Source organism: Pinus tabuliformis, chromosome J (assembly GCF_031772625.1).
Source record: "Pinus tabuliformis cultivar Carrire ecotype Pingquan chromosome J, CPIR1, whole genome shotgun sequence".
NCBI classification, from domain to species: Eukaryota; Viridiplantae; Streptophyta; class Pinopsida; order Pinales; family Pinaceae; genus Pinus; species Pinus tabuliformis.
In genome coordinates, this window is record NC_142295.1 from 1,050,353,254 (window position 1) to 1,050,641,611 (window position 288,358).

Genomic DNA, 288,358 nt, shown 5'->3' on the forward strand with positions numbered 1-288,358 from the left:
AAGCTATCTTTAAGCTTTTAGTGAAGAATGGAAAAATGTCTGGGTTCAATAACAACCAATCGAGCATTAAGCTTCCAATAATGCTAGATTTTAACCTGGAGCACTTTTGTGATTTGGAGGAGATGCCCCCTCGTATTTGTGACACATCTTCAGTTGTGAATTGGACTATTACTAATTGTCATTTCCTTCGAAAGTTACATGATGACTTGGGGAACCTCAACTCTTTAAGAATGTTAAGGAAGGAAAGAAAGTACATTATGCTAAATTCTCTTATGCTTTTCAAGTTTTTCTTGGATATCTACAACGTTTTAGTTAGGAAAGTACATTCTGTTAATGAAAATTTGTCTTGATAGAAAGGCCCAATTTCAAATTCTAATGCTTTCAAAAAACATTGTATAACTGTAATGTTTCTAAAAGGAAAGCATATTTTTTCAATTTAAGTACCATGATCCCATATTCCAACTTATTTTTCAGTAACCCATTAGGCTTTGTAGCTTTGAATAAATCCATGTCTTTTGATAAGATCCTCTTCCAAATTAGAACGCAGTTTCCTTTTGGCAATAACCACATACAATGTCTTGATTTTGTTATTGAGAAAATAGAGGTTGTGAAACAAGCTTGTGCCATACAAGGACTTGATTCATTGATTATGTATCAATTATGGCTCTTGATGTGACAATGTATTGATTTTGTTTCTTGAAAATAGAGGCTACGCTTTACTATTTCACAGAATTTCTTACAATCTTTCCATAAGTATTGATTTGTAATCTCAGTCACTGAGGGATGACAATAATGACAAAGGTAATATTCCATGATTTGAAGTTACCCTCTTACTAAATATTTAAATATATCACCACAATTTAACTGTTAGTTAAAGGAATTGTATTTGATTTGTAAACAATTCATTGCTTGATTTATAGATTTTGATTTTTCCCCTTTTTTATTTTTTTCTCAGATTTGGTATGAGATATCTTCCAATATTTGGGTTCCCTAGTTTCCCCACCATAGATATGAGGTTCAGATGCTATCATTAAATATTCTCAGAACGTTACAACTTTTCTAGTAAGTGTACTTTGAAACATTGTTGTTGCTTTTCCATGGTGTTAATGCAAATAAGCACTACAACTAGTGCCATTATTTAGATTAAGTGCCGAAATCTAGGTGGTCTTGTAATGATGGAGTGATTGTTTTCTAGCTACTAAGACCATATGCATTTTTATCTCTTATGTTGTCCTGAGATATTCAAATTCAGAATAAGAATTGAGGTCTCGTTTCCACTGTAGATTGCAGTCAGTTTCTTGAACATAATATATAGTAGATTATATTTTACTAATCAACTGTGGATGTGATCCCTCGCAGGAAAGGAAATTCAAAGTGACTTTTATTTCACATTGATTTGTCAAAACATCCACACAGGAAAGGAGATTCAAAGTGACACTGATTTCACACTGATTTGTCAAAATGGCGGCAAGAGAAAAGGAAACTTTGTATTCAACAATGCTCTTAATTTCATATGTACATGCACAAACATATTAGTAGAAAATATTGAAGGGTTGCCTAAGTAATATTTTCCATTCCACTACATTCTTTACAGCTTGTAAATAAATAACTCGGAACAATTCATTACACTACTTGTTATTCTTTATTAATCAGTGGTTAAGATTTTGATATTGAACTGGCTAAGATTTTTCTTCCTTCTGTGAAATTGTGTGTTCTATAATGCTTCTTTTCCATTTACTATGTATAGCATATAAAGTGTGTCTAATGGAGTAGGAGCATTGGAAAGTCTTGTGATCCTTGAACTATGTTACAAGGCAGAAACCCAACGAGGCAGGGTAGGTGCATCCCCACAAAGGGGTCACAAATACCAAAGTTGGTATTGGCTAGTGCCTTGAGCTAGAAAATATCCTTTACCCTTGTATTAACAATGAATCCGGAGAGGATTCTAATATTATCTTTATAAAATTTATATTAGTTAAGATTGATGAATAAAATTCATGAGACATGAGCTAGGATGTCCTTGCAAGGTGGTTGTTGATTATTGGAAGCTATGATGGCCATTATGTCAGGCTAGGTGGTCGCACTCCCTTGATCGTGAGCACGATTGTGATCAAGATGGAAGACTTCATAGTTTGGATTGATTGTTTAGCAGTGATAGTTAGTGGGCTCATTCACAAAAGCTTCTATTTCACTAATCCTTTTTATAGAGTTGTCAGATTCAATTTCCAAAGGTTTTAACTACACTATAGAGTTGAGTTCTGAGATAGTTCTGATTCACAGTGTTAAGTATAGCAGCTATGACACTTGAATGAAGACAAGCATAGTAGATGTATCAGACTCTGTTATAAGCTTACCTGCATATTATAAGGGACTTGGTTGGCTTTTTTATAATTTTATAAACAAGTTCGATTTCGTGGAAATGTGAAAAAAATGGTGATATTGCGACCATGTGGCTCTTGTCATATATGGTTTTATACTTTTTCAAAAAATTCTCTAAGAGTTCACAATTCTAAGATTCACTAGGACCTTACAAAGTTTTATTATTTAGTGAAAGACTCACCAAGATCTTACAAGATTTTATAATTGAGTAAAATATTCGCCATGCCTGGTGAGAGATTCGCCAAAAAAATTATATATACATATTATATTATTGATAAAATCGCCTTCCATTTTTCCTATATACCATGGAGATTCACCCATTTATTATACATATACATTTGGGGGGGTTCTTAAAATTTTCCCTTCTTTTCAGCCCTTTTCATGCACCCCAGGGTGCAGAAAATAGCCCAAAAAATGTGTTTCGGTCGTGAGGAAGAGTTGGGGTTTCCCCCGATCAACTGAGGCCCTAATCTAAAATTTCAATCCACCTAAATTGATAAGTTTAGGCCACCTACTTGAAACTCACATATCTGAATTTCGACGGTCGGTTTGTCTGCAAAGAGCTCACAAATATTTATGGCCTTCTTCTCCTCTCCAAATTCTCCAACTTCTCACTATGCAAATGAATTGGATTTGGGGGAAAGAAGCCCTTTTATATGAAAAACCATAGTTTTTTCATTGTACATTACGACCAAACCATAGCTCGGTTTGATGAACCATCAACACCATTGGAAAGCTCTTACCGAGCTCTATAATGGGTCTCTAATTATTCTAGGCAATTTGAAACTTCACTAGGAAGCCATTTTTTCCAAGAGGTCTCACTTTGTTGAGTTGAGGCTTCTGTGATCCACATCAAGATTGAGAAAGTATTTCGGCGTAAATCACATAATAGAAAAATTGTCGACGCGTTGGTGGAGAGTGTCCTAGGAGGGACCTACTATAGGTGGCAAAGTGAGACCTTTGTCTGAGTAATTGACCATTGACCATCCCCTCTGGGATCAAGTTAGTCACTACCAGGTCAACCATGCATATTATGCTTTGACAAGGGAAGTCATCGGTCCACCACTCCTCTTATCCTTCCATAATCATCCCTAGTGTCAGTCCATTAGTTACATTACTATGATCCTCGTGCCTTTATTGAGGAATCCTCATTTCCTCAAATTTGGTGGGCCCTCTTCTGTCGACTTTAGCACATTTATTCTGAGATATTGGTTTAGAGGGAGGTGTACATTGGTTCCATCGTCCATCATTTTTTGATGCCTCAGATCAAGCAAAGGGAATATCCATTTCCCTTTGACTTGGTTAGTTCTCGTGTGCTCAACTCCAGCTCATTATCACATAGTCGATAATTGTACACTTGATGGTCCAGTGATCCAATAGATTCTACCAGCATTTATGGGTGTGTGTGACATGTTCCAAACCTCATGAGGGGGTGGACCTTTAGGTAACCCCCCACATGCATGAATGTCAACAGCTCATGATCCAACCCTAGATGTAGTTCCGTAGATTTGACTGGTTTGGTCCCTGTTTACCACAACACTTACAACATGGTTTGTCTCATTCAGATGATCCATTCAAATCTTTAGAGCCCTTTCTTGTTCAACGGGGCTTCTTTGGTTGTGATCCCCCTTCACCATGTCAGCTGGAGGGGCATTATGTCTCATGTACTCAGATTAGCAGATGTTATTGTATTTAGTCTTGGCCTTTGTTTTCCAAGAACATTATGTATATGGGAATCATTGTATCACTTTCTGGCCCATTTATGCCATCATATCATGTATCATGTACTTTGTTTCTCATACCCACTTTGTTGGGCGCACCATTATTATTTGTACTCATTTATCTCGACAAGTATAGGTATGATCCCCCTGTCGCATTTGAGATCATGTACTCCAAAATAAAATGAAACTTATATTAGATTAGTAGGTCTCGCTCCCTCGATTATCAATCCTTCCTTGTCTCACTTTAGCTCTCTCCCTCTCTCTTTTACTCCCCTTCAGTGTCTCGTGAAAGTGAAACCCACAACGTATTTTGTTCATATGATTTTCTCCTAGCACTCTTATAGTGGGGGGCAATCTGTTATCACCAAAAAATGATCACCTAGCCACTTCTTCCTTGGTTCATCGAAATACACCGTGTAGAATTAATTTTACCATAGTAAATTCACTTTCACCCTCGAAATAATTTAGTAAACCATTTTTCCTAAATTATTTATCATTAAAATCTAAAAAACCTCATGGGAATAATTGAATAAATCATTATTTATTTATTTTCTCTAAAAATAATTATTAAATAATTATTTGATAATTATTTATGGTCACTTTTTGACTTAATCACCTTGGAATAATTAAATAAATCACTATTTGTTTATTATTCCTTATTTTTATTTTTGGAATAATTGTTAAACCATTATTTAATAATTATTTCAAATTAACAACTTTCTTAATTCTCACAAAGTGATTAATAAATCATTTTTATTTTTTAATTACTTCAACCACTTTCTAAATAAAGATATTTGACCATTTTGAATATATTTTCCCTCCCAAAAATATAATAAAGTATTCTCAATGGCAAGATTTTGATTTAGCCAAAATATTTTATTATTTTCTAATTCCTAGTTTGGCTCAATACTTTGTTAAATAGGGGGTTTTTTCCATTCATTCTTCACCTTGATCATTCTCATTGTCACCATTATCGTCTCATTCCCTTTGAGCTCCCACTTGAGTTCAAGTTATTTTCTGGTTTTTTTGCCCATTACAATATTGAGAGAAAAAAACAAATCGTTGAAGCACAAGGACATAAAAGGACCCATCCCACAAAGGGGGATTTATAGACCCAATTCTATGAGTTCTCCTCGTCAGGTGTATCATTTATATTAATAAAATTGTCTTGTTCATATGATCCATTGGGTTGCTACACTTCTATACTTGTTGTTATATGTTTCTAGTTGCGCATGATATTCTATTGCAAGGTTTTTCTTTCTTTTTCATTGCAAATATGAAGCGTAAACATCCATATTTTTGTCATTAGGATCACTTGTCACTAGTGACTCAAAATCTTTACACTAACACAATGAACACATTTTAGAAATTTATTTACAAGATCTTATGTATCACTTATCTTTTAAGTAGAAAGGTTTGGCAACTAAAATCGGGACTGCAACTCTCCACCCAACCATATATAAGATTCAAGCAAGTCTTTCTTGTGGCTATCACCCCCAAGTTAGATTCCATTGGTTGAGTTCAAGTGATTTTGGGAGAGTGTTGGGTGTGGAGCCTGATTATCTTCTATATTCAAAGGTATCGCCACATTGGACCCCAGTTCGAAATGGGGGCGGCAACACCGCCAGTAAAATATTCGTTGCAGGGGGGGTCCGGTGGGGGGGCGGCTGCGACCTTTGGGAGCCCCCCCGAAGCTAAAAACAGCTATAAAATTGCCTTGTAAAAGTATAGTAATTTCTAGTCAATCTGGGCCGTTCATTAGGCGGATGATCTGATGGTAGAAATTGTGTTTAGTTTAGGGTTTTTTGCCCTAGAAGGCAACCCCTCTCTTTGTATGAGGACATTGTATTTGAGGCTGTGTAATAGATGTGTATTGTGTGAGCGGGAAATAGAGAGGTGAGACTGTGAGAGAAAACAGAGGATATTACAACGGATTTGCTGTAGGTTGTGTCTCTTCATTTTGCTGGATAATAGAAAGGAAGGACTGGCTGTTCGGGGTGGACGTAGCCCAAACTGGGTGAACCACGTATATCGGTGTCTCTCTTGTTTTATGCGTTTTCTGTGTTTATATTTCTGCAATATTTTATGTGTTCCATTGCTCCATAATATATAATTTCTAACAAAGAGAAACCAAACAATTTTTTAAGCTAAAAAAAGATGACACAAGGTCACACAACCTTTATTCACCAACTACAAAATTTCCCACTCAGTGTTCCAGATTTTATATACAAAGCTAACATCCATGCCAGGATACCACATCATAGAGAATTCTTAGCTCACTTTTAGGAGAAGAGAGTCCACAGTAAAGGAAGTTCTATCAGTGGATAAACTATTGATATGTGAAATAAATCACCTCTCCATGTGGTTCATCAGTGAGATAAACACCAGAGCTCTAGCCCCTAAGGTGACTCTTGTTGGATCATCAACCTCACATGCACCTAAGTAATTCTCTCCAACACAGTAGATTCTTCAATACCAATATTTTGACGGATTCTTCATCCCTTAGGAAATCCTCCACTCTCTATAATATTTAACCCAGTAAGCCTCTCTCAGAGAATTCCTCAGTTGGTGCTCTTTTCCATAGTTTGATTCATGATAGAGATCAATCCCCTTCCCTTCATCTCTATGCTCTTGTTTTCTTTATCCCATTACACAAGAGAGTCTCCTCCCTTTTGTCTCTTCTCAAGTCGGTTGTTTTCTGTCTATCTTCCCCCCCATTTCCTACCTCTTCTTTTTCTTTGGGCTCGCGTGAGAAATTCCCCAACCTACTAATTGTCTGTTAGTCAACCCCTAGACAGTGCAGCCCATGCCTCCTTAAATTTTGTCCCTTTGTTGCTTATGGTTGGACTTCAAAGGAAACTTGGGACTGTCCTTCCTCTTTCAGTTAATTTATGGCATAGTCAGCTCATTTAAAACCACTTAGACAACTAGGAATGATATTTAAAACAATATTTCCCTCAAGCAATGGAATTTGTGTCCCTCTCTCAGTCATTTAAATAATTACAACTATTTACATAAAAGAAAGTATTAACCAGGGGATGTCGCAGTATGCAAATGTCATACATTTCTTAATAACTTTAGAGTTCCCTAAACATTTAGGAAAATCTCAATCCAAATCATTAAACTAAAGAGCCTTTAAATGTTGCATATGTAATGGTAAGTTATACTGGAAATATCTAGTTGAGATACTTCTTAATTACATTGTAGAATAATAAATTCATTATCTAATAAGTCAACATTGTAATGAAGCTTGTGGTGGATATTTTTCATGGAGAGTCATTTCTTGCAATATTTGAGCATTAAATTAACGTCATTATAGTCTTGTAGCTAACATAGTGAACACATTTTAGACATTTAATTATAAGAGATTAAGTATCACTTATCTTATAAGTTGAAAGGTTTGGTAACTAAAATCGAGAGTGTAACTCTCCACCCAACCATAGACAAGATGCAACCAAGTCTTTCTTGCAGCTATCACCCCCAAGCTAGATTCTAGTGCTTGAGGTGGAGTGATTTTGGGAGAGAAACCAAATAATTTCTTCAAATGAAACAAGATGACACAAAGTCACACAACCTTCATCCACTAGCTACAAAATTTCCCACTTAGTCTTCCAAACTTTTTATATAGAGCTAACATCCATTCTAGGATACCACATCATAGAGAATTCTCATCTCACTTTTAGCAGAAGAGAGTCCACATTAAAGGAAACTTAATTAGTGGATAAACTATTGATAGGTGGAAGAAATCACTTCTCCATGTGGTTCATCAGTGAGAAAAACACTAGAGCTTCAACCCCTAAGGCAACTCTTTGTGGTTCATCAGCCTCACATGCACCTGAGTAACTCTCTCCAACACAATAGGTTCTTCAATCCCAAGCTTCCGATGGTTTCTTCACCCCTCACGAAAGCCTCCACTCTCTATAACATTTCACAAAGCAAACTTGTCTCAGAGAACTCCTCAGCTGGTGCTCTTTTCCATAGTTTGATTCGTGATAGAGATTGTTATTCTTCCCTTCAGCTCTATGTTCTCGTTTTCTTTCTTCCATTGTGAAAGAGAGTTTCCTTCCCATTAACTCTCCTAGAATCAGTTTTTTTTGTCTATCTCTCCCCTGGTCCCCCACCCCGCCTCCCGCTTCTTTTTCTTTGGTTGTGCGTGAGGAATTTTGCAACCGACTAATTTTCTATCAGTCAACCCTTGGATAGTGTATCCCATGGCTCTCCTTAAATTTTGTCCTTTTGTTTCTTATGGTTGGAGTTCAAAGGAAACTACACTTATCCAACCAGGACTGATATTTAAAACAATAGTTCCCTCGAGTAATGGAATTTGTGTCCCTCTCAATAATTACAATTATTTACAAGAGAGAAAGTATTAACCACAGGATGTCACAGTATGAAAATGTCATATATTTCTTGATAAAATTAGAGTTCCCTAAACATTTAGGAAAATTTCAATCCAAATCATTAAACTAAAGAGCCTTTAAATGTTTCATTTGTAATGGTAAGTTATATTGGAAAGATCTAGTTCGGATACTTCTTAAATATATTGTAGAATAATAAATTGATTATCTAATAAGTCAACACCATAATGGCGCTTGTGGTGGACATTTTTCTTAGAGAGTCATTGCCTGCAACATTTTAAGTAGTGGGTTTTATTGACCATGCCTTTTCACTTAGGTAAATAATAAAGTTAAGGGTTGTGTTCAATGCCAATTATTTTTCGGTAAACAAAAGTTTGCATCCTTTCATTTAAATTCCATCATAGTTCAAGAACAATGGGGACTAGATCCATTGAAGAAATACACCCACCCTATAGTAGCCAACATAGGTGGATCTTAATAGCCACAATTTATTTTACCAAGTGGAAAGAAGAATTTATATTAAAGAAAGCTATAGTTATTAGGTTTCTTGATGAAAACCTTATGTCAGGATTTGGATGCTAAAGGAAAATAATTACTAACAATGCAAAATCATTTTCATCTATTGCCATGAATAATTTGTGTCAAAATTCTAATATCATTCTTTGTCATTCAACTGTTTATTATCCTCAGGGAATGGGTTATCTAATTCCTAAAATAAAAATACAATTAAAATCATAAACATAACAATATTTAACAAAACAAGAAGTTAGGAATCCTAATTAAAATATGCATTATGGGCACGTATAATTAGTACCATAATGCCTATTAAAATGCATCACCCTTTCAATTAGTATGTGATACTGATGTTATTTTTCTCATTCAATTAGGGATACAAATAAGAAAAATTCTCTAAAAATTAAAAGAATAACCAATAACATGCAAAACCAAACTAATTAATTAATCCAAGCGCAAAAGCAAAGAGAGCAAGTAGACGACAATGTAAAGATTACCCAGCAAAAATGAAAAATATTTTTTTATAAAGTATTCAAAGAAAAATGTTTACCATAGGTTACTTAGTTTTCAAGCAGGATAGTAGAAGGTAAAATCCTGGTAAGCATACTAAATTTGACAACCTTTGGATTGTTTTGGTTGTGGAGCCTAATTATCTTCCTAATTTAAGGTCTTGCTTTTAGCCACAACTGGCTCGAGTTTCATACAAGGGGTGTAAGGGGGGGATTTCCCCCCTACTATTGTTGGCAGGGGATCCAGGGGGGTAATAAAAACTCTTTGAAGCTCCCTTGGGAGGGGTTTAAAGGCGGTGCCCCAAAGCAAAATTTATGGAAAAAAATGATTTGTAAAATATTATAATTTCATAGTCAATGTGGACCACTAATCATTGGATCACAAATCTAAATGGTAGTGTTATATGAGGGTTTTTTTTTCCCTTAGAAATAAACCCTCCTTATATGAGGTAATTGTATTATTTATCTAGCATTGTAATTGAGAGAGAAGAGATTGTGAGAGAGAGAAGAGGAGGTTGCAACAAATGTGCTACAGATGGTAATCCCTTAATTTTTTTGGATGGAATAAAAGAACTGATTGGCCATTTCTCCATGGACGTAACCCAAATCAAGTGAACCACAAATATTGGTGTCTTCTTTGTATTGTTTCATTTTATGTTTTATTATGTCATTCATTTATATTTTATTGCTCTATGATTTTATTCTTAACAATTGGTATCAAAGTGAGGTTTATTTGGCAGATAAAACTCATAAGAAAGAAGGGTACCTAGATCGAGTGAGAATAATGGAGGAAGAAGGTTCTAGGGTTCATAATTTTAGTGGCTAAACTATCAGTTGTGGAAGATGCAAATGGACTATTATCTAGATTAGAAAATATTTTTCTACCAATGGGTAGAATAGCAAAGAAGACAATGACTATGAAAGATTAAGAATGGGAGATTCTTAATAGAAAGGCACTAGGAACACTATGTCTATGTTTGGTAACATTGGTGGATTTTAATATTTTGAAAGAAAGACAATGGAGGGTTTGATGATGCCATTGGCTAAATTGTATGAAAAACCGTTGACTTCCAGCAAGGTATTTCTTATGAAGTGTTTATTTAATATGAAGATGTCAAAAGGTGGGTCTATTGTTGACCATTCAAATGAAATTAACATGGTCACCGGTCAACTAAGTTATGTAGGAGTAAACTTTGATGATGAGGTAAGGGAGCTTTTTATTTTGTGCTCATTTCCAAAATGTTGGAATGGCTTGATCACGGTTGTAAGTAATTATGTCTCTGGTTCAAAAACTTTAAAGTTTGATGATGTTTTTGGTGTTATCTTTAGTGAGGAAATGCAATGGAGCAACACACACGAGCAATCAGGTAATGATTTGATTGTAGAGAATAGGGAAATACAAAGGGAGAGAGGAAATAGCCTATGGAATCATCGAAAATTTAAGAAGGGTAAATCCAAATCTAGAGGGAGGTTAGAATGTTGGTATTTTGGGAAGAAAAAACACAAGAAGAAAGATTGTTTGTCTCTAAAATAGAAAAGGGAGATGAACAATAGAAAAATAATAAGGAATTAAATGTAGTATGTGATGTGTTATAATATGTTTAATTATTTTAATTCAGTGATAGACTTAGGGGCTTCATTTCATGCCACACACAAGGAAATATTTTCAAGATTATTTTCAAGGTGATTTTTGATAGGTTTATTTAGGTAGTGATGAACCATGTAAAATTATGGGAAATGGTAAGGTATGAATAAAATTATAGAATGGAAACCGATGATTGTTAAAATAGGTTAGGCACGTTCTTGATTTGAGAAGAAATATAATTACAAAAGGGAAATTGGGAAGTGAAGGTTGTGCAATCACATTTACAGGAAATCCATGGAAGGTTATTATAGGATCTCTGATAATAGAAAAAGAAGAGAAGGTAGGTAAATTATATTTATGTAATTGTAATGTTGAGATTTCTATTTTTTTAGCTTCTACAAGTAGTGGATCCATAACTGTGGCATCATAGGCTTGGGCACGAGTGAGAAGGGGTTGTAGAGAAAGAAACAGAAAAAGGAAAACACATAATACATAGTTCTTAATGAAATCACATAAAAAGAAAGTCCAAAGGTGCCATAAGATCAAACTTTTCAACAACAACAACAATAGCAGGTAGACCAGGTTAATTAGACCCATTGAATGTGTTGGAAATCAAGATTTTCGTTAGACAAAAACCCACAGGTGTTAGTCAATGATTTCATCACCAGAGATAATGATCGATGAGAGGGGATTATTCCATGTTGTAAAACACATGGGGAACATTAGCTTATCCAATGTACAACAATATTCACCCAGTGCGAACTAAGTGTATATCGAACTCGTGACTATGCTCTTATACCACTTATTGGGAATCATGATTGTCGTTAGACCCGTTGAAAATGCAACAATATGATGGAGCTTAGTGAAAAGAAGTCACCTTCACTAAGTGGGCCTGCAGGCTATTTTTGGCACAAAGTCTATTTTTAGACTATGTCTATTTTTAGACATATGGATTATGGTCTATGAGTTGCAGGATTCTATTTGTGGATGATTGGTCATGTTGGTAAAAATAGATGGACTTCTATTTTTAGACATATGGGCGGAGTCTATTTTTAGATTGCCAGGCTAAAAATAGAACAATCGAATATTATTAGCTCTTAATAATATTTGGACTATAAACATTATCTTATCCTCTTGGAGCACTTCAGTTCGAGCTACGGATGTGGCACATGAAACTGCCAGAAGGAAATACGCTTTTCTTATGGGTTAGTTGAGCTATTGCATGATGGACTTCAGTTAGAACTCAAGTGATTGAGTTTGGTGGAGTTGATTGAGGAGTTGATCGAGTTGTGTTCAGTTTGACTTAGTTGAACTAGTTGTATTTAGTCTAACTGCCAAATACACTAGTGATGAGTGATGTGAATTAATTATTAATTAATTCACTAATTATTAACTCATAAAGCAACTAAATAATACATCAGTTAACTCAGTGCATGGACAGTTCAGTGGAGACAAGTGTTAGAGGTGGGTGAAAGGGTGTGTCTACTATCAGTTGTGACTATAGCTGTGCATGAGATTTGCATAATCATTGATTGAGATTGCCAATGATGATTGTGCGGTATAGAAGAAGGAAAAACGAGCTTGGATCATTCATATTCTCACATTGGATTACGCAGTAGAGGAGATTTTAACCTGTGACTTAATTCAGATCTGAGATAGTTTGTGTGTAGCAGGCAGAGATAGTACTGAGTACTTGTGAGGAGTATTGTACTATGTATTGTTACATGTTATCTATCATTATAATATACAGATAGTTGGGGGTTTTCAGCTGTATGCTTTCCCTAGTACATACTGTGTTGATATGTGTGATTGATGTTTCAATGTGCGCATGCAATTGTTTTTTATTCTGCAAATTGATGATCAACGTAGAGGAGGTTATGTATTATGCATGCATTCCGCAAATAGTGTATAATGAGGATAATCTCTGTGAATAAGTGTTATATTATTCAAAATTTCTACATGGTATCAGAGCAGAGTTGATCATTAGATCTATTATTCAGAAAGTGATTACATTTTATTTCTTCAGGCAGAGTCTGTAATCGAGCCAGGTAGCCTCTGGATTCATCCTTCTTTTGGAAGGTGAGATATCCGGTAAAAGCCCATACAGTCAATCTCTATGCGAGAAATACCTTGTTCTCACGAATTTTAGATCAGAAGCGGTTGAGTTTTGAGCTGGTGGAATTCGAATTTGCAGCAGTGTTTTCTTGGTGTCAAAGTTGAAATGTCTTTCAACGGATTGCATGGAAAGACGGGATGGAGGCGATGTTATATGAAAATGGGTTGAAGGAGTTCATAGAGGCTGAGGTCCCAAAGCCTACTGACGCTGCTCACGTTGAGGCTTGGCAAAAGAAGACAACAAAGTGTCGAAGGATTCTGTTGGAGGGCGTGAAGGATCACATTGTATCCAGCCTGCATGGAAAGGCTTCTCCATACTTGATGTGGAAAGCATTGACAAATTTATTCCAAAGCAAGAGCGACCAGAGGAAGTTGGCGCTCAAGGATAAACTCAGAAACATTAAGTGTGAGAAAGGAGACAGTATGCCCAAGTATCTCACGAAGTTCACCTAATGCCAGGATGAGCTGAGAAGTGTGGGGGTGACTGTTGATGATGAGGACTTGGTGAGCTTGGCTCTCCTTGGTCTTCCAAAGAGTTTGCATTCCTATCAAGACTCTGTCAATGGTCGGGATAAATTTCCAGGATGGGAGAGACTTTGGTCTGATCTTGTGCAAGAGGAGATCAGGTGGAATACCAGGACGGATCTTCATCAAAGGCATCTGATGAAGAAAATTGCGCTTTGGCTGCCAAAGCAAAGAAGGGGAAGGAGAAGGTTTCTATTTCCGAAACCAGTTCTTCCAACGATGGGAAGAAGGTTGACAAATCGAAAGTGCGATGCTTTCGTTGTCATGAGGTGGGCCATTATGCTGCAAATTGTCCACGGAGGAAATCCAAGAAGGGATCCGGGGAAGGATCTGAAGGTGAGCCACTTGCTTCACAGTTTGAGTTGGATTTCACACTCTTTGCATACATGGTTTCATCCATGGGGGGGAGTGGTTGGTTTCTTGACAGTGGAGCTTCTTTCCACATGACCGGTGACAAGAGTTTGTTCAGTACTTTGGAGGAGAAAGATCTCCAGATACTCATAGCGATGGGTAATGATGAGAAGTATAGTGTCTCAGATGTAGGCACGGTTATTTTTCAGAGGGAGCATGGAGCTCGCCTTACCTTGACCGATGTCAAGTATATACCAGCACTGAAGAGAAACTTGGTGTCGATCGCGATGCTGGAAGACAGAGGCTATGATGTAGTCTTCAGTAAGGGAAAGGTTTTCCTTAGACATATCATCACTAGACAGGTGAAGCAAATTGGTTCACGGGTCAAGAACCTGTATGCTCTTGAGGTTCAAGATGCATGTAAAGCCTTGAGCAGCGAGGCAACTGATGGAGACTTGGTGGTTGAGAGGGAGCGTATATTACCTCTCAACATGCAGAGCCAGAAGAAGTCTCAGACGATTTTGGAGGAACCACGATTGGTGCAGCAGCTTTAGGAGGTTGTGGAGCAGCCACAACAAGGGAAGCTGAGAGGAGATCGAGTAGAGACATCTACTCTTGCAGAGACCTCCAGTAGGGGGAAACTTAGAGCCAGGTGGGCTGAGGGATCACATGCAACCATACCTCCAGGTAGGAGGTGGGGCGATGTAGAATGATCGTCCCAAGGAGGAGGGGGCAGGATCCTTGAGGTACCCAACCTCTTGGATGAGACCTTGCTACGGGAGCCCCAATGTGGAGTAGCAGGAACTAACTGATTGGGTAGAGACAGATGCGGATGGAGTGGCAGAGAGAGCGACGGTGCAGGGAATCCCAGGACAGCGCATAGCTAGTAGGCTGCAGCAATGTGAGAGGCACAAGTGTTTTGCACAGTGCTAGGTGGCACAGAGAGGTGTGCAATGGTGCGAGATGCATGGAGATGTTACAGTTGCGCAGATTTCAGAGAGGGAGCACTTGTTAGCAACAGGTAGAGCTTCAGCATCAGAGTATGTTCCTAGCCCAACAGAGTGGTCAGTTGGGAGTGTTTTTGTTCCAAGTGTTGTTGGAGCAAGTGGATCGGGCAAATGTGTTGCATGAAGAACATTCCAAAGTTGCAGGATAGGGGTTGCAGATAATCCATATCTTGTTGAGAGGGAGCGTTGAAAATGCAACAAGATGATGGAGCTTAGTGAAAAGAAGTTGCCTTCACTAAGTGGGCCCGCAGGCTATTTTTGGCACAAAGTCTATTTTTAGACTATGTCTATTTTTAGACATATGGATCATGGTCTATGAGTTGCAGGATGCTATTTGTGGATGATTGGTCATGTTGGTAAAAATAGATGGACTTCTATTTTTAGACATATGGGCGGAGTCTATTTTTAGACTGCTAGGCTAAAAATAGAATAGTCGAATATTATTAGCTCTTAATAATATTTGGACTATAAACATTATCTTATCCTCTTGGAGCACTTCAGTTCAAGCTACAGATGTGGCACATGCAACTGCCAGAAGGAAATACATTTTTATTATGGGTTAGTTGAGCTATTGCATGATGGACTTCAGTTAGAACTCAAGTGATTGAGTTTGGTGGAGTTGATTGAGGAGTTGATGGAGTTGTGTTCAGTTTGACTTAGTTGAACTAGTTGTATTTATTCTAACTGCCAAATACACTAGTGATGAGTGATGTGAATTAATTATTAATTAATTCACTAATTATTAACTCATAAAGCAACTAAAGAATACATCAGTTAACTCAGTGCATGGATAGTTCAGTGGAGACAAGTGTTAGAGGTGGGTGAAAGGGTGAGTCTACTATCAGTTGTGACTATAGCTGTGCATGAGATTTTCACAATCATTGATTGAGATTGCCAATGACGATTCGCAGTACAGAAGAAGGAAAAACGAGCTTGGATCATTCCTATTCTCACATTGGATTGCGCAGTAGAGGCATGGAAACAGTGGAGGAGATTTGAACTTGTGACTTGATTCAGATCTGAGCTAGTTTGTGTGTAGCAGGTGGAGATAGTACTGAGTACTTGTGAGGAGTATTGTACTATGTATTGTTACATGTTCTCTATCATTATAATATATAGATAGTTGGGGGTTTTCAGCTATATGCTTTCCCCAATACATACTATGTTGATATGTGTGATTGATGTTTCGATGTGCGCATGTGATTGTTTTTGATTTCGCAAATTGATGATCAACGTAAAGGAGGTTATGTATTATGCATGCATTCCGCAAATAGTGTATAATGAGGATAATCTCTGTGAATAAGTGTTATATTATTCAAAATTTCTACATGGTATCAGAGTAGAGTTGATCATCAGATCTATTATTCAGAAAGTGATTACATTTTATTTCTTCAGGCAGAGTCTGTAATCGAGCCAGGTAGCCTCTGGATTCATCATTCTTTTGGAAGGTGAGATATTTGGTAAAAGCCCATATAGTCAATCTCTTTACAAGAAATACCTTGTTCTCACGAATTTTAGATCAGAAGCGGTTGAGTTTTGAGCTGGTGGAATTCGAATTTGCGGTAGTGTTTTCTTGGTGTCAAAGTTGAAATGTCTTTCAACGGATTTCAATTGGAGTATGCCCTTGAAGGAAGCTCGAATTATATTGCATGGAAAGACGGGATGGAGGCGGTGTTAGATGAAAATGGGTTGAAGGAGTTCATAGAGGCTGAGGTCCCAAAGCCTACTGATGCTGCTCACGTTGAGGCTTGGCAAAAGAAGACATCAAAGTGTCGAAGGATTCTGTTGGAGGGCGTGAAGGATCACATTGTATCCAGCCTGCATGGAAAGGCTTCTCCATACTTGATGTGGAAAGCGTTGACAGATTTATTCCAAAGCAAGAGCGACCAGAGGAAGTTGGTGCTCAAGGATAAACTCAGAAACATTAAGTGTGAGAAAGGAGACAGTATGCCCAAGTATCTCACGAAGTTCACCCAATGTCAGGATGAATTGGGAAGTGTGGGGGTGACTGTTGATGATGAGGACTTGGTGAGCTTGGCTCTCCTTGGTCTTCCGAAGAGTTTGCATTCCTATCAGGACTCTGTCAATGGTCGGGAGAAATTTCCAGGATGGGAGAGACTTTGGTCTGATCTTGTGCAAGATGAGATCAGGCGGAATACTAGGACGGATCTTCATCAAAGGCATATGATGAAGAAAATTGTGCTGTGGCTGCCAAAGCAAAGAAGGGGAAGGAGAAGGTTTCTCTTTCCGAATCCAGTTTTTCCAATGATGGGAAGAAGGTTGACAAATCGAAAGTGCGATGCTTTCGTTGTCATGAGGTGGGCCATTATGCTGCAAATTGTCCACGGAGGAAATCCAAAAAGGGATCCGGGGAAGGATCTGAAGGTGAGGCACTTGCTTCACAGTTTGAGTTGAATTTCACACTATTTGCATACATGGTTTCATCCATGGTGGGAAGTGGTTGGTTTCTTGACAGTGGAGCTTCTTTCCACATAACCGGTGACAAGAGTTTGTTTCGTACTTTGGAGGAGAAAGATCTCCAGATACTCATAGCGATGGGTAATGATGAGAAGTATAGTGTCCCAGGTGTAGGCACGGTTATTTTTCAGAGGAAGCATGGAGCTCGCCTTACCTTGACCAATGTCAATTATATACCAGCACTGAAGAGAAACTTGGTGTCGATCGTGATGCTGGAAGACAGAGGCTATGATGTAGTCTTCAGTAAGGGAAAGGATTTCCTTAGACACATCATCACTAGACAGGTGAAGCAGATTGGTTCACAGGTCAAGAACCTATATGCTCTTGAGGTTCAAGATGCATGAAAAGCCTTGAGCAGCGAGGAAACTGATGGAGACTTGGTGGTTGGGAGGGAGCGTATATTACCTCTCAACATGCAGAGCTAGAAGAAGCCTCAGACGATTGTGGAGGAGCCACGATTGGTGCAGCAACTTCAAGAGGTTGTGGAGCAGCTACAACAAGGGAAGCTGAGAGGAGATCGAGTAGAGACATCTACTATTGCAGAGACCTCCAGTAGGGGGAAACTTCGAGCCAGGTGGGCTGAGGGATCACATGCAGCCATACCTCCAGGTAGGAGGTGGGGCGATGTAGAATGATCGTCCCAAGGAGGAGGGGCAGGATCCTTGAGGTACCCAACCTCTTGGATGAGACCTTGCTACGGGAGCCCCGATGTGGAGTAGCAGGAACTAACTGATTGGGTAGAGACAGATGCGTATGGAGCGACAGAGAGAGCGACAGTGCAGGGAATCCCAGGACAGCGCATAGCTAGCAGGCTGCAGCAATGTGAGAGGCACAAGTGTTTTGCACAGTGCTAGGTGGCACAGAGAGGTGTGCAATGGTGTGAGATGCATGGAGATGTTGCAGTAGAGTAGATGTCAGAGAGGGAGCACTTGTCAGTAGCAGGTAGAGCTTCAGCATCAGAGTATGTTCCTAGCCCAACAGAGTGGTCAGTTGGGAGTGTTTTTGTTCCAAGTGTTGTTGGAGCAAGTGGACTGGGCAAATGTGTTGCATGCAGAACATTCTAGAGTTTCAGGATAGGGGTTGCAGATAATCCATATCTTGTTGAGAGGGAGTTTTGAAAATGCAACAAGATGATGGAGCTTAGTGAAAAGAAGTTGCCTTCACTAAGTGGGCCCGCAGGCTATTTTTGGCACAAAGTCTATTTTTAGACTATGTATATTTTTAGACATATGGATCATGGTCTATGAGTTGCAGGATGCTATTTTTGGATGATTGGTCATGTTGGTAAAAATAGATGGACTTATATTTTTAGACATATGGGCGGAGTCTATTTTTAGACTGCCAGGCTAAAAATAGATCAGTCGAATATTATTAGCTCTTAATAATATTTGGACTATAAACATTATCTTATCCTCTTGGAGCACTTCAGTTCGAGCTACAAATGTGGCACATGCAACTGCCAGAAGGAAATATGCTTTTCTTATGGGTTAGTTGAGCTATTGCATGATGGACTTCAGTTAGAACTCAAGTGATTGAGTTTGGTGGAGTTGAATGAGGAGTTGATGGAGTTGTGTTCAGTTTGACTTAGTTGAACTAGTTGCATTTAGTCTAACTGCCAAATACACTAGTGATGAGTGATGTGAATTAATTATTAATTAATTCACTAATTATTAACTCATAAAGCAACTAAAGAATACATCAGTTAACTCAGTGCATGGACAGTTCAGTGGAGACAAGTGTTAGAGGTGGGTGAAAGGGTGAGTCTACTATCAGATGTGACTATAGCTGTGCATGAGATTTGCACAATCATTGATTGAGATTTCCAATGAGGATTGCGCAGTACAGAAGAAGGAAAAACGAGCTTGGGTCAATCCTATTCTCACATTGGATTGCGCAGTAGAGGCAGGCAAACAGTGGAGGAGATTTGAACCTGTGACTTGATTCAAATCTGAGCTAGTTTGTGTGTAGCAGGTGGAGATAGTACTGAGTACTTGTGAGGAGTATTGTACTATGTATTGTTACATGTTCTCTATCATTATAATATACAGATAGTTGGGGGTTTTCAGTTGTATGCTTTCCCCAGTACATACTGTGTTGATATGTGTGATTGATGTTTCAATGTGCGCATGCGATTGTTTTTGATTCCGCAAATTGATGATCAACGTAGAGGAGGTTATGTATTATGCGTGCATTCCGCAAATAGTGTATAATCAGGATAATCTCTGTGAATAAGTGTTATATTATTCAAAATTTCTACAAGACCAAAACCCACAGGTTTTAATCAACAATCGCATCACTAGAGATAAAGATTAATGACAGGTGGGTATTCCATCTCATGAAATGCAAGGGAAGTGTTAGTTTATCCAATTTCCAATAGAAGAAATTAGTACGTCAATGCTTTATATTCACATAAGAAATTTTAAATGTAGACAAGTTAAACTAAGAAAAGGTCGGAATACCAAGTTTTCACCCTTTCTTGCTTTCCCCATTGTTAACATTCGATTAGAATTAGGATATTTTATTACATTATTAAAACCTTATGAAAGGTCTCAATACCACTTATGGTATTACGTCTTTTCAAACCCATTAGGCTGTAAATTGGGTTGTTGGAAAATTTATCATGCATATGCCACAATAAGGTAAGGATTTGTATGGAATTGACAAATGTATTTTCTAAAGTAAAATTTAATAATGGCCAATTTCTATTATAAAGAAATAAACTCAAAACCATTAATATTCATGTTTTGGGACATGAAACTTAAATTTAAAGAATAATAAAAAAGTGGCATCGGCATTGAATTTTAGCATAGATTTGGGAACTAAGATTCATGTCGCATTATGGCTACCTTTAAAATATAGGTATTTTCAAAAGAAACACATTGCTAAAGGATATTATCATAAAAAAAATATATATTTAAAAGAAAGAAAGGGGGTTTATCTTTCAATAGTGAGTGATTTTAATTTATATAAAAAAACTCCTAGTAAAAAAATCAATAATCCCCTAATCGTTTGTTTTAGAAACCCTAACTATAAACTTCTTTTTAATAAATACCTGAGTTATTTTTGAAACAAGGAGATCAAAAGAACTCTTTGAAGAGCATTACGACAAAGCTTTTTTAAGGTTTAATGAAAATTCATAAGACATTCATGCATAGGAATGTTGTCTTGGACAAGTCGTTCTCACAACTTTGCGCTTTCATAAATTTATCCATATATGCTCTAAAATCTATGACCTTGCTAATAGAAGGATAAAAATGGTTTGCATGCTATTGTAAACCATTGTTTCTGTGTCAAAAATGAAATTTCAAACCATTACTACTTCATGTCAACTAAAAAAGAATAAATGAGGATGACATATAAAACATTTCTAGTTCATGAACATTACAAGAGAGAATTTCCAGATCAAATTGTTATCAATGGGTACAAAAATGTCATAGCTTAATTTTCCTCTAATTTCCTATGCTTATAAAGAAACCGTCAAAGAAGTTGTATCTATGATTATAATTTTGGGTTATGAAGATGATGCTTTTGTGAATGAAGCAATTTTAGGTGTATTTTTAGAAAAACATAGTCAAACAAATTTAAATATGTAGGTTATTAATTTGATAATATTCATGAGAAAATGGTAAATTTTGAATATTGGAAATATTTCAAATATGAACCATATATAGTGTATCTCATGACATATCATCAAATCGGTGTTATTTTCAACATTTGATACTTAGAATAGTTTATCAACAAAAAAGGTTTATACTAGCTTCTAAATGGGCTCTAGATATAAGATATTGTGGACAACTGATCCAGATGGATGTTGGTGGCCACCCACCTATCCCATTTGGACCCACACAACTGTCTTTTCAGTTTCCTAAATTGTAGCACAGTTTACTATTTTTAGTATTTTTTCGGGTCCTGAACTTCCAGAGCCGTTTTGAGGCCCTAAACGATGTTTTTTGGGAAATATTTGGGCAACATGGGTCCATGGACCATGTTTCCCTTCCCAAAGTGGTAGTGCTCGGATAGATCTTTCTAACGAGTTATTGTACGCGTCAAACGAAGATCGTATGCCAAAGTTATGACCCTGGGAAGTTGTTGTACCAATTTACCCAAACGGGGCCCACAGTTTGGTGTTTCATCTTCTAGGGTTAGGTTTTGGAATGTTAACGGTTTTTCATTGTTTCTCAACAATAAATAGGTCTTCGAGCCTCATTGTAACACAGTTCAGAGGCATGTAGCCACCACATCTCTTCTCAGAGATAAGCTACCATCGCCCTAGCTGGTTCATTTCCATTACTGTCTGTAACATATTTCAGTATTTTACATTAATGAAATGAAGTATTATTTCCGCTGCATATTTCAGTTTATGGTTATCTCTGTAATTTGTTGTGTTCCTGTTTAAGTCCGGATCAGTGGTATCAGAGCAGTCTGCTTTTTCTCTGTTTTTCTTTGCATGTCCCCAGCCTCGCAAATCCCGACGGCCTCCCATGGCAGATGAGAAGAAAGATGAGGGGGCAGGAGATCCTATCAAAATCTTGCTCGAAGAAGCCCTCGAGTGACAACAGAACGCGATGATGGACAGCTTTGCCCAGATCCTTCAGCGGCTACCCAGAAGCGACACATCAGCTTCCAGCAGCTACTCTGGAAATGCCATGCCCTTTAAGGTACAACTTAATTTTGAAATCCTCATATTCGAGGGTCATATAGACGCAGATGCCATAGATAAATGGTTAAATCTGCTAGAGGGTTATTTTTCTGTTCATGAATTCTCGAGTCGGGAAAAGATTGTTTTTGCTCTTCTCAAAGCAGCCCCCCATGTCAAGGACTGGTGGGAAACCTACTGCGAGCAGAAGGATGAAAGTACAGGCTCACTATTTTCAGCTGCACCCACTTGGGATTCATTCCGGGATGCCATCAAGGAGCAGTACTACCCTGTCAAAAGTTATGAGGACAAATACATCAAGTGGACCACGCTGCGACAGGGACGGGACCAAGATGTGCCAGAGTTCACCAACATTTTTCATACCCTTCGCACACAGTTGGGTATCAAGGATTTTGAGCTGCATCTGGTACTCAAATACTGTGGCTGCCTACACAAATACATCCAGGAAGAGATGGAGTTCTTGAACATCTCCTCGCTCGGAACAGCGTACCGATATGCTGTCAAAATCGAGCAAAAGTTCAAACAGAAGAAGCGAGACTTTGGATCTGCAAATCTGAAGCCCAAAGGACAAAGCCAAGGCGGGGTGATCCAAGACAACCCGTCAAAGCCACAAGAAAAGAACAACACCATGAAGCCGAAGAAGGATACAGGAAAGTGGTGTGAGTTCCACAAGAGTCCCACTCACAACACAAGTGAGTGTCGGACCAAGCAGTCGTTGGTGGCCGAGTTGAAGGCTTCCGAATCAGATGCATGTTTCAACCCGGAGCCAAAACCCGATAATGGGAATGGAAAAGGGAAGCAGATCATTGATGCGGATCCCAACGCCACTGTTGCCACTGTTAATATCCAGAAAAATGAGCCCAAAGAGCGAGAGGAGGGGGAACGTCTTTTCCACTCACATATGTGGGTGAAGGGTTCACCGCTGCAATTCATTGTCGATAGTGGCAGCCAAAAGAACCTCATTTCAGCAGAGGTCGTGAAGCGGTTGGGCCTAGTGACTACACCACACCTGCAGCCGTACAGTATCGGGTGGCTTCATGAAGGAAGAGATCTCAAAGTTCGCCAGCAGTGCCGCCTTCCCTACAGCATCAAGCCTTTCACAGACGAGGTATTATGTGATGTTACACCTCTGGATGTGTGTGATGTTTTATTAGGCCAGCCATACTTGTGGAAGCGACATGCTGTGTATGATTCAAGGCCTCGCGCTGTCATTATTTCTTTGAATAATTCATTATACAGGATTCCAGAGGTAGCCCCACCTACCGCCACTTCTTTGATCGCTGCTAAGAAAGGCAGCAAGCTCATCTCACATACTAGGAAATTTATTTTCTGTCTGGTTCACTCCCAAAGTAAGGGGAAGATCGTTCCTACTTCCATGACCCCCATGAAGGGTTATTCCACACAGCAGCAACAGCAAAGGGATACGGTCATGACAGAACACAGGAACAACTTCTCCTCACCCACAAGGGTACCACACAAGTTTCAGGTGGTCGACAAAGTTTGGTTACATCTGCAAAGAGAACGCCTTACCAGAACCCATCAGAAACTCAGACCACTCCGACATGGTCCTTACACCAGTACCAAGGCTACAGGCAACAATGCTTTCAAGCACAACATTCCTCCATTCCTTCGCTTGCACTGAGTGTTCAACGTGGACTGTCGTCAACCATGCTTCCCACCATTTCTGGACACATCAAAGATTGCAGAACAGCTCACCAGAGACCCAGCTCAGTAGAAGCTTCCTCATCTCAAGGAGGAACTCAATGCAATGGGGACCATTGCTTCCTAAGGGGGGAGGAATGATCTAGGTGGATGTTGGTGGCCACCCACCTATCCCATTCGGACGCCCACAACTGTCTTTTAAGTTTCCTAAATTGTAGCACAGTTTATTATTTTTAGCAGTTTTTCGGGTCTTAAACTTTCGGAGCCATTTTGAGGCCCTAAACGACGTTTTTTGGGAAATCTGGGGCAACATGGATCCAGTGGTAGTGCTCGGATATATCTTTCTAATGAGCTATTGTACGCGTCAAACAGAGAACGTATGCCAAAGTTACGACCCTGGGAAGTTGATGTACCAATTTACCCAAACGGGGCCCACAGTTTGGTGTTTCATCTTCTAGGGTTAGGTTTTGGAATGTTAAGGGTTTTCCATTGTTTCTCAACAATAAATAGGCCTTCGAGCCTCATTGTAACACAGTTCAGAGGCATGTAGCCACCACATCTCTTCTCAGAGATAAGCTACCATCGCCCTAGCTGGTTCATTTCCATTATTGTTTGTAAGCATATTTCAGTATTTTACATTAATGAAATGAAGCATTATTTCTGCTGCATATTTGGGTTTATGGTTATCTCTGTAATTTGTTGCGTTCCTGTTTAAGTCCGGATCAACAACATAATGGTTTTAATGTTTTTTTAGATGATTAAAATTTCTTTGTCAATATCAGATGAAGTTTTATCATTCATAGTTAAAACCAAAAATGTTTTTGCTATTATGGAAAATATGTTGAAAGATTTTAATTTTGATGAAGATACTCTCTAGAAATACAATTTACATCATGTAATCTCTAATATGAAGCTTGAAGATGATTCTACAACATATATCCATCATGTAGATATAGAGAAAGGACAATCCAACAAAGATTCTTAGGTAGAAGTTCAAAGTAAATTGCAAGAACAACATCAAAAATCATCCTAACAAAAGAACATCAGGGGGGGAATTTTAAAAAAGGATTTTGCATCCACTACAACTATCACAATTGAGGATCAACTAGGAAGTGAGATGGATATTACAATGGAAACCCCAAAAAAGGAAGACCCTCAAAGAAATATGTCATATGATCCCATGGAGGACGATACACCAGAACCTCCAACTATGAAAAAAAATAATTGTTTCTAAAAATGAAGAATCAAGAAAAGAAAAATAGTTGGAAGAATATTTCCTTGAAAATTTAGTGTTATCAATTACACAAATTCCAGTATCCAGTGGACCATACCAAAGAATAAGTCATAACTGGTGGAGATATTTAAAAATTAGTTACAATTGTTGAAAAAGAGGTTGATGTGTTTAATGAAATGGATTTGGACAAGAAAATTGCAAAACAAGCCAAAGAAAACCTCATATTCATAGATTAGCCATGAAAATCCTACTCCATCAAAATCAATGTCATCCATCCACCATGAAAAATACATCTTGTGGATGGCTATTTTACATCAAAAGGTGAATAAACTAGAGAAAGAGTTTCAAACACATGAGTATGAAACTATTAAAATTTCTATCGATCTAGAGAAAGTGCCACCTAAAAATAAAATAGAATGGTATAAACAAACAAAAAATATAGTAGTCGGATCTTATCCAAACAATTTTAAATGCCAAATTGCTAAAGATGCAGTTGAGAAAGTTATAAAATCAATTGAAAGTTGAAAGAGGAATAAACAAAGGTGAAATGATAACAATCATTGGTTTCAATCAAAAGTTCTACGGAACATTTACAAGAGATTCATCCAGTTTAACTTGTGTTTTGAAGGAAAAGAATACAGAGATCCAACTATTCAAAGGAATGTTGAATAACATAATTAGTGAGTATACTCATACCAAATAAATAATAGAGTTGGAAAGAGAAAAGGACCGATTGAAAAAATTCAATTGAAAACTCTTTTAGAATATACTATCAAAGTTGAAAGGATTACTAGCAAAATCAATGAAGAAAAAGAGCCAACATTATCAACTAATCTTGATAAGAAAGAAACTATCCAAGATGTTAAAGTAATTCCAACACGAACATATAAAGAGCAAACCACAATGCTTGAAAAAAAAATTATACATGGTGAAAGAGGAACTACAAAAGGCTAAAACTCACTTCCAACAGAAATCTACAAAAATTGTAGACTTACAACTGAGCTTGATAAGTGGAATTCTCTAATTGAAAATTATCTAGCTAGTATTATTGAAAAATAGAAAACAATCTGGCTAGCATTATTGAAAAAGAGAAAACAATCGTTGAATACCAACAATTCATGACACCATCATAAGAGAAACAAAAGAATTTTGACACTAAAGTATTTACAAATAAATACCCAAGTGGGTAAAAGCACTGTATCTATGATGAAATTAACCTAATCATGAAACACTTCAAGGAACATTTTAATGTGCTTTGAGATACAGAAAATTCTTAAAGGAATACCAAATGTTAGGCTTGAAAAGCTTGGGAGTGTTTGGGAGACAATGTGCAAGTTGCCACTAGTGTTACAAAATTTATGAATAATAGATCAAAGGTTGATCTTGATACTTTGAGAATCACTTTTATTATGAAAATACACACAATTTATTTCAAACATAAATTGATAATAAAAACCCAAGACAAGTGCAAACCAATACTTCAATTTGGGAAAGAATTTAGAAGAAAATTCATAGAAGCCTTCAAACTTTGGCTTCCACCTCCATAAAAAAATGACAAATGGTTTTTCAGTGTTGAAAATTATGAGGATTATTTAAAGGAGGAAAGAACCAATGATAAAAAAATCAATGATATTAGTGGTCTTATCAGAGGGCTACTTATTTATGAAAAGTTACACTAGTATTTTATGTTGTTAAGCATTCCCACTCATATTCAAACAACTCTACCTCCTCCATCCTATGATCTTTATCTTTATACTAAATTAAACATTGTGGACAAGAAAATTTTAGAATCCAAGGTTCCAAAAGGGAATGATTAGCAACAAATTTTAAAACCAAGGAAAAAAACTTGTTTTTTATCTACCATGTTAGCATCAAGAGACAATACAACAACTTTTCCTCAAACATCAACATGAGTTTATGCATCAACAACAAAAGAAATTATGACTCATGTTTCCACATCAACAATTGTGTCAAAGCAAAAGCAAGGAAAGAAAGAGCATGTAGCAAGAAAAGTTCATTCATTAACCATATAAACAATTTCACAATAATAAATGGTTTCCACTCCCATCATCATGTCTAAAAATAGAGACCATTATCTAACATAGTAACCACTGAGAGTTGAATAAAAAGGAAAGAAGTACTTTGTATTGGATATCATTTTTACACTGGAGAATGGTCGTACTTCACACAACGAACTCGATCACTAAAGTTTTAGAAGTTATTTTATGTATTCATGTTTTTATTGTCATAGAGGGTGCACTATTGTTTTACCAATTTTTTTTTTATTTTTTTTTCACATGTGGTTCATGGATACCCATGGTCAATGGGCAGCCGCTACGTCCACGAAATAACTGGGGGCTCGACCCCGAAGGGGAGCACACCCCTCGGCCTATACTGACCTGACCCCAAGAGCTTTCGGGATTTGACCCTGTGACCTCCCGATTGGCGAGGCACTGTTTTGACCGATTGAGCTAACTCTTGGGGCTATTTGTTTTACCAATTTATTATAGTAGTTATATTATTTTCTTTCATGAACATGCTTTGAAGTCAAATTTTTCCAATATTTATTTAAAATAAAAAATAAAAACTATTTTTATAACTAGTCAATTGTTTTGAATACAACAAAGTCATATTGTTTGTTTTCTTAAGGAATCTTAGCATTATGATTGTTGCCTTTATATATTTTTATTTATAATTCCTTCATTTCACATGCATGGTGTAGGGCAATTTAACTGTATGCTAAATCCATGTCATTTAATTTGTCAACTCGGCGGTTTCGTAAACTTAGAAGCAAACCAAAATATATAGGACCTCAGATGAAACTATTGTAGAAATTTTGTTTAGAATGGAAATGCATATTACAACTATAACTAAAGAAAACTGCAAAAGAAATCTCATGCAGGAAAACTGGATTAGATTCTAAGGGTGAAATGAATGAATGCCACGGCCTTTCTAAAAACTTATAAACTAATCTATGAACAACTATAAAAATAAAACTATGATAATCTAGAAAGAAGTAAATAACAACTAGTGAGAAAGCAGTAAATAACAACTAATTAGAAAGCAGTGAATAACAACTAGTGATTTAGTTGTCAAGCAAGAAAACTAGGATAACTAGTAAGCAAGCAGTTTAATGACACTCAAATCAAATCTAGGAAATGAAATCATACTTACAGAAAGTAAATCATACTTGCAGAAAGGAAATAACAAAAATCAAACTATGTTACAATTGTATGCAGATTGTGGTTGATGGGGATCCTTCCATTACTCAACGAGCACACATGAACAACGATCACTCCTTAAGAATCAAACAACACTCATAACTCATAATTTTGGATAAAATGATATTATTCATGTTGAATGAACAATCATAAATCTAATGCTAATCAAAAACTAATAATTGTTGGCTTCCTTTGAAGGGTGCACCTCTTATTTATACATGAGTTAGGGTTATCTTCTCAATAAATGCAGATCCCTTAAATATCTAATAAATCCATACTTGTCTCATCTTATCCCTAAATATTAGATACAAATCCTATGACTCATAAAGATCTCCATGATCTTTCTCCTTGGATTATGGTCCACCTCTTGAGTTGAAATTTGAATTTGTGCTTGGGAGGACAAGTAAGACCCTTCTAGAACTTCCAAATAAGCCTCCACATGTCACAAAACTCATAAGTCATAACACATATATAGGTATATGAAACTATGTTAATTTCTTAGTTTTTAATCATTAATTCACTTATAATGCGTAAAATAAATAACTTTGGAAAATAAGGATTCTAACCCATATGTTTGTGAAGATGATTACTTGATGTAGGGTTTTAGGGCTAGATAGTCATGAGATGAAGGTTAAATGGACTTGAAATGATGGAAATATGGATGAAAATGGAAGATAATTTTGAGACTCAACATACCCCCAACTGAAATTGTTGCATGTCCTCATGCAACTATTGCATTGATTCATTTATCCATAAGTTGATCCTTTTGTAATGCTTTGCTTCTTTATGAACTTTGGCTTGTATGGATTCTCTTCAAACTTTGTGTCATCATATTCTCTTTTGCAAAGTGTAATACATTTGATTGCAACGTATATTTTTTATGGTTGGTTCTTGTGTGACAACCAAAATTTTTGAGTATTGGTTCTTGTGTAACAATACTTTTACTTTTTTGTTGCATCAAAATACATGAAAACATTGAGAATTTTCTTTTCAAGTCCTATAGTAACTATCAATGAATTGATAATTTGCAAAGCATATAACATTTTGGAATCATACTGCAACAATAGTTGATTGGAAAGAATATGCGAGTTGGAATGAAATGAAAACGTGTGATGGTGTATAAAATGTGAATATGAATTGATGTCCCTTCCCCCCAATGAAAGGTGTTTTCTGTTTATGACAATATGAGAAAGGGAGTATAAATGTAGTGAGGATTTTTCCAAAACTACAATTTTAGATTTTAAGGAATTGTATGACTAAAAGTTAGAAAACAACATACATTCACTTACCTTCAATGTGGGTGAGTTGTTTATACTGAAGAGTGTGGCTACTGATGTTCGATCATGGAGTTGTAAACAAAGGAATTTGATCTGATTCTTTGTTCTTTTTGTGCTGATGACAAGATTGGAATCTTTATTTTTATTGTTACAAATTGATTCCTGATGCAAAATGATGAAATGATGTAGTCTTCAATCGTTACAAAACCTGATGGTACAATTCTATTCATTCGAATAAATTTGTTGATGTCAAGCATGAAGAGAAGTCATTAGATTACCGGCCATTTATGAATGTCGTTAACCAATGCAAGGCAAACTCCCCATTAATGTCAATGAGTGCCAAGGTACCTAAGTACATCTTGCGAAGTGTGAATAGATGAGATGATGTCGAGCCACTTGCAAGATCGAACGATCAAGGGACATTGATGTATTCTCATGATTGTCAGTGAGAGAACTTGGCAATAAGGCATACAAGCCTCAAGGTATTAATAAGGACTCTACCACTGAACCTAGATAATTTACTGATGTCGATAGGCCAAGACTTGTTGGAAGGGAGGCCTTAGTGAATCCTCCATCATCTAACGCAAGCATAAAACAATAATTTTGAAGGACTATGAATGAAAATTTGTGCAATGGATCAAGGTTTATTTGAAAAAACAAAAAGGAAATGAAATTAATCATATTTGTAAGGGAGTTGAATGGTTTTATTGTTGGGTTACAGGTTAGTGAAAGCGAGGCAAGAAAATGACTGTGAAGGAAAATGAGATGAAGATTTTATTGACTGAATAAGTAGGAATGCAATGGTAAGACTGGTATCTGAAAGGTTTTGAAATGGTGTGATGGATATGATTTTACATTCTTTATCCAAAATCATGTGATCATGCTTGGATATTTCATCTTTGATGTTTCTCTGATCATGTTCTTAGGAAATGTGATCTTTGAGAGACATTGTTTGATTGTGGTCATCTGTTTATCTTCCTGGAACCTACAAAAACTTAGTACTTTTATGAAATGAAATGTAATATTATCAAAAGAGAGAGGTGATCAATATCTCTATTTATGGCATTTACAAAAAAAAAAAAAAAAATGAAAATTGGTACTAATAAAACAAATTCAAGAAAGAAAATCAAATGATTTTTTACCTTTTTCGAAACTAGTGCCTTAGGTTACCTGTCATGTCTTGTCAGCAATTTCTTCATTCTTTTACTATTTCAAATTCTGATGAAAGCTTTCTCATAGTGTATATATCGTCGATATCTTTCCAACAACATTTGAATCGTCAAAAACCAATGTTGTATGAGAAAGTTATGCTTATTTGAAATTTTTGTGAAACAGTGAAAATAAGCATGTGTGAGTGTGACATGGAAACATGATGCTGATGTGAAAGATGAAGTAGGAAGATGATATGGCATGTTGATTATGAATTTTTTATTAGAATGCAATGTCAACAAATAGATCATTGAATTGAATACAGAGTTGCAATTGTTTTTCGGTTGCAGAATTATTTTTCAGCTACAAAATTGTGCATTTCCTGCATCTAAAAATCATGTGGATAGTTAGGTATCCACAGCAACACAAATAATCAATCTGATCTTTGAATTTATAAGTACCTTTTCAGAGAGAGAGAGAGAAAAACAAAAAACAAACAAAAAAAGAAAAAAACAAAAAACACCGAGCAAATCCCTACTTGTTTTATTGATTAGAAAAATGTAGTGAAGAAATTTTATCTATAAAAAAAAAACAAAAACAAAAAAATTTACCTGCATTAAAACAACGGAGAAATTTTTAGAAATACCTATAGATGTTGACGTCGTAGCCCTGTTTGTTGCTCTGTCTGCAAGAATCAAAGAGATATTATGTATAGAAATAATTGTTTATACAATTATGAGAGGTTTTTTTTTAACAAATTGACAAACAAATTGCAGACTTTTAAAATGTAGATTCTTTGAATAAAACTTAAATGAAAGCACATTTCTCCTCTCCTTAAACATCAAATAACCTCGACAACACATCAAAATCACTGCTGCTAAAGATTGATCCAACGATCCATCCAAATCTTGGCACCAAGACACCACCAACTCCTCTTTCCTCAGTAATAAATAAGCAATAGAATAGATAGTTGGGTCCACAGAGTAACCTGTGGAGCTATTATCTAATTGCTAATATATGTAAACACATCTTGGTGATGAGTTAGGCAAAAAAATGCTTATGACAAAACCTGATCTGGACAGTTTTAAATAAAAAAGCAGTAGAAATAATCATCGTGAATAAAAAATGCAAGCAGCTACGTGTTTGAAACATGTCAAACGGATCTGTGTTTGCATTCGTAGTATCAGTGACATTTTGTTTTTCTTAAGTGGTTTACAAACACAATAGCCATGAGGAAATAGTGGCAATACGCCTACTTTGGTATTTAGCATCTAGACAATTAAGGCAATGCAGTCAGAATGAACAAGAGCATCACTCCAACTCCCATGCCCATTGTTGTTGCTTGCCTACTATAGTAATGAATGGTGGTTTGTCCTACAATCTTCACTCCTTTCGCAGTTCTGTTGCCTTCTCGTTGGTTTCTAATTCCTCCAAAATTAGAAATACAATTAGACAAAACCAATACACAACTTATGCATTATAAAGATAAGGAATCTACATAATATAGAAGTTGCCTTTCTTTTAAGCTCTTCTAGATTCCCTTTACCTTGAACAGCACAAAGAAGGATCCATCGTGGGGTTGGTGGCAGCCACCACATTCCAATGGCCATTATTAGAGAAAGTGGTATACTAGCTCCATACATGTAGCGCCATCCTCCAATCGCATCAACGGCTAGACTACTAACAAGGTAACCCAACAACATTCCTAAAACTATGAAAAACTCTTTTAAAGATATAAGCCTCCCTCGAATCTGAGGTGGAGATGTCTCTGCAATGTACAATGGAGCTGCATGCATGGCCAAGCCAATACCAAAGCCATATATCAGCCGACCAATTATTAACATAGCAAGATCAAGTGCCAATGTTGAAATTAAAGCTTTGATTGCATATAACAGAGCTGCAACAATTAATTCCCTCCATCTACCTAAAATATCTGCGACATTGAAAGCAATAATAGACCCAATTAGAGCCCCAAAAAGGGATCCACTAACCACAACACCATTTTCTATAGATGACAAATTGTACCATTCTGTTCTGCTAAGTTCAGTTGACTCTATCGAAATATCAGCACCAATATCATAGCCATGAAGTAAACCACCTAGGGTAGGAAATAAAAATGGAAAATTTATTGCAAACAAGGTATATGATTCATCTGAATCTCCTTTGGTGATAAGGGGCTTATCCTTTGTATCCAAATATTGCCATGAAGCAGCTGACTTTTGGACCTTTCTTCGATTAATTCATCCAAATAGAAAAGCATTGGCTTTTCTCTGTTCCTTAATCTTTGCCTCAGAGGCCATTGATACGACGAAATTTTTCTTACCTGTCTTCGGAAGTCCAATCCACCAGAAGTGTTCTCATTCAAATTCTTCCTCTCTCAATATATAAATGTAGTTGAGGGGATAAGCAATTGACCGGTAAGTCAACTACTGCTCCGAGAATTCAATGCCTCCTACCCTCGGCTTAGGTGATCCAAAATAGAGTACAGGACAAAAATGTCTATCAGCCTTAGTGGAAACTAAATAATATGAAGCTACTCCCCAGCTCTGGCGGTCTGTAAATGCTCTTTAGAAAGCCGTGGAAAAGGTTTGTTCTATAGGAAGCAAGTGCAAGGCTCATTGTTTAAGCAATCTCAAGAGAAAGGAGCGAAGACAAAGGTAGGATCTCCATTTATTTTTAGCAGATTCACCTCCTGTAGATCAGGTAAACCAGATCTGATCCTTCCAGCGTGGCCGCAACTAAAGCAGTTGTGCATTAAATTGAAAAACCGTTTTTCCACGCAATCTGCAAAATAAGGCTCCAAAGAACCCTGAAAATATCTCAAATGGTAGCGAATTTGGGAAAATTTCTCGTGCGAAACACATATTGACCCCGTTTTGAAGAAAACCCATGTTTTATTTTTTCGAAATTCACTTCCAATTGGTCATAACACATGTTTTAAAATGACTGGTCAAAACTGCTACGTATTTGGCCTTTGCTTAGGTAACAAAATCAATTGTTACTGGATCGACTACTAGATCTGGAAATTTGGAAAGTTTGTTGTCAACCAACGCAGAAACGGGAGCTGGACAGGAGTCACCATACCTAGTTTTTAACAAAATATCCTCAATGAACACATTGTTCTGTGCCAAGTAAAAGAAAACCTCAGCCCAGACTTTCTCTACCACTTCAAGGGTTTCGTTAATGGGATGGTCTCCATCCAGAAGAACTTATGGCTCCACGATGGGCACAAGATAGTAGCATAATGCGCAATTCCCAAGCAGCTTACTTGACAAAAAAATTTAGGGTCGGACAGCTGTGATGCCTTCTCGCTACTAGTGATAAATCACACAACAACAGGAGTCAAGCTCTCATGCTATCCCACCAATTTCAGTGTTTCCTCAGCACTGGAAGTTTTGAAATTTGCATTTTTAACTTCAAGGTGATCGTAAACCAGTGCAAACCCCCGAGATCAGCGCTTTATTTGACAAATCTAGTTCAAGGCCAAGGACATAGGTGCAGGTTGATTTTATGTGGTTTTTTAATTGTTTTTATTTATTATTATTATTTTCAAAAAGAAAAATTTTATTTTATTTTAATTAGTAACATAAAAAATTTTCTTTCTCTGATTCTCTAGGTCACACAAAGCTCAGAAAGAGAGCATACTCAAGATTTCATTAATCGATTCTTAAAATTTGGATTCTGAAAGTAAAATGAAAAGAATTGATCTCATACTTGAAATTGTTGCTTTTTAATCTTCTCTTGTATTCTTTTTCCACAATCGTTTGTTTTATTGTAATTTTCCTGCGAAGGGTTAGTAAATGGGTGGTTCTTAACGCACCACAAAATTGCAAATTTATTCTAAAAATCACAAAAACTTGTTTTTATTTGTTAGTCATATTCTACCTAAAAACAAATGAAACATTCTCTTAAGTATAAGAGAATTTCCAATGCATCCATTTGCCCAACAAGATCATGAGTGAACTCATATCCAAGCTTGAACCTTATTTAATTCTTGGACATGATCATGAAAATTTGATGTTAAAAATTGTAGCATAATGATTAGTTGAGACCAAATTTGAATGAGATATTTAGGATTTTTCTCTTCTTCAATTGTCATAGCACAAAGCTCTTCATATTGTTATTTTTTATTTATTTTTTTTAATTTTTTTTTTCAATGAATGGGGGTTTTTGATTTGTGGATGTTTTATTTTATTTCTATGTTTTCTATATGAAAATGAAAATAAACTTAAATGAAAATACCTAAATGCAACTAACCCTAAATGAAAATGCTTCCTAAACAATCCTCCTAACTTAGTTACTTCTAAGTTTGCTTCCCTGGCAACGACGCCAAAATGTAGGGCGATTTCTATGTTTTTTTTTTTCGTTTTATTTTTTTGGATGTTTTATTTTATTTCTATGTTTTCTATATGAAAATGCAATTAAACTTAAATGAAAATGCCTAAATGCAGCTAACCCTAAATGAAAATTCTTCCTAAACAATCCTCCTAAATTAGTTACATCTAAGTTTGCTTCCCCAGCAACGGCGCCAAAATGTAGAGCGATTTAATTGTCTGCTAAATCCCTGTCATTTGATTTGTCAACCCGGGGGTTTCGTAAACTTCGAAGAAAACCAAAATATATGGGATCTCAAATGAAACTGTTGTAGAAATTTTGTTTAGAATGGAAATGCATATTTCAACTATAGCTAAAAAAATCTCATGCAAGAAAACTGAATTAGATTCTAAGGGTGAAATGAATGAATGTCATGGCCTTTCTAAAAACTTATAAACTAATCTATGAACAACTATAAAAAACAAACTATGATAATCTAGAAAGCAGAAAATAACAACTAATGAGAAAGAAGTAAATAACAACTAATGAGAAAGTAGTAAATAACAAATAGTGATTTAGTTGTCAAGCAAGAAAACTAGGATAACTAGTAAGCAAGCAGTTTGATGACAATCAAATCAAATCTACGAAATGAAATCATACTTGTGGAAAACAAATCATACTTGCAAAAATGAAATAACAAAAATCAAACTATGTTATAATTGTATGCAGATTGCGGCTGATGGGGATCCTTCCATTCCTCAACGAGCACACATGAACAACTATCACTCCTTAAGAATCAAACAACACTCATAACTCATAATTTTGGAGAAAATGATAGTATTCATGTTGAATGAACAATCATAAATCTGATGCTAATGAATAACTGATAATTGTTGGCTTCCTTTGAAGGATTCACCTCTTATTTATACATGAGTTAGGGTTATCTGCGCAATAAATGTAGATTCCTTAAATATCTAATAGATCCAAACTTGTCTCATCTTATCCCTAAATATTAGATACAAATCCTATGACTCATAAAGATCTCCATGATCTTTCTCCTTGGAATATGGTCCACCTCCTGAGTTGAAATTCGAATTTGTGCTTGGGAGGACAACTAAGACCCTTGTATAACCTCCAAATAAGCCTACATATGTCACAAAGCTCATAACACATATATAGGTATATGAAACTATGTTAATTTCCTAGTTTTTAATCATTAATTCACTTATAATGCATAAAATAACTAATTTTGGAAAAATAAGGATTCTAACCCATATGTTTGTGAAAATGATTACTTGATGTAGGGTTTTAGGGCTAGATAGTCATGAGATGAAGGTTAAATGGACACGACATGATGGATATATGGATGAAAATGGAAGATAATTTTGAGACTCAACACATGGTTACAATAGTTACTACTGGGATGTGTTGAAATTGAGAAATAATCATGGATATATACAAGTTCTTTGAATTTTTTTTTTGTGTTATATTTTCGAATAAATAGATCCATTTTTACTTTTTGTGTATTCTTCATTCTAGAGTACTTATTGCCTTGAAGAAAAAATTTCTAGAGAGATTAATTTGTTAACTCTATTTTTTCGTTTATTTTTTATTATCATCATCTTGAATGATAGTTAAACAATATTATGGTACCCTTTGTGTAAATATTTACATTTTTGAACTAAATAATTGCTAAATTACTTTTCTTTATTTTTTTATTCTTTCTAAATTGATTATCTCAATTCTTGAACTTGAATATAGTCAAGTTCTTCAATTTACTTGAATAACAACCCAACAAGCAATTTATGTAATATAAGAGGGTTATCCCCTCAAGCTACTATTGACGGTACTAGACCCGACAACATGTCAGGGTATCTCCCCGGTAAGAAGTCCCAATTAGACCTCAGACCGTTTGGTGTAGGATTCCCAGCAGTGGGTCATATGGTAATGCCTTGATCGCGATTTCACACAGAGGCAAGTAAGATAACTCTATTGGTAGCAAGGGTGTAACAGTTGCAACGAGCCAAGGAAGGTGCATGAGAGTTTCTAACACACGGGGGTTGAGATGAGTGCGCCCCTTGGAAACCTGTGATAGCACGCAGTTAAGAAGGGAACACATGAAAAAAGATACATCACAACATGGAAGGAAAGTTAGCAAGCAATCCAAAGTGATGGTTAAACCAACAACACATTTCAAAAATATTGATACATACATACACAGATAGCTATACATGCATGCATAAGAAAACCAATACAAATATCATTTAGAGCAAACCGAATAGCATAGAATACAATACAACATATGCATGAAACGTGTTGGATTTGTTATATTAAGAAGTGTAAGTTCCAGTCATATAATACATCCATGTCCAACCACTAGTTCTGATAGCAGAACGTTACAGCCACAACAGCCTGCTCCTCCAAAGAGATGTACTAGCTTTGCATAATGGAGAAGCCAAGGCTCATTACAATATTGTCCAAGCTCTCTCCAAAATAGTCTTCTTGGAAGCTTGGTTGACCAAAAGCCTCTACAATAAGTTATGAGGGACTATTTATAGCAAAGGGTGGGGTGACCCTTGACATTCCCCTTTGTGACAATTCAACTACCCTCATGAATCTTCATCTACTCTATGATTGTTACATCCAACTATCGACACTTGACTTACACTTGACAAGACGTTACATTACAATGCACATGTACCCATGTGAGAGAAATGGCTTGAGCAAGTCATGCTAGACATCACTCTGACTTAGACAACCATGGAAGTCCAACTCCTCAACATCCTCGTGATGATCAACAGTAACATATTGATGCCAAGATTAGTAGTCCTTGATGGTGTCCATGTGCTCTAAGGTGACATCTTTTTGGAACCTAATTCTTGCCTCCATAGCATCTGGGTACACTGCTCGGGCTCCTCTGTCCAACTCGTCTATAAGCATGTGCATCATTGTCTTCAATGTGGCTGGACCAACAACATACTTGTGCATGATGTCTGCACTGATGGGCAAGTCTGGGTTGGTAGTAATGTGCATCAACTCGTCGAAGTACGAGTCAAGCTCTAGTCGGACCTGTGCCTTTGTCTTCGCTTGGGTGAGAGTCCCAATATATGGGATCGCATGTGCGTGCACCACAACATCCATACTCTTGAACACATGTGCATGGGAAGCCTGTATATTAGTGATGAGTTGCAGGAGCTCTTCATAGTTCTGAATCTGACTCCAGATACATGCCTTAAGCTTGACTGCACTGGTCTTCATCATCTTAAGCAAGTGAAGTGGGGCTCCCTTGTATCTCATCGTGCATGCTTGCATGTAATCAACGGCAGCATGGAATTTCGTCAAGATACCTGCTCTTCTAGCACATCGTTGCTGCCATCCGTTGAGATGGACGATTGCCTTATGCATGGTGCCAAACTTGGAGTACAATGCTTGCATAATTGTGTCAAGGGACAATACATCATCTAGTATTTCCTTCTTCAGTTCAGCTTGGGTGGCACTGTCACCAACTCTCCTCCTTGCTTGGTCATCTGTAGTTCCTTATCCATTTGCTCATTCTCAACTATCACAAAGCGATCACTTGAGATAGTGCCTTCGGCATACATGCTAGTTGCATCGGCCAAGGCTACTGGATGTTTGCGCACGTTAGACATGATCACTCGTTCTTCAACTTGCGCAGGATATGTATGATCATCCAGAGTCGACACCATACGAGATTGCACAACTCTGTATTGAGAATCATTGAATGAGATTTTGTGCAACTCTTCTTCCGACTGATCTCCAAGGATCTCAGTGCCTCCTCGGTCACTTAAGACTAGCTCATCATCTGGATGCGGTGAAGCAGGTACATCGACCTCTTGGTGGTGAGGCATATGGTCGATTTCCTATTCCAATTCCCATTAATCCATATATGTATCCAACTATTGAAGTGTTCTTCTATCTCATAAGCAAAGTCCTACTCCTATGATGGTTCACCTTGTTTGCTTGATGCCAGCTATTCTAATGAATCCACTACCTGTATAGGTATTGTTTCATCTATTTTCACATGTTGCGCCCCCTACTGTACCTGTTGTTGTTGCACTTCCCTCTCTTGTTTGCACAACTCTTGTTCCTTCCATAGTTGCTCCTTTAGCTCATGTAACTCCTTCTCTGCTTCCTCCATTCTTCTCTTCTCCCTTTGCTATTGTGTGATTCGCTTGTTGCGATGTTTCCTTTTCACCTCTATATCCATAGTTGCTTTCTCTACCAATGGATCTGCTCGGAACTTGTAGCTTTGCTCTTCCTCCATGCGATCGACAATCTTCCTCTTGCCCTTGTTGCGCACTGGCATGCTTGCCTCTATTGCTATTGTTGTTGTCGCTGGTGCCCTTCAGGATGTTGCTTCGCTAACCACTCCACAGCGAAGCCGGCCGGTTCATTGAGTCTGGAGGAGTTGTAGCAGTATCTCCATGGGTCCTCCTCTGTAGAATGGCATGCCCCATGGATCCAGTTGAACTGTACTCTTGTGTAGTGATCTTTCACAATTCAATGTGGGTCATACGGATTGTAACTTCGGAGTTTGTTGCTCCAGTTACACTTCCGTCAGTGTCCTTGGATCCTGCTCTCTTAGAGGCCATTGATTATGTACTTCTAAGAGGCAGATGAACACCTGAAATATCTGCAGACAAAGCAATATGAATGGCAAGAAATATGTCAACGAAAACCAAAACAAATTTAGGGAATGACTTAACACATACCTAGGGAATGATAGGAAAATATTGCGCAATTTCTTCTATGAGGTTGGGTGACTAGATTCCAGAACTGTGCAAAAGGTATTCTGAGCTATCTGGGAAGCAAGACTAGTCATTGGATTTGCGCAATGTGCAATCCAGGTTGACTACTGACTGATGGGATTGCGCAATGCGCAATTCCAGCTGGCAATGACTACAGGCTTAGGGACTGCATTGCGCAATTTTATGGGCCAGTAGTCAATGTCCCTCATAAATGCACAAAATGGTCCTAGAGGACAGTGTCTGGGCAGAAATGCACATTTCTGGAGAGGAAGACAGAGCCTCCCTTCTCCAAATTGCGCAATGTTGTCTAGGGAGGCAGAGTTCCGGCCAAGGTTGCCTAGACCAGTCGATGGGCAATTGAAAGCAAATCTGAAAGTGAATGCATGGTGACACTAAGTGAAATCAAAAGTGATTGATCATGCATGCAAACATTGATTTAAATATTCATTAAAAATATCAACATGCATGTGGGTGAAGCAAATCGTCGAATCGACGATCGTTCATGCAAAACAGTTTCATGCATGCGACAGCAATGAGATAGCAACAAAAATTGAAACAATTCTATTACAATCTAGTATACATGTAAACGAAAGCAAGTACTGAAATAAATCAAGAAAACAACACTCACACAAGGGAAAATACAAAAAGTAACAGAAATGTTGAAAAAGACAAGTTGAGACCACTTAACCGTGAATAGCTTAGTGGGATGTGTCGAAGAGTCCTGGATGTGTTGTGGGATGTCAAAGCTCCAAGATCAATGTGAAATAATGAGCTCTGATGCGTCGAACAAATAAGCTCAAGCTCATGATGTGCATGCCACAAATCTAGGAAAAAGCGACACTTAGAGGAAAGCTTCTAAAATGAACTTTGCATGTAACCTTCGGCTGATAAAAAATTGCTCCCTGAGTCATGGGGTTCTTTTTGCATGTTGCCTTTTTCTATTCTGGGAAAAAGCAAGTCATACATGCAATTCAAGTTCCCTTGGTCCCGGGTGGAACTAGTCAACCTAACTTCTCATGCATGAGGCTGCTCAACTGCTCAGAGAAAATACACATTTCTGGATGGGAGTTGGGTTGGTTTCCCAGGAGATTTGTGCAATTTCTAGGCAATGTAGCTGAGTGCTGGCCAGCATTGCACAATTCATGGGCTAAGCAGGCCTGTTGGGAAGGATTGTGCAGTTTTCTGGGTGAATCCTGACTGGAAGGATTGCGCAATTTTGGAGCCCAGCAGGTTGTCAGATAGAATTGCGTAATTTCTGGAGGGAAGGTTGGTTTCCCTCCAGAATTGCACAATTTCTTGGGGGAGCTGCTCAGCCTACAGTTAGACCAAGTCCAAGGGATCAGCCTGTGAGGGGAATGCATCAAGCTTTGATCAACAAGTTGTCTTTGTGCAAGAAAAACACTGAAGCTTGTGTACTTGACGAAGCAAGACAAGGTGTTGTGAAAGGTTGGTAGGGAGGCTCCAAAATGAAGCTAAGGCAAATTTTTGGAGGGTGGTTGTAGCCGCTACAACAGCCACTAAAGGTTTTCATATATTCTAAAGCATAAATGATATCATTCCTTCACAATGTGTTAGCTGTATTCTTTCAATAAATACCCCGAGGAAAAACATGATGTGTCCTTGCAAATCAATATAATTTCCATCATCTCCTACTCAAGAAAAACATCATCAACCAAAATATCAATAAGTGTAGGTTTTTCTCCTTGAAACTCACCTTAAACAACAAATAAAACAAAAATTGATTAAAATAACCTACATACAAATCAATAATAAAATTACATCCACCTATTAAAGGAGTCTCGCCATCTCTAGCCTAATTGATCTCATCACGAGCTCAATGGAAAAACAATGTTATGTCCACTCTTCCTAAGTCCACCACCTATACATCCCATTTATCACAAGCATTCAATTCCACTACCTCTAGTATGTTTCTTAAATTTAGGAATAATCAATTTATTAGAAGTCAACAATGCATGAGTAACACCAAAATTTCCCTTCTCATGAATACAACCATACTACTACTAGAATTATCATCAAGCGGTTTCCAAAAACATTGTGAGAAATATCAACATCATCAATATGCTATTGAGAAACTTTTTTTTTTTCATTCCAAAGCATCAAGTAGCTCTTGCTTATCATAATGGTCATTTTTTGTCTTGTCAAAGATCCTTACTGTTGTGTAAATCATCTATACAGAGTCCAAGCTCTCAATAAGGTCAAAATATTTTTTTAAAAGAAAGGTTTCTTACTTAGTGGTGAAATATTTCAAATCACCATTAATATTTCTTGGTGACTTCTTGAATAAATCCCCTAAATAAGGTCACACAAATCCACGATCATTTTGTCCTTCTCATCCAACCTCATCTAGTCGAGAGAGAGATTATATTGTCTTCCATTTATGGTACTTTCAAAGACACCTAGGTCACATAGTATAAGGAACTCATGTAAAGCCCCATATTGTAAAACTAATCGATTTTATTGACCTTATAACAAATCCGCTTTAACCCTAATGCACATTCTTAAAACTTATTTCACAAATGGATACTAAACAACCTCGCTTTTTACACATCGCTAAATCAACCTCCAAAATTTTAGTAGTCATTTTCTCACAATATTAAGCCCACTCATATCACCTGCTATGAAAATACATCTCATACATCTCTTTCTAATTTTAACACATTATCTCTTTTATAAACCATATGTATTTCATCCCTTTCCACACATCGCTAAAGAAACTTCCCAAATTTTAGCAATGTCATTTTGCCACAATATTAACCCCACATCTCGCATCTCCTTCATATCTTCATATAATTTCTATAAAATGAGTTTCCTTCCACTATATGATAAATATCATAAACACATCCCTTCAAATAAGTCGACATTGTATATGTAACTTGGTCCTTAGTTCTTTTCCATCCCAACCTCTAATATATCATTCAAAATTGACGAGCAAGTTGCATCACAAATCCTAGAGAGCACCTCAACTACCACTGCTAGAGTATAAACTATCTAATGAGACATGTTGACCTATTGTTGATAAATATAATTTGTTTTACATAGTTGAATCTAATTGTTGGTCGATAGAAATTCTCTCACTTCATGTTCACATCGCTACCATGACTACTTGTATTGTTGTATCACTGTTAATTCCAACCTGTGCACTTGAGAAAACATCAAGTTGATGGGGAATGGAATGGAATTGACACATTTCAAAGACTTATGGTACAATTATCAGATCATAGGAGTCGCATACTGAGTTATTCTACCATTACATTGTTGCACATGCAAATGGAACTACAAACATTGTAGTCAAAGCTGAGAGAGATGCTTCAATATTCAAATCACTCCATTCAAGTGGAAATTTGGTTTTTGGATTCATGGATCTATAAACACCTAACAAGTATATATATCATTAATCCTACAAAGAGTTCACATTGATCCAAAATTGTTTGGAAATTATCAAATAGAAGGTTCTTATTCGTAGGAATCATATTCTTTCAAAATGATACAGACGTGTGTTGATCAAAATGTTTTCTGATGCACGTAAGTTTTTACTACTAGTCTTATCAAAAGTGATCATATTAGGTTATATTATTTCCATCAAATAATTCATCCAATCCATTAGTTATATTTCATTACTTGAACTAATTCTATCAATGACATACATCTATTTCATGGATCTTGAAAGATTCATTCATCTCTATGAGATCAAAATGAGATAAAATCTCGAGCTATTTTTGAAGAGAGTTAAAATCAGGAGATCATGGAAGTAAATACCCTTGCATGTATTGATGTTCTATTGTTGCTTGTAGTTCCTACTACTTTTCCACTTATCCCTTACATCAAAACAGCCAGTGCAAGCAATGGAAGCAATTGATTTTGATGAAAATCAAGTGATTGTTGATCACTAGATAGATCTTTATGATCCAGATCATAATTATAAAATAGGTTATGATTTATATTATATTGCAACAATACAGGATAGGGTGGGATCTATTGCACTACAACAATACAGGGTACGGATTACTTTTTAATCTCTTGAAAAAAAAAAAAAAGTAGTATGGAGGAAAAGAATACCTAACATTTTCTTTTGTAGTAATTCTTCTTCTACACACATATATGTATAAATAGAGCTTAATGGTACGTATCCATATATGGTAAATGTAGGATGAAGGACCTCATACCATAAAATAGTTGAGTTGACCACCTACTAGAGATGTTATATTATGCTACTTGGTTGTTGTAGATCCTTTGCTTGTTTCAATCGTGTGTGCAGGTTCTAATTATAGCACTTAGAGCTACAATTGGAGCTTACAAGCAAGGAGGAACAAGAAGCTTGCTACAAATTCTAGGTAGGCCTCCCTCCCATTCTCTAAATTCTCTAAGGAAAACTCTATATTATTCCTTCTATTATTGTAGACCAATCCACTAGGTCTATGGAATTCACCTTTGTCTGCAATCGTAAATTCTGCATAACAAATTGAAAACTCCACTGGGCATCGATTTATTCCCTTAGTGGTTTCCTTGACCTTAGCACCCTTTTCACCTCTTCAATTGATCCTAATTGATTCACTCAAATATTGATTGACCCTAGAAAAACCCTTCTCTGAGCTTGACTTATTTTTTGTGTCTTATTTTGGCCGGATTCGCCCTCAACGCACCCCCTGGTCTACAGACAGGGTGCTTCAGCACACCCTATCCTTCTCTGTACTCGCACTACAGAGCACTGGTGTCTTTTCTGCACCTGCGTTGATCCCTGTAAGATGCAAAAAATGTTATTCTTGCCTTGCTCTCTGAAATTATTTGGTCCAGCTTGTTTTCTTGCTATCACTGAGTGTGTTCTTATCTCTAAAAATCCTTCACTTAGTTTGCTTTTGGTTTTGATAGCCTTCCATAAGAATTTTTTTGGATTTTTCTTTTTTCTTACCATTCAGATCATTGGTGAAATTTTGCTTCATCATTGATTGTTTGAAGAAATTGATACTACAACCATCATTTTGTGTGGTTTCTATCATCAGCAATTTAGCAAGCATCTTATTTTTCATTTCATTTAGAAATTAAGAGGATTGAAAAGAAAAATCTCGTCATTTTTCATTTTGCATTGCATTTAGGGTTTTGTGTGTGAAATTGGAAATTGGAACAATTGCATTAGGGAAATTCATTTTAAAAAAAAAATTGTTGCATTTTGTATGTTTCATTACATAGATTTTCATTGAAAAGAAAAAATCATAAAAAAATCATTTTATCACGCTAGATTGCATCTTTAGGATATTCAGGTGAAACTCGCAGTGAACCTTGAAAATTGAAACTTAATCTAAAATCATTTTTTAAATTTATTGAAACAATCATAAGGATCATTAGAAACATTAACACAAACATGTAGAGTTCTAGGTTAGAGACATGTTTTGGTGTCTATAAACATAGGAGTTGTTGTTTTTCGCCAGCGTTGCATTCCAGGGGTGATATCTCATTCCACATATGTAAGTGTATCGAATTGTTCTAAAAGTCAAATACAGATAGGTAAAACTGTATATGGCATGGAATAGACACTAACTATCCCACTTTACGTAGGGATGATGGAAAATCCCATAGGGAAACCATATCAAGGTATTCCTCAAATGCCTTACCAAGGTCAGCAAATGCAAACCCAACCATTTCAACCTTTGCAAGGTTATTCTATAATTGGATAGCAAGGTTATCCCAAAATTGGGCAGCAGGGTTATGTTTATCCAGGTTATCAGAATCCTCTCTATCCAGGAGCATTGATACTTGTTTCTCAAGCCATCCCATCTTACCCAGGAAATCCTCCACTGTATTTTAATCGACAATTGTCATTTGTGGCAAATCTTGAATTTCCAGATCTGATCCAGCATACAAATGATCCTATTTGTCACTCTCCCTGGTTGTCGATTATTCCTATGAAATTTCCTAGTGATATCCCAAAGTTCAATGGAAATCCTAGAGAAAACCCATCTACACATGTCGTGATGTATCACTTATGGCGTTCTTTGAACTCTTTAAATGATGACTCTATTTGATTGCGTCTTTTCCAGTGGACACTTATCGGTACGGAAGAAAAGTGGTATATTGAATTACCACGAGCTTCATTTGACAATTTCAATGCCTTAGAAACCACGTTCTTAACTCATTTTCAGTTGCCCATTTGCTATGAGACTGGAACTGAACTTTTGACCAATTTCAAACAATATGATTCCACTCATATTTTGAATCATATTCATGAGTGGCGACGTCGTTTTCGTCTAGTCAAAACCTTCATTCCTAACCAATTATTAGTTGAATGGTTTATTAAGTATTTGTTACCATCTATAACAAAAGATGTTGCTAAAGGCGGAGTTGTGACCGAAGAGAAAGTAATTTCCCATTCCCAATATATAGATCTTATTTATAGTCAATTTGGCACGCTTTATGATAAAATATCAAATGATTCACGCCCTTGAAATATTTTTCAACAACCTCCTGATAAAGAATCACATGTCACCGATGGCGTGATTAGTTTTTCTAGCCACCAGAAAGTGGGTAAACGGTCTAGTTCAACTCCTGCTATGGTTGCCCAAAACCTGTCCTCTACCACTCCTACGGCTTCTACTTCTGAGATCAATTTTGTCCAATCCACGAAAGGAAAATCTCAGCAACCATGAAGTAAGAAGAAAGAAAAGGTAAAAAGAAGAAAAGCGGAAACCTCGTTATCCTTGCTTAATCAATAATGAGGAGAATTTTAATCGTGACTCTCCACATCGAGGGGAAGTAAATCAATTTCTTAAATCTTCTACCACACCTGCTATTTTGATAGACCCTTTTCCTAATCAGGACTAACATGGTTTCTCAGGATCCTACTTCCTCTTCTTCGGACATGATGCTTTCCTCCACCAAGCTGAAAAATGAAGTTATGGTGGCAATGAGGAGTAAGGACTATGGTAATTTGAATCCCTTGACTAGTCAGGCTACTGATCAATGGTTCAACCTTCCAGTTCTACCTCATCTACTTCGGATCCTACTCCAAATCTGGTTCCTACTAAGTTAACAATTAAACCTCCTAAGGGCATTATTCATAAATCCTCATTCAACCCTTGTGCAAGAGCTACACAAAATTATAACATAGTTAAGGATCTGGCTCAAGCTCCTTCAGCTATGTCGACTCTTGAGGTGTTTCAAAATTGTCCCACCTAGAAGAAGGCTTTACTCGTCGTGATTGGAGTTGTTGATCCTTTGAATTCTAACCTTGTAGCTTTTGATCATGAGCCTCATATGCCCAAACTTCCAACTCAATTAGCTTTCATGATTCAGGTTATTGTTAGAAGTAAGACTATCCATCGAACCATTGTGAACGAAGGAGCTTCCACCTGCATCATGTCACTTTCTTGAAGGAAGGCCATTGGCTCTCCTCGACCCAATCAATCACTGGCTAATTTAGAGGCCTTTAATGGTAAGGGATTCAAGCCTTATGTAATTTTGAGTTCATTTCATATTGAATTAGGTGGCAAGACGATGTCAATAGAAGTCAAAGTCATTGATGGACCGTTATATTATAACCTTCTGTTGGGTCGTACATGGGTTTATGCTATGGTTGTTGTCGTTTTGACTTATTTCAGAATGATAGTTTTCCCTCACTAGGGGGGCATAGTGACCATTGATCATCTCACCTTCTTTGCCAATAATTCTCAAGTTACTGGAAGTATCCCTCTTGTGGAAGAAACCCCATATCCATATCAGCATGTTCGGGTGGGATTTCTTAAGGACTCTTATCTTATGGGAACCTTTTCTTTTACCCCTCCTCTTCCTCCTCCCCTTACCGATAACTCGAAATCAGTTGCCTACGCCAACATGATATCTTATTGTACTACTCCATCTGATCATTGGATAGTACCGGATGCATCTAATATTAATACCTTTGGTGACCGCATGTTACTCAGTATTATCGAGCTTGAAAACGAACCATCTATTCGGCCTATTTGGTACACTCTGGTTTTTTCTCATCGATAAATTGGGTCGATCATTCCTTAGATTATGGTATGTCTTCCGATCTTTTCTTCAGTACATTCTCTACTTATGAAAGCATCATGGAGGTCATGATGTCAGATGATGTGTCATGGGACAAGAATCATAATTGTCCCTCCTTGATAATTTCCTTCGAGGATCATCTTAGTAATATCTATTCACCCAATGTCATTAAGATATTCGTGAACTCCATTTCTCTCCACAATATCGATTCTGAAAATAATTTTTCGAATATTGAAGAGACTATCCATCTTGATATTTATATTAAGCCTAAAATTATCGAGAATGTACATATTGGTGTGTCTTTATCTCCCAATGAGATCAAGACCTATAAATCCATTTTCCAGGAATTTCGAGACGTTTTCTCCTAGTCATACGAAGAGATTCTAGGTATAGATCCAAACATTGTTGTACATGAAAGCATAACATATCTCGATGCTAAGACCATACAACAAAGCCTACGTCCAGTCCATCCTAGGAAGATTGCTACTATTAAGGATGAATTTCAAAAACTTCTTCGTATTGGTTTCATCTACCCAATACCTCTCACTAATTTGGTGTCAAACATTGTTCATGTCATGAAAAAATAAGGAACTATACATGTGTGTGTCGATTACCAGGACATACATTGTGTTTGTCCTAAGGAAAATTATCCTACTTTGTTTGTCAACCAGATTATTGATGATTGTGCTAGCAGTGAAATATTTTCGTTTATGGATGGTTTCTCCGACTATAATTAAATCCACATTCTCCCATCATACCAACACAAAACCGTGTTTATTTATCCATGTGGCACATTTACATATCGAAATCTCCCTTTTGGATTAAAAATTTGTGGCAAATTTTCAGAGGGAAAGGAATTATGTCTTCCGTGACATTAAACACATTGTAAAACGATATTTGGATGACCTACCTTCCCACTTGAAACATCATGTGGATCATCCCATGCATCTCAAGGCTATATTTCTACATTGTCGACATTATAACACCAGGCTAAATCTGCACAAGTTTGTGTTTTATTTGTAATCCGGATGACTTCTTGACTTCATTGTGTTGAAGCAAGGAATTCGTATTGATCCATTTAAAGTCCCTTTTCCTTCCTCTCTTGTTCAGCTACAAAGAATCCAAGGGAAGGCTAGCTTTCTATGGATATTTGTTCTCAGTTACACCGAATAAACCAAAGGACTTACTCGATTGTTGAAGAAATGGTTTCACTTTCACTAGGATGACACTGCCTAAAATTGTTTGATGCTTTGCAAGATGTTCTAGTTCGAGCATCATTGTTGTATCCCTTGAATCATCAATGTCATTATTTCTTGTACCTCATCATTTCAGTGACTACCATTTCTATGGTATTGGTCCAAGAATAGAATGTAGAGGATGAACATCCCATTTATTATTTGAGTTAGAACTTAAATGATACCAAGATCAAATATACTCATGTCGAAAAGTTATCTTTGGCAGTTGTCCAGGTTGTCCAAAGGTTTCGCCACTATATCTTGTTTCGTAAGACTATGGTTGTTTCTGAATGCAACCCCATGACGTACATTTTGTCACGAAAATTATTGGAGGGGAGTATTCGAATCCAAATCCAAATCCAAGAAATCTTTAGTCTTTTTTGAATTGATCTGCAACCTTCCCACTTCCGAACTGAAGCGACATCTGACGATTCTACTCCACACAAGTCATTGTTCTTAATATATTCATCTGATCTGTGGTCTGGGTACATCATCATATATCTCCAAACCCATACTTTTCAGCCTGATACATCTCGCTCTAACCAATGATGTATCCAATACCAAGCCAAAAATTATATAGTAATCGGTGACATCCTTTATTGTCGTGGTATTGATATGATTTTTAGATGGTGCGTCACTCATGAGTAGGTCGTGAAAGCTATAAATGAATTTCATGTTAGGGCATGTAGTGGACATATGTCTAGTTACGCCACCGCACAAAATATTTTGTGGGTTGGCTACTTTTGGCCTACTATGTTTCATGATTTTATCCTCGCAGTCCAAAAGTGTCATGCTTTCCGGTATATAATCGTAAAACCCATGCTCCACCAGATCCTTTACACCATGTTATCATTGTTGGACCTTTCACAAAATGGGGCATTGACTTTATGACATGTAACTCTCACTTGGTCGGGGGGCATGGCTACATCATTAACCATTTTACCAAATGGGTCGAGGAAATGCCTACATATATTAACACCAGTGAAACAATCTCTATCTTCCTCTTCAATCACATCATTGCAAGGTTTGGTATACCATAGGCTATAGTTAGAGACCATGGGAAGCATTTATGTAATCACATGATGTCTTAGCTAATTGCCAAGTTGGGCCTTCACCATGAGAGCTCAACTCCCTACTACCCACATGTGAATGGGCAAGTCGAACCAATCAACAAATTTTTGAAAATGATGCTTTAGTACATGATAGGGATCCACAAATCGAATTGGCATCTTATCCTTTATGCAGCCTTGTGGGAATATCGAACCTCTGTTCGTACTGCTACCGGATTCACGCCATTTAAATTGATGTATGGATAGGAAGCAATCCTTCCTATCGAGTGAACTTTTCCATCTTTGAAACTTATTGTCAAATTCCTCCCTTCCACTTCCACAGAAGAAGAGTGTCTCTTACATCTGACACGTTTAGATGAAACCTAGCGTGATTCTGCAATGGCCAGTGAGGCCCATAAGAAACACATGAAGGTGCAATACAATAAGAATGTTAAGCCTCGTGCCTTCTCGGAAGGTGACCTTGTCCTGTTGTATGATTAGGAGTCTAATAAGTTAGGTTCTAGGAAGTTCGAGCTAATGTGGCTAGGATCGTACATTGTTAAACATGTTCTTTCTAAAGGAGCCTATGAGCTTATTGATTTTGATGGAGTTCTGTTGGCGCAACCCAGAAATGGGTTGTACCTCAAAAAATATTATGCTTAAGTCATTTTTTCATAGTTCATTGTGTACATACTATCTATAGGTGTGTTGAGTGTGTTTGCAGTGTGTTACCTTCGGAGTTTCCTACCATTTCTGCTAATATTGATTTACATTTGGTTTGTAGATGTCAGTGCTCCTTCAACCATATGTTGGTTATGTTTATGGTGCTAGTCATAGTACTCGGAACCTTTCCTTTACAGTGTGGGCTATATATGCTCCAAGTGGTGAGTTAGTGAGTTTACAAGGGATTTGTATCAGTCACTCTACCAATAATATCGTTGAGTAAAGCGCAGTGATCGAGTTATTGTCTGATTTTATCTCTCATGGTATTTGTTGCATAGTTTCCAGACTTTACTCACAACTTGCAGTACTACACTTGGCTAATTTCTATTCAATTAGAAGTCCCACTATGCTTCATATGTTTTTAAGGGTTTGCCTTGTGGAAATACATTTTGATTATATACAATATCAACACATTCCTAGAAGTCTAAATACATTGAAAAATTCATTGGCCAATCATGTTTTAGACAGACATTTGAAATATATGTAAATTCAATTCAATTCACATCACATACATTTAAAAAGATAATGGAACACATGAGAAACACCAATAGGTAGATATATATATATATATATATATATATATATATATATATATATAAGTTTGGTTTTACAAAAAGATGTACCCGAGACACATATGGCCACATAGCCTATCATATAAAAATACATGTAGACAAAATATGGCTTTATATCCTCCTAGTAGACTAATCCTTATGGTTCTCATGATAACAAACAACTGCAAGAGCTACTTTGCATAGTAGCTGACTAATATGCTAAGGCACCCCGATAGTTTGTTTCTCCAGTGTCATAGGGATCTGATTGACCCTAGTCTCTTGAATTCCCTAGCTCATTCCCTCAACATGTCGCTCGAACTCTATAAGAGTATAGGCCACATTAAGATCTTGTAACACCTCTCGTGGCCCTGTAGCAACATGTACTCCAACATGTGCCTATTACGGGTCTCCTGGACATTGAATATAGGATGAACCCATTGGTCGAACGGGTCTGATGTCTACATGTAAAAATAAATAGTTAGTCTTGGATAGATAAAAATACCAAAAAATTTGTAAAACTCAAAAATAAAAAACCATCAAAATGATCATGTTTTACCTATGCCACTCCATTTCTCGCCTTCAGGTAGCACGAGCTATGGATCTCCACAGTAATTGATCCCACCCTATGTATAGTCTTCAACCATAATTAGTTACATACACATCCATCAAAATAAGACATGCATGAAACTCGTGGATGATGGACCAACATTTCTAGACATGAGGTCTTACCATCGTCTCGTCTGTGGTACTCTAGGATCTGGAAGCTCGAGTGAGATATGTTGTGGATGGAGTAATGGAATCCTCTACAAAGTGAATGAAATCAAAATGGAACCATACTTGAAGCTTTTCAATAATCCATCCTTTACTTTGGTGAGTTGTTCCGTCATGTTTGCTAGTACTCGCTCGCTCCAATCGAATATTTTTGGCTCTATGCATTCTAATGTGTATTGCATTTTAGACCTGTTAGCCAAATGCAAGGTAGCACTACTGGCCAATCTAGAAATAATGCATAGGATTTTCCTGAGATGCAAATGGACCACATCCTTTATATTGATTTTCCCATCTTTTGTTGGCTCAGATCAAGGTCTATAGTGCACGGAAATATAATCCTTGACAGTTTCTCCACTCCTTCTTGAACCAAATAGCGAGATAGGAGCACCTCTCCTCGATAAACTTGTCAAGAAATAGATGTCTTCCACCTATACGTTGAGAATATGTGCTCCAATCCTGAAGGATTGTGCCTGGACATCCCATTCCCTAATAATATACTCCAATATTTCCATCTTCTATCTCATCCCAGAAATCCAAAACAACTTGAGAAGCTCGTAGTTTCTCAATGACTGGTTGGTTGTTGAATCATTGGCAACATCCATGTCTTGGATTTTATGCTCTCTTTCTCACCAAATCAAAGCCATTTTGTTCTAATGGATACCTGAAACATGACAAGAAAATTCATTAGAATAAATCCCATGCAAAAATTTGAGAGAAATTTGAGTGAAAGGAGTAAAAAAAAAATTGAAATGCGCCCAATGCACCGTACTAAAGGGAGATAGTGCGCTACAACACTTTCTGTTAGGGTCCTATAATTTTTATGGGATTGCGTGATTATAGCTGATGATTATTATATTTCAGATGTTGTATATAATATTCCATGTTGTAAATTATTTCCAAAAATGTTGAAACCTTGTGAAAATAAATAAAAAATAAAAAATATGCTTGCAAGTCGAAATGCGGAATTAGAGAATAATTAAGTGTGTTTAGATTAAATTAATCACATCATTTAAATGTGATTAAATAAATTGTAATCAGGCGCATATGGACAATTTTTTTCTGTCTTATATGGTTAAAGGATGCCGCTATCAGAGCATTGAGATTCCCCCACTGATCTCGATCAGCAACTCATATCTTTTTTAGTCCCCCCTTCTCCATCCTACCTTTACCATTGGGGGGTCCGAAAAGGCAATTTCTCCTGCCGGGCCCCATCCATACGTGGCACCTTCCCCACATTTCGCACCCCCCCCCCCGCCCGATACCACTTACCGCCTTATACCCCCTCCAAAATCCGCCAACCTTCTCCCCCTTTCCCACTAGCTCTTCCCACGCGCTCCCCTCCACTCCTATCCCGACACCTGGCCATGTCCGTTACGAAATTAACATTTGACCTCACCGTCACTCCCACACCACTCACTTCCTACCACTTGGACTGCTGTCCCCACTCACCTCCACATCATCCCCACCTCCATGTCACCTCATGCCTCCACGTCATATGTTTGTTTCATGGTCAGTTAAAAATATGTTTTTTCATATACAACACAATCATTTAAAACATGGTTTACAAACAAATGAGAAGTATTTTCAAAACATGAAAGAGGTTTTTGTTGATAAGATCCTCATGCACAAAAATCCCTCTCAATTTTTTAATAGCTATTATGGTTTGGTATATTCGGATAAATCTTTGCAGCCATGTTTTCCTAAATTTTCCTGTTTTTAGACAGTGTTTTCAAATGCGGTTTTCGGGCAGGTGGAAATGAATTTTCAAAAATGGAAAGCGGTTTTTATTTCCAACTTCATCATTTACCAAAAACCCTATCCGTTTTCTAACATCTATTATGGTTTGGGATATAAAAAGGTATTATAGGACCCTATTTTTCAGAATTTCGGGATGAATAAGCTCGAAGACAGTTAGTGACTTGGATGTCGCCTCATCAAATTAAAGTTGCTGTCAAATTCAAATTGCTCTTCTTTGTCACCAGCAATCCACAAAGATAGTGCCAAGTAGATTCATTAGTTTTGAATGTCTTATATTTTAGTTCTATTTGTGTAATACAGTTGGAGATATTTGTAAACAAATCTTGATATTTTTTCAAGATATTCTAGTTTAGAATTTGTATAAATAATTTATAGTTTGAAGTAATAGATGTTGATTTCTGAATGTAATTTCCTTGTCCATATTATAATTTTCAAGTACTGGAGCATCAATAATACAAGGACCTTTCGCAGGATTCATGTGGTTTACTAAATGGTGATGTGTCTCTTCTGTCTATTTGTTCAAACATTGTTTTTCCTTTCTCTGTGATTCTAAATTTATGAATTAATCAATAGAAGTTGTGATAAATAGGATTCTTACTGAGAGCACCCTATTTTGGTTGTTGATAATTTTAATTTTTTCCACTGAAGTCAAATCAAGGAATTCTTAGTTGCTCCTTGGTTTCCACTAAACCTTACACTTATGCGAGTCCACAATTCATTTAATTTCTGAAAAAATCCACTTAGTGCAACCTAGCTTGCCCTGTGAGAACTCCTCTAAAAATTGATGAAAAACTCCAATTTAGTTTATAGACTCCATAGCCCAATGGAATTATAACACTCAAATCAACCAAATATTTCAAACAAAACAAACAAGTACAATCATAACTAGCCTAAAACTTACACTAAAACAAAGCTAAATTAAATAGAGAGATCCCTCTCTAAAGCTGGCAGGGCTAGATCCCAGCTTCCAAAGTGGTTTTGATGATGTCCAATGTGTTTACTCCATCAACCTCAAAAATACAGAACGACAAAATAGTGGCGACCACACTGGGGACTCAACCTTTCAGATTCCCCAGAAAAGTGTATCAAGTTCGAGATCTGATTACTGATGGTGGACAGTGATCAGACATAAGAAGGTTGTATCATTCCGCTGGCAAATCCACGTTCAAAGTATCCAGAGCTCAAAGCTTTCATGGTGACCCCACAACAAGTTGATCTGATTTCTTGCTAAACAAGATGACAGGTTATGTGTCAAATCCTTTGTCTTGTGAGGTTTTAAAAGAAATCAGGGATGAATTAGCCAATTTTCAAATTAATGAAGATTTTTTAACGGCTTCGTTTCGTTGTTTGAAATCAATAAAATTTTATCTTGAATGTAAAGTTTGTTTTCTTGAGTTAGTTGTTGAAATATTCGAGAAGGATATTGAACTTTTGGATTATCAAATTCAGTCCTATAATTTCCGAGATCCTAAACAATTCTTGGAAAAATCTTCCTTCTCCAAAACAAGAGGAGATTGGATTGCCTTTTGATTTTCATATTGCTGATAATTATATTTTCGAGTACAAGACTAAAATTGAACAGTCGGAATTAGGGTTTAACCTTGAGAATACAACTGATGAAATATTCCATCCTCAATCGGTTAATGAAGGCCTGCAAGGTAAACTAATTAATCATGCCTTTACTGGTCTTATAGAAAACTACATGGAGGTTCATTTCAGCTCAAGTGTTCAATCATGTTTTCATGACCAAATCCAATAGAAATTGACATTGCACTCTACAGCTTTGATTTTATCGACAAAAATTCAAGTTGTCCTTTTGATTGTGCTAAAAAACAATCAAGTGACTCACTTGTTTTAACAGCTACTTGAATGGCTTCATTGGAATTTTTGTATTATTTGATTCAGCATAATTTTCAGCACTGTAGAGTAGGTAGCAGTGTGCAAATAAGCTTAGCACTCTGAGCATATTTTTCAATCATTATTGTCAATTTCAGTTGTGTATTTCATATTTTAGTTTGCAGAATGGGTTTGATTTTAGTTTGAGAGTTTTTAAGTAGCAGAGATTTTATGGCAGAACAAGTTGCAGGTTTTGGGATCAGCACAATGGATCAGGCTACTAGTCTACGGTGTTCTTGACACTTCGCAAGGAAGTGTCATCCCTAGTTGAAGCCACTGTTAGCGTCCTATAATTTTTATAGGATTGCTTGATTATAGCTGATGATTATTATATTTCGGATGTTGTAAATAATATTCCATGTTGTAAATTATTTCCAAAAATATCAAAACCTTGTGCAAATCAAAAAATATTCTTACAAGTCGAAATTCAACATTAGAGAATAATAAAGTGTGTTTAGATTAAATTAATCACAGCATTTAAATGTGATTAAATAAATTGTAATAAGGCGCATATGGACAAATTTGTTCTGTCTTATATGGTTAAAGGATGTTGTTGTCAGAGCATCGAGATTCCCCACTGATCTCGATCAACGGCTCATATCTTTTTTCGACCCCCCTTCTCCATCCTACCTTTACCGCCAGAGGGGGGGTTCCGAAAAGGCAGTTTCTCCCATTAGGGCCCATCCATACATGGTGCCTTCCCCACATTTCACACCCCCCCACCAGCTGATACCACTTACCGCCTTATACCCCCTCCGACATCTACCAACCTTCTCCCCCTTTCCCACTAGCTCTTCTTGCGCGCTCCCCTTCACTCCTATCCCAACACCTGGCCATGTTCGTTATGAAATTAACATTTGACCTCGTTGGCATTCCCACACCACTTACTTCCTGCCACTTGGAATGTTGTCCCCACTCACCTCCACTTCATGTCTCCACATCATCCCCACCTCCATGTCACCTCATGCCTCCACGTCATATGTTTGTTTCCTGGTCAGTTAAAAATATGTTTTTTCATATACAACACAGTCATTTAAAACATGGTTTACAAACAACTGAGAATGTATTTTCAAAAACTAAAAGAGGTTTTTTTTAAATCCTCATGCACAAAAACCCCTCTTAGTTTTGTAAAATCTATATGGTTTGGGAGATTCGGATGAATCTTTGCAGGCATGTTTTCCCGAATTTTCCATTTTTTATTTAGTGTTTTCAAATGCGGTTTCCGAGTAGGTGGAAATGCATTTTCAAAAAATGAAAGCGTTTTTTGTTGCCAACATCATCATTTACAAAAACCTCTCTCAATTTTCTAACATATATTATGGTTTGGGATATACAAAGGTATTACAGGACCCTATTTTTCATAATTTCGGGAGGAATAAGCTCAAAGACAGATAGTGACTTGGATGCCACCTCATCAAATTAGAGTTGATGTCAAATTCGAATTGCTCTTCTTTGTCACCAGCAATCCACAAAGATAGTGCCAAGTAGATTCATTAGTTTTGAATGTCTTATATTTTAGTTTTATTTGTGTAATACAGTTGGAGATATTTGTAAACAAATCTTGATATTTTTTCGAGATATTTTAGTTTAGAATTTGTATAAATACTTTATAGTTTGAAGTAATAGATGTTGATTTCCGAATGTAATTTCCTTCTGCATATTGTAATTTTCAAGTACTGGAGCATCAATAATACAAGGACCTTTCACAGGATTCATGTGGTGTACTAAATGGTGATGTTTCTCTTTTGTCTATTTGTTCAAACATTGTTTTTCCTTTCTCTATGATTCCAAATTTCTGAATTAATCAACAGAAACTGTGATAAATAGGATTTGTTACTAAGAGCACCCTATTTTGGTTGTTGATAATTTTAATGTTTTCCACGGAAGTCAGATCAAGAAATTCTTAATTTCTCTTAGTTTCCACTTAACCTTACACTTCTGCCAGTCCACAATTCATTTAATTTCTGAAAATATCCACTTAGTGCAACCTAGCTTGCCCTGTGAGAACTCCTTTAAAATTGATGAAAAACTCCAATTTAGTTTATAAACTCCATAGCCCAATGGAATTATAACACTCAAATCAACCAAACCTTTCAAACAAAACAAACAAGTACAATCATAACTAGCCTAAAACTTACACTAAAACAAAGCTAAATTAAATAGAGAGATCCCTCTCTGAAGCTAGTAGGGATAGATCCCAGCTTCCAAAGTGGTTTTGATGTTGTCCAATGTGTTTACTCCCTCAAACTCAAAAATATAGAATGACAACACTTTCCACAGTAAATTTTTTGTTGGCCTAGTGCACTTTTCAACATTGTTGGGGTGCGTTGGAGCTAGGACACAAAATTAAATCCCTAAGTCACTCAAAACTTGAAAAAAATTGCATGAAATGAAAAACTGGAACTGTAAAAAGAAATAGGAATGTAAGATCTCCTACCTAGAAGTGACGGCACCGAAAATGATCCATCATATTGGCCACAATCAATTGCTGAAGATCAGGGGGAAAAAGCACTCAGAGCTCACTCACCAAGAGGTAAAATGTGAAATGGTAAAAATGAAATTAATTTTCACCTATTTATGGTCATTTTTGTGAATATTTAATTATATTTTATTACTTTGATCTAAATTTGACCTAATTTTACCATGTATCAAATATTTTTAATATTTTCATGATGTTTTGAGCAGGTTAACAGCTGTTTGGAGGAACTAATGATGTTTTTGAGTTAAAACAAATCATTTTGACTATGGAGCGTACTTTTATCACTATTCCGGGCTCTGTAAACTCACGGAAAAAGGAACCCCCTGGAGTCCTCTTTCAGCTCTTTTCAGACTCCCTAAACATGAAAATATAGTCGAGCACTTGTCTTTTTAAACTCATTAAAGTAAATGAAAAGATTCCTACCCAGTATAAGTTTAACCCTTTTCTAAACTAGGATAGTCTATTTATGAAAAAGGAATACCTTAGTCGAACATGGCTAAGAGGTTCTCCTGAGTATTGTTTTCTACCTTTTCGGACTCAAGATACTATTTACGAAAAGGAACCTTTGGAGTTTTTTTTTTTCCTCTTTTTCAAACTCTCTAAACATGGAAAAGGAGTTTAGTTATGCCGTCGTTGGACTCGTAAAAACATCATAGAGCAATGGACTCGTCGAACATAACGAGATTGAACCACTCCTTCGTAAGATTCATTAAATATACTACAAGGGATTTATCCGAAGGATGAACTTACAAATCAAGCACATGTTATCCTCCTCAAGCTTGTTAAAAACTAAATACATATTGACCAGAAATGGTTGGGGAAATTGGGAAAACAAGGTACTTAACCTATTTAATGGTAGTGAGTCGCTCTTGAACATGACACTCTCTCACTTCATCTTTGTGACTATTGGGTTGGGAAATATGCTTGTATTTTGATTCATCACACCATATCAAAGCCTCAACTTCGGTTTTGGGTCAATGTTGCCAACTCCATAAAGTGTCGTTGATATGTTCAAAAGAAGTCCTTCAATTGATAATTTCTAAAATTACTCTTAAGCCTTCATTTATGTTTGTTGTTCTTGAACCAATTCCACATCAATATCATTATGTCTAAAATCTTGATACCCATTTGTGTCATTGATCAAGGCCCTCCTGCGATGGGTCACTTCCTATCGACATCAACTCATTATCCAGGAAGTTGACTTAGAAAATCCATGCAGTACCTTGGGGCTTGCATACATCAATGTCAAGTTTCCTCAAAGATTTGTGTGGTGTTTGGCTTCAACTCATTCATTCACACCATACGGATTGTATTACAGTACATTGAGAGCCATTAACGTCATCAGTGGTTTCTCTCACGTCTTTTAACGGCTTACATCATTGGTCGGTAATCATATGGTGTCTACCATGTTCGACTCCAACTCATTTGTTCACATGGTTAGACTCATACATTGGATGATCAAGTGAACAAGATAAAAGACTCCAGATCTAGTTCCATCCATTTAAGTTGTGATTTTAGCATTAAGTAAGATTGTGAAGCATGATGGCCATGATCATACAGATAGTCATCCAAGCATGGGTCCACTCTCTCTCATCAGTGGACGCATATTTTTGATCAATGTACATGTAATGTTAGCTTATGTGTTGAGCATGGGTATGCCTCCCTCGACAAGGATATCATGGTAAAAACATATTGTAATAGATGTTGTTCTCGACCAGTTGTTCTTGATCCGGACTTGTCACAAGGTAAAGCACTTTATTCATTAGTTGTTGTTTCAGACTTTGTACTTTAGGGTACAATATGTTATAGTTCATTTTGTCATATATGCTCAATAAGCCTACAAACTAGATCAATCAACATCTGTGAACATGTTGTCATCATCCCCTCACAAATCCCTAAGCATGACCTTTCCAAAAAGTATGAATTTATAGGATTAATAACTCAAAATAAATGTTTTTATCCCTAGTGCACCTTGTCCCTTTAGCCACCTGCGTTCAATTTTGGTTGCTCCCTTCTACACCAGTGTTGATCAGCACTTGTTTCTCCCTTCTACAGGTGTGTTGATTCTATAAATTTGGGAAGATTAAAAAATAATTTGAAGCTTCCTCTTCCAGAATCATCCAATGGTTGTTTTAACTATTTACCATGGATAAGAGCTCAAATCCTATCTGATCCTACCTTGGTGACTTCACCTCTTATCCCTTGAGTTCATCCTCCCATCATATGTGGATCTCAAGCCCATTATTGAATATCCTAAACTACCATCCATCTCCTATAAATTTACTGCCATCCATAGCATCAGGGTTGGATTTTGGAGATCGATTGTAACCTTATGTTGTTGCCTTGAACCTAAAGGAGTCATCATATTCATGTATTAGGGTTGATATTGAGGTGTGCTTTGTGGCAAGGAAGGACAAGTCAACTTGTGGATACTTTTACAAGATCAACCATTGTTTATAGTTGTAAACTTCTCTCCTATTTTTATTAATACAAACAGTATCTTGTTTTCTTATATGTGTTGTCTCATGTTTCCACTCTTGTATTTCAATTCCATGTTAATTCATTGAATAGGGATGTTAGAGTATGCTACTTGGTTGTCATAGATCCTTTAATGCTTGTTTCAGTCATGTGTGCAAGTTCTAATTATAGCACTTGGAGCTACAATTGGAGCTTACAAGTGAGGAGGAACAAAAGCTTGCTATAGATTCCAAGTAGGCCTCTTTCCTATTCTATAGCTTCTCTAGGGAAAACTATATATTCTTTGTCTTATGTCGTTCTAGACCAGTCCACTAGGTCTAGGGAATTCACCTTTGTTTGCAATCATAAATTTTGCATAACATTCTTGCTCCTGGAAAAATAGACCCAATGCAGACATATGTAATTCTGAACATACTTATGGATTCTTTAGGATCAAATTTGAACATCTTTTTCTGGTACGAACATCATTTTCTAGCACATATTAGATATGGAACTTGAAATAGTATAAGAAAAAGCAAAGGAATCTATAACTTATGTCCCATATTTTTCCGAGAACGGAATTCATATCAGATCCAATCAATTCGAAGCCATCCAATAAAATAGGAAATATTTTTATTCCTACTAAGAAAGAGAAGAGAGATTGTTCTTTAGTGGAAGAAACGAGATTATTGACTCATTCTAGAAAAGAACTAATGAATTAAAACCTGTTGGAGAAAATCATATTTTTCACAGAAAAATGATAATGATAAGGGATTATGCACATCCCTTATGGGGATAAAGAGGAAATAATTCCATGGATAGTGTTTCAATTTGGAACGAAGATTCAATATTACTATATCCTTATGGAATAAAATATATTATCATTCATGATATGGAAGGAACGCAATAATTGATTCTTAAGAATTACCATTATAGCCTACTTCTCCCCCATACTACGAGTGAAAAGGGAAAATGTAAAAACTAGCATTAAAGCAGCCCGGGTTATACCGACTATGTCCATACAAATCATGTTCTCTAAAAAATAATGATTTCATCATCGAGATGATAAGGGAACTATTAACCATATTGAAAATTTGAAGTTCAAATGAATGGTCTGCCTTTTAATTTTGAATGTTATTGATGTTCGAGCTAATATGAGAGATCAATAAATCCATTTGTTTATCGAACAACGAGCTACTATATTTAACTTGAGGGTCATACATTCACGATGAAATCGGGATAAAATGTACGTAACTCACTATAGATATTGGTAACATGTACCAATATGTCTCGAGAGGTTCTGTAATGGAAATAAAGACTTTTCCTTCCATTTACTTACCTCAACAAGGAAACACCTAAATTCGAAATGGGGATGGAGGATTTTCAGTCCTCTACCTAACTGCTTGGTTATGTCGTCGAGATATGGGAATCCCATAGACAAATCGAATCATTTGTCCTTTCAATTCATTTGTTTGTCCTTTAAGTATAATATGAGATGCATTCTTGATCAAGTGCTCAAAATTAGGCTCAAAACTAAAATTGGTAGAATCTCGATAAACTCAACTTCAAATCGAAGTGCTCGTCATCCTGATTCCAATGGTGTGAACAACACTCCAATCCGAGATCATATGAAGAAGTTAGAGAAAGTCAAAGTTCAGGTTTGACTTGGACACATGGCAGGAGTGGATGATGTGGCAGGACCCTTCAGTGAATGGGGAAGCACCAAGTGGAAGGCCTCCATTTTCCCTGGATTTCGCAAATCGCATGTCGCAGGTGAGTCGACGTTAAAAAATCGACCCCAGAACAAGCCAAGGTGTGATGTGATGAAGCATTCCCCAGCGTACTTGGGTTGCGATGCGATAATCGCAATCACACATCGCAGAAGTGTAGAGTCTCATATATCTGTTACCCCCTTGACTCCGAAGATTATCGATTCCAATTAATAGTTTCATCGGGTCCGCCGTATCGTAATCGCACATTGCCCTGTCGGGTTCACAAACCATAAGACCATCGGTTCTCTGCAGTTTGCAATTTGCGATGGAATAGTCGATGCCAATAGATTATGGACCGCCTCGCGGTGAAATTTTTTCCCAGTTAGCGCAATTTTGGAGCAAAATTGTACAGTCATGCCGGAAATGGTGCAATTTGTGGAGCGAATATTAGGAGAACTAGGGGAGGTCATAACTTCTTTAGTTTTCCACCAAATGGGATGCAAAAAGAGGCTGGGGTACAATTTTTTTAGTATTATGGACTCATTAGAGTAGGTTGCAGAAGATTTTAAAAATTGTAAACACATCTTTTTACGCTATTGAGCATAATAGAGAAGCCCAAGCCATTGGAAGTTGGATCAAGGAGACGCAGCCCAGGACGAGTGAACTCCTTTATCATGTTCTTGTTTAATGTATTTTTGATGATGTTTTGTACAAGTTTATGTTATTGTTCAGTCTCTTATTTATGTTTAATTGCTCATAAAATTAACATAAAACCTCATTTTTCACTTGCAAAAATTCATGAATCCTTAAGCACAATGAAAGCATTTTGTTTCTAATCTGAGGAGGATCTTAGAACAAAAATCTAATATTCTAAATCAGATCATTTTGGTATTAGAACACTAAGTTTGATTTGTGAAAAAAGGATTTAATTGTTTGCAAGTTTATGTCGTGCTTACAATATTAAAACTCAAAAGAGGAGAAGGGAAGCTGGTTGGAAGCCTTGAAGTTGGGTTAAGGGGAAGGAGAGAAAGGTTGCCACAATACCGGTTCAGCCTCAAGTTATAGTTGAGACTTTAGATATCATGTCTCATGACGGAGAACCTACAAACATGATAGAAGATGAGAAGACCTTCAAAAAGGCTTTCTTTGATATGACATAGATAGTAAATGTCCTCTATGAAGAGAGGAATACCATGCTACTAGGGGAAAGTTCCAGACCTCCCAAAGGAGAAGGCTCTTCAGGAGGAGGTAATGGAAATGGATACAAGCCTCCACCCTCTCCACCATCTTATTCATCTTCTTCTTCCAGTGAGGAGGAGTGATCAGGTGCTCAAAATTAGGCTCAAAATTCAAAGTTACAGAATCTCAATAAACTCGGCTTCAAGTCGAATTTCTTGTCATCCTGATTCCAACGATGTGAATGGCACTTGAATCCGAGCTCATATGAAGAAGTTATAGCAATTCAAAGTCCAGGTTTGACTTGGACACATGGCAGGAGTGGATGGCGTGGCAGGAGCCCTCAGCAAAAGAGAAGCGCCAAGTGGCAGGATTCTGTTAGCCCCACATTTCAAAAATCACATGTCGTAAGTGGGTCAGCATTAAAGAATCGGCCCCAAACCAAGCCAGGTTGCGATGCGATGAATCGGCCCCCAACGTACCTGGGTTGTGATGCAATAATAGCAATTGCACATTGCAGAAGTGCAAAGTCTCGTATATCTATTACCCCTTGAATCCACCGATTGTGAATTATGATGTATCCTGAATGTGATAAGATTATCGACTCTAGTTAATAGTTTCGTCGGGTCCACCATATCGCAATCGCACATCGTCCCGCCGTATTCACAGACCATAAGACCATCTGTTCTCCGCCGATTGCGATTTGCGATGGAACAGTTAGTGCCAATAGATTATGGACCACCGCATGGCGAAATTTTCGCCCAGTTAGCACAATTTTGGATCGAAATTGTAGGTTCATGCCAGAAATTGTGTAATTTGTTGAGCAAATATTGGGAGAACTAGGAGAGGTCATCACTTCTTCAATTTTCCACCAAATGGAATGCAAAAGGAGGTTGGGGTACCATTTTTTTTAGTATCCTGAACTCATTGGAGTAGGTTGCAGAAGCTTTTGAGCATTGTAAACACATATTTTTACACTTTTGAGCATAATAGAGAGGCCCAAGACATTGGAAGCTGGACCAAGGAGACGTAGCCCAGGAGGGGTGAACTCTTTTATCATGTTCCTATTGTAATGTGTTTCTGATGATGTTTTGTAAATATTTATGTTGTCGTTTAGTCTCTTATTTATGTTTAATTTCTCACAAAATTAACATAAAAACTCATTTTTCACTTGCAAAAAATCATGAATCCTTAAGCACAATGAAAGCATTTTGTTTCTAATCTAAGGTGGATCTTAGAACAGTAATCTAATATTCTAAATCATATCAATTCTAAAGTCAGCCATAAAGGAAATGGATCAAATTTGTTCTTCATCCAATCTAACTATTTTCATTAGGAAATTTTCTAAGTGTGATTAACATTTAAGAAGGGATTGATTCATTCGTGCATAGCTCCCTTTCACGTGGTTGGATGAAAGTATCAAAGTAAATCTTCCTTATCCTTTTTTTTCTAATTGGAAGTATATCTGGATATGGGTAGAATTTCATGGGATATAGTGAACACTGAATATACATTTGAATCTTTTTTGTCGGATTGATCCATATAGATCAATCAGGAATAATTGAATAGATTTTTCTACAGATGGGAAACTTCCAATGCGATTAGATGAAAATGAGGGAGCACTTACAATCCCTGAATTTGATAAGATACAATTTGAAGGATTTTGTTGTTTTATCGATCAAGGCTTGATGGAAGAACTTCATAATTTTCCAAAAATTGAGGATACAGATAAAGAAATTGAATTGAATCTTTTTGGTAATGAATATGAATTAGTAGAACCTTTCATCAAAGAGATGGATGTTGTATATTATTCCCTTACATATTAATCTGAATTATATGTACCAGCAAGATCGATTTGAAGGAATAGGAGGAAGATACATAAAAAAACTCTATTTCTCATAAATGTTCCTTTAATGAATTCCCATGGAACATTTTTAGTAAATGGGATTTATAGAATTGTGGTGAATCAAATATTAATAAGTCCTGGTATTTATTATCGTTCAGAATTAGACCATAATAGAAGAAATTATATATATATATATATATATATATATATATATATATATATATATATATATATATATATATATATTGGTACTCTGATTTCAGATTGGGGAAGAAGATCGAAATTAGAGATCGATGTGGGAGAAAGGATATAGGCTCATGTAAGCAGAAAATGAAAAATATCTATTCCAGCTCTATTATCAACTATGGGTTTAAATCTCGAAGAGATTATGGACAATATTCACTATCTCGAAAGATTTTTCTTTTTATTGAAGAAGGAGAGGTGGGAGACGGAGGAATATATTTGGTCGAGGGAAAAATCCATTCGGGAGTTTTATAAAAAACTCTATTTTGTAAGTGGTGATTTGGTATTTCCGAGTCTCTATGTAAATAAGTGCAAGAAAAAAAATTCTAATAAAGATGTGAATTGGGAAATATTGGTCGACAAAACTTAAACCAAAAACTAAACATTGTGATACCTTAGAATGAGATTTTTTCATTACCACAAGATGTATTTGTTGTTGTGGATTACCTTATCAGGGTGAAATATGGAATGGGTACACTCGATGATATAGATCACCTCAAAAATTGACATATTCGTCTTGTAGCAGATTTATTACAAAATCCGTTCATACTATCTCTAGTTCATTTGGAAGATGTAGTTCGAAGAACTATACACAGAGCAACCAAGTGTAGATCAAAACCTCAGAACTTGGTCACTTCAGCTCTATTAAAAAAACACTTTTCAAGATTTTATTGATTCACACCCTTTATCCCAATTTTTGGATCAAACTAATCCATTGACAGAAATAGCTCATGGGAAAAATTTGAGCCATTTAGGCCCTAGGGACTTAACACGGCGAACTACTAGTTTTCAGACACGGGATATTCATCCCAATTATTATGGGCGTATTTTTCCAATTGATAAGTCCAAAGGAATGAATGTTGGACTTGTTGCATCATTATTTATTCACGCAAAGATTGGTGATCTTGGTTCATTACAAAGTCCATCCTATAAGATCTCAGAGAGATCAAGAGAAGAACATATGGTTTATCTATTACAGGAGAATATGAGGATGAATATTATGGGATAGCTACAAGAAATTATTTGGCATTAAATCAAGGAATTCAAGAGGAACAAATTACTCCAGCGCGATACCAATAACAATTTATAGTTATTGCATGGGAACAAATCCATTTCAAGAGTATTTTTCCTTTCCAATATTTTTTCGTTGGAGTTTCCCTTATTCATTTTCTCGAACATAATGTTGTGAATCGCGCTCAAATGGGTTCTAATATGCAGCGTCAATCAGTTCCACTTTTTTGACCCGAAAAGTGCATTTGTGGAATGAGGTTGGAAGGTCAAGCAACTCTAGATTTAGGAAGTGTAGCTATAGCTACACGAAAGGGAAGGATCGAGTATATAGATGTTGTAAATATAACTTCATCGGTTAATGGAAACATTATATGAACATAATTATTTATTTATCAACATTCTAATACCAATACTTATATGCATCAAAGGTTCCCGTTTGTTTGACTGCCCTGTTCTTCTGCTGTGCGCAGCGGGCCTGCAAATGGCAGGATCCACTTCCCCCCCTCCGATCACTGAAACTCCTGAGGAATCTTTCGCAACCCTCCTTTCAAACCATTCTGAAGCAAGATCCCGACCCTCCCAAACAAAGTTCATTAAGAAGTTAGATGAAATTCCTAATGTAAATCTGCCCCCATCTCTGCCCAGGAAATCGGCAATAGCTCTATCAGAAAGAGGTCTGGTTGGACAGTTCACAGGCCTATGGCCTTCCCCAAGAACGGTCCAAAAATGGGTGGAGCGTAACTGGAGCACAATGATTCAAGGGAAGATAGCCATTCGGTTCTGCGGGCGTGGTTACTTCACCTTCTTATTCGAAACAAACGAAGACAGGCATCTCATCTTTCGCAACGGGCCGTATTTTATGGACACAAGAGGACTATATCTGAACCGTTGGACCCCGGACTTTGATCCGGAAATGGATATCCCCAGCGCGGTCCCTGTTTGGGTGCGCCTCCCTCATCTGCCCTTGCACTGCTGGGGGGATGAGTCGGTCAAAGCGATCGGCAACGCAGTTGGAAAATACATAGACAGATCGGAACCAAGGGAGAACATGCACGCATGCGCTAGGATCTGTGTTGAAGTCGATCTTGGAAAAGGACTGCCGGAAGCCGTGAAGCTAAGAGTGGACCAATGGATGCATATCCAACAGCTGGATTACGAACAACTGCCCTTCAAATGCAAGGTATGTCATGAATACGGTCATTTCGCTAATAGATGCAGTAAACTGAAAGAAAACAAGGCCACACAAAATGAGGAGAACACTGAAGGACCTTGGGAACAATTCAAAAGGAAAAAGCCCTCTTCGAACCCGGGTGCCAATACCACAGCCCCTCCAGCATCAAAACAACCCCCCCCCCCCCCCCCCCCCGCCTCCCCCTCCTTCCCCAACCTTCCCCTCTTCCTCCAACCCCTTTGAGACCCTAACAGAAGAAGTCCCGGCCTCCCCTCCCCCCTCCCCTCGCCCTGCCTCTCCCCACTCTAACCCTCCCCCCTCCCCCCCCCCCACCATTGAAAGAATCCTTACAAGGAACAAAGCCAAGGAGGCTCACCAGCCATCTAACCCCCCAAGAAAAGTCGGCCGAAAGACAAATAGAGAGTTAAGAGATGAGACAACAGCAAAGGAAATGGCAACTGGCACCCAACAACCAATGGACTCCTTCTTAGGTAAGTTAAAAGGAAGTGGCGAGAAGGCCAAGGAGAAATCAGGACCCCACCTCAACATTGGTAAATAATGAAATTGGTCTCTTGGAATTGTAGGGGCTCGGCTCACCCGTAAAGCTGAAAGCAATCAAGGATCTCATAAACTAGGAAAAGCCTGATATCCTCCTAATCCAGGAGACCAAAACCACCGAGCAAGACTTCCTCCTTCAAACCCAAAGATTCAGAAACTACCTTGGCATCTCAATAGGCTCATTAGGAGCTTCAGGAGGCATAGGAACCATATGGAATATAAACAAGTGGGAAATCATCAGCTCCCAGCTTTGCAATTGGTGGATACGAACAGAACTAAAGAACAAAAGCACCCGGGAATCCTACCACATCTACAACATTTATGCTCCTAACCATTACAGAGATAAAGCAAGCTGCTGGAACACTCTAGAAGTGGACCTCAACAACACACACAGCAGTGGGGTAATCCTTGGAGGAGACCTGAACCTAATAAGGCAGATAGAGGAAAAATATGGGGGAAATTTCCATGCAGATCAGTCCAGAGATAAAATAGAATCAATCATCCAACACTTCAAACTGATCGACCCTCCACTCACAAATGGCAAATACACATGGACAAACAGAAGAGCAGGGATACACAACATAAAAGAGAGGTTAGACAGATTCTTAGTACAGGAAGGTGTAGCAGAAAATTACCAAGCAATCAGGAGTCGCATAATCCATGGCACAGCATCGGATCACAAGGCCGTGGTTCTCTCCATGGACAGAGGAGTAAATTTGGGCCCTCTTCCTTTTAAATATAACAGAGCTTGGGACTCCCATGAGGATTTCCGCTCCCTTGTAAAGGACCAGTGGTCGATTGAAGTTTTTGGCTCTCCCCATTTCGTTTGGGAGTCAAAGCTAAAGCATCTCAGGACAGCCATAAAGCAATGGGCCAAGGAAAATGCAACTGCTGAAAAGAAAAAGAAAACAGAGCTGCAACTAGAAATGGAGAGATGGCATCAAGAAAAAGAGCAGGTGCAATACACAACCGAGGACCTAGACAAGGAAAAACAGTTGTACAAAGAGCTTTACCAGCAGAACCGCCTGGAGGAAGAAGAGCAGAGAATTAAATCCCGCTGTCTTTGGTTAAAAGCTGGGGATAAAAACACATCTTTCTTCCACAATAATGTCAAGATTAGAAGAGCAATCAATCAGATAGACCGAATAGAAGTTGATGGGAGAGAACTGAGGGATCAAGAAGCCATAAAAAATGCAGCTCATGCGCACTTCAAAGCCCTCCTTTCGGCGAACCAGCACCATGACAGCGATGACTTCCTAAGTATAATCAAGAGCAAGATAACAGAGGAACACAACAACAAGCTGGAGCAAGAACCTACAGTAGAAGAAATCCAAGAGGCTATCTTCGGCATGCAGCAGGACAAGGCCCCAGGGCCGGACGGATTCACAACTGCATTTTATAAGCAACATTGGGACATTATACAAAAGGACTTTGTAAGAATGGTAAAAAATGCATTTAGAAAACACAAATTGGGGGACAACACAAAGTCTTCACATATAGCCTTGATACCCAAGGAAGCCAATCCTAAATCCTTTGATAGATTCCGGCCTATCTCGCTTTGCAACGTCTCTTATAAAATCATAACAAAATTAGTAGCAAACAGGTTAAAGAATCTTCTACCTCTCATCATCTCAGAGAACCAGGGAGGTTTTGTTCCAAAGAGGCAGATCATAGACAATGTTATACTAGTCCAGGAAGCAATACACAGCAGTTACAACAGAGGAGAACGTGGAATGATCATCAAACTGGACATGGCCAATGCTTTTGATCGAGTAGATCACTCCTTCCTTTGTGCGGTCCTAAAGAAATTCGGCTTCTCTCTCAAATTTATCAGCCTGATCAAAGCTTGTATCTTCGACTCCTGGACCGCCCCGCTGATCAATGGCAGGCCCTGCACTTCTTTCAGAAGTTCCAGAGGCCTGAGGCAAGGCTGCCCCCTCTCTCCCTTCCTTTTCATTGTTATGGCGGAGACTCTCAGCATCCACCTTGAAAATATGCACAGCAAGAGAGAAATTACAGGCATCCGAATTGAGAGAGGGACCAAGGAAATAAACCACTCATTGTTTGCAGACGACACTCTTCTAATTGGGGGTGCTTCTAGTCTAATGGCCAGGAGGTTCAAAAAGGTTCTGGATGCTTTTCTCCAAGTCTCAGGAGGTAAACTGAATAACAGAAAGTGCAAGCTCTACACTTGGAATGTGCCTGAACAGATACAGCAAAGAATCTCCCAAATTCTGGAGATTCCCCTTCAAAAAAATTGGAGCTCTTTCCCTTATCTGGGCCTGCCCCTGGCAAAGGATCACATTAAAACAGAAGTATGGACTAGTCACATTGAAAAAATGAGGGGTCATCTCCAAAACTGGGGAGTCTCTTGGCTCAATCTAGCTGGCAGAACTATCCTCATAAAGGCTGTCCTCTCTGGACTCCCAATCTACCAATACGCAATCATTATGGCCCCTGCTAGTATCCATAAACACATGGAGCTCATAATGAGAAGTTTCCTCTGGCAAGGAGGCAAACAAGACACAAAAAAATCAGTCTTGTTAGCTGGGATCAAGTAACCCTTCCTTATGAGAAAGGAGGCCTATCTATAAAAATGCCAAGCCTCTCCAATCAGGCGCTGGGACTAAAGCTGATCTGGAGGATTCTCACATGAACCGGCTCGTGGTGGGTTGAGGCAATAAAAAGAAAGTATCTTAGAGGCCCAAATTCCAACATCCTCATTGACCCAATAGTAGACAGGCCTTGCACTCCGATGTGGTGTCTAGTGAAGAAAGTTCTACCACACTTCAAGGAAAATGTCTCCAAGCTCCCAGGTAATGGTCAAAGTATTAATATATGGACTGACAGAATATTGAACTCCAATCCAAGAACCCTTTCTCAAGAATTCAGACCTTTGCAAGATTGGATGAAGGAGAGACAAATAAACACCATGCATGATATATCCTTATGGAATCAAAATCGATGGCAGGCTTGGAAAGACCTGGACCTACCTCCGGACTTAAAAATTCTGTGGCACAATCTGAAGCTCTCATTATCTGGTTTAGCTCCAACAAGCAAGGACAAAGAGGACAGATACATCTGGGATACGGGGGGAGGATCCTTCACAGTTAAAGAAGGATATAAATCTCTCCAAAACTCAACCCCCACCGCCAACTGGAACCTTTATCCAGCTGCCTGGAAGACAGAATGCCTCCCAAAGGTAAAGCACTTCAACTGGACTCTTCTAAAAGGAAGAATCCTTACAACGGAGAACCTGAGGAAGAAAGGGATACAAGGACCTTCGATCTGCAGCTTCTGTTGGGCAGAAGAAGAGTCAATTAAGCACTCCTTCCTTCTCTGCTCGTTTGCTCAAAGTTGTTGGAACAGGATAACAAGGCCCTTGGACATTAGAGGATTCCCTGATCAGATGCATAACATCCAGAAGAATTGGAAAAGAGTCTATCCATACTCTAAGAAGGGCAAGAACAATATTATCAGACTCTGGAAATGCATCCCCGCTACTTTATGTTGGAACCTCTGGCTCGCAAGGAATCACTATGTTTTCAAAAACAAAAGGCCTAACATGGACAGTGTAATAGCAAAAACTATAGCAAACATCTCGGAGGTGGTAAGTGCAAATCTTATAGCACCCCCAGATCAGAAGAATTGGGCACAAGAGGAAAAGGATTGGTACAGTAATTTCAATGTGAACCACGCCCAGAATCCTCCTACACAGAATAAAGCCAACCAGAAACAGGCCAATTGGAAACTCAGGGGATCTAAAGACGAAGTAAGGCAATGGATAAGCAAGCAAGACCGCCCACTTCTGTTCTTTGACGGTGCATCGAAGAACAACCCCGGAGCAGCGGGAGCAGGAGGAGTAATTAAAGATCAAGAAGGTAAACACATTTGCAGTTATGAATGGGGATTAGGAAAGACATCGAACAACGCAGCTGAAGCTTACAGTCTCCTCCTCGGCACCACAATTTTTTCCAACTTTGGACTTAAGAACCCAATCATAATTGGGGACTCGGCTATCATAATCTCAGCAATGACCAATGATAAAGAATTTAACAGAGAAAGCCTCAACAACATAAGAAAGAGGATCATAGAGAACACACGGAATATGGGGGATGTCACCTTCAGGCATGTACTGAGGGAGCAAAACGAAGAAGCTGACTCCTTTGCCAACAAGGCGGTAAATCGACAGCAGGGTCAGGTAATCGAAAATGAGAAAATCTATGTCAAAGATATCCCATAACCAGACAAGTAGTCAATCAGCCCATCCGAAGTGTCCCTCTGAATATTGTCAGATCAGTTATCATCCTATTAGATTTTCTGAGGACGCTCTTCCCACTCCTCACATTCAAGCACTTCAGCCCCTGTCTCAGCAAAAATCTCGAAGCCTGGAAGTCCCTCTCCTCCTTTTTATTCCTGCTCCTCCGAGCGTTCTCCTCACACAGGCATTACAGCCCCTGCCTCAGCCAAAATTTCAAAGCTTGGAAGGCAGTGAAGTTGTTCACGGGAGTGACATTCATCAGTGTGCTCTCAGAATTTCGAGTCTACTTCGCTTCCTCAGATCAAAGCAAGCCATCACTCAGAGACTCGGCGCACAGTATCCCTCCTCAGCCGTTCTCAGGTATAGCACAAGACATGACAGCCGCTCCAAAAGAAAGAAGCTGGTCAAGCAGAGAAAGGAAATTGAGGGATTCAAGGTGAAGTGTCAGCATTTGGAGGAAGCTATCAACCATATCAAGCAACTCACAGACAGCATGCAGGCGGAGGCATCCACCAAGGCAAGCCAAAAAGATGAACAAAGAGATGAACAGAGAGAGGAAACAGTAAACCAATTCTGGTGTTAGTTATATGAATAGTAAAATAAAGCTCATAGACGGTTTGTTTGTAAGGCAGTATAGTAGAAATATTTTTCAGCAATTTCTCTTCAAATTAATCTCACAGAAGTCACGGGCTGCGTCCCGATTTTGCACTTCATTTGAGACTGTTCTCCTTGAATCCTATGTAACAGTTCTAGTTTACACAGCTTTTTAATATATGAGTAACCGATCTTGTGAAAAAAAAAATACTTATACGCATCAAAAACCTCAAGTTCGTCAAGGGGAATGTGTAAAGAAGGGACAAATTCTGGCGGATGGTGCGACTACGGTAGGGGGAGAACTCTCTTTAGGAAAAAAAATGTTTTAGTAGATTATATTCCATGGGAAGGATACAATTTAAAAGACTCATTAGTGAACATCTGGTGTATGAAGATATTTATACCTCTTACCATATCATAAGATACAGGGTTGAAATTTGAATGACGAGCCAAGGTCCTGAAAGAATCACTAGAGAAATACCTCATTTAAATGCTCATTCACTTTGTCATTTGGATGAAAATGGTCATGTAATGCTTGGATATTGGATAGAAAAAAGTGATGTTTTGGTAGGTAAATTAATGTCTCAAACAACAGAAAAATCATTATGTACCCCAAAAGGAAAATTATTACAAGCCATATTTGGTATTGAGGTATCCACTACGAGATAAAATTGTCTCAGAGAACCTATAGGTGGAAGGGGTCGAGTTATAAACATGATATGGATCAATAGTGTAGATGATTCTGGTGATAATGCGGAAACAATCCATGTATATATATCACGAAATCATAAGATACAAGTGGGTGGTAAAGTAGTTGGAAGGCATGGCAATGGTATTATTTCAATAGTTTTTCCAAGATAAGATATACCCTATTTGCAAAATGGAATACCAGTGGATATGGTATTGAATCCATTAGGGGTACCTTCACGATTGAATGTAGGACAAATCTTTGAATTTTTTCCTAGTTTAGCAGGAAACCTGATAAATAGCAATTATAGAATAACACCTTTTGACAAAAAATACAAGCGAGAAGCTTCGAGAAAACTAGTGTTTCCTGAACTTTATAAAGCTAGTGAGAAAATTGTTTATCCATGGGTATTCGAACCAAATCATCCTGGAAAACATAGATTAATTGATCGAATAACAAGAAATGTCTTTTAACAGCCTATTACAATAGGAAAATCTTATATGTCAAAATTGAGTCATCGAGTTGATGAGAAAATACATGCACGTTCGAGTGGACCTTATGCATGGGTTACACAACAACCTCTTGGAGGATAATCTAAACGAGGGGGACAATGAATAGGAGAATGGAAGTTTGGGCTCTAGAAGGTTTTGGTGTTGCTTATATTTTACAAGAGATGCTTACTCTCAAATCTGACCATATCAGAACTCATAATGAAGTACTTGGTGCCATGATCACTGGAGGGCCAATAGCTAAACCTGACACTGCTCTAGAATCTTTCTGATTTCTCATTCGAGAATTACGATCTTTAGCTCTAGAATTGAATCATGTTATTATATCAAAGAAATATTTTTAGACAGATATAGAGGAAGTTTGATCACAATAAATTGAGATATTTTATCATTGACCAGAATAAACATCAACCACTTTGAATTGAATTAGCTTCTCCTGAATAGATTTGTGCTTGGTCTGAAAAAAAAAAAAAAATAAAAAAAAAAAAAAAATAAAAAAAAAAATTACCTAATGGTGAGATAGTTGGGCAGGTGACTAAACCTTATACTCTACATTGTGAAACTAATAAACCACTTTGAATTGAATTAGCTTCTCCTGAATAGATTTGTGCTTGGTCTGAAAAAAAAAAAAATTACCTAATGGTGAGATAGTTGGGCAGGTGACTAAACCTTATACTCTACATTGTGAAACTAATAAACCAGAAATAGATGGATAGTTTTGTGAAAGAATCTTTGGACCTATCAAAATTAGAGTTTGTGCTTGTGGAAATTCTCCAGGTATTTGGAAATGAGAAGATAGACTCAAAAAATGTGGAGTTGAATTCGTTGATTCTCTAATTCAGAGATATCAAATAGGATACATTAAACTGGCATGTTTGTTGGTTCACATATGGCATTTGAAATTCCTTCCCAATTATATTGTGAATCTATTAGCTAAAACTCAGAAAGAATTAGAAGGTCCAGTATATTGTGATGTGTGACTTGATCACAAGTTTCGATCATACAGATCTGTAATCAGGAATTGTCATCCTATTCAATCTCATTGGGATGCCTTTATCTCTAACATGCTCCTCCAAAGGAGCAACATGAATCTCAAAATTATAAGCACCTTTTCAAGATGTTGAGAACGAGGAATTAGTCCAAGGTTTAGATATTTTTTATCAAATTACTAAATGAACTTCGTGAAAATACTTCTTTCAGATAAGGGAATTTGAAATTCATTCTCTCTTATTTGGGTTAACACTGAATAGAGTTATTCCAGACCGAAGATATGGCTATAGGATTCTATTAATCACACATATGATTCTATCAATAGTATCGTAACCATTGAAGTAAAGCAAAGCAAGAAGGAATCTAAAGGATCAAATGGAACGAGATAAAGATAAGTAAATCCCTAATTGAAGGTCTTTCCAAAGAGAAGGATTGTTCGGAAGGGAGGAGACTGCTCAATAATTCCATATCTATGTTGTAAAATTATCACATAAATGAATACTCAATTCCACTTGGAACTTGAGCAGAGAGTAGTGATCTCTCTTCAGAGTGAAAAAGAGTTTTTTGCATCCTTTTTCTATAGTTACTTAGTTGAATGAGAGGAATCTTTCATGTCTGGTCCTAAGGGGGGTGTTGACGGTGTTGGACCCTCCAACATGTCAAGGGGATATCCCCGGTAAGAAGTCCCAATTAGACCTCATACCATTTGGTGTAGGAGTCACAGCAGTGGGTCGTAAGGTAATGCCTTGACCGCAGTGTCGCACAGAGACAAGTAAGATAACTCTGTCAGTAGCAAGGGTGTGACTGATGTAGAGAGTTAAGGAATGTGTACAAGAGGTTCCAACCCTTCGAAGGGAGATGAAGGTGAAGGTGAGTTCCAGATTGAAAGGTATCAGTGCCAACTCGGCTAAGAACACACCACACAAAGGACATGCACAGCTTCCGACGGAGCAGTCCACTCGGATGCAGTAGTCACAACATACAAGGTAAGATAACACGAACAACACTCACATATCAGTCCAAGACGAGTGTGACAGTTGATATAGCAAGGTTCATGAGAAAGGTTTGTCTGATGTCCAGCAGAGCAGTCGACATAGACGGTGACAATGTTAATAACATATGCAACACATTAACAACAAGATTCATATAATTTCATACAAATTAGTTCATACACAAGTACGTAAGTTAAACAACATATATCATTAAGGTAACCAGAATAGTCCAACTACAAAAAAAACATATGCATGAAAATGTGTTCGCTCTTATTATATAAAGAAGTGTAAGCCACAATCATACAATACATCCATGTAAACCTGCTAGCCCCAATAGTGGAACGTTACAGCCACATCCGTCTGCTCCTCCAAAGAGATGTACTAGCTCCGTGCAGTGGAGAATCCAAAGCGCGTTACAATACTTTCCAAGCCTTCTTCAAAATAGTCTTAGTAGAAGCTTGGCTGACCAAAAGCCTATACAATGAGTTATGAGGGATTATTTATAGCAAAGGGTGGGGTGACCCTTGACATTGCCCTTTGTGACAGTTCAACTACCCTCATGACTCTTCACCTACTCTATGACTGTTACGTCCAACTATGGACACTTGACATGACTCAACGTTACAATGCACATGTACTCATGTGAGACAAGATGGCTTGAGCAAGCCAAGAAATACATCACTGACACTCAGTTCGCTGTGGTGAGACCAACTCGATGACATGCTTGTGATGGTGAAGGTGGTGAGCTGATGCCAATCTTGGTCTTCAGTGATGGTGTGCATGCAACTCATGGTGACATCTTGTTGAAGCGAACTCTTGCCTCCGTTGCAACTGGTGCATTAGTTCAGCCCCTTCATCCAACTCATCTACTAACATGCACATGGTCTTCTTGGGTATGGTTGAACCGACAACACACTGATGCGTAGTGTCTGTGCTGATCTTCAAGTGTGCGCTGGTGGTCATGCACATCAACTTGTCGAAGCACATGTTCAGCCCCAGTTGGACTTGCTTCTTGTCTTCGCCTTAGTGAGTGTGTTGAATGGGTTGGATTGTCTGTGTGCGCTCAACGACATGCACGTTGTTGAATCTCTTGCATATCAACAACACTTCTCACCATGTCTGCTCCATGTTAACTGTTGGGATGGATCTTTAACTTGTACAGGCGCAGTTTCATCCGTGAGTGCATGTTGTGCCCATTGTTGTTCCTGATCCTACTGCAGCTCATTTGTCTATATGTGCAGCTTTGTGTTCTTCCTTGAGTTACTGCTTTGGCACATGCAACTCCTTATTTGTTCCATTATCTATCTTCACGCAATCTTCATGTCGCGTCATCACCTCATAGCTTGAGTCTCCAAAGTTTCTTTCATTATCAGTGGATTTGCTTGATCTTGCAACTTTGTTCCGCCTCTGTGTTGTCAATAACCTTCCTCTCGCATTCATTGTATTCGCTACATTTGCTGCATTTGGTATGCTGCCTGCAGCTGTTATTCACGATGTTGCTCGTTGTGATGTTGTTGCTTGATGTCCCTATCTACGAACAACTTGATGTCTTTATGAGTAGGCAAGCTCATAGACACTTGATCGACTACATCTCCAAGTGTTATCTGAACGGTGTCTTTGTCTCTGCTCTCCTAGAAACCATTGTACCTGTACTGCTGAGAGGTAGATGAACACCTACAATACCTGGAGATATGGAAAATCTCATGGCAAGCAATCTGTCAGTTGAAAACCAAAATGAACATGAGAACTGACTTGCAACATACCTGGGTGAATGATCATGAAGGTTGCGCAATTTCGGCCGAGAGGTTAGGAGACTGACTGCCAATACTACACAAGGCACATTATGTGCCGCTGGGAGACTGAATGATTGTTGGAACTATGCAATGCATAGTCCACTCTAGCTGTTGATTTCTGGGATTGCGCAATGCGCAATTCCAATTGGGAAGGACTACTGGCCCAGGGACAGATTTGCGCAATTTCTTGGGCTAAGCAGCCACTGTCCTCCAAAACTGAGCAAAACAGTCCTGGAGGCCAGTGTTGGGCAAGAATGCACAAATCTGGAGAGGAAGGTGAGCCTTCGTTTCCTAGATTGCGCAATGTTTCCCAGATTCTCGGGGGAATGATACCTACTGGTACTGGGAAACATATTCACCGTTCAGGAATAGGGAATAGGAATCTATTTAGCAACAAAGTGAAGGATATTTTATTTCATCATGACAAAGCATATTTTTTTCCATTCAAGAAAATTCTCAATATATTAAAACATCCATCAAAATAGTCTTGAGAAATAGCCTTGAGAAAGACATTTCTTGTTATGTTCATGAATATCTCTTCTATAATAGGAATAATATCAAATATTCTATCGGTGAGCATGTTTCTACCACGTACTAGACAAACATGCAATATTTGAGATGTAATCAATTTCGTTGGAGTATTTAGATATTACGATACATTTTATTTCGCTATTTTTGGGAGGAAAGCGAACAAGAATGACTAAAATATATTGGAACATTTATTTGGAAGAGATGGTGGAAGCAAGAGCTCATTAAGGGCATAAAACTAGGAAATGGAACCCTAATATGGCACCTTACATTTTAACAGATCGTAAAGATACTCATATTATAATTCTGGCTAAAATTGCTTGTTCTTTATCAAAAGCTTGTGATTTGGTGTTTGATATAGTAGGTAGAGGAAAACAATTACTGATAGTCGGTACGAAATATAAAGCAACTGATTTAGTAGCATCAGCTGCTACAAAAACTTGATGTCATTATGTAAATAGAAAATGTCTTGGTGGTATGTTAACTAATTGGTCTACTATAGAGATGAAACTTCAGAAGTTCAAGGATTTAAAAAAAGAACAAAATACAGGACGATTCAATCGACTTCCAAAAAAAGTAGTTATGCTCAAGAGGCAATTAGACCAATGGCCGAAATATCTAGGTGGGATTAGATACATGAGGAGCTTACCCAATATTGTTATAATTACCAAAAAATGAGAAGAATCCATTGCTCTTGGGGAATGTAGAACTTTGGGTATTCCGACAATTTCCTTGGTTGATACATATTGTGATCCAGATCTCGTGGATATCCCAATTCCAGCCAATGATGATGGTATAGATTCAATCCAATTGATCCTGAACGGATTAACATCAGCAATTTGTGAAGGAAGGGCATTAAGGTCATCATAGCTATATGAATGGCTAATAGAAAGTGAATTCGTAATAAAAAAAATAGAAAAAAAGGGGGGCGGGGGGGGGACTTGAGGATTCACTGAGTTGATTGTTATTCCATCCAAGATCTCGTAAGAGCGAATTTCGGTAATTGGTTTGGTTGGTTGCTCCAAATTGGAAAATATTACTAATGGAATAACCTTTTTATTATCTCGTGACATCAAAAATTCTGATGAGAGTGAAATAGTTGAGGAATCTCTCATTTGACAAAAAATAATTTCTTTTCTTCTTTAAGTTCATCTTTACAAGGGGATAATATGGATATGGATATTGTATGATCTCCTATTAGCACACTGAATCATATCTATGAGATATCTGGTGTGGAGGTGGGTCAACATTTTTATTGGCAAATAGGGGGGTTTCAATTTCATGGATAGGTACTTATAGCTTATTGGGTTGTAATTGTTGTCTTATTAGGTTCAGCTACCATAGTTGTTCGAGATCCACAAACAATTCCTACAGGTGGCCAAAATTTTGTTGAATATATTCTCGAATTTTTTCGGGATTTGACTAGAACTCGGATTGGGGAGGAAGAATATGGTCCCTGGTTTTCCTTTATTGGAACTATATTTCTATTTATCTTTGTTTCTAACTGTTCAAGTGCTCTTCATCCTTGGGGAATTCTAAAATTACCATGGGGAGGTTAGTCGCACCTACAAATGATATTAATACTACGGTTTCTCTAGCTTTACTTATGTTAGTAAGTTACATATTTCTATGCAGGTCTTGCAAAGAATGGGTTAGGTTATTTTGGTAAATATATTCAACCAACCTCGATACTTTTACCAATTAACATCTTAGAAGATTTTACAAAACCTTTATCAGTTATTTTTTTACTTTTTGGAAATATATTAGCTGACAAATTGGTAGTTGTTGTTCATGTTTCTTCAATACCTTTAGTAGTACCGTTACCTGTAATGTTCCTAGCATTATTTACGAGCAGTATTCAAGCTCTGATCTTTGCAACTCTAGTTGTGGCTTATATAGGTGAATCCATGGAGGGTCATCATTAAATCACTATCCAATTAGAAAAAATATTTTCTAAGTATTGAAACGACGCATGACTTGATATGTATAGTAGAAACAAATCATATTTCTTAGTAAAACGAGCTTTGAGTAATAAGATTTAAAATTAGTTAACTACTTTTTTCCATTAGATCTCCAGATAGAGTGGATATGATTGGTCCATTTGTATAGAAATATGAGAGAAAATAGGATCGAAAAGGTTCACTAATCTGAGTTGTTTGAGTAAAGAATGTACCCTAGCATAGAACAATGAAATTTATGTTCCTAATAAGGAGAGGATTTTTTCGAACATGTTTACTTTGTATATAGTTCGTTTCATATATTAATCCATTTATATTGATTATAAGCCTTATATATTATATGGATTAATATATTATCTATAGATGTGATATATAATTGATACCATTTTTTGGGATTCAACTGCATTAAGTAAGTCATTCATCTATAACCATTTCCATGAGAGGTAGTTGTAACTGATTAATTTCTCATGATTTTTGAATAGTCCACTTAGCACTCATTGCATCGAGTAATTCATTCATCTATAACCATTTCCATGAGAGGTGGTTGTAATTGATTAATTTCTCATGATTTTTTAATAGTCCACTTAGCACTCATTGCATCGAGTGATGCTCACAGGGGTGAAAAAGTGGGATTGAAACTAGTGAAATGAATCGCATAGAGTCAATCATTACTTCTGAGGCTTGCACCTAGTAACCAGGACTTCCTGGGAGGTCACCCATCCCGGGATCGCCTTTGACCCAAGCACGCTTAACTGTGGAGTTTTCCCCGGAATAAAGCCCACTTAGCTTGCTACCCCATTTGCAAAACCTTAGCAAGTATTGTGCCTCATGAACCATTCAAGTAGAGTTCCATTCACTCTTTTGAATTTACGTATTGAGGGGTTTTCGTAGTGCATTATATTAGATATCATTTTTTGGGATTCAACTGCGTTAAGTCATTCATCTATGACCATTTCCATGAGAGGTAGTCGGAACTGACTAGCTTCTCATGATTTTTTAATAGTCCACTTAGCACTCATTGCATTGGGTGATGCTCACTTAGCACTTATAGGCTCTTGCGTAGTCTATTCTCTCTCTTGGATAAGAATTCATGTCTAATAAAATGGAATATTTATTTTGAATATTACCAAGAATAAATCTTTTTATGATGAAATATTTTCACAAGGGATAATAGGTTTCCCTATTCATTGAAATTATCACTTTGATACCATCAAGAAATCTTTTGGGTTCTTAGTTGTTCGGACGAAATTGTTCCATAATTTTACCATTGGTGAACACTCAATAGATGAAATTGTCGTATTATCAACTATTTCCCAACCATAGTAAAAGGGGATTACTATGGATCCCTTAATTTCTACTGCTTATGTTATTATTGTTGGATTATCTGTAGGGCTTGCTTCCATTGGGCCTGGTGTTAGCAAGGGAACTATTGCGGGCCAAGTTGTAGAAGGTATTGCGAGACAACCAGAAGCAGAAGGTAAAATATGAGGTACCTTATTGCTAAGTTTAGATTTTATAGAAGCTTTAACTATTTATGGACTAGTTGTGGCCCTAGCGCTTCTATTTGTGAATCATTTTGTTTAATCCTAAAATATATATATATATCCCTACACCTCGTCATTACATTAGTATTTCTCCAAGAATTCCCTTCTTCAGTTGCGAGAGAGGTTGATCTGAATAATTAGAAAATGAAATATTCTTCCTATAACTATACTTCAGTCAGAAATATTCATAACGCATGCGGGAGGGAAGGGAGTGGATAGGGGAAGCAAATTCTTTTTATCCTTATAAAAGGCCTGGGGCTAAATATCCCAAATATTCTTATCCAGAACTAGATAGTGTCAAATAAGAAAAGAACAAAATTATGTAGAACATATCCTTATCTATGAGGGGAGAGCGTATGAAAAATGCAATTGATCCTTTCAAGTCCTTGAGTTATTAGCCTTCTGCTGGGGGTTTTGGATCAAATACCAATATTTTAAAAACAACTATAATAAATCCAAGTGTGTTGCTTAGTGTACTGATCTATTTTGGAAAGGGAGTGTGTGTGAGTTGTGTATTCTAATAATATGGTTGGGCCCAACTAGCTACACGTTACAGATATAAAAGTGGATGATCTCAACGAATTACTTCCGAACGAGGAATAGAGAAGAACTATAGCATTTCGTAATTGATTAGGAAATGAACTCTTAGCTTATACCAACCAATGAGGGAGGACCACTAAAATGGTTTAATCTAAACTATTTGAAGTCTAAGCACAACTAATTGGGTATTCTCTCCACCGTTGTGTCAAGATGAGATGGATTCAAAGGCATAGTTGGAGATTGATCTGATATATAATATTCATATCAATGGAATAATTTGCTCTATTTACCAACAAAATAGTCCCAATCTCCCATGCAATTTTAGTTTCAATGTCGAACCGATTACCTAAACAAAAGGGAATTTATTTGATAGAACATAAAGGAGGAGGCACAAATTAATTGATTGAATGGAACGATTCAAATTTCATGGGGGAAGAAGATGAGAGAAAAGGGGAAATGAAAACAACAAACAACAAACAACTTTATCGATAATTACAAATCCCTTTTGCTGGAAGAGCCCTTCAGAGATCTCGGTCTTTTATAAAATGATTTTAATCTTCCGTAAATGAAACGAAAAGGGTAGGCTTGGTGTGAAGGGAACATATATGTCCCTGCGAATTAAAAAAGAACTGAGCAGGAGAGTCAAATGAATCAAAAGATTTGTGTTCGGTTTGGGAAGAGATTATGAATTCATGAAATTTGTGAATAGATAATATACTTTCATTAAGTAATCTATTAGATAATCTTAAACATAAAATATTGAATACTATTCGAAATTCAGAAGAACTATGAAAAGGAGATATCAATCAGCTCGAGAAAGCTCGGGCTCGCTTAAGGGAAGTGGAAATGCCCTTCGAAGATCTCGGTCTTTTAAAAAATGATTTTAATCTTCCGTAAATGAAACAGAAAGGGTAGGCTTGGTGTGAAGGGAACGTATATGTTCCTGGGAATTAAAAAATAACTGAGCAGGAGAGTTGAATGAATCAAAAGATTTGTGTTCGGTTTGGGAAGAGATTATGAATTCATGAAATTTGTGAATAGATGATCTACTTTCATTAAGTAATCTATTAGATAATAGTAAACATAAAATATTGAATATTATTCGAAATTCTAAAGAACTATGAAAAGGAGATATCAATCAGCTCGAGAAAGCTCGAGCTCGCTTAAGGGAAGTGGAAATGATAGCGAACAAAATCCAGGTAAATGGAGACTCACAAATAGAACGAGAGAAAGAGGATCTCATCAATGTTACTTCTAAGTATTTGGAACAATTAGAGGATCCCAAGAATGAGATGATTTGCTCCAAACAACAAAGAGCAATTGACCAGATCAGACAACAAGTTTCTCGTCAAGTTTTACGAAGAGCTATAGGAACTTTGAATAGTCGGTTTGAATATTCAGTTACATTTACGTATGATCGATCACAATATTGGCCAGCTTAGAACCATGACGAACACAAATGATAATTTTTTATAGGTCCTATTTCTCAACAGATAATTAATAAGTGTTAATGGGAAATATTCGATGCGACGAAATTAGTAGTATTATACGGAAACAGATCGAACAATATAACAATGAAGTAAGAGTTGGTAATCTTGGCACCACACTTCAAGTAGGAGATGGCATTGCTCATATTCATTGTCTTGATGAAGGGCATGGGAATTAGTGGAATTTAGAGATGGTACAGTAGGCATTGCCCTAAATTTGGGATCGGATAATGTTGGAGTTGTATTAATGGGTGATAGCTTGATGATACAAGAAGGTAGTTATGTGAGAGCAACAGGAAAAAGTGCTCATATACCAGTAAGTGATGTGTATTTGGGTCTTGTTGTAAATGCTCTAGCCCAACCCATTGATGGTAAGGATCAAATTTCAGCTTCCGAATTTCGATTGGTTGAATCTCCCGCTCCAGGTATTGTATCAAGATGTTTTGTATATCAACCCCTTCAAACGAGGCTTATTATTATTGATTTATGATTCTTATAGGATGTGGTTGGCAAGAATTAACTATTGGGGACAGACAAACCGGAAAGACAACAGTAGCTACAGATATTATTCTTAATCAAAAGAGTCAAAAGGTAATTTGTGTCTATGTAGAAATTGGTTAAAGAGCTTCTTATGTGGCTCAGGCAGTTAATACATTCTAAGGATGTGGCGGAAAAACACCTTTTATTCATTTTCTCTCATTAGGAACAAACCCTATCAAAAGTTTTATAGGTTTTTTTTATGAGTGATATTGCTCCTTACTTGTCTGCTCTTCCTTCTTTAGGAATTTTTAGTATAACGTACAAAATAATCTTCAAATTACGAAGGAATTGACGAATAGGACAAGATGCAATGGAATATACCATTGTGGTAGCGAAAACTAGGGATTCTCCCACTACATTACAATATCTCGCTCCTTATATAGGGGCAACTTTGGTTGAATACTTCATGTATAAGAAACAACATACATCAATCATTTATGATGACCTCTCCGAACATGCACAAGCTTATCGGCAAATGTCTCTTCTATTAAGAAAACCACTTGGCTGAGAAGCTTATCTGGGAGAGATGTTTTCTATTTACATTTCGGTCTCTTGGAAAGAGCAGCTAAATTAAGTTCCCAGTTCGGTGAGGGGAGTGTCACTGCTGTACCAATAGTTAAGACTCAAGATGGAGATGTTTCAACTTATATTCCCACTAATGCAATTTCCATTACCGATGGACAAATATTTGCATCGGTCAATTTATTCAATGTCACGATCTGACCTCTTATTAATGTGGGTATTTCCGTATCTAAAGTAGGATTTGCAGCTCAAATGAAAGCTATGAAAAAGGTAGCTAAAAAGTTGAAATTGGAGTTAGCTCAATTTGCAGAGTTGGAAGCCTTTGCATAATTTGCTTCTGATCTTGATAAAGCTACTCAATATGAATTGGCAAGGGATCAACGATTATATGGGTTGCTTAACAATCTTAGTCGGCTCCTTTGAAAGTAGAAGAACAATAACTACTATTTATACCGGAACAAATGGATACTAGATATATTAGAAATAGCACAGGTGACAAAATTTCTCGTTCGGTTACACGAGTATTTGATAAAGGATAAGCCTCAATTCGGAGAAATTATACATTCTACTAGTACATTTACAGAAGAAGCGAAAGCCCTTCTGGAAGAGGCTCTTAAGGAACATACTGAACTTTTTTTACTTCAAGAACAAAAGTGAATATTTGATCATTTGGTGGGATAATTCAGAACAAGAAAAAGAAATGAAGAATTTATTCCAGTACATTGCACAACAATTTTAGAACAATTGAAGAGTATTACGTCCAATAGGATTTGAACCTACACTGAAGGTTTAGAATACCTTTGTCCTATCCATTAGACGATGGACGCTCTTTCTCTCTTCCCTTTTTTTATTTTCTCTCCCTTTAGCATGCATTGTCCTGATCTACCTTTTTATTCACAATGAGGTTATAGGATAGGAAAAGAACGGAACATATTTCACATTGCAACGGAAAATTGATTTCAAGTGAATCATGAAATTAAGTTATATACTTAAATCGCTTTATATCTACATATTCTATCTATGTAGATAGATATAGAATAAGTATATATCTGTTAGCGAGTAGCGGGAATCGAACCCACATCGTTAGTTTGGAAGGCTAGGGGTTATAGTCAACATTGATTATTAAATGTCTCTAATTCATAACCGAACATGAGAATTTATGTCATTCAGCGCCTTCATGGGGGATAGAGAGCAGTACGAGGGAAGAAGCGGAGTATTTATATCAAATCTTTGTGAAAGGAAATTTCCATTCTTTTCCTTCTCATCTTTTTTTTTCTCTTTTCTAATAAAACCCTAATTTCTTATCGTACCCATGGCATCTACGTTAGTTTCTTCTCTTTTCTCCTCTTCTCTATTTTTAGTGAAGGGCCCAAAATCATAGAATACTTACTCACTTTCTAGATGACCCTGATAGAAAGAGAAATTTGAAAAGTTTCAAATAATCACAAATATTTCTAGTTACTTCATTCCCTATTTCCACTGATTCTGATCCTTAGGAGAACAAATTCCACCAATCTCGAACGAAATACCGATAACCCAAGTAAACCAAATTCATCATTCTACAGCTATTTAGCTTCAACCTGGGGTCCTTCCATCCATAAGTTGAAGGTTTAGTCACGATGAAAAAATCTCTTTGGGTCCCCCATAGATCTGTAATTTATCTAACCTTTCAAACATTATGTGTCGTTATCTTGGAACCAAAAATGTGTTTCTCTTTCATCATTTTAGACCCATATTACAAGAAGGTATGTCATTCCTCGGTATTGATTGGGAAGGGTTTGAACCTATCTGGAAATAGATCTTTAGATAGATCAAAGATCCATTTAAAAGATCTTTCAATTATTCGAGTTGATAATGTAACAAATCACTTTTACCACTAAACTATACCCGCCATGATCCAATTGTAACATACAGATCGATCTTTTGTCCAACCAATAGGAATATGAGGAGTTATCATTCAAGCTCTATTGAAATTTTATATTAATCATTATCATGTTTTCATCATTACATGAATCTCCATCAAATATGAGATCTTTCACAAACTTACATACATGTACAACCAGAATGATAGCCAAATTTGAGCCAACCCCAATTTATATTTAAATCCGCTACAAGACAACTACGACATTGTAACCGACTCTTTTGCACCAACTTCATTTCCAAGTTTTTAGTGTCACCTCTTTCAACAAGTAGTCTCGTTGCTAGATTCAAGCTCCCATGAGCTCACCACTATTGCCAGCCAATGAAGCCCTTTATTGTCGAGTCTCCATGATCAAACCCTCCTTTTTGTAGTGTCTCTAAATAGGCTAACACCTTCAACTTTGGTTTGTTGCCTTGATTTTTGTTGTGATTTTCACACAAGGAATGATGGGCACTAGTAATAGTAGACTAAAGGTTCATTGGACAATCTACATTGCGATAGAACTAAGCTTGATGCTCCAAGTCCAGTCAAATTCTATATAGTGGATCTTCAAAACTCTAGGCAAAACAGTGGATCTATAACTTCCATCATCTTTAATAGATCTGAAAATTCATCGTAGATACACAACAGTTTTCACAATCTATAAACAAATCACACCTACTTCTCATAGTCCTCAACATCATACAATCAAGAATGGGTTCATCTTATTGTTTTACTCACTCTAGAGCTTTACTTTTAAAGAATGAAGGGTCTAAAGATAGCCCAAGGAATACTTTTCAAGAATGAAGGGTTTAAAGATGAACCTAGGACAATATTCTTCATACATACTTTTAAAGGGGACCTAGTAAAGAAGTAGAAGGAACATCAAATGGTAAAGAATGAATGATAACAACTTTTTGTATTAGATATGATTTTAAAATAATTAAAAACCTTTTCAAGAATGAAGGGTTTAAAGATGAACCTGGGACAATATTCTTCATACATACTTTTAAAGGGGACCTAGTAAATAAGTAGAAGGAACATCAAATGGTAAAGAATGAATGATAACAACTTTTTGTATTAGATATGATTTTAAAATAATTAAAAACCTCATTTCTCATTAGATGCATACTTTTAAAGGGGACCTAGTAAAGAAGTAGAAGGAACATCAAATGGTAAAGAATGAATGATAACAACTTTTTGTATTAGATATGAGTTTAAAATAATTAAAAACCTCATTTCTCATTCGATGCACTAGTCATAGCGCTCACCTTGAATTATTAATTTTGCACCCTACAAAGCTTTACTTTTAAAGAATGAAGGGTTTAAAGATAGCCCAAGTGATGCGCTCACCTTGAATTATTAATTTTGCACCCTACAAAGCTTTACTTTTAAAGAATGAAGGGTTTAAAGATAGCCCAAGTGATACTTTTAAAGAATGAAGGGTCTAAAGATGAGCCTAAGACAATATTCTACAATATTCTACATACATACTTTTAAAAGGGACAGAGTAAAGAAGTAGAGGGAACATCAAACGGTAAATAATGAATGATAATAAATTTGTGTACTAGATATGGTTTTAAAATAATTAAAAACCTCATTTCTCATTTGATGCACTAGTCGTAGTGCTCACATTGAACTATTAATTTTGTAGAAGTGATGGTTTAGGTCTCAATAAACAAATCTTTCATTACACTTTTAATATTTTCTTCTTGCAGACCAAAATGCAAACAACATTCCTCAAATTTTGGTGATTTAATGTCTTAGTTAGAACAAGAGATTTGCTTTCCAAATTTTGATTTAGATATTTGCCCAAAAGTGCTGCATTGGTCTTTTAACTTTGAAGTTACGTAAACGATACATTTTCTACGCAGCGTCATAATTTTGTATTTATGTTTTAGTCCCAAGTATTGTATTTCAATGGTTGTGAAAGGTCACTTGCATGTAATACAAGCTCAAGTACTTCGACTATAAGTCAGGGTCTCTCTCTTATATAAATAAATGCTTCTCCACTTTAATTTTCATTTTTTTTCATTTTAAAACTAAACCAACAAATTTCCTATTCTTTGACCCAATTTCAATCACTTGAAATATTAAGAATCTGAGGTGTCACAATATCCCAATTTACCCTACTAAATTATTTTCAAATTTCTCGTTTATATTGTTGCAATTCATTATCATCACATCTTTAGCCTCCAAAAGATACTTGATCTTGAGCATATTGGAATCTTCAAATGACATCGTACTGTGCAAAGTTCATGATAGATTTACCACATTTGTTTTCCTTAAAACTCATGCAAGCTCATAATTTGACGATATACTTTGTTGTATCATCCATCTTTACAAGGTACTAAAATGAAAACAACACTCACCTCCCATTTGATGATATAGTTTACTATACTATATCATCCATCTTTATAGGGTATAGGGTATTGAAATGAAAACGACACTCACCTCAACCAAGCAAAACAAGTACCATTCCTCCACTTAGTGAGTAATAAGTTTATATTCCTATTTATTTACCTCGAAAAAATAGTTTCATTCATTTAGGTCAATACAGTTTTACAGTTATTGCCCGTTAAATGCAACTCCAAGTCGCTATCAAAGACCAAATGCTTATAGCATAATGTTAATGCCAATGCTTATGGATATTTGAGTATTTCTCCTTTATGTGCTTATACTTTGATACACTTGGTTCCATCAATAGACAACTTGCTGTAGTTTTTAATATATGTTTTGAGTTTTTGTTCATATGCCCAATCAATGAAACTAGATGCTATATTAATTAAGCACTAAGATGTAATGTCATATAAACACAACTGCTAACGTCTAATACAATTGGTCCCATGGAGAGACATCTTGCTACAGCTTATGGTTTCCAATATATACTTTGTGCTTTTGTCATTGTGCCCAATCAATGAAACTAAATGAAGTGGTATTGTTTGGATGCTAGAATAAGTCCCATGGAGAGACAACTAATTGTACTTTCTAATATATGTTGTTTACCTAAAGGAATTAGTATTGTTTAAATGTTAGTATAATTAAGCACTAATATGTATGCTTCACAATATCATGTAAACACAAGGTAGTGCCCATAATAATGTGTTCGCATTTTTCCCTCCATGATCTCATCTGAACAAAATATTAAAATTCCTGATAAGTGTGCAAAACACATAATGAACAGAGGGAAGCGCAGATATGACACGCCATATCAAGTAGAAAGGTATGACAAAGACCATGGTTATAGTGCCTCAACCGTTGGTTTTTTGCATCAAACTTGTTTTCTAATAATAAACAACTACATTGCTGTGCACATTACGGCCCCTTATGATGATCATATCGTTTTTTACTATTTAGCGTTTAATGCCAAGCTACAGGTGTTTAATAAATAAAAGCACAAGGAGACATTATATACCATGATTATTATCTTAATGCCAATTAATTTAGCTATAAATTTTCTTCCAACAGAGAGATCAAGAATTTCTCCAAGAATTTCTCCAAAAAAAGTTCCTGGGCAGTCCATGGTTTCTCAGTACAAGTATAAAATACTACTGCTAAGATGATAGACAAACCTACATATGTAAAGATAAAATAGCACATGCTAAACCAAACCTATCACGCTAGTTGACCCTAGATGTATAAGGTTTACATCAAACATCACAAATGATATAACTATATTGGATAATTGGAACAGCTCTACTACATGACATTATAAACTGCATTGTCTTCAATACTCAATTTAAAGCATCCATGTAGGGCCATGACATTCTAGTTTTCTACATTTCAGCTATAAGACATCTCAATCATACTTGAATCACATCCAATAATTTGAAAACTAGAATTGCAACAATCTTTCTTTGCGTATATAAACCACTCAAATTTGAGTGATGTAGCTCTCACTCCCCAATGACCTTATGAAGAATCCAAACTATTTGTCATAAATTCTTCAATGCACCATCCATTAATCAATCTATATTTGCTACTGTCATGTTTATCTATTTTAGCAATCTAGTGGAATTAATTCTAGTAGCAATCTAGTGGGATTAATTCTAGTTCCATCTCCTCGCTTTGACTATTGATTCTCAATTCCTACGAACAATTCCAAAAAGGCCAAGGTATTTTTGATTAGATGATTAGATCACATTTTCACTGAAGCGTGCAATCATATCCAGCCTCTTGGCAATATACCCCTTCCGTTCACCATTTTGGCAGATATACCATTTCGTTTACCATTATTATAGCTAACAACAGTTACAGTGATGTTGTCTACACAACTATTAAAAGGCAATAGATGTTTTCGTTACTCATAAACAATGAATTCTTAAGAATTCAAATAAATTACATCATTGCAACAAAGGACTGTCCATGTTTCCAAACATTATAGGCCGACATTCTTACCAGACCTCCATATTCCATGGTATATTCCATTTTGGATAAAAGTAATAATAAAAAGAAATCCCTTTATGTTACTCTACCTAATATTGCAACTCCGCGTCTTCATCATCACCTTGCACAAATCACACACGGAAATAATAATAGCCGATATATATTTAATAAAAAGTGGGGCACGCAATTCGCTTTTCTCGATGATTAAAAGCCATCTAGCAAATATCTAGATATTGTGTATGTTTCTAACTAAATTCAAGGAGAAAGCAAAGCAGAAAAGCTTCCGTTAAAATTAAAATATTAAATGAACAAAATTGGCATGTTTATCTACACACCACAATAGAACAAGATTAAAAGAGAAACTTTATAGACAAAAGTGTTTTCTTTCAAGACAAAATTAATGCAGAGAGAAACTCTCGTTAAATACACTTGATTAATGACTTTCACTCGTACGTTTCTCAAATGGTAACCCACCACAAGAGAAAGGATCCAGAACTGTGCCCAAAACAAAAACAAAAACAAAGGACTCCCAAAATTTTCAGTTTACTCTCCCATACCAAAATTTATATTGATTTGTGGCCATACCCAGGTTTATAAACATTCCCAAGATCATGGAGAATATTCTGCAGCTATAGGCACCATCAATGCCAGCATGCACAAATTAGCGTGTATGTGAAGAAAAATGTATTCAACAAAAACGAGTTAAATGAGGCAAAATGACTCATTATTGATAATATTATGAGGGTACGAAGACAGGTACAATACTTATCCCTGAGGCAGTACCGCAAACCACATCGAGTCTAGATGATAATCCACAAATGATAATACACACGAGATGTGCAAAAAGGCACTCCGTAAAGGATGTAAAGACCCAAATGCTGATATTGGTAGAAGGATTGGAGGAGACTACCAATATGTTCTGTTCAGAAAGGTTGTGGCAGAGAGTGGTAATGTGTCCTTCAAGCGTGAAATCAGCTTGAAAGTCTCCTCAGCTTCTACCTGATGTTGCAAGTCAGCTTTTGATGCACGATCTGGATGAAATCGCAATAGAGCTTGCTTATATGCTGTGTTCACCTGCAACCAAACAAGCATAGAAGATTTTATGTTTTCCAATGAAATTGTAAGTGATCTGATTCTTCATGGAGGGGTTACTGATAATGAGATTACCGGTAGATTTTGAGGGAGGGGGAGAGCACAATTCTTCTTATTATGTATAACAACTATCCTAGGAGAAAGTCACCCATATGGTATTCTGAAATTAACTTTAATATAGGCAACATACATTTAGGAACATCCCAACAACCAAAACAAAAACGCATTTACGTTGAGTCAAGATGTTAATGTTATCCAGGCAATTTCCACAAGTTGAGCATTCCTAATTTCTGTTCCTTTGGAAGGCCATCAAAATGACACAGAAACTGTTCCCAAATTTCTTTCAGGCCGTATAGATGTGCTTCAAAAGTTCTTACCCGTTGAAAAATCAGAATATTATAGCACATAACCAGCTGAAGATCACCAAAACTACCATAAAAATATAAAAACTCAGACGTGGAATTGAGATCTGAATTACATTGTAACAGCAACATACAAAAAGTCCGTTGATCTCCACAGCTGAGCAGATTAAATCTTACATTAAATTGATGTAAATATTTACAAAGAAAAAGTGATGTATTTCCTCTAGAACGGACTTTTATATAATTTGCTGATGTAATTGTGACATCATCATTTCACAGAACAGTTGATTTACTGAGGGAGCTCTTGAATTAAGTGTACAAGGACTGTTTACATACATTAAGCTGCTATAGGCATTATATTAGGAAGCTTTCTTTGACTCTATTGTCGAGTGTCCACCACTTAAAGATGGAACACCATTTACATATTTTTCAAGGTGTCTACAGAGTCAAACTTATCAGCGATGACAGCTCAACCATGTATCCACAGCTTCCTTGCGGAAGTGCACTGGCCACGTTTTTGAGGAATCAAACACTGGTGGGTACTATAACACTACCCTGTTCTCACCAACCCATTGTTCCCTAATGCCTCAGCTGCTGTATACATTATGTTTTAATATTTTATAGACTAGGCCTGTTTACTACAAATCCACCTAAACATGGAAACCATAGCTCACAGCCAATTGTCGTGGACACTACCCCTGCTAGCACCAAGTGCAGGCCAACCACTAATGATCATGATGATCAACTGCTCAGTGTTGGGCTCCTACCTATTGCCACTTGCAACTTAATGATCCTATGTTTATGCTTGGACCGAGGACCACATGTTTACTTTCATGCCAAGTCACAAGACATGCCCTTAAGGGCCTTTGTGTCTGTCTTCTTCATGTCGAACACAGATACAATATGAGAATGTCTGACATGTGCCCTAATTGTGTCCCAATTACCAAACACATGTCATGGGAAAAGGTGCCCATGGGTCACCTAAAAAGTGAGCCATCCCTCATTTTTTCACATTTTCCTCTTGTGGGTTGGAACTCAAGGGTTTTTGTGTGCAGCTGAAAGGTTTATTGCAGATTTTAAGGGATTCCAAGAACTTGGTGGGTAGATATGTCAACTAGCATGGCTATTTTTCCTACAACAATTGGTCATGAGGCTTCTCTCTCAGGTACTTCATCCTCTTGTTCCAAGAGGAATTGGAGCACAAATGGGAATTTGTACAGTTTGAAGAAGGGTGTGCTTGAATGGTCCAAGGCAGAGACAATGGTGTAAGCGCACACCAACCTATGTCTTATTATAAGCAGAGGGAGGAGTGGTTTAAGGGAAAGACAAAGATGTGGGATGTGTTTCCTGATGATATGGGTTTCGACAACAGTGTTGAATTGGCATTAGCCAACTTGGATTTTAATGATCCAATGTTAGAACTACTCACTTTTAACACTGGGTATCCTCTTGAAGGGTCATTCTCGAATCTTTACACCAACAGATGCAAAGATTGGACTGGATATAGAAGAGGAGGATGGAGGAAAGAATAGAGGCAATGATGATGATTTTGATGATCCTGACATAAAGGACAACTGATATAATGAGCTATGAAATCCTTCCATCTACAATTCCAGTATCTACCATATTTTGTATTCATCATCGCAATTCCCACCTATAGTAGCAGTGACTCATTATTTGATGTAATACATTTTGATTCTGACAACTTGATAAGAAAACTACAATCTATGGCTCTAATTTCTTGTGTTTGACATCCCATCATCATTGATGTAGTACTAGTAAGTAGTAACTAGTTGTATGATTGAATTTGTATCATGTAAATGTTCTAGTCTCTAACAAAATTTGGATCTTTAAGTCTATATTTCATTTTTGTATGTGTAAATCGTGTCCTCAGTGTCCTATTTTTGGGGTCATCGTGTCTTGTGTCAAACACTCATTTTTTTGTCTCCTCTATCTCCTTTATCATTGTGTCTTCTGACTTAGCTTTTATCTTTCATCGACTTATTACTTTTAAGGCATCAAGAAATTTGAGTGTTTTAGTAATTAACAAGGACCAAGTTTGAGTTTAGATAATTTTTCAAGTAAATATCAAGTTATAATAGTTAATTAGATACTAGAAAATCATTAATAAACTCATTAGGACTTATGGTTATTTTACGCTTTTATGCTTTATTTCACTTTAGCGTATTTCCACGTCCATCCCACATTTATAAAATGCAGTGACTCAGCTAGATTCTAACTCTTTATAAGAAAGCTTTCAATTTCTCATTATCAACGGAATCTTGGTTTTCTTTATGTGTTCAAGTTATCATTATTTGTCATCAAAGCCCAGCATTTTCACAGTCGTGTCAAGAGTCTTAGGGCTTTGAAAGGCAAGGTTTCCACTCTTGCGACTTCAACACTCTAGGTGCTACGAAGTCTGTGGGACAGTGAAAACCTGGGGACTATTGCCAACAAATATGGATTACGAGATCTTTGTTGGCAATAGTCGTCATACTGTCAAGGACGTTATGACTCTTATAGATACATAGCAATTGGCAGCTCACAACAAGATGGAATCAAGACCAAGCAAATGATTTTGGATGCCATAAAGGATCATTTGATCCCTCATAAATCCGAGAAGAAGACAACATAAGAGATGTCTCTACCAAAGTAAGAACATAAAAAAGAAGATGATATTACAAAACAAACTCAAATCCATAGAGATGACAAAATTAGACACAATGACCAATTATCTTATGAAGGTGACACAAACTCTTGGTCAACTTGTAGCAATTGGAGAGAGCAGAGCTAGTGAACATGGCAATGAACGGATTTTCAACCTCATGGGAATCATTTGTCAAAGGTATTTGTGGTCAAGAGAACTTTCTTAATTTTGAGAGGTTTTGGGATGAATTCATTTAGGAGGAGACTCAAATGGGGTCAAAGACCAACAAAAAGGTAGTGATGATAACCTACTTCTATTCGGTCAATCAAAAATGGGAAATGGTAAAGAACCAAGCAGGGGTAAGGAAAGGGAAAGAAGTCAACCACACAACTATGAATGACGAACTTGAGTCAAATCAAATGCTTCATTTGTCATAAGGACAATCATTATGCACCACAATGTACAGACAAGAAAAAGGGTAAGCAATAGTAGTAGCAAAAGCAAGGATGTAGTTATTCCTATAAATACATAGCAATTGGAAAATCACAACAGAATGGAAGTCATGACCAAGCGAAAGAATTTGGATGCTATAAAGGACCATTTGATCCCCTCACAAATCCTAGAAGAAGACAACAAAGGAGATGCTCAATGCCCTAGTTCGTCTCTACCAAAGCGAGAACATAAATAAGAAGATGATATTACAAAAAAAATCCAAATCCATAGAGATGACCAAATTAGACACACTCACCAATTACCTTATGAAGGTGACACAAAATCTTGATCAACTTGTAGCAATTGGAGAGAATGGAGCTAGTGAACATGGCAATGAATGGATTTCCAACCTCATGGGAACCATTTGTCAAAGGTATTTATGGTCAAGAGAACCTTCTTAACTTTGAGAGGTTTTGAGATGAATTTAATTATGAGGAGACTCGGATGGAGTCAAAAGCCAACAAAAAGGGTAGCGATGAGAACCTTGTTCTATTTGGTCAATCAAAACAGGGCAAACCAAGCAAGGGCAAGGAAAGAGAAAGAGTGAGAAACCAACCTCACAACTAGGAATGACGAACTTGAATCAAATCAAGTGCTTCAATTGTCAAAAGCACAACCATTATGCATCACAGTGTACAAAGAAGAGAAAGGGTAAGCGGAAGTAGGGACCGGTCTCTATAGAAACTCAAATGAACAAGTTTGTTGCCAAATTTGAAAAGAATTTATCAATGATATATTGCATCTTTTCAAGCACGATTCCTAGGGATGTGTGGTATGTGGACAATGGGGCATCTTGACATATGACATCACCTCAATAGTTTTTTTCTAGTTTGAAGGAGGAAGACTTACGAGTACAACTTGAGATTGGTGATGATGCCAAGTACACAATAACAGGAGTTGGTACTATTCCCTTTTACGTCAAGTCAAGTAATTCATTGTATTTTGACGACATCTTGTTTGTTCTAGGTCTCAAAAAATCACTTTCATTTTTTGTCATGGAGGATAAGGGCTTTAGAGTCAAGTTCAAGAACCAGCAATCCCTCATCAAGCAAAAAGATTTTATCTCGAATACAACTCAAGTAACACAGGTTAGAGAACATAATATGTGCAAGTTGCAATTTGAACTTGTTTGAGCCTTGTTGCATAATAATGATAGCTTATACAAGTTGTGGCACAAGAGAATGGGGCACCTACATCACAAGGCATTACCAGTTTCGAGGGAGATAGTCACAAGTCTTCAAAGTTCAAAGTTGAGTAACATGGTGTATGTAAAGGGTGCATGCTTGGCAAGCATAGATCTAAGGAGATACTAGACCTAGTACATTCAGATATTTGTGGACCAATGTTAGTGGCACCAACTACAAGAAGCATCTAATATGTCTCCTTCATTAATGCCTTCTCTTGCAAGACTTGGATCTACTTCCTAAAGACCAAGAATGAGGTCTTTCGTAACTCTCTGAAGTTCAAAGCTATAGATGAATACTAGACAGGGAAGAAGATTAAAGTCTTGAGATTGAGAAAAGGGGGAGAGTATACCTCCAAGGAGTTTGAGGGTTTCTGCAAGGAGGCGGGAATAAAGAGGGAGCTAACAATTCCATAAACCCACAATACAATGGGGTTCCAAAGTGTTATAATTGATCCATCATAGGAGTTGTTAAGGCCATGATACATGACCAAGACTTACCAATGTTTCTTTGGGCAAAGGCATGTAACACAATATAGTCTACATCTAGAATCAATGTCCTCAGAATCTTGGGGAATGAGACACCAAATGAGGCATTCACAAGTGTGAATGCCAGAGGTGAGTCATTTCTACATATTTGGTTGTTTAGATTATATCCATGTTCTAATAGAGAAGAGGACCAAGTTGTAACCCTCCAACAAGAAGGGTTTGTGGGCTACAGTGAGACTTCAAGGGCTTACGAGGTCTATATTCCAAAGGCGAGGAAGGGAATAGCGAGATAGTATGTAAAGTTTGAATAAGACTTTGCATCCAAGAAGTCCCATGAACATATTCCAGTGGCTGAGGAGCAAGAAGCTTTGAAGCTTCAATCACAATCACCAATGATTTCTAAAGAAGGACAACAACCTTCAAGTGAAGAGGGGAAGATATTATCCCCTTCCACTTCTATCAAGAGACCTTGATGGTTCACCAAAACATTAAGAGATGCTCAGGAGCATGTTGAGGCTCCTAGGAGGACATTTTGAGAAAGTAGACCTCTGAAGAAGTTTCCAAACAAGAAGGCATTGATGTGAAGCATTCTAGATTCCAAGCCTTCCAATTTTCAAGAGGTAGCATGCCAGCAGGTATGGCAAGATGCCATGGTGGAGTATACCTCCATCATGAAGAATGATGTTTGGGATATAGTGCCAAGACAGGGAAGGAAGTCGATTATGAGTTCTATGTGGCTTTACAATATCAAGCATGCTACAAATGGAAAGATCAAGAAGTCCAAAACAAGGTTTATGGTGAAATGGTTCTCCGAAAAAGAGGGAGTCAACTATCAAGAGACATTTGCTTCAGTCAAAAGGTACACTCTTATTAGAGTTGTTATGTCTTTGGTTTCACTTATGGGATGATACATCAAAGGGATGTGAAAATAGCTTTCTTTAATGAGATCATTGAGGAAGAAGTAGTCACAAAGAAGCATCATGGCTTTGAGATAAGTGAGAAGGAGTCCCATCTTTGTTGTTACAGTGAACACCTTGAATAAATTCATGGTGGAGCCAAGGTAGGAGCATCAAATAGTAGCAAAACATGTGCTCAAGAGGCACAGAGGAGTATGGTCAAAGATATCTTGGAGATGGTAAAATGAAGTTGCAAGGGTATCCAAACACAGATTGGGAAGCTAATGCATTAGACAAGAAGACCACCTTAAGAGCACCTCAAGGTACTACTTTAACTTTGAATCAATGATGGTATCATGACTCTGCAGAAAGTAGACTTTCGTGGCACTTAGCTCAACATAGGCAGAATACATGGTAGCTAGTACTGCTAGTTGTGAGACCATCTAGCTTCGCAAGTAACTTGCAAGATTGTTTGATCAGGGGTTAGAACCTATAGTCAGTTACCTTGATAATCAAAGTTGTATCGAACTCTCTGAGATTCCAATGTTACATGACATGTCCAAGCATATAGAGATACATGGCAGCCACTACTGTTATTTGTGAAACCATCCAGCTTCACAAGTAACTTGCATGATTGTCTAGTCAGGTGTTCGAACCTACAGTCATTTACCATGATAATCAAAATTGTATTAAACTCTCTAAGATTCTAGTGTTACATGACATGTCTAAGCATATAGAGATCATATATCACTTCATACTAGAAAAGGTTTAGAAGGAAGCAATGAAGATCCAATATATTCCCACGGATCAACTAGTAGTTGATATTCTAACAAAACCCTTGGCAAGAAGGAAGTTTGAGGCATGCAAAGAAAACTTGGGTTGGTGCAGATATTTTTCCTCACTGAGGAGGAGTGTTGCGAATTATAGCTCCAAGATGAACTTCCACACAGGTTCACTATGAACATGCAAGAAGTAGTTCAAGATGCTTTTTATTTTCAAAAGATAATTCTAATTTGTAATTCACTTTGGTAAAAGAAAAGTGAAAGTCATATATTTAGTCATTAACTCGAAAAAAGTGTATCTCATGCATGAATGCTTTAGATTAGTTGTAAGGTGAAAAATAGTATAAGATTTTGATTGTAGCTAAAAGTACAAAATAGGTCAAGATAGAAAATTAGATATGGTTGAGCAAGTGAGAGAGACAAAGAGAGAGTAGCAATCCAAGCAAAAGTGAATCTAAGAAGCGTGTAGAGGTCGTACCAGGATCCATACAGTGATATGAACATGGTTGTATTGATATGTACATTCTTACAGATATGTACATATAGTCATAAGAATAGATTATACAATTTGTATTGGCATGTTATGTAATTTGTATAATCAATAATATAGAGTGTATAGCTGATTGTACAATCATACATCCACAAAGTAAACCATACCTCCTAGTCAAGTCATTTCACTGAATTCAAGGTGATTCCAAGAACCAAGCAATGATGTCTTTTTGGTAGCTTGCAGTGGATCCTTGTAATTTTTTTCAAAGAAATGAAATGTTGATTTTGAAGGAGTAATTATCTATGCATCTGTAAAGCTATTTTATGTTTCCACTACTTAGTTTTCAATTATTATGTGATTGATGCTATGGTTTTTATTTTATTTCAGCATTAATTAAATTCAGTAATTTACTTGTTTAATTGAGATCATAAGGATATCAACCATCTAGGCTTAGAATTTTTACATAAGGGAGGGAAGAACAAATATTTTTCTAATTCTCTACATTTTTTACTTGTATCTATGGCATCTTTAACCAACATCATATTACAGCCAAAGATTCTTTAGCAAGAACAATAATACATGGAAGCAACATATGTTCGCCATTTTTCAGTACAAGTACTTGGCTACTATTGTCCTATGAAACCATACTCAATCACAAGACAATGACAAGTTTGATGAGCAAGATATAGAAACAAAAAGTTGTTTGTGACATGAAATTCCTCCTAACGTCCAAACAAAAAGTACTTCAACAAATATTTGGAAGCATTTGAAAGAGTTGTGTTAAAATTGGCAACTTGGGCCAAACTCCATGTGGGTCGTCTTATTTATGGCAGCTGATATTTTTCTTGGATCCCTCTCATAGAGAGGTGTAGGATTGATCTAAATATCATCCGATTCCAATAAGTATTCATGGAGTTATGAATTTATTTGTGTTATAAGACAATTTGTCAAAGTCGGCCGACAACCAAATAAGCCCCATATGTGCTCAACGTTTTAGTATAAAAGGAGATGACTTGAGAGTCATTTTATACACACTTCTATCTTGATTTCTCTCCGCTTGTCTTGGGTTTTAGTGGAAGAGAAATCTAGGAGTGGAAGCCCTAGACATTGGAGGAAAAGAGGCTGCCCTAGCCGCAGCAAAGAAGGCAGGCCAGCAAAGCGATGGAAGGGTTCTATGTGTGGACCTAAAGGAGCTTAAGGAAGAAGCCTAACATTGTACTAAAGGCAGCCCTAATGCAGTCCAAAGGCAGCCCTAATGCAGTCCAAAGGCAGCCCTAACGCAGTCCAAGAAGGCGATGGATTTTTTTTGCGCGCTGCCTGTTACGCTCTGCTAGGTTTCTAGAGTGTGTGACGGCGGCCTCGGCCCTCTGGGCGTCTGGGTGGGCTTTGCTGCCCCCTTCCCGTGATCAGATCTCTTCATTGCTGCGCTGCGCCTCCCGCTGGGCGAAAAGAGTTCATCTGCGCTGCGTTTTGGCCTTGGGATTTGGTTTCTTGGATTTGCAGGGGTGTTGTGGGAATGGATTGAGTTTCTCCCTTGCTTCGTTCCATTGCTGCAGCCATGGGTGAACCCGGGGGTGGGGAAACCTCTCCCACCCCTCTGCTTTCGTCTGAAGAAGCCTTCCGTCGCTTATTATCACAGAAAGGGAAGAAACGTCCTGCCCCTGAGGTTCCAAAATTCATTAAAAAACTTGAGGAAGTTCCTGAGATAGCCCTGCAAGAAGATCAGCCGATCAAAATTGCCCTTGCCCTAGCTGACAGAGGACTGGTCGGGCAATTTATGGGGCGTTGGCCATCTACAAAAACCACGGATGATTGGATTCAACGCAACTGGAGGCCTCAGCTGAAAAACAGTGTGATCTGTTATGCGGTTGGTAGAGGTTTCTTCATTTTCGAGTTCACCACCAAAGAAGACCGAGATCTGGTTTTCAGAAATGGACCGTATTTCATGGGAAATCAGGGTCTGTATCTCAATAAATGGACCCCGGACTTCGATCCCTCAGTGGATGTTCCTAAGGAAGTACCAGTCTGGGTTCGGCTCCCTAACCTTCCGATCCACTGCTGGAGCTATCAATCATTGCAAAGGATTGGGAACGGTCTGGGCAGATTCATCGACAAAGCAGACAATAAAGGCCAATACACCTGTGCAAGAATCTGTGTGGAAGTTGACTTAGAGGCTGGTCTCCCCGAAGCGATTAAACTTACAGTGGGAGAATGGCATCACTATCAAAAGCTAGACTACAAGCAACTACCTTTCAAATGCAGAACGTGTCATGAACACGGACACTTCCAACGGAATTGCCCCAAATCCCCTGTCGGGACCAAGGAGGACGAGGAAGGATGGAAAGAAATCAAAAGAGGCAAGGCTATCCCTAGACCAATAGAGAAGAAAAATTCTGGAACAGTGGGGAAGCCTCAGACCAATTCAAAGGCCAATGAAGACCCAAAAGTTGGATCCTCCTCAGGTGGGAACACAGAAACCATCGGGGCTCAAGAAGAACCTGAATACTTGATGAAGGAAGTAAAAGAAACTGGTACTGAAATAATCACCCCCCAACCTCAGGAGGCAATGAAGGAAATATAGATAAAGAAGAACATATAAGCCTGGCCTCTGAATCTGATGAAGACTCAGAAGGAAGAACCTATGAATCAGACAGCTCACAAGTCACCCCTATCAAATCAGCCAGGGGTCGAAAATCCAAGAAGAAATAGAGAGGAGAAAACCTCTCTGGATGTTCTCCAAGGCTCTCAAAAAACTCTCAAGGGAATGATGAATACTAGGTCAGGGCGCAAGCATGGCTCGGCTCCAAAAGGAGCCACAATCTCCCAAGCCAATAAATAATGAAGTACGTCTCCTGGAATTGCAGAGGATTAGGCAGCAAGCTAAAAGAAGATGCCCTGAAAGATATAGTGAGAATGTATTCGCCTGAAATCCTCCTCATCCAGGAGACAAAGTTGGAGGAAACTTCCCTCCTCCATGCTAGCAAAACCTTCTGGCGTAAAGGTATTGGATGTGTTGTCAGTGCAAGAGGCGCCTCCGGTGGAATCGCTACCTTCTGGGATAACTCTATCTATGACCTGATTCAAAAAGATAGCTCCTCCCATTGGCTTCTCACGAAGCTCCTCCATAAAGACTCTGGCCAACAAGTAAGTATGTTCAATATATATGCTCCTGTTCTTCCTTCTGAGAAAAAATACTGTTGGGACTCGATTTTGTCCTATCTTTCGCTGCACAATCCTGAAAACATTATCATAGCTGGTGATATGAATGTCACTCTTGCTGTAAATGAGAAAAAGGGAGGCTCCCCGGTCAGGGATCCAACTAGAGAATGGGTTAAAGACCTCATGTTGGGACGGGAGTTGGAGGATATCAAGCCCACATCTGGGAAATTCACCTCGTCTAACAAAAGGGTGGGCGCAAATCATATTGCAGCTCGATTGGACAGATTTCTGGTACAATCCTCTTTTCTAACTTGCGGTCTAATGGCCTCGTCCAAAATTCTGCCAAACAGCACCTCTGATCACAAACCCATTATCCTTGAGCTTTCCACGGATGAAAATCTTGGCCCTATCCCCTTCAGATTCAGTTTATTATGGCTTCAGCATGAGGAGTTCCAAGAGATGGTTTCAGATGCCTGGAACAGACCTGTTCAAGGTTCCCCTTTCTACGTGTGGGAAGAAAAATTGAGGGGGCTCAAAAGAAGGCTTAAGGAGTGGGCTAGAACGCTGAAAACTCCCTCCTCCAAAAGGAAGGTGGCCCTGGACAGTCTTGCTGCCCATCAATTATCTTTGGAAAATTCTGTTGTTACCCAAGACCTTCTTCAGAGAGAAGTTGACCTGCAAAAGGATTTCCACAAAGCAAGTAGGGAAGAAGAAGAACTCTGGAGGCATAAATCCAGAGCTCTCTGGTTACAAGCTGGGGACAAAAATACTAGCTTCTTCCACAAACAAGCTGAAGCTCGCAAGCAATTCAAAATTGGCAAAGAAATTCATCACCAAAATGCAGTGGTTAAGGATTTCGAAGACATCAAGCGGGCAGCTCACTCTCACTTCAAAGATCTTTACTCTGCCCCCGATGATCCACCAATGGATCCCCATGTCTATCCGATGAATTTGATCCCCCAATGTGTTCAAGATCCTGACAATTCTATGTTGACTGCTCTAATCAGCATGAATGAGCTTAAAAATGCACTGGACAGTATGGAACCGGACAAAGCTCCTGGTCCGGATGGGTTTCCTGTTAGATTCTATCTTTCCTGTTGGGCCATAATCAAAAATGACCTTCTGAGAATGGTCAGGAAATCTCAATCTTGTGCAAAGATCGGAGGCGGCATCAATTCAGCGTTTCTGGCCTTGATTCCAAAAGAGAAAGGTGCAGCTGATTTCAGCAGATTCAGGCCAATCTCGTTGTGTAACTCTAGTTACAAGCTGATCACAAAAATTATAGCCAATCGCCTCAAGAAAATATTACCGGCCATTATCCCTGAAAACCAAGGAGGATTCATCAAAGGGAGAAAGATTCTTGACAACATAGTGCTGGTGCAAGAAGCTGTTCATTCAAGCTATCACCGAAAGGAGAAAGGTATGGTGATTAAGCTTGACTTGGCAAATGCTTTTGACAGGGTAAAGCATGAATTCCTGTTTATGGTTATGAAGAAAATGGGCTTCTCTTCAGCCATCATTAACTGGATAAAAGCCTGCATTGCCTCTCCTTGGATAGCGCCTTTGGTAAATGGGCGACCTTCAGATTTTTTCCAAGCCTCTAGGGGCCTAAGACAAGGTTGCCCATTGTCCCCGCTTCTTTATGCCATTCAAGCCTCAGTTCTCAGCTTTCAACTGGACCATAATCAACAGACTCAAATCCTTCCTGGCCTTCGCATGGTTCACCATGTCAAAGACATAAATCATGCCCAATTTGCTGACGATACGTTATTGCTGGGTGGGGCAAGCATAAACTCTGCTAAATCCTTCAAGAAGGAGCTGGACATTTATAGAGAAGTCTCGGGCAGCAAGATCAACTTTCTAAAAAGCACAATCTATAGCTGGAACTGCTCGGTTAAGGAATTATCAGATATTGCAAGGATTCTTGATATGGAAGGGTCCTGGGCCTGGGACTCCTTTAAATACCTGGGGATACCAATCTTCAAGACCACTCCTAAAGTTGCCCATTGGATGCCCCTGCTGGACAAGATTAAAAGCAGAATCCATGCCTGGGGAGCTTCATGGCTGAATAATGCGGGGAAGATCATTCTGATGAAAGCTGTCCTCTCAAGCCTTCCGCTATATCAGCACTCCATCCTCCTTGCCCCAAAAACCTTCATCAACAAAATGGAAGCTCTTCTAAGGTGTTTTATGTGGGAAGGGGGAAAAACAACGAAAGAAGGCTGCATCTTGTTAAATGGGATACTATTAAAAAGCCATTTATGGAAGGAGGACTACAAATTCGCAATTTGGCCGCTCAAAATCTGGCTTTGGGAACCAAGCTGCTTTGGGACATTGTCTCTGGAAAATTAAGTTGGAGCAAGAAAGTCCTATGGAGAAAATATTTTCATGGAGCTTCCTCGAACCTCCAAAGGTTCTCCTGTTTTTAAACTCTGCATCAAAGCTTTGGAACATTTCAGTCATAAGATGTATTGGATTCCAGGTAATGGGCAAAAAATAAGAATCTGGGATGATCCTATTCTGGGTGATCAACCTTTGAGTCAGATGGAAGAACTTACCAATATCAAAGACTGGCTCCAAGCTCGCATCTGAACACCCTCTGGGACATCTCCACTTAAACGGAGGATAGTCTTTGGGACAGCAGGCAACTAGGGGAGGTCCCTCAGTGGTTGGATGGTGAAGCCTCAGTTATTTTGGATAAACTTCAAGGGAAAGCTCCCTTAAAAGCTTCAGCAAAGGACAAACGAGGGTGGGGATCTGTCTCAGGTTCGTATTCAGCATCTGAAGGCTACAAAAGTATTATGGCCACTCCGAATGTTCCTCCAAATCCTGCTAAATGGAAATTTATTTGGGATTCCCCCTCTTCCCAAAATTGATTTCTTCTGCCGGACGTTAGCTCACAACAGTATACTCACTCGTGATAATCTCCGCAGGCGTGGTATGGAAGGACCATCCTGGTGCAATCTTTGCATGTCGGAGGAAGAAACAGCTGATTATTTGTTCTTATCCTGCCCTTTTGCGCTAGAAGTCTGGAAGGGGATCCTTATGCTAAATTATGATAAATTCGAGCTCCCTAGGAACATCCCAAATCTTTTCCAAACCTGGAGCAAATTATCTACGTTTGGTCTTTCCAAAAATCACCTTCTCAAAAATTGCTGGTTGTGGATCCCCAAGATCATTTGTTGGAAGTTGTGGCTAGAAAGGAACAACAGATTATTCAGAAACGAAAGCTGCAATTCGTCCAGAGTCGTCACCAAAGTCAAAGCTCTATTGGGAGAAACTATTGAAGCCAACTCTGCCAAAAAGCCTGGAAAAGCTCTGAACAGAGAGGAGGATCTCTGGTTGAATGGACTGGTCCCTAACCATAAGGACTGTGCCACCCTTTCTGCTAGTGTCCACTCCAACTGGGAAATTAGGATGGAGGAGCAAGAGTTCATTAAGTGGAGGTCGGCTCTGAATGAACATTGTCTTTTTTTTACGGGACCTCCAAAGGAAACCCTGGTATCGCAAGAGGCGGTGGGGTTCTCTTCGGTCCTGATGGTTCTGATGTGATCCGGTTTGCTTGGGGTCTGGGCAGGGAATCTAACAACAGAGCGAAGGTTCTTGCTCTGTGGCAGGGTCTATTTCAAGCGATCAAAGGTAACTTCCTATCCATTTCAGTCTTCGGGGACTCCAGGATCATTATCCAGGCATTGAATACCAATAAGAATCCTTCTCAGCTCCATTTATCAGCCATCCTCAGGAAAATCAGACTTATTTTGCCCAAATTCCACAAGATCTCTTTCTATCATATTCCCAGGAAATTAAATACCCAGGCAGATATGGAAGCCAATCTCGGTGTTCTGCGGAGTAAAAGATCTCTGTCCGTTAACTATGTCGACTCCTTATGCAATATCCCTTAAGTCCTGTGTTCTCTGGGCCTTTTTTCTACTGGGTATTCCTCTGATCCCTAGGTCCTTCCATCCTCCCTGCTGTCTGAACCGCAACAATTTTAATGATCATCTGAAAAAAATATTGGTTCAATCCCTAATGAAGCAGTGTGACCTTTTCTCCCAGCTTCAGGCCCTGTGTTTTGTCCCAGTTTTCTCTGCTGTAAGCATCCGGATGAAGGAAAGCGGGGTGATCAACTTCTACATTTTTGGCAGAAGCAAAAACGCTCTGTTCTCTATCCATAGCGAACCCAAAGGAAATAGAAAGAAGGGATCCTTTTGTGATATCCTGGAAAGCCTAATGAAGAACCTGATCGCTGATCCGAAGGGACCTCACGCCACCGGCTCCACTCATCTTCCAGCGTTCATCTGTGGACCTGTCGACAATCTCAGCGCTTCTTATTTCGATGCCTTCTCCAACACTCCAATCGATCATGACAACATGGAGTTTAGAATTCTGCAGTGGGGTATATTCAATCTCTGCTACATTGTTTACTGTCTCAGGAGGAAAATTACGCTCTGCGCTCTTAGCCAGAGCAGTACTGTAATTGCACAATGCCACTGCATTGGCGCCCTATAATAAAATTTAACCGCTTCTGTCTAAAAAAAACGTAGTCCAAGAAGGCAGCCCTAATGCTATCCTAAGGCAGCCCCAACCTACGTTATCTCAAGGGTATCCTAGCCGCTGTTAAGATGAAGATAAACGCTGTCTTAAACATACCAATGGTGCCCTAGACGCAGGCCTAATGCGGCTGAAAGGGAGGACTGTTTTAAGGCCTAAAACAAGGCACTGAGCTGCTGAAAGGAGGCCGAGGGTAGGCCGAGTTGAAGAAGGTTTGTTTGGGGCAGCGAAAAGATGCGCTGTAGGTGACAGCGTGGGACTGTGGTAGGCCACAGCCCTAACCACCTCAAAACAGGGACAGCATGGAGAGTTTGAGGGCTCAAACATGCCCAAGACAGCAGTGCTAGTAAATGGGACAGTTGGGCTACATGGTGTTGCTAAGACACATGGGACAGCAGCAAGGTATGGCAAGGCAAAGGGGACAGCAGCAAGGTATAGCATGATTGTTAAGGACGGCAGCTACAGCAATATATCTAGGTAGCAATGGTAAGGGACAGCTGCATAGTAAATGGGACAGCAAAGGAATGCTAAGGCAAACATGGGACAACAGCAAGCATGGACAGCATGGCAAGCATGGTGTTGCAAGCACATGATACATGTTGTATGTCAACATGGTTCAACATACCACATGGGACAGCAGTGTGGCAACATGATGCAGCTATGGCACATGGGACAATTGTAGTAGCATGATACAGCAATGGTACATGGGACAGTTGTGGTAGCATGGTGCAACAATGGCACATGACACAGCAGTGCAGCATAAGGTGCAGTAGTATGATGTGTATAGCATGGTCATGAGGTCCAGCATTGTGACGATGGGTGCAGCATGGTGCAGCATGATGACGAGATGCAGCACAATGATAGGTGAAGGAGTCAACTTGGAGAATCAGTTGAAGACATGCTGCTTCAACTGATCTCATGTATCATCTTCTTAGAGATGATCTATGCTCTTATCTAAATAATTCAAAGAGTTTTCTTCTGTTGTAAATGTACTATCTCTCTCTCTCTCTGTTGAACTATTGAAGAACATATAAGAAGAATTGATCAAGGATTTCCCCACATTGATGTTTGTCCCTGGCTAGCGCCACATCTTGTGTCCTCTTGTCTTGGCTTGTCTTCTGCGATTTATGTTTATGTTCTATCTGCAGTTTACTTTAATGCTGATGTGATTGCTAATCTGGAAAAGATATTGAGCTAACTATGAAAATTGAAATAAATTGTTCTAAGCATAGAACATACCTAAAATTAACATGGTAGTAGAGCTGAGGTGAAGACAAAGCCCAAGCAAGAGTGAAAGAGCAATCACCGAAGACAGTTGGGAAAGGACAAAAGATTCCTCATCCCTCTTCAAATTCGCCAAGGGTGAAGCCGAAGCAGAGAATATTATCAGAATGGCAAGCGGAAGCTTTTGATGGCCCACCTAAAGATCACTTCAATGGGAAGTCTAGATCTAAGGGTGGAAAGAAAGACAAATGCCTTGTTTGTAATAAGTTCATCCATTATGCGAAGGAGCGTCTAAATGGCAGGGACACATCTCTTGATGAAGATAACAATCATTCCAGGGACATCTTCAATGATAGGAGGAATGACAGGTAATGCAGGTCATCAAGGAACAACCGACTCTTCAAAGAAAGCAAGAAACCCCAGGTATGAAGAATAAAATGTTGTTTTTGATAAGATAAAGAAGCGTTATCTTGTATTGGCCCTCTCCTTCAGATTCTGTGGGAATCTGACTTATTGATTGTAGTGCTTCAAGGCACTTCATCAGATAGAAGGGTGATCTCTCTAATTTAGTTGAGATGGAAACAATCGTGGGATTATACTTGGAGCCGATGCCACCTATCCCGGAAAGGGTGTAGGGAATATTACCCCTCAATTGAATGAGGGTAACTCGATTCATTTACGAGAATCTCTTTATGTACCTGATCGCAAGAAGAACCTGGTGTCCATTTCGGCAATGGAAGTCAAAGGTTTCAGGGTGGCATTCATCGATGGAAAGGTACGTGTTTGAAAATGGAATTTTCAAAGATGCTTTTGAGTTCAGGGTTGCATCAAGTTGCAGGAGGTCCATTGGGGACCATGTCAGTTGTCACATCTCATCTATAGCACCGAAGGTCTACTTATTATGGGACCCTACCCGATGTGAGTCAGATGATGACAGGGATGCCTGAATCCAAGAAGAGCATGAAGGTACATGTCTGAGATGTACTGAAGGAAAATCTTACAAGGGAACCATTCCCCTCATGTAGCAGGTCCACAGGTTTGGAACAACCCGAGGGGTTTGAGATTCATGATCGGGAAGAAAGCCCTCTCTGGCTTGAAGCAAAACACGCTAGGCGTAGTATGAGAGGATTGATAGTTGTCTGATGAAGCTGAGATTCACTAGGAGTAAATCCGATCCAAACCATTGCTCGAAGGTTGTGGATGATAGACCTCTCGTACCGGCACCTTCTGAGGACGACCTATTTTTGACAAGTGCAAACCCTCTCATTTGCAGAAGTAAGATGTTGGATTCTGGATGTGGAATGGTAAACTACGAGCCTGTGACTACCTCAAGGATCTTAACTTTCAGAAGTTATATGGTAGTGATGCCGAACCAGATTTGGGAAATGCCTCTGACTTTCATAAACTCATTCGCATTGATGTTCTTGGTGAACTTCCATCCGGATATATGTTTTGCAGTTAGCATGTTGGGCTCCTATTTTGGTTGAGCATCACTAGATTAGTGATAAGAATCTTCTCAGATATCTTCGGGGCACAATCCCTCATGGATTGACATACACTACCAGAAATATGAAACTGCATGATTATTCGAATGTTGACTGGGCAGGCAGTGTGGAGGATCTCAAGAGCACTTCTAAGTGATGATTCTCTTTAAGTTCTACTCGATATTCTGGATGAGCAGAAAGCAGAAGTCGGTTGCTATAAGCACCACTGAGACCGAATACATAGCTACAAGTATGACCTCGTGTGAAGCTGCCTGGTTGCAGAAGCTCTTCAGTGAGTTGTTTGTACACATGATGGATACCACCATGATCTTCTTTGTCAACCAAGGAGGGATTTGATTGTTGAGGGATCTTGTATTCTATGATTGCTCCAGTATATAGACATCAGATACTACCTTATCTAGGATATGGTACATCGATGAGCAAGGAGGCTCTATCGCATTGAGACCGATGTATAGGTCGCAAACATTCTGTCAAAGCCCTGGAGAAAGTTCAAATTTGTGACTTTCCCGAACGACTTGGAGTCGTTGAAAGACCTTCTTATGAGGGTCCTGCATGTTGCATGCATTGAGCTTTGGGAGCTCCGGGGGGCTTGGGGTGCTTATTGGAGCAACAAGCGACCATAAGGCGACTCACCCTCCCCTAATGGTGCGCTGTGTACAGGGTGAATGGCTCAACCTTCCACTGTGATACCTCGTGACGACTTAGTGACAGGATGAGTGGTTCTCATGTCGAGGCATCCTACCCATGCAGTCTGGGACTCATGGGGAGTACCTCTCATTGGTATGTTGTCCTAAACATACCAATGGTGCCCTATCCGCAGGCATATGGTGCCCTAGCCGCAGGCATATGGTGCCCTAGACGCAGGGCTAATGCAACTGAAAGGGAACACTGTTTTAAGGCCTACAACAAGGCACCGAGCTGCTGAAAGGAGGCCGAGGGTAGGCCGAGTTGAAGAAGGGTTGTTTGGGGCAGCAAAAAGGTGGGTTGCAGGTGACAACGTGGGACTGTGGTACGCCGCAGTCCTAACCACCTCAAAACGGGGACAAAACGGAGAGTTTGAGGGCTCAAACATGCCCAGGACAGCAGTGCTAGTAAATGGGAAAATTGGACTACATGGTGCTGCTAAGACACATGGGACAGCAGCAAGGTATGGCAAGGCAAAGGGGACAGCAACAAGGTATGGCAAGGCAAAGGGGACAGCAGCAAGGTATAGCATGACTATTAGGGACAGCAGCTAAACAATATATCTAGGCAGCAGTGACAAGGGACAACTGCATAGTAAATGGGACAGCAGCAAGCATGGACAGCATGGCAAGCATGGTGTTGCAAGAACATGAGACATGTTGTATGTCAAGATGGTTTAACATACCACATGGGACAGTAGTGTGGCAACATGATGCAGCTATGGCACATGGGGCAACTGTGGTAGCATGGTACAGTAAAGGCACATGGGACAACTGTGGCAGCATGGTGCAACAATGGCACATGAGACAGCAGTGCAGCATAAGTTGCAGCAATATGATGTGTACAGCATGGTCATGAGGTCCAGCATTGTGATGATGGGTGCAGCATGGTGCAACACGGTGAGGTGCAACATGGCGCAGCATGGTGAGGTGTAGCATGATGACGACATGCAGCACAATGATAAGTGAAGGAGTCACCTTGGAGAATCAGTTGAAGCAACATGTCTTCAACTGATCTCATGTATCATCTTCTTAGAGATGATCTATGCTCTTATCTAGATAAGTCAAAATGTTGACTTTTGTTGTAAATGTACTATCTCTCTCTCTCCGCTGAACTATTGAAGAACATATAAGAAGAATTGATCAAGGGTTTCCCCACATTGGGGTTTGTCCCTGGCTAGCGCCACATCTTCTGTCTTCTTGTCTTGGCTTGTCTTCTGCGATTTATATTTATGTTCTATTTGCAGTTTACTTTAATGCTGATGTGATTACTAATCTGGAAAATATATTGAGCTAACTGTGAAAAGTGAAATAAATTGCTCTAAGCATAGAACAAACCTAAAATTAACAAAAGAGCTGCATATGAGTTCGGATAAGTACAGTGCCTCCTTGAAGAATATGTTGTTTTCGATCACAATGGATAAAAGAGCATAACTAGAGGAGCATTCACTCAAGATAAAGGATATCACAGAGTAGTTGCTCACCATTGGTAAGATGAAAGAGGAGGACATGGTGGTTATCATGTTGAAAACCCTACCACATGCTTATGAACACTTTATTGAGACCTTGAACATCATCACTACAAATGTTGACCTGATGTTTTATGAGCTACACAATAGGTTCTTAGAATAGGAAAAATGGAAGAAACAATTAGGTAGTGGCATTTGACAAAGGGTTCAAAACCGACCTTTGCAACAAATATCAAGAGAAAAAAACAAAGGGGCAAAGAATAAAAGTAAATGTATAGTGAAGATGCAATAAGAGCCTGAAAACCATCACTTGTCAATTGTGGCAAAGTGCACCATATGAAGAAGCACTACAACAAGAGGTTGGTTGATCAAAAACCAAACCAAGGAGGGCCTAAGGAAAAGGCCAATGTTGCATAGCATATAAAAGAGAAGGGATCAACTTTCTTCGCATTCACAAGCAAGAATCAAGTGAATCAGCAAATTTCATCTACGTGGTACATTGATTTAGGTGAATCAGAAAATTTCACCAATGGGACTTGTTCACAGAGTACACTGCATGTTCCTCGAAGGATTCAATGATCTTCGATGGTGAGGCAGAGTACATCGCAGTCCGCAAATGGTATATGCAAATTTCCTTTGGAGAAAAACATTCATTTCCCCAAATGTGTATTATGTGACAGGTATGAAGCTTAATCTACTTTGAGTGAGTTAGGTTATGCAACACTACTCCCATCTAGATGTCAATTATAGCAATCATAAATGCTATATAGTTGACCACGTGATCAAGAAAACTATCTCTCTTGGTGAGGAGGATCATGAACTGTTCAAATTGGTTAATATCAAGTAGGTCAAGGAGCATGCAACAGTAGCCAAGAGTGCATCAAACATCACTATAGTTTGGCATGAATGATATGGGCACCTTCACCTACATCTCTCAGTTATCTTGAGAGAATCTAGTAGATGGTCTTCTTAACATTAAACAACACATTTTGGGTGTGTGCAGAGCTTGCTAGGCAGCAAAGCAGCAAAGGGCTCCATTGGATGAAGGACATGCTTGGAGAGTAGGTAGAGTCTTGTTACCCACCAAAAGTGGGTGACCCCATAGGAGAAATTTTCTCCTAGTCTTGTCTTCAATCGGCAGCCCCTGACAGCCACCAGTGTAGCTGATGCATTGTGCCATATGATCTCCGCTCCCTGAATCAGTCATGTCCCCTCGCCCATCTGCCAAGAGCATATGTTTGAAGGTGGGCAGTCTAATCCTAAAGGTATGTTTTTCATTGTGTAATTAGGTGCTTATGCTTGTTTTTCGTTGGGCATATTAGGCATGGATTATTGGGTGACTTAGAAGAATGAAGTGTTTTGACTATAGTTTTTTTCCCTCACCTTAAATGGGGGGTTAATCCTCAATCCTAGTCCCATGGGATCTCCCCTATTGGCCTATGGCTTCAGGAAGAGCACTACATGAAAAAACATGATTTTGGTAAAGTTGTCTCGTTTTCCCATTTCACATTTTTCACTCCCCTATGCACATTACAGACCATATTTCGTCATCTTCCCTCTCTGGGTGCACATGACCACTAGGTCCATAAGGCACTGATACAACCCCTCCTTTCTGTTGATTTTGGGTAGCATCGAATGTGCTCTAGCTCCGAAATTTTGTGGAGGGGCTAGAATACATGAGATCTCCAAGACCCAGAAATAATTTGGAGAAATTCCACCTGAATTGTGAGTTATTAAAATAATTAATATTTTTAACGGAGTTCCTAAGTCTAAACTTAGGGAAATAAAAATATTAATGGGTATTAATAAAAATATAGGTGAGAAGCTTCTAAGGGACGAGGATCAAGTTTGTTTTAATCTTAGTCGTTGATTAGGCACTCAATCTCGGTTGTTGAATCATCAACAGGAAAAGTATAAGAGAAGACTTAAGAGTCATTTGGAGATACACCGAGCAAATACTCAGTAGCCCGAGGGAAATTGATTCTCAAGGAGAGAAGTTTGATTTCAGAGGGACAGTTGCAGGGTGAAGGAACAAGGAGGCATCAGCATCAGTCAGAGACTAAGGAGGAGGTGACGCAGAGCATCAGAGGGACAACGCAGAGGGAAGATCAGAGAGACAGCGCAGCAAGGGATGCAGTCCTCACGCAAAAGTGATGCAGAGGTGATGCAATGAAGGTTGAAGGGTCTCCGAGGTGCCAGAATTTCTCCAGAGCAAGGGGAAAAATTGTCTCAGGTGTTTCTCTTAGAGGTGTCTCTATTTTCTATGAAATCGTTCCTTGTAAAGAGATTGTTGCTGAAGAATAATAAATAAACCCTCATTTGTTGTACTGATTTTCCCGCATTGGGTTTTTCCGGGACAAGTGTCCAAAAATCACTATGTTGATGTGATTGGTTCTTGTGCTTGTATATCACTGTTATTTTTTCTCTATGTTATTATGTGACAACTGCAGTAGAAATTTTTTAATGCTTACTAAAGGGTTTTGTAAATAACTTATTTAAGTAGGAGAAATAAATCAGTTATTACAGTAGAATTTCATGTTAGAAATTTTCACATGGTATCAAAGCAGAGATCAGGCAACAAGATTAAAGAATCTGCAATGAGTCAGTAGCATGATGTTAGGGAAGCAACTCAAAAGGACTCACGCAGTTCTCCTAGGAAAGAGGAAAGCACGAAGAATATGGATCACGACTATTCTATGTTAGCTTCCAAACTGTAAGAAGAAGTCGCTTGCTTAGCAAGTTTTGCTTCATCTGAGGTTTGGTATGTTAACAATGGAGCCTCTGCGCACATGACAAGAATACGAGAATGTTTTTCGAGCTATCAAGAAGAACAAATGAACTTCCAAATCACCATGGGAAACAAGTCAAAATGTACCCCCGTAGGAAGAGCTACTATAGTCTTTCAAACAGAAGCAACGTATCGGCTTCAAGCAACCAATGTGTTGCATGTGCCAGGATTGGGGATGAATTTAGTCTCTGTATCTCAGTTACAAAACAAGGGCTATGATGTTTTCTTCATTGGGAAGAAAGTATATGTCAAACATCCGAGTTGGAAAAGAAAGGCCGAAATTGGAGTCAGAAGTAACAAGTTCTATAAGTTACAGCTAGAATCACCAATGGCACTGATATGCAGTAGCGGGGAAAAAGATTTGAATGAACTATGGCACAGGGGGATGGAACACTTGCACCATGGGGCTCTAGGAATTCTCGGAAGAACCGTCACAGGAGTTCCAGAGTTGAGTACCAAACAAGACGATGTATGCAGAGGGTGCACACTAGGCAAGTACGTCGAAGCAACTTATTCCAGAAGTAACAATAGGGCAAAGAGTGTTCTAGGATTGATACACTCAGATATCTGCGGACCCATGTCCACAAAAGCTCTTAGTGGTGCCGAATACTTTGTCACCTTCATTGATGACCATTCCAGGAAGACTTGGATCTACTTTCTGAAAACCAAGGATGAGGTTTTTAATCGATTCAAAGAGTTTAAAGCTCTAGTTGAGAATCTGACAGGAAAGAAGATAAAAGCGTTGCGCTCAGACAATGGTGGAGAATACACTGATAAGGACTTCACTAATTTCTGTGCAAGGGAAGGCATCAGAAGAGAATGGACAGCTCCCTATAATCCGAAGCAGAATGGAGTAGTAGAAAGGAAGAACAGGACTATTGTTGAAGCAGCAAGGGCGATGTTGTATGATCAGGATATGCCCAAATTTCTATGGGCAGAAGCATGCAGCACAGCAGTGTATGTCCAGAACAGGACTCCTCACAGGGCATTGGGTAAGATTCTAAGTTGCAGGAAACGTTGGAGAAGGGTTTGTTTCTAGTGGGAAATGAAACGAAAAAGAGGAAACTCATACCGTACGGCATGGAAACTTGTTTCCGGCCATACTAGCCCGTTTCTCGAGGAGGAAACGTGGCTAGTACAGCCAAAAATGAGTTACCAAGCCATACGGCGGAGTTTCCTCTTCTAACTTGACTTTTTCTTGTATTTTTTTTTCGCTTCTAATTTTTTATTGGGCAACTAAAATATGTTATGGATGCTTCTAGATGCCTCTCAAGTTATAAAAAAGAGGATTTTTTTGAGTGGGGCAGCCTAATGTTCAAGCCTATGGCCCTAGTGTTGATATGCAGTTCATGGTAATGTTAAATTCTTAAAGTAAAAGTGACATTCTCCTTTATTTTTCATTTTCATCCTTTTACTTAAATTTTTAACATTACCATGAAATGACTCAGGATGTTTGACAGCGGTTTCACCCTCATTGGATTTCATATGGAGAAAGTAGAATTTTAGATCTCATTCAAAATCCAGCAGACTTATCTGTTTTTCAGGATTTCAAGATTGGGGGTATTGCAATCTTTCCATTGGATTTTGTCATGTACTAGGGTATGGAACTTGTATTTAATCAAGAGAACCAACCCCTCTATGCAGGGGAGACTCCCAATAATCAAGAGCACGTAGGGTACTAGGATATGGAACTTGTATTTAATCAAGAGCACTAAGGTCGTTCGACTATGTAGGAGGAGACTCCCAATCAAGCACGAGACAAAAAATTAGAAATTTCTCGTGGCTGATTTTGGATATTGCTATTTTCATTATGTGATCATTCATGAGTAAATGTGATGTAAATTTAAAGACTTATAGTTTATGCATTGACAATTGACAATTTAATCATAATGTAATAAATTAGAATGTATCATATATGCTTTATGGTTGCACATTATTTCTTAAATATCCTAATATATATATATAGATATTGAGTTTCCCCGTTTCCAAAATTTGGGGGGGTCACTTTTCGTACCCATGCCCGTTTCGGAAACTCATACCCGTTTCCCGTTTCGTGCAACTTAGGTAAGATTACTCTGGAGAGTGTCTTCACCAAGAAGAAGCTTGAGGTGAGTCATTTAAGAATATTTGGGAGTTTGGCATACTGCCATATACCCGAAGAAAATAGGAAGAAATTGGATCAAACTGTAGAAAAAGGATATCTAGTGGGATATAGCAAGAATGCTAAGGCATATAGAGTCTATTTTCTGAGAAATAGTAAGATCATAGTTCGATGGGATGTAAAGTTCATGGAGGACAGAGCTTTCAAGAAAACCCAAGAAATGCCTTCCGAAGAGCAATCAAAGAATGATCCATTGGTCCAGCCACTTCGACTAGCAAAAATCAGCACCAGTATTCCTTTTTAAGACAAAATTCCAAAGGTATCACAACAGGTGGAGTCTCAGGAAGAGGAGGAGCAAATAGATCTACTCTCTACCAGTGGAAGAACAAGCCAAGAACTTCGACAAAAACTATGGAATGCAAAGGATTTTGTTGGAGCTCCTAAAAATGAGAAAAGGGAGAGTAGATAGAGAGATAGGTACCATGCCTTAGTGGCTCAAGTTGTAGAACCCTCTAGTTTTCAGGAGGTCGTTCAACATCAAGTATGGATAGATGCTATGGTGGAGGAATACAGTTCCATAATGGTCAATGATGTCTGGAAAGTGGTGCCTAGGCCTCAGGATGGGTCAGTGATAGGTTCGAGATGGATCTACAAGATCAAATATGTTGCAGATGGCAGTGTGGAAAAACACAAAGCCAGGTTCGTGGAAGGAGTATGCTCAAAAGGAAGGGATAGATTATGAAGAGACTTTCGCCCCAGTAGCCAAGTATACTTCTATTAGATCCGTGATATCCCTTGCAACACAAATGGGGTGGGAGATTCACCAAATGGACGTCAAGACTGCGTTCTTGAACGGTGTGATAGAAGAAGAAGTATACATTGAACAACCAGAGGGTTTTGAGGCACATGAGAAGAAATTTCATGTATACAGGTTGAAGAAAGCCTTGTATGGGCTTAAACAGGATCCTAGAGCATGGTACAGTCGAATTGATGGTTACTTGCAGAAGATGGGATTCGTTAAGAGTGATGCAGATCCCAACCTCTACTATCTGATTGTAGAGAATGAGCCTCTAATTCTGGTGTTATATGCGGATGATCTTTTTCTAACAAGTTCATCCAGGCTCATCAAAGATTGCAAGGAAAACCTAGCTACAGAAATTGACATGAAGGATTTGGGGCGGATGCATTATTTTCTGGGGTTGTAAATTTGGCAGCAAAAGGATGGAATTTTCCATGGACAAGGGAGATATGCTACAGAAATTCTGAAAAGATTTAGAATGCAGCACTGTAGACCTATCGCTACTTCAATGATTACCAACTGGAAGAAGATTGATGCATCTGAAGATAAAGAAGTCGATCCCACCTTATACAGGCAACTCATAGGGTCCCTAATGTATCTAGCCAATACCAGGCCAAACATTTGTTACATTGTTAACACCCTCAATCAGTTCATGGTGGAACCAAAGAGGGCGCATTGGGCGGCAGCCAAGCATGTTCTCAAATGTATACGAAGAACAGTCGAGCATGGACTAATGTACACCCGAGGCAATGACATCAGGTTGAGTGGGTTCACTGACACAGATTGGGCTGGAAGTTCAATAGATCGGAAAAGTACCACTAGGTACCGTTTCAATATTGGATCAGGAATGACCTCCTGGTGTAGTAGGAAACAAAAATCCGTAGCTCTGAGCTCAGCTGAAATTGAATATATGGCCGCTAGCACAGCGTTATGTGAAGCCATATGGCTTAGGAAGTTGCTTGTGAATCTATTCAGGAGAAGGATGGAAGCGACCAATATTTTGTGTGATAATCAGAGTTGCATCAAGCTCTCTGAGAATCCAATTTTTCATGATCGATCAAAGCACATTGACATCAGGTGTCACTTTATCAGAGACTGTGTCCAATGAGGGGCAGTACAGTTACGGTACACTCCAACAGGAGAACAGGTGGCAGACATTCTCACCAAGGCTCTAGGAAGAACAAAGTTTGTTTATTTCAGGGAGAAGATGGGGATGATTGAGAATCTGTTTCAATAGAAGAGGCGGATAGTACAAGGAGTTGCAGTGCAGCAGTCAATGTCACATGGTTCGGGTTCGACAATGTTTGGGTTCGGTTTGAGTTCGAATTTTTTGATGAGGTTCGCTATTAGGTTCGTCTATATATATAAACATATATTAATTGAAAATGAATTATAGGATAAAATAGTAACAAATCAACATCAATAAACATAAAATATGTTATCACAAACTTGGAAACTGCAAGGCTAAAATACAAGCTTGAGTTGTGACATGAAGTTACAAGTTTTGATCTATGGACTTTGATCATTGGCTATGAGGTTCGATGAGGTTCGCCAACATTCGAACCTCAAGGTTAAAGTTCAACGAACCTTGTGACATAGGCAGCAATTAGCGATGGCAGTGCTATGGGCAGCATGATGTAGCATATTCAGAGGGAGTTGCAGTACAGATGTAGCAGTGACAGTGGCAGTGTCATAGGCAGCAGCACAGGTTGCAGCAGCGCAGTAGATGAGGGGCAACAGGCCGAGCATCAACAACACAAAGGACCGATGTTGTGGATCAGTATGATACTTCTGTTGGGAAGTATTGCTAGAGCGCATTCCTCACTAAGAGGGAGTGTTGATTTTGGGTAGCATCACATGTGCCCTAGCTTCGAAATTTTGTGGAGAGGCTAGAATACATGAGATCTCCAAGACCCAGAAATCGTTTGGAGAAATTCCACCCAAATTGTGAGTTATTAAAATAATTAATAAAGATATGGGTGAGAAGCTTCTAAGAGACGAAGATCAAGTCTGTTTTAATTAATAATTAAAATATTAATAATTAATAATTAAAATATTAATGGATATTAATAAAGATATGGGTAAGAAGCTTCTAAGAGACGAAGATCAAGTCTGTTTTAATCTTAGTTGTTGATTAGGGACTTCATCTCGGTCGTTGAATCATCATCAGGAAAAGTATAAGAGAAGACTTAAGAGTCATTTGGAGATACACCGAGCAAATACTCAGTAACCCGAGGGATATCGATTCTCAAGGAGAAGAAGTTCGATTTTAGAGGGAGAGTTGCAGAGTGAAGGAAGAAGAGGGCATCAGCATCAGTCAGAGACTGAGGAGGAGGTGACACAAAGCATCAAAGGGACAGCATAGAGGGAAGATCAGAGAGAGCGCAGCAAGGGACGAGGGCTCACGCAGAAGTGACACAGAGGTGATGCAGTGAACGCTGAAGGGTCTCCAGGGTGTCAGAATTTCTCGAGAGCAAGGGGAAAAATTGTCTCAGGTGTTTCTCAGAGGTGTCTCTATATTCTGTGAAATCGTTCCTTGTAAAGAGATTGTTGCTGAAGAATAATAAATAAACCCTCATTTGTTGCACCGGTTTTCTCACATTGGGTTTTTCCGGGGACAGTTGTCCAAAAATAACTATGTTGATGTGATTGATTCTTGTGCTTGTATATCACTGTAATTTTTTCTCTATGTTATTATGTGACAATTGCAGTAGAATTTATTTTGATGTTTACTGAAGGGTTTTGTAAATAACTTATTTAAGTAGGAGAAATAAATTAGTTACTGCAGTAGAATTTCGTGTTAGAAATTTTCACACCTTCGTCCACATGTTTGGATCGGGCCTGGAAATGTTGTCCTGAAGGTTGATCCAACTAAAAGAACATTAAAAGCATATCATGACCACAAGCAAGAAACAAAAGCAAAGAATATCATAAAATGCAAAAGATGGTCGAGACATTTAATATAGCACGTAGGAAAAAGCCAAACATGACCTCTACTCCATCAATCATGGCCATCACCCCAATTCCTAGGGCCATTAAGTGCCCCACAAATCATTAAGGAACCCATGCACGTCCCAACCCCTGGTGGGAGATGAATTGCGCCACCTTAATGGGGTAATAGTTGCTACATTTCTCTCACGACATGCTCTTATTTCCTAGAGCCTCGAGCAGTAATAAAAAGATAAATCATAAAAAGGAAAAAAATCAAATAATGAAGGATGGAAAAACAAAGGTTTGGGTAACTCATGTATCCACGATTGCTCCCTCCTACATCTATACACCCAAAGATGTGCACATCCCTCATCATTAACATCCTTGAACCCATGGCATTTGGCTTTGAGACCCTCGTGTCCCCATCCATCTCATCATTCTTCACATGACCCTAATCAATATAAAGATGTACCTTGGATATGTCTTCCCCCTTGGGGACTGGGAACACCTAATAGGGTTGTTTATTAGCTGCTCCTACCTAGGAAGGTAACAATAGTACAAGCTAAAAACCCCAAATTTAGAAAGGGAAGCCTACTATGAAGTCTCAATATGCCCTTGATTAACAAGCTTGGTGGACTTAGATGCACTAATGAATTATCCTATTTGATGGTGAGAAAGCACATTGGATCTTATATATAATTGGCAAGCGGTTTCATCATGGGCTAGGCAACTTAATTGGGGCCCAAGCACACCAGTGACCAGAGGATCATATTGACAATGTTAGTTTTTGTAGCATCAAATGATGTTCTAGTCTCGACTTTGGTCAAAGATGCTAAGAAACACTAGTACTCCAAAACCCAGAAATCGTTTCTCTAGAATCCACCTAGAAGTAGCCCAATTAAGTTAATTAATCAGTGATTCAATTTTTCCTAAGTCTAACTTAGGGAAAATGATTAACTAACAGCAATAAATTGAGAAATGTGAGATTTCTCTAGAAACTCACACAGATCAACTCAGGAATGATCTCAGCCATCAATAAGGACTTAATCGTGGTCATTGGTGATCCAATTGAAGATTATAAGGGGAGGTCGATGGGGTTGAGGAAGAACACACTTGAGCTCGAGTTCCTTGGCAGAAATCGAGCTTCCCAGTCGCAGTGATTCAACAGATGAGAGTTTGAGCCAGAGAGGGGATGCAGAAACCGTGAGGGGCAGAGACAACGAGTCCGGAGGAAGATTTCCAGGTCTGGAGAGGTAATTGAGAGGGAAGGCATATTATGACAATGAATACTTTGAAGTAAGCAAAAGTACTATCGATAAATGTTCGTTGTTCATGAAGTTGCAAACAAAAGACTTGAGAAGTACTAAGGCTATATTTGGTGTTGTTAAAGAAGTGGTAGAAGAAAGCTTCCAACACGATGTATTTGGATAACTTGTTGATGATATAAGCAGCATCCAGACCTCGAAGGTTTGTGTTTACTTGTTTGTATGTTTAAAAGCTTATTACTAATTGGGGTTGTGATTGCATAGGTAAATCTCTCCACAAGAAGGATGAAACACTTTGAAAGCACGCTTGGATAAATTGATATATCTAGTTAATTAGGGAAAGTTGAAGCATCTAATGGCGAATGCTTGGGAGGATATTTGGCCGGCCTGTGTGTTGAGGTCTAGATCCCGAAGAGGGAGGGTGGCGTTGGTCTTGGAGCTCTAACCTTGGATACGCACTTAGATCCCTGGGTTGATGGCTAGTTAGTAACTTAGTAAGCATGATGGTACCTAAACTGGCTGAAAGCTTTAGTCCATCTTAGTCCCACCTGGATAGATAACCCTGGTCAGGTATCTAATCTGTGGCACTGAGTCTGCCTAAACTCTTCGTAGTTCATTTTGAAAATCATCCATGTACCTCTATATAGTTGTAATTATGAATACCTCCGTAGTTAAGAGGGAGTGTTGAAGAATGTAATTAAGTACGGTCATCATAAATGTATTTAAGTCGCAATATAATGTATTTCTCAAAAGAAAGAAAATGAAATTTTATTATTATTAAAATTAACTTATTAAAGCATGGGATCCATGCTTGGGTCCATTATTTTTAGGTCAAAGCCTCCATTGCAGGCTTCTAGGGTTTGTGTCAAGTGTCCTTGTCCATGTCATAATGTAAAGAACCCTTCTTAGGAATTATTTGTCAAGAAAAAAATTTATTTTATATTAAAATTAGTCTTCTAGGCCTCCTCCACCAAGTTGGCCTAACAATGGGCAATAGAATCACTATATAAAGGAAGCAACTCGACTTCATTTGTCTCACACACACAACAAGTTCGATTTGCTGTTTCTAAACTTAGAAAAAGTGTGAATTTCAAGGAAGAAGGAGAAGAAGGATAGCGAAGAAGGTCTCTCTCAAACATAAAAGTCGAAATATTCTCTCTCTTTCCCACACGTGTGAAGCTGTGCAGTTGCTGAAAGCGGGTCGGAATTCTGCAGTAACTGGGAGGCCAAAATTTTGCTGCTGGGGGTCGAAATTCTGCAACTGGGAAGTCGAATTACTGGATTGTTGTTGGGCTGAAGCTTTTGGATAAGAGGAGACTACTATATCATCTTGAAAGGCTGACTTGGTGGAGGAAGGTTTGTTGAAGGCTGACTTGGTGGAGGAAGGTTTGTTGGTCCGGGGTCTTGGTCCATCTCAATTTGAATTACTGAAGGAAGAGCTCTTGACTAGGTTTTCCCCTATATAGGAGTTTTAGCGCTGACTGAGTGCCTATATCTGGTGTCCCTAATCTTTGTGTGTTGGTTTTGGTAATTGCTTTCCCCTATATAGGAGTTTTAGCACTGACTGAGTGCCTATATCTGGTGTCCCTAATCTTTGTGTGTTGGTTTTGGTAATTGCTTGATGAACTAAGATAAAAAGAAACATAAGAAAGATAATAAGAATTCAAAGAGATCACAAGTAATTATCAATTAATGAAAATCTTTCTGCCTTTCTGATTTTCTAACTTTTCTTGTGAATATTTTTCATAAACCTGGGAAGGATTTTTCCTAAATTTTGAACTTGCAGATTTAGATTGCAGAAATTGCAAAATTGAGGTAGCCAGATGGAAAAGGAGACAAAGGAATTGATCTGAAATATCAATAATTGCCAAAAAAACAGATTTTTCATTGATAAATTCAAGATTTTGAAATACAGTAGACCAGATTCCATCAAATTATCAGCACAGAGAGTCGTTTGCTACACAATCAAACAGGTCCTTTCAGGAAATTGGGCAACATAGATATTAGTATTTGTTGAACACTATGGCAAACTTTTTCATATTTTTCAACATTGACAAATTTCTTCCAGATGTCTTGCTTGTTGAAATTCTAGAATTAAACATAGAGCAAGCCATTCATAGCCATGATCAAAAAGAATTTCTCCTTGCCTCAGTCAGCACATCATATAAGGTTGTTACTCAATAGTAGGAACTAGATTCCCAGTAAAGCACACAAATGCTAAATATTGTAGCCAACTAGAGGTATGCTGTAGAATGGGTTGCCAAGGTTGTTCATGTCATGTCTAATTTGCATTTTTCCATACGTAAAAACAAAATCCGTAAAATATGAGTAGCAAGCTCAAAAAGAGGAAGACTAATGCTAAAAAGGATGGAAATATAAAATGCTTTCATCTGCATATATATTATTGCATAATATTGTTATAAATACGTGAGAAATGACTTTAAGCAAAAAAGACCATGTACCTGTTGCGATGAGGGGAAGCTTCCTCCCCCTACTGGGATTCCTAAACGCCGAAGCAATGAAGCCATATCTTTGCAATTAGATGCAATTTCCTCAAGTTCCGAGGTTATTTCACCACGAAACTGTTCTTTCAGATCCATTGTTTGCTCCTCCTGTGACAGAATCATTTCATCCAAGACTAACATAAATGATGGTGTACATAAGTGATAAAACCACATTTTGCTATGGGCAGTCTCCAGTATTTGGAGAGAAGATATTACATAGCTTGCAACATTAGAAGAGATGGCTATTCATAAAGAGCTCAATGAGATGTTTCTTTCAGAGTTTTGTTGAAAATATGGGAAAATAAAGACTCTAATTCAATACCTTTTTCTGGGTTGCCCAAATTTCTTCAAGACGCCGCTTTTGACGTCTCTCCATCTCTAGCACACGTTCAGCTTCTGCTCTTTTTCTCATACGTAATTGTTGCACCTCCTTTGCCTACTCAAAAATTAACCAGCACTTATAATGAAAAGGTTTCCAGCACTGAGAACAGGAAACATCACAAAAGTTTCCAGCACAGAGAACAGACAATATTCCAACAAAAGCAGCAAATATCAAACGAAATAATGACAAATTTACTTTAATCTGTATGTCACTTTTCTAAGTGACATTGATCTGCTATTCATGAAGAAACTCTAAAATGACAGCATTATTAGAGGCATGTGTAAGAAACGGTAATCATTAGAGAATACTTAAACCATGTGATCCTCATAGCAAGAGTTGATACATTACTTAAGTTTGTTTGAACCAACCTAATACATCATGGTTTCTAAACCACCTGTTTTAAGTTTTAACTAATATTTCTGTTCTGAAATATAAGACAAACATGAACTTTTTTTTTTCTGGCTGCTTAACACAGAAAACCAAAATCACTGCTTTATCCAGTTGATTAACTCCAGTAATGCCCTAGCTCTTTATTGCTAAGTTGCTTGAAACGCCAGGCTAACCCCCCTGAAATGCCATTTGGTGTTTCAGATCTGGAAACCTGTACGAAACGCATAAAAAATGGCAGAAAAACATATTGGCAGCATTTCAGAATTTCAGAAAAGGAAGGTTGGAATCCGAAAACGTTTTAGGGCATTTTTCGTAAAAAACACCCGTTTCTAATAATTTGTAATAAGTTTCAGATTTGACCGAAACGGATCTGGCCAAACCAGGAACGTATTGGAAAGGGGATCCGCCATTCATAAAAATGTTTCACGATGAATGGCCACCGGGAACGGTTTTCACAATTTTCATTGTGTTTTTAACTTTTTTTATGAGCCGGTTTTCAACCTTTACCCTATACCATTTGCAGCGTTTGTCATTTGGAATTTTGATGCCATCGTTTTCATTTGCCTTCGACTGTGGAGCAACCGTTTGCATTTGCCTTCGACTGTGGAGTGACGATTTGCCTTTACCGCGAGCAACCATTTTCCTTTTTGTTGAGACGCGAGGAGTGTGCAGTGTGAGCGAATGTGGAGCGGAGCAAACTGTGAGCGAAGGCTGTGAGCAAGTGTGCACTGTGGAGGCAGAGCCCTCAACCCTGAGCCCGCGAGCGAGTAGTAACTTGTGTGCAACTGCACTGTGGACTCTGAAGTCTGGAGCCCTCGGCCCACCAACCGACTGTGTCACTCAGGCACTGTGGGAGCCCGAGCCATAATGTAAGTGTTCCAGTTCAAGGCTCATTTTGATTTAAGGCTAAGTGTAATAAATTTTGAATGCTTCATGAGTTTAACATGAAATTTTTTGGTTAGGGGCTTGTCTTTTCCATGCATTAGGGTAATATGTTACAGTTGGTGTGGCTGTTGTAATTTTAAAAATTTGTTAACAATGAACACCCTTCTGATTCCTCTAACTTGTGTTTGCGACTCTGCTTAACCATGACTATGCTTGATTACTAACATTTTTTTCTCAATATAATAACTATGTATCAGAGGTTTAAACTTTAGTCCTTATTGTATTTTCAATGACAAGGCATATTTTATCATTTATTTTGTCAGGCTGTTATGGAAACCTTTCCCAGAAAGGAACAAATGGCTAGGAAAGAACTTTCACTTTAATCTGGACACATAAATGTGCTCGTGCTGCCAAGACAGTAAATGGTATATCGAAGTCTTAATATTATTGTAAATACAAATCCCATGTTTTATGGTGCTTGTTCTTAAAAGGATTGCTCAACTCCTAACAATAACCTAAAGGCTAATAGTAGGATGGCCTGGTTGTAGTAGGCCTATGTGAGCAACAGGTGAGAAATTGAGAATGTGTGAGTGTCACAGTGTGACAGTGTGTACACTGTATAGTATATACATATAAACTTTAAAGCCATTGTAAGTTCCGAGCTTTCATTTTGTTTAAGCCCTTGAGGTTTTGCGTTTGAGAAATAAGTTATATTATATAACCAATACTAGTGACCTATACAATATTACAATTGGAAACTCGTCTGTGAGAACAAAAGCAAAAGTACAGGCTTGACATATTCAAATTTAAACTGTCAACAAATAGAGTTCAGATTAATTGTTTCTTCTTCAACAAGTAGAGTTCAGAATCCAGATTAGTTTAGGTAATGGTGGTCCCCAATGTTCTCAATGAAGCTGAAGGAAATAATGCAACAAAACTACTTTTCTGAGTTCTCAATGGCATCAAAATTACTAATAACTAGTAACATAATGAGTGTTACAGTCACAAAACTTGTCTAACAGTGAACACTACTCATGTGGCTCAAATATTTAATTTATAAAACAGAGTTCTGATTTAACAATTATGATCTTTTAATATTTGTCAATTTTATTTTGCAGTTTCATTTACATCATCATCATCAATCATGGCAACTTCAAGTTCAGCCATTCGTGAGGCAGAGGAAGTGGAACATGAAATTGAATCTGCCCCTAAAGTCGATCCAAAGTCACCACTTTGGAAATATGTAACTACTGTTGGGAAGATCCAAGGAGGGGGATCATTGGCATGGGTTTGCAGTGAGTGTAAAAAGGAGTATAAGGGATCATACACACAGGTTAAAGCACATTTGCTTGGGTTAAAAGGCAATGGGGTTCAAATATGCAGTGGCCCACCTAAAGAGAATGGGACAGATGGAAATGGTTTAAGCAAGGCAAAACTTGCAAAATATCATAAAGAACAAGGCAAGGCAGATGCTAAAGCAAATGAGGCAAATCTTGCCTCCCATTTAAAACACCCAACAAGGTTGGGAGCATCTTCATCAAAGCCTCCACTTCATTCTCATGGAATTGTTTGTTCAAAGCGGTCAAATTTGGGACCGCTTGAAAAGAGTTATCTCCGAGAAGATCAAAAAATACGTACTTGCATTGAAAACTATGTACGAACGCATATAAAGAGCTCCTCGAATTATGGAGGAATTGCACATGTAGAGATTCGCAGAAAGATCAAATAATGACACTCGAGAGATAGCAAATGCAGCTATAGGCCAATGCATTTATGCAAATGGTCTTCCCTTTAACCTTGTGTGATCTCTTTACTAGGCAAAGATGATAAAAGCAGTGAATGAAGCCCCAAGAGGGTTCAAGAGCCCTGGATATGAGAAGGTACGCACCACAATGTTGAGTGCTGAAAAGTTAGATTTGGAAGCTAAATTAAGCCTCATTTGTAATTCATGGCGCATTTCAGGGGTGTCCATCATTTCTGATGGATGGAAAGATCAAAGAAATAGGCCTTTGATCAATGTGATTGCTTAGAGCCCACAAGGGGCAATGTTTTTGAAGGCAGTGGATTGTGAGGGGCAGATGAAAGATTCTCAATTCATTGCTAACATCTTGATTGAAGCAAATGAATTGGTGGGGCCTAAAAATGTTGTCCAAGTAATAACTGACAATGCAACGGTGTGTAGAGCAGCATGCTTAATTATTGAAGGCAAATATCAGCACATCTTTTGGACCCCTTGTGTTGTACATTCATTGAACCTCATGTTGAGCAATATGGGGAAGCAAATTGAGTGGATTTGAGTTATTTTTGAAGGGGCAAAAGAAATTCAAGCCTTTATCACAAACCACCACATGTCCCAAGGCATCTACAAGGAATTTTCTAAGTTGGAGCTCCTTAAGATACCTATACTTTAAAGTTTATTTCATAAATTCTAATTTCTGACTCTAAATTCAGATATCTAAATTGGATTCTCAAATGTCATGATTCGTGAATCATAATAGTTATTCAATCAAATTATGATTTTTAATTTGTTGAAATTTGAAACATTGTCAATTTGGCACCTGCAGGTTACCGAGACTCGATTTGCTTCTCACATCACAGTCTTAACAAGGCTTATGTAGGTGAAAGATGCATTACAATCAACGGTATGCAGTTCTCTTTGGAATTAATGGAGGCAATCCCAATCAGATATAGCACACGCACTGAAACGGTTGGTTGTTGATAATGAATGGTGGTATAGGGCGGAGTACCTCTTGGCATTTACTAAGCCAATTGTGGATTTGCTCCGTATGTTTAACATGATATGCCTACTTTGGGAGAGGTGTATGAGGGCATTAATACCATGATAGAGAAGATAAGGTTAGATATAAACACCAAGGAGAATGACCCAAATGAATTCTTTTACAGAGAAGTAAAAGATATATTGACCAAAAGGTGGAACAAGATGACCAACCCATTGCACCTTTGGGCCTATGCAGTGAATCCAAAATATTATGCTACATAATTGCTAGGTGATACAGAAAGAACCGCACCAAACAAAGACCCAGAAGTCGCAGGAGGGTTTAAAAATGCTTTTAGAAAGCTTTTTGTAGATCACGAAATTGGGCTTCGAATTCGTGCACAGTTTTCTCATTTTGTGGGATCAGAGGGTTGGGGTTGTGATACTGATTATATGCAGGACAGGACCAAATTAAGTCCAATTGAGTAATGGATCTTCTATGGTGGTGCACTTCCACATATCCAAAAATTGGACATCATGATCTTGTCACAAGTTGCTAGTTCCTCTTCAGCAAAAAGGAACTAGAGTACATACGGCTTCATCCATTCAGTGAAGCGAAACAGATTGGGCTCTAAGAAGGCTGAGGAACTAGTGTATGTTCATTCAAACCTTCGCCTTTTGTCACACAAGAGAGATGAATACAAATTTGGGCCCACCAAATTATGGGACATGGAACCAGAGTTGCCTGACTTGGATATGACATTGAATGCCATGTCTCATATGACTTTGTTTGATGCGGAGTCACCAATAGGTGGATCTTCAAGTGGACATGGCAGCAATGTTCCCAGTCCCACTTCTGGAGAGGATGTGGAACTTTTTAGTGGCATGAATGAAGACATATTTGATGATATGTAAATGTAATTTATGATGGTGTTTTAACTTTTAAACTTTTGAACAACCATATGAATTATGAATAATGATAGTAGACTGCTAGTCATAGTTCATTTTGTACTTTGTACTATGTAGTATGCATTATTAATTTTGGTAATGATGGTGTAACTTGTCATGTTGATAACTTGATGATTGAAATTTGAAACAAAAACTTGATGATATGTTGAATCATGAATGTTATAATAATCATTAATGATGATGACAATGTTTATGCTGAATTGATGATGATGAATCATGATAGATCATAGATGATAATTGATTATATATTTTTAGTCTTTAGATCTAATCTAGATTCTAAAATATGAATGGTAATATGAAATTTTTATCTTTTATATATATATATATATATATATATATATATATATCTGTGCGTGTGTCATTTCCTGCCATATCATATCTACAATTTTTGACAATTTGTCGTATCCGTTTCAAACCATGTATCCATATTCGTTCCTGTATCTGTTTCAATGCAACTTAGCCTTATTGGTGATTGTTAACTAAGCCCCTGGTTCCTATAAATATGCTAGCAATTTGTGATTGTTGCTGCTCCATGACTTAAATAAGCTTGATAATGACAAACATCGAGCAACTCAAGACAGTACAGGTTCTTCCATCCACCTTACAAAATGAAATCATTTGATTTGAAGACTGGGACATAGAGAATAATATAGAACTTGTCCAATGAGTGTCCTTCTTGATGATGTCTTCGAATATCTCGATCCTCCCAAGATCTTCCAGAATGCTTCAACAATGTCTTAGAAGGATAATCTTCTAGGATGGTTGGTACAATGGTAGCTTCAAGCTACTTCAAAGATGAATGATGTAGCTTTCAAGAGTGTAGAAGATGCTTCCAGGATTAATGCTCCTTAAGTTATATCTTCTGGTAGAGACGTCTTCAAAAATGAGTGAAGATCAAAGAGCTTCCAAGAGAGAGATTGATGATGACTTGATATCATAGCCTTCCTTCAATATGAAGGATGATCCTCAGATTTTCTTCCTTGTGCCCTTTTTGCAAATGATGTCTTTCAAAGTAATCTTGATAAATGTCTTTCACTTATGCCAACAAGAGTGATCTTCAAGCTACCTACTTCTCACCTTAGCTCTAATACCATGTTGAGAAATCCTTAGGGCACCAATTAGGGTTGATTTCTCTTTTACTTGATAATTGCTTGTGATTATGTGTTGGCTTCATATTACTTTTATTATGTTTTGATCATCAAACAATTACCAAAACCATAAACTATGAATATCACAAAAAGATAATGGACACAAGATGTAGGCTCCAAGCCAAGGCAAAACCCCTCCAAGGGAAATCTTAGAAAACTCTTCTCTTCTTATAGAATCAGATAAAATGAGAAATCGACGACCCAAACAACAAGACAAAGAGCTCCCACAAGACCCATGTCAGCCCTCCTTTCAAACTTCTTGACCAAGTCAAAGTCTCCTTAAGTCAACAATAGTCAAAGCCTTCCAAACTTGCACAAACTTCAGATTTTCGGTCCCTGCAACAGAATCTCGGCCCCTGGAACAAATCTGCAACTTTGGCCTCTATAATTAGGTATGTTGTTTCGCACATGTGGGAGATTTAGGGCAGATTCTCTTTCTTTTGACCATTGCTCTCTCTCCTTTGACTTCAACTCCTCTTCTAGCCTTTTTCGCTTGCTTTTCTCCTCCTTCCTTACACAGAAATCGAACTTGCTTCAGATGCTTGAAATGAGGTTGAACTGTCTTCTATTTATACACATTCAGGAGGTCGAATTACCCCTTCGAGGGCTGACTTGCTCAAGCAAGGCCCACTTGAATTGACATTTTTGACTCAAATAAAACATTTTTTCTTGTTTCTTTTCAAAGTCCAAATGGGACTTGACTCTAGTACAATACTTTGACTCAAGACAAATATTCTTTTGACTCAATAAACCCTAGAAGCATGAAGAACATGCTTGACCTAATTAATAAATTGACTTGAGCAAGAAACCCATGCTTATAAAATAATATTCCATTTTCTTCTTGTGACATTTACATGAAATATACAATAATATAAGTATAATGACAATTATGAAGACCAAACCTAGTTACATTTTTCAATATATTCTTCCCCCTTACTCCAATTAATTGTCCCTTTTCTCCAAAAAATTCCCTAAGACTCCATCACCCAAGTACGTTTAGGCATCGATATAATTGTGTTGATCAAAACTCTTCAAAAATTAAATATTCTCCCTCTTTTTATATCTCCTAGGCTTTTTAAGGCAAGCCACTAGGGCATTTTCTAGGGTTGAATTGCTTGTAGGGTTAATATGGATACATGTTAGTGGTTAAGAACCTAGGGCTTACCTCCCTCTACCTTTTAACGTGAAATTTAGCAGTCACGATGGTAAACCTTCCCTTGAGAGGGTTGACATCATCTGCGATCAATTTTGTGCCTTGGAAACCCTAACCCTAACTGAGCTTCAACTTGACACCTATTTGAGGGTTTACATTATTGTTTTGTTGATCTAAACTTCAAGTAAGCTCTTTCTTTGGCTTTTGAAAATCTAGGCACTCCCATATTATTGCATATCAATAAACCCTAGGGTGTAGAAGTCTTTGTCTAGTCTAGGTGTATGATACATTGCTCCTTTGTCAAGAAGAACTATGGCTTGTCCCACACAAGGTACCTTTGCCTAGTCTATTTGCATCACTTAGAGATTATAACTACAGTATCCCTATAGGTGAATACAAGGAAACCTTCCTTGTAGTGAAACGCCACTAAACAAGAGGTAGATTGTTGAGGTGACAGTGGAAATCTCCCCCATTGTTACTACCAAGTCTGGTCATTGCCTTGTGAGCCCCATCATAAGTCCTACTAGATTTTGCAGCAAGAAATTTCTTGCCGCAAAATCTAGCAGGCCTTGTAATGGGGTTCACAAGGCAAGGGCCAAATTTTGCGGCGACAATACTTTAAAATGTATTAAAAGCAATATTTTCAATTTTTAGAGTTTTATTTAATTTCCAGCCAATATTAATTGCGTAACATAAATCTAAAATTTTCTGAACATATAAATATATTGATATTTCACCCAAAGGTCTAAAATTCAATTTCCAACTAGCTGGAAATTGTTTTCAATCACATTTTGGTAGAGGGAAGAGCCCAAAGGCCTCTACATTAAACCTCTAACCCCCCTCCCCCACCTTACAATAACCCTTTTAAGAGTGTCTAGACACTTGGAGGGTGAATAAAACAATCTGAACAAATTGTTGCTCATACTTTTTATGCAAACTTTATTGTTTGTCACACAGGAAAACAAGTTGTTCCAAGCTATATCTCCCTCACCAAGAACCTAAATTGAAATATAATACTATTTTTGGTTAGGATTTTAATAGTAGACCAAAATCCATGGGTTGCATGCTATATGTTCCCCGAGTTTTAGCTACTGATATTTGTCTTTTAGAATTATACTACTATAGTGACAATTTTACAGCTGGACAATAGGTACAAACTGAACACCTCCACCCCATTTGACTCCACAAAAGGCACTAGTCTTGGATCGGAGTTGTTGGGGTAATTTAGGGACTCCTCCCTTGGTTGTCTAGAGGGTGTCGGGCCTAAACAGCAGGGGCTTAAGTCAAGGTGACAGTGGATCCCTCCCCTGTGTGTGCCTATTTAGAAGGTTGCCAGGACCTTAGCAACATTATTAATTTGATCGGTAACATTTTTTCATGTCATTGCCAAGGAGAAGGTCATTTAACCCCGGTTGGATACGACAATGCCCTTGGTAAGCTTGATATTTTGTATTTGAACTTGATGAGATATTTGTAAGGACTAACTTGCAGGATCTCATCTAGTGACTCACTCCAACAAAACATAAAAAGGTACAGTACAAAAGGGTTGCTATCCAAGGTAAGAGGTAAAGTACATATTGGTGAATCCACATTTATGATTGGTAACCAAATTTCAATTTAAAGAAAGTAGAGGGGTCTAATAACGGTTCACATTCTAATGTATAAAGTATGTGTTCTAATAACGGTTCACTTTATGACCGTGTATATGCTGCTTTGGATATCCATATTTTCTCATAATTGAATTGTATATGCAAGTTCCAAAGTTTAACAGGAATCCATGGTTAGCTCCAAATTTCTTAGAATCTTTTATGAATTTTATCATAGATACTAACCAGCCTTTGACGATGAATTAATGAAAGCTTTTCCATTATCAATGCAAGGATATGAAGCATGGAAATGGTATTGCAGCTATAAACCCAAACAAATAAAATCATTCCCGCAATGCATCAAAAGTATTCAGGAACATGTAATGGTCCACAAAAATTAATTTCCTAAGAGACGGACTAGCTTATCGATCCGCGTAGGCTATAGTCCTAGATAAAGGGGAAAACCCAAAATATCCTATGTTGGGCATGTTTTGGGGCAGTTGGGCAAAGAAACCCAAAATTGGGGTTTGGAGTGAAATTTACTCAATCAATTAAGAAGAAGAGACCCCTCTAGGAAATCTATAAGACCCCTTTCTCCTTGTCAATTTCGGTGGTGAAAGATTCCACCCTAGTTGACACATTTCTATATTTCCTTCATTCTGTTCTGCCACAGGAGTACCCTCTGGAAAGACAACGAAGTTTATTCTTGTTTGTCTCTTGTTAGGCCACAGGAAACCATTCTATTAAAGGCAGCGAAATTTGTACCAGCTCTGTGACATTATGTTTTATGCTTTGGAGACAGGACAGGAATTTCGGTAGGTTTTTTTAAGATATGAATGAAGTTTTGTGCACTCTAGGTCAGGAGACAACCTCGCAAGGCATTCTGTATCTGGAGATTACACTTAGCATTCTGTATCTAGAGCTATTACATGCCCTCGCATGGGCTTCCTGTTACAAGGAATTACCTTTTCTGAAGGAGCGGATCATGTCTAAGGTTTCAGGAGTTTCTCTTCTAGGGTTTCTAAGAGGACCGAAGTTGTGTTAGGCTCTTACTGTGGATAGAAGTGGAACAAAGGATTCAAATACCCTCGTTGTAGCTAGGAACATAGTTTTGGAAGCTGGACGGAAGGTTCAGAGACCCTCATTATGGACTGAGACCTACTTGGGAGCTGAACTAATCATCAAAACCCTCATTGTAGTAGAACAGTGAACGTCACACCACTCTGGTACAAACGCTATCCTGAACGAATATGTAACAGAGCCACAGGGGACTACATTCTAGACTTAAGGCAACATAATCCCTGATTGAGGTGTGTTCAGTACTGCATGGGTCTTGAATTGCAACAGACCTTAACTTTGCAGTGAATTGGATAGAACGGAAGGCTCAAAACTAAGGCAAGCTAGGGAAATTAGTTTAGTATAATTAGACTGTTTTCGAAGTGTTGTTGAATTGACGGATTCATTAGTTTCTCCTGTTGAATTATACACCTTGGGAACTAAAAGTTTGTGCTGGACTGGTTGACTTATTTGTACAGTAAATGCAATAAGTACTATTTGTTTGGCTGAACTGTAATACTCTACTATATTGTTACTGTGGATACTAAAACCATATTCTGTACCGGAATTGTTTATTTTGAAATTGGAAAGAAAATTGTGAACAAAACCCTGAATGTGCAAGAAAACCTAGGGAAAAATTAACCTAGTACATTACAGTGGTATCAAAGTTGGCTCTCCTGCCAGCCTGGTGGATGCTTAAAGATGGAACCATGGGAAACAATACCCAGTAAGGAGTATGCAAAACCTTGGCGGAAGTTGGAAAATCAACATGCGAAAACCATGAAAGAATTGCAGTACTGGAACAGAAGGGCTTTTGAGGAATTAAAGAAGTTGGAGGCAAAGAATAAAAGAGATCAATCTTCCAAACCTAATGATAAAAGCACGCCCCTTAGAAGTACCTAATAATTTGGAATGAATCAATCTTCAACACCAAAATTTGGCCAAAACACTCCTTTTGAGAGCAACCGGTTCTCTAGCAGCACGCCAACAATGTTGTCGCAGAGCAAGCCAGCAAGCCTTGCACAATCAACTCCTTCCCTGTTCAATGGCCTTCAATCACCAAATCATGCCCAGACACAGGGTGCAGTTTCTTTCCTTCAATCACCAAATAATGCCCAGACACAGGGTGCAGTTTCTTTCCTTCAATCACCAAATCATGCCCAGACACAGGGTGCAGTTTCTTTGCTTCAATCACCAAATCATGCCCAAACACAGGGTGTATTTTCTTTTGGCAATTTTGATCGGGCACAACCAGCTGCTTTTGGGGGTTTCGGTGGCATATCAATTCTCATTTTTCGACAGGGCATCTTTGGGCAACCCCCTCAGCAGAATATAATGGTTGCCACAACCGTGACTTTCAGGATTGATCAAACACCTAAATTAAAGAATAAGGGCACACAACAGAAAGCAAGTAAATGGAATGATTTTTGGACTAGCTGCAAGAAAAACAAATCAAGCGATATTGATCATAAGCCCAAGCCCGCGAAACAAAGTACAAGAAAGACTAAAACAAAGGAGGCATAAGCTTGGGCACGGTATCCCCCTAAAGAGAAGGTATGCAATCAGCCAAAATTATTTTAAGGGGATGAAGATAGTGATGGATTGTCCAGCCATCAACTGCAGGATGAAATATCCACTGTAACTGCCACAGCCAGTGCACCCCTTGATTGTGAAAATGACATGAAATTGGGGAAGCATCTTGACAATGAAAGTGGTACAGTAGGCAATGACTCTTCTGTTGGTATATCTCATCAGCAAGTATTGGCACAGGTTCAGGCACAAGCACAGACCCAGTGCTTTCCACAAATGCAAGTTCAAGCATCATCTTACTGACCTTTGATGTCTTCAACAAGTACAGCAACGATGCCACTTCGAATGGAATATATTGCAGGAGTTGATGGAGATATTTATGGAGTTTCACATCAACAGAAGATGCTAGCACAAACAAAAACAAATAAAACAATTGGGTGTCCTAAACTGGTTTCACAATCTACTGAACCCAATCAGAGATCTTTACCACCAGTTCATCCTGTTTCAGAAAGGTCTTGTGATGATGGCTATAATTGGCACAAGCATGGACAAAAACAGGTTAAGGGTGGTGAGTACCCTCGCAGCTATAATAAATGTACCCGTCCTAAGTGTCTTGTAAAAAAAAAGGTTGAATGATCCCATGATTGGCAGGTGACTGAAATTGTTTACAAAGGTGATCACAATCATAATCGAAAACCCCAATCTAGTAAACATATGTCTAATGCTGAACAGCCACATCTCTCTGATTAGAATGGGAGATATGTAAGATGTGGGTTTGTGATAAGAGTGAAAATATGGATCATAAAGCTAATGGATCTATTCAGTTTTTTCATGGAGATCTACGGGGAAGACATGGAGTAAAACGAATATCGCATATCCCTCAACATCTGCTAGGGAATATGATGTTCGACAAAGGAGTATTAAACATTCATTTAGTTTAAGTGTTGATGGTGAAGATGGTGATCAAGCCAGCAGGGCAGATAATGCAGATAAAGAAGATGACAAGTCAAAGGCGAAACGAAGGAGGAAAAACTGGGATCAAGCTTCCGAGTCGTAGGCATTGGTATGATAAGTTGCCTTATACAGAGAGATGAAGGTCGTGCACCCATGCGACAGTGCTTTCACTGGTCCTCTGTAAATCAAAATTATGAAGAAGAACCTTTACTCCACCATGGGAAGCCACCTCTGTCCAATTTCCTTGAATTGAACAAACTAGATTGGCAAGGGCACATGTATACGGTCATTGACAAGCCAGCTATCCGCAGAATACTTCTTTGTATCCTTGTCACGCAGCTTAAATCTGTTGATGAAAAAAGAGTTGACTCCATCAATAACTGTCAATAGTGTCGTAAAATCCTTGATGGCAGTTTTAGAAGAATTAGAACGGCATGCCCATGATGCAATTGACCAAATCTGATCATGTGCACATATCCTTTTGCGTATTGGGTACACGAGAATTAAGTGATCTCATCACTAATTCCAAGAAAGCAGAGATAACCCATGGAAAGGAAGATGTTGCAATTGTTGAGCTTCTACATGATTCAACTTACCAGATGCATGAGATGCTTGTTGTTCGTATGCACTGGCTAGCAGTTGGAGAATGTGAGATCAAGTTTCGACTAGACTCAGTGGGAATGGCAAATGGAGCATGGCAGATGATAATTACGAACCGTACTGGGCATATTTTCATTGTGCATATAAACTGATAGGTGCAGGATTCTAGAATTGCAATTAGTTTGGTTGTTAGGTCGCATTGGGACTGCAATGTATGCATATTAGCTGCTAAGCATGCTAGTGGAAAGTCTGAACAAAATATGTTGAGCAGTTTTCACAGACAAGATATGCTGAGCAAGTTTTCGCAGGCAGACCTAGATCACAATGCCCTGAATTTTTCAGAAGGCTTAGCTCTTGAAAAAGATTTTGAACTTGACACTTCTCTTAGTCTTCAACCAAATGCCATTCTCAACCATAACAGTGTTTCACTGACAAAAGAATGGGTATCTAAAAAGGAACTAAATCCGTCCATGGCCCCTTCAAGAGGAACATTTGAATCAGTTACTAACGTTTTTGCTGTGGATGCACAAGATGTCAAAAACTTCATAGAGAAACCTCCAGTTTTCCTTGTGGAAACAAAACCCCCCTTGCCGACCAATGCGATCCTGCGCGCTTCCCTGCCATGGCCGCCTCCTGACCTGACCTTCACGCTGCCCCGTGCCTTGCAGCCTCGCTGCGAGGCCTGCGCTCTCAGCGATCGGGCCTCCTGCCCCCCGTGCCCGTTCCTCCCCTTTTCCTTATCCCCGTGTATTCTCCCCTTCTCTTACCTCCCCCGCCTCTCCTGATCTCGCCTCGCCCTGCCTCGCTTCTGCGCCTAGCAGCGTTTGCTGCTAGGTCGCTCTGGCCTCTGACAGATTCCCGACCATGGCGGCCTCGGGCCCTTCAGGACCGGACCCGGATGAACTAATGAAATCTTTCGCTTCCCTAACCCAGGAGAACTCTTCGGAAAGGATCAGGCCCGTTACTTCTCGCTTCGTGAAAAAAATGGATGAGATCCCTGAAATCCCGCTCCCCCCTGCCCTTCCCAGGAGGGCGGCGGTAGCTCTAGCCGATAGAGGTTTAGTTGGTCAGTTCACGGGTTTATGGCCCTCCCCTCGCACAGTTCAGCGATGGGTGGAAAGAAACTGGAACTCAATCGTGCAAGGCAAGATCGCGATTCGCTTCTGCGGAAGAGGGTTCTTCACCTTCCTCTTCGAAACAGTGGAAGATCGAAACCTAATCTTCAGGAATGGCCCATACTTTATGGACACAAGAGGCCTTTACCTGAACAGGTGGACTCCTGACTTCGATCCGGAGATGGACGTCCCCAACGCGGTTCCCGTTTGGGTCCGGCTCCCGCATCTGCCCCTTCATTGCTGGGGAGATGAATCAGTGAAGGCAATTGGAAATGGAATAGGGAAGTATATTGACAGATCGGAACCTAAGGAGAACATGCATGCATGTGCAAGAATCTGTGTAGAAGTGGATCTAGGAAAGGGACTACCAGAAGCCATCAAACTCAGAGTCGATCAATGGACGCACCTTCAGCAAGTCGATTATGAACAGCTTCCTTTCAAATGCAAGGTATGTCATGAATATGGACATTTCGCCAATAGATGTAGTAAAGCAAATGCAAATGTTTCTGATTCTAACCCTGAAACAGCAGAGGAAGCCTGGGAAACTGTCAAAAAGAAGAGGCCCAACCCTCCAAATGGAAACAGCAAAAACCCTATAGTCTCCCCCTCCCCCCTTCTCCGTCAGGCCCGACTATTCCCTCATCCTCCAACCAATTCGAAACCCTATCTGAGGTTGATCCTCCTTCCCCCCCCCCTCCCCGAGAGCCCCCCCTGTCACCCCCGCCTCCCCCCCGCCTCCCTCCCCCCCGCCTTCCTCCCCTCCCCACACAATAGAGAGAATATTAACCCGGAACAAGTCCAAGGAAAGCAACACATCTGTAGAACCACCAAGAAAAGTCGGAAGGAAATCAAATAAGGAGATAAGGGATGAGACGGCAGCAAAAGAAATGACAACAGGGATTCAACAACCAATGGACACCTATCTGGACAAGACGAAAGGAAATGGAGAGAAAGGGAAAGAGAAAGGAGGTTCCCACACCAAAACAAACAAGTGATGAATCTGGTCTCTTGGAACTGTAGGGGGATGGGCTCCTCCCTCAAGGTCAATGCAGTCCGTGATCTTCTTAAATCAGAACACCCTGACATCCTCCTCCTCCAGGAGACCAAAATTAATGAGCAGGACTTCAAGAACTACCTAAAGAATAGCAGAGCCTATGAAGGAATTGCAGTAAGCGCATCTGGCGCCTCAGGTGGTATAGGGACCATCTGGAACAAACAAAAATGGAACCTTTTAAATCAAAGACAAAGCAACTGGTGGATCCGTTCAGATATACAAAACACAGCAGGGACAGAAGATTACACTATCTATAATGTCTACGCCCCTCCCCATTTCCGGGACAAAGATGCTTGCTGGAAGTCAATTGCGGCAGACCTCCAGGGGACACAAGGTTGAAGCATTTTTCTAGGGGGAGACCTGAATCTAATAAGAAATGCTGAAGAAAAGATGGGGGGAAACTTCTTGGCAGATCCCTCAAGGGAAGCCCTCGAAGAAATCATTCTAAACCACAATTTAGTGGACTTCCCTCCTCAGAATGGGCGCTTTACCTGGTCCAACAAGAGAGCAGGTCGAAACAACATCAAAGAAAGATTGGATCGTATCCTAGTCCAAGATAGAATAGTGGCTAAATTTGCATGCATCAAAAGCCTCATTATCCAAGGATATTTCTCAGACCATAAGCCTGTAGCACTTAAATTGGATAAAGGAGCAAACTTGGGACCGCTCCCATTCAGATACAACAAAGCGTGGGATAACCAGGAAGACTTCCGAGCACTGATTAAAGAGCAGTGGTCAATAGAGATCAGAGGATCCCCGCACTATGTTTGGGAATCCAAAATAAAGATCCTGCGTTGGGCCATAAAACATTGGGCCAAAAGCAAGGCATTAGCAGAGAATCGAAACAAATCAGCACTCCAAGCAAAGCTAACGCAGTGGGACCAAGAGAAAGATAGCAGACAAGACACGGAAGAGGAGCAAATCAAAGAGATGGAACTTCAAAAGGAACTGTACAAGCTGAACAGAAAAGAAGAAGAGGAACAAAGACAAAAGTCAAGGTGTCTATGGCTCAAGTCGGGAGATAGGAACACCTCCTTTTTTCACAACAATCTGAAAATGAGGAGAGCGGGTAACAACATAGACAAAATAACAGTGGATGGAGTAGAAATAAAAGAGCAAAAGGAAATCATGGAGGCTGCGTCCGCTCACTTCCAAGAACTCCTCACCGCGGACCAGCAAAGTAGTGATGGCATGGAAATCCTTGACACGATGGACTGCAAAATCTCTGAGGACCAAAACTCTGAGCTGGATAAAGAGATTACTGAAGAAGAGATCGAGCAAACAATCCGCAACATGGCCTCAGACAAGGCCCCGGGACCTGATGGTTTCACTGTGGACTTCTACAAGACACATTGGGACATCATCAAAAAGGACTATATCAGAACAGTAAGAAATTTCTTCCAAAAAGGCAAGATGGGTGGTGGAATGAAATCCTCCTTCCTAGCTTTAATCCCCAAAGACCCCAACCCTCTCTCCTTTAACCGCTTTCGCCCTATCTCCCTCTGTAATGTCTCCTACAAAATCATAACTAAGATCCTTGCTAACAGGCTCAAATCCATTCTCCCCACTCTCATCTCTGAGAACCAAGGGGGTTTTGTCCCGAAGAGGCAAATCACTGACAATGTAATTCTCATTCAAGAGGCTATTCAAAGCAGTATCTCTAGGAAAGAAAAGGGTATGATAATGAAGCTGGACATGGCCAATGCTTTCGATCGAGTTAACCACTCTTTTCTTCAGGCTGTCCTTGAAAAGATGGGCATATCCGAGCTCTTTATAAGCAGGGTGCTGGAGTGCATATCGGGCAATTGGACAGCCCCCCCCATCAATGGAAGACCCAGCAAAGCTTTCAAAAGCTCGAGGGGCCTGAGGCAAGGGTGCCCGCTCTCTCCCTTCCTTTACATTCTCATGGCGGAAGCTCTAAGCTCGAAGCTGGAAAATTTGAGGAGGAAAAGAGAAATAACAGGGATTGAAATTGTCAGAGGGTCGAAAGGAATTAATCACTCTCTGTTTGCGGATGATACCCTCCTTATAGTAGGTGCCTCTTGCATAATGGCGAGAAGATTCAAAAAAGTCTTGGACCTCTTTCTTCTTGCCTCAGGTGGCAAACTCAACAATAATAAATGTATGTTATACGCCTGGAACATTCCTAATCATATCTTACAGCGCATATCCCTCATCATGGAAATTCCAGCTCAGCTAAACTGGTCCCATTTCATGTATCTGGGGCTCCCCCTGGCAAAAGAGACAATCAAATCAGGGATTTGGGTCAAGATCATCGAAAAACTCAGAGGCAAATTGCAAAGTTGGGGAGTGCACTGGTTAAACTTAGCAGGTAGATCGATTCTAATCAAGTCCATCCTCGCCTCTCTTCCCATTTATCAGTTCGCTATCGCTCTAGCCCCGGCAAGCACCCATAAACACATGGAGTTAATAATCCGAAGCTTTCTGTGGCAAGGTGGCAAGCAGAATACTAAGAAGTTCAGTTTGGTCAAATGGGATAAGGTGATCCTTCCAGTGGAAAAGGGCGGGCTAGGAATAAGGGTTCCTAGGCTAGCAAATCTAGCATTGGGCTTCAAACTTATCTGGAGGATTCTAAACGAAAGAGATGCATGGTGGACTACCATAATAAAGAAGAAATACTTGAACGGTCCAAACAGCAATATCCTATCAGAAAACATTATAGAAAGACAAGGCACTCCGACTTGGAACCTTATCAAGAAATCGCTCCCCCTTTGCAAACCTTTCATCTCTAGAGCTCCTGGGAATGGCAGCGAAATAAGTATCTGGAGAGATAGAATAATGGGGTCACAGGCCAGAGATACACTTCGTCATCTGTTTCCCCTCCAACGGTGGATGGCTGATTCGAATTTCAATTCTCTCTCCGACATCTCTTTATGGGATCATGATTGCTGGGCTGGCTGGTCCCTCCCCAATCTCCCAATGAACTTAGCCAATCTTTGGGACGAGCTCAAAAGCTCCCTCAGTGGCTCAGCCCCCACTAATAGAGGGAAAGAAGACAAGTTCGTTTGGGACCCAAATGGGAGCAATTACTCAGTCAAAGAAGGCTACAAAGCCCTCCAGGACATCTCAGTGGTAAACAATTGGTCCCTGTACAAAGCTGCATGGCGCCCTGAATGCCTCCCCAAGGTCAAATTATTCAATTGGACTCTTCTTCACGGCAAAATTCTAACTGCTGAGAACCTCAGAAAGCGAGGTATCCAGGGGCCTTCTATGTGTTGTTTATGTAAATCAGCAGAAGAAACCATCACTCATCTCTTCGTTGAGTGCCCGATTTCTAAAGCTTGTTGGCATCTCCTCTCTGGTGCTATCTCTTCAGAAGCCCTTCCTCCTCAGATCTCGACCCTCCATAAAAAATGGGACAAAAGACTCCATCAACCCAAAAAAGGCAATCACATAGTGCACAGGATATGGAACAGCATCCCTGCTAATCTGAGTTGGCAAATCTGGATTGCACGTAATAAGTGCATTTTCAATAACCAAAAGCCTACCATTACAGGCATTGTGGCTAAATCCATTGCCCTCATTGCTGAGTCTTTCGAAGCAATAGGGGTATCTAAGAAAGACATGGAGGTCGAGGATGAGAGGCTCAAGGAATGGCTGGGAAAATTCAACCTTACACCAAGTCCATGTGCTGGTATCAGAGAAAGGAAGGGCAGTCAGAATTGGAAGCTTCGTGGCACCGAAGAGGAAATTAGTAATTGGATAAGAAATCAAAAAAGGCCTATCCTGTATTTCGATGGGGCCTCAAAAAAGAACCCGGGTCAAGCTGGGGCCGGTGGGATCATAAAGGATTTACAGGGGAACACTATGGTATCCTTTGAATGGGGATTAGGCCAAATGCCCAATAACAAAGCAGAGGCCTATGGTCTCCTTCTGGGCTCTCTCATTTCAAAGAATCTCGGCCTTCAGAACCTTCTCATATTAGGAGATTCAGCTATAATAATCGCTGCCATGAGCACAGGGAGAGAATTCAAACATCTGGCCCTCAACAATATCAAGAATCGAATCATGGAGAATGTTAGAGCGTTAGGAGAAGTTACTTTCAGACACATCCTCAGGAATTTCAACAAGGAGGCAGACCAGCAAGCAAATCAAGCGGTCAGAAGGAGTCTCGGTCAAGTCAGGGAGAATAATTCATTCTATGTCAAGGATATCCCGTAACCATAAGCCCTCCGCCGCCCCTTATCAGGGGAGAAGTCATTTCAGGCATCCGAGCCATCTTATCGTATCTTTCTCCATATCTCAAAGCTGCACAAACTGGCTTAATGACAGATCCTCTCGATCTCGGGCCTCTAAATCTCTCATCGTCCCCATAGCACGCGTGACATCTCGTCCTTCCAAGGCAGGCTCTCTCTGCGTCTTCAGCAAAGCCCATACTTCTCGTACTCAGACAGTCAAAAGGGTAATCATGGCCCTTGATCGTTTTCCTCCTATCCTCGAGCCTACTCAGTCCCGATTCACCCGCGCGAGGAACCTCCCTTCATCTACAAATAGTGGACAGCTCCATAACCTTTCCTCAGTCAGTGATCGAGTCTCTACTGCCCTTTCAAATCCTTGGTGTAGTTCGGAAGCTCTCTCCTCTTCAAGGATTCTTGTCATCCGTCCAGAACCAGGGGTAAGACAGTACCATTTTTATGTGATTTTGTTTTTATTTAACAGTGGTTCTTGTTCCTCCAGCAGAGACCTCCAGAAGGTTGAGAGGCCCTATCTCCTAAATCCTCAGCTTCTCAGCGGTCCTGCGCCCTCCAAGGCTGTCTCAGGTTCCCTCTTCAATAGCACGCACTCACCTCTTATTCCTCAGGTCATTACAATGGCGGGACAGCAAGGCCAGCCCTCCAACCAGGCCCAGAATAAAGATCCATTGGGGAACATTTTCAATAACAAAGAATGCAATATGTGTATGGCACACACCATTATGATCAACAGTCTGAAAGCTCAGGTGAAGGAATTAACAGAGGACTACCACGCGGATAGGAATTCCAAAAGAAAGAAGCTGGAAAAAAGAAAAAGGGAGATTGAAGACTTAAAAGATCGCTGTATCCACATGGAGGCGGTTATAGACCATCTGCGCACCCTCACTGAGAGCCAACAGGCAGAAAATTCGACTAGAGCCAGCGCCCGGAAGGAGGACTCGGTCACACAACACTACCCTTGATTTCATGCATTGCAAATTTGCTTGGTTAGGAGGTTCCTATGTAAGGCAGTACAGCCGCTTGTTTACTGTATTGTGTTCAATTAAGAGAAACTATGAGGATAATGGGTCTGCGTACCCGATTTTGTGCCTCAGTTCTCATTCTTTCCCTCGCTATGTACTAGCTCTTTTTTCAGAAAGTTTTTCTAATATATGAGTAGCCGACATTGTAAAAAAAAAAACAAAACCCCCCTTGCCAAGTGACAGTCAGTTGGAAAATACTCTGATTGATGACCATGAAGATATGTTTGATAAAACTGACGGTAAGCAAGAGAGGGAACCTGCAGAAGATAACTCAGAAGCAACTGAGGGCACTAGTCACAAATGCAACTCAGATGATCCCGAAACAAATTATGGAAGTCTTAACTTTGTAGGTTCCTCATCCAGGGATCAAAATCTAGCCAAAAGTGTGAATAGGGACCATGTTGCTGATGATGCAAATGTTGTGACTATTGATGCTTGTGTGAAAGGTACTATCACCACTAAGGAAACTCCTGGAAGCACTGAGCATGGATTGGACAAAGGTGTTGATAATATCGCCGATATTTCGGCGATATTCGTAAATATCGCGCGATTTTCTGTGAAACGAGATTTCGGCAGGAAAAAATCGCGATATTTTCTAGTTTCGAATTTATCGCGATATGCACGAGATTTCGGCGATATTTTCCCAAATAGCGCGAGACGACCATAAATATCGCCGGCAGCCTTTATAAAATGGGTTTAGGGTTTTCGTTTCACCATTTCGGTTTCGTGAGAGCTGGAGACGCTGCGAACGGTGGCTGCGGAGGGTTTGAAGTTTGAAGCACCGCTGCGGAGGGTTAACAACTTTACAGGTATGCCGGATGCTGGTTATATCAAGATTCAATATGAATACACTACTCCCACATTCATTATACTCCAGTCTACTACCAATATGCAGCTCAGGAAACGAAGAAACTCGTCCAGCAATGTGATAAGGAAGTTGTTCTGTCTAGGAACTCAAGCTGCCTTTATGAAAAGAAAACCGAACCCTAGAAGCCCTCTGTCTGCTGCCACGATATGGACGGTCACTTTAAACTTAAAGTTCCATGTAACATTCTGAGGTTTCAAACCATTTCGTTAAACCTTAGAACAGATTTGGGATTGTTTGAACTTTGACGTCTGCCTTATGCTCTAGACTCTAGAGTCTATAGTATTGCACTTAATTCATCGTTTATATATAGAGTCTGTAATGCAATTGCATGGCACATGCAAATGCTTATCTTTTTCTGTTCTTGACAGATCACATTATATTCATGAAGAACAATACATGGGTTCCACTTCTATGCAAGATAGATATCAGATGACATGTAACCTGCTTCAACCAGCAATCGGGATTGGCTTGCTGTGATTCTCAGTCCATTCTCAAATTCGAACAAGACTGATCATCTGATTTTGGCCCACCTTTAATTCATCTTTCTTCACTGGGACTAAGAGTGAAGAAAAACAAGCTTGAGAAATTCTAAAATAGGAGTTCTGTAATAGCCTCATTGGTGACCCTCTCCCAGGTAACACTGAACACATACAACAATTTTAGCAAAGGGATCATCAGGTGTCAATCCATGTGCGTGCAAATTTAAAATGCACTGTGCATATAAGAATCCCTATTGTACCTAATTCTAGAGAAACAATTAGAATACATAAACTCAATCCAGATTCAGGAATAATAGCTCCCCACAATTAACATTAAGCTGTAAAAATTCTATTTTGGCCTTCTTAGAAATGGAAGTACATGGAGAGGTATCAAATATTGAAAACATAAAAGGGATTGCGAGAATTAGAATATGAAAAGAAGATATGATGGAAAGGAAATATAAGGAAATAAATTGGCATCGCTATTCTATCAGGAATTAGACGGTTCATGTTGGAGAGAGGATCCTTCCACCCAACAACTATCCAAAGGAATGAATGCCAAAGCACCCCAGTAAGGATGAGAAAGTATACTTCTTGCTTTCATTCTCCAATTTCAGTGTTCTTTTTTTCACTTTTGAACATGAACACAAAAATTACACCTAAACACTCAAATACAATTCACCAGTCATTTCTTACCACTCCATGCTTCTTTAGGCGTGAAGTTTCTCACTGCTTTTGTTGACTTCTATTCAACAGATACACTACTGTATGTACTATGCACTGTTTCAGCCCAAAAACTCTTTTGTCAGATTCTTACCCTTGGGCATTGTTTTCCTATAATGCATCTTATTTGGTTAATGAACAGAAAAATGATGCATCATATAGTCTTCTATTACTGAGTCACAACATAGACATGTAAGTTTCCCCTTCCAACAAAGGCGGCAAAGGCGATAGGTCTGCTTTGGCACCCATAGAGAACTGTCAGCTCAAGAATGATTCTTGTCATCTGTATAATTGTTTTGAGTCCTTGATTGGACAATTATCAATTTATCACTATCAGGGATCAGCAGGATTTGGTATCGCCTTTGAAGTTTGATGTATCATTTCTATTTGACATCATATATATGAGTGTTTTCTTCATATTTATGTGCCAATGTGTTTAGTTCATGTTGTTATTGCTTTATATGTTTAGAAATCTGAAAAAAAATGAATATATTATGCATTTTTTATGCTTGCCGATATTTGCCGATATTTTGCCGATATTTTCGCCGATATTTCCGATAAGATATTTTCCGGACCCTCGCCGATATTTTCCCGATACCGATATTATCAACACTGGGACAAACAATCTACAAAAGATGTTGAGTTTAATGGTTATGATAATGAATATGAGTTTGTTTCCAATTCTAAAACAAAGGATGAAAATGAGCATCAAGTTGAAAAAGGGAGACAAAGGGGGCAGCAGCGGAACTTGCCATTGCTTCAGGACAAGCAATGTCAGCCCTCGGGAAGAGGGGGCGGTAATGTTCCCCGGAAATTAATTTCCTAAGAGACGGAGTAGCCTATCGACCCTTGTAGGTTATAGTCCTGGATAAAGGAGAAAACCCCAAAATATCTTATGTTGGGAAATTTTTGGGGCAGCTGGGCAAAGAAACCCAAAATTGGGGTTTGGAGTAAAATTTACTTAATCAATTAAGAAGAAGAGACCCCTCTAGGAAATCTATAAACACAAGAGGGTTGAATTCATTTTGGCGCATCATTGTGGATTATCTCATTTGTTTTTTTGAGCATTTGCTCTGACGATTTTAAGACCCCTTTCCCCTTGTCAATTTCGTTGGTGAAAGATTCCACCCTAGTTGACACATTTCTATCTTTTCTTCATTATGTTCTAGCACAGGGGTACCCTCTGGAAAGGTAGCAAAGTTTATTCTTGTTTGTCTCTTGTTTTGGCCAAAGGAAACCATTCTATTACAGGCAACAGGCAATGCAATTTGTAGCAGCTCTGTGACAATTCGTTTTATGCTTTGGAGACAAGACAGGAATTTCGGTGGGTATTTTTTTGGATTTGAATGAAATTTTGTGCACTCTGGATCATGAGGCAACTTCGCAAGGCACCCAGTAGCTGGAGATTACACTTTGAAAAGCCTAAGCTATTACATGAACTCGCATGGGCTTCCCGTAGCAAGGAATTGCCTTTTCTGAAGGAGCGGATCATACCGAGGGTTTCAATAGTTTCTCTTCTAGGGTTTCTAAGAGGACCGAAGTTGTTCTTACGCTCTTACTATGGACAGAAGTGGAATGAATTCAAATACCCTTGTTGTAGCTAGGAATAGAATTTTGGCAGCTAGACAGAAGGATCAGAGACCCCCGTTGTGGGCTAATACCTACTTGGCAGCTGAACGAATCATCAAAACCCTCATTGTAGAACAATGAATGTTACACCAATCTGGTACAAACGCAATCCTGAATGAATCTGTAACAGAGCCACAGGGGCCCAAAATTTGTACTTTAGGCAACAAAATCCCTGGTCAAGGTGCGCTGAGGACTGCTTGGGTCTTGAATTGCAACAAACCTTAATCTTGCTGTGAATAGGATAGAACAGAAGGCTCGGAACTAAGGCAAGCTAGGGAAATTAGTTTAGTATAATTAGACTGATTTCGAAGTGTTGTTGTATTGATTGATTCATTAGTTTGTCCAGTTGAATTCTAGACCTTGGGAACTAAAAGTTTGTGTTGGACTGGTTGACTTTTTAAACAGTAAATGCAATTAGTACTATTTGTTTTGCTGAACTGTGATACTCTACTATATTGTTACTATGAATACAAAAGTCATATTCTGTATTGGAATTGCTTATTTTGCAAATTGGAAAGAAAATTGTGAATAAAACACTAAATGTGCAAGAAAACCTAGGGCAAAATTACCCTAGTACATTACAGACCAGCGGATACATGGGCATGAGGAGGTTGAAGACATTTCTGTCTGCATTGATATACAAAGGAGAATTCAAGAAAGTGTTAATGACTTGGTCATAGAATTTGGTGAGCATCCTTCCAATAATCTTTGTTATGGAAATAGGGTGGAAAGAGGATGCACTCAATTTCTTGACAAACTATGTCAAAGCACAATATGGTGAGCCTTGTATGCAAAAAATGGTAAAGATTTCCATGAATAGGCTCAACCTTCTCCTCCCTCTCTTGAACAGCTATTTTATGATGCAGAGAATGAGAATGCATGGACAACTTGTTTGAAAATGATCCAAGAATGAGGCAAGTAGTAAGGGAGATATTGTTAAAGAATGAAACCAGGAAACTATCTGTCTCCATTCCCAGAATGAAGAAATCAATGAAGAGAACTTGAAGAAAACACATCAAGACAAAGAATGGTTCATTTAACTTCAAGGACTCAGATTAATTGAATTTGAACGACAAAGAAAACCCTACTATAGATTTGAGTGCCTCACTTCAACAAGAGAACAATGGTGAAGAGCCACACCTCATTGAAGAGGACAAAGTAGTGGAATTAAAAGAAGACACTTCTACTTGCACAAATAAAGAGGATAAAGACTCTGAAGCGGAAAGCAAAGAAGAAGAATCTCCTTGTCCTTCCAACAAGAATCAACAAATAAGTGAAGAAAAAGGAGATAAGGAGAGCCTTGATGACATCATAATTCAAGAACCCACACGCCCTCCTGCAAATGAAAACACTAGCTCAACAAGTTACCTCCCTTTCCAAGCAATTGATCTTCATGATCCATCTACTAATGACTTAGAGGAAGAGGATTCAATAAATAGGCCTACTTTTGAAGAGGATGGGGGCCATGACGAAACTAAAAATAATGATGCATTCCTTGAGATTGACAGACGTAAATGGGACATGAGTCATTTCCTCTTCAAAAGTGATCCCATATATGACAAACACTGTGGGATGCTAGATTACAGAACTTTGGTTGCATGAGCAACCAAGTTACCCCATTGATTATGAGCAATCACATCAACTCATATAGGAGAAAACATATGCACAAGTACATAAAGGGGACGTTTACATGTGTGATCCAACAGAAACTTTTCATCAGTGGATAGCCTTGGCATGTAGCTCTCAAGTGTATATACTATAAAGATCCACTTGACAGGAATGACCCGACGTTGCAGTGGTAAGCAAGCCACAATGTATTCAACATCAAACATATCTTAGGAGTTCTCAACCTCCCTATTCAATGTAGTTAACTATAAGTTGTCAGTTAAATGTATTTTCAATTTCTATGAATTTTCAATTTTCTCATCATTTGTGTGTATAACGGGATTATGGGCAGCCAAGTAGGGTAACATTCTATGCAAAGGATCCAGTTGGAGCCACCATCAAAACCCTCATTTCTTACACATATAGTGAGAAACATTGATGAAATGCCTTATACACGCACTTAAGAATATCGTTATCTTAGTCCTATCCATCAGTGGATAGAGGAAGCATACATTAGTGCATATAAACTTTGGCTTTTCTTTGATCCCCTTATGCATGATGAAGATTTCCCCACAAAGGTGACCCAAGCCATGAAATGAGTTTCCAACATACATTTGTTACGGGTTTGATATCTCACTCTTTTGCTTAGCAACCAAGCATAAGGGAAAAACCAAAGGTAATGATGAATTAATTTGTTGGTTGCATTGGTTGTGTGATTTTATCTAACATGATTTAGTCTCCTAGATTAGGGTAGGATAGGATGAATAAGCTCTTTAGCATGAACATTGGATTATATTATAAATTTTGTAATTTCAATTTGTGCTTGTGTAATTTCATTTTATTAATTTGTTTTTATTTAATTACAGGTTTTAGATAGTTATATAGTTTTGCCTTGTCCTATTTCTATAGATGTTATTTCGTTTCATAGGTTAGTTGTCTTTTCATTTTAGTTTTATTGCTATATTAGTAAGGGGTAGGAATTCAGTCTGATTCTCTCTTAGAGACTGAGGTTTTATTGTCGAACTTTCAAATGAAAGGTAGAAGATTCAAAGGTTATCACATTCTCCCAAGAAGAGCATGTGTCTCACAGTTGGAGCCAATCATTACCCCTCTTGTCAGCAGGGGGCAGGGGTACATACATTATTTCAAGTGTAACATTCACCACCATTGTAAGCCCAAGGTCACAAGTTAGAACCCATGTAAAAACCAAGGCCCTGTATTAGGCATCCTAGACACGTGTCATGTCAATTTGAGCTTGTATTCAATAGTTTGGTCAGACCATGCTTTGTCCCTTGAAAGTTTCACTAAGCATTCTCGTCCCTAACCAGATTGAAGGGCCTTTGGTGGGCTCTCTTGAGAACTCATGGTTTTATGGGAACCTGCATTTTTTGTGGTGATCATTGGTGTATGGACTAGTCCAGCCCAAGTCAAGGTGCTTCTATGCCATTCCACATGGTCAGAGTCTTATTGAGTGTGTAGGTGACCCTGGCCTTGGTGCAGTATTTTCCTCATGACAGCTCTCACAGCATAGTTGTCTCATATGACAACTTTCCCGTTTCCCCAAGCAATTCAAGGTTCTCAATGCAAAATGGTCCAGGTGTTCAAAAACTCAATCTAGTCTCATATTGTAAAGCATGATGAGAGGATTCCATCCCATGTGGAATGTTCCCGATCACAGTATCTAGTGGCTTGTTACAGCTTGGTCAAACTTGGTCAACAAGTCAAAACAAATGTCCAAGTGATAGAACAAGGGCAACATTAGGTTGTTTGTGACATGCATTACGTCAAAAGTGGTCTACTTAATGAGAGGAACAAATCCCATCTTTCAGATTTTGCAAATCCTCAAGAAAATTAGAAAACATCCACTTGGGCGTGATGGTGTGGTAGGATAGGTTTCCAAGAGGCATAACAAGGGCAAATCTTGACAAAAATTGACATGTAATATGTCAAAATTGGTCTACAAAATGATAGGAACAAAACCCATGTCTTGGTTTCTTTAAATTCCCAAGGGCATTAGAGCTCCAGCAGGAGGTATGATGACGTGGCAAGTATGTGATGATGTGGCAATACTAGGCAAGATATGAATATTCCAAGAGATACCCAAATCCAACCTAGCTTCAACATACCAAAGTGTCGAAATAGTCAGTAAGTCAAGGGCATTAGAGATCCACCTTCTATGTGGCTAAATCAAATCACTAAAGGAAAAAAGTCAAGTCAAAAATAGTTGTTGGTGAAGTCCACTAGCTATTAGAGGGTAAAACTAACCATTGGAGACTCAATGGACCTGCTAGTTGACCAACGGACCATGATCAAAGGGAATATTGAGTTTAATTGTAGAAATTTGACCAAGTCGACCCCCTAGTGGGTAAATTAAAAACTATATTGTAATATTTTATGAATTAATTTACTCGGTCTCCAACATATGGATGACTTGTCAATATTTTAATGAGGAAAAGTCAAACTATTCACTAGCTAGTTGTTTTAAATTTTTTCTATAAAAGGCTAGGCTCTCCTCATTGTAAGGTGGTTGTTATTCATTTGAGACAACTATTATCACAATAAAGAGCTCATTTTATTCCACATCTTGTGTAATTTTTGTCCCTTGGTGGAGTGGATCTTGTTTCTACTTTTTCACTTGTTATTTGATTGGGACATTTTAATTATAATTTCTTTGAATGATAAATAAAATTATTCCAAGACTAATGCTCCTGGGATTGAAGAACTACATAATTATGTGGAGAAGAATAATTAGGGGAAAACTCCACTTGTTTTATTTTGATTCACAGGTAAGGTCAATCCAAGCTATTGAACTTTTTTAGAAGAAAGCTTCATATTCTTCCGGATTTTGTATTTTGCCACACATAAGGGACAAAGGTTGGAGATGTCATTCGAATGAAAGGTCGCTCCTAAGGAGATTCAAAAGTATTCAAAGAGAATTAACCAAAAGTGAGGGCAATTTCTAAAAAAAAAAAAACGCACTCCCTCAATCAAAGCCATAATAGCAACTTAAGAAGATAGTTACTTCACACTCCGGCAAGAGATGAGACTCTAAAGGGGCAAATGTATATCGCAACAATCATTTTAAATTTCAAAATCCACATTTAGTTTTATTTTTTGCAATTAGATTGGGAAATTTGCATGTTGGATTTTACTATTACATGATTTTAGCAAGCTAACATCTTGAGAATATGTGCTATAATTATTATATCTAGTCAAGATTTGATACAAGTTTTCATCACACACCATTTTACACTTGTATCTAGACATCTATGTTGCAGATCTACAGGCTTACAAGGTTGTACTTCATAAAATCTTCAATTTATAGCCATATACAACAGTTTCTATGGTCATATAAGTAAGTAATCTCACTCTACAACTTTGCATATTACTCTCAATTGTTTTAAAAGCAATATTTTCAATTTTTAGAGTAATTTTATTTCAATGTTCCACGGAGTTTCTAGGACGGGGAAGCACAAGAGCAAGGATACGCTAAAGGGGGGCATATATAAGCAACCCCAAAATTTAGGGAAATTTCAGTGAAACGGGGGGACGTCAAAGTCCTAATTATTATAAATTATTAAAAATTTAATATATAAAACTAAAAAATAAAATCCCAACAATATGTCAATAACTAAATAGAAAATCTTAGTAATTAGGAAATGTACATGTAAAGACTAAATATGATCATCATTTCTTATTAGACTATTATCATTTATGAATTACCATTTGACATTTCTACAATGTAAATACTAAATCTAAAAGTAAATTACTAAATTGAATCCATCATTTGACATTATGCAATGTTCCATTTAAATTCACCATTTGGCATGATGCAAGATACATGTAAATTAAATTCATCATTTGATAATTGAAATTATGCAATGCACATCGAAAACTATGAAAAGTAAATTGATCATATGACAATGACATTATGTTTAAGTCTAAAATAGCCATAGAATACTAAACTAAAGTAAACATAGAAAGTAGTGAAATACCAGTAAATTTCTCAAAAACTACTATATAGTATTAATCAATAATAAAAGAGTCAAGGACTCATTCATTAGTATCAAAGTCAAAAGTTCAAAACTAGAACAATGAAAAGCAATTTTTTTTAATTTAAATTTGTATTTTTTTTTTATTTTTAATGTTTAGAAAAATTATTAGACAAAAAAAGGGGGGATGCATATGTGTCCCCCTGAGTTCCCCTTGCATCCCCCTTGCGTCCCCCCATCCCCCCTGCAAAAGGAGTCGCATTTCATAGCGAGAAAACCGGCCCCTCCGAGTTTCCTTGAGTTTCCCCAAAAAGGGGATGTGTGGGAAACTCATGGAACATTTCCCTAGGAGTTTCCCCATCCTGGGAGCGTGGGGGAGCGCGTCCCCAGAAACATTTCCCTAGGAGTTTCCCCATCCTAGGAGCGTGGGGGAGCGCGTCCCCGACCCCAGGGGACGCGTCCCTGTGGAACACTATTTTATTTATTTTCAAGCCAATATTAATTACACAACATAATTCTGAAATTTTCTAGAGCATATAAATATATTGATATTTCACCTAAAACTCTGATATTCAATTTCCAACTAATCAAAAATTGTTTAGCTTTCTGATAACTCGCTAGATCTTTTGCAACCAGCACTCTAGTTCTTGGGCAAAAGGATTACCTGCAACCTCAATGATTTTTGCAACCGACCTGAGTAATTCTTATTGTTGCTTGCTTCATTAGAACACAACAATCATTAAAAGTTTTCACATTTAAAGAAAAAGCATCCCCAACCACTTCATTAGAAGGAAAAATTAACCAACTCAACACTAAAATTAGCTAAAGCTGAATCATCAATAGAATTATTGACATCCAAACTATTATCTCACTAGAAGCAATCAAATCATCATCATCAACATAACCAAAAAACTCGGCTAAGGGGGTTTCTGTAGGACTGTAAGGGTTAAAAGAAGAAGAATTGTCAACAAAGGGTGGATAAGAACTAGCAAGAAAGGTCTCCCCATTGTTGCTTTTCACCTTGTTGTGTTTGATCTTCATTATATTCATTCTTGGCATCTTCAATACTCTTGTATAACGTATCAGCGGTGTGCCCTTCCTCATTGCATTAGTGGTAAACGTGCTTGTTCTTTCATTGTACAACTGAATTATTTTGACTTGCATATTTCTTACAAAAGCTATCATTCGTGCTAGAGTTACCATCCTGCTTCCAGTTTGGAAATATTATTTTCGTTCATGAACTCCTTTTTGTACCCTGCATAATGGGGCCCAAAGTACTTTCTTTGACTCCAAAAATTCCTGTGGTAAAGCTTGCCTCTCACTAGATATGGAAGATACCTTTTAGGTTTTCCTTCATAAATCAACCTACCTTCCTCTTTGACCCTGATACATGCAAAAATCATCAAAATCAAAATCAAGGACATTTCTATTCATCTCATAGGCTCTCTTCCTAGTTCGAACAAACATCTTAGATATGTGGGGCAACTTACTCTCAATCCTGTAAACAAAACTCAAATCAGTCTTCTTAAATTTTTGTAAAGTGCTAGGTTAATTTTTGCCCTAGGATTTCTTGCACAACCAGGTTTAATTTACAATTTCTTCCTAATAAGCAATTCCAGTATAAATTATATCCTTGAATTTACAATTAACCAATTAGCAAAAATAATTACAGTTCAGGTGTCAACAGCATTTATTGAATTTACCGTTAAGAAAGCTTAACCAATTCCAATTGAAAATTCGTCCCCAAGGCAGACGTCAACAGGACAAATCGTAACGTCAACAAATAATATCACCGACAATGTAATGTCCTACTACCGGCAATATAATCATAAAGTATAGTTTGATTCTAAAAAGAAAATATTCCAGCTTGCCTTGGCTCGTCTATCCAAATATAATTGTAAAGTATGGTTTGATATTAAAAGTGAAGAAGTATCCTAGCTTCTGCGCCAGCACTCCATTACGTTGTCATTGCCCAAATTTTATGTGTCTGACTTGTTACCGCTCAAACTAGCAGGGGACCTAAGGGGAATTCCTAAAGGGCAAATGCTAGGCCAAGGGCAACAAATGGAGTCTTAGCCCACTGTCACCTCAGCTAAGGCTCCTTTCTACTTACGGACATTCACCGATGGGAGAAGACGCAATATGTATGGAGTCACTAACGAATGAAAAGTCAATGGATATGAGTGACCCAAACCCTTTCATAGAAGGTTTTGGAGGATGGAGCTTGCTTGCTTTCTAAGCAAGTTACTATGTACTTCTAGGGAAAGGAAGAGGATTTTGAGGGTTAGGTTTATGGGATAAGACGTGTGAAGGAGTTTCCCAATCCCTAAAATCCTTGTTAGAATTGGTATCCCGGATGGTTCTTGAAGAATGGTCTTTCAAAGGAGTGGGACCACATGCGGCCAAGTGGACCTAGTCTAGAGTACGAGGAAGGAATGTAGCAACAAATGATAATCTTACCCTAGCCAAGGTGAGGAGAGGATCAACGAAAATATAATTACTCAAAGATGTCAATTTGGCCCTGGGAAGTGCTAGCCTTGGGGATGGCAAGGGCAAGTTTTGGTCCTGGAGCTAGGGCTTGGCTCTTCTCCCAATTCCACTGTTGAAATGTCTTCAAATTTGGAGGAGGGCTAGAGGAAAGGACATCGCAGGAGACCCTAGGAGATCGAATTTTTTCAGTGGCTAGATTGTCGGGAAATTGATGCCCTAAGCACCCCAATGTGGCCAAGCTTGGGAGAAGGTGAAATAATAAGAGTTTCGGTGACCACCCTTGGTAGATCAATGCCTTAATCCTTGGGAGAATGGAGTCTCTGTTGATTATGTATAAGAGTTCTTGGTTCCCAGTCAAGGAGGCCTCAAAATTACTTCACAAACCCTCTAGGTCAAGTGAAAGCAATCTTGCAGCTTTTATACTTCAAATGCACAAGAGAAATGGCTTATCAAGGATAACTTTTACCCTTAGGAGATTTTTCTTCCACTACATGGCCCATACATGCAGAGAACACTATAATAGAGGCAATCCCACAATATTAAGCAATAACTGCATGCAGCAATTAGCCCTAAAACAACGAAAATCCCAATCCAGCATATATGACAAAAGTAACAAGAATAACATCAAAATTTCGTACTTACATGCAGTAGAGTATATCCAACCATTCACAAATGACAATAGAGAACCTCCAAGAGAAAATAGACCAACAACCATACATCAAAATTCATCCATAAAAGCTCCAATTCATCCTCCAGAAAAAGTGTGAAATTCTCTAAAGAAGAGAGAGATCCAATCCAAAGTGATAATGAGAAATGATCTCACCTCACTTGTATTTATACACAACTTAGGAGTTAGAATTAGCCTCCTTGGCCTACATAAGCCCCAAAAATAAAATAATGTTCTAATAATACAACTTTTGGTGACAAGACCACCAAACTAGCTCATAAATGAAAATATAAGACTCTCAAGAGGTCAAATAATAATCCATGCATGTCGTAGGGCCCTCTAAGAGGCCTAATGAGGTCCATGGGTGCCATAATGAAGAGAAGGACCCTCAAAAGCAGTGGGCAAGGGGGTGGCCCCTTGTAATAACCTGTGGTGCTCCAAATGACATCTGGGGACACACAAGTGTCCTCATGGGTCTCCAACAAATCGAAGATACCTATAGGTTGCCCTCAAAGGCTAGGATGATGGTGTAGGTGATGCCACATCATCATGGAAGTCTTGGATCATCTACCAAGTGTATGATGTAGATCTGGAGCCGGCTGGGCATGATGGATCAAGTGCATCCTCCCCATCCCATAAGTGAACCACGTGCAATCTTTGAATGGCTATGGGGATCCATGGATTGTAATTTGTTGTTGTGGAGGCCCATGGCTCTCAATGCTCACCCTACATGTGTCAATGTAGTCCTCTGGAGGATTAGGACCCCATATAGGGAGACCGAACCCAGGATGGAAACCATTTGCAATCCTGCATAAGATCCAATGCGTCCCCTAGCCTTCCAGTACAACAAATCATTAGAGAAATCGAGTAAATGTGCTTACCTGATCATGGACCACAGGTGGGGAATTCATAATGGCATGTCCTTCATAATGGGCTTCGGGATGTGCCAATGTCTCCTAAACTCCAAATGGGATTAACCAATAATCCTATTAGGTGGTTTCTACTTCTAAAGGGGATAATATAGTCAAGGTACATCCTTCAAGAGGTGGTGGCATGTGACAGATAGGTGAATGAAGTAGGGAATGAGAAGGGGCAACCCTGGGTCACATGCTGGGGTACAAGGGTAGCTAATAAGAGGGAAGCCCACACTTGGGTTTATAATGTGTAGGAGGGAGCAATCATGGTACATGAGGTGCCCCGACCTTGATTTTTCCACCCTCATTTAATGCCTTTTGCCTTTTTATGATTTTATTTGATTAACTGCTCAAGGCTCAAGGGGTTAGAGCATGATGTATAAGATATAGCAATGAATTCTCCCTTTTAAGATGGGGCAGTTCATTGCCCACCAGGGGTTGGGACAATCATGGGTTCCTATATGATGAGGGAGGCTCATAGAACCTGTAGGAACCAAGGTGATGGCCATGATAATGGGGTAGAGATCATGTATTGGCTTTTGCCCGCGTGCTAAATACTTTTGTCCCGGCCATCTTTTGCATTTTGTGGTACCTTTCCTGTTGAATGTGGCCATATATGCTTTTAACTTTCTTTTCAGTTCATCAACCTCTGGGCTTCATTCCAAGCCATGAGCCAAGGTGTGGGCAAGGGGAAGGGGCGAGCTAACCCTATGTGGGCCTGATGGAGGGATGTGGACCCAAGTGGCAGAAATGATGGATGGGGTAATAATGAATGGAAAGAGGGCAATATAAGCGAATAAGGGAGCAGGACCACACAACCAAAATTGGGGTTTCTTGTGCAATACCATCCCTAAAACCAAATGGTCAGTAAAAGAGATCCCACAAGACTAGAATCCAAGGTTAATTCCTAAAAGGGGTCTAGGGGACAAAAGCACAGACCTAGCCCATCCTTTCTGCCAAATACCCCCATTAATCCATGCCCAGAAGTGTCCATGACAAGTAAACTACAATACTCAATTTCAAAATGACAAGGCATATCTTTAGATTCGGGAGGCCCACCTTCAAACATATGATCATGGAAAACGGGCAAGGGACCACATGGCTGCCTCAGGTGGCGGAGAAATGGCACAATGAGCTAGTTGATGGCTACAAGAGGTTGTTGGTTGTCAGCTGAGGACCATCTCAGAGAAAAAAATTCTCCTTGGGATATTACCCACAAAATGGTGGGTAATATATGGCTCCAACTGGGATGTGATCTCTCGAAGAAGTGGGCAAAGCTACTCGAATGGGAGGTCACTAGAACTCCAACAATCTCTTGGGTCCACTCCAGCAATCCCATGTGGTCCCACAACTTATTGAAGCTAATTTCACAAAGACCACTTGGAAACCAAGTTTTCACAAGGATTTCTAGGACTAGGTATCTCCTTTACAAGTCTTATCTGCAAACCCTAGCCCTTGAAATCCCCTTGGCCCTTCCTAGAGAGCCTTACACCTTGCTTCTCAAGCAAGCAAACCATACAATTGAGTCTCTCTTGTGAATAGGCCTTAGGAATCACTCCTTATCCTCTTATTGACTCATTTATCTATTGATTCCCTTTATATTGAGTCTCCTCACATCGGTGAAAGTCCGTAAAGAGCAGGAAGCCTTAGCTGAGGTGATAGTGGGCCATTGCTCCATTGTTTCCCTTGACCTAGTAGTTGCCCTTTCAGGATCCCCTCTTAGGACCCCTGCTAGTTTGAGCAGTAACAAAGCCTTCTTCAAGAAACTAACCCACCTTCAACAAAGAAACGAGGTTGAGAGGTAAATCAGATTGGAATCTTTTGCCACAAAACACTTAATATTCAAACACAAAACTGACAATAATCATATACTATGAACTTAATGTCTAAAATATGAAATGAATTGCTTAATACATCACTTCAAGCATTTAAAAGAACATCCAAGAAGGCTAGTATCGAAAATTGGAAAATTGAAAATCCAAAACAAGGTGTGTTTGCATTCCCATCAAGAAAAAACATATCATCTAGTTACTATTGTTGAGAAATCTAGGGCAGCTAGATAAAGTGATTTCTCTTACTTTGAAAATTTCTTGTGACATCTTTTAAACTTAACTTGATTAGCTTCTTCTTTCACTTATTTATTATTATGTTCTTATCATCAAACAACTACCAAACCATAAAAGAACAATGATACAAGAGGACACAAGATATAGGCTATCAGACAGGACCAAAACATATCCTCTTGAGAGGAAAACCCACAAGAACTCTTCTCTTCTTATAGAACTTCAAATGATGAATTCCAAGACCTATGACCCTTGACCAAGACCCCTCCAAGACCATGTCAAACTTCTCCTTTGAAGATCTTTCTTTTAGCAAAGTCAACCCAAGTCAATCCAGCTTCACAACTACTACAACTCTCTGCTTCGACCTCAACTTCGGACCCAACTGGGACGACAATTTCCGGCGACTGCAGAAACCCTAATTTTTGCACATGTGGAAGACTAAGGAAATTTTACCCTCTTTTTCTCCTTCGCTTGGGATGATTTCTTCTCCTAGGAAACTCGGCTTGCAATGGAGACTTCTTTAGAGACAAATCTTGGCTTCCTTGTGTGACTGCAATTCAAGAATAAGGTGTTTTTACCCTCTTTTTCTCCTTCGCTTGGGATGGTTTCTTCTCCTAGGAAACTCGGCTTGCAATGGAGACTTCTTTAGAGGCAAATCTCGGCTTCCTTGTGTGACTACAATTCGATACTTCTACAGCAGAAAGTAGCCCTAAATATCTCGCACGTGTGAGGTGTATAGCCCAAACACAATCCTTAAAACTTCACTTTCCTCTTCCTTAGATTCTCCTTCCCTTCGCTAGATATCCTTTGCTCTTCTTGTGCTTCCACAAACTTGATTGATGTACTTTGCAAATGAGGTCGAGTCTGATATATATAGGCTTCTTGTTACATCTTGTAGGTCGACTTGTCACTGACCTTAGACCGACTTGTCTCATGTGAAGGTTGACTTGTTGCTTGCATATTTACTAGGTCTTGGAGGGTCTTTAACTCTATTTTTTACTTAAAAAAATTCTTCTTTACAACATGTAACATACCCAAAAGGATCTTCCATACATGACAATGACTCTTATGACTTGTTGACTCAAAGACAAGCCCTAGAAGCACTCAATGTATGCTTGACCTATAAATCAAATAACCTTGAGCATGAAACCCATGCCCCAAGAATGACAATAATAGTTTTATTTTTCTCTTTACATCAAATACATAAGATCATGATTACATATGTCATTATGAAGGCCAAACCTAGTTACATATTTCAACACTCCCTCTTAACTAGGGAGGTATTCATAATCCATACAAGGTACTTGGACATTCTCAAACTGAAGAATTCTCATAAGAGTCGAATTGGTAAGCTATCTCATAAGCTACTTCCTTAGCTTATGCCAAAGCATCTCATCATACCAACCAGCATCGTCACATAGCAAGGCCTTGAATAATAATTCTATCTCTCCACAAGATCATATCACAATGCTGGCAAGACCAATGACTGATAAACACCATCACCATTGTCTCTCAAGGCACATACCCCACCCGGGTCTTCACAGGGTATGTCCTTTTAGGACAATTCCTATCTTGGAATGACACATCCTCAATGAATTTCCTCTTAGACTACTCTTACCTATTGGATGCCCTACCATATCCTCAAAGAGTATCGGAATCAATCTCAGATGCTTACCCAATCCTCCATTCTTTTTTCACAATATGAAGACAAAAATGATGTGTCTATCTCTCCCTCTCAATGAGGGAACATATATTGATTCCTATAAAAGGAATATACCCAAGTTCCCTCTTACCCAGGGACTTGTCCGAGCTCCCTCTTAACTAGGGACTTGTTACCAACAACAAATATCTGCTCTTTGGTAGAGATCATGGTAATATCAGTTGCTTGTAGGGCTCCTCCTTTTAATGTCATGAACTTCATCTTCTTCATTATGGAGTCTTCATCTTCTAGTTCTTCGTAGGGCATCGACTATCCATCACTTCCCTTCAATGAACCATAGGATTGAACCAACAGTCATGGCATCCTTCTTTTCAACGGAAAGTGATCTTCCAGTCCACATCTAACTTTTCTTCATATAGTTACCTTTTCCAAGTCATGTTTCTTTTAGGATCTTCCATCCATTCCATGTGTACTAGTTGTAGGTGACATCTACAACTCTCTTTTGGCAGCCCGGTTTCAACCTCGCCAGATGATTTCAAAAATCAAAATGAACATCAAATCAAAGTTACCTTTTACAATAACCTTTCATCATGACATCTGCTTCTTACAACATCAACATCCTGCACATTCATAAACACATCTCCAAGATTTTCAATGTCAAGAGTCTTCATACCTTTTCTTCTAGATATCAGATGTTGATCACTTATCTTATCTTATGTGAAAATAGTTGCATCTTTTACGAATTATCCTTCCTTTCTTCACATATTGCTCCTCAAGAACTTCTAAACATAGTTCTTCATCTTTGTCAACCACCTCATATTCCATATGAGGACATATTATGTTGATTTCATCTTATCCATATGTGAACTAGTTCAAGGTATATGCCTTCATCCATCTTTCTCAAGGAAGAGATCCTTCTTTTTTTTATCATGCTCATGAGATAGAGCATTCAACCATGTTATCTGTAACTATATGATGACATGACTTAGTCTATCAAATACATACATATCTCTTTTCTCCTTTTGGTTATCTAGACTTCCTTCAGCAGCTTCCTTTCCTTGCTTGAAAGTACTTCAATCATCTTAACATGTTGCACTTCTTTGTCACCATACCATCATCCTTCTAAACAATGGATCCCACACAAGGTGGAATGTAGACTGTCAGCTAGACACTTGCTTCTTTCAAGTAGAGGTGAATCTTCTAACGAAGATTCCAATGGAGGATCTTGACTATCCCCGCTGGAGGATCTTGACTATCCTCATCTTGCAAATGCTCCTTCCTAATGATGATGATGTATGATGAATTATTACACCATCTTCTATCATGCTAGATGACTTTCTTCCAACCATATATACTACTTATGCTTTCAACGAGCCTACCATGAGTTACTATCCTTATCATGGTTACTGCTACAATTATGTAGACTTCTACATCAACTATCCTTTCAAGCTTTTCTAATGAGGTCATCAGCTCTTGCTTCAATCATATGCTTCTAATATGATGCATCCTATCATGTTTACAATGCTTACTACCATGATAGCTATCTTTTACAAAACTGAAAAGGACTAAGTGAAAGAGATTATCTCAGTCATAGTAGAGATCTTTCAATACCTCCTCCTTTGATTTCTTCTTTTCAAGTTCTTCCACTTCTTCAGTGATATGGGCTTCATTGCTTTCTTTTCTCTTCTTGTCGTCCTTCTTAAGTTTTAGACAATCTTTCTTGAAGTGCCCATATTCTTGACTGCCATAGAATTGGATCTCTGACATATCAATCTTTTTCTTTTTCTGAGGACCAAACTTTCCAAACTTCCCTTTTCTCCTAGCCATGGCCACAAATGCTTGGACTTGTTCATTTGATCCTACATCGCTTTATGCCTTCAACCTAGTTTCTTCAATCTTACACAATGACCAGATTTCACTGAATGGGGTGGATTCCTTCTTTCCATAGATGCTTGATACAAAGTTACCCCATTCATCAGGTAGTGCATTGAGCTCAATGGTGGTCATCTCTTTGTCAAACATTATTCCCCCTACTCTTGTAGTTGGTCTCTTATTTGTGACACCCTCATATGATATGAGGCTATCCCTTCTTCCTCCGATACCTTCATCTTGTATAGCTCGGTTCTCAAAGATATAACTTCTAAAGCAGTGCTTATGGAGAACAATTCTACTAGCTTATCATAAATTTCTTTTGATGTCTCCAACTTTACTACGTAAGGGATGAGAGGATCCTTTGAGCCCTTATTTCCCCCTTCATATATTTTGATAATGCTTGAGCTTGCTCTTCAGATGGTTTGGAGAGCTTACCATTGACATGCCCAATAACCTCATGTTGAGAAATCCAAAGAGTGGCAATTACAGAATTTTTCTTATTATGACATTATCTTGTGATGTTTTTCATTATTATTATTTGTTCTTTCAAATTATCTTTTTCTTATCATCAAGATTAATGCCAAGCAACAAATAGAAGAGAACACAAGATGTAGGCACGTTGTAAGGGAAAAACCCCACTCTAGGGAAAAACCCGGTCAAAATTCTTCCTTCATAGATTCACGATGAGACGACCAAGACCCTTACAACTTAGACTCGAGACTACCTCCATCCATCAAGTGAACCTTGTCATGTCAAACTTTAGTTCTATGGCAGTTTATTCTTTGCTCCTATTGTAGACAGCCTTCTTCACACTTGTATCTTCGAAGAGATCATCTCTGCAATCAATTCGAGCTCCTTCATCCACTGTGATACGGAGACTTGTCCATTGTGATAGCACTATTGTAATAGCACTGTGTCACTGTGATAGCATCACTGTAATAGCACCGAGTCACTGTGATAGCACTACTGTAATAGACTATGCTATGCACCAAGACCTTCTCACTGTGGTAGCACCAAACCCATTTGTTGTGGTAGCATCGAGATATCTCCCCTGAGATAGTACTGAACCATACCCTCTGACATATCACCGAAACTGTCTTTAATCTCCATTGTAATCAGCACTTGCTTCAGAAATCTCACGAAACTGTGTTTGAAATCAATCTGAATTTTGTTGACTGTGTTTATGTGAAGTCCTCACACTTGTATATATAGTTGTTGCCATATGAAAATAGGTCAACATGTGATCATGAAGAGTTGTGTCACTGTATTAGGCCAACATGATTTTTCTTATGGAAGTTGACTTGATGATGAGTCCTTTGAGAGCACGCAGACTTTGATGGATGGAGAAGTCTTCAAACAAAATTGATTTTGACAATTCTAAAGCCTACAATGGAGGCTTGACCTATAACAATTGACCCAAGCATGAAACCCATGCTTTAACAAGTCAATTAAAACAATAATAAAATTATTTTTGCTTTCTTTTGACAAATACATTACATTTTGACTTCAAGTATAATTATGAAGACCGAATCTAGTTACATTCTTCAACACTCCCTCTTAACTAGGGAGGTATTCATATTTACATATAACCATAGAGGTACATGGAAGATCTCAAAACACATCATCTATGAAGAAGATTAGGCACCGCAATGGCATGAACTAGATTCCTGACGAAGGCAATCTATCCATTGGTCTCTCAACAATTTAGGCACCGTAATGCCACGGACTAGACTCTTGTCCAAGGCAATCTATCTGGGTGGGACTAAGATGGACTCAAGCTTTCAGCCTCTCTAGGTACCATCAGGCTTACTTGCTAACCATCAACCCAAGGATCTAGGTGTGTAACCAAGGTCAGAGCTCTATGACCAACACCACCCTCCCAACTTCGAGACCTAGACATCAACACAAAGTGTCGGCCAGAAGTCCTCCCCGACAATGCTTCACTCACAAAGTCTTAACACTCTATCAAGGACAACAAATCTCTCTCGATCAAACTGATCGGTAACCAGCATGCTATCAAAACTTCGAGAGATTTACCTGTACAAACACAACCCCAATCAATAATATATATTTTATAAACAAATACAAACCTTAGGTGTATTCCAGACAGTTTGATGTTGCTTCTCAACTTTTCATAGTAGGACTTAGAGCTTTCTTAATGAATCTTGACAGAAGACTCCTCAACCATGCAACTTCCTTTCCTACTTCCCATGCAGCGACATATTTCATAAATCAATTCGGCTTCTCAGCATCCCTTCAAAAATACATTCTCCAATTTCCTTCTCTCACTCATGGCCTTCACTAAAACTTACAGCTGTTAGGAATGGTCTAGTGCATGACACATGAAGTAGAGAACCATATCTTTCACTCCCTCTTAATCAAAGAGGATCTAATCATTCTTGTACAAGGAATATTCTCAACCATCCTCTTATCCTAGGGAGATTCCTTTAATTCAAGGTTCCTCTTAACCTAGGGAGTTCTACTTCTTTACGACATCAAAGAATCTTTCATGGCTTCCATCCTTCTTATCAGGGCCATTCATATCTTGAAGATGATGTACCTGCACAACTTAGATAGCAAGTACAACCAAAAGTATAGAAGCATGAAGTTAGCCATATCAAAATCTTATAATAACGGAAGCATTAGACTTAATAAACATAATCAGCAAGAGACTATATTTCAATATTTCAACTTCTTGCCCAGGTTTTGTTACAAACCCTAAATCATATTCATAGCTCATCAAGATATCAAACTCATTATATCTAGGGTTTCAATATTCTTTTAATGACATGACACGATCTTTGATATAGCAAACCCTAGAAACAAATCAGATTAATGCATCTAACAATTTTCAAATATCATATGTTAGACTTCTTACTAGGATTTCATGTAAACCCTAGATTTTATACAAGAGCTTCAACAATCAAAACCAATCACAGCCTAACATGAAAGTTTCTACTAGGGTTTGATGCAAACCCTAGATTTTCCATCTACAAATTCTCAACAATCACTAAATAGATTCATGGATTCTAGACTAATATACATACTAGATAATTTAACTACTACTAGGGTTTAGCTGCTAAACCCTAGATTTTCCGAACAACATCATCCTAGAACATCAAACTTTGACTAAGGCTTGTTTCCAAAACCTAGGACTCATGACCATTAACACTTAGGTCAACACATATATCTAGGAATTCATCATCATATCATAAGCACATCATATGTCAGGGAATATTAATACATTATACATATATCGAGTCCTGACCTAGACCATGCTAGGATTTCAACCAAATGAACACATATCTAGGGTTTTATTCCTAGGACATTTAAATACATAACAATGGTTTTGCTTATAGACCCAACCAAACCCTAAGGATCTAAGGTTTCAATTCATAACATAGCAAACCCTACTTTACTAGAACTTCAGAGGTTCGGGATTTCAGACAATATCATTTCAACCCTAACAAGTTAGGTTTTCATGATCATACCGAAATCCCAAACATGACATCATCAACAAAACTTCAAATAGCATTTCCCGATAACCCTAAGCAATTTTAGGGTTTCAGACATTAACATTAGCATACCCTTAGGTTAGGGTTTTCCAGAGAACCTGGCTAGGGTTCTATAAAATCAATCAAAAATATGAGGGTGGTAGATTTATTAAAAGATGAATCACCTTCAACAAGAATCTGTATGATTCAAGACAGCCAGACATAACGATGTTAGTAATGTAATGTAAATTTCAAAATAAGATGAATGTACCTTTTATATTAAGAGAATTTTATAAGATGCATAGTCTAGGACATCCCTAGAGATGTTCAAACCTTGTAAGGATTCCTTGAAGTCTTCTCCTTGTATTAAGCCATGATCTTGTAATACATACTCTCAAGCAAAACATGTGATACCAAGAACATGATTTAATTTTTCAACTTAGATCTCCTACATAACCATGGAGGATGGAATCCTATGAAAAGTTATTCCTTCTTTCAATCAAGGACTTTTGCTTGAAATCGTAGATTACTAGTAAACCCTAGAAGATAAGCATTAATGTTCTAATATGTTATCTAGAGAGTACAATCTTTATCCTAGACTAGTTATAAACAAGGATCATTAGAGATAATAGAAATCTAAAAGCTCATAAATGTACCTTGTGTTTACGTACCTTTGATTTAATAGCTCATTAGATTTGTTGCAAGTGCATCTTGTTAAATACTTACTTGGTTTTCGTTGAGCTGGTACCTTGTACTTGATAGATCTCCACAAGCAGTTGTACCAAATTCCATTTCTTCAACGAGTGAAAGATAGAATATACCTTTTCACTGTTTCAACCTTACACATAGCAATGCTTCATCTCTTATACATATCATATATCACTGAGCCGAATTCTCCTTTATGATTGTGACTATGATTTACACTGACCTTCGCACTTAGATCACACAAATTCATCACTGAAGTTGATCCAAATTGGACTCCTTTGTAGTCTGTTAATTGATTTTACCAAAATTGTTTCGAACTGTCTTGTTAAGGCCTATGCTTACCTTATACTTGTGAGACTAGATGTCTCAAATTCATCACTGCAACTTTTACGAATTCCTCACTGAATTATATTGACCTTTCTACTAAACTAGTTTTTTTTAGGATGCACTAAACTTGTATTGCACCGAACTTTATCACCCATTCTCTAAACCATCTCACTATGATTTGTATACTAAACTAACACCTATAGTGTTCTTACCACACTTATAAGATCTTGTCACTGTATTTCCACGAATTCTTCTTTCTGAAACTAATCCAACCTTATCTTACCAAAGTGTGCCGAAATTCATTACTGTGACATCACTGAGAATACTTCAAATATGTATAAGTGGTTTTCAAATTGCCTTTGACCATGACCATAGCTCTGATACCATGTTGAGAAATCCATAGAGTGGAAGTTAAACAATTTTTCTTATTATGACATTATCTTGTGATGCTTTTCATTATTATTATTTGTTCTTTTGAATTATCTTTTTCTTATCATCAAGATTAATGTCAAGCAACAAATAGAAGAGAACACAAGATGTAGGCACGCTGCCAAGGCAAAACCCCACTCTAGGGGAAAACCCAGTCAAAATTCTTCTTTCATAGATTCAAGATGAGACGACCAAGACCCTTACAACTTAGACTCGAGACTACCTCCATCCATCAAGCCAACCTTGTCATGTCAAACTTTAGTTCTATGGTAGTCTATTCTTTGCTCCTGTAGTAGACAACCTTCTTCACACTTGTATCTTTGAAGAGATCATCTCTGCAATCAATCCGAGCTCCTTCATCCACTGTGATACTGAGACTTGTCCACTGTGATAGCACCACTGTAATAGCACCAAGTCACTGTGATAGCATCACTGTAATAACACAAAGTCACTGTGATATCATCACTTGGAATAGCATCACTGTAATAGACTATGTTATGCACCAAGACCTTCTCATTATGGTAGCACTGAACCCATTTGTTGTGGTAGCACCGAGATATCTCCCCTGAAATAGTACCGAACCATACCCTTTGACATATCAACAAAACTTTGTCTTTAATCTCCACTATAATCCGCACTTGCTTCAGAAGTCTCACGAAATTGTGTTTGAAATCAATCCGAATTTTGTTCACTGTGTTTATGCAAAGTCCTCACACTCGTATATATAGTTGTTGCCAATTAAAAATAGGCCGACATGTGATCATGAAGAGTTGTGTCACTGTATTAGGCCGACATGAATTTGCTTATGGAAGCCGACTTGATGATGAGTCCTTCGACAATCAGGAGACTTTGATAGATGGAGAATTCTTCAAACAAAATTGATTTTGACAATCCTAAAGCCTACAATGGAGGCTTGACCTATAACAATTGACCCAAGCATGAATCCCATGCTTTAACAAGTCAATTAAAATAATAATAAAATTCTTTTTGCTTTCTTTTGACAAATATATTACATTTTGACTTCAAGTATAATTATGAAGGTCAAACCTAGTTACATTCTTCAACACTTCATTTTCTATGAGGATCAAATTTGTCCTCTTTTTCCATGCAAGGAAGTTCGATAACCCAACCAATTTGTTGCTTTCCTTGTAAAATGAAGCCATTTTGATAAATTCAGACATAGATATAAAAATACTTACTTGTCAAGTGAAGATGCTCCTAGATGATGAAATCTTCAACTTGATGCCTTTCTTGATGATATTGATAATAGAAGATGTCTTCCTTCAAGTATGCTTTGAAAAGTGATCCTTTCTTCAATGAGAGGGAGATCACATTGATGACTTTGATGATGATGGCAACGCTTCTTCTTGCTTCCTTGGATGATAGTGTAGAATGTCAGCTCCCCAAGTTACTTCAAATGTAGAGTCTTTCTTTGATTGTGTGGGTGTAGGGTCCTTTTTAAAAGTAGTCTTTGAGGTCTTCTCCTTGAAGTTGCTTCTAGATTGTACAATCCTTGATGAGATGGGTAGTCCTTCTTGATGTTCCTTAAATCCTTTCTCCAAAATGATATGTAGACTAGACCTTCTTGACGATTTCATGTCTTTGACTTCCTTGATACTCCTTTTGATAATCCTTCTTCAAGCTGCCTTTCCTTGTCTTGTCACCTTAGCTCTGATACCATGTTCACAAATCTAGGGTAGCTAGCTAAAGTGATTTCTCTTACTTTGATAACTACTTGTGATGTATTTTAAACTTAACTTGATTAGCTTCTTCTTTCACTTATTTATTATTATGTTCTTATCATCAAACAGCTACCAACCATAAAGAACAATGAGACAAGAGAACACAAGATATAGGCTATCAGCCAAGGCCAAAACCTCTCCTCTTGAGAGGAAAACCCATAAGAACTCTTCTCTTCTTATAGAACTTCAAATGACAAATTCCAAGACCTATGACCCTTGACCAAGACCCCTCCAAGACCAAGTCAAACTTCTCCTTTGAAGAACTTTCTTCTAGCAAAGTCAACCCAAGTCAATCCAACTACTGCAACTCTCTCCTTCGACCTCAACTTCAGACTTGCAACTGGGATTGCAATTTTCAGCGACTGCAGAAACCCTAGTTTCTGCACGTGTGGAAGAATAAGGTGTTTTTACCCTCTTTTTCTCCTTCGCTTGGGATGGTTTCTTCTCCTACGAAGCTCAGCTTGCAATGGGGACTTCTTTAGAGACAAATCTCAAGTTCCTTGTGTGACTGCAATTCGATACTTCTGCAGCAGAAAGTAGCCCTAAATATTTCGCACATGTGAGGTGTATAGCCCAAAAACAATCCTTAAAACTTCGCTTTCCTCTTTCTTAGAGTCTCCTCCCCTTCACTAGGTATCCTTTGCTCTTCTTGTGCTTCCACAAACTTGATTGATGTCCTTTTCAAATGAGGTCGAGTCCTATATATATAGGCTTCTTGTTACATCTTGTAGGTCGACTTGTCACTGTCATTAGGCTGACTTGTCTCTTATGAACGCTGACTTGTTGCTTGCACATTGACTAGGTCTTGGAGGATCTTTGCCTCAAATAAATTTTTCTTTACAACATGTAACATGCCCAAAGCACTATATGGATCGAAACAGTATATGGATGGTCCTGCAATTTGCTAAGTCTGTAGATACATATGTAGATGTTGGGGCCTCCAACCAAAACTAGTGTTGGATCAAAGGATGAAGCCCAAGTAAATGATAACGTGGGAGCCAAAGTGAGAGCACCAATTAGAGGCCGAGGTGAAACAAATGTCAATTTCTAAGCTATATGGTGTAAAAGTCAGATGTAGTTAGGTAGTTGCTATAAAGAGATTCCCTATCCCATGTGCCCCTAGTAAGCGAGATACCTGAACCATTGACCTGCCAAGTATTGTGAACACTGAATACTAATCATAGGCACACTCGTCGATGTGTGTTACAACTTACGAAGATACCCCAGCTATTGAATTGGTTTATTTATCACATGCCCAGTTGAACAAACAACCTTCTGCTATGCATTTTTACAGACGAATCCTGGGCGGATCCAAATCTGAATCCGTATCCAATCCAGGGATCCATGAATCCATCCCCCAGGCCTGATGAATCCGGTAACATACTCTAAAAGAACATACCAAACAAGTTAACAATGTTCTAAGGAAAATATGCCAAAATGCCTTTTGATTGTTCAAAAGCACCTTTACCCCAAACATCATCAAAATCTTTTTGAGGTATGCCCTGCTTTATTAAAGAATTAATGTCGACCCAAACAAATGTATCAACGCTTCGAGGCCAAAGCAATTCAAGAAAGCATAGACTGTTGCATAACAAGCAATTAATGATTAAAAAAATTATATAATAAAAATATTGTATCTATGAAAGGATACAATGTATCGATATACTTTTATAATAAAACTCTATTCCATACATCAGTCCTCATAGTATTAATCTTCTTATATATTCTATATAAACGTTATATATTTCAGAATTACAGAAACTTGAAGAAGCTTCTTTTAAATAATAATACCATCCAATAAACACCTTGGTCGAACCACGCAGACAACTGGGGCTATGAACAGTGTCCACCACTCATGCTTCACTAGCTTACACAACCATGACACCCCCTTGCTTTCCAGAGGGAATAAACATGCCAGTTCGCTTTGTGGGGAACTGAAACCTAGTGGGGGGGATATCACCACCCCCGCTTGACCAACTACTCAAGCCCCCAGTGACTTATGTCACAATAATGGGTGTGCTAACACCGCCAAAAGCATCCTACTATGTACTCGTTAACAGAAAAAGAGTAATTTGTCCAAAACCTTGAATATTTAGCAAAACCAAGCAGCAACACAGGCCCTTGTTCTTGCAACCATGTTATGAGTTCTTATATCATGCAGAAGATACATTTTATACATAGGAGAGAGAAATTACTACATTTACAGCATATTGTCAATATTATAATTTTAGTCTTCTAATAGACAGAAACGAAAACTATAGAAAATAATGGACAAGTACAAGAAGATATCATAGACAGAGGATATAGACCTGTTGCTGTAATTCCAGTTGTCGGCGTGTCCACTCTTCTTCATCGGCACGTTTGAACTCAGAAGTTTCCTTTAATTTTTCACGATCACCAATCAATTCTCTCAGACTCTCAGTCACACCTGATTCTGAACTAACTCCTTTAGAAGTGCCGACAAAATGCAGATTCTCCTCTTCTGGGCATTGATGACATGCAATATCTGGCAAAGGTTCCTTTGTTCTATCCTTCTTACCACTTCCATCAAGTTTGTTTGTGTCTCTACAATGATCTACCTCAACTGTACCCTCATGAAGTGGTACAGCCGCAACAGAAGTGCTCACCCCAGACGTAGATGGGTTCTCTTTATCAAGGCTCTTGGACATTCTATGCATTGTCACATTTATTGGATATGAAGTATCATTCATAGCAATTTCACTCTCAAAATCAGATGGATTTCTCAGCTCTTGCCCAACATTCACATATTCAAAACGATCATCTTGCCAAATGGTTGTGAATTCTGGCCCATCACCCCTATAAGGACTATTTGTTCCAAGATTTGAACCAGACACACTAGGCTCCACTTCAACCTCATGCTGCCTGTGCTTTAAGCCCTGGGCACTTCGTTTCCGCAAAGCTGCTTCTTCCCACTTTTGGCGTATTTCCCCATGAGTTGCTTCCAGAATTTCGCAATCAGAACTATCAGTATTCAAATCTTGAACATTTCTATAATATCCTGAAGAACTTTGCTTGCGATGTATTTGAGTACCTCTCATTGAAGTAAACGGTGGTTGGCTGCCATATTCAAACACAACTTGACAATCATCATCGTCCTCAGAAAGATCTGTAGATTGGGAACTAGGTGGCCAAGCATTAGGATTCTGCTCTACAGTTTGCTTGGATAAGGAACTTGTACTTTCATTAGAACTAGAATCACTTTCTATGCTTTCATCATCACCATCTAGTTCTGTATCAGAAATTACATTCCCAGAATTAATTTCTATACATGAATCATGGTCATCTTGTTCATTATCTGAACTTACATCACAAGTACTTGTCCCAGTGTCATCATCCTCATCATCTATAATAACAACATTATCCATGGGAATATTCCTACCACATGAACCAGTCCTTGGTACTGAAGATCTGACCAGCTTTTCTACTTTTATCTTTCGGTTTGCATCTTCCAATGTACCCATTGAACACTTCAGAGATTCTCTCCATGAATGCAAACTATATATTTTTTCCTTGCAGTGACTTGAGCTTCCTTCATCTACCTTAACCTTTGAACAATTCCCGGTAACTCCTCTTCCAGATTGTGATCCTTGATCCTCGTTATTTGCAGAAGATGATGCTACATGTTTTGCAGAACTATCTCTTTCAGTGAATGATTTCATTTTCCCAAGCAATCTTTTCCCCCTCCAGCCTGGAACTTCTGTGTATATTTAAGCAGGAAAAGTAATGTTAATACTTCAGCTCTCTATGTAAATCCATGCCTTAAATAGCTACTTTGTCTAAAGGCATTGTTCAAGCATAACATTTACTCCAAATGAATATAGTAAACAATTTGAATATTAGAAGTCTAATTTCTCACGTGATGAGCAGATAATAAAGAAATCTGGCATAAACACTCTACAGTCAAGGATAAAAACCCCAATGTGAGGCTGATATAGCAATTTCTACTCTCTTCTAGTTAAAATGCAGTTTGAAAATTAAAACAGTATTAGACTGTTTTAGTGTCAAAATCATCATCACCAGAGGTTTCAACATAGGTAGTAAAACAGTTTCTACTGCATATAACTCAATTTGCATGGGTCGAAAATGTCTCATGGCCAGAGGGTCCTTTGGACGTTCCTCAAGAAAAACTAGGCTGCAACTGATAGAAACATTTACTAGTAATTAAAATGAATATTGATGTGTTCCAATATACATATCTTCTTTCAAGATGGAACCTTATTTAATGTGCTTTTATATGAAAATAATTAACAAATTATTGTCATAATGAGAAAATATTGGAGAAGAGGCCAACAGGATAGAGATAGAAAGCATTGGATAGAAAACAAATCAAATGAGACATGACCTGGATTAAATAATTCAACGAAAAGAACCCAGGGGACTTGATCTGGTATGTCTGGTTAAGTTATGTAAATCATGCATAAATTGTTAAAAGACCTCTAAATCACAATAATTAGAGATCTGGGAGGTAGGTAACAGCTAATCAGATAAAATATATTGAGGTAGGTCTAAGGAGTCAGCCTCTTAAGTGCTTCCTATCACAAACAGAATTCGGAAGATTTAAACTTGGCAAAATGGCCCATATTGCAAGTAAGATTCTGTAAGGATATTCTGTCAAACCAGTTTTCTGATTATGGTGCAATATATGTTAAAACAGCTACTTTGATGGCATGTTGATGTTTATTTGGTTTTAGTTCTAAGATATGTTAATAAAGGAATGTGATGTCCATAAATTGATCTGAATTATTGAATTGTGATTTATGTTGGTGTGTTCGTTCATTATTTTTCTGAACTAGAGAGAAATACGTCCATTTTCCATAATAACACCCTGCTATTTTTATTTATAATACACATCCATTTATACTATATAATATTTCAGATCCTGATACTCGGTTCTCTTAATCCATTTCCCCTTGTGACATTACTAAGTAGAATCCTATATTGGTCTGATGTGTCATTTCTTTGTCTCAAGGCTTATCTGCAAAAAGAGAGATGCAAGTAATAAAGAACTTTGTTCATACGGAAACCCCATGTACAAGATATCAAAGACTTATCTTCTAATGTTCAGAAGTTATTAAACAGACTCCACATAACTGACCAGCCATCTAATATTCGACTAACCAATCATCTCGATAGACTAAACACTCAAATCGCTGCATTGAAGGGGTCCTTAGTCACACAAACAAGGGGCTCACATATGTGATAGGTTGTGGATCTACTTGATTGATCTCTGGTATGGATTATCTTCAGAAGGTGAGATGCCCAGGTGGACCTGTGATAATGGCTGATTTGTTCCACTGAACGCCAGTGTGTTTAAATTCATTTGTGGTTGGCATGGATTTATTTACAGTGGGTATGATGCCTGTTGCCCCTCTATCAGTGGGAGTGCATAGATTTTTTCAAGCAGATCATTCATCACCATTATAAGCCCAAGGTCACAATTCAAAACCTCGTAAAAAACCATGTGAGGCCATCTGTTAGGCATCCTTGACCTGGTGTCTTGGCTTTCGAGTCTGTATTCATTATGATTGGTCAGACCATGCCTCATCCCTTGAAAGCTTCATCTTGGCAATCTTGTCCCGAACTGGATTGGAGGACCTTGGGAGGTTTTGCATGACGATTCATGGTTCTATGGGAGCCTGGTATTTGTAGGGCTGATCACCGGTGTATAGGCCAATCCAGCCTCATGTAGGGAGCAAGACGCTAGGGTTCTTGCGAGAGCACTAGGTGAAGACAAGGGAGACGGAGAGAAATCTTGGATCCTCTTCGAGAGATTGCTTGTGCAGTTTAAGGATTACTCTTGTGAAATGTGAAGGTTAACCTATGCATGTCAACCCTAAATAAGAACATGAAATTGGATGTGATAATAATGAACCATCATGGAAGAGAGATCATTGGGTTAACAACGTGTTGGATAATGCATCTTGGAGGAGGAGCATTGAGCCCAAGGAGCATCATACATGGAGGGCATTTGATCTTCTGGGTTGGATAAACCCTTCTGTGACGCTTGTATTCATGAATTGTTAAGCACTCCAAAAGGAACCCTTGTTGATTACTTATATAGACACATGTCCTTATTTCATGTTAGCCTCCTCACCTATTGTATATATAAATAGAGAAGAGAGCTTTGTTAGATCATATCACCATTGTACTCTATATTTGCACTTGTTTAGGAGACCTCATGTAGGGAGCAAAACACTAGGATATTTTAGAACAATGTTATCAGAACTGAACCAATAGATCCCTCAAACTGGGAAGTGGTCAGAACATCACTGAAGCATGTCCATTATACCCAACACCATACTTGAAACTTTCCACCACACATTACAAGCCCCATATACCACATCCATTCTCCGGTTCTACCTTGTCATTGGCTCTTTGGAATTTAGCACCCTCATGTCCACAATCCTTGAGTAGGGTCGAGAAACATTTCCCTGGAGGTTGATGCAGCAAAAAGAATGTTAAAGCATATCATGGCCACAACAGAAAAAAAAATGCAAAAAATGCCCAAGACATCAATTAACACGTGAGGAAAAGACTAGCATGAGCTCTACCCTCCTCATCGAGCATCAAGCAGATCCTAAGCACATGATGCTCCTTTACATCAAAAGAAACCCTTGCATGTCCCAACCCTAATGAGTGATGAACTGACTCATCTTAAGGGGTAATATAAAATGCTACATCATAAAGAGCAAGCTCTAACCATTGAGGCATGCACCATGTTACAAAGCATTATCAAGAAAAAGTAGAAGGCGCACTAGAGGGGTGGAAAATGAAGGTCGAGCAAGGTAACTCGTGCCTCTCCATGATTTCTCCCTCCTTTACATTCATACACTTGGGATGTGTTAGAAAATCCGAAAAGCAGAAAGATTGTCGTATCTTGATAATTACTTTGATTTCTTTGCAAACTTATTAACTTCTTTTATGTCTTATTTTATCGTCTTATCATCAAGCAACTACCAAAACATAAACGCGTGAAGATAAAAATAACAAGGAGACAGGATATAGGCTCTTAGCCAAGGCAAAACCCCTCTCTTCTAAGGGAAAACCCAAAAAATCACCTCTTCTTTTAGAACCAAGACAAAGACTTGCCCCAATCCACCAAGTCAACCTCCCAAGATAGTCCTTTCAAGATGACAAAGATTGGCTTCTAGTCCACAAGGGTCAACCTTCTTCAATACTGCAACAATCACAATTTTCGACTTCCTGCAACAAAATTACAACCTCTACTACAGACCTGCAATTTCGGCCCCTTCTTGCAACCCAAAAACTCACACATGTTAGAGAACAAGAGAGAATTTTGGCTCCTTTAGATTGACAAATTGTGGTTCCTCCTCCTTCATTTTAGATTCTTCTTCTCTTCTAGACTTTTTCGCACCCTTTTCCTTCACTTTCAATTGCATATAGAACTTGCTTGGTGTGAGAGCAAATGAGGTCGAGTTCCTTCTTACATATAGTGGTTGGATCGTCCCTTTTTAGGCCAGCTTGGTGGAGGGGTGACAAGTGACATTATTTACATGAAAAATAATTTTCTTCTTTGATACAATGTCATATCCCCATTTTTATTTTCCTCCATAGTACAGCCAGGGTGGATTTCCAAAACACGAGATGGCCAGATCATGGGAGCAGGTTTATGTCATCAGGGATTCCGAGGGAGTTTTGAGGAGTTTTTATGGGATCTGATGGCATTCGCTTGGAATATTCCATCACCCACACAATTTGCCTTTCGTTCCTTTGCATTCTGACAACTTCCAAAAAATTGCATTATTATGGAGTCTAACTTAATTAATTATGCTCGAAGAGGCATTCCGAGAGGATTAATTGATGGAACACCTTAGTGTAATAGCTCATTGGAACCGGAACGAGAAGATCTACAAGATGGGATGCTGAGAAGTGGCTTTTAGTGGTCGGAGTATGGTGGTCAACTTACCATTTTCCCACATTAAAAAGAATATTTTTATTGAAATAAAAAGAGGGAAAAGTGCTCCATGATTAAAATAATAATAAAATAGGAGGTTCTAGAGGGGTCCATCAGATTTATAAAAAGAGGAGGCCATTAGGGGACATCTTGGATTTGATCTTCTTCTTGTATGAGAGGTTTGAGAACCCGATTCTCTATTTCATTTGTAGCCCCAGGACAGAAACTCTCAGGTGATTCAGTGAGGTTGGGCAAGTACCCACCTTCCCTTGGTGAATTCATCCAGAATTCATAGGAAAGCTTAATAGTGCAATTCAGTTCAGTTTGGAGGGCCAACATAGCATTGGAGCATATTCTTGAGGCCAGTTTCCCATCTCAGCTATTTTGTTGTATCAGCATGTAAACCCCAGTTCCTATTATAATAAAAGTTGAGATTGTTCCTGTTCATTTTATTGTTATTTTGCTGCATACTATTGGTTATATTTTTACATGGCAATGATCTATTAAAATAAATGAAAATTTTTACATAAACCCTAGAAGCACTCAATGGGTGCTTTGCCCTAGAAACAAAATAAATAAAGAATGAAACACATGCTTATAAATAATTTTTCTTTTACTATAAATTTTCTTTTTCTTCCTTTTACAAGTACATATGAATTACAACATGTTATGACGTAGACAACAATTATGAAGACCAATACTAGTTACACTTCTCAACACTCCCTCTTAACTAGGGAGGTATTCATAATTGTTCAACCAGTACAAGGTTGACATCAATTTGAAATGTTCCAAGAAGAGTATAACAGCATATGCAATGCTAGGGATACCAAAGTTGCTAAGCTATCCAACACATCAAAGGTCCTAGTGTCAATGGACACAGTTTCAAGGATCCATCAACTTAAGGATCCAAGTGTCATTTCCAAGACACTAATACAAGGATCTAAGACACTATCAGGGACTAAGGTGTCATCAAGGCAACATGCCACTATAGGTACCATTAAGATACAACCCTGGTATCAATCCAACTGGATATAGATACCATCTAGGCCTTCATGCCAAGACACCAACCCTCAGGGATCCAGGTATCATCAAGGTCAAACACAACAACGAAGCTCCACATGACCAAGATACCCTCCCACACCAGGATCCAAACATCATCAAGGCCAAACCACAACATGAGATCTCAATACCAACCTGGCCAAGATGTCCTCCCAAGTACCATCATACAGGGAATTTATGGTACTCATCTCTCCCTTTTAACCAAATCAACACAGCAACTACTTGTTCATCATATTGTAGCCACACGATCCTAATTACTTCCAATATATAGATTCTTGGTATCGATATATGCTAGCACAATCTCCGGGGTCCTCACCTATTATGATGTTATTTAGTTCACCATAATATCCAAACATGTCTTGATGGAAGCTTCCTTCTCTAACTTCTTTTTCAAACTAGACTTTCAGCATTTCTCAAAACAACCGAGTCTCGTTCACAACCTCATCAAACACGAATAACCATCAATAGTGCTTCAGCTATTCTCTGATCACATTCTTTCTTTTATCAATGTTCTTCATGTTTCCAAGATCATGTCCTCTTCCTTACTAATGGAGGATATGCACTTTTCTTCGTTCATCCACAACTTTTCAGTGTCACAGACTCTTTCTTTTACATCATATCATCGGATAATGTTCCAAAACTTCATTCCTCTTATCTTCATATGGCAACAAGTTCATCTTTTAATCATCAACATGAACTTCAATGTCATCAAGGTTCTTACAGCTCCCTTTCATTACAAGGTCATCATCAAACACAAGACAGACTTACAACTTTACAACCTCTTGCAAACTATGTGCCTACAAATCTCAACAACAAGTATAACCAAGCACACAAATGTATATGTACAAGAGCATGAAATAAACTTTATCAATATAGGGTTAGCATGTTATCACAAAGAGAGCATCTAGGGTTATCAAAACTTAGATATTCAAATCATAGACCTAATTAGAAATCAACTAGGTTTACACTTTCATGCCCTAGACTCTTACAATAACCTTTGCTAGGGTTTTCTCACAAACCTAGATACTAAAAACATTAGATGATTTACAACTAGACCAAGTTAGGGTTTCAACCATACGGAAAACATATACACCTAGGGTTTCATTCCTAGGATCTTACATTAACTATTATAAGGTTTTTGTTATAAACCCTAATTCATCAAACCCTAAAAGCTAGGGTTTCATCATATGTTCTAGATATAATCAACAAACCCTAAAAAGCTAGGGTTTTTATAGTGAACCCTAAAGGTTAGGGTTTTACCAAAGTGAACAAAAGATAGATAGTACGATAAGGGTTGATTTAATCTAAAGATCAATCACCCTAACAATAAGAATCTTTACAATTCTACAGCAAAACCTTGAGCATGAGAGAGTTAATAATATAAAGTAGATTTCAAAATGATCATACCTTCTTATCTACTACAAAATCTTGCAATTTTACATACTTGAGTTGCTCTTTTTACAAACCTTGTAGAGTTTCCTTATTGAAGGGCTCCCTCTGCAACAAAGCTTCTTTCTTCTTTTGGAGTCTCCCTCTGAATCTAGCCATAATCCTTATTGCAAGCATTCTTTAGAGTATACCTGCAAACTTTCCTTCCAAGGAAAACACAAGAGAAAGGATTATAAACAAGAAAAAATGAAGCTAGAAATATAGAGGAAATCAACAAAGAATAGGATACTTATCTTTTGTGAAAAGGGGGGAAGCTCCCTCTTGATCTTACATCAATCTAGTCTTGTGAGGGATTCCTTTAACTCATCAAAACAACTCAAGAACTTTCTAACAAAACATATTAAATCTATAAACCCTAGAAATCAAAAAGAAAGATTGATCCTAGAGTCAAACATAAGAGAAACTCTACAAGAACTAAAACAATAACCTATACTATAAGTAAAGGATATATGAGACTTAATAGAATAAGTCTTTGACTTCAGAATCCTCATTTTTAGACTTCTTTGGAGGATTATCATCAGTAGCAACTGTAGCTTGGTCCCTTTCTCTCTTCTTGTTCTTAGGATTATCAGGGCATTGATTCTTATAATGTCCCATCTTGTGACAATGATAGCATTCTATTTTAGAGAGGTCAATCTTCCCATGATTTTTCTTTGGCCCCTTAAACTTCTTATTTCTTCCTTTCTTCTTGAAATGAGCAGAGTAGGCATTTGAGGTATTTTCTTCATCTTCTTGCTTACCTCCTATCAAGGAAAGACGAGCTTCTTCTGCAACCAACAAAGTTTGTATACTCAGAGGAATGCTTTGATACCAATGTAACAAACAAAGTTCATATACGTAGTAAAATACTCAAAATATCTGGTATATAAGAATGTCCATTATGGGACAGATAATATATTATATAAGAATATTTGAATACAAGTGAGATGATGGTGATTACAAATGAGTGTCCCATATATATACCTAGGTAAGTACCCTTTCACAAATGGTCATGTCCTTAGAGACATGCCTCTTTGATACTAATCACTAGTTAATGTTCACTAATTAATCATTACTATATTTACATTATTTGTATATAAATAATATTCATAACATTGCCTTCCTTTTCAAAAAGCTTTGTCCTCAAAACTTATCGCTAACAAGGCATGCCATTTGTTCTTTGTTTTTGTAATCTATTCGCATCTTTTGGAATTCTTTGATTTGCCATCTTCGTTGATACAAGATGATAAGATCCTCTAAGTGATAAACAAAATTGTCGCACTGAGAAGGGATCAGCCCATCCCAAATTAATCTTTTGTGGAACTTGGCAATTACATGATAGCGAGGACAATTTGTTATTATCAGTGTCGATTGTGTCTGTTGGAAACACTGGGGGGGTGAATCAGTATTCCTTTTCAATTGTTATTTTTACCAGTTAAATCATTTATATTTAGAACACAAAATGAACAATAGAAATAAATGCTTTTATTAATATAATCTTTACAATATATATAGGGATCCAACCCTATCTTGTCAAGGCACCAACCTTGTTTGTTCGAGGCTCCAACCTTCAGGGCACCAACCCTCTGGGCTCCAACCCACTGCTATATTTTGTCTAGATATGTTTGATAGTAATTCTCTGCTCCCAAAATCTTCTTCACTGAATTCTATCAATCTACAGCTTCACTGTAGTCTCCATGCTACATCATCAATAACAACATGTCTTCATATGAAGGACTCTTCACAACTCTTCATATTGCCCACACAGAGTCTGCAAAGTTACCTCATGATGATTTCAAATAGCCATCATGATCTACAATAGTCTTCACACAACTTCAATGTGTCTATAATGAACTGCACTAAGCTCTGCACAAAAACAACTCTCTGTTTCAAGCCTCTGTTCTCACTGTCACGGTAAATGCTTTAGGAGTGACTTCTTTAGAGGAGTGACTGTCGCAGTTTCATATTGTGCGTTCAACTAAAAACAACCCTGTTCATACTCAGATAATCTTCTTAGATCTGCATAGTGTCCTTTTGAACTGTTATCTCAATCACTGTCAAACACAGGTCCAAGCTTTTCAATAAATAACCCAGTCAACAGAATGTTCGACCTTCGGCTTCCTTCTTCTTCCGCTAGACCTTTTGGCTTCCTTCTTCGCTCGCTCGACCTTCGGCTTCCACTTTCGTTCGCTCAACCTTCGGCTTCCACTTTCTTCCACTCGACCTTCGGCTTCCACTTTCTTCCACTCGACCTTCGGCTTCCTTCTTCGCTCGCTCGACCTTTCGCTTCCACTTTCGTTCGCTCGACCTTTGCCTTCCTTTTTCGCTCGCTCGACCTTTGGCTTCCTTTTTCATATGCTAATTCACGTTCACGAGTTGTGAACTGTCCTTCTTCTCTGTGATAGATGCCCGAAATCCGTTACCTGAAGTGAAGCATTTCAACTTGTATATATATGAGTTTTGTCGATAACCAAAAGACACGTTCATTGGGAGGAGAGGCCGACTTATGAGTTTGCACATTAAAAGATTTTATCGGAGAGGCCCTTTTTTTTAATATTCATCCAAGGCTATACCCACATGGAGGTCCCACATTAATCGCAATCGCAACTTTCGGAGGTTTGCACATAACATAGTGATTCCACTACTGTCGACGAAGCGGATGCAATATGATCTTAAGCAGTTGTTAATAAACCCATCGGGTCCACAACCTTATCGCAATCGGCAGTTTTACAAACCTTAGAAACTAGCGATATTGCGGACGCGATATTGCATTAGGGCTATTACCATACACTGATCGGGTCCGCATATTATATCGCAATCGGAGTTTTAATGTGACAAGCCTTCATAACTTGCGACATGAAGGTTCCGATATGGCGGATGCGATATTAATTAGGGCGTGTTGTAATGGGACCATCGGGTCCGCAACTTATATCGCAATCTATGGTTTGCGGGACTTCGACTGGCACACGAATTAAAACGGCCTTAACCCCCGCAGTTGACTGTGATCTAAGAGTTGAATATGAGATCGATGGCTAGGATTGAGTGCGGGACTTCAGCCACGATCAAGGAAATTCGTACTCTCCTACCCCCACAGTTGCTAATCACTGTCGATCTAACAGATCTGTCGATCTGACGATCCAAATCTATTCCTCCGCCATTCTTCTTCCGCAAGCACTTGGGTTTGATCTCCGTCGTTCATTTCTTGACTCCATTATATTGCAATCGGGGATTTGAGCAGTGTTTACATAACTTAATATAATAGAACCGCCGATAAAGTTCCTCCGATATAAATTCTCTGATGCGGTGTTATTACATGGTTTTATTCTTGGGTTCTTCCTCTTGTGACTTCTCTTCACTCTTCCGCTCTTCCGATAGTTGTTGCTCTTGTGGCTTATCTTCATGTGACCTCCGATAACTCTGTTTATGCTCCTCCGTTGTTTTCTTCCTATCGGTTCTTCTTGGGCATATATTACATGTGATACTTCCGATATGGCTCCTCCGATGTTTTCTTCTTTACTCCTCTGATATCGTTGTTGCTCTTTGTTCTTCTGATAACACTTACCCTTGGGCATATGCGATAACCTGCTTCCTTGATGGCTTTTGATGAACTCTTCCTCTTATTTTTTGGCTTCATGGCTTCTCCTCTTTACTCTTTCTCTTTCTCTTCTCATGGCTTCCGATATCTTTCCTCCTCTGTTCCACTGTTTCTATTATGTCTGTATTCAATCCTTGGATCCTCCATGAGCAGTATTATGATCAATGGGAAACCACACATGTCACAAGAATTTTCCATCACAAACACTGCCATATTGACATCAATGACAACCTAGATTAACAATGTCAACATCATTATTCTTCAGAACATGAGTTTGTTGTTTCTGTTTTGAGTGATACAGATGCGCAGATTGATTGGGATGTCTGCTCTTGTGGTTCAGGTGTCCATAAGGAGTACTAGTGATTTGATTTTCTCTTATCATGTGTTTGGCAAATTCCTTATTTACTTTAGGTGACGATGTTGTTGAGTTGGTTACAGAACCTTCACTTCAATCTGGGATGTCTGCTCTTGTGGTTTGGGTGTCCATAAGGAGTACTAATGATCTGATTTTCTCTTATCATGTGTTTGGCAAATTCCTTATTTACTTTAGGTGACGATGTTGTTGAGTTGGTTACAGAACCTTCACTTGGAATGTTCATCGTCTGACCTACAACATTTGAGTGTGTCAATTCTTCAACTGACTTGTCTTCTTCTTGAGTTGTGATATTCACTAGATCGGTATTTATTCCTTTCTCTTCAACTTGAATTTTCACATTTGACGATTTCGATGCTTCCTTCTCAATAAGTTGTACGTTGTTTTCCAATGACTTATTTTCCTTCTTAAGCTTCTTAATTTGTGTTAGCAATTTTTCACTATGGTCCTTAAGCTGAGAAAATTCTTCATTTTTGTTAGCGGTGACTTTGTCAACTTCTGTTTGCATATTTTGTATTGCCTTTTTATTTTCTTGAAAAAATACTTTTGAGATATCTTGTATGTTTTTTGGTATTACTAAATATGGCTTCAACGTAATGCCCTGGAGTATTATTTTCTTCTTCCTGTAGGAAAATGTAAAAACCACCTTCATATTTAAAATGAAGGATCCTAGAGTTTCCATCCAGGGTGAACACAAAATAATGTCACCTGGATTGTTCCATAGGGTTTGAACTGAGAATTGTGATATAAATGTATAACCACCAATGTTTAACTGTAAATTGGTTGTCATATTTTTGTTGCCAAAACAGTCTTATTTTTCGATTATATTTGACTCAGGAATCACTAATTGGTTTGCGATTTTAGGTTTTATATCATTTTTATCTTCAGTCAATGAAATAGCAATAGTAAAATATTTTCCTGCAATAGACCCTTTAATTGTAAATAGCACTTAAGCATAATTATGTGAGGTTTCCGGAAATCTTCCTTCCTTTATTTCTGAACTAGACTCCATTTTGCTTGTCGACAATTTTCGTTAAAGATACTTTGACTAAGGAATTTATATTCTTCGTATGGAAGAACCACTTCTTCAATATATATAACTTGATCTTTGCTTACTCTATATATCTTCTTAATAATTTTATAACTTGATTTTTCTTTTTTTTACTATGTTATATATAATATAACTTTATTATATAATTTTATAATTCAATTATATACACTGTAATTTAACCCAAACCGGGAGGGTTCACCATATGGGTTCCCTGACTTTCGAGAAAAAGGAACAGTGGTGACAAATCAATGTTTACCACGAATGTGAAGAGAAGAAAAATGACGGAGGATAAAATGAATGGCAGACAGGGTACGGCGGTGGTTGGAAGTAGTCGAGAGCAGCGCGACACATAAAACAACGTGAGGTCTGAACATCGTAAGGAGTGGAGAGCAACAAATGAAAAGATGTGAGGTCTGAACGTCATGAGGCCTGGATAACGACAACCGACAATGGATATATGTTGCTCTATGGTTATTTGAACACAAGGGAGATGAAAATGAATATAAAGACGTCAGCAGTGAAGGACAGCAAAACAAAGAGATAGGTGATGGTAGTTGGTCAATGGAGTAGTTGGGTTGCGATGGAAGTGAATGTGATGGCAGAAATATTATTACCCGAGCCAAGGACTGCGGTGTGCGGCTCGTAGGCAACTTGTGCACTGAGGATGGCAATGACTTACTGAACGAAGAAGGCAGATACACGTGTGGACGGCGGTCGAGGGGCGACGTATTGTTGGCTACAAATGGCCAAGGTATGTCATTTTTTTAAATAATTTTTTTATCTATATTTTCTTTTTAAAATAATAAATTTTTATATATGATTTTTTCTAAATATGTACCTTTTATATTTTATTTTTTATTTTTTTTGTATTTTGATTTGTTTCTTTTCTTTTCTTTTCTTTTTTTAACTTTTATAAACTTTTTTTCTTTTTTTTAAATGGCCAAGGACCTAACGATGAAATGGAGAATCTCCAAGCTATGTAGCGAAACGCTTCAATTGCGACGGCAACAACGTTGACAAAGATTTGATGGCCAAAGGCCAGATCATGTTGAATAATGTAACTAGGTTTGGTCTTCATAATTGTACTTGAAGTCAAAATGTAATATATTTGTGAAAAGAAAGCAAAAAGAAATTTATTATTATTAAATTGACTTGTTAAAGCATGGGTTTCATGCTTGGGTCAATTGTTATAGGTCAAGCCTCCATTGTAGGCTTTAGGATTGTCAGAATCAATTTTGTTTGAAGACAAGCCTAAGAAACTCGCATTTCACAATGAAGCACAAGCTCGGATCATCTCTAAAATAATGTTCAGTTCTCACAGAAGTTCTCTTGGTGCAATCACAGTGAGGAAGTTTCGGTGTCATTACAAGAGCTCGAATGAAGTATAGAGATAATTTCAGCGCTATGCCGACCATAGTTCGATACTATCACAGATTAGGTGCTCCCACAGTTCAGTACTACCACAATCTCGATGCTACTACAATACCACAATCTCGGTACAATTAAGGGTTCGGTGCCACCACAATGAGAAAGGTTCGATGCCAACACACTGAGAAGGAATTGGTGTTATCACAGTGAGAAGGTGTCAGTGCCACCATAGAAATGAAGTCTCGGTGTTATCACAGTGAGAAGTTGTCGGTGCCACCACAGAAATGAAGTCTCAGTGTTATTTCAGTGTAATTACAGTGTTATGACAGTGATAAGATCTCGGGTCATTACAGTGATAAGTGAAAGGAAGAACAAACATGGATGACTTGCTGGAGGTAGTTTCGAGTCCAAGTTGTAAGGGTCTTAGTCGTCTCATCTTGAATCTACAAAAGGAAGAATTTTGAATGGGTCTTCCCCTAGAGTGGGGTTTTTCCCTGGCAACGTGCCTACATATTGTGTTCTCTTTTATTTGTTGCTTAGCATTAGTTTTGATGATAAGAAAAGATAATTCAAAAGAACAAATAATAATAATGAAAAACATCACAAGACAACGTCATAATAAGAGAAATCGTTTAACTGCCATCTTTTGGATTTCTCAATATGGTATCAGAGCTATGGTCAAGGTCAAAGGCAGTTTGAAGACCACTTATACATCTTTGAAGCATTCTCAGTGAAAGTGAACAAGTTCAGTCTTTATTTATCATATTAAAGACACCTTGAAGAAGAAGGAGAAGGTTCGGATGTCTCAATGATGGGTTCCAATATGCCACAGTGAAAGCAGTTCGGATCATCTTCAGAATGAGGATTGGACAAGTTCAAATGTACAGAGAAGAGTTCGGACATCTATAGTTTGATCACAAACAGTAATGAAAGAAGCTTGCCTCAAGAACTACAGCATGATAAATTTTCAACATTAATGAAAGAAGCAAGGTTTGACTGAAACATTGAGGAACAATTAAGGACTTGCTACAAAGAACAATTTGAAGTCCAAATTACATATATAAAGTCTGGTCTAAAATTTTGAGTTCTATTATGAGTTTAATCCGAGATCTAAAACATTTGAAGATTATGAAAGGAATCTGAAGTCTGTCCTATGGAGATTCAAGCCTTGAGGATCTGAATTGATAGTCCAAATCCAAGGTACCAGCTCAAGGAAATCAAGTAAGTATTGTCACTTAATAAGATGCACATTCAACAAGTCTAATAAGCTATAAAATCAGAGGTACATAAACACAAGGTACGTATATTCATAAGTTTCTTATGGTTCATATAATCCTTATTTATAGCTAGTCTAGGGTAAAGATTGTACTCCCTAGATAACATACTAAAATCTCATATTAGAATCTTAATCCTTATCTTCTAAGGGTTTACAAGTAGTCTAGGATTTCAAGCAAAAGTCCTAATGTTGATTGAAAGAGTGAATAACTTGATCTTCGATATCATAAGATTCCATTCTCATGATTATCTAACTTAAGAAATTAAATCATGTTCTTGGTATCACATGTTTTGCTTGAGAGTATGTATTACAGATCATGGTTGAATACAAGAAGAACACTTCAAGGAATCCTTACAAGGTTTGAACATCTCCAGGTATGTCTTAGACTACACACCTTATAAATTCTCTTAAAAGGTACGTTCATCTTATTTTGAAATTTGTGTTACATTACTAATATTGTTATGTTTGTGTTGAATCATAAAGATTCTTGTTTAGGGTGATTCATCTTTTGATAAATCTACCCTCCCTACATCCTTGATTGTTCTTATAGAACCCTAGACAGGTTCTTTGGAAACCCTAACCTAAGGGTATGTTGAAAATGAATGAAACCCTAATCTACTTAGGGTTATTGACGGGGTCTAAAGAAATTGCTATTATGTTTGATATTTTGATAATGTTTGTTTAGGATTTTGGTATAATCATGAAAACCCTAAGTTGTTAGGGTTGAAATGGTGTTGTCTAAAATCCCGAACCTTTGAAGTTTTGGTAAAGTAGCGTTTTCTATGTTATGAACTGAATCCTAGATCCCTAGGGTTTGGTTGGGCCTTTAAGCCAAACCTTGTTATGTATTTAAAGTATGATCCTAGGAATCAAGCCCTAGTTATGTATTTAAAGTATGATCCTAGGAATGAAGCCCTAGTTATGTATGTGTTCATTCGTCTAGGTCGGTATATGTTTAATGTGTTAATATTCCCTGACATATGTTACGCTTAATATTAATAATGAATACCTAGATATGAGTGTTAATCTAATTATTGATGGTCACGGGTCCTAGGGTTTGGAAACAAGCCCTAGTCAAAGTTTGATATTCTAGGATGATGTTGTTTGGTATATCTAGGGTTTTGCAGCTAAACCCTAGTAGTTAAATTCTCTAGTATGTGTGATTTAACAATCTGGAATCTATTTGTATAGTAATCCTTGAGATTGTGGGTTTACATCAAACCCTAGTAGATGTTAGTCATAATGTTGATTAAGTTGTGATTGGTTTTGATTGTTGGAACTCATGTATAAAATCTAGGGTTTACATGAAATCCTAGTAGGGAGTCTAACATATGAAATTTGAAAGTTGTTCGATGTATTAATCTGATTTGTTTCTAGGGTTTGCTATATGAAAGATTATGTCATGTCATTAAAAGAATATTGAAACCCTAGATATAATAAGTTTGATATCTTGATGAGTTGTGGATGTGATTTAGGGTTTGTAACAAAACCTGGGCAAGAAGTTGAAGTATTAAAGTATAGTCTCTTGCTGATTATGTTTGTAAAGTCTAATGCTTCTGTGATTCTAATATGGCTAACTTCATGCTTCTATAAATTTGGTTGTGCTTGTTATCTAAGTTATGCAGGTACACAATCTTCAAAGTGGTGAAGGTATTAGGAAAAAAAAAGTTGATAAGCATGATGTGATGGTAATGATAACTCTGATGAAATGGTTGGAAGCCACGAAAGATTCTCTGATGACGAAAAAAAGAAGTTGATCTCCCTTAGTTAATAGGGAGCCTGGATAAAAGAAATCTCCCTGAGTTAAGAGGGAACTTGGATAGAGGAAAGCTTCCTGGTTGAGAGGAAGTGCATAGCATAGTCTTGATTGGAGAATGCATTTTGAAGGATATGTTGTTGTATGTGAAGGAAAGTGTATGATTGAGGAATCTTCTGTCAAATATTCGGTTTGTAGCCCTACAGTGTTGAAAAGCAACATCAAGACCGCGGAAGTTTGTATTTGATTATGTACATGTGAAAGTATATTATTGATTGCGGTTGTGTTTGTACAAGTAAATCTCTCAAAGATTTTGATAGCATGTCAGTTACCGATCAATTTGAACGGGAGAAATTTGTTGTCCTTAATTTGCTGGATCAAGGTGTTTTGAGGCTTTGTGAGTGAAGCATTGCTTCGGAGGACATCTGGTCAGCACTTTGTGTTGATGTCTAGGTCCCGAAGTTGGAAGGGTGGTGTTGGTCATAGAGCTCTAACCTCGAATACACACCTAAATCCCTGGGTTGATGGTTAGTAAGTAAACCTGATGGTACCTAGAGAGGCTGAAAGCTTGAGTCCATCTTTTAGTCCCACCCAGATAGATTTCCCTGGTCAAGAATCTAGTCTGTGGCATTCCGGTACCTAAATTGTTGAGAGACCAATGGATAGATTGCCCTGGTCAGGAATCTAATCCATGGAATTGCGGGCCTAAACTTCTTCGTAGATGATGTGTTTTGAGATCTTCCATGTCACTCTGTGGTTATATGTAAATATGAATACCTCCCTAGTTAAGAGGGAGTGTTGAAGAATGTAACTAGGTTTGGTCTTCATTATTGTACTTGAAGTCAAAATGTAATATATTTGTCAAAAGAAAGCAAAAAGAATTTTATTATTATTAAATTGACTTGTTAAAGCATGGGTTTCATGCTTGGGTCGATTGTCATAGGTATAGCCTCCATTGTACGATTTAGGATTATTTACGTGAGTCAAAAAGTAAAAGTTTGTTTGGTCAAAGAATCCTCCATCAAGTCTCCTTTTGTCGGCTTCAAATAGATTATCATCATGTCGACTTCATTTAATTGAAATCATGTCGGCCTAACATAAATGATGACAATTGTTCATGAATTCAGGTCGGCCTATTTCAAGAAGAAACTGTTATATATACAAGCCTAAGAAACTCGCATTTCACAATGAAGCACAAGCTTGGATCATCTCTGAAATAAAGTTCAGTTATCACAGAAGTTCTCTCAGTGCACTAACAGTAAAGAAGTTTTGGTGTCATTAAAGGAGCTCAGATGAAGTACAGAGATAATTTCGATGTTATGCCCAACCACAATTCGATGCTATCACAGATTAGGTGCTCCCACAGTTCAGTGATACCACAATCTCAGTGTCACCACAATGAGAAAGGTTCAGTGCCACCACAGTGAGAAGGGATCAGTGTTATCACAGTAAGAAGGTCTCAATGCCACCACAGAAATGAAGTCTCGATGTTATTATAGTGTTATGACAGTGATAAGATCTCGGGTCATTACAGTGATAAGTGAAAGGAAGAACAAACAAGGATGACTTGGTGGAGGTAGTCTCAAGTCTAAGTTGCAAGGGTGTTGGTCGTCTCATCTTGAATCTACTGAAGGAAAAATTTTGACTGGGTTTTCCCCTAGAGTGGGGTTTTGCCCTGGCAGCGTGCTTACATCTTGTGTTCTCTTTTATTTGTTGCTTAGCATCATTCTTGATGATAAGAAAAGATAATTCAAAAGAACATATAATAATAATCAAAAACACCACAAGATAATGTCATAATAAGAGAAATCATTTAGCTGTCATCTTTTGGATTTCTCAACAGATCAGACTGGCTCTGTGCAGCAGTTGTTGATGAATCTAGGGAAAAGTAGTGTAGTGAGATTCTTCATTACTTGATAACAATTTGTGGAGTCTTTTTAACTTTTTCTTGTTAGCTTATTCTTCTTCTTATTATTATTAGTGCACGTGTGTACTTCATCAAACTGTGAACAAAACATAAAACAAGAACACAAGATGTTGGCTCTCTGCTAGGGCCAAAACCTCTCTACTCTTGAGAGGAAAACCCTTTAGTGAATTTCTCTTATTGAAGCTTCTTTTGATCAATGCCAAACCCTAGCCCCTGACAATGAGATCCTCCAAGCACAAGTCAAGTCTCCACTCCTTTCTGCAACATATACCTCGGCACTTCGTCCTCCTACTTCGAGCACTTCTTTCTTCTTTTAACTTGTTCGTAAACCTTGTTGCACTTGCTCTAGAGAACAAGCCTTTAATGACAACCCTTCCAAATGATGATTCCTTCACCTTCTTAACGAAATGAGCTTCTTCTTCAAAGTGTAGGTGCAGATTGGATGTGACTGTCCAACGGCCCTAAATTCTCGCACATGTGACTGTTTATTTGTTGTTTTAGCCTCTTTCCTTCCTCGCTTGAGTGCCCTTCCTCTTCGCTTGAGGGTCTTTCTTCTATGCTAAAGTAGTAGGCCTTGTAGGCCTAGTTTTAGCCCTAATCAAAGGTAGATAAGTGACTGTGATTTTAGTGTTGTCCTAGCCGCAGGGACAACTCTCAGATTTCCGCACGTGACTGTAGCAGCTCTTGGAACAACCTTCAAGACTTCGGTGGTGTACCCTCTCTTCGTTGTCTTTGGAGACCTTCTTACTTTGTCTTACTTGCTTTTTCTTCGCTGATTTCAGAGCTCTTGTTGTACGTTGTATGAGTGGACAACCTCTATAAATAGAGGTTTGTCCCTCCTCTTTAGGCCGACTTGTCTCACTACTTGTAGAGTGGACTTCAAATGGTTCTTTGGTGGAGTTGTGAGCTTGAATGAGCTTCTTGATGGTGCCATTGCTAGGAGGAGACTTGTGACTTTGCTTGGAGGTGTTCCATTGACCATAATACATATACATACAAGGTATAACATGCCCTTATGGTCTTCAACTTATTCTTTTGACTATTTGACTCACCTATAGCACTTTAAATAGTGCTAGACCTATTTCAATGAGCAAGAAACTCATTGACATATATTATAAAAATAATATTTCTTTTCCTAATTAAATACAAATATCAAAAGTACATTTATGAAGACCGATCCTAGTTACATTTCCTTCAACAACAGTTAGGCGGTCTGATGATCAAACAGCTTTGATACCAATGTAATGAACAAAGTTCATATACTTAGAGGAATGCTCTGATACCAATGTAACGAACAAAGTTAGTATACTTAGAGGAATGCTCTAATACCAATGTAAAAAACAAAGTTCATATACGCAATAAAATACTTAGAACATCTGGTATATAAGAATGTCCATCATGGGACAGATAATATATTATATAAGAATATTCGAATACAAGTGAGATGATGGTGATTACAAATGAGGGCCCCATATATATACCTAGGTAGGTACCCTTTCACAAGCGGTAATGTCCTTAGGAATTCTTCTTATGACCTTCCTTGAATCCTTGTGAGAGCAATTAACCTTCAAGTTGCCTTTTCCTTCTTCTTCACCTTAGCTTTGATACCATGTTAGAAAATCAGAAAGGCAGAAAAATTATCATATCTTGATAATTACTTGTGATTTGTTTGCAAACATATAAACTTCTTTTATGTCTTTTTTATCATCTAATCATCAAGCAACTACCAAAACATAAATGTGTGAACATCAAAATAACAAGAAGACAAGATATAGGATCTCAACCACGACAAAACCCCTCTTCTAGGGGAAAACCCAAAAATTCTCATCTCTTCTTTTAGAACCAAATCAAATGAGACAACCCAGACCTTCCACCAAGTCAACCTCTCAAGATAGTCCCTTCAAGATGACAAAGACCAACTTCTAGTCCACAAGGGTCAACCTTCTTCAATACTGCAACAATCACAGATTTCGACTTCTTGCAACAAAATTCTGGCCTCTACTGCAGACCTGCAATTTCGACCCCTTCTTGTAACCCAGAAACTCACACGTGTGGGAGAACAAGAGAGAATTTCAGGGCCTTTAGATTGACAAATGATCCTTCCTCCTTCACTTTAGATTCTTCTTCCTTTCTAGACATTTTCGCACCATTTTCCTTCACTTTCAATTGCAAATCGAATTTGCTTGGTGTGAGAGCAAATGAGGTCGAGTTCCTTCCTATATATAGTAGTTGGATCATCCCTTTTTAGGGCGACTTGACTGCACTTGAGGCCGACTTTGTTGTTTTCCCACGACCTTGGGTCTAAGATAGAGTCTTAAAATCTCTAACGTTACCAAACCAAGAATCACAACGATACTACTTTGCACAGCAAAATATAAACAGTAGTAAATCTACTAGTGCACAAAATATAGACAACTTTTTACAATATTTTGTACAACCCAACTTCGTTATATTAATCCAACTGAATAATACAACAGCCTAGGGCTCCCGCACCAGGGATAATGGCCCTCATACATCCACTGATACAAGATACAAAACTAGGGATTGGTGTCAGTCCATTGACAACCAATCTACCCTCAACACGATACTCTGACCATCTGGTTGTCGCATGCTCTCTCAGCTCCTCTTGGTCGTACCATGTACCTGCCCGGTCCTTCGGCCCCCAATCTGCGACACTGCCTCTATCAACGATCCAAGTCTATCTGGTAACTGAACCTCGACTATCCAATTTTCTCACTAGTTGTGCCTTAGTCCATCAAGGCCATAACACATCGAGACTCCTGTCGAGTTGTTCACAACTCCACTTGTGAACAACTCTCGATCTTCCCACTACTACTCATCAGCTACTCAGGGACTTCAGCCCAGTATAGTCTTCCTACGCTGCTCCAATGAAGACTAACATAGGGCACGGAGGGCTAGCACCAATCACTACAAGATGTCCATATCTGACAGTGAACATGGGCTAGGAGGACTACCCATCATCTGTTGTAGAAGTCCTTCTCCACACACAAGTCTAGGGCTGCTCAACTGCTCCTCTAGTTCGTCAACCCTTGAGCTCAACAACTGCCACTCTAGCAACTACTTTTATCCATCAAAGTGTTGCACACCGGGCTCCAACTTGGGCACTATCACGCTGTCCTCCAGTAGACCATAAATGCCCAATCATTATCCACACTTGGTCCACTCTCACGTTGTCCTCCAACAATCCACGAGTGACCAAGTCTGTTGTAGCATTTTCTCCTAGTTAGGGGCATCCGACCACCTAGGAAACCCTTTCTCTTGGCTGCTAACAAACTTCCAAATTGTCCTCTCCTAGGACACCATCCACTAGCATAAATTCAACCTTAACACATCAATACAATACATACTAAGTCTGGCTCAACTTCTGCGTCACCCCAATGCAATCTGCTACATGCTCAGCCCTCACTCGCATGTCTCTGCATTCGTGTGTCCCTGCACTCTCACATTCCTGCACTCACACGTTCCTAGACTCCCTTGTTCCTGCACTCGCGCTACCCGCATTCGAACTGCCTTCACTCGCGCTTCTTTTCTTGATGCGTAAACTATGAAAGATGCTTCTTGGATATGTTAAATGACTCTCCTCCACCTTTTATTTATACACAAAACAAGGGTTCCATCAAGTCGCATGTGTGGGCTTGACAACTTGTCACAAGGTCTCTAAACGCGTGGCCGACCTTGACCAAACCCACATATTAACTTCAAAAATTAATATCTTGATTTCTACAACTCGGATTTTGATGATTTTCGTTACGTCCGATTCGTCTCGACGTCCTCTATCATCTCCATTCATCACATAGAAATATCCTCATGGTTTTGGCCCAAACATCGATGGGTACAAAACCCCAAGCTTGGGTTTCAAGCCCACAAGCCACACTTGTGTGCCAACTCCTCCACAACCCTCACGCATAGGGTTTGGAGTACCTCCCAAGCTACAAATCTCAACACTCCCTCTTAGCGAGGAAGGTACTTCCAACACTAGGAATATCCTCATGGTTTTGGCCCAAACATCGATGGGTACAAAAACCCAAGCTTGGGTTTCAGGCCCACAAGCCACACTTGTGTGCCAACTCCTCCACAGCCCTCAAGCATTGGGTTTGGAGTACCTCCCAAGCTACAAATCTCAACACTCCCTCTTAGCGAGGAAGGTACTTCCAACACTAGGAAGTCGCCATCAATACCGGCGACATTAGCCCATTTGGCATCCACCACTGCAGCATACTCTGTAGAATGAACCCTGCAATCTTGTTAGCGCCTTTGCCTCATCACATTTGAACTTGAAGATCCCAAACCTCCATAGGGTTGCTCCCTCTGAGACTAGACTCCCTTTGATCCTACACGATCTCCATCGGCTTAGTCCTACAAGCACTCATCCTCTTAGATCAAATACAACTCGTGCAAATCACTCCAATTTCGGATATGCAACATCACGATCCGATGAAGACTCTATCTTGCCAATCTGTAGTCCATCACATGAAGCCATCTTGATCAGGTTGATCTTGTCCAAGCCAAAGAAACCCTCAAGTTGTCCCAACCATTCATGACGAGACATAGCAAGTCCATGATCTGCAAACCACCACACAACATACCGAAGTGCACTAGGTTCACCACCAATCCACTAGAACTCCCAGCCAATCTCGCTGCCAAACCAGTCAAGACCACATCTCCATGTCTTCAACTGAACCCTCTGCACCATGATCCAGACACCCACAACTCCCTTTGAGTTGCTTCACTGTGCACACTCTGATTCACTGTCCCTCAAAGTAGCTCAGATACCCTCTAATACCATGTTGTTTTTCCACAAACTTGGGTCTAGAATAGAGTCTTAAAATATCTGATGCTACCAAACCAAGAATCGCAACAATACTACTTTGCACAGCAGCATTTAAACAACAGTAAATCTACCAGAGCACAAAATATAGACAACTTTTTACAATATTTTGTACAACCCAACTTCATTATATTAATACAACTGAATAATACAACAATTTAAGGCTCTCGTACCAGGGATAATGGCCCTCATACATCCACTGATACAAGATACAAAACTAGGGCTTGTTGGCAGTCCATCAACAACTAATCTGCCCTCAACAAGATACTCTGACCATCTAGCTGTCGTATGCTCTCTCAACTCCTCTTGGTCGTACCCTGTGCCTGCCCGGTCCTTCGGCCCCTGATCTGTAGCATTGCCTCTATCAATGATCCAAGTCTATCTGGTCACTGAACCTCAGCTATCCAATCTGCTCACTAGTTGTGTCTTAGTCCATCAAGGGCACAACACATCGAGACTCTTGTCGAGTTGTTCACAGTTCCACTTGTGAACAACTCTCGATTTGCCCACTACTGCTCCTCATCTACTCAAGGACTTCAGCCCACTAGAGTCTTCCTACGCTGCTCCAATGAAGACTAACATAGGGCACAAAAGGCTGCCACCTATCACTGCAAGATGTCCATCTCTCACAGTGAACACGGGTTACGAGGATTGCCCATCATTTGTTGTAGAAGTCCTTCTCCACACACAAGTCTAGGGCTGCTCAACTGCTCCTCTGGTTCATCAACCCTTGAGCTCAACAACTGCCACTCTAGCAACTACTTTTGTCCATCAAAGTGTTTCACACCGAGCTCCAACTTGGGCACTATCACGTTGTCCTCCAGCAGACCATAAATGCCCAATCACTATCCACACTTAGTCCACTCTCACGCTGCCCTCCAACAGTCCACGAGTGACTAAGTCTTTTGTAGAATCTGCTCCTAGTTAGGGCATCCAACCATCTAGGAAACCCTTGCTCTTTGCTACTAACAGACTTCCAAACTGTCCTCTCCTAGGACACCATCCACTAGCATCAATTCAACCTTAACACATCAATACAATACATATGGAGCCTTGCTCAGCTTCTGCATTACCCTGGTGCAATCTGCTACATGCTCAGCCCTCACTCGCTCTGCCTGCACTTGTGTTCCCACACTCGCGCATTCTTGCACTCGCATTCCTTCACTCACGCATTCTTGCATTTGCGTGTTTCTTCACTCGGGCATTCGTGCACTCACACGTTCATGCACTCGCGCATTCCTGCACTTGCGCATCCCTACACTCACGCATTCCTGCACTCGCACGTTCTTGCACTCGCACGTTCCTGCACTCGCACGTTCTTGCACTCGCGCGTTCCTACAATCGCGCTACCCGCACTCGACCTGCCTGCACTTGCGCTTCCTTTATTGATGTGTAGACTATGAAAGATGCTTCTCAGATATGTTAAATGACTCTCCTCCACCTTATATTTATACACAATACAAGGGCTCCATCAAGTCACATGTGTGGGCTTCACAACTTGTCACAAGATCTCTAAACGTGTGGCCGACCTTGACCAAACCCAAATATTAACTTCAAAAGTTAATATCTTCATTTCTACAACTTGGATTTTGATGATTTTCATTATGTCTGGTTCATCTCGGCATTCTCTATCATCTCCATTCATCACATGTAGGAATATCCTCATGGTTTTGGCCCCAACATCGATGTGTACAAAACCCCAAGCTTGGGTTTCGAGCCCACAAGCCACACTTGTGTGCCAACTCATCCACAACCCTCAATCCTACGGTTTGGAGTACCTACCAAGCTACAAATCTCAATTGGTGGAGTGACAAGTGACACTTTTTACATGAAAAAAAACTTCTTTGATACAACGAGCCAAGAGCCTAGTACATAATGACAAGGACAATGACTCATGACATAGACCTTAGAGGCACTCAATGGGTGCTTTGACCTAGAAACAAAATAAATAAAGCATGACACCCATGCTTATAAATAAATTCTATTTTACCATAAATTTTCTTTTCTTCTTTTTACAAGTACATATGAATTACAACATGTTATGAGCTAGAGAACAATTATGAAGACTGATAATAGTTACATTTCTCAACAAGATGTGGACCTCCCATCAACTAGTCCCCTTGACCATGGCACTTGGCCATAAAGCCTTCTCCCCTCCATTACCATACATTCACACTAACACCTATTGATTGAGGGGTTAACCTTAGAACTATCACTTCCCCTTGAAGGTTGGAAGCACCTAATAGGGTTGACCATTAGCCACCTCTATCAAGGTAGGGAACACCTTTACGAGAATTGATCTAGTTAGATATCGGAAGGTGTTCCTTGTTTGAAGTATTGATATGCCCTTAACATGCAAGTTTGGTCCACTTAGACGCATATATGATCTTAGTCTCTGATGGATGGTTGCTTTCACTTGAGTTCATGTTCTTTTCGTCAGGTGATCCACAGCATCCCAGGCCACCCACTCCACTAGTACCCAGGCCTCTTCAAAGAGATAAATGGCTTGACAGATGCAGCGTTAAGGGAGTTGGACATCCTAATGACTTGCGCAGACGCCACATGTCCTCAACCACCCTCAAGACCCAGGACATTGGTCTAAATTGACCTAACATGAGGATTCTTCATGATGACACTGTCGGACCCAGCATGCCCCCAAGCTAGCCTTAACACAACCTGATGGGCAAGACTTGATTCAAAGTCCAAATGAGGATGGTCTCCAATTCAGATACTTGGGAGGACTTGTTGCATTTGGAGAGAGGACGCCTTGGTTTGACGATTGGAGACCCATGGATATGACATTATTGCACCCTAGCTGGACTTGAGACCACAGAGGAGGGTTTGAGCTAGATTCGAGGGAGTTTCCTCAAATTTTGGACGATCCTAGCATTACACTTTTCCAGACCTCACTTCACTGTAACATGGCATTTAGAGCCATAAAAGGGCATGACGTCAACAATTCTAGAGGCTACGACTCACACAGGGGGAAATTATGGCTTATTTTGTCACTTAGCTAGTGGATTGTCTTGTAACCCAAGGTTATCTTATGTCAAACTTGTCTTAGGGGCTTCATTAGTTAAAAATTAATTAAGGTAGACCTCAGCTAAATAGAAGTCACCTCATTTGTATTGTTCATTGTCACTTGCAGATTAATTCGGCCTCTTTGAAGGATTTTGGCCTAGCTAAAATAGTCTTGTATACTTGTGGAGATGTGATCTTTTGTGGAGATTTTGCTTTTGGAGACATTCTCTTGTTGTGGAGACATCATTTTGGGATAATAAAGGATTGGTTCATGCATTTCTTGTAAGTATTCTATATTGTTGAATATCTTTTTATGGCTATTGCATGGAATGGTTATTATTACGGTTTCTATGTGCTAGTTTTGTTGAATATTTTTCTATGAAATCTTGGCAAAGTATAGTATCTGTTACCCCAATAGAATGTGTGACAATCCCTTGAATAAATCTTTATGTTCATCTATCTTCGACAATTTTATCCCCTCATAAAATGGGAGCTAGGGTTTTCAAAACTAGTGTCTTTCTTTCCCTTACCCCATACTAGGATTTGATTCTTCCATTAGTAGGTCTCCATTTAGACTCCACCCAAGGATCAAGCATTGGCCTGGCCTTCCACATAGGTGATCACACCTTAGAAAACATCTTGAAACATATTTTCCCCCTCTTCTCTCACATTTTTCGCCCTTCAAGGCAAGCCACTAGGGTAGGGCTAGGGCCAAATTCAACAACAAGTGTGTTGGCCTTATGGATCGTCTTTCATGTGGTTTAAGCTCATTGCATCAAATTTCATCCTTTTCCGCGGAAAATTATTCCATTTTAGGGCTAACATCACAAGAACTAGGTAATTTTTCCCTACGGTAAACCCTAACCTAAACCTATGCTTAAACTTGCAGATTGTTGAAGGCTTGTCGCTCCAATTATTGATCATATGTATCTTATCAAGCCTTTTCTTGGCCTTGTGTACCTTGGTGAGCCTTTTTCCTCACCTATTCAATAAGCCCTAAGTCACATGCCCTAGATAGATCTTAGGAAGGCATGCTTCGCCTTGTCCTTACCACTTGGTGAGCCTTTTTCCTCACCTATTCAATAAGCCCTAAGTCACATGCCCTAGATAGATCTTAGGAAGGCATGCTTCGCCTTGTCCTTACCAGTTTGAGCCTTGTCCTTAAGTTGAGTGTCATTCCTTAGCCTATCTTTGTCACACCCAAGCCTTAAACTTTGAATATCTATTAGGTGACCTACATAGGGAAGCCTCCCTTGTGAAAATCCAATAAAGAGCAGGAGATGGTGGTTGTCATGACAGTGGGCCTCCACCTCATACTGTTGTCCCTTTGTCTAGTACTTGTCTTGCGAGGTCACTCACAAGCCCTCTTAAATTTTGAGGCAACGGGACCAAGAGAAGGGTATTATCTACCCCATTGGAATGGTATCATGAGGGGAGTTTCACCTTTTTGAATCCTTTGTTATCTTATACATGGAGGTATTCTCTTGTATCTAACATCTTCATAAGTGGGAACTAGACTAATACTTCATTGTGTAGGGCATATCCTAATGGGATAATTTTGATGGGTCACTTCCAAGGACTTCCTATTACTTTAATTCATTTTCAACAATGTTAAGCTCTTCTTGTGGCATGCATATGTAGCCCTTGTAGTCTCAACCCTTCATTGAACTTGCCCTAATGGTTTTGCTAGAGTTATCTCTTTAGATCGCATCACCATTGAGCTTCATTGTTATAGCTATCTCAATGGTGATGTGAAGAGATAACTCTAGCAAAACCACAAGAGATAGTTCTCGTCACATCACCATTGAGCTTCATTGTTATAGCTCTAGTAATCCTAATTAGTAGGGAAACTCCCCTTGAGTTGGAAAAGAGACATCCTAAAGTGATGATAGGTTGCTTAGATGACATTGGTAACCATCCTAGTAGTTCCCTCATAGATTGTGGATTAAGGCTTTTAACATTAAGTGCGAGTTGGGGAGATAGCCTCCAAACTCTGTTCCATGGCAAACAACACTTAATTTCGATCACCATACTCAACAGATACTCATAAATGTAGGTGACTCTTACATACTCAACAAACTTAAGATGAGTACATTTGATATAATCAGTGATATGGAAGCAACACAAAGAAAGGAACATTTTTAATGTAAAAAAAAAGTACCTGCAAGTATGACATGTATTGAATTGAGATACACAATGTACTTGACGAGTACTCCCAAATGCTCACGAATATTGCAAGTATTACCCACCCAACAATTACTTAGTGCAAGGACAATGAGTATTGGTAACTATGATTTGTATAAATACCAACGAATATTGCAAGTATTAGCCACACAACACTTAGTGCAAGTACAGTGAGTATTGGTAACTATGATTTGTATAAATACTTAATGTTTGTAACAAAGTTCATGAGAGAAGACTTCATATAAGTACAAATAGCATCCAAGCCATGGTTGTGCTCAATGTACAGCTAATGGGCACATCAATTACGTTTAGATGACCCCTTGCATAGACTTAAGTTCACCTAACTAGAGATTTTTCATGTTGTCAACAAATTTGGACTAGAAATGTTAGTGTAGACAAGTATTTCCATAACAGTACCTACTTATGGAAATCATCATTAATAGTATCCTATGTTTTTTCAGAAGTTCACTTTATTAATTAATTAATAAAGTGAGCTTTCTTTTTTAAGTTACTTTTAATTAATAAACTGACTAAATAGGGTCACTTAATAATTTAATTAAAAAAGAGCCATTAATCTTACAGTTAGATCTCAACCATTGAAGATTAGGTTTTCGGTTCATGTTTGTTAGAAAATTAGAAAGGCAGAAAGATTTTCTTATATTGATAATTACTTATGATATTATTGTAGTCTTATTAGCTTTTCTTTATGTTCTTCGTTTATTTTCTTTTCATCAAGCAATCATCAAATCAAAACATGAAGATCAACGACACCAGAAATAGGCACTCAACCAGGGCTAAAACCCCGTTATAATGGAAAACTCAGTCAAACTCTTCCACTAGCAAATTCAAATTGAAATAGACTAAGACCTTAAACCAAACCAAAAGACCTTCCTCCACCAAGTCATCCCTCAAACTGTCCTTCCAAACTTCAAAGATCAATTGCATCAAAACCAAAATTTCGGCCCTACTACTTCAGAATTTCGGCCCTACTGCTTCAGAATTTCGGCCCAGCTTCAAATCTTCAATTGCGGCCCTCCTACAGCTTCAGCGCCTTCGCACATATGAGACAAAGAGAGAGAAAATTCAACTTCTTTTTCTTGACAAAGACTTCCTTCTCCTTCGTTAGGTTTTCCTCCTTCCTTGAATTTCGCACCCTTTTCCTGCTTCCAACTACTCCAAATTGAACTTCTTGGTTGGTGCTTCAAATGAGGTCGAATAGCTCCAATATATAGCGACTCTGTGAGGTCAAATTCCCTTGATGAGGCCAACTTGTCCAGTTTGAGGCTAACTTGGTGGAGGAGGGTTAGAAGACCTAATTTACATCAAAATAAATTTCTTTCTAGACTGATAAAGCCCACAAAGGGTATGTTACATAATGACAAGGACAAGGACTCTTGACACAAACTCTAGAACCCTGCAGTGGAGGCTTTGACCTATTAACCATTGACCCAAGCATGAAACCTTTTCTTTCATAAGTCAATTTCTTTTACAATAAAATTTATTTTTCTTTAATTTGACAAATGTATGACTCAAATACAATTATGAAGACTGACACTAGTTACATTTTTCAAGTTGTGAGTGCAATTGGAGCAAAGTTGTATGAAACGTGTACAAATTTCCAAAATGGGAATGCATGGAAATATGACCCCCCAAAATGGGTATTGTGGGGTAAACAAATTATAAAAATAATACAAAAAATATATGAATATATAGATTTTTATTTTTTTAAACTAACATGTTGCTTTGCAAGAAAATAAGAATGGTACACAGAAATGACATTTTAGGAGACCCGTGTCTATATTAAATCTCATAGATGATTACATGATGCAAAATCTCATAGCTTGGTGGTACTGATTAATGCCAAACCCACACACTCATACATGGTAGAATTCAATGGAAAATGTTGCAATCTTGCCAACCTTGAAATCCTGAAAACTGCTTAGTCTACTGAATTCCAAATGGGAAATGAAATTCTACTTTCTCCATACAAAGTCCAATGAGGTTGGAATCACTCTCGAACATAATGAAGCAATGTCAACTTTACTTTAAAAATTTAATATTACCATTAATTACCAAGGTGACAAACTTCTCAATGCTCAACCACCTATCTCTGTTTTGTCTTAAAGAGTCATTGGCACGGACAAGGCAGTATTTTCTTATGGGTCCCACACCCCTCTCATGCACTTGGTCTAACCTGGAGAATTCCAAAAAAGTGCCCAATACGTCACTGGAAATGACCAAAATGCCTTGGAAATGCTGTTGACCATACAGTGCACTGTTTCTAGATTAAAAGTACCCAAAAAGTCACTGGAAATGATCAAAATGCCTTGCAAACATCGCCAGCCATACTATATGGTGTTTCCAGATTTGGAAACATCATACAGTAAAGCCAACAGCACTTCAGCCATTTTCGACATTTCCAACCATTTCAAGTACTTGAATGTTGCCAAACTAGGTGTCTCCTGCAACTTAGTTGGAATATAAAACTATACTAAGAAAAGCACAATACATTGGAATATCAACACCTAAACAATCGGGTGCTTGTCCACAACAATCTTCAGTTGCTAGTGAGGTGGTTGGAGAAACCACCCGATATTTATCCCATTTGCTTCAATGAGATTGACCCCACTTTCAGGTGGCTAGTGGAGACTAATAAAGAGTGTTATGCAGATTCTCTTGGGTGGTTAGATGGGGAGAATGACCAGGAGGAAAAAGCACTAGAGCATGTCCCAAACCAACCATTGCAAGAAGAGCAGAATCATGCACTAGTCTCGCTACCCACCATTAGACTTTCGACTCCAGCCACAAGACCTTCCAATTGCACTGTTCAAGGAGGACCTAGTACCTCTACCCATAGAAGGAGCAAAGGCATTAATATGAAGTGGTATCATAGTACAATAGTAGATATTTATATTTGATGTAATTTTGATTGGACTCTTCAATTTTTACTTGGCAGCTTCCAACAATTAATGCACAAAGTGCACTGTACGACATTGGACATCTTGTCCAACTCATGTATCTTTTTTAATATATTTATGTGGCAATGTGATTATCTGATCTTGTTTTAAATTTCTATTTTAATTAATTGAAAATAAATTAGATTCATATATAAATATAAACTAATGGAAAGCCACCCAAATTTTATCCCTGCCATTCATTCATTTCTTACCTTGGTTGAGTTATTCACAATTATAAGTTTTGTAATATTGGACCACACTAGTTAGGGAACTGCCATTTTCAAGAATCTGACTAAGTAAACATGCCATAGTCAAAATTTACGCTAGGATTTCGTTTCGGAAACATATCTACCTCATGAGCATAGAACAAACAAGTGTTTGCACAAGAAGTCAGCGGTTCATTAAGCAATTAAACCAGACCAGAGCTGGTTATTATGTTATAATCAACTGGCAAAACCAAGTAATTAGTTCAAGAACGAACCATGAGCCGAAGATTTGGAGGTAGCACCCATTACAACTAATTCTAAGCCTCACTAAGCCCAGATGCTCTCAATGTGCCCCTGCAAAATACAGGTAATCTCATTAACCTGCAAACTTGGACAGAATTGCGCGTGCAGATTTTAACACTAAAAATATTTGAAAATGTTGTTCATGATCTTTCTAACATAAAAAATACCAAGCTTTCATTGATTATCTACCAAAACCCTAATCCGTAAAGATCAAACTGAAAAGATTCGCTATTTGATAATGAGATAGATTTTCTAATATTTTAGTTGCGACGCGCACTCTATAACACAAGCAGCAAAATATTATTTAAACGTGGAAATTGAAAGATCACAAAAGAATTGGAAGTCTCTGAATTATTTGATGTAAACTTGCCTCCGAGGCATTGACGCTCTTGTTTACAACACCACAATTGATTCACTTCTGCGGGGATTGAACTCGTGACCTGCAGTTTTTCTTCCTAATTTCATTTAATGTTCTATCTTCTTTTAATGTTTGACATGTTTTCTAGGTTTTGATTAAGCAGTGCAATAGAAACGTCACAAGGAATTAGGGTTTGATTTTGATGAAGAATAAGACGTGGAATACTTCTGGCGTAAACGTTTTTGTGCAACTGTAACCCTATATTGATAGTTCAAATTCTGCAATTAATTTTGAAGGGGATGTTTTCAACTTTACATTACTGTTTGCATCGTAGAGAGAAAAATACACTAATTTAACTCTGAAACTGAAGCTTACCATCAGAAAAATTGCAATTTGCAGCAGGTGAGCTTGCTTCTTCACATCCGCCATGCATCATCTGAGCCGTCCCTGTCCCTCATTTGGGAGTTCTTTCTGCTCCGAATGGAATGGTCATTTTGATTTTCTCAAGATTTAGCTATTCTATCGAGATATTCCACACAAACACGACAATTGTAAACACGGCAATTGTATATATTATATTTTAAAATTCTTTATTTATTTATATTTCAACGTGTGCACTTTCTTCGATCCCCTCACTAAATGTAATGGGTTTCTATTTTGGGAATAAGAGATTATTTTATTTTTATATATAGAGGTGAACATTTTACCGTTTTGGACGGGAGGGCTTTTATTTTTCAATTATTTATATTTTAGCTGAATATATATATGTGTATGCGATTATAAAAATATTATACTTAATACTTAGTTTGACTGAATTGAAGGAGGGTAAGGATTGTTTGCACAGGTGGCATCATCATGTAAGAGCCATTTGGCATAACATAGACATTGAACATATGTTTAATATTATTATTATTAATATTTTATGATATTTGAGTTTTTTAATTTAAATTATCAAAACTTTCAGCAATGTTTAATGTTGATATTTTATTTATGGTTGAAAGAAACAAATTTAATTGATCGAAGAATGTTGGTAAAAATATATGGAATTAAAGAATGGGGATAATTATGTAAATAGGTGGCATCATCATGTAAGAGCCACTTGGCATAACATAGACGTTTACTACATTGAACATAAGTTCAATATTATTATTATTAATATTTTATGATTTTGAGTTTTCTAATTTAAATTATCAAAACTTTCAGCAATGTTTAATGTTGATATTTTATTTATGGTTGAAAGAAACAAATTTAATTGATCGAAGAATGTTGATAAAAATATATGGAATTAAAGAATGGGGGTAATTATGTAAATAGGTGGCATCATCATGTAAGAGCCACTTGGCATAACATAGACATTTACTACATTGAACATATGTTCAATATTATTATTATTAATATTTTATGATATTTGAGTTTTCTAATTTAAATTATCAAAACTTTCAGCAATGTTTAATGTTGATATTTTATTTATGGTTGAAAGAAACAAATTTAATTGATCGAAGAATGTTGGTAAAAATATATGGAATTAAAGAATGGGGATAATTATGTAAATAGGTGGCATCATCATGTAAGAGCCACTTGGCATAACATAGACGTTTACTACATTGAACATAAGTTCAATATTATTATTATTAATATTTTATGATTTTGAGTTTTCTAATATAAATTATCAAAACTTTCAGCAATGTTTAATGTTGATATTTTATTTATGGTTGAAAGAAACAAATTTAATTGATCGAAGAATGTTGATAAAAATATATGGAATTAAAGAATGGGGGTAATTATGTAAATAGGTGGCATCATCATGTAAGAGCCACTTGGCATAACATAGACATTTACTACATTGAACATATGTTCAATATTATTATTATTAATATTTTATGATATTTGAGTTTTCTAATTTAAATTATCAAAACTTTCAGCAATGTTTAATGTTGATATTTTATTTATGGTTGAAAGAAACAAATTTAATTGATCGAAGAATGTTAGTAAAAATATATGGAAATAAAGAATGGGGGTAATTATGTAAATAGGTGGCATCATCATGTAAGAGCCACTTGGCATAACATAGACATTTACTACATTGAACATATGTTCAATATTATTATTATTAATATTTTATGATATTTGAGTTTTCTAATTTAAATTATCAAAACTTTCAGCAATGTTTAATGTTGATATTTTATTTATGGTTGAAAGAAACAAATTTAATTGATCGAAGAATGTTGGTAAAAATATATGGAATTAAAGAATGGGGGTAATTATGTAAATAGGTGGCATCATCATGTAAGAGCCACTTGGCATAACATAGACATTTACTACATTGAACATATGTTCAATATTATTATTATTAATATTTTATGATATTTGAGTTTTCTAATTTAAATTATCAAAACTTTCAGCAATGTTTAATGTTGATATTTTATTTATGGTTGAAAGAAACAGTGTTGATATTTTATTTATGGTTGAAAGAAACAAATTTAATTGATCCAAGAATGTTGGTAAAAATATATGGAATTAAAGAATTGGGGTAATTATGTAAATAAATTGTTGACCAATATTAATAAATATCAAAATATTTATTTTATTATATATTTTATAGGATAATAATTACACAAAATCATAAAAATAAATTAAATTAAAATTTTATTTTAAATAATTATTATTATTATTTAAATTATCAAAATTTTTAGCAATGTTTAATGTTGATATTTTATTTATGGTCGAAAGAAACAAATTTAATTGATTGAAGAATGTTGGTAAAAATATATGGAATTAAATAATTAGGATAATTATGTAAATAAAATTGTTGACCAATATTAATAAATATCAAAATATTTATTTTATAATATATTTTATATGGTAATAATTATATAAAATCATAAAAATAAATTAAATTAAAATTTTATTTTAAATTATTATTATTTATATAAAAATAAAATTAAGGAACGGGTTATTTTTTGTTTTTGTAAATAAGTCAAAATAAAATATTCATGGGTTTAGAAGTAGCAACAAACAATAAAGTTGAATTGTTACTGATGTGGAAAGGTTTGGATCTAGCTTTATCTCGGGGATAAAAAAAATCAAAGTGATTAGAGACTTTCTATTAGCTTTAAGGATGTTCTTTCCTAACATTGCAAATCCAAAGGAACAAAAATCGACCCTCGTATTAGGAATCGAATTCCGATTACAAAAATTTGATAAATATGAATTGTTTCACATTCTCCATCACCTTAATTCCACGGCCGATGATTTGGCAAATTGTGGGGTTCTCTTGGGTGCTAGTGAGTGCGAGACAGATGGAGGGACAATCGGCATTATTCTCATCCCATAAGAATATGTCGGACAGAGAAGTTAATACCTCCCTCGATCAGGCAGAGGGTTGGAAGATGTGTGAACTTATGGCAAAGTGGTCAGACAGATGGTGGAAAGGATGTATGTTATTAATACATGGAGTCTATGTGAATCCTCAGCACACTTTCTCTACTCGCTCGTACAAGGTATTGTTTCTTTTCATACAGAGAGTAGTGTCTTCATCCTTTTAGCAAGGAATTGGGCTTGTAGATATCAAAGGTGATTTAGTGGTGAAACAACGGCCAGCATATCGATCCCCAGGAAATTGGTTGTAGGGGTGATTCGGTAGATCCATCGGTCTAGAGGACTTTTTAATGGGCCTTCAAATTGAGGATCTACAGGTAATTATGGCATGAGTAGGAATGAAGGAGGAAACAAAAAACTCGGTCTATAAATGGATGCAGCCCTTGTCGGATTCCATTGTTGTGGTAATTGGAGAGCGTGGGTGTGAACATAGCCTAGTTTGGGAGGATACAGTGATGGAGTCACAGAAAGCACAGGATGAGAAGCCCCTGACGGAGGACTTAGCTAGGTGGAAGAGAGTTTTTTGAGTTCATGTTCAAGTTGCTCATGGACAGGATGGACCTCCTTACTCACTATGTCAAGCTCCTACAGAAAGATTGCACAATGAATGTTGAGCATATAAACGCCAAGTTTGAAAGTGTGGAAGCCACATTGGAAAGGAGAATTATGAAGATGGAGACGGACTTGTTGACCTCCAACTCAGAGTTGATAAGCGATAGCATTCCATCAAGGTGCAAGAGATCATAGTTGGGTTGCCCGAAGAGGGCGTCGTACAATTGCAATCTCGAGAAGAAGCAGGAGATGCAGGTGCAGGACCGAGTGAGCAGGAGTAGGAGGAATGCAAGGAAGCCAAGAAGTTCAATTCAGTTTAATGTCTGTCATATGTTATGTTGTTTTGTGTTGATATTATGTGTTTTCTTTAGAAATTATGGGAATTATCAGTGTTGTGTAATAGTGTTCAAGGCATGTAGAAGGAAGAAATTAGAACTATGGATGTATCGGGATCTAGGAATCGATGCACAAATTGTGGCCAGTTTTGTTGAAGTTTTGTAAATACGGTTATGGTCGCGTAATTCCAGATTTTGAATATAAAAAAATACTCGTTCTATTAAAAAAAATATATATCAGTTAGATATATATACATTTAAAAAAATATGTAATTTAATTAATAGATAAAAAGATTTTTTTGGCTTAGTCTCACAATACAAATTCTAGTGAAACTGTGATTTCTTATTATTCAAAATGAACTTTTGAATGCATAAATGAATTCAACATCTTGAAAAACCTTTCATACACTTGATATTTACAAAGTAAACAACTCAAACTTATGAATTTTTTAAAATCTTATTAAGTTTTGGGCAAAATTAACCGAAAAAAAAAATAATAATAATAATAATAAATAAATAAATAAATCTAAGTCATTTCATCCATTAATTAAACTATGCTTTAAAAAAAATATGTAACAAGATTCTTAACCATAGATATTTACCTCCACATTAAGAGAGACAAAATCATTGTCTACAAATATTCTTAACCTATAAATAGACTTTATTACAATATCATGGGCCATTGCCATGGGTTACTAATACCACATGCTTTGTTATAATACCATGGTTACTAATACCACATGCAACATTTTTTTAATTAATAAATTTAATTAAAAGGAAAGAGCATAACTACTTTTGAAATGAATCTCAACCTTTCATTTGTGATTACTATTAAAAATATTCTAAAATACTACATGGATATTAAATCATTACCATCCATTTAATAATTATTAATAACTAAATTAAAATTCTACAAACTTTGTTTTAAAATTGATATCGTTATCATTATAATTAAGAGTTAATCGAAAAATAAAATTAATTAATTTAAAACAATTGTAAATTAATAATAAAAATAAAAATAATTAAAAACCAAAAACCAAAATAAATTGATAGAAGATAATTTAAGCAATTTGAACAAATAGAAAAAACATTTTAATTCAAAGTAAAAAGGAGATAAATGTGAAAGGAAAGTGAAATTATACAAATAGAAAAGCTTTTTAATTTTAATGTAAAAATGAGATAAAGAATAGGAGCGGGAGGGGTGATACATTGCCTCAAGGAACAAGAGGACTTCATATTCACATGGGGATTAGGCATAGCCACAAATAATAAGGCAAAATTTCTAGCACTCTAGAAAGGGTTGGACATTGCATTACAATAAGGCATCAGGAAGCTCATTATGTGCTAGAAAGGGTTGGACATTGCATTACAATAAGGCATCAAGAAGCTCATTATTTTAGGAGATTATATGTTAGTTATCATAATGATTACAAAATTGCAATCATCAATTGATTTCATGTGTCCTATGGTTGCGAAAAAAGATAATTTTGTAACTAAAAAAACTAGAAGAAGCCTTAATATATCATGTCTTGAGACATGTAAACGAAGAGGCAGATAATATGGCGAATCGAGGATCATAAATGAGGGTTAGAGTCCTTGAATTAAATCGAAATGACAAGGTCATGTTCCCTTGCCATAATCAGATGATCCCACACATGAAGCGTTGAGCTAGCATTGGTGGTGTTGGTAGGAAGTCTTATCGTTGGTTAATAACACAATGCATGCAGGAAAAATGGGGAGCGTGGCATAGTAAGAGTCCAATTGGAGGTTTTAACTTGGTTCATGGTAATAAGTGTAGGTGAGTTATGTCGTCCATGTGTGTTGAGAACAAGGTGATAGATATATTTTGAAAACATCTTTGCACTTAACTCATCAAGAAGTCATCAATTGTGAATTGAGGGTGTTTTTTCTTCATAGTGGCTTTATTCAATTGTCTAAAGTCAATACATGACCTCAATGGTCCATCATTCTTTTTCACAAAAAGCATCGGTGCTCCCCAAAATGAGACACAAGGGTGTATGTACACTTTCTTCAACATTTCTTCTAGTTGCATTTGTAATTTTTTTAATTTTGTTGTGATTTATATGGATTTCTTGATACTATGATAGCTCCTAACATTAAATCAATAGGGAAATATTCAAATGCATAGATAGTTGAGATTTTTACAATATTTATATGCTTGAGTTAGTAATTGCCACTTGTGATTATTGAGATTATTGTTAGGTCAATTACAATTCTTTAACTTCTCTTAATTTACAAATAAAATAAATGCTTAAAAAACCTTATTAATGATGTTGACAATTGTTATAGTCTAATTGTGTATTCCTTTGGGATCTTCAAGGTTTCTTAAAGGTATGCCACCCACATTTCATAGTAATATGAGATCATCAAGATCGTGTTGGGCAACGAGTGTTACATAGTGACATGGAATTATGTTGTGTTTTATGAGATGAATAAGACATCCTTCTTTAATGTAACGAGAAATAAGTTCAACAATGTTTATTGCTTAGCAGGGTCCACCAAACACTATTTAAGATTCTCCTTACTAAGTTTACTAGTGAACATACTAAAGGACAACTCTTTTGCATTCAGTATCTCTTCTAGTTCCTGTTTCACTTCCTCATCTATTATGGCATATCCTTGATTCCCAATTGATAGCAACCTATTCATCTTGTTGATTCTTTCTGCCAAGGATATTTTTTGCTCAAATTTGGCCACTAGCCAAGCTATGTCCTTTTTTTTGCATGTCATGAGTCCTAAGAGCTTGGTTGATTTCCATAGAATCGTAAAGTAATTCCCATGCATTGACTCTAGGAACTTTAGTTGTGGGTAGAGGATATTCTTTTGGCCAGTATTCCAAATGAAAGACAAGATTTAATACTCCTTGCAATTGAGTTCCTCTCTATGTAGCTAGCTCTGAAAGGGGCAATAGTTGGGTTGAGACCTTAAATAAATTCTACAAGCAATGGTACACCTATAAGACCTGAGAGTTATATAATTCATGCACCTCTAAGGTATGTGTCATGTAGTCTTCTACCATGATGCTCTCCTATTGCTTTGTCCTAGTGTCCTCCTTCAACAATCTCAGTTATTGTTCCAACTCAACTACCATATGTATTTCTTCAAATACATCCTCAAACTTTTGCAACACTAGAAAATACTCAAGGCTTGGCCCCTTAAACTTGTTTGGCTCTTCCACATGAACTTCATACAATTTACATATTTTTGGGAAACATCTCTTTAGCTATAATGTTGAAATCTCCATTACATAAATGGGTCTTGGAATTCCTTGCACAGTGTTTTGCTTTCTTATTTCATCAAGGCATGTAAATATATTGTTATGGCATCTAGGACAAAAGGATGCTTGTCCAATCAATCCATTCCAATTAGAACATCATAAAATCCCAATGATATGATAATCATATTCAATCCATTAAGGTCTATTGTACAACCTATGACAATCACATTGATCCATCTTTTGGTCCTATTGGCTAGCTGAACCAACTGCGATATTTCAAGCTTACTTTATTTAAATGAAAAAAATCCACTAATTTAGGGTCAATGTAACTATGGTTTGCTCCTGAATCAATTAAAATAACAAGCTAATCTATAATCTTACCTTCCTTTTCAATCATATGGGATTCATGTTTAGCTTGTTAATTTTCCAAGGATGTCGATATTGGTGTAATATTTGTGTCCATGTCTTCCACTATGGTAGTCTCCTAAAGATTATGTAAGGTCCCCAATTTGTCTTCTCTATGAGGGAAATCCTTGTACATGCTCTCACCTTTGCATCCCCAACATTTGATTGGTGACCTTCCTCTTTTCCCGAGTCTGCCATTTCAGATTCAAATTGCCCTAGCTAGTTTTGACGGTATCTTTAAGGACTATTTCTCTTAAAAAGAGGCATGCATCCCTTCTTTCTTTGATCTAATTTCTCCTTATTCTTATTCTAGCAAGTTTTATAAAAAGTTTCCCTATCTTTTATTTTTTCATATAGGTACTTGGCTTTTAAAATGGTCTCTGCCAAAGTCTTCAGTTCATCAAATTAAATTTTGTCTTTATAAAAGGAATTCCATGTACATACCAGTAAAATTTCACCTTCTCCTCCTTGATAAATCCCACATTCCTCAATAACTCCAAAAAATTGCTTTCATATTCTTCCATGGTCATGCTCCCCAACTCGAGTTTAAATAACTTTTGCATCTTCTTATCATATTAGTGCTCTAAAAGATGTTAGCACTATATGTATTTCTTGAACAACTTCTAAGAAATCCACTTCTCATTAACTTGCTTCAATTGGTCCCACCACATAGAGGCTTTTCCTTGCAAGTGATATATGGAAATCCTCAATTCTAGCTTAGATTAGTAACTATGTAGTTGAAAATATTTTTTGATTCTAAGTCATCATGTTTCAACATCATCTCCCCTTTTGTTTTCACCATCAAAAGTTGGTGGTTGAAGCTTCCTAAGCTCACCTTACAAGTTGTCTGGTTCATAGTTTCTTATTTGATGCCTAATAAGGGACACTTCTAGATTACTTCTTGACTCTTCAAATGCATAAAGCTTCTTGGATGAATGATCAAGTGAGTAGTGTTATTTATGAGTTTTATTAGCTCTTCTTAAGTGCTTGGATTTTCTGTAATTATCTCTCCTTGCATGAGGTATTCCTTCTTCATGAGGTCTTGAACTTAATCTTTTTTTCCTTTGTCTCTACACTTGTTTTAGACTTTGCAATAGTTGAGTATTTATTTGCAATCTAGAGCTCTTATTATCTTCTCATTATCATCCCTGTAAATATAAGCAATTGTCCTTAGACTCCTCATAGTTTCTATCAACTCCATTAGTTCCAACTTGCTTCTATGTCCATTATATTCTCTCTCCTCCCACCTAAAGTAATGTTTAGTCCTTTAGCTTCTCTCTCGTGGATATAGGTTAAATGTGCATCTTCCATGTCTTTGATATGTAATCCATAGCTTCACTTGTTCTTGTTGTACCCATACTTTGCAAAATGTGAAATCAACCTTTGTTATTGGAAATTATGCATTTTGATTTTTTTTTAATGAGAGATATAGGTCACTTTTCTTCTCAATTTATGAAGAATGCTATAACACTCCATATTCTAAGCATTAAACTTATCCTCCTACAAATCATCTAATTTCCAATGAATATATTTATGCCTCAATCAAATCTATGAGCTAAAAGTTATAGCTTTCTAAAATTACTATTTCTACCCATTGTGCACTTGCCCCAAGTCTAGTGCAATCTAGCTTAAAGGCAAAGTTTTTCCACATATAAAAGGAAATATGTTAGGAGCCAAGGAAAATTTTACATGTAGTGTAGATAATGCTTATTATTGTGAACACATATTAACACTCATATTGTCAATCTGATGGTTCAGTGATAATTTATAATAATATGGAATTGCCAATTTTTTTCCCTTTATGTATTTTCTTAAGACTTAGAATTTGTAGCAAAAATTGTTATCTCCCAAAATAAGCAAAATTGGAAAATATTTCCTAAGGAAAAGTTGTCTAGATTGTTGAGCAGGTAAAATGTTGAGAAAATATTTGTATTCCAAATTTGTGATCTGTGGTCCCTTTTTGTCTTGTGGAAATCCCAGGAATACCCCCAAAAGTGGCCTAGGATAGTGTGGGGTTTTTTCTTGTTTTTGCACCCCCCATTCTAAACCCCTTAGAATCTTTACAAACACTCCATTGTCGACTTGTATGCCTACTTCCCAAACTCAGTATGAAATTTTCATCAATAACAAGGCCCTCATTAAAGAGTTCCACCATATTCTTCAAAAATCACTAATTTGCCATTTTTGGAAAATTGAAGCAAAATTGGCTAGTGGCACTCATTAGTACTTTTATAAGCCTTAACACTTAGAACATAACCCCGAAATTTCACCTAATTTGGAGTTAATATGCTCTTGTTATGGGCAGAATAAGATTTTGGGTATGGACACTTTAAACATAGGCCATTATTAGTTGAGGTGACAACCTACTAATGTGGAAGGGAAAATGTGGTACTTTGGGTCTACCTGGCACCTTAAGGTGATGCATGTCACCCCTCTCGATGAATATGGCCCTGCTTAATCATCCATTTGGCTCCCTTCCTACTTAATTTTATTTTCCCTTCCTTTACACACACACACACACACATACTTGACACCTTGTCATTGGCCCACATTGTTAATGATTCATATCTTGCACCTTTCACCCTTGGTGTGCATCATTTATGGGATTTTAAGGTGTGCCCAAGTTAACCCATTGCTTGGGCACACATATCCACAACCGTTAATCTAAGATTAATGGTGGTGATGTATTACGTGCCTTCAAGTAACACAACCATTATTTTCTCTTGATCCCTTGGAAACCACTTATCGCCCTACTACCATACAACAACTTCCTACTGGTTAGGGATCCAAAGGTAACATTCATAAAGTTGATACACCAAGGTCCCATAAACAACTTATTAGATGTGGTTATTTAGTCACCCATAAGCCTTCCACCTTTCTGCCATGATCCCTTAGGCCTTCTTTTCATATCCATGTCATTACCACATCGTCGATGGCATCACCCATGTCATCACCGATGTCACCATTGTGAAATACCAACATTTTTAAATTATAAATTGAAGAAAAGTTTCCTCATCTACCAAGGCACTCTTTGACTCCATCATCGCTAAAACAATAATTTTTCGACTTGTCTACCACCCATATAAACTAATCACTATAAACTAACACTCTGATACCAAACTTTAGCATACCCAATTGTTGGGTATTATCATGGTTGATGTTCTTGAATGATTTCAAACCTTTAATAACATATGTTAAATAAAAACAAGAAAAATGCATTATAGATGCGATCTCGTGCATAATTCAATAAAATGTTAAATAATTGAGAGTCATGAAACACACAACCAATAAATAATAAATGACATGACATAAATATAATAAACAGAGAACAGAGAACAATTATCGTTATGAGAGTTCCACACCAACTAGCTACAAACATTAGATGTTCCACCCAACCATAGACGTTGCTTCTCGAACTCTCTCACCAACATATCACCACCAAGGTAAGGCTATGAATATACAAAGATGGGTGGCTAGATTAACTTTAAGTCTCAAACTAATCCAACTATCAAGTTGTTACATGTTATTCTCTCTCTCTCTCTCTCTACTATCTAGGAAATCTCAGTCTTGGAACTCAAGGGAATCTTAGTTGTGCAAAATTCTCCTCAAATGCCATCATTCTTATGAACAATAAAATCATTTTCACGTTGTTTTTATAACCAATAATCTCATACAATAAACAAACTTCTGCACTTTCTTGACCAACTTTGGTTTAATGCAAAAAGCAAGAGCAAGAATGAACATATACCATCCAAAAATATGGTTAATATATGCATCTCAAAAACTTGGCTTCCCTAAGAAGCTCGTGTAGCCACTTTTCCCCACTAGTTCCATGATGGGTTGAATAAAATATTATAATTTGGCTTAAACCCTTTAGCGTCTATTTGTTGTGGAATCATAGTCCCCCCTAACTTTTTTCTTATCCATTTGGGACTAACGATGTGTTTTTTATTTTAAATATTCAAAGTTATTACATTGTTAGGCTCTTTGGCCTTTCATTATATACAAACATGCAATGCTAATCTCGGAACCAAAAATAGGATATTATAATTGTTATGATAATTAATGAGGGGTAGGAATTAGGGGCTTAAAATGATTTTTCTCTCATCACTTGAAAACTATCTCCTTTGAAAATACCTACTAAATGGAATTACTTATAGAAATCTCTCTTGGATTTTTGGGGTTACATGAAGAAAAATACTAAATATTTCTACATTGACCTCTAATACTTTTTGGTGGCATAATTAGATTACAATTCTTGAGAGCTTGACCCACAACATAAGTTTGTTCGTTTCCACTATACTAGAATCAAAGGCATCATATCATGAAATGAGCACCATACTAGAATATTTGAAGCACTAAGGACCTTAATTTAACAATTCCTCCTTATATAAGTGTTTCACAGATTAAAAAAAAAAAACAAAAACAAACAAACAAACAAAATCATTGCAAAGGGGTTATTCTCACCTTCCTCTTAGTTATTGAGGCCCATGTAGTGATAATCCAAGCCATCATAGCTACTGTTGAGGGATTTGGTCCATAAAATTTCATTGTCAAGTCATGTTGATCCAATTCCCTAGCTCCTGTTACACAGTATTTTGTCACACTTCCCGTCTCGTATCCTGAAGCGTTAAAATGATGAAAGTTGTCACTGTATTCACCATGAAACATATATAGAAGCATCCTTGAAGAATAGAAGAAAAGTTTCCCAAAAAGAGTTCCTGAGAAAACTTGTCAAAAACCTAGTTTTCAAGATCAACGTGTTTTGCACCACTGGTGACCCATGTTGGTAACTTGTTGCACTCTTTTGACCTAGTGCTGCCAGTGTGCCTTTTTATAGGAAAAACCATGTTGAACCTATTCAGATAGTATTTCCTAAAGTGGAGGAGAAGTTTCTCTTACTAGAAGGCTCGAGAACAAGGAGCTAGTTACAAGTGAATAATGATTAGAGCGAGATCTCCTATTCTTGGTCCTTGATCCTACTCTCATGGATCTTCCCCTTGAGTTGTGGAACCTCTCCCTCCTTTTATGGATCCTTAACTCCCTCTCCTTCCCTATAAATGAGATCCCTACTATCCACAATTGGTTGGTCATTGCTTAGTTGCATTCCTATGCTAAAACTATGCCTAAATGTTGCCCATTTTGCTAAGGAGAAGGAGTGCTTGAAGGTCTTGGCTAGGACTTGGAAACTCATCCAAAGGAGGCTTCCAACATCAAGGCTTAAGTGGTTGTATGCTTCCCTCATTTTCTATTAATAAATACATCATGTGTTTACTTTCCATAAGTGTGTAAATCATTACTCATTTAGTATGATACTCCTTGATCTGTCATATAGTTTATGTTAGAATGAATTATGTTATGTATGCCTTTGTCATTTTGTTTGATCTTCCTTGTAGGTACTCATCCACAACGACATAAAGAGGATTGAACTTGGAAACAAGAAGATCGAGGACAACATCAACATGTGTTTAGAATTAGAGTGAGGTAGGTCATCTATCTTACTTTGTATTTTCTGATATAAACTAGGAAAGTTTGCACATGTTTGTCTAGTTTGTTGCTAGATCTTCTTATAGGACTAGAGAGATTGCTTCTGTCGACAGAAGGGATTGTCTGCATAACAACTCCCTCCATGATCCACCTGTTGTATAGTGGAAGATATGTCAACTTATTGATGGTAAACATTGAAAATTGTTAATATTAGTTTTGGAACCTAACTCTAAGGCAATCAAGAGAGGCAAACTTGTAATGACCCCAACTTTGGGGTATATATCTCATGTGTTTCTCATGATTGCTTGAGCTAACCCTTAAGGCTAACCTTTTTAGAATATATGAAGGAGGTATATACATTGTCCAAGATAAGTTACATGAAAGCATTGCAAAGTCAAAGAGGTACATAAACATGCATAGGTGGTATAGAATTTTTAACATTCATGGTTTTATAATGGTGCATTTAGGAAAGAACACAACCTCAAGGGCACATATAATATCTTGAACATAAAGAAGATTAAAGCACGTGTGTTTAAGAAGAAATTTGGAAATAACGCATAAAAGATTATGTTCCCAAAAGAGTAAGATGTGTCACTTCTTTTAATGTACTAGATTTATATGGTTTGAAGGTTTTGGTTTTGATACATATGAAGTAAGGAACATAAAGAATGAAAGAACATAAAATATAAATAAGAAAATATGTCAATGAAATAATGGGATGATATGGATAGAGTTTTTGAAGAAACGATTTTAAATGTGAAGCACATAACATAAAACTTATTTGGAAAAGAGGAATAGCAAGTCAAACATGGTGGACGGTCAATCTATTGAATATTATCATAATTCTTTTACCTAGTGTCCCCTATTGTTTTATATATTTCATCCCCATATGTATAATTATAAGGATTGTTAGGTGAATGATGCTTATATATTGTTTTTACAGTGATCTTTGTGGATCATCAAAAGGGGATAAGGTTGAGACCCAATTGTTAGGGACTAAATAATGGAATAAGCTTATACTTTATGATAACTCGAGGAGTCCAAGCGTAGTGATGATAGATTTAATGCCGAATGTGCTTTGGAATTATCTATGCTTGAAGAAAACACTGATGGGGGATCTTAATGTCTTTCTTGCTTTGGTAGAAGGGAGGGCACAATCTCCATTTGAGTGTTGAATGTGTTTTGGAATGATATATGCTTGGAGAAAACATTGATGTGGGATATTGGGGTCTTTCTTGCTTTGGTATAAGGGAGGGAACAATCTCCATTTGAGATGAGTTCCTTTGATTACTTGTTTCAAAATAAGAATTCATTAGGATGGAACCTTCAACTAGGGTGATAACAAAGCAAATAGAGTTACATGTATGTGTATTGAAGGCCTCGAAAATTATCCCTCCCACATCGCCTCTTCCTTAGCTGTGTTGTACATTCCCAATACTAGTATGGACTTGAATTTGAGATTTTTTATTAAGAGGGTATTATATGACATTCTTTTTTCTACTCTCCTTGTAAGGGATTTCTGTAAATGTTATATCGAATCTACATAAATGTAATTTCATTATATACAAAAAAAAAATATTGTTTTTTTTCTTATGAAGGAAACAAATTAGGTATGGAGATCTCTTGAATTCTTAGCTAGGAGTATCAAAAGTTTTATAAATAAAAGATTGCAATTAATGTAATCGGTGACTAATTTATGCAGTGATGTGAATTTTTATTTTCACAAGGGAAATTTGATGCGGAAACATCAAGAATTGTGACAAGTAAATATGTGCACTTGTTACCTACAAGTAGAATGTGCAGAAAGTGGGAATGGAATATAGGAACAAGGGAAAGGTTAATGCACCTAATGTGAATGAAGTTGAACATACAAAATGAAGCAAATAATCATTAAGTTTATAGAGAAGATGAGAAAATAGTGGAGCATGTTGAACCATTGCAATGTGTAGCTTAAGTTAGTTTGTATTGAACACAACAAACATGAACATGATTAGGTTGATATATCAAATTCTAGATAAGTTAGAATTAAGAACAAACCCTATGTAAGTGAAGGTGAATTAAATATTAAAATCAATTTAAAGAGGGAATAGCCCTACTTAAGTTGGTGTTAAGGCACAATGGCATAATTATATGTAATCTAATTATTTCAAATGACACTGAGTAGAACCCACTCATGTAATGGCACACTTATTCTATCATCTAAAATATATGTATATTATGCTTATATTGCCCTATGCTCAGTGAAGGTCATTGTTATAAGATTAAGGACCCATTGTGAAACCAACTACACTAATTTTTTTATATCAAAATAAAATAAAATATTTTCAAAAGCTCAATTAAGCACACCTCCTTAACCTAGATGAGTTGGATATATGGACTTTGGGGAGAGACAAGTCAGGGGATTTGTAGGAAAAATGCAAGGAAACACAAGACTTATCCTTAAAGGGGGTTTAGAAAAGAACTCCAATAATGGAAATAAGTTATTTGGATAATACTAGAATCGTTTGTTGATAAAACATGTACAATCACATAGGTTTAAACACCAACAATGTGATTCACTCACGCACATATCAAAGATATTGACACCAATATTTATCTGGTAAAGCCCCCCTCAAAGAGAGGGTAAACATAGATGATAATAAAACATTTAAAAAGTAATTACATTATAAAATATGTTGTATTGATCATTTACAAACAATTTACTATGATCTTTATATAAATATCATGAACCAATTGGGTGTTAAGCTAGATTAAACATCTATGTATCAAGGAGATGAAACACTCGATCACTTATGTATAAGACATGTGCATGACCATCAAATTAGTTAAGAAGCAAATCACATTGAAAACACATTGGAACAAGTTGAACTTAAAATAACTCTTAATTTCAAATATCCTAGCACCCCTCCTTAAGAACAACTTGGGATAGGATTAAAGGATTTATGAAGTGACCAAAAATAAGGGAAGGTGGAAATAGAGCATATCCACACTTAGCGACAATTTCATGAGCCCTTAACATATACCAAAGATATAAATGCTTGGCTTGTATCAAGGATTTGGTGAATGTCAACAACTAAATCATTTGCTTAATAATAAAGATTACAAGGACTCGATCCCAAATAAATTTTTGAATGAAGTGCATCTATTAATCAATATGTTTGTTGTGTTGATGTCAAATTGGATGTTGAGAAAGTTGGATGATTCTATGATTTTTACATAGTTGGTTGTTCACATGCTACATTTTGAAACCTACAATGGGATAAACACCTTAAAAGCTATAAAAAAAAAAGTCAATGAATACAATCCCCCTTGAGGGGGAAACCTCCTTCTACGATGAATCCAATACAAAATATAAGGTAAGATGATCCTAAAAATAAGATTCCTTGGTGTGTATATATATATATATATATATATAAAGGGTATGCAACCAACTCCAATTTGTAAGCCATACTTCTAATGCTCTTCAACACCTTATAGGGGATATAATACCTAGGTGTTAATTAATTGTCCTTCCTTTGTTGCTTGAGGGACATCTATTTGTATGTTTGTTGCCTAAAAAATACCCAATCCCCCAGTTTGAATTCTCTTTCACTATGATTGATCTACTTGTTGTTTCATACTATTTTGTGCTATACCTAAGTTGTCCTTCAATAGTTTGAGAATCTCATGTTGGTCCCTTATGTGTTCCTCTAGTGCTTGAACCTTCTCAATCCCTTTCAAGGGTGATGTGAAAAATGGAGGAATGTATCCATAAAGTGCCATAAAAAGGAACAATAATTTATAAAGTATGCAAGGATGTGTTGTACCACCATTCTACCAGTAGAAACTACTTGACCCATTATGTTTGTTTATTAAATGTAAAGCAATGAAGATATCCTTTTAAAAAATTATTCAGAATATCAGTTTGCCTGGTGGATTGAGGATGGTAAGATGAATTATGAGCTAATTCAGTACCCAAAAAAATAATTCAGTCAAAAAATATCCACTAAAAATTGGATCTTTGTCATTTACAATAATCTTTTGGATTCCATGTAGCTTTTGGACTATTTACATGAATGTTGTTGCCACTAGACTTGCTTTAAAAGGGCGAGAAAGAGACTGAAATTGGCCATACTTCATCAATTTATTTATTACTATCATAATGACATTCTCTCCTTTTAAATTTAGGTAAACCTATAACAAAATTCATTGAAACTTCTTCCCATAGTTGACTTGGTATAGCTAATGGTTATAAGAGACCTGGAGTCTTAATTGTCTCGCGCTTTTCTATTGATAGACCACATATTCAACCACAAAATTCTGAACATCAAATTTAAGACCTTCCCAAAAACAACATTCTTGATCCCATTGTGAGTTTCAAGAACCATGAATGTCATCTTATAGGAGAAGTGTGCAGTTCCAAAAGGACTTGTTGTTTGAGTTAGGAATTCTTACATAAATATAGGCAACTAGTGTTGCAACAACTGGAATTGCAACACATGCACCCTAGTCATGTTACAGTGATATAGGGGTGTTGCTACAACTTGAAAGTGTTGCAACAACATAAAAGGGTATTGCATCAACTATCCTTTATTGTTGCTTCAAGAATATTTTGTATGAACCTGCTTCAAGTGATTATCATGAATTCTTACCAATTAGCAGAAAAAGGAAAATTTCTTCCAAAATATATAAGAATGAATGTTAAAGTGATATAATAAAAAGATATTTGTATCTCGATAAAGATGCATCAATATTGGAAAAATAGGTGATGGGTGGTATGAAAATGGAAAAAGGTACTAAAAAAGGTGTTGAGGGGTGCTAAAATGATGCCAATTTGGGTGCTCGTTATCTTCCCCTAGCAAAAAATATCACATTTCCTTATGCAACTAGATATAAATTCCCCATTTGAGAGGGTATGGCTCCTCTAGAGATTGTTGACATTGTTGTCAACTTCATCGACTCCATGTGCATGGAACCCTCTTCAATAGGGAAGCTCTTCCTTGATATTCATGTTGTAGTCTTTCTGATATCCCAGGGAAGGAAACCAGATCATGGAATAATGGAAATTGACGCATATCGACTAATTCCCAAACTCTCCATGCATTTAATGTACCAATGCACTCTTTCTACTGCCATTGTAATATTATTAGGATTGAAGGGGTCCCCTCAGTGCATGTCCCCTATGGTCTACTTCCGCCATTAAATGTGACCTTGTACAACTATCTTGATCAATACCTCTATGTTTGTTATGCACTGATCAAAGTCTTCTTGTCTCTTGAGGGTTATAAATTTTGCATGTCATCATGAGTTCACCCAATTGTAATGTGTGACGAGAATGTCCATGGGCCTGTAATACTATCCCTTGATTCATATATTGCAATTCTAGTTACTTTTTCCCACCTTGTGAGCAATTACCCAATCAATACAATTATTTAGGTAAGATACAAAATCTCTTAGCTAGGCATCTCCCACAAAGTCATTGGGATTCCAAGCTAAATCATGATACAACAAACTTTTATGTTAGTACAACTCACACAATAAGTTATTTTCTTCATTTGTGATTGCATGATAGGCATCTAGGAAGGTTCTTGGATAACTTATATCACATGGTTTACTATTCATTATTGCCTTCCTTTGAATCATGAGATATTTTTCTTACAAGTACACATTTTAGATAGGGAGGTGCCCGGCAACTGAGTCCAGACTCTACCAATATCCGAATCAAGATCTTTTCAATATCCAACTATCTTTGGAGCTTGAAGGTTTTCTCTGCTTCTTCTTTCATCTCCTTCCTCTAATGATCCCAATTAGCTCTATCAACCTGGACCTCTAAGTGTTTTTCCCACTTCTTCCTATAGATTTTGACAGCTGGACGATGCTCCCATATAGCCGCTTCTTCATAAGATTCCATCATTTCCTTTGATATTTCATCCTTGGATTTTTCCTATTCATATTGAAGGTCTATCTAAACAACCTTATCTTCCATTAAATTTGTATGTGTCTGCGTGGTTACTTCTAAAACTTTAAGTCTGCCATGTTTTATTTGGACAACCTCCTCTTAGGTATGGGTTCTATGTGTCTCTTTTTGAACTATTACATCTATCTTAGGAATAAGATCATCCTTGTCCCATGTGTCAAGGATCCCCACTTCATATGCAAGGTAGTCTAATCCTTCAGGGGATTGATTTCCCTTCTGTTTGGCCTCTAATTTTTTTTGGGAGTCCTTGTTTTTATTTTGTAGTATTTTTTTCTTTCTTGAAAACTAATGAGTGTAGAGGAGTGAAGTAGAATGTAACTATAGGTTTCTTCTTATTTATGGAATTATGGACCTTTCTTAGCTTTGAGTAGTAGCATTAGTATAGGGAACTACAATTTCTTTTGCTTCCACACTTGGTGTTGCAAACCTTCCTTCCCCTACTTGTTCCTATTGAGTTGCAACAATTTTTTCCTATAATTTTTCCTATGTTGGTTCTTGTGTTACAACATAGATTTCATTTTCTCCTTCCTTACCTTGTTGATTCTCATGGTTCAACAAGGTCCTTTTCTCCTTCAATTTTCCCCATTGATTCTTTTGTTTCAACAAGTGTTACCTCTTCTTCAGTTTGTGCTGCAACGTGTACCACTTTTTCCATCAGTGTTGTAGGAGGTACCTCTTCTATAATCTATTTATGTTATAGTAGGTCTCTCTTCTTCTTCTTCTTCTTCCACCCATGTTGGTTCTTGTTTTGCGATGGGGGTTGCTACCTCTTTTATGTCTATCTATGTTGAAAAAAGTATCTCTTATTCCTCTTCCACCCCTACTAGTTATTATGTTGTTGTAGGTGCAAACTCCTCCTTTTTGTTGTACCTTATTCTCTTCTTTTTGGGCACAACCAAAGGTGCAGTCTCTTGGTCATTTGTCTTACCTCATTGGCAATCGACTTCTAGTGATCTCTAGATCAGTGTCATGGCCTCTCCCAAATTTTTCTTCCTATGGCTACAACTCAACAAGAACTCCTACTATAGGCACTCCGGGATTTGCAACAGTTGCCTCCTCTGGGATTGCAACGAATGTGACTTCTAGTGGAGTTGCAACAACTACTACTTATGTTGGTTGTGTAGCTAGTGCTCCAAATTCTAGCCTTGATACTCTCACAAGATCGCTTTGGGCATCGATTTATCTATAGAGTATATTATCTACCGGTGATTTGATCATACTGTGGTGTGAAAGGGCATCCTTAGTGTTGAAATTTGATGACTAAAATGTTTCCTGCAATCCCAACCGACTTTTAATTTCACCTTATCACTCCCATTCAGTTAAATGACCTTTCCAATAAGCATACATTCAACATATAGTATTCTGGAAATGAAAATTTCAGACTAAAACACATGGGACTATCAACACATGGTGAAAATAAATATGGACATAAACATACCAGCAACACACATAAAAATACACACAATTTTTTTTATCAACTTAGACCTAGGAAAAACCCCTTCAATCTTCTCCGAGGAAAACCTATTCGAGAGCTCTTCAAAATTATTTATCTTTCAAGTTCAGGAAAAATACATTTACAGATGATCAGAATTTGGATTAGGGGCAAAAATTTGCTCAAGAATCAAAGTGCTCGGAATCACTCAAAATCTGAACGATCGCGTTTGTATCGGCAATATGATCCCAATGAAACTTGTTTCACTTAAAATGGAGTTTGTATGATAAAGTTAGAGTCTGCTGTCTGTTTTGTCAAAAAGGCAATTCTTGGGTATGGGCTGATTGTGATGCTGACTAGGTATTCATACAGCCCAATCATAAAAAAAATATTCCTTTTAATATTCCCAGAATATTTCCACAAGTAGCTCATGACAAGTGTTGGCATTGGATTGGTCTATAGCAGTTTTGGTGGACCAATGAGAGGCTGACACATGGCAAGCCCGAAGGTCGCCACATGCCATCTCAAAGGTCATTTTAAAAGTTTATTGGGAGGTCGGGGAATTGAATCCGCAACCTCACCTACACAAGACCAATGCTCCACCGCTATGCCACACCATGTGTCTTAACATATAATAGACACATTTTCTATTTTAATTTATAGTGCCGATGGTTTGCGGGAGGTAACTGCTAACATTAAACCTCTGCATCGACCAAAACCATAACCCGGAGCCAGCATTAGTGCTAACTACGTCATTAACACGCTAAGTGGAGTTTATTGCTAATTAAACCATGTTTATCCATTAATTAAGTAGGATTAACTTGGCGGTGGTTTTGGCAGGTTCGCTAAATTTGGCACTAAATTTGGCGGGGTTAACTGGAGTTTCTCTAGTTTTGGTGGAATTTTCCTAGGGAAAACTGAAGAGGCCATAACTTTGGCATATTTCGACCAATTTTGGCTCAGAAAGAGTCATTCATAGATGATTTGGATGCTCTGAACACAATGGAACAGGTTGCAGAGGCAGAAAGACACTTCTGTATGTGATTTTTCTACGTTGAAGTTTAAGGAAGCCTAGGGCCACCAAGAGAGGAGGTCAAGCCTAGATCAGCTGAAGTCCAATTGCAGAGCTTGGAAGGTCATTTTTGCGGTTTCTGGGTCTTCTGAATCCAATGGAGCAGATTTCAAAGCCATTGGAGCACTGTAGGTGCATTTAATTAGAGAATTGACCGTTAATCCAAAGAGGGCCTAGCCATTGAAGCAGGTCCAAGGAGATGTAGCCCAGGAGGGCTGAACTCCTTTATCAACTTTGTGTTATGAGTTTGTTGTGTTTTATTTCTTTACAATTACTCTTAAAAGACACTCAATACTTTACACATAATTCCTCACATTTTGGTTAATTTGAGACAATCATAAAACATATTTTTAATACTGCTGAGGGAGCTTGCATAACATTAACAAGTTTTCCCAACATTCAAATCAAGTTGGTATCAGAGCAATGTTTGCTCATTTTAACCATGGGATGGTTTTCCAAGGTTAGCTAGAAAATTAGCTATTGGTTTTGTATTTGTGCAAGGAAAATTTAATTGTGTGCAAGTTTATGTGATGGAAGCTTCAACAAGTGATGTTTCTAATCCATCGTCCTTAGCAAGACTCTTTCATTTCGAGACGTTTCAAGAGCTTATCATCATGAGAGATATGGTGCAAAATATGAGTGAAGATAGGAAGGAGAACACTATACTTCAATAGGAGTTGATGGCCATGAAGGAGGAGAAGCAAGAGCTTCTTGAAAAGATGCATGAGATGGAGATTCAACTCCATGATGCCAAGGAAACCCTAGCCAAGTATGTGCATGAAAATGAGGTATGCAATTCAATTTTATATTCAATTTCCTCTCAAAATGAATGTTTTGGTTCTTTTGAAAGACACACTAGAGGAATAGGGTCTAAATTATTGATGAAGATGGGCTATGAAGGTAAAGGGTTAGGAAAACATGCACAAGGCATAGTTGAGTCAATTGTTGTTGAGGAAAGGCCTGGGTATTTGGGTCATGGTTATTGACAACATGATGGAGAATTATCCAAAGCCAAGGAGGCACATGAAGGTGTTCCAAGAAGGACTTTCATTACATGTTCATTACCTCAAGCTTGTGAAGTTTTTCTTCACGAGGAATGCAAAAGTTTTATACCCACTTTGTAAGAAGATGTTAATAAGCATGCAACTAGTGGAAATGGCAAACAAGAGGATGTTGAAAGCTATAAGGTCAATGAAACCATTGTTGGTATGCTGAAGAGAGCCACTATCTCATCAAATTCACCTCCTCAAGAAGGTGACAAAAGTGAATGTGCAAGGTGTAAATCTACCTTTAATCAAGTTTTTTTTTATTATGATAAACATGGTAAATCTTCACATAAGATTTGGAGAAAATTTACATGTTCTTTTTGTGGTTTGAATAACCATACTGTTTCGAGGTGTTGGAAGAGGATAGCCATACACAGGAAACTTTCAAAACAAAAGGAACATAAATCCAAAGGTCCATTGGATAATGGAAACCATGTTGAAAAGAAGATGCAATTATTTTGCACTCATTGCCATAAGCAGGGTCATCTTGTAGAGAAGTGTTGGACTTTGCATCCAACAAGTCATTCACGACATTTGAAGAAGGTGGAGAGAGATTTTGGCAAGAATGGAAAAGAGGATTCCATAATTGATGTGGGTCAAGATGATACACATGATGAAGTGCAGCTGAAAGAAGCGCCATTGAAATGGTTTGGAAAGAGATGGTTAGATTTCTTAACCAATTAAGGCCTCACATTTATTTTGATAATGATGCAAATCTTGCCTTATTGATGCATTTCCTTGTTATTTGGATGCATTTCTTTTCTCCTGAAAGTATGCTGCATATTGCATGAAGCAAGATGCTGGAAAAGTAGAGTTATGTTGACTCACTTATATGCAGCAAAGATGGCAATTTTCAACTACAAATTTGCATGCATGTTGCATTCTTGAACTAGCATGTTTACGCCAGGAAGGTGTTCGAAAGTGGAGTATGTTGACTCACTTTATTGTAGCAAATTTGGTCATTTCCGCTCTTTAAGTACTCTTACATACCAATGGGATTCTTGTACTTGTGATTGTACTTGCGAGAGAATTGAGAATTGTTATACATGCATGAGAGTGTGTATGTGTGAACAGTGGAATTTTTAATAGTTTCATTGTGTTTGAACATGCATAAGTGATTGACTTGTGTTGGTTGATTGCTTTGTTAACATGTATGTTGCCAACTTGACCATGTTGATCATTTGCACATGCATGAGTGTTGGCTTGTGTGGTCGATCGATTGTTACATGTATGTTATATAGACTTGGAAGAGTTGATTTTGTCTCCAAAGATGAAAGGGAGATGTGACGAATTGTTTCATGAGAATGTGGAATTCTTGTTGTAAATCGTTAAGTTGTTGTACATGCTTTTGCTTGACTTGAAAGTGAGTTGTTTGAAGAAGCATGTTTTGTCGACTTATGTCTAGTTGATGGTTTATACACCAAGATGTAAAAGTACATGGCGATGTTCACATGATGTGACATTTGTTGCTTTGAAGAAGCAAAAGGAAGAGGTTGTCAAGTTATATTCTTGCATGAGTCTTTTTCAAGGTTAATGGTGTTTCTTGTGACAAAATGTCGCAGGATTTTGGAAGGCCCACACTTGAGAAAGAGGCTCATGATTAGACTTCATTCTCAAATCATGACATGATAAGCATGTTAATACTGGAGGATGATGGAATTAAGAAGCGAAAGTGGAAAAAAATGCCAAAAAAGAATTGCAACCATTGTAGACCATTTGATGTGTTGACGCCAAGAAGCGAAAGAGATGGCGAATGCATTCTTCCAGATGTGAAATTTGGAACCATGGAGGTAAAATAACGGTCATTTCTTTTCTTTTTATTACTAATACTGGAACTCATTATTGTAGTTCACTCAAATGGGCTTAACTTGGAAAAGTGGTTTCCAAGGAGAAGCTTGCATCGAATGCATGTGTTGCAAAGGAGGAACATGATTCTCAGTGGGAAGGCCATCAATAAGCTTTCCAAGCACCGAGGGATTGCTTTGGTACAATAGGCTGTTTAATCAGGAAGCAGCTAGCAAGTATTGGATTGGGTCAGCAACAAAAGGAGAACATTGGTTGAAGTACCAAGCCATTTGCAAGGCAAGGCATGTCAATGAACCCAAGTGGTTGTCATGGAGATTTTTCTAGGTAGAATCAATTGATAGAACTTGGGAATGAGAAGAGTATTCAACTCTCATCAGATAACAAGATTTTATGGGTCCAAAACCCTGTTAGTGGGAAGAAGTGATCAGAATCTAGATTAGGGGCAAAATTTTTCTCAAAAATCAAAGTGCTTGGAATTGCTCAAAACATGAACTACTGCGTACATCTCGATGATACGATCCCAATGCAACTCATTTCACTCAGAATGGATTTCGTATGAGAAAGTTAGAGCTTGTTGTACGTTTTGTTAAACAGTCAAATTTTAGGTACAAGCTGACTAGGATGCTGACTAGGCATCCGTACAACCCAGTCAGTAAAAAGAATATTCCCACAAGTGGCTCAATTGGGTCATGACAAGTGTCGGTATCTGATTGGTCTAGAGTAGTTTTGGTGGACCAATGAGAGGCTGACATGTGGCAAGCCCAAAGGCTGCCACATGCCCTCTCAATGGTCATTTTAAAAGTTTATTCACAGACCGGGGAATGAAACCCGCGACCTCACCCACACAAGACCAACGCTCCACCTCTGTGCCACACCCTATGTCTTAACATATAACAAGTGGATTTTCTATTTGAAGTTATAGCGCCGACGATTTGGGGGAGGTACCCGCTAACATTAAACCTATGCATGTGACCAAAACCATAACCCAGAGATAGCGTTAGTGCTAACCGCGCCATTAATGTGCTAACCGCGCCATTAACGTGCTAAGTGGAGTTTATTTCTAATTAAACTATGTTTATCCTTTAATTAAGTGGGATTAACTTGGCGGTGGTTTTGGTAGGTCCACTATATCCGACACTACCCTAAATTTGGCATATTTCGACCAATTTTGGCTTAGAAAGAGTCATTCCTAGATGATTTGGATGCTATGAACACAATGGAATAGGTTTCAGAGGCAGAAATACACTTATGTACGTGATTTTTCTATGTTGAAATTTAAGGAATTCTAGGCCACTAGGAGAGGAGGTCAAGCCTAGATCAGCTGAAGTCCAATTGCAGAGCTTGGAAGGTCATTTCTTGGGTTTTTGGGTCTTCTGAATCTAATGGAGTAGGTTTCAAAGCCATTTGAGCACTGCAGGTTCATGTAATCATAGAATTGAGCATTAATCCAAAGAATGCCTAACCATTGAAGCAGGTCCAAAAAGATGTAGCCCAAGAGGGGTGAACTCCTTTATCAGATTTGTGTTATGAGTTTGTTGTGTTTTATTTATCTGCAATTTACTTGTTGTATATGTGTTTTAAACAGCTAATTAACCTCATAAATTGCTCATAAAAGACTCTCAATACTTGACACATAATTCCTCACATTTTGGTTAATTTGAGACGATCCTAAAACACTTTTTTAATATTGATGAGGGAGCTTGCATAGCATTAACAAGTTTTCCCAACATTTAGATCAACAGACAAAACAAAACAACAAAACACAACTTATCTCTTCAGCCCAAAACTCCTCGATTTTCATGCCTGCTTTGCCTCGATTTCCATGCCCACTTGAAGCTGAAAATATGTATTGTATGGATAAGACTGTACGAACTATGTTGTACGGATTTTGTACGGACTGTACGAATTTTCGTACCACAATACAACCTGCACGATTTTTTTTAAACTTCTCTAGAATGACGTGCAGCTCACAACATTCAATGTTGTTCGTACTGTACCTGGTGTTGTCTTATATGCCTCGATTTTTGTGCCCATATTTGCCCAAAAATCACTCCTTCAGCTTGCTCCAACAAATTTCTCCTTCTGAACTTTTCTCCAACTCTCAGCCTCCTCTCTCCAATCTAGTCATGAAGAATGAATGTCATCTCTCTTTTCTTTTCCCCCTTTTGTTTCCCTAAATGACTTTTGGGCAACCCTAATATCTAATGGCTGAGATTCATTTAGATCAAGGGATGAGAATAAATGTGCATTTAATTCTCACTTTCTATTGTTTAACTCACCCATTAAATAAAATACTCACATTGTACTTTATGTCTAAAGTCACTTTTCACTTTATAATTTAACATTGACGTTACCACTTATAAAGTCACTTTCATTTTATAATGTCACAGTGAAGAAAAGACTTATTTTGGACACTTTTCCCTAGGTAGAGACTAACCCATGGGAAACCACTTGTTCAAGGTACATTAAAAATCAACACTTAGGATGATTAGATTTTTAAACATTGGTGGCCATTTGTTGGAGTGTCTTCCATAGGAAGAAGGACATTTAGTGCCTTAGGTAGTGTAATAGCCTCAAGTGGTGCTAATAGAAATCCATATGGCATCTCTTACATGTGAAGCACCTTTGAAAAATGAGGGTTATGTCTACCTAGGGTGTTGATAGAGACTTCATATAGAATTTTCTCCTTTTTTTCACCAAACCCTCCCCTGTTTCAAGAAATTACCCCATCAACTTTTGGCTTTGGATTTTTCCTAAAATGCCATCATTCTTGATTTGTGGTAGCCTAGATATTGTAGCTATGGTGTCTTCTTCTATCTAGCTATTTCACCCACCATAGGTCTACCATGTTATAAATTAAATGCAAATTCAAGGAAAATGGCATCATCATACCCTTGTAATCACTCGACATACCCGATCAATCATATGGCTTGAAATATCAGCCAAATATTGTTTTAAGCCTGTAACAAGAGGGCCTTTGTTGGTTATTTGTGATTTAATGAACCTCCCATCATTCCTGCTCACAATTCAAACATTACAATGATTACAAGTTTGAATGAACAATCCCTTGGGATGACAACTTCTAATTAAGGTAAGTTAGTCATGGGCTGGTGGTGTAGATCGTGTCATGGGATTATGGCGGTGGTGGAGTGTTATGGTGGGTGATGCACACAATGTTGTCAAGGTAAGTGGAATTATGTCCATTAATGTCATTCATTATGAAAAGGAAAGACATACCTTTCACTACTTACTGTGAATTATCATTCTTCTCTAGGTTGGTGGCAAGGAGTTGTCACGTCTTGTACCCCTTTATGATGTCACATTGTCCCACAAAATAGTTGGAGTCCCTACTAGCAAGGGTGTTATAGTGCAATGTCAAATTGGTGTTGCAGCAAGTACTCCAAGCCGGTGTTGCAGTAATGGTCATTGTGTTTTCTTGGTCAAAAGGTTGGCGATGACGTTCAACACAGGTGTGGGGTCCACTCGTTCAAAGGGTGTTGCAACAATAATGCTAGTCCCATCCTTCAGAAGGTGTCACAGTAACTGAGTTGCAACAACAAGGTTGTACCCTTCTATGTATATCGAGCAATCTTGAAGAATGATTTATTAGTAACTCAAAAAGTTCAAGGACCTAAAAATCACATGAGTAGAAAGATTCTAATGTAACCATCACAAAAATCTGAAGTTCCCTTATACTTGTATGCTATTTGATTTTTTTTTTTTAATTAACATGTCAGGTGCTAATTGGGATTGTTTTCACACGTCATGTGCCCAAGTGTGCCCTTAAAGGTTTTCACAAGTGGGATTTATTTTTATTTTTTTACTTTCTTTTTTTGGAAAGGGAACAATAATGTAGGAATGAACCATCTGATAGGGATTTCTCCTTTATGGGCAATCTTTGTATCATTGTCGGGCCATCCTTCATTGATCTTCCTTAAGAAGGCTTCTTTTTACAAGGGTCTATGATATAGTTGAAGCTTGTGTCCATTCACCATCAATGGAGTTATTTTCTCATCAATGGTATGAATCTTAATGGCCCCATTATCATAGACAATGTCAATCTCATATGGTCCAAGCCAACGGATGTGAAATTTTCTTTTGAAATCCTTAAAAAAATTGAATTAAACAATAAGGTCGAGTCTTTAGCTTTGAATCTCTTCTTCTTTATGAACTTGTCATTCCACTAATATCTCTTATGTCAGATCACAATCCTTTGATGTAGGGTATCTTGATGAAGTTCATCAGATTCATTGATTTGAAGAATCTCTATTGCTATGTCTGGTATAAGTACATACCAAGTTGCATTATTGTCCTCAGGGTCTGTATTTTTGTCTACATTGGTAAAATAACTCTTTTTCCATATACCAAGTCATATGGATGTGGATACTAGTAGTTCGTGATGTTGTCTAATATGCCCCTAGTGCTTCAGGACGCTGATTTTCCCAATCATTAAGGTGTAATTAGATAGTTTTAGTTATAATGGCCTTATGGATCTTGCTTGTACCTTCTACCTATCCATTAGCCTACGAATGATATGGCATTGTTACCCTATGTTTGATCTTGTATGTGTCCATGAGGTTCTTAATAATCCTTGAAGTAAATTGTGTTCCTCCATCAATGATGATCTCCCATGGTATCCTGGATTTGGTAATAATTTCCTCATGGCGAAAATCTACTATTGCTCTCTGTTGCAATTGGGAGTGCCTTTGCTTCCATCTACTCTGTAACATATTATATGAAAACTAGGATGCAGGAGTTACATCAAGAAGGAAGGTTAATAGGTCTAAAAAAGTCAAGAACCCATTTATCGAAGGGTTCTATTACTAGTTGTGGTTGTAACGACATTTCCTATGATTTTATTAACATTCCCATATGTTAACAATTGTCCCATATTTTTACGTGCTACTTAGCATATCAAAATTTTGTGGGCCAATAGTACCCTTGATGGAGTACTTTATATCCAGTCCTCCTATCTGCAAAGTGGCCCCCACATAGGCCATCATGGAAATCCTTTAATATATTATAGATTTCATCCTCTCATACACATCATCAGATAATGAGATCCCACAATATAGAAGAGGCATCGATAGATCCATGAAAATGTTAGCTTTTCTTGATGATATTTTGTGTTTCTTTTGGAGATAGGTGAGGTGGGACTTGTACTACAACCAATAAGTTAACAATATTGGCAAAACATAGTGAGTTAATGAATACTAGAAAAAGATGTTCATCAAGAAAGGAATCTTCAAGAGGTGGCTCATTTTCATTTGTTATAAGCCTAGAAAGAAAAATTTCCACTACATTATCATTTCATGTTGTATTTAAGATGGTTATGTCAGATTCTTGCAACAACAACAACAATCTAGTTACCCTGCCATTAGTAATTAGTATGTTTGTTATATATTTAATGGTGGCATTGTTAGTGTGTAATATCATAGGATATCCAGTTATATGATGCCAAAATCTACTAATAGCGTGAATCACCACAATAAATTATTTTTCTATTACCATGTAGTTTAATTATGTGGGAGAGAGATTTTTACTAATAAAGTATATCATGTACAAGTGATGTTCTACTTGTTGGCCCAATATAGCTCCAATGAAAATATTTAACTTATTTGTAGATATGTGAAAGGGCAGGGACCAATTGGGTCGTCTTAAAATAAAGCCTTTGATAATTTGGATTTCAATTCTTCGATGGCGTGCTTGTAGCTATATATCCACAAAAAGTCAACATTTTTACTAAGGAAAATAAAGGATGATATATTTGTGAAAAAATTTCAATAAAACACCAATAATAACCAACATGTCTAAGAAACTTCATACTTCATTTTGAGTCCATGGAGTAGCAAAATTTAATATTACCTTTATTTTTCCTAGATCCATTGTGATGCCCTTTGAAGAAATATGACACCCCAACACAATACCTACACTTAACATCATTAATCATGTTTCATTATTGAAGGTTACTTGACATTCCTTACACCTTATTAATAACTTTTTCTAGGTTGTCCAATGCCACATCAAATTCATTGCCATAGGTTGTAAAGTCGTCCATGTAAATTTCCATGCAATTATGAATTAGGTCAGAAAATATTCCAATTATAACTCATTGGAAAGTTACAAAGTCCAAACGATAAGGCATGATTAAAATGATCCCCAAGGACAAGTGAACATGGTTTTGTCCTAGTTTTCCACAACGATCTGAATCTAGTTGTATTCATTAAACATGTCGAGGAAAGAAAAGTGTTTCTTTACTACCAATTTGTCAAGTACCCGGTTGATGAATTGCAGTGGGAAAAGGTCTTTTCACGTGGCTTTGTTGAGTTCCCTTTAATCAACACAAACCATCTACTTTCTATTTTTTTTAGGCACAATGTTAGGAGGGGAGGCCCATTGGTTGTTAGAAATGGGGTAAATGAAATTGGCTGAATTCATTTTTTGCAGCTTTACTTTGACTATGTACTACAAAGCAGGATTCAATTGTCATTGGGGTTAGCAAATGGGTCTGGAGTCCTGCTTGATATAGATGCGGTGAATGCATAGATCATGATGGATCCCCTTCATGTTAGTGTAGTCCTAGGCAAAATCATCACTATGCTTTGTTAAACCTTAATTAATTGTTCCTTATGGTGTTCTGTTAACTCATTGATTAATCTTTAAAGATTTTCTGGCACCAATATTTATGGTTTCCAAAGTTGATCCTTGTTCTTATTGAAAAGAGGAATCATTTTCTATAGGTGATGTATCCATTGTGACAAGAGAATCATGTAATTTAGGGTCAATTATGTGGGTGAGAATGTCTGAGTTGTATGAGGAGGAGGAGGCTATAACGTCACCCATTTCTTCATCCTCAGTTTTGTCTCTGAAGGAAAGATATTGATCTATGATAAGTACTTAATGAGAAACTGCTTCCTTGTCACTTTCCTCTCCATCTACCCAAAATGGAATTTTAGGATCATTGTTGGGATTAATGGGAGGATACAAGGTAAGTTTTTTAGTGGAGGTCCCATGAGAGATTGTCATGTTACTTGATATATAACCAATATATGTAACTGAATGGAGGCTTTTGTGAGTAGAATTATTTAGATATTTTTCTTTTGGATCCATCACATAAAAGTATTAATTATTGACACGTTTTGAACCAACCAATGTGGTTCATCATCAAGTCAAAAAGATGAATAGTGTGAAAGAGTAGGGACCAATTGGGCCCTCTCAAAATAAGAGCCTTTGATAATTTGGATTTCAATTCTTCGAAGCCATGCTTGTAGCTATATATCCACAAAAATTCAACATTTTTACTAAGGAAAATAAAGGACGAGATATTTGTGAATTTTTTCAATAAAACGTCGATAATAACCAACATGTCTAAGAAAACTTCATACTTTTTTTTTTAACTGAAATGAGTATGTATTTGATTTAATTGTAGAAGAGAGAATGGGTCTTTGCCAAGGCGACCCCAATTACAATGCAGTTGTCCATCAAATACTGCTTTTGAGCTACAACATTTTCAAGGAATTTGAAAGGTACTTTCATCATTTAGGATTAGCTGCCCTTTCATGAGAGAGCAACCTTTGTTCGCCATCTGATCTGCTTCACTGTTTGAATTTCTGAGTATATGATAAAACTTGAAGGAAGCAAAGTCTAGAAGGACTCTCTTCAATCTGCCCAAAATTTTGTTGAGACTAGCATTGCTGAATAGTTCCTCCGAGTTTAATTTTTTTATTAATATCTCTGAATCTCCGAAGACTTGGAGGTCTTTGACACCTTTGTCTCTTGCTATGAGGCATGCTTTTAGAAGACCGAGGATCTCAGCTTGATTGTTGGTTTTCTGGCCTAAACCCTAGCAGAAGCAATCTCTTGAAGACCCATCCGGGGAGTAAATGACCCCACCTGCACTGGCAACACCGGGGTTTCCTTTGGAAGCCCCATCGAAGAATATTGTGGTTAAATTCTGAATTTGCCACCAATTTTAGAATGTGTCATCAGGATCACTTTTACACCAATCCAGATTTGTTGTTTGAGGGGTAAGGAGACACTTTCAAGGATATGGCTCAAGGGGGCCAAGCCACCTCTTTTCCTAGGGCATTAGCAAAGAGTCTTCTTTATAATACTGCTGCTGGGCAACTTCCAAGAGGAAGGATTTGGCTTTAGATGCTACATGCAACGGGGAGTGTTGCAAGTCTTTGAAAATCAGCTCATTGCGGGCCAACCAGAGCTGCCAGCAAACGTATTTGGGCAAAGCTGTCCAGACTTTGCGCCAAAATGATTTGATAGGAATTCTATGAGGGTAGAAAAGACTCCAAGAGGCGAAAAGTTCTGAGACAGAAGTCTGTGGAGGGACAGAAATCTGGAAGTCCTGAAGGATAAGTCCCCAAACCTCTTTGGCGAATATACAATCCATGAATAAATGCTGGGCTGTTTCGAGGTTGCTTCTGCATAGCACACATCTATGTGGCCCTGCTATGTTCCTTTTCGCTAGATTATCACCAGTTAGAAGTTTATTATGAACCAGGGTCCAGAAAAAGAAGTTCACTTTTGGTAAGGCTAATGGTTCCCAGACATGTTTCCAAAAGGCCGGAGATTGGCTGCTGTTCCTTGAGGCCTGTAGAACTCTGTAACCTGCTGCTGTAGAATATGCTCCTGTCTGGCCCCAACCCCAACTATCTTTCATGAATCGATTTACAGGGACTGACTCCTCCAACAGTTCAGCAAGTAAGTATTGTTGAGGGATTAACCGGACAGGGACACCATGAAAATCCTAGCTGGCCTAGTCACCACGATGATCCCATTTCGAAAGGTCATAAATACTGTTAATACCCGCGCTTTCTAGCCATTCTCTAAGTTCTGTGATTTCCTCGTTTTTAGCCAAGGGATCACGACCCATGATACGATCGAGCCACAGGTTTGTGCGCTTTCCATTGCCAGGAATTTTGTATACAAATTTTTTGAAGAAATCATTGCTTTTGCAGCATAGTCTCCAAACCTACGTGCAGTTAATAGAGTTGTCACATTGCAGATTTATGAGAGAATTGTTGTGTACGTATTTTGTCCGCAGAATGACTCTGACTGGATGAGTGGGCTCATGGACCATCTTCCACAAAATCTTACCTCCAAGTGCTATGTTGACAAGAGAGGGATCTCGAATTTGCAAACCGCCCTCTGTAGTCAATTTTTTAACCAAATCCCAGTTTACTAAGTGCATTTTTTTTCATTGCCCTTCCCACCTTGCCATAAGAAATCTTGGAGGAGTTTAGAGATCTGGTCCATCACATTTCTTGGAGCTAATAGAAATGTTGCTTGATAGATTGGAAGTGCAGACAACAGAGACTTGATTAGGATGACTTTACCACCTTTTGTTAACCAGAAGCCTCCCCAACCTGAGATTTTTGATTTGATTTTACTGATGATTTCGCTCCAGAGCGATCTCTTATTAACTCCATTTGTGATGGGGAGGCCAAGGTACTTGATCCTGTCCCATTGAGCATGACCTTTGAACCCAAGGAGATTCGAAACGCTTATGAGATCTTGCTGGTCTATGTTCCAGCTGAAGATTTCACTTTTGCTCTCATTGACTAATGCTCCTGAAACTCTGCAATAACTTCTAAGGACAGTGTCGAAAACTTTGGCAATTCTGGTGGAGGCACCTCCAAGGAGTAGGGAATCATCTGCAAAGAGAGCATGGTTCAGAGGTTCTGCACCAACAGTAGGTTTGAGACCCGGAAGGGTACCAGCAATTCTTTCAGCAGAGAGTTTTCGACTGAGGGAGTCAGCCTTTAAATGTATAGAAAGGGGGAGAGAGGGCATCCCTGCATGATGCCTCTCCGAGCTTGGAAAAAATTGGTAGGATGACCATTGACTAGAGGGGCAATCCACGGGTTGTCAATGCAGGCTTTTATAAGGTGAACAAAATGAGGCGAGAAGCCAAAGGAGAGGAGAACATTGATGAGGAAAGAGCGATTAACTCTATCGAATGCATTCGCCATATCTAGTTTTATCAACATACCTTTCTCTTTCCGTTGTTTGCTTGAGTGGATTATCTCTTGAACTTGGATAATGTTGTCCAGAATGTGCCTGCCTTCCACAAATCCACCTTGAGAGCTGGAGATCAGTCTTTTGAACAAAGGCTTGATCCTATTTGCTAATAGTTTGGCTAGGATTTTGTAAGAAGCATTACAAAGCGATATGGGCCTGAATCTTGCAAATGATTCAAGATTGGAGTCCTTGGGAATTAAGGCTAGGTAGGTGGAATTAGTTCCTCCACCTATTGGATTTTTGAATAAACCCTCTTATCATTTTTTGAAGGTCAGATTTGATGATATCCCAGCAAGATTTGTAACAATGTATTGTGAATCCATCTGGCCCAGGGGCCTTATCTGCTTCCATGGACCAAATAACTTTGATGATTTCCTCCTCAGTTGTGGGTCTAGAGAGGGCTGTATTATCTTCAGGGCTGATGAGTAAAGGGATGTTAGAGAGGAAATCGGCAGCTTCCTCCTCATTGCCATGAGTTCCCTCACTATATAGATTCCTGAAGTGGATTTCAGCAGCAACTTTGACCTGATTGAAACCTTTGCAGACTTGGCCCTCCGCTGTTTTGATTTCTGCTATATGATTCCTGGACAGACGTGCTCTATATTGTCAGTGGAAGAAGGAGGTGTTCTAATCCCCTGCCTTAAGCCACAAACTTCTGGATTTGAGTCTCCAGTATTCTTCTTCCATTCGAAAGGATCGGTATGTGGAGCGTTGGGCTTTTATTTCTTTTTCCAACAAATCTACTGTGATATCTTTGCTTTCCATATCTGTTTGCAGGGACTGCAGAGTCTGCACTACTTATTTTCTTTGGCTGGTTGGAGTAGGGACTGGTTTCTTTATCCATTCCTTCGATGCTTGTTTTGTGGCCTTAAGTTTTTGCTCCCAAACATAACTTGAGGATCCTGAGAAGGATTTGGCCCAAGCTACTTTCACTGTTTCTGTGAAGCCTTCTCTCTCGATCCAAAGTGGGCTGAATCGAAATGGTATAGGGCCCAGATCTTCTTCATCTTCCAGTAGAATTTGGACAGGATTGTGATCTGAGGTCAGTTTGGGAATAATTTTAGAGATGATTATCTTTTTGTTCATCATTAGGGAGCTTTACACCATAAATCGATCCAGGTGGGCAGAAATGTGGTCCAACCCAACTCTGTTATTGGACCAAGTGAAAAGACCTTGGACGGGATTGAAATCTAAGAGATCCCAAAGCTGTGTGAGCTCTTCCACTGTGGCCAACATGGGATCTCTGCTACTGGAACCACCCCTCTTCTCTTTTGCTTTCAGAACTATATTAAGATCCCCGGCTATGATGATGTTGCTGGGGGAAAGCTGCTCTAAAAAAGCAGAGAGAGAATTCCAGCATTCTCGTTTTTCAGAGTAAATGACAGGTACGTAAAGATTGAAGAGAGAGATGGTCAACTTACTTGCGCAGTGTGTCAGCTCCATGAAGATCCAGTGTTGGGTTTCATGGGATTTATTCAGCTGGAATAAATCTTCGGTCGAGAGAGTTGCCAGCCCTCCAGAAGAGCCCCTTGAGCTAACTGCTTTACCTGAAATTTTCTTCCATTTTGTCTTGATGATATCTAGAAGGACTCACCCTTCTATCTTAGTCTCTGGGAGCATGAGAATGTCCGAGGGATCTGTTTTCAAGATGTCCTTAACTGCTTCAATTTTAGAGGGATTCCTTAGTCCTCTGCAATTCCAAGAGACGAGTTTCATTATTTACTTGAGGGCGGGTTGGAGCCTCCCTTAGAAGGCCTTGGTCTGGTATTTCGTCCAATAGATATTTCTATTGTGGACTGACTTCCCTATATTTTTAGTCTTTTAGCCTCCTCTTCCCTAACTTCTTTGTGGGATTTCCTTCCTGCTCTTTTTGAAGGGCACTCGTAGGTTTCGTCCTCCGAAGAGCCTGAGCTTTCCACAGGTTTTTTCCTTGTGACTTCTGCATATGAGGGATTGGAGGGGTTGCCTTGGGAGGCTTCGATCTGTATAGTTTCCCCTCCATCTTTGCTTGAAGGTGGGATTTCTGTCTGTTCCAGATTTTCCTGGACTGGGTTTGCCGGATTGATCTGGACGCTTTCTGTACCATTTGGGGTTGCTTCCTTTTCTTGGTTGGACTTGGAGCTGCTTGGGACTCCTATCGTGTTGCCTTTACCAGTGCCTTTTTTTGGATGAGCAGTTTTCTGGACTAGAGTCCATTGTTCCCCGTTTTGTTTGTCTACATGCTCCTCAGCTTTTTTCTTGCAATGCTTTGCAAAGTGTCCGTGGCCATGACAATGTCTGCATTTGAAAGGAAGTTGTTCGTAATCCAATTCTTGGACATGCGTCCACCCAACAACAGTGAGCTTAATTGCTTCCAACAACCCCTCTTCTAGATCCACTTCTACGCAAATGCGGGCACATGGATACTGATCTTTCTTAGCGCTTGATCTATGTATTTTCCTAGAGCATTACCGATGATCTGGAGAGATTTTTGGTTCCATCAATAGAGGGGAAAATGAGGGAGTCTCACCCAAACCGGAACAACAGAGGGGACGTCCTGGGTAGGATCAAAATCTGGAGACCATTTGTTTAGATAAAGTCCTTGCGAACCCATGAAGTATGGGCCATTCTTGAAGATTAAGCTTCTGTCTTCCAGGCTTTCGAATACGAATACAAAGAAACCTTTGCCCACAAAATAGCTTTTGACACCCTCTTTGGTCAATGGTGTCCAGTTCCTTTGAGTCCAATCATCCATCGACTTGGGAGAAGGCTAGAGGCCCGTGAACTGGCCTATGAGACCTCTCTCAGCTAGATTCAGGGCCGCTTTACAGGTTTCTTCTTCTAGAAGGGCAACTAAAGGAATAATATCCATTTTCTTTATAAACTTCTGCTGAATCGCAGAGGGAGGGTGGTTTGAGCTTGCAACAATCATGGACCTGAACGCTAGGACCTCTAAGGGCGGAATGGGGGGGGGGGGGTGGGACAGGGCCCCCACTAGACTCCATGGGCGATGTGAAAGCGCAGCAGGGCTACGCCACAGGGGCGTGCGGGCGAGCACCCAACAACCCTAGTGCATGCAGAGCGTTAGGAGGCAGGGTAGTGAGGAAAAAAGATAACTTCATAGTTCTTTTAAGTCTATGGAGTAGGAAAAATTAATATTACCTTAATTTTTTCTAAGTCCACTATGATGCCCTAGTACAATACCTTCAATTAAAATCATTAAACATGTTTCATTATTGATGGCTACTTAACATTCCTTACACCTTATTAATAGCTTTTCTAAATTATCTAATGCCACACCAAATTCATCCATGTAAATTTCCATGCAATCATGAATTAAGTAAAAATTATTCCAATTATAGGTCATTGGAAAGTTGAAAGAGCATTTCAGAGTCCAAATGGTAGAACACGATGAAAATGTCCCCCAAGGACAAGTGAACACGGTTTTGTCTTGGTCTTCCGCATCGATCTAAATCTAGTTATATCCATTGAACATATCAAGGAAAGAAAAGTATTTGTTTCCTACCAATTTGTCAAGTACCTAGTTGATGAATTATAATGGAAAATGGTATTTTTTAATGACTTTGTTGAGTTCTCTGTAATCGACACAAACCATCTAATTGCCATTATTTTTAAGCACAATGCTAAGAGGGGAGACCCATTAATTGTTAAAAATGGGGTAAATGAAATTAGTTGTAAGCAATTTTTGCAACTTTTCTTTGACTATATACTACAAAGTAGGATTCACTTGTCACTAAGGTCAACAGATGGGTCTGGAGTCCTGCTTGATATAGATGCAGTGAATGCACAGATCATAATGGATCCCCTTCATGTTAGTGTAGTCCTAAGAAAAAGCGTCACTATGCTTTTGTAAAACCTTAAATAATCGCTCCTTTTGGTGTGTTTTTAACCCTTAATTAATCTTTAAGGATTTCGAGGGGCTAATATTTATGGTTTCCAAAGTTGAACTTTGTTCTTATTCATAAGAGAACTCATGTTCTATAGGCGATGTATCTATTATGACAAGAGAATCTTGGATTTCAAGGTCCATTATGTGGGTGAGAATGTGTGAGTTGTATGAGGAGGAGGAGGCTATAAAGTCACCAATTTCTTCATCCTCAATTTTGTCTCTGAAGGAAATATATTGATCTATGATAAGTACTTGATGAGAAATTGCTTCCTTGTCAGTTTCCCCTCCCTTTGCCCAAAATGGAATTTCAAGATCAATCTTAGGATTAGTGGGAGGATATAGGTTAAGTTGTTTGGAGGAGATCCCATGAGAGATTGTCATGTTGATGGATCTATAGCGAATATATATACCTTAATAGAGACTTTTGTGAGTAGAATTATTTAGATATATGTTTTATGGATCCATTACATATAAGTATTGATTGTCAATGCATTTCGAACCAACCAATGTGGTTCATCATTAGAACAAAAAGGTGAAGAGAATATGATCCAATAGGGGTATAAAATGGGGAGAAAGGAGTCTAAGAACTAAATGATTAGGTCAAAAGTCAAAGAAATTAATTGTTGGCTAAAAAATAAAAATAAAATAATAAAAAATTTAGGAGTTGTCTTTAATGAGACTTTTTGGACTTTTCGGTGTCGGAATCCGACATAAAAATTTGAGATGAAAACTTGATTTGTGTTATTTAAACTAGTTTTTTTTATTATATATATGGATTCAACACCCTGAAAAACACCTAGGGCACTTCGATTGTGCAGGGTTACCATCAAGCTTGCGATTTCAATAAATTCATTTATGGATTTTAGAGAAATTAGACTAGAAAAAACCCACTGAAAAAAGCTTTCAAAAAATCGCACTAAAAACAACTCAATTTTTTTATATATAAAGTCATAATAATATAAATAATTAGAATAAAGAAAAAAATCAATATTAATAAATACAAATCATGGTCAAATAATAATTAAATATTAAAAACATTATAACTGTATAAATATTTATATAACTATTATAATTATGTGCTTAGTTTATATTAAAATGTTATCCATAAAAATAAATATAAATAAAATTTAAATTAAAGAAAATAAAATATAAATATAAATATAATGGTCAAATAAGACTAGGACAAAAAAATTTCACGTAGAAAAAAATCGTAATTTCCATTAGTCAATAGAAAGTTACATTTTGTAGATGTATAACATATACCAAGTGAGGCCGTCTCCCTCTCTGTTCAGAAACATAGTATATACATACAGTACCATGTATATTCATCCATATGTTCTGTACCAAAAGGAAAAACCAAAAAGAAAACTTATCTTTTCCTCCACGCAGGGAGATCCAAGTTCTGTAAATACCCATATCTCCGCGCATGTTCAGCAGAGCAAAATAACCAAAAATGCTAATAAAAGTTCCGGCCTGTGTCGACCGTGAAGTATCCAAAAACTGATAATATATAAAGCATGTTGCTGTATAATAACTATGGTGTTCATGAACACCGTGTAAGAGAAAAACAAAAAAGTAAATATAAGGATGGTGCCGATCTACTGTAGATTTTCTCTTTGAGCTCGTAGGTCTATAAAAGGCCTATGATGGTAGCGGTAGATGGTCCCATCCATATCTTCCTCCACTAGCCAATCTTCCTCTTGCCTTTGCGCTGCTTGCTTGGACAGTTGGTCTGCCCCTGAGTTGCGCTCCCTGTATATATGTTTACAATCAAATTTTTCAAAAGCAGCAATTAGCCTGTGTGATTCCTCCAGCAGGTGATGTAAAGAATAAACATTGCAATTAGATTTTCTGTTGAGCCAATTACAAACTATTTGAGAATCTCCAAATAATTGTAGTTTTGTGCAGTGTTTCTCTAGTGCAAAATGTATCAGGTTCATGGCTGTGGAGAGCTCAGTGAAATTGTTAGTGCCTCTTCCCAAGAACATCTGTAATTTGAAGCAGTGGGTTTCCCGGAAGTAGAGAAGTGCGCCCCCGCCACAGCCTATGGCTTGGGCTGAGCCATCAAAGTAGGCCCAGGGGTAGGATTTGTCAATGTGCTCGGGGGAGAAGGTTCGGGGCGGGGCCGAGGGAGGGTCGTCCGGGAGGAGTACATAATCAGCCATGATGTGTGCTCTGATGGTAGGCCAGGATGGGAGCTTTTGGTCAAAAATGGAGCGATTGCGCGCCATCCAGATAGACCAGCACAAAAGGAGAGGGATGTTCCTAGCCTTGCCCGAGTGGTGTTCAAACCAGTGCATCCAGGCTTCCATGATGGATTGCCCGTGCCATCTGTGGGAGGAGGGGAGACCAGAGGTGATGAGGGACCATTGTTCCCTTACCACAGGGCAATGTAAGAAAAAATGTTCTGTGTCTTCGTCACTGTTCCTGCATAAGTGGCACCAAAAAGGTCCATGGAAAGACCTTTTCTTCAGATTGGATCCAGTAGGTATTTTGTTGAATAGGATGGCCCACATAAGCATTCGGGTCCTGGGGGCTACTTTGAGCTGCCAGATGGCCTTCCACCACTGTTGTGGATGTTCAGGCTGGTGTTGATTCATAAGCTGCAGGTACCCTTCCTTCGGGGTGTATGCACCATTTTTTGCATGAGCCCATACCAACACATCATCCTCCTCTGTAATTCTGATGCGTGCTTGACTTAGCGCATCAATGTAGTTCTCCCATTCAGTCCTCCACTGATCCGGGATGTGTAGGACTAGAGCAGATTTCCAGGCTTGTTGGAGTAAGCTGGAATTTTCGTTATCAGCAATATGTGCAATATGTGTGATGCCCTGTTCCTTCAGATGTTCCCTTAACTGTGCTGTGATCTGATGGGTATTGCCACATCCAATCCAAGGGTCGATGCCTATGCGGACTGAATTCCCTTGATGTATACGCCAAGTTAAGCCGTCCCGAATGAGAGGGAGGGAAGTGATGACCACTTTAAAAATATATAATACTTTAAAAATTATTAAATAAATAAAGTCAAAGAAATCTAAATTGAAGGAAAATTAAGAAAAAATAAATAAAAAATAATATTATAACCTAATTAAGGCAAAAGAGATATAAATTAAGACTCGTAATAAATATAATATTATTACCCGTGGAAAAATTATAAATGGAAAACTTTAGTGCTAATGAATATAATGAAGGGTCAAATAATTATTAAATATATAAAACTATATATTTTTATAATAGTTGAAATAAAAATAAAAATAAAAATAAAATTAATAAGTGTTAAAAATAGTTGGGAATAAATATATAATACATATTTTTTTTTGATATAAATGATAAGAATTTTCTATTCATTCTACACCTTGTCACAGTTGAAAGTTAGGGGAGGTTTACTTTTTGAGCAAAAATATAAAAAAATTTAGGCGAGGGAAGAGAGGAAATTCAAGTTTTACATCTAAATTTTTGCTTATACCATATTTCGAGCAAAAACAAAAATAGTTAATATTGTAACTTTGCAATATTGTCCGCATAACAAAATACATTTACTAGGAGCTATCATATCTTAAGCAGGTGGGTCGATGGACATTTTGTCTAAAGGTTCACTGGGGGCACTACTGGTCGTGCTTCTCTTGTCCCCTTGGTTTCTCTGTTCTTGCAGGTCTGTCTGATGGCGACAAATCCCATCCACCTCTTCATCCAGCATGTTGATTCTTGCTTGTTGACTTTGAACCTATTCTTGTATAACTGTCTGATGACAATGAAGCCAGTCCACTTCTTCCTCCTGTGTGTTGGTTCTGACCCAATGACTTTGAAGGTTTTTAAATCATGAGATAGTTCTATCTATTGGACGATTAATATGATGACGAAGCTCGCATATTTCTTCTTGTCTGTCCACTAGGGGGTGTGGGCAGAGGTCACAGTGGGATGGATTGTCATTGTTCTTGTGAGAGGGGGAGTTGTCTGTCTTTTCATTTTGAGAGTAATTGCAAGCCTATGAAGGGGATTGGGAGGGCCTAGGGGAGGATAAAAGAAGAGGCAAGAGATGACACATCGAACAACACTTATTGGAAATACACAAAACACAATAAGTAAGACAAGGAGCCGACAAAGTTACCACTGGAGAGAGAAGAGGAATATGTATGTTGAATGTTCAACCCAAGAACCTCGCTTGTGCTTTTTCCTCTTTGCTGGAGTTGCTTCTCGAAATGTTGAAGACCATAGAGAACACAATTGAACTAAATTATTTGTCTTTACAATATCCATTGAAGCACCCTCAACTTATTCTTGAGAGAAATTGTTTCCATAGGCACGTTCACTAGCAAATTGAGCTCACGGTTATCCTAGAAGGAGGGGAGAACAAATTTCACAAAAAGCAATAAGATGCCTTGACTATTCCCAAAGGAGAGTGAAAAATTAGAGACTTCACATTTAGATGTTATCAATAAATAAAAAAGTTATTAAATAAATACAAATTAAGATAAAAGAAATCCAAATATAATGGTCAAATAAGACCGGGAATAAATATATAATACTTTAAAAGTTATTAAATAAATTGCGTCAAAGAAAGGAAAACTACAAATAAGAAAAATAAGAATAATAGTATAGCCCTTGATACTATTTTTTCCACAGAAAAATCGTAACCTTTTATTAAGATTTATAAAAAGTTACATAAGTACATGCCTAAGGCATTCAACATAAATTTTTCATACATCATGAGCATACCAAAAGACAAAAAGTTGGGCTTTTAAGGAATAGATCAACCCGCAGTGTCAAAAAATACATCCCAAAACTATATCATATCAAATAAGCACATCTAGCCAAGAAGTCATCTATCAAATCCTACAGAAAAGTGAATTGCAAGATCAATCATCCATAAAAGTAACCCCTATGATCCATCAAAAAAGAAACAGGACCAGATATGAAGAAATATCTAAAGTGCTAGGTAGGATTAATTTTGACGGAAAAATTCCATGCCCTCTACTGAGTCACTGACCTTCCATATGACCTAATCATGTCCAGCACATGCCTTAGATAATGCGTATGCTTCAACATTTCACTCCCTGTATATGTGACAACAAGTAACAATATCAAAAGATGAATTTAACTAAACAATTTCTTAATAAATAGGTAGTAGTGTTAGGTTGTGACATCTCTGGACAACATTGTACCAATTGACAACATTTAGAGAGTCTCTGAATTTTTGCAAAGATCTGCACCCAACTCCAAAGACCAACACAATAAGAGCTTTAAAATGAGTAGCTCAATGAAATTTGTGTTCGTCTTCCGAGGCATGTCTTGGATTTCAGAAAATGATGGAGGTCAAGGAACAATATAATACCACCTCCATAGATCCCTTTTTCAATGCAGGCCCCATCGAAAAAATCCCATGGAACCTATTGGTTAATTTCTTCAACTTCAATTCTTCGAACCACTGGGATCAAGGCTTTTTAGGGAATCATGGAGAAAATGGAAACAATTTCAGTAGCTATTAGAAATGGTTTGGAAGCTTTTTCTCTGAAAATTGACTTGTTTCTAACTAGCCAAATTCCCCAACAAAGAAGGGGCGAAAGAATTATGAACATCTTGTTTTGGGCATCATCCCACCAATGTTTCCATGCTTCCTCAAGTGAAAGACCACCCTCCCAGCATATGACCGATCTTGTCTAATGTGGTTCGAGTAAAAGGACATGTGAGGAGGAGGTGATGCACCAATTCCTCCTCATTTCGAAACAATGTACACCAACCTAGACCCTCTTTACCTCTTTTCTGAAGATTATTCCAAGTTGGAACTCTATTCTGTAGGATGCACCAAAAAAAGAGCCTTGCTTTGGTGGGCCAAGATAATTTCCATAAAATTTTCCACCACCACACTTGTTCATTCTGTAGTTGTCTCTAGAATTGGCTAAGATATCCATATTTGGGAGCGTAGGAGCCCGAAGGCACATAAATCCACCTTAATTCATCCTCTCTCCCTCTGATTCTAATATGTGATATTTTTAGTTCATTAACATACTCCTGCCACATATGAGAATACTCCTCATTCAACTGGAGTTGATCTGCCCTTAACCATCCTTGGCCCCAAGGAGTAGTTCTTCGAATATCCATTGCCTGACTAAGATAAGTAATTCCTTGATTATTTAAGCTTTGCACCATTTCATCTACTAACCTGTAAATTTTAGAGCCTCAAATCCATGGATCTAGCTTGATTCGAAGATTCTCCCCATTTCCTACCTCCCATGCTAAACTAGACCCCACAATGTTGAAAGTTGTTATAGTAGCCTTCGAGACGACTGAAGAATTGGGGATTCTTTTAACGATGTTTCTTATCCACTGTTCAATTGATTGAGGGAAAATATATTTCCCGTGACCAACATATATCCAAAAGTTATCAGCTGCAATAGCCCCCAATGTTATCACCAAAAAAATGATCATCTAGCCTAATTTACTAGATGGATTAAAGTACACCATGTAAAGCTAATTTTACCATAGCAAAATTGCTTTAACTGTGAGAAATTACTTAATAAACCACCTTCGTTAAGTAATTTATAGTTAAACCCTTGAAGAATAATTAAATAAATCATTATTTATTTGATTTTCTTCTAGGAATAATTAATTAAACCATTGTTCAACTATTATTCCTTGTCATATTTGACCTAATCATGAAAAATAAAGAGATAAATCATTAATTATCTTATTTTTCTCTAAGAATAATTAATTAATTATTATTCATTGTCAAATTTGACTAAATCCCTTAGGAACAATTAAATAAATCCTTATTTATTTATTATTCCTTAACTAATTCTTTGAGATGATAAATAAATCATTTATTTATTTATTATTTCTAAATAAAAGTTTAAATATATTTTCCCTCCTAAACAAATATAATAATTATTCCACGTGGTTATTCCAAGAATGAGATCAATAATGTTTTATTATTGCACATTATTCGAGGATAACTCAATATTTTGTTATAAATAGAAGGGTGTTCCATTCATTATTCACTTTTGATTATTTTCATTGGTAGTTGTCTATAATGCGACTTTTTGGAAGCTTTTCCGGTGGGTTTTTCGGGTCAAAATCCGGCAGCAATTTATTGGAATTGCAAGTTTGATAGCTAGTTTCTACACAATGAAAGCGTCGCAGGGGTTTTTCAGGGTGCTGAATCCAAATATGCAGTTAAAAAACCATTTTAAATAATACAAATCAAGATTTAACCTCAATTTTTTCCGCCGAATTCTGTCACCGGAATCTCCAAAAAGTCGCATTTTAGACAACTCCTTTTCATTGTTGCATTCACTTTTGTAACTATGATTATTTTCATTGTCACACACCATATTTTTGTTGGGTTTACACATTATAGAAGAGAGAGACTCTACACAAGCTGAAGACGTTTGAGGATAGCCAAGAACCCATCCCATAGAGGGGACTGGTAACATTTATTTGTTCCCTTCACAGGAGTTATAATAAAACTATTCTTTGTATATATGGTGTTGGGACTCAGAAATGTCATATTTTCATCCAAAGATGCAGGAGGAGAGCATACTTATTCTAAGCAAAACTGAAACCTATTTTTTGATCCTCGAGATCGTACAAAGACGCAGGAGGAGAGCATACTTATTCTAGGTAAAAGCAGAACTGAAAATGAGAGCAAAAACTAAAACTGAAAGCCTACCTACCCTATACTAGTTAGAATTTACAATTTAGTTACGTGTACGCAGCAGTAACAACAATAGATTCAGTAGCAATTTGTCAAATGAAAAATGACAATATTCGAGAGTGGATGAGTCTAGTTGTTGTAACTGCAAATTAACTAAAAAGTTAAAACACAAATCTAATCTAGTACTTACCTGGAACCATTGTTCGATGAAGCTTTGATAAGCACAGTTACTCTCACTCCAATCATGCTGTAACTTTTGTTCTTCTTCTCCAATTTGCTGCTCTTCTTCCTTGATCTCCTGTTTGAATGGTTGTTCGCCATCAGATACGCAGGATTCTTCAGACGTTGAGTCTTCATTTATTTCTTGGGGAGTAGTTGAACCTTTAATTCTTGTCAAGATCTCCTCTTCCACGGAAGAAGAGATCCCGACTTCTGCTAGGATCTGAGTGAGTAGTTCCAAGCTGAAACTCATTGTTAAATCATGTTGAAAGAAAAAAAAAAACAAATAAAAATCAACACACTAAAAACAAAAGGACCACAGAAATAATCTTGAATTCAATACTCAATTAAAACCTCTTACAAGGATTGCTCATTAATTGAGTAATTGAATGCTTCAATTATAACCATGAACCATGAATTCATCACACATTCTTCACAGTTGCGAAAATCAAACACACCTGCAGAAATCAAAATTCACACTTGCATAAATGTAAACACACCCTACATGCCCTGATCCATAAGAGGTCGAGCCCATTACGGTATCTCGAATGCGATGCGTAGGCTGTTCCCCACGTCTTACCGCATTTAACACCTCGAAGTTAGGAACATGTCTAAACACACTTGCAGAAAAATCAAACTAAATTTCAATCCATCGTGCCTCCCCGGCAATAGAACGAATTATATAACCCAGAAATCGTTTGCTTAAATTCCTCACGGTCTAAGAGGAAATCGTGGTTCTTCAGAGCCCTATTTTGCTAACTGCGTGAATAAAAACGGTTTTGTACATCTGTCCTTTGAAGGCTTTGTCAGGTGGATAGGCTGATTGTCATTTGCTTTGTGCATTGTTGCATGTCAAATATCATATCTTGTAGTTGTGTAAATCCACTATTTAATTTATCAATCCGACACAGATATTTGGAAAGAGACACAGATATTTGGGATGCCTTGCCTGCCAGTTTGCTGTGGTTGATTTTATCGAGGCTCCCTGTTCGGGATTTTGGCAACATGAGTAATGTCTGCAAGCGATGGAAAAATATGTTACCTCCTGGCGATTCCCTGCAAAGAATCGATCCAAATTTTTCAGTGAATTCCATCCCTGCATTTCTCGTTCAACTCTCTTGGGGTTGGGGTTCTCGACAACAGGAGACGTGGGTCATAGAATTAGGGCACGGTGGTGATTCGGATATAAACATTCACAAATCCCCTTCTCCAAATGGCCTAATCATTGTGGATGCATGCAAGAGCCTCTGCCTCTGTAAGAAAAACGAAGACATGTTGAATCTTTTCCTATTCAATCCTGCTACTGGAACCCGGAGAAATCTCCCTCGCCTTTCTTATTTTAGCCCATATTGGGCTTTCATTGCAATGACCTTCGACGCTACCCTGAGGCGTTGCACTGTCTTGCTCGGTCAAATTAATGTTGAAGAACGAACTGGGAATTTAATGGTGTTGCAAATTTATGATTCAGAGTCCAATGCATGGACTAGGGTTTCCATGACAGTACCCTTCTTCATTCAACCGTATGGCAAGGGTTTCTATTCCAATAGAAAGTTTTATTGGTTAATGGCATGGGATGCCATGTATCTCATGGCAGCATTCGATATTGCAGAGAGTAGCTGGACACAAATTATACTGCCAGAGGTTTGCAGAAGTATCCGCCCGTACCCAGCATTTCTTTATTTAAGTGGCTCCGATGGGCGATTGGTGTTAATACTTCAGGGAGAGAAACGTGGCAGCATCCGCATGTGGAGGTTAAATGATTTTCGAGGTGCTGCAAAATGGCATGAACTGCATGATATATGTATCCCAGAATGCCATAAGATTTATTCAGTCGTAGTAAATAACGGGTGGGTAATGATGGTTGACAAGGAACTGGAAGTATATTTGTGTAACTTGGAGCGAAAATCGACGCAGAAAATTTCATTACCAGGGCAGCTTCGCAGCGACATGAAATTTTTCAATGGTTTCTTTTAGCCTTCGAATCCAACAACGTTTGGTGGCCTTAGGTAGTGAAAAGTTTCAATCAAATAATTAATCTGTTAAGAAGCAAAGGTCCCTACATTTCACACTTCTTAATTCAATCTCTCCTAACTCATATTATAGATTTGGCATTCAGCCTTCCATTTTACTTTTTGAGTGGAATATGATACTGTTGGGCGCTTCCTTTAATCAGAAAACAAGTTTACTGTTTAAAAATAAATAAATAAATAAAATAATAAACAATACATAATGAAAAAAAAAATTGCCCTCATTCATTTACATAACACCAACTACTTTCCCAAAAAGATTAAAAAAAAAGTATTTTCAAATGTTTTAAACCAATTTGACTGCAAACTAATAAAAACATTTTGAAAAAAAATTGCAAAATCAATGAATACATTGCATGGGGACATGCAATATTTCTAAGTTGGGGGGAAATAAAAGTATGTTGGATATTTTTGTGAATTTGTGGACAAAAGTTAGGATGCATATACTAACAAGTGAAATGAGATTGGTGTTATGTGTAGGACAACGAGAAGCTTATGCAGAAAGCTCAACATTACGATGCGACACCTTTTTCATCCACAATTAGAGTTATTTCGGAAAATAATTAAAAAATGGACATTTTGTAAATTCTTGAAAATGCGCTAATTTGTTTTTGAGTCACTTCATACAGGAATGATCGATGGAGATGGCACACGAAGATGACAATTTTTATGCAGGAATGGTGCTAAGTTTTTCAGAGTATGCAAAGTGATTTTTCCAAATCACAATGAAACATGCATCATTGGACGCTTGAAGGAACAAATTATTCACTACACATATCATGACATTTTCCACTACACACCTTTTGCGTCATGACTACTCACCATCCTTGTGTTGCAGCCCATCTTCCATTTCCTTATCTTTCACGACTTCATGCACGCCCATTTTTCTGAATCGCATACATCCATTTATCCTTTTCAGTTTTCCTTTTTAATAAAACTCATTCCCTTTCCATGATCACATTACCTTGATTTCCTAGCCATGTTGATCCACGCTGCTTGTCCGTGAGTTCTTTCTATTTAGAGCCCTACCAAATCTTTTTGTACAAACTCGCGTTGACTGATGCGGGATTCCTTAAGGCCCACCTTTCAACAAGTCTTGCCCCATCGACATCAGCACCTTATCTCGGAAATAGACTAGAGTTCATTTTGAGTACCTAGAGGCTTGCATGCCTTAATGGCAAGTTCTCTCGCTGGTGATCATGGGAATACATCAATGTCCCTTGATCATCAGATCTTGCAAGTGGCTCGACCTCGACACATCCATTCGCACTTCGCAAGATGTACTTCGGTACCTTGGCACTCATTGACATCAATGGTGAGTTGCCTCGCATTGGTTAACGACATACATCAATGGCCGGTAATCCAATGATTTCTATTCATGCTCGACATCGACACATTCATTCGCATGTTTAGAATTGTACCATCGGGTTTGTAGCGGGTGAAGACTATACACTTTTTCATGACTCCCTCAGCAGTCACAACAGCATGCATTCTGATCTATGAGAGTACCACAGTACCACTCTCAGCATTTATCTTTTCCATGATTCAGCATCAGCAGTTCAGATTCCTTCATTCTCCAGGATCTAGTTACATCAGTCACATTTTCCTGATCCAGCAACAGCAGCAGCTACATTCCTATTGCATACTTCATCATTCTTGGGTAAGTAGAGGTATGTTGTTTTCTAATCTTTAATCATGCAATTCCTTATATGCTAACTTGAATATTTTGGAAAATTCCCTCACCATGCTACATTTCCTTTCATGCGCCATGTTAAGTTGCATGCGGACATGCAACAAATTCAGTTGAGGGGGGGAGAACTACATTCACTACATATTCACTTCCATGATTCCATTTCTTCACCACTATCACTCCATTTACCATTCACCAACATTTATTTTCCAATGATACTTTGTTGCACTTTGTTTCATACGCAATATTGGCATGCTTTATTAATATTACAAAAAGGGCTTTCTTATGCACATTATGATTTCCAGTGAATGTTTACATTATTGAAGAAAAGAGAACAGAAAATGAAATGAATGTTGTTAACACAAGAACCAACATTCTTTATATTCATGGTTGTCACACAAGAACCAAGCATAAGAAAATGTAAATTGTTACCAATGTCTCTCACATATCCTGGAAACATTTAAGACATCATCATGTAAAGCCAAAGTTCAATATGCCAAATGTTCTTAAAAGATACCCATGCATGGTTGCATGAGGACATGCAACAAGTTCAGTTGGGGAGGATGTTGGGACTCAGAAATGTCATATTTTCATCCACCTTTTTCTTCACTATTCCTTACATCTCATCATCCCATTAACCTGTTATCATATCACTTTCATACATACATTTGGGTTTCACCTTCCTATTTTCCATTTTATTCATTTTTGTATTATAAGTGAATTCATGATTAATTATTAGAAAATGTACATATTTTTATATATATCTCAAGAATATGTGAGTTTTGTGATGTAGGAAATATGTGAAGAATTAATATCTCCTCCACCATATCAAGGAGATAATTATGCAAGCCTTTTTTTACGGAGAAAATCATGGAGGCATATCGAGAAAATCATGGAGGCATATCTTATCCTAAGGAGAAGATCATGGAAGCATATCGAGAAAATCATGGAAGCATATCTTATCCTAAGGAGAAAATCATGAAGACATATCTTATCCAAGATATGAGAGATTTGTGGGATCATGTTTGAGAGATTTGTGCGATGATATCTTGTAATAATGGGAAACTAGTTGAGAGTGCTTGAGAGAATATTTGATATGTAATTATGGAAAGGTTATCTTCTTCATGTATATAAGAGAGTGCTCTCTCTTCATTGGGATGAATAATGAATAATAGAGAATGGAGATTAACTTTAATTCTTTCATGATTTGTAATTTAGTTTTTGTAATATAATTTGACATAGTTTTGTTGTCATGAGCTCATATCTGTTGTTTGCCATTCACTTCTTCACATGTTGTATTTATTTTCCTTTATGCAATTTCATGCTTTCCTAGTTAGTGTTTCGATGCTTTAATTTGATTTCAGTAATTTAGATTAGATTAGATTAGATTAGTTCCACTTCAGTCCTGCATATACAGTGCATGTGTCTCGTAAGTCTACGGACCTCGGATTGATAAATTAAATAGTTGGGTAGGTACTACAACGGAATTAAACGAACATAGTTTCACCCAACATATGGTTTCCATTGGACAATTGAAATTATTACTCTTTCTTTTTGTTGTTTAACTATGATTGTGGCATAGATCCAAACTTTGGCAAGTTATGTTTCTATTAGTTGTTGCAGATCTCCAATGTTTAACAATCATTTATATTATTGAGATTGTTTGTCATACACAATCTTAAGTGGGTTATTTTCGCACATCTTTCAGAAGAAAACACTACAACAAAATTTGCAACTCCGCTAGGTTTATACTTTAGATCCAAAAACCTGGGTTACCTTCGGTTTTAAGCTTAGGTTTTTTGTTTGTTGTTGTTGTTGTTTTTTTTTTTTTTTAAATGTTTCCTAGTTCTTTAACCCTGGATCTGTTAAATTTATGACTTTCACAAGCTTTCTGGTCATTTACGCGGGCCACAGGAACTAGCTACGACAAAGGAGACAATTTTTTTCGAGATTTGCTGACCTGGGATCCACAGAGCAGAAATCACACTTTTTGGCCCAAAAAGTGTGATCTCAACTGGAAAACAAGTCAATACCTCCGATTTCTGGGTTTTAGGGTTTTTCTCAGATCTGTGTCTGGGTTTTGCAGAGAGTTGTCTGTTGGGTTGTCTAACCTTTTTCTCAACTCGCTTAGGCCTTGATCTACACTAATTTACTCGTCGAAGTCGAATTTAGCCCTCCCTAGGGATTCTAGTAGGCTTCCACCTTTATGGGAGGAGTTTAGATGAGTGAGTAGTCTGAGTTTCTGCAGCGCTTTTAGCGACATTTTCCAGATCTGTACCTTTTTGTTTCAGATCTATAAATATAGGTTGCCACCATCCATAGTTTCACATTTAAACTTGTTTGGTCATTGGCCTTAGGGTCCCATCGTTTGCCCTAGGTGTTTCACCCATCTCCCTATCTTTTTACATCAATATTCCCCTCTGGTTTTTTTTCTGTTACTGCACCACTTTCCAACAGCCTAGTGTCAATTCCAGTCACACAAACATTTATATCTCTTGATTGTTTTAGTGTATTTTTCGTCAATTTAACCACCCATTAGCACAGTGTTTGCAAACCCAGTTTGGGTGGGGTTTAGTTAATTGTTTTGTTGTTCATTTTCTGTTATTAATTTCAATTTATTTTCAGCAAGTTTTTTTCTTTTTTTACAAACATGATCTGGGCTTAATCAATAAATACACTTGCACACACAAGCACACCTTAAGCGAAGGGCGCTTGGTTTACACCACCAAGCCAAGACTTAACATAATAAATTTATCTCCCCTCATTGAGACAAAGGAATATTATTGATCTCCCTTCACCATTTCTGTGTCACGTGTGTCTTACCACCATTGCGCCACCAAATCTTTTGTTGCGGAGACTATTAGGCCTTCACCCCCAAGTTCCGCTTGGGAATATTACTCCTCCTAGTTGTATTCGAGTTTATAGCCCTCCGAGTCTCCATACCAACTCTTCTCCTGGTTCTTTTGATTCCTCATTTGAGTCAAAGCCTCCTTCACTACATATTGTCACCATGTCTAGACCCATAGCTGGTGCAGGAACCCAACCTGGTGTTGTATTTGGTTCTATTCCAGTGGTCACATCAAGTGGAACAGTCTCAGGAATCATTCCGACAACCCCCATGCTCCCCTTTATGGTTGGGTTAAGTCTACTGGATTTTAACCAGTTGATAAATGACCCCATACACCATGATGCTGGTTGGCCTTCTATGTCGACTAAGATTCCCTCAGACATCCCAAAGTTTGAGGGTAATGCTGGAGAGGATCCTAACAACCATGTATGATCCTTCCACATGTGGTGTTTGTCCAACTCCATAACCGATGACTCCATTCATCTTTGGCTATTCCAACGCATGCTCACTGGAGACGTTGTAAAATGGTATGTAGACTAGCCTTCCACATTTCATTCTGTTTTCGCGATGCTTGCTAAAGCGTTCCTTTCATATTTCTAGTTACCTCTCCGGTACGACATTGGTACAGAGCTATTGACCTCATTCCATCAGTCCTCTGCCACTCGCCTTTCTGACCATGTTCAAGACTGGTGTCGAAGGTGGAGCACATGGCGTGCCCCGCCTTTCGAATACCATGTCTATCTAGATTGGTTTCTTCAGAGCCTTTTATCTCCCATTGGAAAAGTTGTCGCATCCCATTTTCCTCAGACCGAGGAAGAATCTCTCCAAACCGCTCTAAGATATGACCTGATTTATGTGCAATCCAGTTATATCTATACCATCATTCCAGACCTCTCTCATCCTGGAAGTGCCAATGCACCGGGGGCATCTCACACCGCCGACGATATTGTTGCAACCCTTTCACACCCTTTGCCATATACTTAACAAAGTTATGGCTATCTGAAGGGGGGAACCAGTTCCTCCAACACTTATGCCCCTCCTGCTAGCAACATGTTTTCAGGGCCCCAACCCATCTACCAAACTGTTGCTCCTCCTTATGCACAGTTGAGCACTCCAGCCCCTCAAGCATTAGTGCCGCAGCCTCCCATGCATCCTCAGCCCCAGTAGCCACCGCCCCCTCAGGGTCAGGTGTTTGCACAATAGAGTGCGACCAATCCCCAAAATTTGAAGAAAAAGAATAAGGGGAAGGGTAACAAGGGTAACCAAGGTAATCAAGGTAACCAACCTAATGAACCCCAGGGGAACCAACCTAACACCGACAACCAGCAACAGGGCAACTAACCCAAGCAGAACAAGGTTATCGTACGAACAAGCCTTGTGCATGTTGTGGTGTACATGGCCATTATACACATGAGTGTCCTCTCTTACCCAAGATGCACCAAATGTGGGAAGCTCAAGCAGCTTCTTGAGGTCAACAACTGCCTTAGAATCCTACGCCATCTCAACTGGCAGTGATCACAAATCCTTTACCTCAGCAAGGATTTGTTGCCGCTCAACCTTAGCCAGGTCAAGTAGCCCATCCCCCCAAACCTTCTGGCCCTGGTGACTACCAGATCCTTATGATGAACTCTGATGATATTAATCCCTCCGATATTAACCTGCAAACTCTATCGCGTCAATATGTCAAGCCATCGACTTCGTCCGCTACTGAGTTCAAAACCAAAGCATCTGCTGAGCCTTTTACGACACCAAATGGTCTGTTACAGATCCCTCAACCTAATTTGAGGACATTCCCAAGATCCCAAAGGGACCATTACGCCGTAATGCGACTTCTAAGCGAGTTGCCCATACATACAGTATAGTAGATGGCTTGGCGTAATCACCTACTGCCATGTCGACGCTGGAAGTCCTGCAGTCGTACCCATCTCAAAAGAGAGCTCTACTAACTGCCTTGGGTGCAGTAGATCCTTCTGAAGATCATTTGGTTGCCTTCCCAGTTGATACATCAGAACAACCACTGTTGCGTTCATCTGTTGCTTTCCAGGTACCAGTTAGAGTTCGTAATGCCATCATCTCCCGATGCATTATTGATGAAGGTGCATCCACCTGTGTGATGTCTGTTGTTGTTTGAAAACAACTTAAGTCACCTGAGTTGTCCCCCTCCACCATCACTTTGTGTGCTTGGAATGAACACTCCTCCCAGCCTCTTGGCATGTATCGCAACTGTCTAGTGACCCTTGTAAGCAAGACTGTCCATGTCGACATTGAAGTGATTGATGCCCATTTGGATTACAACATTCTTATAGGTCGTAGTTACACATATTGCATGTCAGTCATCGCATCTGCGGTGTTCCGCAAGATGTGCTTCCCCCATGAAGGGAAGGTCGTCACCATTGATCAGTTGACTTACTACAAGCCGACATCCGTGACCTCCCCCGGGTCCATTATCTCGTTGGTGTTTGATAAATAGTCTTCAACTCCTTTCACCAATGTTTCACCCGGAGTTTATAAAGATTCCTCATTGTTGGGTGCTTTCCCTGATCCTCCCCCTCCCATCTCAGAGCCTAACTCTATGGGTGTTTGCATGTTACAAGCGTCACGGGTTGTTCTCAAGCAATCTGGGACATCTGATCAATAGCTAGCTCCTCAGCACCCTGTGGTTGCCATCCCAGCCAAGCCCTCTGGATCCACCTCCCCAGGACCTCCTCCGTTTGTGGGTGCCTCTCCTAAGTTTCCACTAGGAACTGTTCCTCCTAGTCTCAACCATCCAGGAGCTATTCTGGCGGGACATTACCTTGCAGGCCAGATAGCTTTCTTATTCCCCCCTTCGGGAGTATTTTCAGTCCCTATCATGGCTTCGTTGGTCCTTCCTAACATGACTATGGGGATTCTAGTATGGTACATCGATCCCCCTACAAACATTCAGCGTGGTCAGCTAAGACCTTACCATGCTTTGACTCCGGTTCAACTGGTCCCTACGACCCTTGCCACTGCTTCAGTTCCATCGCAACCTCAATAGGAACCAACTCCTATTGCAAAAGAATCCACACAAGGGGGAAAATATAAGAGGAAAGAACCTAAGGACAAGGCTCCCTAAGCTCCTCCAGCCCCTAAGGCCCCAAATCCATCACCCCGTGCACTTTGTGTAAAGTTGTTGGGCACGCCACCAATAATTGTCCTGAACTTCCTCAACTTAAACCTTTGGTTCATGAAGCGTTCTCTAAGTCAAATATCCCAGAAGTCCATGTTAACTTGCTGGGCCCACCCAAGAAACTCAAAATGTTGCACACAAATCACCCTTCTGCCCTATGTGATCATCATGGTCATTATTCCCATTGTTTCCCTCATCTCGATGAATTGATTGCCTTGAAGTGCTTCGTGAATACCAGACCACTCGTAATGGAACCCTTACTCCTCTACTTGTGGATTCTGGTACCACTAACCAACTAGAATAGGGGGACTCTGGTCCCACCATCGTGATCCCTCCCCCCGATGTCGAGATGACAGACACCATAGGCCATATCCTTTACTTGTCGTCATCCTTGAGTTCCTCGCAAGCAAACATTTCTGAGGTTTCTGCGCGCGCTTCTATCGAACCTCTTTCGACAGAATCCCAGGTCTCAACATCCGTAGATCCTCCATCTACTAGCTCGTCGTCTACCATTCAAGATGATGCGTATGTGAACCTTCTTTCTCAAGTTGATGCACTAGGTAACGCCACCGCATCATGTAGTCAGTCTTCCTCCCGTCTGCCCATCTTCCATTCTAATGAGGACATCATGGAAGCTATGTATACCCCTGATTACCCTTGCACTTAGGCAAGGGGGCATATTTTTGGAGGATTCTGAAGGCCATTTCCTTCATAATTCTCCCATTGCACTTTACCTTAAGAAATTCCGCACATAGCACATCCCTTTGATTTGCGTGTCTTTATTTCTTCCATGTAATTAGGTAGATTGCATCATCTCACCCGTTGTCTTTTGCACCTTTCAGATAGATCCATCATCCACACCGTATATCGGTCACGCTGACGGTGTGAGTCGCTTCTCCTAGAATCTAGCCTCGGTAGCCTTGGCCATTTTTACCCCCTTGCATACGTTAGTCCTTTCAAACGACGTGTGCATTGGATCTTCCACCAATAATAAGGCCGAATATGATGCAGTGATAGGTTTGTTAGTCAATTCCCTCACTCATCGCATCCTTCACCTTCATGTTCGTTTAGATTCCTTGCTACTTGTCATGCAATTGAATGGTGTGTATCATGTGCATAACCAAGTATTATTTATAAAATATCTATGAGTTAAGTTGTTGGTACGTGAATTTGAAACCATTACGTTCAGTCCTGTTCCCAGAGCCTAAAATAAATATGTAGATTCCATTGCGAATAATATTCTAGATTGGCATTTATCACATGTATGCCATAGAAGATAAAAATAACAAAACAAATGGAGAACCACCATCGTCATATAAAATGCATAATCATATTATGTATCATAAAAGTGTTTGGAGCCATAACTCTAAATACATCTTACATGCCCATAGCATGTTATAGAAACCAAAATCAAAGGGACCCACATGTCCCTACATCTAGTCATTGTGTGGTGGATCTCATACCAAAGGCTCTGCTCCACATGCATGTAGATCACGTACTGTTTGACCTACCATTACCACGTGCCGCACGATACCTCGCCACTCTGAGAGAAGACCGGTGCACTCATCTGTGTACCGATCCTTTAAATCATGCCATCTGCGCTCTAAAACTCCAGTCAAGTGTACATCAAACCTATGATGAATATTAGTGAGCAGCGCAATATCCTTTGGAGCTTGATGTGACGATGATGTCCCCCGATCTGCAGCCCCAGGCGCAGCAGCTCGACATGCATATCTTGCCAGCTTTACCAGTGCTATATCTACATACAACATATTTTACACTCAGTACCATATACATGTGATAGAAATATGAAATGCACCATAAGAATAGCAACTTAATACTTACCGTCTGGTCCCCATGCTCGCCCGGGCGGAAGTGGAAAGTTAGGATCTCCTTGATAGTTCATCTTGATATAAGGGTAATCATCAATGTAAAGGGGAATCTTATCCCAATGTGTGAAAAACTCGGGTCGGAACACCCATTTGACTCCCCCTCCTCCTCCTCTCCGTAGTATCTACCCCAAATGACGCATCCTGGGCTCGTGTGGGCCCCCATATCGGATTTGTACATGAGGACGGATGGTGGGTATCTTCTCAAAGAAGAATGCACACAGTACTGTACCAAAAGTGCAGTCACGGTTCACCTGCCTCCTGCAAAGACTTAACTGTCATTTCACCGACGACAACATCATCTGGGCCCACCCATAGTAGGTCCCGGCCAAAACACTCTCAACCAACATCATCTGCCTATCAGTGATGTGGTGGAACGCCCGGCTGCCTAGAACCTGTAGCACAATTACGGCAATAACCTGTGTCTCTAGCCTCTCTAGATCAACGAGCAGGATAGTCATGTCGTTGACATAAACACCGTCGACAATGGCGCTCCACAAACTTAGTAATGTTCCTCCCACGAGGTAACACCAGATGAATATCCCTCACCACTCTGAGGGGAGACAGTTCAATCAAGAAGTAAATATCCTGCAATGTGAGCTCAATCTTTTGCCCCTGCATGACAAAGACCTCCTGGTCGAGATCCTAATAAGTCACAATTCTCGGTATCAAGGGCTCACCTTCCCTCACCAATGGGTTCTCTACCAACTTGAGAACCCCATAACGAGTCAATGCCCCTTGAACCCCCTGGTCCCCCTAGATCTCGGATTGAAGAGTATCCAAGTCTCGTTCATGCCAGTTGATTTTAAGCTCTTCCATGCCTGCAAAACACCACATGTCTTGTTAGTTCAGAGAAGAAAACAATGGTCTACACTGATCAACCTACGACCCCCACCAATCTAGTAGACCAACCCTCTCTCTAGCCCCAAATCGCAGTTTTCAGCCCAGAAAATGCGAGCTTGCAGGTTTCTAGTTGTTTCCTGCGATCCAGATAACACTTATGGGCCTAAAAAGTGCGATGCGACCATGACCAAGAGCGGGGGTCTTTCAGGGAGTTGCCAAGTGCTAAAAATCAAGAAATAAACCATTGAAATTGAAGAGATGACTGAGGCCACCTACCTAAAAGTCACAGATCCTGATTTCGACAGTCGGTTTGTCCGCTACAATCTCCCCAAGATTTAGGGCCTTTTCCTCCTATCCAAATTCACCACAACTCACTTAGCAAATGAATCCAAATTGGAGGGAAAACATAATTTCATAGAAAAATCCACAATTTTTCTATCACCCATTGCGACTAAACCATAGCTCAGTTTGATGAACTGTCAGCACCATTGCAAAGATCTCATAGATCTCTATAATGGGTCTTCCTCTATTTTTTATGATTTGACACTTCACGAGGAAGCCATTTTTCCGAGAGAGGTCACTTCGTCACCTCTCAAAATCGTATTTTGTCATAAAGCGACACTTGTACTTTGAGGTCCACTTCCTCTTAATACTTGTCATACCATATGTCGACTTTCGTCATGAGTAACCATCATTTACTCATGTTTTTATGGTCCCCAATGGGCCCAGTGTGTGTGGCAACATCATCGAGTCACCCTTGTTCAGAGTATCCACAATGAGTCACCCTTGCATCCATGGAGTCTGTTTCACATCCCATTCTATCATGTCACAATATTCCATCCATATTTGCATACCATTCATCTTGTGTTGCCCATTTTGGCCTCCAGTCATATTGTCCCCATCCCCTCCAGAGTTGAGTCAGTCGTTGCTAGGTCAACCATGCACTTTATGCTCTAAAAAGTGATGTCATATGTTTGTCCCTAGGTCCCACATTTTCCATTATCCATGGTGTCAGTCCATCAGTCACATTACTATTTTCCTTCGTGTCTTAGTTGAGGATCCTCATTGCCTCACCTATCGTGGGCCCTATTCTGTCGACATCAACTCATTTATTCCATAAGAACGACCTAGAGGGTGGTGTATCTTGGTTCCAACTTCCATCCTTGTTCGGCACCTTTGGTCAAGCAGAGGGTCTCATTATTTCCCTTTGACTTGGTCGTTTGATGTTCGTGATTCCTACACTTGATGGTCCAGTGATACAATAGATTGTACCAGTGATTCCTTGCTGTGTGTGAGATGTTTCAGACCTCACGAGGGGGTGGCCCTTCAGGTTCCTATTTATCGTAGTGTTCATAGCATGCATGTCTCCTTGAGATGATCCATTCAGTTTTGTAGAGCCCTTTCCTGTTTAGTAGGGCTTCTCCAGTTGTTATACTCTCCCTCCCACCCATTTTTGAGGAAAGGGCCTTTGTATCTCATGTACTCAGATATTATTATATTCAGTCCTGACTCATATTTTTCCAGGTGCATTATGTATATGGGACACATTGTATTATTTTTTGGCTCAGTTATGCCAGCATGTCATGTACCATTCAACATGTACTTCATTGCTCAGTTTTATGTTTCTGGGTGCACCATTATTTTTGTACTAAGTTATCTCGGTGGGTATTGGTATGCCTCCCTCGCCTCATTGAGGTCTAGTAGCACAACATAAAAGGAGACTTGCATTAGTCTCACCCCCTCTGTCTCTCTCTCTCTCTCTCTCTCTCTTTCTGTGACTCCCCTGTGTTGTCTAGTGATTGTGTCTTTACAATGTACTTCAATCATACGTTTTGCTCCTAACACTCGTACGACGGGGGGCGATCTGATATCACCAAAAAATTGATCATCTAGCCTAATTTACTAGATGGATCGAAGTACACCATGTGAAGCCAATTTTACCATAGTAAAATTGTTTTCACTGTGATAAATTACTTAATAAACCACTTTTGTTAAGTAATTTATAGTTAAACCCGTTAAGAATAATTAAATAAATGATTATTTATTTTATTTCTTCTAGGAATAATTAATTAAACCATTGCTCACTTATTATTCCTTGTCATATTTGACCCAATCATGAAAAATAAACAGATAAATCATTAATTATCTTATTTTTCTCTAAGAATAATGAATTATTATAAGAAGAATTTCGGTGTAAATCACATGTAGAAAAATCTTTGTCGATGTGTTTCGAACCAACTAGTGTGGTTCATCGTCAGGACAAGTTGAATGAACAGATCTCGCTTTGCATATTAAATAGATAGCAGAACATTCTAGACCAGGTAACGACTATAATGACAACGGCTAGATTTGACCGGGAAACGACTAGTTGACGTAGATAAGGGTTAAAAACTTTATTAAATAGGTTAATATTCTTATCCTTCTCGTTTGAGGCTTATCTTTTCATTCCTCCTAGGGTTTCTCCTTTGACTCAGTGTTTTACTAATGGTCCTTTTCTTGACCTTCTTGTTTTTAAAATGTTTTCAATAATTAAATAAGTTAATTTAACAACCATAGAATAATATTTAATAAAAATAAAATAGATTAGCATTCTTGTCCCTAGGGAATTAAATAAATTAATAACCAAAGAAAAACTTTCTAAAACCCCCCTTTACTCCCTAGTGATTTAAATTGAATAAATTTAAAAAGGAATTAAACATATTAATAACGAGAGAATAATAAATGAATAAAATAAAACGGAATTATATTCAAATTTATGATATCTTTAATTATCTATTAGGAAGAAAATTTAATTACTACCATTATAATATTATTAACTACTTATTATAATTATGTGTCCCTTTATAATTATAATAATTTTTTAACCCTTGAATTCTCTAATATTTAAAAACTTTTTAACTATTAATTTAAAATTGATTTATTTTATAATTAATTTATGTTAATATATATTTATAAATATATGTCCCTTTAACTTATAATTTGATCAAAATAGGTTTAACTATTTATAGATTATATAGTTTTACTTTTATAACTAACTAATATTTATATATTATAACTTTATAACTAACCATTTTAGATTAATTTGATTAAAATTAATTTTAATTTTATATATATATTAATTTATTTCAATATATATTTATAAATATATGTCCTTTTAACTTATATTTTGATTAAAAATATAATTTAACTATTTATAGATTATTGTATAACTAACTAAATATTTATAATAACTTTGATAACTAACAATTTTAGATTAATTTGCTAAGGCAATGGAACAAGTAGCCATGGAAATGGCTGAATTATCTCAGGGAATTCCAAATCTGAAGAAGGAGTTATGGAACATTCAAATCACCTTGTTAATGCAGGATAAGAAGATGGAAGAAATACAGCAGCAGTTAAAAACCAGCAGTCCCGGTATCAAGAAAGAGATGGAGCAGTAGGCAGGCATAGCAGACCAGCAGATGAAGACATGTTAATTAGAGGTTTTTAAAAAATCTTTTTGAATTATAGTTAGTTAACTATAGCTTCTTTTTGTAATACAGAATGCAAACAAGAAACTAGGATAATCTCTATGAATGTTTAGTTTATAAAGCATGGACAGACAGAATCAAGACTTTTTATTTTTAGATGGCCATTAAAAACTTAAGGTGGCCAATAAACCCGATTTCCCCTCGGGGCAGGTTGAGGTCACCACGATTATGTAGTGGTTTTAATTCGAATTAATAGAAAAAGAAGGTCTCTCCTTAGCTTACAAAAAACAATTTTAGATTAATTTATTTTATGATTTACTTATTCAAGTTTACTTATTCTAATATATATTTATAAAATGATCCATTTCGTATTTTAATAAGAATATTAACCTATTTAATAAAGTTTTTAACCCTTATCTAAGTCAACTAGCCGTTTCCCGGTCAAATCTAGCCGTTGTCATTATAGCCGTTACGTGGTCTAGAATGTTCTGCTATCTATTTAATATGCAAAGCAAGCTCTGTTCATTCAACTTGTCGTGACAATGAACCACACTAGTTGGTTCGAAACGCGTCGACAAAGGTTTTTCTACATGTGATTTACGGTGAAATTCTTCTTATAATTGTTATGGATCACAGAAGCCTCAATTCAACAAATGATCAATCAATCACCAATTAATTATTATTCTTTGTCAAAAATGACTAAATCCCTTAGGAATAATTAAATAAATCCTTATTTATTTATTATTCCTTAACTAATTATTTGAGATGATAAATAAATCATTTATTTATTTATTATTTCTAAATAAAATTTTAAATACTTTTTCCCTCCCAAACAAATATAATAAAATATTCCAGGTGGTTATTCCTAGAATGGGATCAATAATATTTTATTATTGCTCATTATTCGAGGATAACTCAATATTTTGTTATAAATAGAAGGTTTTTCCATTCATGATTCACTTTTGATTATTTTCATTGTTGCACTCACTGTTGTAACTCTTTTTGCTGGGTTTACACATTATAGAGGAGAGGGACTCTACACAAACTGAAGACATTTGAGGATAGCCAAGCACCCATCCCAGAGAGGGGGAATGGTAACATTTATTTGTTCCCTTCAAAGGGGTTATAATAAAACTATTCTTTGTATATCTAGTTTTCATTGGAAGATTGGAGTTATTACTATTTCTTTTTGTTGTTTAATTGTGATTGTGGCATAGATACGAACTTTGGTAGGTTTTGTTTCTATTAGTTGTTGTGGATCTACAATGTTTAGCAGCCATTTATATTGTTGAGATTGTTTGTCATCCACAATCTTAAGTGGGTTCTTTTTTTACATCTTTGAGAAGAAAACACTACAACACCCAACTTAGTTTTGCTGACAATGATTCAGACCCAACCCACCCTAGGCTTTTAGCATTGCGATCTTATCCCAAGCCACCCATGAGAGTGCATTTTCTTCTTTGTTTCCAACCCACATGAATTTGTTACATCTCCTCCTAATTGCTTGAAGATTTCCTTTTGGAACCCACATCAGGGCAGTCTAGTATACTGGAATAGCCTTTGGAACTGACTTTATCATCACTAATAACCCTGTCCTCGACAACCGTTTGAGGCTCCAATGACTTATTCATTTTTCTACCTTTGCCACTAGCCACCTCCAATCCTCCTCCTTGTGGTCATTTTCTTTTTGGTGAAACCCCATATATTTGAAACATTCCCTGGTTGGCTTTGCTTAAAGGGAAGCACACACTGAACTTCTAGAACTTCCTACTGGGACAGGCCTAAGAAAGACGAAAACAATTTTTTGACATTGAGAACCATTCATGTAGCTTTCTAGAATAGAGTGAGGACCTATTTTAAACAGTAAATGTCATGTCTGGAACCATTAGTGAACAAAAGGATATCATTGACGAAAACAATATGGGTAATGAAAAGATTTGGAGCAACCTCAATCCCATGAAGGGTCCCCCTTTGTTTTGCATCAAAAATAATTATGTTGAACCTTTCTTCTTCTAGGAGAAAAAGGAAAGGGGACAAAGGCCATCCTTGTCTGAGGCCACGCTAAAAGTGGAATAAGGGAGATGTTGACACTCATTTATTAGAACCGCAAAGGAGACATCTGTAATACACCTCATGATCCAGTTTATAGACGGGATTCCAAACCCTAAATGGGTCAACAACATTTTTAAGTAGATACAAATAATTTTATCATATGATTTGGAGAGATCAATATTTTCTATGACTCCTTTCAACTTCCTTATTTTGATGTTGTGAAGGCCTTCCTGGGCCACCCCTATTGTTTCGTGAATTTGTCTCCCATCCAAGAAGCCAAATTGTTGCTTTGAAATATTCTTGGAGAATGATATAGGTCTAAGGCAGAAAACAATGATCTTTACAATAATCTTATATAAGTAGTTACATAATGAAATTTCCCTATAATCTTTAAAGGTAGAGGGTTCATCCACCTTCGGAATTAAAAGCGAGGAAGGTGGAGTTGAAGGGGGCATAGATCCTTCCATTAATTATTGAGTCTTCAACAACCTTTAATAATCCTTATCGCATTAGATCATAGAAGCCCTAGAAGAACTCCACAGTCCAACAATTCGTACCCAGACTCTTGTCCTTGTGCATGGATTTGAGAGTATCTTCCAGCTCTTGACTCATGATTGGGGCCATCAGCACATGGTTATCTTCTTATTTTGCAAATCGGGGAAGAAGTTGGGCGACTTTGATTACTTCTGCTAGAGAGGCTTCTTTTAAGGCTCAATAAAGGGATTGCATTTTGTTTTTCCCATTGATGCAATCTCCTCAATTGTTTTAGCTGAGCTCCCATCAACCTTCTTCATCTCTTAGATCGTGTTGATATTTCTCCTTCCCCTTGCGTAATTGTGGAAGAATTTGGAATTGTCGTCTCCACTTTTTAACCATACTTCCCTGCGCTTTAGTCACCATTGTTCTTCCTGATTAAGGAGAATCTTCCTTTTCATTTTTTCTAGATCTATAATACTTTTTTTAGCTTCTTTTGACTCGTAGTCTCCTCCTTCCAATGTCTCCTTTCTTTTGATCTATGTTTCAATAGATCCGAGATCCTCCTCTTCCCTCAATTTCTTTGCCTTTACTGATCTGAATGGAAAATGACATCCACCCATTGTATTTATCCATCCATGGAATTTACCCATGGTATTGTAAGTTACGTCCACCCATGGTATTTATCCACCCATGGAATTTACCCATGGTATTGTAAGTGGCATCCACCCATGGTATTCATTCACCCATGGTATTTTCTCATGGTATTGTAAGTGGCATCCACCCTTGGTATTCATCCTCCCATAGTATTTATCCACTCATGGAATTTACCCATGGTATTGTAAGTGACATCCACCCATGGTATTCATTCACTCATGGTATTTACCCACCCATGGAATTTACCTGTGGTATTGTAACCAAAAAAGGTTATAAGTAACAAGTCACATTTTGTAAAAGGACAAATGGTCCACCACAATGTAGCCTTTATAGTTATTATCTGTTTTAATAAAAAAAAGTTCTTTGTGGTTTTATTTATTGTGTGTTCTCCTCTTTTTCTTCTGGAATTTCAATTTTTCAGATCTTGGGGGCCTCTCCCCCCAAGATCCATTTCAATTTTTTAGATCTTGGGGGCCTCCCCCCAAGATTCGGATCAATGGTATCAGATTCAGGTTATGGCTCCATGGGAATGAGGGTTTGACACATATTTTAGTTTCAAATTTTTGCATAAATCTTCAACAAACTTCATGCACGTGCTATGACCTCGACAGAGCACTTTCTTAGGAGAAGCTGGAAGAATGTTTTTTTTTGGATGAATTTTTTGGGCGGCGAGTTTGCAGATCAGATATGAAACTTTTGGCGTAAAATTAAAAAAAAAAATAACATATCTGGATTCCTTGTGAAAAATGCCCAAATTTGAAAAAAATATTATCTGTATCAGAGTCCAAATGAGGGAGATATCGTTGATTTAAAATCAATTGTGTTGCAATTTATTTATTTATTTATTTTAATTTTTTTTGACGACTATTCGTGGACAACGACTCTCCTATCATTTTTTGTAGATTTTGTGCAGAATTTTAGAAAAATGATTATAGATATGAGCTCCTCTTGAAAAATTGCCTAATTTCAAAAAAACAAATTGGTCGAATTAGAGTTTTGATGAGGGAGATATCGTTGATTTAAAATCAACTATTTTTTTCTTCATAATTTTTGTGACAACGAGACAGTTGCAGCACAAATCTGAGTTTCCAGAGTGTCCAGATGGGGATTTCAATCACATGGGAAGATGAATAATGACATTATGTTTTTAAAAATAGGTTATAATAAAGATTATGAGTTATATTGACATAGTTATGCCCATTTTAAATTAGTTTTTATATCTGGAGCAAAATTCAGAGCATATCCCCTTTGGAGACGTTCCCTCCCATGCCGCTTTAGTAGGCACCTGCTTCACATTCATCAATTTTAGCATAGTAGCATCCGACTTGGGTTCTTTGGAGAAATTCCCTCCCACCCTAGGTTATGTAGGTACCTGCTACTTCATCAACAATTGACATCACATTTATGGGTCAACTGCATAAAATCCTTGTCATCGAAGTCCATTTGCTAGGCCGCACACTCTTAGTATCACAGTTGGTCACAAGAAATACAGGGTATCTCTATCCTCGTATCTTTGTTTTTCATACTTATGGGTCATCCACAAACCCACACTTCATCGAAGTCCATTTTCTAGGCCACACACTGTCAGTATCACAGTTGGTCACAAGCATTACATGGTATCTCTATCCTTGGATCTTCGTTCATCACAGTTATGGGTTAACCACACAAACCCTTCTCTTCGTTGGCACTTCATATTCAACAAATGTTGCTAAGGAGGTAACTTCATGTAATGGGGACCATTGCTTCAGAGAAAATGATCTGAATGGAAAATATCCACCCACCCATTGTATTCATCTACCCATGGAATTTACCCATGGTATTGTAAGTGGCATCCACCCTTGGTATTCATCCTACCATGGTATTTATCCACTCATGGAATTTACCCATGGTATTGTAGGTGACATCTACACATGGTATTTACCCACCCATGGAATTTGCATGTGGTATTGTAACAAAAAAGGTTGTAAGTAACAAGTCACATTTTGTAAAAGGACAAATGGTCCACCACAATGTAAATTTTACAATTATTATATGTTTTAACAATAAAAAAGAATCTTTGTGGTTTTCTTTATTGTGTGTTCTCCTTTTTTTCTTCTAGTATTTCAATTTTTCAGATCTTAGGGGCCTCTCACCCCAAGCTCCATTTCAATTTTTTAGATCTTGGGGGCCTCCCCCTAAGATTCGAATAATTTACCCACTAGATTGTTCCCAATTTAACTCATTGAGATTGTTCATGAATTGTTGGGTGATTGATTGGGGTGCATCATGTCTAAAAGGGTTTCAGGTCTCTTGTACAAGCTGAAAGTAACTCTCTTCTTGGAGCAATGAGGAGTTAAACTTGAATGGGTTGCTTGGATTTGGACTTCCATTCTTAATTTCGAGGAATATAGGGTGGTGGTCTGAATCGCCACCAAACTCGATCCATTACTGAAAGAGTTGCACCTTATCTACCAAATCCGCAGCCATTAGGAATCTGTCTAATCTTTTTGCCACCATTGCATTTCTAGTGCGTCTATTTCTCCAAGTGGGCATAATATGAATTAAATTCGGGTTAACGAGCCTATGCTCAACCAATTTAGATGAGAAGAAACTTGCCATAGAGTCTTCCTGAGTGCGAGGTCCCCAGAGCTTGGAGGCCCCGAGGGAGAAATTCGAGTCGCCTCCTACCACCAGGTTACCTATCTTCATGAAGGATTTTGCAAGAAGGGAAAGCCAAAATTGGTCTTTCTCCTGACATGGACCATATATATTTATAAGTGTTAACTCCATGGAGAGATCAACAAAATAGATTGTTGTACTGAGCACCTTATTAGAGATCCAAGAGTTTAGTACTTTTATTTTACTCAAATTAAATCATGTCGATAAGCCTTTGTTGTACCATGTAACAACCCCCCCATTTATATGGATGAATAGTTAGTATTTGACATATAAATGGGGACCCTTTTAAATTTTTAGCTTTTGAAAATAAGTGTTAACTCTAAAATTTTCCTTAAACCTTTAGAATGCAACCCATACTTAAACTTTTATCATCGCAAATCGCATCTCGTAGTTTTCCATGTGACAATTATAAACATCCTAAAGAAAATCCCGAAATGCGATATGCGATAAAGTCTCCACTATGATTTTCCGATCGTGACACTCTAAGAATATGTGATTGCATTTTGCAAATCACAATTTAATAAAGCATGCCACTATGTTATCCCTTAAAAATTGCGAAATGCGATATTGCGATGTTTCGCAATCACATTTCGCATTGTCTACGAATACACTATGTTGCAACGTTTGAAAGTCATGATGCGGCAAATTAGGCATAAAGTGTGGGAAGTTAATGAGTTTTTAATGAAATATCAAGTGGGTTGATAGAGTAATTATTGTTTAGCAACTCGAGGAGAGAAGTTAATGTTTTCAAGTCATGGACAGTTAATATAGAGATTGCGTTCAAATCTTCCCATGATTCAAGTCATTTCAAAGAGCTCTTCAACCTTAATTGCCCTCTATTGTTTATGCTGATATATCTCTCTTTCATTTCAGGAAAGCTTCAAAGGAGATGTCCTTACGGAAAGTAATGCAAAAATAGAAACAACTGAGTGTTTCAGAATATGAGGTTACAGAGATGCCGCCCATATTTTTGTAGATAGACCCAATAAGGCTACCCTTGTAGAAAACATGAAAGAAGCCTTGTCTGTAGAAAGGAGAATTATCACCTTAGAAAAGAGATCACAAGTAAAAGAAACGAAATCAAAGAAAGTGACATTCAAGGAGGATTCAAAAAAGAAAGCTCCAAAGGACCCTTTCAACCTTGAAGGCCTTCAAAAGGTGCTAAAGACCATGTCGAATGAAATGGTCGAAATTAAGACATAGGTTGTGGAATCATTTCCTCCCAAGAAAGCCTTTCACCCATTTAAAAGAAATCCTTCTTCTACATCCCAACCACCAAATACTATTTCAGACACCGAATCCAATCAAGAACCAAAAGAAGCTTCATTAGCAGAAGAAGAAGCAGAAACTGAGGAAGAAGTTGAGTTAAATGGAACGTGGGATTTTGTTTTGCCAATTGAAGAGGAAGCAGAAGGTATGCCAGTAACTACAAGAAGTAAAAGCTCTACTGATACGTCAACAACAAATCAGAAACAAAAAGTTGCTACTCCTGTAAAGGAGAAAACAGTAAGTAAGAAATCTAAGACTACTCAAACTGATTCTATTTCATTAGATCCTCCAACTGCTTCTAAAACTTTAGTAATATCAGATATTGTGGAATATAATATAGTCGAAGATATGAAAAAACTCAAATATTTCATTACATGAATTGACTAAACTCAAACAACAATAGAAAATCTTACATAGAGAGTTAAAAGCAGTTCCTGTAGCTCCTTTACTAGCCGTTGTAGTTACTCAAGCTGTTAAAGATATGGGAAAGCCTCCTTCATCTTCAAACAAATTAAATCCCACATACCTAGGTGATAGATATATCTCTCATACTCCTCCATTTCTTCTTACTTACGAGATTTTTAACAAAAACGTCCACAATTGCCTTATTGATTCAGAAGCCTCTTCAAACATTATGCTAAGAACTGTGTGCACTCAATTAAATATCACACCTCAAAAATTTTATTGTACACATCGTTCAACTGGATAGGACAAAATTAGAGGTACTTGGAGAAATGATATCAGTTTCAATTAGGCTTTCCTCCAACCCAAAAGTTTCATAGGTAATCGATATTGTAGTGGCTGATATCCCTAAATTCTATGGTTTAATTTTATGTAGGGATTGGTCTGAAAAGTTACACAGATACTTTGCAACTGATTGGTCTCATATGTAGTTGCCATATAATGGTAAACCTAACCAAATCAGAGCAGACCATGAGAAATTCATGAAGTACACAGCCATTGATCTCGAGGGGAGGATTGAACCAGTAGCTTTCACCAATAATATCATCGGAAACTACTCAGCGGAGTCATTCTTGGGATTATTTAATGCACAAAATCTCCCTTTCCAGATAATGCTATTGTATCTCAAATAGAAATTTTTTCGCAAACAAACGCTTCCAAATGTATAGATGTAGTCGATAAACTTGTAGATAATTCATTATTCTGGACTCTTTATTTTGATGGTTCCAAGTTTGAAGATGGTGTAGGTGCTGGATGTATCTTAATCAACCCACAAGGAGAGAAAACCATGTTAGCCTGCAGGCTTGAATTTCAATGCACTAACAATACTGCAGAATATGAAGCATTAATTCAAGGGCTATACAAAGCCATTGGCCTTGATGTCAAGTATTTGCAAGTATATGGAGACTCTGAGATAGTTATTAAATAGGTAAGAAACACAATCCATTGTGTGTCTGGGCATCTCAAACATTATCAATCCCTAGCCCAGAATCTTACTTCTTACTTCACTACTTTTAACATTTCTTCAGTCCCCAAATTACAAAATGCAAGTGCTGATTTACTTGCCAATGTAGCATCTAAGCTTATACCTTCAGAGGAATTTAGTCCAGATAGATTTTCTATAGAGTTAATTTTTAGACCATCCATTCCTGATAATGTAACAAATTGGAGAGTGTTTAATAATGATGCTGATATAATTGATTTCCTTACATCAGAAGGATCTTATGAGGAACAAATCATAGATGAACACGAACATGACTTGCAAATAAACCATAAACAAGATCAAAATCCAATTCCAAAGTCTATAGTCAAAATGGAAGATCTATATGATTTGAAAGACAAATTTAAGAAGATTACCAACTCCAAGGCTCAAAGTTCTACTTTGAGATTTGAAGTGGTAAACTTAGGCACATATGAAAAGCCTCAAAACGTCATAACTAGGTCTTGGTTTATCATTTGAAGAAAGGATATCATTCATCAAATTGTTGAAAACATATAAAGGTGTCTTATCCTGGGATTGTTCAGATCTCAAGACCTATGATACCTCTGTGATTAAACACACTATACCGATGGCCTCTAATGAGAAACTAGTTCAACTGAAGCTTAGAAAGATTCATCCAAACCTTGAAAGTGAAATCAAATCTGAATTAAACAAACTTCTGAAAGCAAAGATAATCTTTCCCATTAAACACTCAAAATGGGTATCAAATATGGTTCCTGTCAAGAAAAAGAATGGAGATATTAGGATTTGTATTGACTTTAGGAACTTAAATAGAGCTTGTCAAAAGGATATCTTTCCTCTGCTTACCATGGAGCAAATATTGCAATCAATTGTAGGCTCTGAGTTAATGTATCTTCTAGATGGATTTCCAGGATACAATCAGATTCTTGTACATCCAGAGGACAGACTAAAGACAACATTTAGGGCCAAGTGGGGGACATACGCCTATCAAAAGATGCCTTTTGGACTTATCAATGTAGGTGCTACATTTCAACGCGCCATGGATATTGGTTTTAAAGGTATGATTAATAAATCAGTTGTTATTTACCTAGATGACATTACAATCTACTCTAGAAACATAAACATTCATTTGAATGACCTAAAGCATATTTTTGAAATATTTTTGAAATATGGAATTTCTCTAAATCCAAATAAGTCATACTTTGTGTTAGCAGAAGGCAAACTTCTTGGATTCATAGGGTCCAAGAAAGGAATTTACATTGGTCCTCATAGAATCCAAGAAATTGAAAAGATTCCTCTCCCACATAACAAAAAGACCATGCAATCATTCCTAGGCCAGATTAATTTTGTAAAAAGATTTGTTCCGTATTTTTCACAGATTGTTTTACCCCTTCAATCGATTATAAGAAAGAATACAGTCTTCAAATGGGGTAAAAATGAAAGAGAGTCATTTGAGTTAATAAAAAAATCCATTATTAATGCTCTTTCTTTAACAAATCCAAACTTTCTTAAACCTTTTGTATTATACACATTTTCATCTGATACATCATATGCAACAGTTTTAACACAGCTAAATGATCAAAACATTGAGGCACTTATCTCTTTTTTTAGTTCCAATTTACAGGGTGCCGAGCTAAACTACTCAGCTATTGAGAAACAAGATTTTGTTGTCTTTAAAACCTTAAAACATTTCAGACCTTTTCTCCTCAAAACTCATACAAAAATAGTAGTACCTTACCCTACAGTAAGGAAATTATTGATTCAAAGAGAAGTGGGGTAGAAAAGAGCAAATTGGGTCACTGCACTTCAAGAGTACGATGTAGAAATACGACCAGCTAAAATCGTTAGGGGCTGAGGTTTTTGCAGAATGCTAACTGGAGCTTGACATCTATCAACAGAAGAAGACCAAGCTAATGAAGTGCAAATATCAGAGGTAAGCCTCAACGATGCACAATCACAGTGTGCTAATTTGAAGTTTTATTAAAGAATGGATATGCTCCTATGCATCTCAATTACAAAGCAAAGCGTGCTTTGAGTTTGAAATCAAATCAGTATGAATTAATTGATGATGTATTATTTAGAAAAAAATATGATTCAGTATTATTAAGATGCCTAGAAAAATCTGAAGCTGAAAAGGTTATGCAGGAGTTACATGATGGACCAGCTAGAGGTCATTTCAGAGAAAATACCACAACTCACAAAATCTTGCATGTAGGTTATTATTGGCCAACACTATTCAAGGATGCACATGACTATGCAATAAAATGCAAAATTTTTCAAACTACAGCTGGAAGAGAAAAGAAACCAGCATTCCCATTACAGCTAGTGAATATCCAACAACCATTTGAATAATGGGGATTAGATATATTTGGTGAGATTGTTCGTAAATCTTCCAAACAACACAAGTACATCCTTACAGCTACTAATTATTTCACGAAATGGGAAGAAGCTATCCCACTAAAGGTAGCTAACACAGAAAGTATTACAGACTTTATTGATCAGTACATAATCACTAGGTTTGTCTTACCTATAGCTTTAATGTTTTATAATGCATCTTATTTTCCTGGAAATACTATGGTAGAATTTGCCTTAAAAAGAGGTTTCAAATTGAAGTATTCAACCAACTATTATCCACAAGGTAATGGATTAGCCGAATCAACAAACAAAAACCTTATCAGAATCATCAAGTGGACTATAGACCAAAATCATAGGAATTGGCACAAGGCATTGCCATTTGCTCTTTGGGTAGATAGAATAACACAAAAGGACTCAATCGGTTCTTCTCCTTTTTCTTTAGTTTATGGAAAAGAAGAAGTTCTCCCTACAAGCATAGCAATCCCATCTCTCGCCCTAGTGCAATTTATTAATGAAAATCCTTCCTCTTCTCTTTAAGCGAGACAATTTCAGATCCTTAAGTTTGAAGAAGAAAGAGAAAAAGCTAAAGCCACGCATTCCCATCATCAATAGTTAGTCAAAGCCTCTTTTGATACAACCTCTGCCAATCATAATACCTTTGAAGTAAGTGATCTAGTTTTGAAATGGGACAAAGCACACAAGGAAAAGTGCAAACACACCAAATTCCAAAGGCTGTGGCTTGGACCATTCCAAATCATTGAGAAAATTGGTCCATCAACATTTCTTTTACAAGACTTGTCAGGTAGAATAGATTCTTTGCCCGTTAATGGGCAAATTTTGAAAAAATACTTTTCCTAGAAAACAACCTCTTCTAATTTTGTATCATATTGTCTTTAAGATTCTGAGGAAAAATAAAATTTAAATAGTATTTACTTTTGAATTCTCAAAATAAAGTCTATGAGAATAGTTCGATCTTTCGCTCCTATAAATAGGAAAAGCTAAAGAAATAATTAGAGCATTTGAGTATCAAAATGAATCCTATTTCTTTGGAAAAACTTGACCTTTCTAAAAACACTTATTCTATTAACAAGATCTTATCTTTATAAAGTATAGATGTTTTGTTATCAGTCAAGAAAATAATCTTTAACATAGTAAGGACTCTCTACAGATGAGTATCTCAAAACTCTATTATTATCATCCAAAAACTCTTAAAAGGGTCAATGATTCACCCCATCTGATATTTTTTTTTTTAAGATGAGTATCTCAAAGCTCTATTATTATCATCCAAAAACTCTTAAAAAAAGCCAGTGATTCACCCCATCTGATAATATATATATATATATATATATATATATATATATATATATTTATTTTATTTTATTTTTATTTTTATTTTTATTTTTATTTTATTTTTATTTTTATTTATTTATTATTATTATTATTATTATATTATATTTATTTATTTTTATTTTATTTTTTATTTTTTATTTATTTATTTTTTCAGATGAGTATCTCAAAACTCTATTATTATCATCCAAAAACTCTTAAAAAGAGTCAATGATTCACCCCACCTGATTTTTTTTTTTTTGGCATAGTGTAATTCAAAAATATGCAAAACTTAAAAGGTAATAAGTCTCATTACGAGCTTGTTTACCATGATCATAGGGGAATAATTAACTGATATTACCAATACTGCATATTAAAACAGGGTAGTAGCCAATGATCTAATCAATCAAATGACAAGGGGTCTCATCAAGAGCTAGCTTGTTCATTTTAACTACAACCAGAGAATGGCGTTGCCATTATTGGGTTACCAAGCCTAGACAATGTCTTTTAAGGAACTTAAAAAGAAAAATTACATAAAAGGAAAAAATAAGATCCAAATGAGAAATAAAGAAAATGAATATCATTTTGAATTCTAAAAATTGCTTTGGATGGGACAATGAATCATTATTGGTTAAAAGATAACCCTGGCGAGGCTATGGATGCCTGCTGGTAGCAAAGGCTCTATCTGTGATAAATGAGTAAATAATAAAAGCTAATCTGTAGAAGACACCTACTATATCTCTTTAAATCTTAGTATAGATTGATGCAACCATTTATATTTTTATCATTACAAGAGTAAAGTAGTTGAATAATTAAATTAAGTGAGTGATTATGTTTTCAGAGAAATGTTGTTTAGTTTGTAACTCATGTAATTATTATTCCTGTAACTCTTCTAATTTTTAAAGTTTTAGAGATTTCAAAAGACCAATTAGAGATAGTTGGTTCTCCTGAGTGAATCGTCAATTGTTGTACTATGTAACAACCCCCCCGCCCCCCATTTATAGGGATGAATAGTTAGTATTTGACATATAAATGGGGACCCTTTGAAATTTTTAGCTTTTGAAAATAAGCGTTAACTCTAAATTTTTCCTTATACCTTTAGAATGCAACCCATACATAAACTTTTATCATCACAAATCACATCTCACAATTTTCCATCTGACAATTATAAACATCTTAAAGAAAATCCCGAAACGTGATATGCGATAAAGTCTCCACTGTGATTTTCCGATAGCAACACTCTAATAATATGCGATCACAATTTAACAAAGCATGGCATTGTGTTATCCCTTAAAAATTGCGAAATTCGATATTGCGATGTTTCGCAATCACATTTCGCATTATCTACGAACAACGCTATGTTGCAATGTTTGAAAGTCGCGATGCGGAAAATTAGGCATAAAGTGTGGGAAGTTATTGAGTTTTTAATGAAATATCAAGTGGGTTGACAGAGCAATTATTGTTTAGCACCTTGAGGAGAGAAGTTAATGTTTTCAAGTCATGGCTAGTTAATATAGAGATTGCGTTCAAATCTTCCCATGATTCAAGTCATTTCAAAGAGCTCTTCAACCTTACTTGCCCTCTATTGTTTACGCTGATATATATCTCTTTCATTTCAGGAAATATTCAAAGGAGATGTCCTTACAGAAAGTAATGCAAAAACAGAAACAACAGAGTGTTTCAGAATCTGAGGTTACAGAGATGCTGCCCATATTTTCTGATATGGTTTGTAGTGCTGATGGAGGAGAAATGGCGTGGGAAGTTATCTATAATAAACTTGAAAATGAGCAGCGTGAAGTTACTATTACCAAGGCAACAATAGATTCAATACTACCCCTCAGAAGTTCAATTCAGAGATGTTGCTTGCTCTTTTCTTCACATAATAGGAGCAAGAGCCAAGATACTACCATGCATGGATATGGTTAGATGGGTGGTGGAGAATGTCAATATTGAAGACAAATAATTCAAGAATTCAAATATGGAGCTGATGGGATCATTTAAAGCTGAAGATTTGAAACAAATGTATCATCTTCCTGACCCTTAGGATATATATGATAGATCATTCCTGACCAAGTTTGAAAAACAGAATGAAGAACCCTTTAAGATGATTCAGGGGTGGAGAGTTCGACAAAACAAATTCAAATATGACAAGACATGTATGTACCCCATATCTTCTTTAGCAAATCCCCATAACTATGCAGCATCCATGTTACGTAGATTGTAAGGAATGCCTAATAATACAAAGTTCTCTATAGAATGGGTCTCTTTAATCGATGCATGTATCAATTCTCATATAATGAATTGGGCTACTATCCTATCCAACAACTTAGCTACGACTATTTCTGAATATCGTCAAAAGAGATCCACCTCCACAAAAATCTTTCCTCCATTTTATATGAGTGCTTATATCATGGAATCTATCTGTTTCTGTAGTAAGTTTCCAATTATGGGTTGGAAATGGACCTTGCAAGACCCATACCCCATCCATATATGTTACAAACAAATGTGGGAATCCCATTTTATACCCCATTTTTACAAGATATGCCATGGTGTTATGCTACCATTACATCAAATGATTTTTGATAAAAAGGCCCCGAGATTTTCTAAGGAAGCCGCTACAAACCTTCTTGTAGTAGGCAAGCACTTTGCTAAGAAATGGTTCACATATATCAGAGTTTACGACAGTACAATAGAACCACATGTACTTCCTTTGTATGTCCCTAACAAGCTGTTAGCCTGAGAAATAGCTCACCAAACTGTTGGAAAAGGCTTAACCAAGACTTTCAAAGATGGCAAAAAGTCACTATGGCCACCGTTTCCCATCTAGTGTGGTGCTTTTTCATCGGCGAACTTGAACCATGCAAACAAAGAGTTACAAAACATAGAGAGGTTCAGGCTGGCTACTCCACCAAAGAGGCAATTTGACCTAGAGAAAGTAGCACAAAATTTTACTACGTTAGTAAAGGTCAAACCCTTTATCCATGAAGATCATGAATTTGAAGATTTATTACAATCAGTTGAGTCATTTGAACAAGCATTCAATTGGGAAAAGGTGAATTTGAATCCTGACGACTTCGAAAGGTTTCAGGAATTTAGAAATCAAAGGCTTGAAACAATCCCTTTGGATTTGTTAAGAACTGATAACAAACCTATGCCTAGTGTGACCATTAATAGCAAAGAACCAAATTCTACAAAATCTCAGGTGAATACAACCCAAAACAAAGGGAAGACACAAGGAACAGAGGCTACGGCAGAATCTAGCAAAAAATCAGCTGATAAACAGGTCAAAAGTGACCTAACTTAGGATACGGTCCCAAAGGTGAAAGCAGCGATATGGAGTAGGAATGGGACCAGTTTAATAAAAATCTCCAAGATACTGCCAAAGCAACATATGTCTAAGAAACTACAGGATATCATACTCCACATCAAACTCAAAAAGTTTCAGAGTCTGAGCCAATGAACGAACAAGGGACAAATTCACAAAATGCATAAATCATACCTACATTTCCGACATCTGAGATTATCCTAAAGGTTACAGAAATACCTCCTTTAGATGTATTCTACAACCCACTGCATAAGGCTGTAGTAAGAAGATAGAGGAAGAGAAGGAGAGTGGAAACACCTGGAATCCCACTAGAGAATGAACCAATGGATATAGTGTGGAAGGATATTCCTTCAAATCTAATTGAAAGTTTAACCAGGTTGTCACAATTTGTAGGGGCGTATGTTGCTGCCACCATTGATAAGGCCACTAAAGTATCTATTTTATTAAGAGAAAGAGAAGAAAGGATAGCACATCTTGAACAACAACTGGAAATCAAGAAAACAAATGTGAACAAGCAAGCCACAGAACAAATAGTCCAATTGCAGCAAAGTATGGAAGTACTTAGGATAAGCCACGAAGCAGATATCTCAACAAAGAATATGCAAATCCAAGAGTTGCAAGAGACTATGGCAAAATATAAATATGTCCCCACTATTGATGAGTTCATCAAAGAGGCATTGGAGCTAAACTCCATTCTATCAAAACAACAAGATCTATTCTGCCAGAAAATGTCCCATATCACCCCTTATTTGAATACCATTGATTAATTAACAGATAAGGCAACTGATCAGAGAACTGAGTTTAATAACTTAAATACTAAGATCTCTGACTATATTGAATGGCAAGAATTTGAAGAAGGAAGAAGCGGTAATATGCCAGAGATTGAAGAAACACACAAAGACATATTATTCACAGATTGGGATGCACAAATTAAAGAGGCATAATTGGCAGTAGCAAGAGCAGCAGGAGTGGCAAAGAGTATAATAAAGGTAGTCAATCACACTTTGCACACCATCGAATTTATAAAATAAGGTAATCCAAAGTCACTACCAGATTTTAAAAACTTGGATAAAAACTGGAAAGCAAAGATGAAAATCCAAAGAGAAGCAATCACGAAATTATCAAAAATCGACTAGGAGGCATATTGGCAATTTATTGTCAAACCTCACAGCCAAATTATGACACTAAATTGTTCACTCAATTCAATGTAAAGAATGATGCCACCTCTTACATATTCCATCTTTGCAGGACATGTCAGAACGCAATTCGAAGCACCTCCTCAAGTAAGACCAATTTCCAACATACAAGACCTCAAGGAAAAGTTGACAGACAACAAGGCATTTTCATAGCCTCGAGTCATCAAATTGATTTTATTTTTAGAGTTAGTTACTAGTTAAGAGGAAGGTTGTTTGAAACCTCCTCATATATTTTGTATAATCTATTTTTAACTTTAGTTAGATAGCATTTATACCCTGCTCATGCATTTAGAGAAGGGTCCACGATTTTATCAAAAAACATTTGCAAAGCATGCACTTTTGTAAGTTTGTAGATGCTTTGATGAAATTCTGGAACATGGTCACTACTTTTGAATTTCAAATTACTCCCTATTGTTGATTCACTACTGTATGCTTGGGGAATAATTTGATTGAAGAAAGAAGCTGATCTATGTCACTAGTCAAATGAGCAGAACCTCACACATATGGTACTGTTATCATGTATGATCAGTTCTGTTTTATTAAATTAGTGATAACATTTCGTTTTCATGAATTATATATGGAGTATGTTATTTTGTTTATGTGTTAATTGCACTATTGTATAATACTTAACTGAAAGCATTTATTTTCGTATATGATTATTAAATATATGCGATATAATTTCTACATTTCTTTGACTAAATATTTAGTCAAAGAAATTATCTTTACATGTCATCATCTCTATTTAACACGTGAATGATCTTTATTACCACGTGCCAAACATATATCTTTTTCAGACCGCATATCACATAGAAAAACCCATGTTTATATTAGATTAAGTTAATTAGAGATTTGCATGTCAGAATATGTCATTTAGTCATCATTATTCTTATCGCAATCACTTGAAAACCACCCATCATCATTTTCAAACCCAGATTGGGAAATGGTCCCATCATCCCCAGTCGGAGCCACCATACCAAACAGAAAAGGAGCTGCTTTCTAAGGTCCAGATCGGGTGGTTATCCCCCATGTTGGAGCAACAAAAATTTGAGGCTTCAACAACCTCCTGATCACCCTCTAGCATCCAGAAAGAGGAAGGACCAACCTCGGAACATCTTACAAATATTTTTTGTGACATTTTCCCCTGATCCCAACATTTCTTGGAGCAGAATGATAGTAGGACTTATGGATAAGACCAATCTCTTTAGAGCTAGCTTCTTACGAATGCTTTATAGCCCTTGATACTATTATCATTACTAAAAGTAAATAAAATGAATAAAAGTGAAGTCAAATGAAACATAAATTAAGGTTAATAATAAATAATATATATATATATATATATATATATATATATATATATATATATATATATTAGAAGGAAAAAAATAAGGGAAAAAAATGAAAATATTGAAATAGAAGAAAAAACAAAATAAGAAGAAGAATGAGTAGAGGAGAGCGCAGAGATCTAATTTTTATTGATTTTCCAGTCATCATCTCTATTAATATTGTTGACAACCCGTCTCTCTATCTAAGTGGCTTCCCTGAACTTTCTGTGGTAGTAATGTGAAATATTAGCAAGGACAGAAGCATCCTCAATACAAATGTGATGCTTAGTTTTATCTGATGCTTTCGTCCTTGCTAAGATTTCACATTATCACCACAAAAATTTCAGGGAAACCATTGATATAGAGAAATAGGCCACCAACAATCTTAATAGAGATGATGATTGAAAAATTAGTAAAAGTTGGATCCCCGCTCTCTCCTCTAGACATTCTTCTTCTTAATTTAAATTTTCCTTCTATTTCGATTTTTTCTCCTTTTCCTTCTATTTCTGTTTATTCTTTTATTTTTTTTTACCTTTGGTTAATTTAATTTTCTATCTAGCAATAATTTTTTATTTATAGTATTATTATTTATTATTAGTTCTAATTTATATTTCATTTGGCTTAATTTTTATTCGTTTTCTTGTGCCGAGAGGTGCTCTCCAACTCAATGTGATAGAGA

General features: G+C 37.9%; 1 protein-coding gene and 1 pseudogene across 3 annotated transcripts; one reads left to right on the forward strand and one right to left on the reverse strand.

The window, feature by feature from the left end:
- Window positions 1-91,973: 91,973 nt before the first annotated feature.
- On the reverse strand, window positions 91,974-207,761 carry LOC149230527 (uncharacterized). 3 transcript variants are annotated; one of them, XM_089379010.1, is made up of 6 exons: window positions 207,579-207,737; window positions 206,818-206,896; window positions 173,866-175,274; window positions 125,446-125,559; window positions 125,082-125,231; window positions 91,974-92,785 (listed from the first exon to the last, which is right to left on the reverse strand). In XM_089379010.1, the coding sequence occupies exons 2-6, from the start codon at window positions 206,846-206,848 to the stop codon at window positions 92,618-92,620; spliced, it is 1,872 nt and encodes a 623-aa protein (XP_089235136.1). In that variant the 5' UTR covers window positions 206,849-206,896; window positions 207,579-207,737; the 3' UTR covers window positions 91,974-92,617. The 3 variants fall into 3 exon arrangements, with proteins under 3 accessions (XP_089235136.1, XP_089235134.1, XP_089235135.1); XM_089379008.1 differs by lacking the exon at window positions 207,579-207,737 and adding an exon at window positions 182,018-182,131 and having other exon boundaries at window positions 206,818-206,871; XM_089379009.1 differs by lacking the exon at window positions 206,818-206,896 and having other exon boundaries at window positions 207,579-207,761.
- LOC149230528 (putative WRKY transcription factor 34) lies at window positions 137,272-137,995 on the forward strand (annotated as a pseudogene).
- Window positions 207,762-288,358: the final 80,597 nt, after the last annotated feature.

Coding starts and splice junctions, on each gene's coding strand:
- LOC149230527 (XM_089379008.1), bottom strand. CDS start 182,117: ATGCTTGCAATAAGGATTATGGCTAGATTCAGAGGGAGACTCCAAAAG. Junction 125,560..173,865: donor AACTGGAATTACAGCAACAG/GTCTATATCCTC, acceptor ATTTTTGAGTAG/GCAAAGGAGGTGCAACAATT. Junction 125,232..125,445: donor TTTGGGCAACCCAGAAAAAG/GTATTGAATTAG, acceptor ATTCTGTCACAG/GAGGAGCAAACAATGGATCT.